At 38.3% G+C, this 233545-nt stretch overlaps 4 protein-coding genes and 1 pseudogene across 6 annotated transcripts; 2 read left to right on the forward strand and 3 right to left on the reverse strand.

Moving 5' to 3' along the window:
- Nucleotides 1-1993: 1993 nt before the first annotated feature.
- On the reverse strand, nucleotides 1994-65959 carry LOC122748749 (protein mono-ADP-ribosyltransferase PARP14-like). The gene is made up of 14 exons (XM_043994685.1): nucleotides 65770-65959; nucleotides 58151-58281; nucleotides 56771-56804; nucleotides 51827-52075; nucleotides 48631-48867; nucleotides 40447-42722; nucleotides 35560-35796; nucleotides 33877-34098; nucleotides 30542-30632; nucleotides 20875-21024; nucleotides 13502-13564; nucleotides 10482-10649; nucleotides 5877-6077; nucleotides 1994-5802 (listed from the first exon to the last, which is right to left on the reverse strand). The coding sequence occupies exons 1-14, from the start codon at nucleotides 65951-65953 to the stop codon at nucleotides 5474-5476; spliced, it is 4572 nt and encodes a 1523-aa protein (XP_043850620.1). The 5' UTR covers nucleotides 65954-65959; the 3' UTR covers nucleotides 1994-5473.
- An 8383-nt stretch (nucleotides 65960-74342) lies between these two features.
- DTX3L (deltex E3 ubiquitin ligase 3L) lies at nucleotides 74343-92593 on the reverse strand. The gene is made up of 5 exons (XM_043994686.1): nucleotides 92114-92593; nucleotides 85807-86021; nucleotides 81271-82836; nucleotides 76513-76730; nucleotides 74343-74547 (listed from the first exon to the last, which is right to left on the reverse strand). The coding sequence occupies exons 1-5, from the start codon at nucleotides 92301-92303 to the stop codon at nucleotides 74478-74480; spliced, it is 2259 nt and encodes a 752-aa protein (XP_043850621.1). The 5' UTR covers nucleotides 92304-92593; the 3' UTR covers nucleotides 74343-74477.
- Nucleotides 92594-115576: 22983 nt separating this feature from the next.
- PARP9 (poly(ADP-ribose) polymerase family member 9) lies at nucleotides 115577-161648 on the reverse strand. The gene is made up of 10 exons (XM_043990956.1): nucleotides 161581-161648; nucleotides 155989-156045; nucleotides 148555-149351; nucleotides 146064-146288; nucleotides 140584-140802; nucleotides 137805-137895; nucleotides 131096-131470; nucleotides 122760-122878; nucleotides 121835-122006; nucleotides 115577-117051 (listed from the first exon to the last, which is right to left on the reverse strand). Exons 2-10 carry the CDS (start codon nucleotides 156035-156037, stop codon nucleotides 116705-116707), a joined length of 2394 nt encoding a protein of 797 aa, XP_043846891.1. The 5' UTR covers nucleotides 156038-156045; nucleotides 161581-161648; the 3' UTR covers nucleotides 115577-116704.
- A 96-nt stretch (nucleotides 161649-161744) lies between these two features.
- PARP14 (poly(ADP-ribose) polymerase family member 14) lies at nucleotides 161745-231839 on the forward strand. 3 transcript variants are annotated; one of them, XM_043996424.1, is made up of 17 exons: nucleotides 161745-162046; nucleotides 175299-175438; nucleotides 180819-180852; nucleotides 181506-181739; nucleotides 184626-184862; nucleotides 192928-195206; nucleotides 200731-200964; nucleotides 203156-203377; nucleotides 205613-205691; nucleotides 206301-206450; nucleotides 212188-212250; nucleotides 214049-214216; nucleotides 219975-220184; nucleotides 220608-221204; nucleotides 227572-227705; nucleotides 230411-230585; nucleotides 231109-231839. In XM_043996424.1, the coding sequence occupies exons 1-17, from the start codon at nucleotides 161857-161859 to the stop codon at nucleotides 231393-231395; spliced, it is 5433 nt and encodes a 1810-aa protein (XP_043852359.1). In that variant the 5' UTR covers nucleotides 161745-161856; the 3' UTR covers nucleotides 231396-231839. The 3 variants fall into 3 exon arrangements, with proteins under 3 accessions (XP_043852359.1, XP_043852360.1, XP_043852361.1); XM_043996425.1 differs by lacking the exon at nucleotides 161745-162046 and adding an exon at nucleotides 168957-169146; XM_043996426.1 differs by lacking the exon at nucleotides 161745-162046 and adding an exon at nucleotides 171638-171679.
- Nucleotides 208142-209418, forward strand: LOC122749866 (annotated as a pseudogene).
- Nucleotides 231840-233545: the final 1706 nt, after the last annotated feature.

Consider the following 233545-nt stretch of genomic DNA (forward strand, 5'->3'; position numbering starts at 1 on the left):
GACCCTGGGCAAGTCACTTAACTCTCATTTCCCTGCCCCCCCCCAAAAGAACTACAGTAGGGGTTTGATGATTAGAAGGTAGTAGCAGAAGAGAGCATCTAAGAAACATTAATGCTTTGAATCTGTGCCAGTATGAGTAATATGAAATAGTTTACTTATAGGAGACCTCAACTATTTATTGCATGTACCTATGGCATTTCCTGTCACTGTAATTAACATTAATTGTGCACTTTGAACAGAGTGAGGGTGCTGTTATGTAGATGATATTGTGGGGGGAAGGCTAGTAAAAGAGAAGGCAGGGAAAGATTTTATCCCAGAGGTATGGTTTAAAAATTTTTTATTGAGATCTCCCAATACATCCCTTCCCTTTCCACACTGAGAGAGAAATAAAACAAAGACTAAATGAAACTGAATGAATTTGAAAAATAAAGCAGATGATTAAAATAAGGACATTCAACAAAACTAATCAATACATTGACCCAACCCAAGCTTCTGCAATATTTCACACCCAAAGCCCCAATTTTGACAAAGGGAAGGAACACATTCTTATGTCTTTTCTTGGGAGCCAAGCTAGGGGATCAAAATATTCATAATCCTGGGTTTTGATACTTTTTGTTCTTTCCATTTACATTGTTTTTCAAACAAATTTTTATTGATACCTTTTGTTTTTACATTGCTTAGATTTCCTAATATTTCCCTCCTCCTCCCTCCTACCCTCCAGGTCCATCTCTTATGACAAATACATCAGAAAGATGAAAAATATAATTTCAGAGAAGCTAATCCACATATCAGCTGAATCTGACAGTATATTCAGTATTCCACAACCATAACCCTTTATCTCTTCAAGAAGAGAGTAATGCACATTCTAATATCTCTTCTTTGGGGCCAAGTGAGGTCATTATAATGATACAACATTCAATTTTGATTTGTTTTCTATTTCCATAGTTGTAATCATTGTGTATGTTGATGGTGTGGAATAAAGTGTTAAATTAGAAAGATGTTGATAAACACAATCACCATTGGCATTGCAAGTTTTTATTTGGGTCTTCTGATGGTGACAGAAACACTGAAGTACTATTCCCAGGGAGGTCATCATGCTTTCATTAATTTCCAGTGTTATGGTACTTTTATTACCAAGACTCCTTCTGTCATGAAGGTATAAACTATGTGCTTCATCATTGTTTTGAAGATCTGAATCACCCTGGAAATCACTTCCAACGACAACACAACCAAGGAATGATTTCTTCAGGTCCCAAAGGGATCTTCCAGCTGTGGCAAAACACTTTGTGCCTTGTCTACCAATGTACCAAAAGTTAGAGTTTGGAATTAACAGTTAAAATGTTTGAATTCTGGGCCTGGGTTGTTGGGATCAATTCACTGTAATCAATTATCTTTCAATCACCCTTCATGTTGATTTTGACAACTTTGAGCTGCAGCTGTCAGGGCTCACTGGGGGGGACAATCAATTCCACATGATCCTACCAGAGAAAAATGTCCTTGTGGTGTTTGCCATATCAACCATATGGTACATCAACTTTTTGGGAGCTAGACTCAAGCCCTGCTGCCCTGTGATGACCAGTACAACAATACACAACCCTATATACCACTTGGCTGCCTCCTTCTAGTAGGGCAACATAGAGTGAAATGGGAAGTATATCACCAAGTCAAATGGTTCAGTTGAATGTAATACAATTTCCATTGCTTGGGGAAAGCAAAGGACCAATAGCCACCATGCTACGTATTTCACCACAGTACCTGATAATTCCCTGTTATTTTCTCTTCCCCATTCGGACACAGCTTCTAATCTTTAATGACCTTTACTACAAGATCCTCCTAGCAAACTTCCCAGTTCAGACTGAAGTCCTGATGAAGGGGAAGATAAGCAGAAGAAAACAAGGAGCTCCAGGAATAACCTGGAAAATCTGCTGCCCCAAAGATTCTTTAAGGCAAATCATTCTCACAAAACTTTCCATTTGTTCTTTTTTTTTTTTCGTTTTATTCAGCTTTATTATTGTTCCATGAACAGCCTCTTGGCTTTAGTTTTAACTTAGGAATCATCTCATTTCAAGTTTGTACATATCCTCTGAGTTCTTTGGAATAAAACTATCATAGAATTCTAATAAATATTCATACTACGTAAGCATTATTTTATTGTTTTTATGGCTCTCTCAATAGGCAACAGTATTTTTTATTAAAAAGCCACAAAATTAATAAGTTAAATTCTTACATGCTACTTTGTTGTTAATGAGTGAAGTCTTACAGATATATATGCTAGATTTGGAGTCAGGAAAACCTGAGTTCAAATCCACTCTGACATTGACTTGCTGTGTTAATCTTACTGAGGCTCAGAAAACTCTCTAAGATAAAGACTGTTGGGAGCCCAACCCAACAAAAGCACAAATACATGACATAAAGAAATATCACTATTTTCTAAAAATAAAATTGAACCCAATTTGTTCTTGCAATACATATTTTAGAAGTTTTATTAGTTTAGAGTTTACACACTGTTTTAAATGACCATGCTAAGTGTGTAGCCTCTATAATAAAATAGTAATGGACCATAGGGTAAAGTAGTTATTAAACTATTGCAAACAACAATGAAATTGACATTTGTTTTACTCTAACCTTCACTTTAATAATTATAGCTAATGTGCAATGACCATCAAAATTATATTTAAATCTATAAAACCTAAGCTTCTGAAATAATGTATGACACAATTTGAAATTAGCAAGACACATACTTAGTGTTATATCTGAGATTATTATACCTCAGGTAAGCTTTTTACTGCTAAACTTTATGGATCTCAATTTTGAAGTATTCTATTCAGTAAGGAAGTTATAATCCTTTGGTTATAAAGATCTACATCAGTAATTGTAAACAATTTACTAAAGACACAAGTACAGTTCCATTTCCTTATTACATTTCCTTCATTCATAGTTAAGGCAATCCTCTCCTATAAATAAACTAAAAACAAGCTCTATCCCTTGTCTCCAAAAAAGGCTATACATAAACTATCTCCAATAGTTACCATTTATGGCTTTTCTTAGGTCAAAGTGTGCTCACCACTGCATTTCTTCTATTCAAGAGAAATAGACTGTCTTGAGATGGCTCCCTCTCACAACTGAGCTTTAAAGAGCAAATTCTGAAGCTTTACAAAGTATTTTCTTCACAACCATGCTAGCACGGGTGGTCCCTTAGTATTCATCCTAGAAATGGGAGAGTCTAATGCACTAAAGAAGACTGCTCTTCTGACTGGTGAAAAAAAATCCAATTTCACCTCTAGATTCACTCACTGACTAATAAATATTAAATCTGTGATTCTGGGATCTGATGCCTTGTAGGAAATGGGCATGATAGGCCTTTTTCTTTTAAAGTCCACATAACTTCAATGACCCTAAAGCAATAATTTTATTTTTATTCCATGGTCCTCTTACCCCCAAAATGTTTGTAATCTATTTTGAAGAGTTCCTTTATCCTGTATCATCATCCAATTTTTAAAAGGCTTGGTAACAATTAGATGTAATCATGGCACAAAAGATAGTAAGTGGATCAATGGTTAGAATGGGTGAAGAAGAGGAAGGTAAAGGGATGGACCAAGGAAAGAGGAAGAAATTTGGGACTGAGCTGTGCCACCATGCCTCCCTGCAATGTTTCTGTGGCCTCTGAAAAGGCTACTAACTTCAGTCTGAGAAGCAAGGCTACAGAGGCATCTTTTATGGATGAGGAAATGGAATGATAAGCAGGAATAATTTAATTCTTCACTATTTTATAAGCTTTCAACTTTATAACTAAAGTATAAACTATTGAAGATCTCATTTCTGAAATAAAACATTTCATTATTATGATTTTAAAATTGTGATAGGATTCTATATACCTGTCATAACTGAAATTTTAACAAAGTACTACAAATATGCATGCAGAATAAATCTAGACTCAGGGATCAGATAACACACTGTTTCAAAAAATCATTCTCACTATGGTAACAAAAGCAAAGAAAGTTAAAAATAAATTTACAATTGTTAAATTAAAAACATGAGAAATACAATACTGTACATATGGAAACAAAATATCTTACCTGCATGCACATATTAGATGGTAGCAACATGATTGTAAGAAGCAGTGATTGTTTTTTCCTGCATTTTGTTTGCAACACTAGAGGAGTTATTATTTGTTCCTTTTTGGGAACTACTGAAATTGACTCATACAGTATATGATTGTGTACACTATGAGAAGGAATACATACTTGAAAAATAGACTCAACAAGAGCCTCAAAGAGCACGTTCATTTTATTTTTTTGTTTTGTTTTGTTTTGGGTGAGGCAATTGGGGTTAAATGACTTGCCCAGGGTCACACAGCTAATAAGTGTTAAGTGTCTGAGGCTGGATTTGAACTCAGGTACTCCTGAATCCAGGGCCAGTGCTTTATCCACTGTGCCACCTAGCTGCCCCGAGCACATTCATTTTAAAATAAATCTATGCCAGTGCTTAATGAGTCTATAATGTCCTGAGCCCAACATATGTCAAGAGGCAGTAGTTCAGGCCCATTTGTTCTTAGAGCCTTAATTGTTATATATGAGCCAAGGAACATTTTAGGGCATCGTCTGGGATGTCAGCAATTATGATCAGTAAGGAGTGGAGTTGGAAAAACAACTGGCTAAGGAAATTGAGCCTGAGTTGAATTCAGATATGCTTATGACTGCTTATGTTGTTTCCACCAATAGGCTAATCAGCTTTTTTTTAAAAAATAAAAGAAAATAAGGTCTTATCATTCCTCTTCATCTTCCTGCTCCTCCATTAGAGCCTGATTTCTGGAAAAATCTAATGAACTCATTCAGGCTTTCGTTTGTCACCTATTATAAAATAACTTTGGCAGATTCAGAAGATTGTTTCTATCTGTTTGTCCCTAAGTAATCAATCTCTACAGTTATTTGGAGCATTGATTTCAACTAAGGAGAACTGAGAAGAGACAAGTTTGCAAACCAGGAAGCTACTAATTTATGTTAATGGGTTAATATATGGATCAGTTTTCTGATGTATAAATGACTGATTAAACCTTTAATTTTATTCCTCTAGGGTTTTTGCATTTCAATAAAAGCCAAAGTTTTAAGCTAAAGGAGTGATGTGCCAATGGAAGATAGGCTATAAAAAAGGCTTGTTGGTAGTCATGGGTTAAATTATATTGTAGTAAATGAGCATTATCTTTGCACTAATACACAAAGTTATACAAGGACCATAACTTTACCAGGGAATTAATTGAGGCCAAGAAAGGGTTAAGGGGCAGGGCAAAGAAGGGCAAGGCAAGAAAGGAAAGGACAGGGAAGAAAGAAGGGAAGGGACAAAAGAAGTCAAAGTTTAACATCATTGTCATTATACTACCATTCAATGAACCCACTGAGAAGCTCAGCCTTAGACAATTCTTCTATACCTAAGTATACCTCCTATATCTATATATGCCTAATTATACATTCTATATCTATACTCTCCGGATCATATGACCAATTATCTGTGAAGCCTTCAATACATCTCTGGCAAGTCCTACAACCTGTAGACAAAAGTTATTTTGGGGGAAAATGGTGATATTCAAACTTCTCTGCAGCTTATTCAGTTCTTCGAACTCCTCTTCACCAAATTTTTGGATGGCTGCATCTGAGGAGATGTAACTCTTTTGTTCTTTTAAAATTAAATCTTTTATCCAAGAGACAGTGCTTTCAACATTCTCCTTACTTTCACCACATATTTGAAACACAGTTGATTCCATTTTCTTTCTAAAAACAAAATGATGTCTTGCAAGACCTATAAGTACTAAAAAAATGATACTGTGAGAATATACCTATGAACATTTACTAAATAATACCAATCACAAATATACAACTTACCTTTTAATTTAGAGAACATGGAAGTAGGCACCACAGAGCCTTCCCTTTTTTTCATAATGGTATAAAACACTTTCAGAAGCTGTGCCTGGAAGATGACCACTTTCACTTTTTTTAATGATTGGGCAGACCCTTTCCATGCAAAGTCTTCAACAGCATCAATTATTTTTTTAGCGACAATAACTGGGTCTTGTTTGGCATTTCCTATGAGAACATAACAATAAAAAATGATACCACATGAATGTAATAGGATACTATTGTGCTATAAGAAATTATGATCAGGCAGATTTCAGAAAAACCTGGGAAGACTTAAGTGGATTGATGCTGAGTGAAATGAGCAGAACCAGGAGAACACTGTACACAGTAACAGCAAAATTGTGTGATGATTGTGTGATAGATTTAGCTTTTCTCAGCAATACAATGATCCAAGACAATTCCAAAGGACACATGATGGAAAATGCTTTCCACATCCAGAAAAAAAAGAACTGTGGAATCTCAATGCAGATTGAACCATACTCTTTCTCCTTTTTCTTGTTTTTTTTTTCCTTTTTTTGAAGTTTTTTCCCCTTTCTGATTCTTCTTTCACAACATGACTAATGCAGATATACATTTAATGTGATTGTACATATATAACCTATATCAGATGGTTTTCTGCCTTGGGGAGGGGAGAGAGAAGGGGGAGGGAGAAAAATTTGGAACTCAAAATCTTATAAAACTGGGGCAGCTAGGTGGCACAGTGGATAGAGCACTGGCCCTGGAGTCAGGAGTACCTGAGTTCAAATCCGGCCTCAGACACTTAACACTTACTAGCTGTGTGACCCTGGGCAAGTCACTTAACCCCAACTGCCTCACAAAAAAAAAAAATCTTATAAAACCAAATGTTGAAAACTATCTTTATGTGTAACTGGAAAATGACAAAATACCTTTATGATTTTAAAAAATGATACCACCAAGCAATCAATTTGTAAGATGAAAGATTTATAGCTAGAAAGGACCTTGGAGGCCACCTAGTCCAAATCTTTCATTTTAGAGATGAGAAAATTAAAGCTTAGAGAAGTTAAGTGGATTTCCCCATGTCCACACAGCTAGTGAAGTATTTGAGGATGGGATATGAGCCCAAGTCTTCCTGATTTCAGCACTAGCAACTTGTCCACTACACTATGTGATGTGCCTAGGATTTGATATGGCCTGTCTTAATGTATAGATATTCATTCCTCCAAATCTATCTTGTTTTGTGCTCTCTCTCACCTTCTCTGTCTGTCTGTCTGTCTGTCTGTCTGTCTGTCTCTGTCTGTCTGTCTCTCTCTGTCCCTTTCTCAAATAACAGAGACTAAGATTTCTTTGATCTAGGTGCTATGGGAAACAGTAGTCACTCCCATCAGAAAACCTACTAACCAGAGCAATGGACCCACAAATTCGAATGATTAAGAGTTTGAACTCCCCTATCCAGGCAGTTCAGGTCCCTGTTTTTCTTTTGTCCTGGCCAGTTGTCTTTTATGGTAAATAATTGGTAGGTATGGTAGGTAATGTATCCTCTAAACTCAGAAGGACATTTACATGAAGAGCAAAAGATGTTCAATGTGTTTTCAAATTCTGCATTTTTTTTTTGGCAAAAATGAAAAAACACAACATCCCTTTGAGTTATCTCATTACCAAGGTCATTCATTCAACTATCTGTACTATTCTGTATATCCCTAGATACCAAGGAAGATTTAAACAAACAAAATATCCTTTCCAAAAGGAGCTTATAACATAAGGGATGTAATCCTTACCATTTGTTCTAGCCAGTGACTGGAGCCTGCACCCTTAATGTGGACTAGTAGTATCAAAATTTCCTACCACTGAACAAAAGGGTAATCAAGGAAAAAACTGAGGATGGAACAAGGTAAACCCATCACCACTCTCCAAACTCAGCACTTGTCAAAAGTGGGTAAGCAGGAGGCAGCTAGGTGGCACAGTGGATAAAGCACTGGCCCTGGATTCAGGAGGACCTGAGTTCAAATCTAGCCTTAGATACTTGACACATACTAGCTGTGTGACCCTGGGCAAGTCACTTAACCCTCATTGCCCTGCAAAAAAAAATTTTTAAGTGGGTAAGCAGCAGCATCTTTATATAGGATCATAGAATTCAAAGCTGAAAGAGACCATTAGAGATCATTTAGTTCAACCCCCTTGTTTTGAAGATGAAGAAACTAAGGCAAAGAGAAGGAAAGTGACTTGTCTAAAATAATCAAAAGTCAGAATTTTAATCCAAGTTCTCATATCCAAATCCATGATAAAGAATAACATTGTTACATGAAAATGAATAATAAATATCATCCTAAGACATATGAAGTGATGATGACCAAAGGAAACAAAGGCAAAAGAAGAAAATATATAATGACTACAATGAAGTAAAACAAGTCAAAATGGAAAGGCAACAAAACTCTGGTCAAGGATTATGGTCAAACTTTGTATAATAATGTTAAAATTAAAGATCACATCCCTCTTTTCTCTTAATAATTGATAAACTGTTTGGAGGAATATATATTGTTTTTGGTTTTTGGTTTTTGGTTTTTGGTTTTTGTTTTTTTTGAGGGACAATGGGGGTTAAGTGACTTGCCCAGGGTCACACAGCTAGTAAGTGTCAAGTGTCTGAGGCTGGACCTGAACTCAGGTCCTCCTGAATCCAGGGCCAATGCTTTATCCACTGCGCCACCTAGCTGCCCCCAGGAGGAATATATTTTAAAGGACTTGGGTGGTGTTTGTTGGACAATATCTGTTGGGTCAAAAAAGTAGAAAATTTTTCAAAGAATAAGTAGAAATTGATAGTACTAATTATATATACTATATATATGTACATATTTTTTTAAAGTTATCTCAGAAGCTATGCACATGGTGGAGCTAAGGCAAAGAAGCTAAACAGCCAGGAGACTACTGTAGTAATACAGGTATAAAGTGATAATAATATGGGCTAGGGTGCTTTTCATGATGGTAATGAAAAGGAAGAACTGAGTCTGAGAAATATCAGGGAAGAATAATCATGGTAAAAATAATCAACAAACTTCTTTCACAAGATGACTAAATGGAAACATGTTTTATATGATTATACATCTCTAACCTATATCAAATTGTTTGCCATCTTTGGGAGGGGGAGGGGAAATATTTGGAACTTGAAAATTTTTTAAATGACTGTTTAAAATTGTTTATACATGTAAGTGGAAAAATAAAACACTATTTAATATTTAATAAACAAAGAATAACAATCAAAAAACCATAGGATGTCTGGATAAGGGATTAGGGTGGCCTAAAGAAGAGATCAAAGCATGGGTTTGGAGGTTGTAAGTCTTGGGAGAAAGGAAGGTATTAATAGTCATAAAATGGAAATGGAAAATGGTCCCAATTTGTAAGGGAAGATAGTGGAAAGAGAACTGGAAAGGCAATGTGGGTTCTAATTGTGTCTTTCTTATTAGCATCTATGCTAATAGGAATGCTGCCATTCCTTTTTAAAATTTAAAATCCTTTAAAAACATTTTTTAAAAATATTAATAAGGGGCAGCTAGATGGCGCAGTGGATAGAGCACCGGCCCTGGAGTCAGGAGTACCTGAGTTCAAATCCGGCCTCAGACACTTAACACTTACTAGCTGTGTGACCCTGGGCAAATCACTTAACCCCAATTGCCTCACTAAAAAAAATAATAAAATAAAAAAATATTAATAGTATTTTATTTTTTCCAGTTATGTGTAAAGATTGTGTGTCTTTGTACTAAGTCACTGCATTGATCTTGCTGAGTCACTTAACTTTTCCAAATTTCAATTTCCTCATCTGAAAAAGGAGCAAACAGTCTAAAGAATATGTATATGATATCTAAGGTCCCTTTTGGTTCTAAAACTCTGATGATTTCATTTCTGTAATGATTTTGTTTTTTGATGTAGTAACTTTTAGGCAGCAGCTAGAATGTGAAATGGAGTTAGTAAGGCACATAAGTGGCATGGTGCATAGAGTGCTGGATTGGGAACTAGAAAGACCTTAGTTCAAACTCTGCCTCAGAAACTTACTAGTTGTATAACCCTGGGCAAGTCCCTTAATCTGGCTCCAACTCACTTTCTTCATCTAGCAAGTAGAGATGATGATAATAAATAACATTTATATAGCACTTTGAGGTTTGCAAAGTGCTTTATAAATATTATCTCACTTTGTCTCCACAACAACACTGTGAGGTAGATGCCATAATTCTGTGACGGAATAGAAAGATAAGGGAAGGATGAAGTCTTGGAGGAAAGAGAGGAAGGAAAAAGAGCCACTGAAAGAAATTGAACAATTAATTGATTTTTTTTCTTTCTATTTATTTCTGTCTCTATTCTTCTGTTCCCATTTCTTGCTCATCTGTATAATCTTTTGATTTTCTTTTTCATCTTGTTTATCCATTGCTTGAGTATTCAAGGAGACACATTAATTCTGACAAAGACAATGGTGCTCAGGGTCAAAAGGATTATCAATACTTAAACTAACCTCATAGTTATTTGCCTTATTGGGTGTTATTCTTAATTATTAAAATTATTAGTGAATACAGAGGCTAAGGGACACTGATAATTTAGAAACCAATTCTGCCAAGAATTGACACAGACCTGTTCCAATGAGTGGGAGGGAAACAGATTTGCTCTTCATCTGTTCACATTCTTGCAGGACACTGGAAACTGTTTCTTTAACATCCTTGTGACCAATTACATGAATTATTTTTTGGCACTTCAGATTTCCCCCTTGTGTAATTATAAAATTGCCATGAGGCTGTGCACCTGGAAAAAAGAAGAAAAGTGAAGGACATAAAACATGAGCTTTTAAACCCATAGGTTATTAAAAATACAAAATATTGTATTTCATCAAAGGAAAACATTACATAAAAAAAGGAGTCCTGAAGACACAACCCTTACTTATTTTTGTTTAGATTTTTATAGACTCTCATAGATGAAAAGGACTTTATGACTCACCTAAGTACAACTGTCTCCTAGGAATGAACTCCTTCTAAAACATCACTGACAAGTAATTATCCACTGTCTATGTAAACACCTCCAGTAGATAGCAAGTCCATTCCATTTGGGGACAACTATAATATTAAGGTCTTCTTTAAATCCAGCTTAAAATTGCCTCCTTTTAATTTAAGTTTTGCCCTCTAGAGCTCCATATACCAAGCCTTTAAGTATTTGAAAATAATGAACTTCACTTGCATACCCTTTGACCCAGCAATACAACTATTAGGGCTTTTTCCCAAAGAGATCATAAAAAAGGGAAAAGGACCCACATGTACAAAAATATTTATAGCTGCTCTTTTTGTGGTGGCAAAGAATTAGAAAGTGAGGGGATGCCCATCAATTGGGGAATGGCTGAACAAGTTGTGGTATATGAATGTAGTAGTAGGCTACCACCAGTCGAGGACAACCATGGATCAGCACCTCGAAGAGCCACAGGCCACAGTGTGGCTGTGCAGTCCGATATGGGAGCCGAAGCTCCTGCCGCAACGAGGACATCAGAAAACTGCACCCTGTTGCCTGTTGGTTCCCGTGTCTCATTCGTTTTTCAGTACTTCCAAGGTTATGTGATATAGAGAGAGTTGTGATCCCTGTTCTCCTGGTCTGCTTTTTAGTTTTTACCCAAGAAGGGCCCTTGCTCCCCTGCAGCTGCAAATGTTAGTGTTGCTCTTGGCCCTAGAACTGTGACTACATTCCGTTTTATCTTTTGTTTGTTTAGGGGTTTTTTTTTTTGAGGCAATTGGGGTTAAGCAACTTGCCCAGGGTCACACAGCTGGTAAGTGTCTGAGGCCAGATTTGAACTTAGGTCCTCCTGACTCCAGGGCCGGTGCTCTATCCACTGCACCACCTAGCTGCCCCCATTCCATTTTATCTTACAATCATTGGCACTAGTGCTTGTGATTTAAAAATGCTCCTCTTCACCCTGAAATTGCAACCCAGAAGTGCTTATGGGCAATAGAGTTGCCAATGAGGGCCAGGCCCTATTCTCAGTGCCAGCAAAGGGTCCCCTGTATCCTCTTTCTGACCAGTTATCCAACTTATCCTTACCATCTCTGTTCTGAGAGCTCCCCAAACTTCTGCTGTTATTGTTGTTGTTGCTGCCACTGTAGCAGTCACCTCCAAGGCCCACTACTGGTACTTCTGTTACACTCTGTGCCAGCTCCTATCCCAGTGTCACAGACTTCTTCTGCTGACCTCTTAAATAGTCTAAAGTTGAAAAATTTCTCACTCTGACCTCTTGTTGGTTCTCCTGCTCCGAAATTTGATTTGAAGTTTTATTTTAAAGTTGTTTGGGGGGCAGCTAGATGGCGCAGTGGATAGAGCACTGGCCTTGGAGTCAGGAGTACCTGAGTTCAAATCCAGCCTCAGACACTTAACACTTACTAGCTGTGTGACCCTGGGCAAGTCACTTAACCCCAATTGCCTCACCAAAAAAAAAAAAAAAAAAAAAAGTTGTTTGGAGGAGACTGTTGGGAAAGTTCAGCTAGGTTGCTGCCTTTACTCCATCATCTTGGCTCCATCCTTTCCTAATTATCTTTTTTACTTTTTAATCAAATTTTATCAATCATTTACATTTTTTACATTATAAAAATTATCCTTCCCTTTATTCTTCCCAGAAAGCCATTTGCTACTTTTAACAATAAAAAAAGAAAAAATAAGCAAAATTTATTTCATAAAAATATCTGAGAATATATGCAATGTACCACAGTTCTGTGCTTCCTACCTCTGCAAAAGACTGGAAGAGGAATGTCTCCTTACATACCTTCTTTGAGTCATACTTTTTCTTTGTAATTTTGCAACACTTGTTTCTGTGTGTGTGTGTGTGTGTGTGAGTGGTTTTTCTTTCCTTCAACATGCTCTATGTTCTGATAAGGATTACAAATCAGCACCTCCAAAAGACTATCTATTATTATATGTCAAATTCATGAAACCTATTTTAGTTAAATGCTTCTGAATCTTTTTGTTTGTAGCATTTCTTTTTTGCATGTATAAATAAATTACATGTTTGATACCTGATTCATATTTTATAGAGTACCTTTTTATGCCCTCCTTTTAAGGATCCCCTAAAATTGTGAGCTATAATCGAATTTACTATAATTAAAATCATCCCCTGTGGTAGCCAGGATGGAAGATTTAATGTGCCAATGAATGTGATAAAGAGGAGCCCCTTTGCACCAGAGGCAGGCTCTCCAGGATAAACATGGGCCAAATAAGCTTTCCAGACAACAAAGCTGAGAGAGAGTAGCCAAATAATTTTTCAAGGCTGGAGTGGTACTCATTCCATATATTATAGTTCCTGAACTCTCCTTGCTAACAGTCCTAGTGTCAACCCCAATAGGGTTCTTTTAATTGTAAACATTTTAGATAGTGTGACAATTTGGGAGCATAGGTACCATGAGGATGTCTCAAATCATATAATGTGTGGTCACTTTTTCCCATAGTCATACACATATTCAACCTTAGATTCAAAGTAAAATTATCACAATGAAATTTCCTATGGAACACTGACTCCTACAAAAAACTTCTTATTTGCTCTAATCATCACCCACAACTTCTTGTCACACACCCAACCCTTTTACTCTGACTAGACTAAGGCTAAAATATAAACATCGATGCCATACCTAATGCAATACATTCCAATTCCACAGCTGGTCCAGCAGCTTCTAAAATGGCTTTGGAAACCCCTAGAAAAGAAAATCATAATATGAATGAACGTGAATCACAGAATCATACAACATTGGAGATATAAGGAACCTTAAAGATCATTCATTCTTTAATTTTACAGACAATAAAATCGAGGCCCAGAGAGGACAAAAAACACATGCAAAGTCACACAGCTAGTAAATAGCAAATAAAATTTCTGGTCTTCTCATTCCATGTCTTTCTAACTCAAAATTTAGCCTAATTTACTTCTATCATAGCTAATATCTTAAGCCATTGATATAGCTTTTTAAAAAACAACATTCTACTCTAATGTCTCATTAACAGCAGGGTAGCTTCCCAGTGTAACCAGAAGAGACAAGTCAAGGACAGATGTAACCTGTAAAACTCAGTGTCCAGAGGGAGAAAGAACAGAGGAATTGCCTGAGAATTCAGAGGGTCAAGAAGCCCCAGAATAGGGATATTGGAAGCCCTTGGCAGCTATAACCTAGGCGTAGACATCCTAGATCCAGGGCTATGAGATCCCTAAAACTGTGTTCTGAGACTTCAGATGAGAACCTGAAGACTAGTATTGTAAACCTCAAAGATGTAAAGGATCCAAGCCCCAAGAAGTGTATGTCAGTACAGGAACCCAAATGGCTCAGGGAGATAACAAATAAAACAGATCACCCCACTTAAAAGCTTAACATGGGGTCAAGTCTGGCCATGGAACAAAGTCCCAATTTAGAAAGTTGAAGAGATTAATAAATCAAAGAAAAAATCTGATGTGTACTAAAAACATTGCAAATCTAGGTAATCCCCCAAAGCATAAAGAACACCATAATAATTACAAGTAGAGATTCAAAAGGAAAAAAATGAAATTTCTGAAAAGACTAAGTAAAAGAAAAAATGAAGTTCAGGATAAACAAATGTGAATCAAAAGGTTCAGAGGAAAAATTGGAAAGAGAATACTTCAATAATAGCTATTGTCTGTGGTAAAATAATGGAATTTGGCAGATGGGGTGGAGGGGTCTGACTTGATTGATCTAGTAGTGTTTGAATTGCCTATGAATGAGAAACTACTAAGTACCCACTTAAGGTGATTAGATCTTGAGCCACACCTGGCCTGCCCTGTTAAGCTTAGTCTAATTTGGCCAACCCTGAGAAGGAGTGTTCTCAGAGGCTGTAAACTGTGCCATCAACAGGAAACCAGTCTCAGCCACATAACTCGAAGGCCCTCCCCTTTGGGGGAGGGAGAAAAAGGCAGAAAAGGGGACCCCAGCAGGAAGAAGCACGCACTCTTGGTCTCTCTCTGGCCTTGGAGGAGCATTCGGAGCAGACTACAGGCTGAACAGCTGACTCCCATAGAAATTATGGACCCCTGGTGGTGAGGTAAATCCAGCCCTTTGAATTAGCTGAGATGAAAGCAAGTTTTGGTTTGAGACAGCCCTTGCTAGAAGAGCCAGGGAGATTATCCATTCTTCCTTTCCTCTATTCCCTTGTCCTTGACTTTATTAATTTCACCTTTGCTGTGTATTTTATTCCCATTAAATAAAACCTGATTTGTTTGTGGAAAAGAGGCTGTTAAGCTTCTTTCTTATTGACCTGGGAGAAATAACTAAAAAGGCAGTCCAGAGGGGAGGAAGCTTTGGACCTAGAGGTCCCTCATTATTTTCTGAACCCCAATATTTGGTGAGTCACCCAATTAACTCTCCCCATATTAAATTTGGCCCTGAAATGTCTTAAGACACTGTTATAACTTAGAAGAAAAATTGATCATCTTGTTCAAAATGAACTTCCCAAAAAATTAAAATAGACTGAACAGAAATCAGTTACTCCATGGAATAGCAAGAAATATTAGAAAAATAAAAATATTGAAAAATAGAAAAAAATGTAAGATACCTTGTATCAAAAGTAATTGACCAAAAATAGAGACCAAGGTCAAGGAGAGATAATTTAAGAACCAATAAAAATTCCTAAAAATCATGAAAACAAAAAATACTACATACTATATTTCAAAAAGTTATAAATGAAAACTTCTCAGTCTATTAGAACTAGAACATAAAGTGATGATAGAAATCATATACCCATTTTCTCCTATAAATTTTTTTTCAAACAAAAATCATCCTGTTCTCCCTCCCTCAACCCTCCTTATGTCCATTGAAAAAGCAAGAAAAACAAACCCCCCATTACAAACATACATAGTCAAGCAAAACAAAATTTCTCATTGGCTATGTCTAAAAAACAAAACAAAATAAAAAACTCAATCTGTACCTTGAATCTATCACCTGGACAGCATGGTTCTTCAGGAATTGTGATTGGTCATTGTGTTGACCAGAATTCTCAATTTTACCCACACATATACACACAAGAAAATGTTATTTTAATCAACCAAAATTTGCCTTTTCACCCTCTTACCTCAACCCCATTAAGAACACAAGAAGAATAAAACCCATTACATTTATCTATAATTTATCCAAACAAATTTTGACATTGGATCATGTCCTTTAAAATAGTGTCTCATTTTGCATTCTGAATTCTTTTTTTTTAATCTTTTTTTTTTTTTTAGTGAGGCAATTGGGGTTAAGTGACTTGCCCAGGATCACACAGCTAGTAAGTGTTAAGTGTCTGAGGCCAGATTTGAACTCAGGTACCCCTGACTCTGGGGCCACCTAGCTGCCCCTGCATTCTGAATTCTTCACCTCTCTATCAAGGGATGGGCAGCAGGTTTCATCATTAGCCCTCTGACATCTCAGTTGCCCATAATGCTGATAAGAGTTCAGCAAAATGGTATTCTGTCCCATTTATATACCATAACTTGTTCAGCCAAAATTCAAAGCTCCCATGTCAAAGAAAAAATATTGCAAGTATAATCAAGGATATGGAATTTACCACACAAAGAAGTAATTAAAGTACCAAGGAATTACAGTCAGGTTCACATAAATCCTAATAACTTCAACTAAAAACCAGAGGATGTCATGGAATATGATATTTTAAAAAGCTTACAACTAAGAATAGCTTACCCTGAAAAGCTGAATGAAATCCTACAGGGAAAAAAATGAATAAATGTGAGACTTGGCAAACTACATTCTATGGGCCAAATCTAGTTCACCACTTTAAAAAAAAAATAAAGTGTTATTATTGTTTAATGGAATAGAGGACTTTGGGGGATTTCTGATGAAAAGACTAAAGTTGAGTAGAGTAGGGACTTTGTGATATAAACATAAGAGCCCAGAGAAATCTATAAAGGTAAATTTAAGTGAGCAATTGAAAGGAACTATATGATGATATTGTATTAACATTCTGATAGGGGAAAAAGAAACAAATGTTCCTTCAGAGCCTTAATGTCTTCAAAGGACATTGAGAGAGATAAATAAGAAAAATGGAGCTCTGGTGGTGAATTCTATTCTGAGGATTTGAAGAGAAGAAAGATAAGGGAGGGTAAAAGGAATACAATAGTGTCAAATTGGGGAACAAATGGATGAGACTTGCTTTCCCCCCCTCATAAATAGGATATGTGAGAAGAAGAATACAAGCTATAGAAATTTATTTGCAGCAACACTGCAAATAAGAATGACTTTAAAAGACTTAAGAACTACTGGGCAGGAACTCACCTGAACTCTCCCAAATTCCCTTCCAAACAATGTTAAAATAATGCCTCAAATTGAATTCTGGAGCAGCAGAACCAAAAAAGAGGTCAGGGTGAAACAATTTTCTGACTTGAGATAACTTAGGAGATTAGCAAGAAAGATCTGTCTTAGTGGGGTGGTGGTCATGCCTAGAATGCACAGTGCAAACCATGTCCTAGCAAGCCAATAGCAGTCCTTAGAAGCAGCTGTAGCCACATCAGCAGAAGCACCTTTGGAAGCTCTTAGTTGGAAAACTGGTCAGAAGATTACAGGATACCCTTTACTGGCACTGGGCACAGGACCCTGTTGCGTTGTCCACACACAGTTCCAGATCACGGTCCCAGGACAAAGGGGAACACTAGCATGCTAGTGCCTGTAGTAGCAGGGGAACAAGAGCCATGGTCACAGTTCTAGAGTGGAGAGGAGTGCTTGCAGTCACTCACAAGGGAGCAAAGGGCATGGTTTCAAGTCCAGGTCTCAAAGGAGCACTAACACTTATAGCCACAGGAAAATAGGGACCTGAGTTACATTTCCAGGGCCATAAGAAGCAAGAGGACTTGTGGCCACAAGGAATTAAAGGTCTTTATCACAGTTTCATGGCAGGTAAGAGTCCTTATTGTCACTTACAGACCAGAGCACAGGCCAGGAGAACAGTGAATACACCACTCTTTAGATCATATCACCTTAGAAAAATTTTAAAAACCTTGTAAACCCCCAGAAAAACCTAAAGCCTGGGACAGTGCCCCCACCATTCCAAGGTGAGTAGAGCCCGACTTTAACATAAAATTTAAAGTAAAAAAAATAGGCTGGAAAAGTGAGTAAACAATAAAATAAAAACCTGACCATAGGAAATTATTATGGTGACAGGGAAGATCAAGACACAATCTTAGAAGAAGAGAAGAAAGTCAAAAGAGCTACATGCAAAGCCTCAAAGACAAAATGCGAATTGGACTCAAGCTCATAAAGAATTCCTGGAAGAGCTACGAAAGGATTTTAAAAATCAGAGAAGTAGAGGGACAACTGGAAAAAGAAATTAGAGTGAAGAGTCAAGAGCTTAGTAAAAGAGCCACAAAACAAATTTGAAGAAAATAAGAATCAGAAAATAAGAAAAATGAATTGGTCAAAAAGCTTTTTAAAAGGCACAAAAATCTGCAAAAGAGAAGAAATCCTTCAAAAGAAAAATTGGCCAAATGGAAAAAAGAGATACAAAAGTTCACTGAAGAAAATAATTCTTTATAAATTAGAATTGGACAAGTGGAAGTTAATGATTCCATGAGATATAAAGAAATAATAAAATCAAAAGAATGAAAAAATAGAAGAAAATGTGAAATATCTCACTGGAAAAAACAAGTGGCCTAGAAAATAGCTGGAGGAGAGATAATTTAAGAATTATTGAATTACCTGAAATCCATGATCAAAGATATTAAAAGAATCCACCTTCTGGAAGAGATCCCCAAATGAAAACTTCCAAGAATATTATAGCCAAATTCTAGAGCTCCCAAGTCAAGGGGAACATATTTCAAGCAATAAAAGAAAGAAACAATTCAAATATTTTGAGGCCACAGTTATGAGGTTTAGCCATTTCTAGACCAAAGGATCAAAGGGCTTGGGATATGATATTCAGGAAAGCAAAAGAGCTAGGAAAATGGCTTAACAGTACCAGATATCAAACTGTATTACAAAACATTAATTATCTATAAAATATACAATCTGATACTAGCTAAGAAATAGAGTGGTGAATCAGTGGAATAGGTTAAGTACACAATACACAGTAGTAAGAGACCATAGTAATCTAATGTTTGATAAGCCCAAAGATCCAAACTTTGGTATCAAGACTCATTATTTGACAAAAATTTCTGAGAAAACTAGAAAACAGTTTGGCAGAAACTAAGAGTACATAAACATTTCACACTTTATACCAAGATAAAGTCAAAATGGTTAGATAATTTAGACATAAAAGGCAATATCATAAGCAAATTAGGAGGCAAATGGAATGTTTCACTTGGCAGATCTATGGCTAAGGGAAGCATTTATGACCAAATAAGAGGTAGAGGGCATCATAGGATCTAGAATCGTTAAATTTGAGTACATGAAATTTAAAAGTTTTTGAACAAACAAAACTAATGCAGCCAAAATTGGAAGGAAAGCAGGGAATTGGAGGAAAAAATTTACAGAAAGTTTTTATAATAACCTCATTTCTCAAATACATAGGGAGCTGATTCAAATTCACAAAAATTAGAGTCATTCCCCAGTTGATAAATGGTTAAAGGACATGAATAGACAGGTTTTTTGGGGGGGGGGGAATCAAAGTTATCTGTAGTCATATAAAAATGCTCTAAATCACAACTAATTAGAGAAATACAAATCAAAACAGCTCTGAGATACTACCCCACACAAATCAGATTGACTAAAATAATAGAAAAGGGAAATGATAATTGTTGAAGGAGATGTGGAAAAACTTGGACACTAATACACTGTTAATAGAGCTGTGCACTGGCCCTACCATTCTGAAGAACAATTTAGAATAATCCCCAAAAGGTTATAAAACTGTGCATATACCCTTTGATCTAGTAATACCACTACTAGGTCTGTACCCAAAGAAATCAAAGCAAAAAGAAAGGAATTTATATGTACAAAGATATTTGTAGCAGGTCCTTTTGTGATGTCCTGGAACTGGTCCCATACCCCTCAGGGCTGGGCTGGGCTGGGCTGGCCTGGCCTGGCCTAGCCTTTATTTATTTATTTTTTGGTCCTCACTCTCTTACAACTACAAGTACTCCTTTCCACCCTGCACTTAAGATCCAGAACTGTATATGTGCAAGGAAGTGGTCAAATAGTGCTTGGTCCTGCAACTAGTACATTGTAATCTTTTATAAATCAGCTGTCCAATTCCCTTACCATCTCTAGGCAAATAGATTCAGAAGCTGCTAACTCTGTCACAGCCATTTCCAGGGCCCCCTATTGTTGTCACTGAGTGTGTTCTGGGCCAGACCCCAACACAGTGTTGCAGACCTCTACTTCCATACTCCTAATTTGTCTTGAGCTAGAAATATGTCTCACCATGACCTTTTGTTAGGTATGCTGCTCCAGAATTTGATTTGATGTGCTATTTTAAAGTTCTTTGAAAGAGAATGTGGGAAGACTTCAGCTGCAGGGCTTCCTCTACTCCTCCATCTTGGTCTAAACTTACATATCTTTATAATCATTTTCCCCTCATTACAACCTTGTGATTATGTTCTGGGCCTTTGGAGACTACATCAACTGTATTGTTGGGATGGGGAGAATAATTTCAGTTAAATTCTCCCTTTAGTTAAATATTTGCTGTCCCTATCAAATCAACCAGAATGTTCTTTTGGTAGTCTATATGGTGCAGTGTGAAAATAATTTAGAAATTAATCTTCAATCAGGGTAGAGGTCTACCATTGTAGGTAGGCCTGGGATTATACTGATTTCCAAATACATGGTGACAGAATTTACCAAACATCATTTTGGAAAATTTTCATCCATTACCACCTGGTTTTGTGTTTGCTAAGGCCTTACCTAAAGACGATGAAGGAAGGAAAAAAAATCAATCTCACATATCAGAGGAAAAGCTTAGTCCTTATACACCTCTCAAGACTGCATTAATCTCTCTTCCCAGGGAATAGGGACCTGGGAATCACCCTTATTCAAATTTTTTAAATTTCAATTTTTTGCTTATGCAACAATAACAATTCATATAATACCTCCATTGTAGATAAATGTTTCATTTGTAGAATTTACAATAACATCTTCTTCTTCCTTGGTGATATCTCCAGAGGCAACCATGAAGGAAATGGAACCAATTGTTGTTTCATAAACTCCTGGTGTAGTATTAGAAATAGTCCCAAAGAAATCTAAAGAGAAAAGTAAAATAATACAACAAGTTGGATCTTGTGATTAGTATTATAAAATTTTGCTGTATGTTTCTCTCTTACTCCTTCCTCTTTCCCTTCAGGAAATGTCTTGACTTTAAATTTCAAGGCCCAACAGATGATCTTTTGGTTGAAAAGATTTAGAAAATTTGATAGGTGTCCCCCCCCCCCATCTCTCTCCTCCCCCCAACCTATGATTATACATAAGTCAGAAACTATTAACATGGACATCCTATTTACTCATATAGACTGGCTACCCATATTAATTCTAGCATTGGAGAATTAATGGAGCATTGAAAGGTTAAATGATTGCTCATGGTCATAGAGTTAGTATGTGTTAGAATCTTCCTGATTCTAAAATTGGCCCTCCATTTCCTTTGCAATTCCATTTCTCATATGTATCAGCTAAATGAAATTTGATGAGATAGAAATATTTGGTTTGTTAAGTTTAAGTTCACGTATATAGAAATCATACATCACCAACAGAGAAAATACTAGTCTCAGATTTTATGGGGTTAATAAAAGAGCCTAGACAATGTAATAGACCAGACCAATTGACTTTGTATCTGATTGGCTCATGCCAAATAATGTGACTAGTGTTTAAAAATTTAGGAATATTGTAGTTGTATATATTTCAGAAAGATGGTAGTATGCTAGGGGGAAAAAAGAGCCCAAATCCCCTGAAAACAATCCAGTGGGGCTTAAAAATTCACCAATTTGGGACATAGCCAAGATAACAGAGAAAAGATAGGGGCTCCCCATAGCTCTCCCCCAAACCTCTCCAAAAATGTTAAATAATACCTCAAAATAGATTCTGGAGGCGCAGAACGCACAAAAGGATGAGGTGAAACAATTTTCTTTTTTCCCTTATTTAGAATTTTATTTGTCCAAATTACATGTAATAACTTTTTATGTCAATTTTTTAAAACTTTGTGTTCCTGGGCAGCTAGGTGGTGCAGTGGATAGAGCACCAGCCCTGGAATCAGGAGCATCTGAGTTCAAATCCGGACTCAGACACTTAACACTTACTAGCTGTGTGACCCTGGGCAAGTCACTTAACCCCAATTGCCTCACTAAAAAACAAAAACAAAAAATCCTTTGTGTTCCAAATTCTCTTCCTCCTACCCTCCCCAACCTCCCTCCAAGAAGCTCAAGCAGTTCAATATAAGTTATACATGAATAGTCATGCAAAACATCTCCACATTAGTCAGGTTGTGAAAGAAAAGAGACAAAAACAAAACTTCAGATTAAGGAACTATCAAAAAAATTATGCTTTAATCTGTTTTCAGATACAATCAGTTCTTTCTCTGTAGATGGATTGCAATTTTCATAAGTCTTTCAGAGTTATCTTGAATCATTGCATTGCTGAAAATAACCAAGTCATTCATAGCAGATCATCTTACACTATTACTGTTATTTTGCATACAGTACATTTCACTCTGCTTCAGTTCATGTAGGTCTTCCCAGGTTTTTCTGATAGCATCCTGCTCATCATTTTGTTTTTGTTTCTGATAAAGTAACTAACAAAAAAAATATGTTTCAATCTCTATTTAAATACCATCAATTATCTCTCTGTAGATGGATTGCATTTTTTCATAAGACCTTCAGAGTTGTCTTGGATCATTGCATTGCTGAAAATAACCAAGTCATTCATAGCAAATCATCTCACAATATTACTGTTATTTTATATACAGTAGATTTCACTTCGCATCAGCTCATGCAGGTCCTTCCAGGTCTTTCTGATAGCACCCTGCTCATCATTTTAAAATAGTAAACTACATTTATATAGTACTTTAAAGAGATATTTTCTTGCAATAAACCTATGAGGCTGATTATTGCAACAACAGTAATAGATAACTTTTATATAGTACCTTAAACTTGACAAAGAATTTTCTTCACAATAGCCAAGAAAAGTACTATACATTTTGCCATCATCATCATGTAATCATCAATCAATTATCATCCATCAATCCTCATCATCATCTCAGTCAATCAATCCTCATCTTCTCCATTAATCCTACTCCTCATCAATTAGTCCTAATCTTCAATCAATCCTCATCTTTCTCCAATCATCATCAATCAATCAATCCATTATCAACAATCACCATCATCTTACATTACTCTTGCCTCTGCTTCAAAATTTTTTTCATAGTTACTATTGTTTTGTTTTTTTTTTTGGTGAAGCAATTGGGGTTAAGTGACTTGCCCAGAGTCACACAGCTAGTAAGTGTCAAGTGTCTGAGGCCATATTTGAACTCAGGCCCTCCTGAATCCAGGGTTGGTGCTTTATCCACTGAGCCACCTAGCTGCCCCCACAGTTATTATTGTTAACTGTTCTCCTTCATCCTATTCCTTTCTCTTCCTTATTCTATTTACTCTATTTTCTATCTTCTTTTACCCTATCCCTCCTCAAAAGTGTTTTGCTTCTGACTGCCTCCTCCCCTGCTCTGCCTTCCCTTCTTTCACCCCTCCCTCCTTATCCCCTTCTCCTACTTTCCTGTAGGTTTAGATAGATTACTCTACCCAATTGAGGGTGTATATTATTCCCTCCTTGAGCCAGCTCTGGTGAGATTAAGGTTTTTGAGATAATTCTGATGACTGTAAGAGTCATTCACTTCCCCACTCCCCTCCCATCTCTCCTCCCACTCCATATGCCCTTTCCTCCTTCTTTCCTGTGAGATTTCACCCCATTCTACCTCTCCCCTTTCCCCCTCCCCCAGTTCATTCCTCTCCCCCCCCTCACTTTTACCCTAAAGAAGTTATCATGGTGCAGCTAGGTGACACAGTGGACAAAGGACCCACCCTGGACTCAGGAGGATGAGAATCCAAATCTGGCCTCAGACACAATACACTCACCAACTCTGACCACCTTCCATGTCCCCAAAAACAGATAAATAAAAAATAAATGCTTTACAGATAAAATCCCTTCATAATCAATTCCCACCTGTGCCCTCTGTCTAAATTTGTTCCTATCATCTGCCTTAATACTAAGAAAGTTCTTATGATTTAGACATATCATCTCCCCATGTAGGAATGTAAACAGTTTAATCTTAAAAGGGTTAGAACATCTCTCATGATTTCTTTTTCCTCTTTACCTTTTTATGCTTCTCTAGGGTCTTGCTTTTGAAAGTCAAATTTTCTATTCAATAAAAGTCTTTTCATCACAAATACCTGAAAGTCCTCTTTTTCATTGAAGTCCTATTTTTCCCCCTGAAAGATTATACTCAGTTTTGCTGGGTAAGTGATTTTTGGTTATAATCCCAATTCCTTTGTCCTCTGGAACATCATATTCCATGCCCTCCAGTCCTTTAATGTAGAAGCTGCTAGATCTTGTGCTATCCTTACCGTGGGTCCACAGTATTTGAATTGTTTCTTTCTGGCTGCTTGCAATATTTTCTCCTTGACCTGGGAGCTCTGGAATTTGGCTATAATATTCCTGGAAGTTTTCCTTTTGGGATATTTTTCAGGAGGTGATCAGTGGATTCTTTCAATTTCTATTTTACCTTCTGCTTCTAGAATATCAGGGCAATTTTCCTTGATAATCTCTTGGAAGATGATTTCTACGCTCTTTTTTTGATCATGCTTTTCAGGTATTCCAATAATTTTCATATTATCTCTCCTGGAACTATTTTCCAGGTCAGCAGTCTTTCCAAGGAGATATTTCACATTGCCCTATATTTTTTAATTCATTTGGATTTGCTTTTTTGTGTCTTGGTTTCTCATAAAGTCGCTAGCTTCCATTTGTTCATTCCTAATTCTTAGGCAATTATTTTCTTCAGAGAGCTTTTATATCACCCTTTTTAGGAGGGCCTGAGTTCAAATCTGGCCTCAGACACTTGATACTTACTAGCTATGTGACCCTGTGCAAGTCATTTAACCCTCATTGCCCTGCATCCAAAAAAAAAAAAAAACAGCTCACTGAAGAAAATTATTCCTTAAAAATTAGAATTGGGCAAGTGGAAGCTAATGACTTTAGGAGACATCAAGAAACAATAAACAAAATGAAAGAATGAAAAAGAAAAGAAAATGTGAAATATTTCATTGAAAAAAAAACTGATCTGGAAAACAGATTGAAGAGAGAAAATTTAAGAATTAATGGACTACCTGAAAGCCATAATAAAAAAAAGAGCCTTGACATCATCTTTCAAAAATGATCAGAGTATGAAAAGGCAGTTTTCTGATGAAGAAACCAAAGCTATCTATTCCCATATGAAAAAATGTTCTAAATCTCTAATGATTAGAGAGCTGCAAATTAAAACAACTCTGAGGTACCACCTGACACCTATCAGATTGGCTAAAATGACAAAAAAGGAAAATAATCAATGCTGGAGAAGCTATGGGAAAATTGGAACACTAATGCATTGTTGGTGGAGCTGTGAACTGATCCAACCATTCTGGAGAGCAATTTGGAATTATGCCCAAAGGGCGATAAAGCAATACCACTTTTGGGTCTTTTTCCCAAAGAAATCATGGAAAGGGGACAGGGACCCACATGTACAAAAATATTTATAGCTGCTCTTTACGTGGTGGCAAGGAATTGGAAGTTGAGGGGATGCCCATCGATTGGGGAATGGCTGGACAAGTTGTGGTATATGAATACAATGGAATACTATTGTGCTGTAAGAAACGACGAGCAGGAGGAGTTCAGAGAAACCTGGAGGGTCTTGTGTGGGCTGATGATGAGTGAGATGAGCAGAACCAGAAGAACATTGTACACAGTATCATCAACATTGAGTGTTGATCTACTGTGATGGACTATATTCTTCTCACCAATGCAATGGTACAGAAGAGTTCCAGGGAACTCATGATAGAAGAGGATCTCCAAATCCAAGAAAAAAAAAGAACTGTGGAGTATAGATGCTGAATGAACCATACTATTTCTTTTGTTTTTGGTGCTGTTGTTTTTTTCTATTTTGAGGTTTTTCATCATTGCTCTGATTTTTCTCTTATAACATGACTAATGCAGAAGTAGAATTAATGTTATGTGTGTGTGTATATATATATATATAAAACCTATATCAGATTACTTGCTGTCTAGGTGAGGGGGAGGGAGGGGAGGGAGGGAGAAAAATCTGAAATTGGAAAGCCTTATAAACAAAAGTTGAGAACTATCTTTACATGTAAGGGGAAAAAAATAAAATACTTTATTAATTAAAAAAAATTATCAGGTGAAGTTGCCCTGATGTTCTACAACCAGAGGGTAAAATAGAAATTGAAAGATTTCACCAATCACCTCCTGAAACAGATTCTAAAATGAAAACTCCCAGGAATATTATAGTCAATTTTCAGAGCTGCCAGGTCAAAGAGAAATATTGCAAGCAGTCAAAAAGAAACAATTCAAATATCATGGAGCCACAGTCAGGATAACACAAGATTCAGCAGTTTCTACATGAAAGGATTAGAGGGCATGAAATATGATATTCCTGAAGGCAAAAGAGCTAGGATTACAACCAAGAAGGTAGGTGATCCACCCAGGAAAATTGAGTATAATCTTTCAAGGGGAAAAAAGAGATATTTAATGAAATAGAGGACTTTCAGGCATTCCTGATGAAAAGACTCTAGTGTTTCTTTTTCTGAATTTCAAATTTAACTTTCAAATACAAGACTCAGGAGAAACATAAGGGGGCAGCTAGGTGGCACAGTGGATAAAGCACTGGGCCTGGATTCAAGAGGATCTGAGTTCAAATCTGGCCTCAGACACTTGACACTTACTAGCTGTGTCACCCTGGGCAAGTCACTTAACCCTCATTGCCCCCCGCCCCCAAAAGAGAAACATAAAAAAGTAAATAAGTAAGAGAGATTATAATGAATTCAACAAGGTAAATCTATTTACATTCCTAAATGGGAAAATGATACTTGTAAGTCCTAAAATCTTTCTTATTATTAGGGGAGTTAGAAGGAATATACATAGACAGAGGGAATGGGTGTAAGTTATATATGATGGGATGAATATATAACAAAAATAAAATTAATGGGTGAGAAAAGAAATGCACTAAGAAAATGGGAAAAGGAGAGGCAGAATGGGATAAGTTATCTGTCATAAAAGAGGCATTAAAAAGCTTTTACAGTGGAGAGGAAAAAGGCAGATATGGAGGGGAGAGCATTAACCTTTTTTTCAACATAATTGCCTTAAAGACAGAATAATATACACACTCAGTTGGTTATAGAAATCTATCTTATCCTACAAGAAAGTGGTAAGGAAAAGGCATAAGAGAAATGAGGTGCTGATAGAAGGGAGGGAAGATTGGGGAAGGTAAATGTCAGAAGCAAAACACTTTGAGGATGAACAGGGTGAAAGGAAATAGAGGAGGATGAATAATGAGAAAACAGGATTGAGGAAAATATGGAGTCAATAATAATAACATGAAAAAATACAAGTTCTCTGATAAAGACCTCATTTCTCAAATATATAAAAAACAGAGTCAAATAGAAACAAGAACCGTTTCTTAATTGATAAATGGTCAAAGGATACAAACAGGCAATTTTCAGATAAAGTAATCAAAACTATGTATAGTCATATGAAAAAAATGTTCTAAATTATTATTGTTTACAGAAATACACATTAAAACAACTCTGACACCTATCAAATTGACTAATATGACAAAAATGCCAAATGATTGAGGGGATGTGGGAAAATTGAAACACTTATGCACTGTCGAAATTATGTAGTGATTCAACCACTCTGTAGAGCAATTTGGCACTATGGCAAAAGGGCAGCTGTAAAACCATGCAACCCCTTGACCAAGCAATACCATTATTAGGTCTGCATCCCAAAGAGATTGTAAAAAAGGAAATGGACCTATATATAGAAAGACATTTATAGCGACTATGTAGTAGAAAAGAATTGGAGGGGCAGCTAGGTGGCACAGTGGATAGAGTACCGGCCCTGGATTTAGGAGGACCTGAGTTCAAATCCAGCCTCAGACACTTAACAATTACCAGCTGTGTGACCCTGGGCAAGTCACTTAACCCCGATTGCCTCACCAAAAAAAAAAAAATTAATAAATAAAAGAATTGGAAATTGAATGAATGGGCATCAACTGGGGAATGACTGAACATGTTGTTGTATATGATTGTGATGGAATACTATTATGCTATAAGAAATGACAAGCAGGATGCTCTCAGAAGAAACCTGGAAATATTTACATGAACTAATGCAAAGTGAAACAAGCAGAGCCAGGAGAACATTATATACAGTAACAGCAATATTATATGATGATCATCAACTCTGAATGACAGCTATTCTTGGCAATATAATGATCCAAGAGAATTCTGAAGGACTTATGATGAAAAATGCTCTCCATCTCCGGATAAAGAAATCATGGAGGGGCAGCTAGGTGGCGCAGTGGATAGAGCACCGGCCCTGGAATCAGGAGTACCTGAGTTCAAATCCAGCCTCAGACACTTAAACACTTACTAGCTGTGTGACCCTGGGCAAGTCACTTAACCCCAATTGCCTCACTAAAAAAAAAAAAAGAAAGAAATCATGGAGTCTGGATACAGATCAAAGCATACTTTTTCTTTACTTTCTCTGTGTGTTTTTATCTACATTTTCTTTCACAACATGACTAACATGGAAATATGTTTCTCATGACTGCACATATATAATCTGTAGAAAATTGCTTGCCTTCTCAATGAGGAGAGTAGGAGAGGGGATGGAGGGAATTTGGAGCTCAAAAATTTTTTAAATGAATGTTAAAAATTCTTCGTACATGTAATTGGGGAAAATAAAACATTAAACAAGAAAATATATCAATCTGGAAAGAAGTAAAAAAAATCACTTCTAGGCTACCCCATCCAACTGAGGGATCTATAGAAGTACCCCTATAGTCCTATGGAAACTCTGGGATAGACAAGTCAGGCTAGGTGGAAGATATTGTGCAGGCAGCCCTTTTAGATTCCCAGGGAGTCCATCATAACATTCATGGCCTGATATCAGAAATATTGGGGATGCTAGGCAGAGCCCAGCCCTGGAGTCCCTAGAAAGAGCACTTTGTCTGGGCCACTGTACTCAGAACTAAACAGCCTCTACTCATGAAATTAAATTATATAGCCTAACCACAGTACAGGACCCCAACCTAGATAGTGAGATAGATGACAGAAAAAAGCAAAACAAGGAAAACTGAATAACATGAGAAATACCAAAGTCCAGGGGCATGATTAAAGAAAAAAATGTCATGGCCACAGGAAATGTAGTTGTAGTTGGAAGTAATTAAATGAGAGATATAGAATGGAAACACTAAGGAGGAAAGAATCGCAAGGGAAAATGGCACCTTAGAACATAGAGTAGAAAATCTCATTGAAGAAAAGAATACCCTGAAAATTAGAATGGACCAGACAGTAAAATAGTGACCAATAAGATAACAATATATATTAAAAGAAAAGAAAATATTGAAAAGCAGAAGTAAATGTAAGAAATATAATATCAAAGATAAGAAAATGAAAACAGGTCAAAGAGAGATGATCTAAGAACTATCACATTTACTGAAAATCATGATAAAAAAATATCTGGGAGGGGGCAGCTAGGTGGCACAGTGGGTAGAGCACTGGCTCTGGAGTCAGGAGTACCTGAGTTCAAATCCAACCTCAGACACTTGGCACTTACTAGCTGTGTGACCCTAGGCAAGTCACTTAACCCCAATTGCCTCACACACACACACACACACACACACACCAAAAAATAAAATAAAATAAAATAAAAAATATCTGGGTGTGACATTTCAAGAAATTATAAATAAAAGTTGCAGGGCAGCTAGGTGACACAGTGGATAGAGCAACAGCCCTGGAGTCAGGAGGACCTGAGTTCAAATCCAGCCTCTGACACTTGACACTTACTAGCTGTGTGACCTGGGCAAGTCATTTAACCCCAATTGCCTCACCAAAAAAAATAAATAAATAAAAGCTGCCCACAACTCTTAGGAACAGAAAGAAAATTAATAATTCATTTGATCACCTTCAGCAAGAAATCCCCAAATGAAAACTTCCAGGAATGTCATCACCCAAATTCAGAGCTTTCAGATCAAAGAAAGAATATAGCAAAGAATATCGTATGTGGTTTGATATTTTCTCTGCTAGTTTTATTCTTCATTTGAATCATCATTACTTTGCTTAGAGGAGCAGCTAGGTGGTGCAGTGGATAGAGTACTGGCCCTGGAGTTAGGAGGATCTGAGTTCAAATCCAGGCTCAGACACTTGACATTTACTAGCTGTGTGACTATGTGCAAGTCACTTAACCCCAATTACTTCAAACATCTGGGGCCAACTCCAGTCATCCTGATGTATATCTTGCCACTGGACCCAGATGATTCTGGAGGAGAGAGTGAGCCTGGACATTTTGCATAGCCCTCCCTCACTTAAATCCAATTCACTGCAAGTCATGACATCACCTCCCAATATCATGGTCCTCTTCAAGAATGATGGACAAAAAACTTTGCTTAGAATTTTAACTAAATGGTTAATAAGCAACAATAAATTCTTCAACAAAATAATTTTACTAGACCTTGTCTTTCAACAGTCTTGCCAACTCTGTAATTGGTAGGATTTACATTTCTATATCCACTGTCCCATCTAGTGAATTCATCTGAAAATGCCTAGAAAAAGAAACAGTTATTTAGTACAACAATTCTTGGTAGAAATATATAAATCAGATTCTTTAACAAATATACTCAGTAAGTAAACAATGATTTATTTAGATAGTTATTGATTACAGAGTATGTTGTCAGTAGAAACTCTATTATTAAATTTTGGATAAAGAAAATAAAGTAAACTAATCCTTTAGGTAGTAGATCCAATACTAGAATTCGAAGGACACTGCATTTGGATTCAGAGTACCTGTGTTAATTCCTTAGAGCACATTTTACTACTACCTGTGTGACCTCTGGCAAGTTATTTAATCTCTCTGAGCCTTAGGTTTTTCATCTATAAAAATAAAGGGATAAGACTAGGTGACTTCCTAGGTCCCTTCCAGTTCTATATATGTTCTCCTCTGATTTTTTTCCCCCCGTGGGGCAGTGAAGGTTAAGTGACTTGCCCAGGGTCACACAGCTAGTAAGTGTCAAGTATCTGAGGCTAGATTTGAACTCAGGTCCTCCTAAATCCAAAGCCAGTGTTTTATCCACTGCACCACCTAGCTGCCCCTCCCTCCTCTGATTTTAAAGAAAATATTCTAGAATTCTAAAGGAAGACTTTTGGAGAGTCACTGTTTTCCAAGTAGTTCTACATGTAGATTCAGTATTGCTACTGCTAAATTGGTTCTGAAAATATATTTCTCTTTCAGAGAATTACTCACCCACATGATTCAATGAAAATTTAAGTAAAAGATTTTTTTTATTATTCAGCACATAGAGAAGTTCACATTCTGGCCAGGAGAAGAAGTCTAAACTTCAACTCCCAGAACAAAGGAGAAGGTGATAATTTTATAGAGGAGAGAAGGGGGTGGGGGGGCAGAGGCTTAAGACTGAAAAATTACAGCAGTTTGGAAAATGATGATGCTAACTATTTGGGGAGTGGGATACTTGAAGTAGCAAATATGTCACATTCTTAATTTGGGATTATTTTCACTACCTGGTCCTGATCACATAGCAAACACGACTGGCTCCCGAGTAAGCTCATGCTATAAATTCAAGGCACCCAGCTTTTCTGGGTGACTGCTTTGTTATCTGTTTGACTAACCACTATCTGATTAATTAACTACTTTGCCTTTCCAAGGAAAGAGTAATCTCTAACTAACCCCAGAAAGTTGATCAACCATATTTCTCGATGGTCAGAATGTTTTCCTCAGGGTCTGAGTATCCCTAACTGGACTCAGGCCTACTAGACTACCACTACAAGTATTCTTATTCAAGCAGTGGTCCTCAAACTGTTTTGCCATAGAAGAATTTCTTATGTTAAACAAGTTTTAATGGGAACTTTATGACAAAATTTATTTAAATAATTATTGAATGCCTAGCAGGAATAGTCCTCAATTTTAAAATGCAATGAGAGCTAAAAATAAAAATACAAAAGCTAGAGTTTTTGCTCTTAAGGAGTTTATAATCTAGTGGAGGAGACAACCCAAATTAGGGAGTGGTGGCTTCATAGAAAGTTTTGGTCTGGGGAATCATAAAGATGACGAGTAGAACAGAGCAGTCTATTAACATATGTTTTCTAGAGGGAATGATGGTGGTGATTCGGTTATAGTTCTCAGAGAAAGTGATGTAAAGGAGGGGAGAAGGTAAGTATACCCATAAACAGCACCATGGAAGAAAATAGGTGAAGCAAAGTTAAGGACAAAAAGTCCTAGGGAATGCATGGTTTAGATATTCCCAGGCATGGCCCCTGGATTGTGGAACAGCAACAGCAGGACTGCCAACCATACAAATCACACCGTATCCAGCCCTTCTCTTATTGTGTGATTCATGGTCTTAATCTCCCATCAATCTTTCATAGAAGATCTCCCCACCCATGATAGGCCTTCCTGAATGTTTATTAAGATTTCATGCTTAGGGGCAGCTAGGTGGCACAGTGGATAGAGCACTGGCCCTGGAGTCAGGAGGACCTAAGTTCAAATCCAGTCTCAGATACTTGACACTTATTAGCTGTGTGACCCTGGGCAAGTCACTTAACCCCAATTGTCTCGCCCAAAAAAAAGGGGCGGGGGGAGCTGTGAGGTCAAAACTCTTCACGACTTCATGCTTACAAATACTACATTCTGCTTGCTTTTTAAGAAGGTAGACTCCTGAGTGAGGAGAGTAGATCAGGAGGGTTTGGTCAGCCTGACAGGCTTAGGTTTCCTGGATGTGAATCTATATCCACATCAATTATACCCTCTGGTTAATGAGATGGCAAAGACACAATCCAATAAATGGCTTCTTATGTTATTAGCTTATTACTTAGTAACAGGGTTATTTTAAGTAGAATATAGAATGGCAAGTGACTGATAGTTTCTTTCTTCCTATTCCATACCTATTGTATTTGTACCCCTTTGAGTATGTTAAATAGTGGGAGGAGTCACTGTGTATAAATATCCCTGGATCTTGAGGTGCAGGGTCTTTGGGTCCTAGACCTGAGACCAGCTTTATTGTGAGACAGAATCCCTCTCTCAATAAACCTATTTTCTTTGGCTTGGAGACTTTGGTTTTTTCTTTGACTAATCCTTTGACTTGGAAATTTTTGCAACACTGTGCAGTTATTCTTTCCACATCACCACTTTTCTCATCGTGGTTTCAATATGCTGTTGTTTGCAATAAGAAATTAAATGAGAATTTTGGGGGAGTTTTGCAGAACCTAAAGATAATACACAAAGGTTAGGAGACAACACAGGAAAAGTTTAGAGACTCAGAAATGCATAAATTATATATGTAGTCATATATAATATCATCATATTATATATTTTTTGAGATGTTTTGTCTTTTAATACTGTAAACATCCCATAAAGGAAAAAGAAAAAATTCTGATTTCTCTGGTATGAAGGGAGGGCCAAAAGGTTTTATGTAGATCTTCCAGATCAAAGGGGCACTGTGCCCCTAACCCACACAACGTGGAAGAGATAACTGCATTTCCCCCATTATATGGCGAACTTCTCAAGTAAAACAAGGACTTTCTTTTACCTTTCTTTGTATCCCTAGTGTCTAGCAGAGTATCTGGCACATAGTAGGTGCTTAATAAATGCTTATTGACTGAAATGTCAGAAGAAGGATAAAAGGATTTCTGTTATCATCTAAAAAGCTATAGAAAAATTTGGTTAGAAAAATATTTATTAAGTTCCTATATGTAGAAAGAATTATATTAAATGAAATACACTTTGAATTAAAACTTACCCACAAAAATGCTCTAAATGTAGACAAAGGACCTTACCTTAATGTTTTCTGTGTCACTGGATCGCAACAGAATGTGAACTTCTTTTAGGGTTTTCAAAAGTCTTGTACAACTGAATTTAAACACTTGTGAAAGGATTAATTCAGCAAATATGGCTTTTGGAAACATTGCTATTCCTGTTCCAATTGCTGGAAATGTGACTGATGTTAGAGAGAGAATCTCAGGAGTGTCCAAACATTCTCTGACTATATCTTCCATGATCTGGGAGGGGGGAGAAAGAGAGAGAGAGTGAGAGAGAGAGAGCGAGAGCGAGAGAGAGAGAGAGAGAGAGAGAGAGAGAGAGAGAGAATGTGTATATAAATATACATTTTATATGTATGTATGTATGTATGTATGTATGTATGTATGTATGTATGTCCCATAAGACTCCTGTCAGATAGAGAGGATTTGGGGAAATATAAAACAGCTCCATAACCATGTAATTGACAATAACTCTTCAGGCATGTTTAAGGGGCATCAGCATTTTATCTTTAGTGCTAACAGTGGATGAAGAGTGGCTAGAAACAGGCCTAAATATATAAAGAAAACTAGCATTTGTGTGGAGTGCTGAGGAGTTGCTGGATGAAGAGATAAGACAATGGCATGGATGAGAGTCCTTCAATGTGAATGAATTCTGTATGCATCGAGATAGCAATGTATACAGAAGAGAGTGCTACTGCAAACATGTAGCTGACTTGACTATTTGTTCAATGAAAGCTCTTATCCAAAAGGTGCTGTCTAAAAGATTCTGAGTCCTAGTGCTCAACATTTCTCCTCCCCCAACCCCTCTCTCCACAAAATATGGACTATATAACAGCAAAAAAAGAGTGATAAGGAGATGTCATTTATCAGATTGTTCTCATTTTATCTGAAGTGGGTATGTTCTGCATTCTTTCTAGAGTGTTTTAGGAAGAAAGTACTTGAGGGGTAAAGAGAGAATGGCAACCTAAGGCATGGAGTGTGGGTGCTAGAAACAACTATGATAGGAGGGTATTTGCATTATAGGATAAGTGTCTGCTTTCTATGCCTTTGGGAGTTAATGATGGATTCAAAAGGGGAAAGGGGGAGGAAAGAAGAGAAAAGGATGAGTAGGAAAAAATAGGAGCCTATCACAGAGCTCCATATTCATTCAGAATGACAGGAAAGAGGAGAGCAAACTGAACTACCAAGAAAAAAAAAACATATCCAATGGATGGTTGACAGTGTAGGAGGTACTTCTAAAAACAGTTGTATAGTTGAAAACTAGTGAGAGTGAAGCTACAATGCTTGTAGGAAACCGATCCATGAAAAACTAGCACAGTGTTATTACTTTACAGCAGCCTGTGTGTTCCTTCTAGGTGCCTTCCTCCACACAGATGTGCTGATTGTAAATGCTCCCCACATGTGTAAGCTCCATGAATAATCCCTATATGTATGTTTCACTGACAATATGTGTATTGGTGAGAAAATGGGTTCGGAATTTAAGGGGAAGTATTCTCTGGTTTCTTGAATTACTATGGAATTTCAGTTAAAGCCTTTGTTTGGAATGAAATGTCTAGCTGGCTAATAAAGGAAACATTGTTAGGATCTCACAAGCTATGTTTTAGAGAGAATTCTCATCTATAAAGTCTCATGAACTAGCAGTAACTTCTGGAGAACCATACTTTAGGGGTCCCTGGGTGCTTCATGTAAATATATCTCTACCTTTTGTGAATGACCTTTTCCATTATCCCACACAGGAATTACTGCATGGAGAACAAAGGTGCAGTTCAGATTACAGCCACTGGTCAGGAGAACAGATCCAGTTTTCACTTCCATTCTTTTTCCCACTGCATTTAACTCTTCTTGGAGAGATGGACCAGCTTTCTTCAACATGGCCCGAGCAAGTGTTCCTCCATTAAGTGGAAGATCCGGGGAAATGGAGTTGACAATAACATCAGTCTTAAAGACAAAAATGAAGAATTTGTTAAAAATCAAATCATGTCAATAGGCATTCATTGACCATCTATGCTAAATGTAAGGCACCTTCAGAAGAAGTATAAGATATATTCCCTGCCCTCAAGGAGCTCATAATCTAAAGGGGGTGGGGAACAACATACAAACAAATTTATTTTGATTTTGCCGAGTCATTTCAGTCATGTCTGATTCTTTGTGACCCCATTTATATACAAAGAAGCTCTCTCTTGCTCTCTCTCTCTCTCTCTGTATATATATATGTGAACTGTGGCATTTAAAACTATATGTGGTTGCCTTATTTCTGTCCTAAGTTTAGGAAAAATGAGCTGGGGCTTCTAATATATTTGTTACTTATAAATTAGAAGATTTAGCACCAGTTTTAGGCATTAAGCATTTATTAAAGCATACCAAATATTAGTAAAGAGAGAACACTTGGCTCAGAAAGTAAAGAAAAGGCCTATCTAGCCTAGAGCTCAGCCTGGCCTGCTTCTTCCTCCATTGAGCGCGTCTGAGAGCCTAACTGAGAGTGAAAGCTTCCTCTGGGTCTTGAGGAGAGGTGGCCCTTCCACACTGTTCAAAGCTAATTGTCTAGCATCACAAATTTCTATTGGTTTACTGGACTTGAGGGTGGTCCATGAGCAGAAGTCAGAGTTCAGAAAACACACCCCCTGAGGGCCAGGCCTTCAGATAGGTGTGGTTCCAATCAAGTTAACTCTAAGTGAGTCAATCAGCAAAGTCAAATCCAATTAATCTTAGCATAATCCCCTTGAGTGGGGGCTTCTGGAGAGACCTACAGTTAGAGGGTACTTTCTGAATAAGGATCCAGCAAAGGAGACTGAAAAGAAGGAATTAGATACATTGGAGGAGAACCAGAAAAGAATTGTGTCCTGAGAAGTTAGATAGAAGAGAATGTGAAGGAAGAGCAGATGATGAAGAGTTTTGAAGGTTGCAGAGTTGTCAAAGGGAATGAGGACTGAGAAAAGGCCATTGGATTTGACAACTAAGAGATAATTGGTCATTTTGAAGAGAGCAGTTTTTGTGGAATGATAAGTTTAGAATGAAGATTGTAATGGGTTAAAAAGAGAGTAAGAGGAGGTATCTATTATAGATGACCTTTTCAAGGAGGTTGTCTACAAAGGACAAAAGAAATATAAAACAATAGAAGGCTCAATCAAGGGCTTTTTCAGAATAGAGAAGACATGGGCATGTTTGTAGGCAGTAGGGAATGAGCTAATAGACATGGAGAAATAGACAAGTGATAGAGTGGAGATGACCAAAAGGGCAATTGGTTGGAGGAGATGGGATGCAATGGGATTGATTGAGCAGTTAGAGGGGTTAGCTTTGGTAAAGAGTAAGGCTATTTTGTCATATGAGACACAGTGAAGGAGGAGATAGCAGCAGAAGGCATCTGAATCATAAGAGATGAAGACAAGGGCGGAAGGAGCTCAGCAAATGGCTTCAATATTTTCTATAAAGTATGAGGCAAGGTTCTCAGCTGAGAGAGTGGGGTGAGGGAAAGTTATAGAAGGATTGAGGAGGGGTTTAAAGGTTTAGAAGAGCTGCTATGGAGAATGGGACAGTGAGTTTATAAAGCAGGTATAGAAGGATTGTCTGTCTACTAGTAGTGAGGACCCAGTTGACATTGTGCAACATAAATTTGTAGTAGATCCAGTTCAAAATGGTTGCATGATTTTCTCCATCTTTGTTCAGCAGCATGTGTGTAGGAGCAAAGGAAGCAAATTGTGGAATGGATGCAAGGCACAATTAGTGAAATCACAAAGGGACTAGGAATTCAAGAGTTTCAACAAGGATTCAAGATGGAGAAAGGAGAAGAGAGTGGCTAGTTCAGGAGAGATGGCCTGGGAGAAGATTGAAAGGTTGAGGGATTGAGGGTCATGGTATGGATGAAGAATAGGGTTTTATAAGGGAAGGCAGAGGAAGAAGGGAATAGATTATGGTGGAATAAGGGGATTTTGGAATTATTTAATATGGAAGTGGTATATTTCTGGGTGATGTCAAGATCAAGGGTATAACCATCTTAGTGTGTGGCTAAGGTGTGGTAGAGGAGTAGCTCATGGGGAACTGGGTGGTTACAGTGAGAGAGAATCAATACGTATGTTGAAGACCCCTAACATGGAGACAGGAGTTGGGGAGGAGAGAAAAACTGTAACCCTTTATCAAACCCATCAAAGAAAGAAGAGGAGTAACTTGGAGGTTTGGAGGAAATAGTTATAAGAATTTTTATTAGATAATAGATATGAATAGCCTGAACATGAAAGGAGGAGAGCTTACTAAGTGATGAAGGTAGGCAGAGAACCTGGAAGTGGCATTGGAGAGCAAAAAGTATTTCAATTCCCCTGCCTCAACCAGTGAGCAGAGGAGAATGAATGAAAGTGCAGCCAGTACTAGAAAGAGTGGCCACTTCCAAAGGTCTCCACTTTCAAAGAAATTTGCACTCCTGGGAACACATAGGTTATTAAATAATGTTAACATTTGGTAACTTACAGTCACAGAGAACAGAAACCAGATAATCAAAAATCATTCACGTTTGGCTTTGGAACACATTTTGAAGATGTGTGTGTTATCTTCTATGATGTCACAATCAAATACAATCATGTATGTTCTTGATAATGCATAGACCTCTCAGGGGAAAGCTTTCTCCCCATGTTGCTCCCATCTCAACTCCTCTCTGCTCTCTTTACAGGACTGGAGGAGGAATCATTCTCTCAGATTGGGATAAAATTTGCCCCCTTTTAAAAAATCTTCACTAAAGAGGAGAGAGATTTCCATTGTTTAATTTCTTTTTTCTTTTTCCTTTATTTTTTGAGTCTGTGTCTCTCTATCTTGCCCAGATTGAAAAGTGCAGCAGTGGCCACTCACAAGCAGGATCCTATTCCTGATATGCATGTGAGATTTGTCCTGTTCATTTTTTTTTAATTTTAGTGAGGCAATTGGGGTTAAGTGACTTGCCCAGGGTCACACAGCTAGTAAGTGTTAAGTGTCTGAGGCTCGATTTGAACTCAGGTACTCCTGACTCCAGGGCCGGTGCTCTATCCACTGCACCACCTAGCTGCCCCTGTCCTGTTCATTTTTGATCTATGATGATTTCCCTAACACCCCCCACCCATTTCATATTGGTGCAGGACTTTCTGTGGAAACTTCATTGCTTTAGCTCACTGTAGCTCAGAACTCTAAAGCTCAATAGATAAATGAAAAGTCTCAACTTCTCCTCTGGCAGGCATTATAGGTGTGTGCCACTATGTGTCAGCCCATTATTTAGATTTCAAGTGTTTTTATATATAGGAAGTGAACAGAAGCAGTGGAGGGGTTAGGTGCCTTAAATGTGAATGGCAATAATTACCAAAGTAAATACTCAAAGTAAAAGGATGTTGGGATTAAAAGTGAAGGGGAAAGGAAAAGCAAAGAATTGGAAAGTAAGGAGGTGCTTATCAATTGGGAAATGGTGGAACAAATTGGGCTAGCTGGATTATTAAAATATTATTGCTAATTAAAAAAGAAGAGATTATTTCAGAGAATCCTAGAAAGCAGGAAATGATGAGTGCTGTGATTACCATTTTATACAATGACAACGTTGTAAAAAAAAACTTTGAAAGCCTTAAAGACTTTGATCAAAGGAACCAACTATGTCTCCAAATGATATATAATGAAACATGCTATGAAGAAGGAGGAGGAGGAAGAGTCCAGAAAGTCTAATTTACTTGAACTTCTTGCCTCCTTCCTGTCAGGACTGGTCCTGTTCTTGACCTGTGCCTTCAAGTACATCCCCTCCTTGGTTTTTCTTGTGGGACTGGTAGGGGTCTGTATTGCCTCTCATTCTAAAACCTTTCCTGCCTGGCAGCTAAAGAGAAATATTATTTATTATGAACCTAAGGGATAACCACTGTGGTCCCAGGAGAAAACTCAAAGGCCTCAGCGATTCCTATGTGACTTGATGAGAGCAGGGCATCTGCACAGGGTGCAGTTGCCATCTCTGTGTAGATGATTCCCACATTTGCGGAGCTGTAGTCACACATTTTTTCCAACTGCTTCTTTGACAGGCATTTCAAACTCAACAAATCATGCACTCTTTGATCTAGCTACACTGGTTGACTTGTACTTCTTCCAACATAACACTATCTCCTATCTCTGTGCCTTCACAAAGGCTGTCCCCATGCTTGTAATGCTCTGCTCCCTGGTTTCTTGCAAGACTGAGATCAAATCCTACCTTGTACCAGAGGCCTCTCTGTTTTCCCCTCCACTCTGTCTTTGCAATAACTTCTTATGCCTTACCCTTTCAAATAACCTGTATATATTCTGTATATATATTCCATGTACCTAATTGGCTCTCCTATTTACTTTATTCCCTCCTTGAGGCCAGAGACAAAAATCTTTCTTTGTGTCACCAGTACTTAGCAAAGTACAAGTTATATAGTTAGCATTTGATAAATGCTTACAGGTTGAAATATACTCAGCTTCCACCCACTCTGCGGAGAAGAATTTCACCCTCAGGCTAAATCTGCATTAGCCTCATTAGGATCACTTGATGGAGGTATATATGATCCTAGTTATATGTGAATGAGGCTACTTCAATTTCAAAATCACCTTGAGGCATGTTTAATAAATGGTGATACCCACCTCAGCATCCTGAATATCTCCCTTCACCAACAAGATGCTCAGACCTTCTCTAGTTTGGATGGAGGCCAGCACATTTCTACATTCAATTTTTTTCTTTCTGTTTTTGTCCTGGTTTCCTGATTGTGTACAAGGCGCTGAATTTTTATCAGAAAGATCTTTAAAGATGTTTTTAACAGCTTTGGAAAGAGCTCGAACTGTCTCCTCAGATGAATCTACAAGATGAATCTTTTTTAAGCTATGTTGATTTTGGGGGTCCTGGAAGTTTTCCTTGATGGACAAGACAATGTTCTCTGCACACTCTTTTAAGGGAAAACCAAAGATCCCAGAGCTAAGAGCTGGGATAACTATTGAACTATGCCCATAGTATCCAGCCAGAGTAAGACACTCTGTGATCGCATTTTTTAGTAGCTGCACACACCTGTGAGCATCTTCTTGCTTCCACCTGGGACCAATAGCATGAATCACTTGCTGATAAGGGAGCTGTCCAGCAGATGAGACAACAGCACAGCCAGGAGGGATCTTACCCTGTTGCTGGATTATCTGGTCACATTCCCTCTGTAGCTCTGGGCCTGCTGCTTTAGAGAGTTCAGCTGCCAGGCCTCCAAGGTGCTGTAGGTCCTCATTTGCTGCATTCACCACCACATCTGCTGAGAACTGGGTTAAGTCACCCTGCTGAACAGTTAATAAGATGCCAGATTCTAAGGTTATCTCACAGTGGACCTTTTGCCCATCTATACTGCTCCCACTCTTCTCATCTCCATCTTCTAGTAGACAAATTGAACAACTATACTTCTGTTTTGCTTCCATTTTATAAAATGCTTCCTTTTCTTTGAATAAGGATTTGGCCCCTGGTTTATCAATGCTAAAATTTCTAATACATATTGAATCTAGTGTTTCTTTAACCATGGCCATTGCTCTCATCACTTCTCCTTTGGGACCACTAAATGAAATGCCTCTCTGGTTGGCCAGAGTTTTGAAATAGACCTTCACATTTTTTTTCCTTAATTTTTTCCAGATTTGTTTATTTTCCTCCTGCATATACTGGAGAACTGCTAGAGATGTCACAGTGACCAACTCCTTTATTTTTGTGTTTTTTTCTATAAATTCATAAAGTTCCTGGTAGCTTTCACATACTGGACTAACACAACCAGCAATGATTATCTCAATCCCAGTATCTGAATTTTGCTTTTCTATTATTACAGTCTTTGAGGAGCAGTTGTATTTCTTATTTAAATCATCAGTGAGTGTTTTCCACTGACAATCATGAAGAATCCCACTGTCCACCACACTGATGCACTTAAAGTCCAAAGCTTTCTTCATATGTTCCTCAGCTTCTGAAAGAACTTGGGAAGAGGAGCCAAGCAGCAGAACTGCTTCATCCTTCAACTCATAAGCAGCAGAAAGTTTCTTAGCTGCAAAAAGAGATTCAGAGAATGTCTCACAGTTTACGTGCTGCAGGAACTGAATGATCTGAGGAGAAACATGGAGGAATTTCTGAGCCAAGCTCTGGAGTTTCTCTAGAATTTCACTCTTTGCTTTGTACACATCTGCAGCCAATCCACTCAGGGAAATCTTCTTTGTGAGGGCATCATATGTGACTTCCAGCTCTGGATATTCCTGGTGGAGAGTCTCTTCTAACCCATTATTGCATAAAATGGAAAACCTTCCAGGAAACACAGTCAAGTTCTCTCTTATACTTTGTTTTTCCCTTTCTAATTGTTTGGTGAAACTTTCTATCAGAGTCTTCATTTGCAGTTCAGTCCCTTGCACATCCTCCAGTCTCCCTGCTATCATCACTGTCTCCTGAAGCTTATCAAACTCAGTCAAAATGTTCTTATTTTCTATGCTGTCTCTAATGGCTTCCCAAACCACTGGGTCCACATTATACTTCCTGACCTGGTATTCAGACATGAGGCAAGAGAATCTCATGGAAACATCCTCACTCCACGTCTTGATTATGTTGCTCTTTGTTCTTCTTTGGCTGACTAAGGTGGCTGAAGGAGTGAGTATAATTTTTGGCTCTTTACAGTTGGGTCTTGGCCAGGTTAGTGCACAATGGTGGCTCTCCATGGTGCTAGTTATCTCTCCAATTACTTGATTATCTTTCTGTAAGAATTTCAGTAGATAAGGTTCCACTGGCACTTTTAAGGGCTTTGGCAGCTTCACTGGTGGCTTTGCCTCTCCATATAAAGCAGTACCCAAACTATGGTAGTATGGGAACACTGAAATGGGACTGTTGTTGAAGAGAAGTTTCTTTGTCAATATGGTGTCAATCACTAAAAAAGAAAAAATTAATAAAATGAGAAACAAAGAAAAATCTTTTTAAAGTTCATTCTCTTAAAAAAAGACTGGGTGTGTTAAGGTGTTTTAATCAAGATATTGTCTTCTTTATAGAAAGAAATCCTTATTTTCACTTTTACTTTAAATTTCAGTTAATTGCTAGTCACTTTACACTTTGTCACTTGAATTAACTATTTTCCTTCCAAATATGTTCACTCACCATGCTATAGCCAGTTTGTTACAATAGTATTGGAAACTAATTGATAATAACACTGAAATGCCTGTTTTAAGAAAAATTTGCTTCTTAAATATAAACTAAGTGCTTGGTAAGGGATACTTAGCCTAAAGTTTGCCAAAAAATATTGTTATACAGCATAAGGCATTTTGGAGAAAGAATACAGGTCCTGAAGTAAGGAGGCTTGGGTGTGAGGCCTAGCTTTAGCACTGCGTAGCTATGTGGCCCATGGCAAATCACTTAACCTCTCTGACCTGAGAAGTCTCTTCATCTGTAAGGTGGGGCTCCTAATACTTGATCACCTACTTTCCCAAATGTTTATGAGGGATACTCTTTGAAAATGTTAAAGTATTACACAAATGTGAGGTTTAATATTTTTTTTTGGTTGTTGAGGCCTTTTGTTTTTTACACCACCATAGTTTCTCATGGTTTCTCCCCCTTTTATAGAGCCATCCTCTAGAACAAATAGTATTTTTCAAAGAAAAAAAAAGATGAAAAGCTAGAAAAAATACACTGAAAAAAATCTAAATACATGTGCAATATGCAATACCTGTGGACCTCCCACCTCCACATAGGGGTAGGGTAAGAGTATCCTCTCATATTTCTTCATTTGAGTCATACTACATCTTTCTAATTTTCTTTCATTCACTTTTGATAATTTGAGTGTGCATTGCTGTAGTCATTGTGTTTGGGGGGCAGCAAGGTGGAGCCACAATTCACAGAGCATCTGGTCTAAAGTCAAAAAGACCTAAGTTCAAATTTGGCTCAGACACTTACTAGCAGGGTGACCCTGGACTTAACCTTGTTTGCCTCAGTTTCATCATCTATAAAATGACCTGGAGAAGGAAATGGCAAACCACCCCAGTATCATTGTCAAAAAACCCACAAATACAAATGGGGTCACAAAGAGTCAGAAACAACTGAACTATAACATTTGTGAATATTATTTTCTTGGTTCTACTTACTTCACTCTGCATTATTTCATGGGGATCTTCCCATGCTTCTCTATATTCATCACACTCATCGTTTCTTTTCTGGGTTTTTTTTTTTTAAGCAATCTGAGTTAAGTGACTTTCCCAGCATCATACAGCTAGTAGGTGTCTGAGGCCAGATTTGAACTGAGGTCCTCCTGACCCCAGGCCAGTCCTCTATCCACTATGCCATCTAGCTGCCCCACACTCATCCTTTCTTAAAGCACAGTTATATTACATTACATTGATATACCACAATTTGTTTAAACATTCTCCAATCTATGAGTTTGCATTTAGTTTCTAATTCTTTGTTATCACAAAAAGTACTACTATAAATATTTTGTTGTATATGAGGACTTTCTTCTTGTTGATGGCATCCTTGGGTTATAAGCCCAGTAATAGAGTCTCTGGTTCAAAGGGTATTGACATTTTAGTCACTTTACTTGTATAATTCCACCATTGCTTTACCATTTCAAACTCCACCAACAAGTTAGTATGCCTATCATCCCATAACTCTTCCAACATTAATTATTGCCATTTTTGTCCTCAGCCAATTTTTAGTGTGTGAAATGAAACCTCAAGGTTCTTTTCATTTCTCTCAATAATAGTAATTTGAAGTATATTTTCATGTGGTTATGAATACTTTACAATTCTTCATTTGAGACATTTTTAATCATATCCTTTTGCCCCTTATCTATTGTGTAATCACTATTAGTCTTTTTAAAATTCAATTTCTTCTTCAGTTCCAAATTCACTAACTTCCTCCTCTCCTGCCCACATCTATTGAGAATGCAAGACAAACAATACCCATTGCAAATCATCCAAAACAAATTCCCACATTGCCCATGTAAAAAAAAAAATGAAGAGAAGAAAATATGCTTTAATTTGCACACTGAGTTCAGCAGTTCTATAGCTCAAGGAGGGTAACAAATTTCATAATGAGCCCTTTGGAATTGTGATTGGTGATTGTATTGATCAGAGTTACTAATTCTTTCAAAGTTGATTATTTTCACAATATTGCTATTATTGTATAAATTGTTCTCCTGGCTCGGCATACTTCACTTTCTGTCAGTTTGCGTGTTTTTCCAGGCTTTTCTGAAATCCTCACCTTTATCATTTTTCTTTCTTTTTTTTTTGGGGGGGGGGGACAGGGCAATGAGGGTGAAGTGACTTGTCCAAGGTCACACAGCCAGTAAGTGTCAAGTGTCTGAGGCTGGATTTGAACTCAGGTCCTCCTGAATCCAGGACTGGTGCTCTATCCACTGCGCCACCTAACTGCCCTACCTTTATCATTTCTTATAGCATAATAGTATCCTATCACATTCAGATACCATAACTTATTCAACTATTCCCTAATTGATGGATATCTCATCAGTTTCCAGTTCTTTACCACCAAAAAAAAAGAGATGCTATAAATATTTTGTACATATGAACCCTTTTCCTCTTTCTTTGACTTCTTTGTGATATACAACTAGTAGTGATACTGTTGAATCAAAGAGTATGCATAGTTTACCAGCTTTGGGGGCCATAATTCAAACTTACTTTCCAGAAATGCTGGACTAGTTCAGAGCTCCATTAACAGCTCTTTAGTGTACCTGTTTTTTCACAGTCCCTCAAACATGCTATTTTCCTTTTTGGTCATCTTAGCCATCCTGCTGGATGTGAAATGGTGCCTTAAAGTTATTTAAAATTTATATTTCTCTAATTATTAGTGATTTAGGACATTTTTCATATGCCTATTGACAGATTGTATTACTCCTCTGAAAATTGCCTATTCATATCCATTTACCATTTATCAATTGGGGAATGGATTCTTTTTCTTGTAAATCTGACTCTGTTACTATATATCTTAGAAATGAGACTTTATTAGAGAAACTAGCTACAAAGACACCCCACCTCCGAGTTTGCTGATTTTCTTCTGATTTTAGCTACATCAGCTTTATTTGTGTAAAACCTTTTTAATTTTATGTAATCAAAATTGTCCATTTATCTCCTATGAACTTGCCTATGTTTTTGTTTGGTCATGAACTCTTCCCCTGTTCACAGATTTGACAGGTAATTTCTTCTATGCCCATTTATTTATAAATTTTAAAAATTTTTGTGGGGCAATGAGGGTTAAGTGATTTGCCCAAGGTCACACAGGTATTAAGTGTCAAGTGTCTTAATCCGGATTTGAACTCAGGTTCTCCTGAATCCAGGGCCAGTGCTTTATCCACTGCACCACCTAGCTGCCCCTCCTATGCCCATTTATTTGCTCATTATGTCATCCTTTATGTGTAAATCATGTACCCATTTGGAGTTTATCTCGATATACAGTGTGACATTTTAGTCTATATCTAGTTTCTGCCAGACTGTTTTCCAATTTTCCCAACAGTTTTTGTTGAATAGTGAGTTGTTGCCCAATAGCTGGATTCTTTGTGTTGACCAAACACAATGTTACCATACTGGTTAACTTCTGCATATTATTTGCATAATCTATTCTACTTTTCAACTTCTCTATTTCTTACCCAGTAGCAAGTCGTCTTGATGATTATCTTTGAAGTATAGTTTATAATCTGGTTCTGCTAGGCCCCCTTCCTTCCCATTATTTTCTTTCATTGCTTCATTTGATATTCTTGACCTTTTGTTCTTTCAGATGACTTTTGTTCTTTTTTTCTTTTGCTAGCTCTATAAAGTAATTCTTGTTAGCTTGAGTGGTATGGCAATGAATAAGTAAATTAGTTTAGATGGTATTGTCCTTTACCCACAAGCAATTACTATTTCTCCCATTATTTAGATCTGGCTTGATTTGTGTGAAGAGTGTTTCAAAATTTTGTTTATAAAATCTCTGTGTGTCTTGTCAAGTAGATTTCCAAGTATTTTATACTGTCCATAGATATTGTAAATGAAATTTCTTTCTAGCTTTTCTGGCTGGATTTTGTTGAGGATGTATAGAAATGTGACTGTGTAGGTTTATTTTATATGGTGTAGCTGAAGTTAATTATTTTGATTCTTTTTTTAGTTGACTACCCAAAATTCTGTAAGAAAAAGTAATAATTTTGTTTCTTCAATTCTTTTTCTTTAAATTTCTTTTTCTTAGGGGGCTGCTAGGTGGCGTAGTGGATAAAGCACCGGCCCTGGATTCAGGAAGTCCTGAGTTCAAATCTAGCTACAGACACTTGACACTTATTAGCTGTGTGACCCTGGGCAAGTCACTTAACCCTCATTGCCCCACCCCCCCAAAAAAATTCCTTTTCTTGTTTTATTGCTATAGCTGGTGTTTCTAGTACAATATTGCATAGTGATGGTAATAATGCATATCCTTATTCCCTGATTTTATTGGGAAAACTTCTAGCTTATCCCCATTACAGATAATGGTTGCTCTTGGTTTTAGATAGATCATCCAAAATCATATCCAGGCACTCTGTCTAATTAGACTCCTTCTATGACTCCTGGTGAGGGACTACATGTATTATCTCCCCATATAAGAATGTAAACAGTTTACTCATGTTTACATTTTGATTCTTCTCTTGAGTCCTGTGTTTATATGTCCTTTTCTGCTCTTTCTGATGTTTTTATCTAGAATGCTTGGAAAGTAATCTATTTCATTAAAAATACATTTTTTCCTCCTATAGGATTATACTCAGTTTTACTGGGTAGGTTATTCTTAGTTGTAAGACTAGAAACTCTGACTTCTGGAGTATCATATTCTAAACTCTCCACGCCATTATCATGGTATCTGTTAAATCTTATATGATTGTGACTTTGATTCTTCAGCATATGAATTCTTTCTGGTTGCCTACATTATTTTTTTCTTGACTTGGGAGCTCTGAATTTTATCTATTATATTACTAGGGGTTTTCATTTTGGAATTTGTTTCAATAAGTAACCAGTAGATTCTTTCCATTTCTACTTTGCCCCCTTATTCTAAGATATCTGGGCAATTTTCTTTTATGATTCTTTGCAATATAACATCTAAGTTCTTTTTTCTTCATGGTTTCAGATAGCCTACAGATTTTTAAATTACCTCCAAACTGTTTTCCAAGACAGTTGTTTTTCCTAAGAGATATTTCACATTATCTTCTTTTTAAAGACTTTTTTCTTGATATTATTATTTCTTAATACCTCATGGAGTCATTAGCTTCTATTTGGCCAATTATAATTTTCAGGCAATTTTTTTTCTTCAGCAAGATTTCTTACCTCTTTTTCCAAGATGTTAATTCTCTTTTTCTATCTTTCTTCACTAACTCTTACCTCTTTTCCCATTCTTTCTTTTACTGTTCTCATTTGATTTTAAAAATAATTTTTAGGGGGCAGCTAGATGGCTCAGTGGATAAAGCACTGGCCTTGGATTCAGGAGGACCTGACTCCAAATCCAGCCTCAGACACTTGACACTAGCTGTGTGACCCTGGGCAAGTCACTTAACCCTCACTGCCCTGCAAAAAAACAAAACAAACAAACAGAAACAAAACATGGGACAGCTAGGTGGTGCAGTGGATGGAGCACCGGCCCTGGAGTCAGGAGTACCTAAGTTCAATACTTATACTCTCCCTTGACCATTCCACCTTTCCTTATGCAAATGAAGGTGTTAAACTAGATGGTGGCCGATGACTGGAATCCACTTCTAGATCTAAATCCTATGAACTTCTAGAATTTATGACAGAGAAACAATCACTTAAAAAAAAAAACAAGATAAAGTGAGCAATAAACATAATTACCTTTGCATGCATCAAACTGAATCAGGGCTGAATTCTCCTTTGGAAAATATTGGACTTTGTTCACTGGTCCCCCTCCATGGTTTGGGTTTTCGAAGAAAAGAGTGATGCAAGATTCATTAACACCTGGGGGTAGGTCTTTCACCAGAATACTGTTTGTCACTTCTAGAGGTGATGCTGAAATCTTAAGTTTTTCTACTTTGTGATTCTTGGAACAAATAGTAGTAAATGTCTCTGTATCTGCAAAGAAAAATCAACTATGATTGCATCCTTAACTTTAAGTTGTGGAAGAAAAACACATCAGAAAGCTAAAGCTCAGTAGTAAAAGTTAGATTTCTAAGTGAAATTTAGACACCTAAAATAACTTTTAGGAAATAATTGTGATTTTGGATTCAATATGTTTCTCTGTGCCCATGCTCTACTTGGGTCTAAGTCAGACTGAGAAGTTTCTTCTTTTTAAGGAGTTGGGGGTGATTCCTGACTGCAGACACCATCCATTGACTTTTTGCCCAACATTTGATAGTTCAATTCAAAATTCAACAAACATTGATTAAAATGTGCACTATGTTCTAGGTCCTGTGATAGGAACTGAAAGGTTTCATTCATAGATCCTGCTCTCGAGAAAGTTGGGAAAAGCCCTACACAAAGAACTACCCTGCAGAGGCTGGAATAAATGCTATGAGAAATACAGAAATATAAGGAGGAAGAGAGCCCTTTCAGCTGGCTGAATCATACAACAACTAATGGAGGAAGTGACCCCAGAGGCACTTTTACTCAAAGCATTTTCTCAGGCTATTCTCTAATGCCTAGGATTCTTTCCCTCCTACTGGCTTCCCTATGTGAGAAAATCATTATTAATAAAGGGGCTTGGGGAAGGGAGACACCCCTTCCCCTTGAAGATTTAGCTCAGAAACCTTACCTAATCTCTCTTAGAGTCAACCCAAAGGTATAAAAGAGATCAGACTACTTCAGTAGAGATTAAAACCACACCTATCTGAAAGTGCCCTTGCCCTCAGGCGGTCTGTCTTTCACTAGACCCTGATCTCATCACTGTAGAGCTCATTTTAATCTGGACCACCCTCAGATGACGTCAACCAATGGAATCGAGTGATTCTAGCCAATTAACTTTGAGTAGTGTGTAAGAGCTGCCTCTATCGAAGGAGAAAGGGGACTGGATTTCTAGAGGCTTACTCTCCTGCTCTGGAGTTGCTCTTGAACTAGGCACATGCTCTCTCCTCTCCTTCCTGGGACTCTTACTCCACGCTGAGTTTGCAATTACTTAGGCCTGTAACTAACTAATGGGGAATTCAGTAAGACACGTGGTCAATAATTTAGTAATATGTGATCTAAATTAATGATAAATACTGCCAAAATTGGTGCAATAGCCATTCATTTCTAAGTAGCAATATTTTAGAAAAGCCCAGCCTACTTCTCCAGTAATTTAGACAGAAACAGGCTAGCCCCCCAATATTTTAAATGATACACCTAGCTTTTTTCAAGCCTAAGCAAAACTTAACTTCTCCAAGAAACCTTTCTCAATCCTCCTTAATCCTTAGTGCCTTCATGAGACTACCCCCAGTTTATCTTGTATATTTCTTGTTTCTACATAGTTGTTTGTGTCTTGTCTCCTTGTAGCTTAATTACTTGAAAAGATAGTCTATGATAGGTTCCTCTACTTTCTCTCCTTTTACTCTATTCTTAACCTCTTACAATCTCACTACTAACTTCATTATTCCACTGAAATTGCACTCTACAAAATTACCAGTGATCTCTTAGTTACAATATCCAAAGACCTTTCCTCTCTCCTCATTCTCCTTGACTTCTCTGCCATATTTGACAGTTGATCACCATCTTGTCCTAAAAAGTCTCTTTTACCTAGGGTTTTGGGACACCACTTCTCCTAGTTACCCTCCTACCTATCAGACTTCTCCTAAGCGTCCTTTGTTGGATCCTCATCCAGGTCATGCTCTCTAATTAAAGGTGTCCCACAAGGTCCTTCCATACTGCTTCACTTGCTGATCTCATCTGCTCCCATGGTTTTAATTACCATCTCCATGTTGATGATTCTCATATCTACCTATCCAACCCTAACTTCTCTACTGACCTCCAATCTTGCATCTCCTCCTGCCTTTCAGACATCCCAAACTGGATGTGTAGTAGATAACTCAAATTTAATATGTCCAAAACTCATTTTCTTTCCCATTAACCCTCCCCCCACACACTTCCTTATTACAGAGGGCAACACTGTTCTCCAAGTCCTTCAGGCCTGTAACCTAGGAGTAATTCTCAGCTCCTCACCATCTCTCAGGCCCATATCCAATTAATTGCCAAGGCCTATTAATTTCACTTCTGCGACATCTCTCAAATAGGCCCTTTTCTCTCCTCTGACACTGCCAGGCCCATATGTCCAAGGTCCAGGCACATATCCCCTCATGCCTGGACTATTGCAATAGTCTGCTGGTGAGTCTGCCTGTTACAATAGCCTGATGATAGTCTCTTCAGTCCATCCTTTAGTCAGCCAACAAAGTGATTTTCTTATAGTGCAAGTTCAATTATGTCACTTTCCCAGTCAATAAACTGCTGGCTCCCTCTCACCCCCAAGATCAAAAACAAAATCCTTTCCTTGGCATTCAAAGCCCTTCAAAACCTAGCTCTCTCCCACCATTCCAGCCTTCTTACACCTTGCCCAGTGTCACATATTCTTTGACCCAGTGACACTGGCATTCTGGTTTTTCTACAAACAAGACACTCCATCTATTGCCTTTGGATATTTTCTCTGATTGTCCCCTACGCCTAGAATGCTATGCCTCCCCATTTTTACTTATTGCCTCCTCTGGCTTCCTTTCAGTCCAAAGTAAAACCCCATCTGCTATAGGAAGCCTTTCCTAACTCCTCTTAATTTTAGTGCCTCTATCTTTTCATTATTTCCTATTAACCTGCATATAGTTTATTTGTACATATTTTCTTGCTTTTTGTCTCCCTCCTTAGATCATGAATTTCTTGAGAGTGGGGACTGTCTTTTAACTTTCTTTGTATTTCCAGCACTTAACACAGTGCTTGGAGCACAGTAGGCACTTTATTAATATTTATTGAGTTAATGAAATTCCTAAAAAGCAAATTTCAGGGATGGATCTTTTCTTTGCTAATCAGAATTTCAAGTTAGCAAATTAAGACTTTAAGATTTTCAATCCAGTCTTACCAATGGTTTTCAGAAAGGTAACCACAGCAACATCAGTTTCTGGTATAATTTCTATTGTAAAGTCTCCACTCCTTTCTGAGAAGCCACTCACATTCTCCACCAACAAAGGCAAAAGATCCTGTGTCCCTCTGTCTTGGATATTTTTAAATACAACCATTGAGGAAATAGTTCCAGGGCCTTTGGAGATACCCTCATTCTGGACAGATCTTCTTTCCAGTGTGAGCTTTGTGTCCTGGTCTTCTGATGACTCTAGTTGGAAGGACAAGGAGGAGAAAGAAAATGGGAAGAAGGTGGAGAAGAAGATGTAGTCTATGCTGAAGGGCAAGGCCTAAATCACACTGCTGGGAATACAAAATCTTTGACCTTCACTGGGCAGTGTCTGTTGACCTTTCTTTATAGCTGAGGAGAAGTATTTAGTTTTATCATCAGCTTGGACCAGCCAGTCTGTGACTCCTACTCTCTCCACATCAACTACACTACAATTGAAGCAGTGAGCTAGAGATGCTAGAGAACACCATGTAGAATGTGAAGAACATCTTTCTTTGTCTAACAGTTAATGTATTTCTCATGATACACCAATTTTCTTCTCTATCATGCTAGACTATCTGAAGACCTTGGCTGCAAACTTCATCCTGAGCTATCTGAGTTTTTTTTTCTTACTTTTTCTTAGGAAAGAAACATGAAATACCCTCCTTCACCCTTTCATACTTAACACTGGTTTCTATTGGCATTTGTATTGTGAAAAATAAAGTGGATTTTCTTTATCTTAGAGTAACAATTCAACCACTGAATTGTTATTCAGTGCTTAGGGTGAAGAAGTTGATAGTTGCCCTTTCGTTCTGGCTTATGGACTTAAGTGTATTAGTAAACAAATCTTTAATGAATATCAGATTAATTAGCTCCTTGCCTATTTTGATTTTGGGGATTATGACCTAGGACAGACTGAATTAATTCCTCCTGGATGTTTTTCTTTATTTAATGTTAAAGACCTTCCTTTTGGCCTGCCATTCACTTATCAGAGAACATCTTGAAAAACAGTCTATATGATGATCCTTCTCACAAAGACAATTATGAGAGTACATTAGGATGGTGAAGTAAAATTGGCATGCCTACCAGAGAGAAGTACCTTTTATCATTAATATGATGACTGAGTGAAAGAAAGGAGGAGTGGGGAGGAGGAAGCAGATGGTACTTAAACCTCACTCTCATCTAAATTGGTTAAAGGAAAGAAGAATATACATATATACTTAAATGAGTACAGAAATACATCTTATCCAACAGGGAAGTAGGAGGAAAAGGGATAAGAGAAAAGTAGGGGGAAGGGATAAGAGGGAGGGTAGACTAAGGGACACAGAGGTCAAAGCAAAAGACTCTTGAGAAGGCCAGGGTTTTAAAAAAAAAGGATAAATATTAAGAGAATAGGATGGAGGGAAATGCACAGTTAGTTATTATAACCATGAATGTGAAGGAGATGAACTAATCCATAAAATGATAGAAGATATGAAAATTGATTAGAAACCAGAATCAAAAAACCATACAGGGGGAAGCTAGGTGGCCCAGTGAATAAAGCACTGGCCTTGGATTCAGGAGGACCTGAGTTCAAATCCAGATTCAGACACTTGACACTTACTAGCTGTGTGACCCTGAGCAAGTCACTTAACCCTCATTACCCAGCCCCAAAACAAAACAAAACAAAATGTACAGTATTTGTTGTTTAGAAGAAACTAACTTGAAACAGAAAGACACAAACTAAGTTAAGATAAGGTAAAAAGATAAAAATCTATTATGCCTCAGCTTAAATAAAAAAGGCAGGAGTAGTTATCATAATATCAGACAGAACAAAAGCAAAAATAGTCCTCATTTTAAAAGATAAATAGGGAAAACACATTTTTCTAAAAGACACCACAGAAAATTAATTACTATATTGAACATATATGCACCACATGGCATATCATCTAAATTCTTTTTAAAAAAAGGTAAATGAGTTACAGAAGGAAATAATAAAACTATAATAATGGAGGTCCTCAATTTTCCCTCTCTCTGACATAGATAAATCAAATTATAAAACAATTAAGAAAAAAATTAAGAACTGAATAGAATTTTGGAAAAGTTAGATTTGCCAGATCTCTGGAAAATATTGAATAGAAATAGAAACGTTGATGCCCATTTCTCGGCTAGGCATGGCACCATCATAAAATTTGACCATGTATTAGGGCATAAAAATCTCACCACCAAGTCTAGAAAGGCAGAAAAATTAAATATATCTTTCTGAACATAGCAATAAAATTACATTCAGTAAAAAAAAGTTTTTGAAACAAAGATTAGAAATTAATTGGAGGGGCAGCTAGGTGGCGCAGTGGATAGAGCACCGGCCCTGGAGTCAGGAGTACCTGAGTTCAAATCCGGCCTCAGACACTTAACACTTACTAGCTGTGTGACCCTGGGCAAGTCACTTAACCCCAATTGCCTCACTAAAAAAAAAAAAAATTAATTGGAAACTAAATAACAATCCTAAAAAATGAGTGGGCCAAGAATAAATCATAGACACAACAAATTAGAGGAAAGGCATTTTATGGAAGGTATTAATCCTAAGCAAAACAAACACTAATTAAGAATAGCTCTTTTTGAGATGGCAAAGAATGGGAATTTGAGTGAATGCACATAAATTGGGGAGTAGATAAATTATGGCATATAAATTAAACACAGGGTGGACCAAAAGTCATAAAGGTTTTGATTTGCAATACCATACCATCATATACAGATTATGTAGGAAATGAATTGATGTGTAAAATATCAAATCTTATAAATGGCAAAAAATAAAGAAAAAATAGTTTTCAAAAAGTTATTAAAACATTATGACTTTTGGTCCACCCTTATTTGTTGTAACAAATGATGAAGGAAATGGTTTCAGAGAAATCTTAGGAAACTTATATGAACTAATGTAGAGTGAAGTTAACAGAACCAGGAGAACAATTCATACAATGACAATAGGTCTTTAGGATTGAATCTTTTTGTTGTTTACTCATTCTTTTATATATGTACATGTTGTTTTCCTGTTGTAATGTAAGTTGTGCTTTTATCTTTATCCCCAAAATTTATCATAGCACCTGGCACACCATAGTATGGCATACCTACCAAAGTTGGCAATAAAAAATTGTTGTTTAATTGGTTTATTGATTGATTACAAGGTACTGTTCAGGGTACTGTGGGACTAGAATGTCTATCATTCCTGTCTTCAAAGAATGTGTAGTCTGAGTGGGAAGACAAGAAAGACCAATGTATTTATCATTATTTTGTTAGTAATGGGGAGCCACTGAAGGCATGTGGGAAAGGAAACAGCATGATGCAAGCAATACTTTAAAGGTTTTATTGACATTGATGTGTAAAATGGATTGAAAAAGGAAAAGAATGGAGGCAGACACATAGGAGACCACTGTAGCAAGCCAAGTGTGAAGTTAATAATGTCCTCACCTATAGTCAGCAGTGGGCATGGAAAAGATGGAAAGTATGCAATAGCCAACAAGACTTAGGGACTGATAGGATATGGGACAATGAGGAAAAGGAGGAATAAAACAATGGCATTGAGATGTTAAGCTTGAATAACTGGAAGAATGGTAACTAACAGAAAAATAAGAAGTCAGGAATAAGAGTTATTTTGAGGATGGGGATAGAGGGAGGGGGAAAATGCGAAAAGAAACAACACCAAAATCTTAGATCTGTGCTGGAATGTAGATCTAGGCCAATATGGCAGCCAATTATAGGAATTCTTATGGTAAAAATTATTTGTGGTATAGGCAGCTTTTGAAGGACCTCTCCTTTTGGGGGAAAAAAGGTTGAACACTCCCTGAAGGGAGGTTAAAGGGCATTTCTGGAATGCTAAGCTCTAGAATCACTTCCAGAATGCTAGTTTGCTCTCTTGGTCTGGCAACAGCAGTCCTGGTATCGTGCTGGTTCCCAGTCTGGCAGGCTGTTCAGGCTTGGGTGAGTTAATGACGGAAAATCCTAAATTCCTTTGAACTAGCTCAATTGGATATCAGTCTGGGGTTGCATAGGTTAAGTTTAGAGTTAATAATAGTCAACTGTATCTCTATTTTCCTATTTCCTTATCTTTGATTTTTTTATTAGTTTCACCTTTGTTGTTTAATTAATTCCCAAGTAATAAAATCTGATCCTTTTGTGAACTAAAGCTGAGAGGCTCCTTTCTTATTGGCCTGAGAGAGATACCTAAAAAAGGGCAGTTCAGAGGGGAGGGTAAACCTTAAAGGTCCCTCATATTTCTGGGACCACAATATTAAGGCGAGTCCCCCAAATAACACTCAGTATATCAAATTTTGGCCCTCACATTATCATTACAGCAACCACGGCAAGGAAGGGAATATGTTAGAAGGGCCACATTATCCAAAGGTACTCTATTTCAGGTATTAAGACCATGGTTAAAGTTGATATTAAGAAGCCAATTCATATAGGTAGCATGTCTATGCAAATGACTGCCAGATCTATATGTCCAGCCCTAGTCTCTCCCTTGACTTCCAGGTTTATGCCACTAATTATCTATTGGATATTTTGAATTGGATGTCATGAAAATATCTCAAAATCAACATGTCCAAAACAGAACTGATTATCTTTTCCCCAAAATCAACCCATCTTCTGAACTTCCATATTTTTGTCAAGAGGACTATCACTATTCTAATCCCTCCATGTTCACCAGCTTCAAATCATCCTTAACCCTTCAGTTTCCTGCAACATGCCGAAACAAGTTGCCTAGCCTTGGTCATTCTACCTCTTTCCACCATGCTCCATCATATATCATGGATTTTAACCATGGCCAATCTGAGCAAGCCCTTCTGACTATAGAAAACCAGGTATCATGATGCTGACCTCCCTTAATGAGGAAAGAAAGTGAATACCTGCTATTTATAATAATCATCCAGAATTAAATGTTACCTTGTTCTTGGACTCCATCTTTGATCTTGGATTCCTGAAAACCAAACAAAAATGAAATATTATGAAGGAATTCTTTTCCTCCAAGAATATATATCTAGGACCAGCCTGGTCACATACATTTGGGAAAAATAAACTAAATCTTGTAGCTTCCCTAAGCCTTACAAATTCATAACCTAAAGGAGATAATAATACTGCTGAATCTATGCACTACTTGCACCACACCTGGGATATTTTGTTCAGTCCTGGGTACCCAATTTAACAGTTTGATTAACTGAGGAGTAGAAGGTGGAGAATGATTAGAATGGTGAATCATCTGTACCATACAAGGAAGGGTTGAGGGAGAGTTTTGGTTTTTGCTTTATTTTTAGCTCAGGGAAGAAAAGAGTAAAAGGAAGCAAGATGCATTTCCATCCCACTCTGTTTGCATGTGTGAATTTAGTTTTAAATGTGTTATTCAGTATTGAGGAATTTATTCTCAAGTAATCTCAGCTTTTGATGAGAGTTTGTCTTGGCAGTAGACTCCCAAATATTTCATGTTGTCTCTTCTCCCCTCTGAATGGACAGCTGGAGGGTGGAGCACTAAACTCCTGAACTTGCCTTTATCTGTAATAAAGGTTGGAATCTGGACTTTCCAACTAACTCCCCACTTTCCATCCACAGCTGTGCTTGGTTTGAACTCCACAAAACCCAATGCCCTCACACTGGGTTACCCCTGGTATCTTTCCCTACCCCCACCACTTTCCAGCTTCCTTTTATGTGTCCTCTTCCCACATTGAATTATAAACTCCTTGAATTCAGGAATTGTCTTTTTCTTATTTGTAGCCACCATGTTTAGTATAGTGCCTGGCATATAGTGGGCACTTAATAAATGTTTATTGAATTGAATAATAATAAGCTGAGGGACCCTGAGCAAGTCACTTAACCCCTCTATGCCTCAATTTCCTTATCTGAGTTGGACTAGATGGCCTATAAGTGTCCTCCCAGTTCTAAATCTATGATTATATTGTTCCAGATAAAGAGTACTAAAAATTCAAGGGGTCCTGAAAGGCCCTGTGTAGAAGGCAGCACTTGAGTTATGTTTCGAAGGAAGCTACAGATTGTAAAATGCTGAAGTGGGGAGGGAGAGACAAATGTAAAGGCTAAATGTAAAACTTAGCTCTCAATGTTCTCCACCACGTGACTCCAGAGTCTATTGTTTTCGTTATTCCTTTTAAAGTCAACACTTGTTCTTTTCAATACATTCAAGAACTCACATTTCTTGCCACATTTATACCTTCATATTGCTTTCAAACATTTTTTTCATAGCTCTATTACATTCCATAGCTGTGTGGAGTATATCCTGCTGCCTTTCTACCACTTCTCAGTCCATGACATACTTACTTCTGTTGTGACTGGTTTCTCACTGATTTTATTCCCATCCTTTGCTGTAGGCAGTCTGACAGTGAGATTCAATTTTTCCTGTCCTGGCCATTCTAACTCATGGTTCTCTCTCTTCAGAACCCGTTGCCTTACTGAAAAATAAAGGGCAAAAAAGATTATAGCATTGGAATCTTTGAAACAGGTGAATACAGCCCCACAGCTCCATGATTCACACACTTTTATGTAATTAATATATTTAGTCAAGTATCCAAGAGAATGGACACGAAATAATTCATTTACTCAATAATTATTCCCCAAATTCTGAGTATATGCATAGCGCAGGGCAAGATGCTAAGGATGATACAAGCAATATGGTACATAATATCATGTTCTTAAAAAGCTTACAGACTTTGGGGGTTGGGGAAACAAGATATACATATGTACATGACAATGCAAATAATAATTTGATCATTCCTGCTTTTATTCAACATTTATTAAGAAACTCCTGCTATATTCAAGGCATTGTAATAGGAGCTGGGGCTATGAAATACAAGATGAATATAGTCCCTTGCCCTCAAAGAATTTAGATTTTCTTTAGTGAATACAACACTTCCACAGAAATGGAAATACAAAATCAACCAATGTGGGAGACAGCCCTAAGGATAGCAAGATCAGGTATTTGGGTTACAAAATACATGTGTGACCCACACATGGTCATTAACACTCAAATGGGCAGTGTAGCCTTTGGAATTGTGTCCAACATGGTATCTACATCCTTTCTCTCTGGGGTGGCTTATTCACCTCAACATGCCTTCACATTGGGTGTTTTCCTGGATTAAGGACCAATGAGAGGTGGCTATGGTGCCAAAACTTATTTACCATCCTAGAGGTAAATCTGGGATGGTAGGGAGTGGGAAGGAAATAAACTCAGCCTACTTACCATTGTAGTTCCTAAACTTCCACTAGTATACTTTCCAGATACACATAATCACAATGAAACTATGAACTCCTTAAAAAATTATGAATACCTTTTGGGGTTTTTTTTGTTTGTTTGTTTTTGGGTTTTTTTTTGGTGAGGCAATTGGGGTTAAGTGACTTGCCCAGGGTCACACAGCCAGTAAGTGTTAAGTGTCTGAGGCCGGATTTGAACTCAGGTACTCCTGACTCCAGGGCCGGTGCTCTATCCACTGTGCCATCTAGCTGCCCCTAATACCTTTTGTTTTTATGTCGCCCAAATTTCCCTTGTATCTTTTCCCCCAACTTCTGAAGAAATGGAGTGAAGACCAGTTACAAAATGGAGTTGGTTTGGTATTGGAACCAAGAGAACCAATTAGATTCTATCTCATGAATACTAACTACATCTTGGGCTGCCATATGTATTATCTTCCAGCTTGTTGTTTTTCTGCAAATTATCCATGGGAAACTAGATGGGTATAAGTCATCTATTGTTTCATAAATTCAAGTAAATGCAATTAATCAGCATCTCCCAATTCTGGGAAAAGAAAGACCCTAAAACCCATTCACTCCATTTCCCAACTTGACAGAAACTCATTCTTCTCCCCTCCCAACTTGTAAAGCTCCTATTCTTTTTTCCAATTAGAAATCAGATTTTGTTTTGCTAATAAATCATATAGCTTGGACCACTGCTAGGGCTATATCCCAAAGAGATGATAAAAAACGGAAAAGGACCCACATGTACAAAAATATTCATAGCTGCTCTTTTTGTGGTAGCAAAGAATTGGAAATTGAGGGGATGCCCATCAATTGGGGAATGGCTAAATAAGTTGTGGTATATGAATGTAATGGAATACTATTGTGCTTTAAGAAATGATTAGCAGAGGCAGCTAGGTGGCGCAGTGGATAAAGCACTTGCCTCATAAAAAAAATAAAAATAAAAGTCTTAGTAAAAAGGGAATTGTTTATTCATATCCTTTGGCAATTTCTCTTTGGAGTAATGCATTTAGTCTTACATATTTGTTCGTTATCTAAATATATTAGATACAAAACCATTATTCTAGATCTTTGACACAAAGATCTTTTTCCCATTTGAATATTTACCTTCTTACAGTGGGTGCATTCATTTTGTCTATGTAGAAACTTTTCAATTTCACATACTTTAAATGATCTGTTGTATCTTTTGAAATTGCCTGTATCACCTGTTTGGCTAAGAATACATCTCCATATCTGTGAAACATATACAATTTGCCTCTCATATATTTTTTTTACAATATGATCTTTAATATACAGGATGAATATCCATTTTGAATTTATTATATAATCTGGATACCATGGACTCTTATAAATGAAATGTTTACTAAAAAAAAAGTCAAATCAAGAATAATTATAATGGTTACTCAATAGAAAATAAACACAGAAATAATCAAAACATAAAATATCCACAAACCAGGGAAGGCAGTGGACTCATACTTACAGAAACCTAGTAGTGAGTGAAACCAATGTGTTAGGGTCAGCTTAAGACTGGATATCCACCTGGAAGAATCCCATTCTTTGCTACTTTCAGGATTCAAAAAGTAATATTAAACCCTTTGTAGCAGCATTACTCTCTTTCAGTGAAACAGCAGCCCTCAGCCATAAGATGTTCTGTTTCCTTGCCTAGCCACTGAAGGTAAAGAACTCAAAGGCGTAATCAGGCGTGAGGTGGAACCAAGATGGCAGAGAAAAGGCAGGAAACTCTTGGAGCTCCTGACACAATCACTCCAAAAAACTCCAAATAATGCCATAAGAGAACTTAAAGGCATTAGTTCACTTAAGTCTGCAAAGTACAAAGCCCTTTAGACTAGATACTATCGGGGTCCCTAAGGGCTTTTCCCTCTCTAAAGCTATAGATGGCAGCAAAGAACTATGGAAACAATCCCAGCCACCTCTGCGCAAGAATTCTATTCCCTCCAGTGAGTTCTCAGTTACTATAGAGCTCTTCTCCAGGGAAAATATCTCTTCTATCACCCGTAGGGTAAGGCTGGCCTCAGTTAGCTATCAAATTCTAGATGGCAGTAAAGAGCAACACAAAGAACCCAAGTCAGCTCTTCATACAGCAGGATTCTGCTCTTTCCCTGTGAGTTACCAATGCTAATAGAGCTTGTCAGGATTCAGTTACCTCTCACCAATAAGTCACAAGGCCTAATCTTCTGAAAATGGTCATTTGTAAAATAATTGGCAAGCAATAATGCAATGTAGTCATTCCCACATTGTCATTGTTTTTGCCTTGGAGCTGCTATCGAAAAGATCCTCTCAGGACATATATCCAAGAGGCTCTTTCCTCTCTGGTCCTTAGAATTGTCTCAAGTTGCTTTTCTCAGTGTCTTTTTCTGCCCTTCATTAACCAAAATATCCACATGAAAAAGCTGTGCACGTTCAAAATAAATATTAAGTAGTTTTATGGCTGCAAGTGGCTAACAACTGGGGAGGGAGAATGATGAAGAGAAACTTTATAGGAGGTAGTCCTTGACCTGGACCTTCAAGGGGAGCAGGAAATCCAAGAAGTAGAGGTGAGTAGGAAATGTTTTCCCGGTATGGGGACAGCCTGTACAACAGCATACAGATTAGAGACAGCACGATATGTCCCAGGAACTACAAGGCAGGAACTACTTTGGCTGGAAGATATAGCAAAAGCGGGGTTAAAGCAGTCTTCAAGACGGGTTATAAAAGGCTTTCAATTCCAAACAAAAGAACTATATTCTGTCCTACAACTCCTGAAGCTTCAGGAACAGTGGAGTGATATGGCCCGACTTGTCTTTAATCAAATGGACAGCTGCGTGAAGACTGGACTAGAGAGGGAAGAGGCTAGAGGCAAGTGGACTAGTTAGGACTAAGAAGAGTAACACATGATTAACCCTTTCCTGTCAATCATATGTAGTTACTCCATAAATAAAGCTATTCAAGAGATCACCTGTGAGAAAGAGTCTCTCTTAAACCTGGGAAGATTGGTATGAATTGATAACAGTGGGTGATTGGGGGAACAATTTATACAACATTGCAATTTTCAAACAACTTTGAAAGACTTAAGAACTTTGATCAACACAGTGACCAGAGGACCTACAAGGAATGAAACATGCTACCCAGCTCCTGTCAGAGCATTGAGAGACTCGGGGCATAGATTAAAACACAACATTTTTGGACATAGTAAGGAAATGGCTATGTTTGACTATACAGATTTGTTACAAGGATTTTGCTTTCCTTTTTTAATGTGGGAGGGAAAGAAAACAGATTTTTGTTAAATGATAATAAGTCAAATTAAATTTAAAAATAAAACAAAAGATATCAATGTTTATTTTTTTAAAGAAAAAATAATCTTTCAGAAAACTGATGGTGAACCATGCTTCCCAACACATCCATGATTTCTACTCCCCTTTGATCTCTGGATGATTAATAATAATAATAATTATTATTATTATTATTATATAGCCCTTGCTATGTGCCAGGTACTGTGTTATAGCTTTACGATTATCTTATTCGATCCTCAAAACAACTCTGGGATGTAGGTGCTATTATTATTCCCATTTTATAAATAAGGAAGATGAACTTAAATGACTTGTCCAGGGTCACACTGCTGCTAAGTGCCTGAGGCTGGAATGGGTGGGCAGGGCAACTGGGTTTAAATGATTTACCCAGGGTCACAGAGCTAGTGTCAAGTGTCTGAGGCCAGAGTTGTACTCAGATCCTCCTTACTCCAGGGCTGGTGCTCTATCCACTGTGCCACCTAAGCTGCCCCCTGAGGCTGGATTTAACCTCAGATTTGCTAGACCCCAGGCCAGACTCTCAATCTACTAAACTACCTAGTTGCCCTTTCTCATCTATGACCTGTGGTAACCCCAACTACAGTCCACTGGTCCTATCATAATTCTGTATTCCTGTTTCTGTTCCTGGAACCATACACCACATGTATGAAACTGATGACTATGGCCATAAAGAATGCATGCTGGGGCAGCCAGGTGGCACAGTGGATAGAGTACTGCCCCTGGAGTCAGGTGGACCTGGGTTCAACTCTGGCCTCAGATACTTGACACTTACTAGCTGTGTGACCCTGGGCAAGTCACTTAACCCTCATTGCTCCACCACAACAAAAACAAAACAAACAAAAGAAAAGAAAAGAAAAAAGAGAAGAAAGAGAGGGGCAGAGCAAAATGAGATGACAGCTTTGTCTAGAGCATATAGTGAAGGGGAGTACCATGAAATAGGGCTGGCAAGGCAGTTGAAGCCAGATCACTATAGGATTTGAATGCCAGGCTAAGGAGTTTGCATTTCATTTCTTAGGCCAGTGCTCTTCAAAGTGGGGAGTGAGGTTTCCTGGGGGCCCATGGTTTTAAGGAAACCAAACCCAATGGGGGAGGAAAGTGTGGTCAACTATTTAGAGGATGAGATGATGGGTCACATTCCACTCTCTCCATGATAGACAATTATGGGATTTGTCTCCAACACAACTATACCCACCCCCATCTCCCCAATGATGCCCAACTTCAACATTCCTTATAGGTGTACAAGTTCCCAAGCTATCTCCTTCTTATCTAGCTCTTGGCTCATCAATCCAATTATAACTTTACCATTCATGGAGTACCCAACTAGCAAGTGTGCAATTCCAACTGGAAAATTACCTCTCTAGCAAAAGAAAGAAAAAGACAGAATAAACCCTGAAGATTCACCTACTGTGCTATAAAAATAATAATAATTACTAATATCACTATAGGACTTATTATGTGCCCAGCACTGTGCTAAGTGCTCTACAATTATTATGTCACTCATCCTTACAACAACCTTGGGAAGCAGGTGCTATTATTATCCCCATTTTACAGATGAGGAAACTGAGACAGGGGTTGTGACACACAAGACCATACAGCTAGTAAATATCTGAAACTAAATTTGAATTCTACTCTTCCTGATTACAGGCCCACCCCCTCACCAAATCAAAGTTAATGGCTATGGCAAACACCCTTTGGAAGGCAGGGTCTGGGTTCTGTGGCTGTGATTGGTAGACAAAAGACCCAAGTTCAGTGGGACAGAACAAGTCTCACAGAATGAGTAGGCATGAATGGGTTGTGATATACATGTCAAATTTCTTTATGTCATCTTTCTCCTCAAACCCATTTTTCTTGTGGATTTCCTTTTTTTTTTCCATCAAAGGCACTACCATCCTTTCAAGTCCCAATCTCAGTGTCATCTTTGACTTCTTGTTCTCCTTCACCCCACAGATTCAATTGGTTAACTGGTCTTGCATTTAGACTTTTACAACATCTCTTGCATGAGACCCTTTTCTCTACTCACAAAGTTACTGCCTTAATTCATGCCCTCATCCATGTATTCCTGAATTAAGACAACAGTTTACCCTTAATAGTCTCTCTGCCTTAAGTCTCTCCTTACTCCAGTCCTTTTTCCACACAGCTGACAAAATGATTTTCTAAAAGCATATAGGTGCTCATGTCATTCCCCTGCTCAACAGACTCAAAGGGCCACCTATTGACATTAGGATCAAATGTATTTCATCTTCATAACATCATTTAAAGTTTTTCTTTCCAGTGTAAGCTATATAAGGTACCTATTATCAGCACCATAGTACATATATGTAATTTGTTACTTTTTGTGGGGGGACAATGAGGGTTAAGTGACTTGCCCAGGGTCACACAGCTAGTAAGTGTCAAGTGTCTGAAGACAGATTTGAGCTCAGGTCCTCCTGAATCCAGAGCCAGTGCTTTATCCACTGCACCACCTAGCTGCCCCCATGTATGTAATTTGTAAGAAAATATACATATTCTGGAGGCATGTGCTCAACTGTTTTTCAAGCAGATAAGGATACACTATCCAAAAGTTTGAAAATCAGTACCAGACAATGGGAGCCACAGCAGACTTCCAAGCAACTGAGTGGGTTCTAGATAAATGGGAGTGAAGCTCAAGCGGACATCTCTTCACTAGCCCTCCAGTCAGTCCTTCCAGGAAAACTTCTGGCCTGATCCCTGCCAGCCAGGGACCCCACTGTGAGCAGTGGTTCTTGTACTTCTGCAGGTGCCTCTTAATTTTGCTGCTACATCTCTGCAAGAAAAGGTGCTATTCCTGTTGCCCAGTGAGATGTGGCTACCCATCTGCCTATCCCTTAGTATGCCCAGTCTGCAAAGCTCCCTAAACTGACAGCTACAGCTGCAGCTGCAGCTGCTGCTACCACCCACTCTTTCCCCCTCCCACAACCCTCCCTATCTCCATTTCCCTTTGTGCCTATAAACAGAGGAATCAGCACAGACCTGACATATATTCTGGATATATTTTCTACTTTCTTTCCCCTCAGAAATCTACAGATTTCATCCATAAACTCATTGAATGGTGGGAGAAAGAAAGACAGACAGAGAGATAGAGACAAAGACAGGCAGAAACAGACGGACAGAGACATAGACAAAGAGACAGAAAAGAAAGGAAGAAACACACCTAATGAACACACCCTTTGCAGTCAGATACCCAAAGTATTATTCCTGACTTGCCTGTTTACTACTCTTGCCTTTTTTGGGTCTTAGTTTCATTTCTGTAAAATCAAAGTTCATCTACATGATCTCTCAGGTTCCTTTTCAACTCTCATCACCCTCCCTAATTTATAATTCCCCCCCCCTCCACTTCCTTCCTACATAGCCTAATTCACCACCTACCTTCTTCATGTTCAAAGAGGAGAAGGATCTCAGCTCGGTCTCTCTGCGGTGTGAGCACACACTCCCCCCCTCCTGATCTCCGGTGGCTCTGGAAGTAGCACTGCAATTTGTTACACAACTTCTTGGAGGGATTGGGATCCCAGGGACCCTCCAGCACCAGAGGGAAAGAGCCTGGTATCTCCATTGTCCCCTTCAGCCCTGGCTCTGGACTTCTTCCCACTAGTTTAGAGAACTTTTGGTTTCCTTTTCTTGGAAAACCACTCTCCACTGCTTACATCAGCCAACCCCCAGAGGGCAGCCACCCTGCAAATGCTAAGGACGCTAACTACCAGTTCCACCAAAGGTGCTTCCTCTTGCATTCTTTTACTGGGTTTTCACAGACTCCTTCCTTCACTTGAGAAACTTTTGAGTTAGCTTGTTAACCATTTTTTGAGGGTGTCATGGACCCCTTGTGCACACAGTCTGGAGAAGCCTAGGGACCCCTTTTCAGAATAATGTTGCACATTAAGTAAAATACATATGCCGCTATCAAAATATTAGGGGGAAAACCCCGGGTTAAGCATCCCTAAATTAAATTTGTATCAATCTTCCTACTCTCACCCTGAGGCAGGGCAAAGGAATCTCAGTGTAAGATAGTTTGTTTCCTTTCCACCTTCAGTCTTTTGTTAGATTGACATTTAAAAAACAACAGAGAGTAAAGAAATGAATAAAACCGAAAGCAAAAATATTGAATTAATAAACAAAACTTTTATTGTTGTTCAGTCTTATCTGACATTTTGTGACCCCATCTGGGGTTTTCTTGGCAAAGGTACTGGAATGGTTCGCCATTTCGTTCTGCAGTGAATCCATTTTGTCAGGTAATCAGAGGTTGTGACTTGCCCAGGGTTACACAACTAGGAAGTGTCTGAGACTAGATTTCATCTCAGGTCTTCCTGACCTCAGGCACAGTACTCTATCCTCTAAGCTACCAGTAGCCTCCAAAAAATATAGAACTAGGAGTTGTGATCAAATTAGTTAACTGTTTATCCATCATTTTAAAAAGAAAAAAAAACAATGGTAGTCAATCTGAATTCATGAGAAAACAGCCAATATAGCAAAATTAAGGTCATTAATCAGGGCAAGAGAGCTGCAGTTTGGGATGCTACTCAGCAAGTGGTAGGGTACCTGAGGAGGGGGCTGAGAACAGGGTTTATAGAGGGAATGGCCAAGCTGCGGGTGGGAGGAGTTGGGGGTATCTTATAGTTTCACTAGGTAGGTTGTTTTGCATAACTACTGAAAATCCATAGAGAAATCATGGGAATCCCAGAAGTTAGTAGCAGAGAGAAATGCCCATTAGAGACTATTTGCTAAGCAGCTACTAGAACATCACTCAGTTAAAACTCAAAGATGACTGAAGCAATGGGACCATCAGGGATGAAATGGAATCACCATAGGAACCATAAGATGAGTAGAGTACTACATCAACAAAAGTGACCTAGGCAGTAGTTACCCCAGGAACAGATTCAGGTAGACTATAGAACCAGCCAATAACACAAACTTAGTATGGACTGGTATGGTCCAGTAGACCACACAGCAGGCAGCAGACTTAGGAAGAGCAGCCTGATGATAAGTCTTCAGCCATTTTGCAATGTAGAAGATGTGAATCACTTTCTACATGAGAAAGCAAATTTAAAAATCACATTTTTTTTGGTACTCTGGAAAAATTAAATGCTATTTCTCTGGCCCCAATTTTTTTCCCCATACTAATCCCTTTAGGAAAAGAGGAAGAACAAATGCAAAGGCTTTTCTTTGAAATGGAGTAAGGGTATAGTTGATGAGTTGCCAAAGAAGGGATAAATTTAGGGAAGATATTATGGATAATTTTGACTAAATTTGATTTAAAAGCTTTAGCCCAAACAAAACCAATGTGGCTAAAATTAGGTGGAAAGCAGGAAACTAGGAAAAAATCTTTGCAGCAAGTTTCTCTAATAAAGCTCCTATTTCTAACATATAAAAGAAACTGGGTCAAATTTACAATAAGAGGCATTCTCCGATTGATAAATGGTCAAAGAATATGAATAGGTAATTTTTAGAGGGAAAAAAACTAAAATATCAATAGCCAGGTGAAAAATGCTCTAAATCACTAATAATTAGAGAAATGCAAACTAAAACAATTCCTAGATACCACCTCATACCTATCAGATTGGTAAGTTGGTAAGAAAAAGAAAAGGAAAATGACAGATATAAGAGAGAATATGAGAAAAGAGGCACATTAATTCAATGCTGATGGGACTTTGAATTGCTATGGCTATTCTGGAAAACAATAGCCATATGCTCCCAAAGCTATTAAACTATACAAACCCTTTTATCCAGTAATACTACTATGAGGTCTACATCCTAAAGAGATCAAAGAAAGAAAAAAACAACCCATCTGTACAAAAATATTTACAGCAGCTCTTTTTGTGGTGGCAAAGAATTAGAAACTGAGGGGATGCCTATCAATTGGGAAATGACTAAACAAACTATGATATACAAATGTGAGGGAATACTATGGTGCTCTAAGAAATGATGAAGGGAATGGTTTCAGAAAAACCTGGAAAGTCTTGTGTGATACTGGGGTGGAGCCAAGATGGTGGAGGAAAGACATTAAATGCACAGAACTCCTGACACAATTACCCCTAAAACAGTCATAAAACAACCCCATGGAGCAGCAAAACCCAGGACAGGCTGAGATTAGTTTCCAGCCAAAGACAGCTTAAAGGGGGCCATGCTGGGCTGCAAGAAGAGTCCAACCCCACAATCAGGCTGACACATTCTTTAGGCAGGCTGCACCAGAGAAACTTACCCCTGAGCCTCCGAATCAGATGCAGCCCTGGTGTCTTCTGGAACTAAGCTTACAGTCAAGTGAGAGAGCAGAATGGCTTGCCAGAGGGGGAAGCAGAATACAGGGGTATCTGCGGGGCCTAAGGAGGAATTCAGCTATCCCACATCAGCAGGGAATCAGGAAAAAATCTTGAGTGGTGGGAGGTCCAAGTGGGGGAGGGGCACAGGCTCATGGGAGCTAAGAACCACAGCACAAAAAGTTTTCCTGGCTGGTTAATTAGCAAGTTGGCTTGAGGTTAACTTTGAACCAGAGAACAGTACAAACGAGAGAAAAACTTGCCCTCCCTCAAACCAAAACACCTGGGACCCTCTGAAGCTTGGAACAGTGTAGCTTGGAAGTAGGGTCCCACTGTAAGAGGGAGTTAAAAGCCAAGTAAAAGATGGCAAGATGAGCAAGCAAAGAAAGTTGAGAACTATAGAAAATTTCTTTAGCAACAAGGAAGATCAAAGTACACCCTCAGAAGAGGATAGCAAATCCAAATTAATGAAAAAAAAATAGAAGGTAATATGAAATATCTCCTTGGAAAAGCAGCTGACCTGGAAAATAGATCCAAGAGAGATAATTTGAAAATCATTGGACTACCTGAAAACCATGACCAAAATAAGAGTTTAGACATCAGCTTTCAAGAAATTGTCAGGGAAAATTGCCCTGATATTCTAGAATCAGATGGTAAAATAGACATTGAAAGAATCCACCAATCACCTCCTGAAAGAGATCCCAAAAAGAAAACCTCCAGGAATATTATAGCCAAATTCCAGAGCTCCCAGATCAAGGAAAAAATATTGAAAGCAGATAGAAAAAAGGAATTCAAATACTGTGGAGCTACAATAAGGATAAAACAAGGTCTAGCAGCATCTACATTAAAGGACCAGAGGGCATGGAACAGGATATTCCAGAGGGCAAAGGAACTGGAACTACACACAAGAATCACCTACCCAGCAAAACTTTTATAATATTTCAGAGGAAAAAATGGGACTTCAATGAAAAAGAGGACTTTCAGGCATTTGTGATGAAAAAACCTGAATTGAATAGAAAATTTGACTTTCAGATACAAGACCCTAGAGAAGCATAAAAAGAGAAGAAGGAAAAAGAAATCATGAGGAATATTAAAAGATTAAACTGTTTATATTCCTACTTGGGAATATAATACCTCTAACTCATAAGAACTTTCTCAGTATTAGGGCAGCTGAAAGGAATACACTTAGAGGACACAGGTCTGAACTGAATATAAAAGGAGGATATCTGTAAAACATTTATTTTTTGTTTATCCTTATTTTTTGTGGGACAGACAGGGTGGGGTGGCTAATGTCTGGAGCCAGATTCGGGGTCGGGGCTTCCAGTGTCCAGGACTGGTGCTTTTGCCACCTAGATAAGCCAAGATGACATCTTTAAAATAAAGTTAAGGAGTAATGGGAATGCACTGGAAGAAAAGGAAAGGGAGAGGTTGACTGGGGAAAAGTAGCTCACATAAAAGAAATAAGAAAACGTTTATGGAGTAGAGGGGAAGATGGGTAAGGAGCAGAGGAGTGAGCGAGCCATATTCTCATCAGAATTGGCTCAAAGAGGGAATAACATACACACTCAAGGGATACAGTAATATATCTTGCCCTGTGGGAAAGTGGAAGGGGAAGGGGATAAGGTGGGGGGAGGGAAAGAGGGGAAGGAAAGAAGGGCAGATTGGGGGAGGGAGCAGTAAAAAGCAAAACACTTTCGAGGAAGGTAAAGATGTTCTGCATAACTGCACATGACATATTTAATTGTTGATTTCATAGGGAGGGTTGAGTAGGGAGGGAGGAAGAAAATTTAGAACACAAAATTAGCTCAAAGACCTTAATCTCATCAGAGTTGGCTCAAGAAGGGAATAACACATACACCCAATTGGGAGGAGTGATCTATCTACCCCTGCAGGAAAGTAGGAGGGGAAAAGGATAAGGAGGGAAGGATGAAAGAAGGGAGGGCAGAGAGGGGGAGGGGGAAGTCAGAAGCAATACACTTTTGAGGAGTTATAGGGTAAAAGAAGATAGAAAATAGAGTAAATATCATGGGAAGGGAATAGGATGGAGAGAAATAGTTATGATAATTGACTATAATGGCAAAGCATATGGTACCTACTTTGCTGGGATATTGTGAAGAAAATTCTTTGTCAAGTTTAAGGTACAATATAAAGGTTATGATGAACAGGATGCTATCAGGAAAACCTGGAAAGACCTACATGAACTGAAGCAAAGTGAAATGTATTGTATACAAAATAACAGCAATAGTGTAAGATGATCTGCTGGGAAGCATGTGGTTATTTTCAGCAATGCAATGATCCAATATAACTTCTGAAGGACTTACGAAAACTTCAATCCATCTACAGAGAAAGAACTGATGGTATCTGAAAACAGATTGAAGCATGATTTTTTTTTGATAGTTCCTTAATCTGAAGTTTTGTTTTTGTCTGTTTTCTCTCACAACCTAGCTAATGTGGAGATGTTTTCCATGACTACTCATGTATAACTATATTGAATTGATTGAGTTCTTGTGGGTGGGGAGTGGGAAGGGAGGGAGGAAGAGAAGTTGGAACACAAAGTTTTAAAAAATTGATGTCAAAATTTGGTTTTACATGTAATTTGGAAAATAAAATTCTAAATAGGAAAAAAAGAAAAAAGAAAGTCTGGTATGAACTAATACAAAGTGAAGTGAGCAGAATCAAGTGAACAATTTAATCAGTAATAGCAATATTGTCAGGGTAATTAACTTTGTTTTTGTTTTTGTTTTTTTTTAGTGAGGCAATTGGGGTTAAGTGACTTGCCCAGGGTCACACAGCTAGTAAGTGTTAAGTGTCTGAGGCCGGATTTGAACTCAGGTACTCCTGACTCCAAGGCCAGTGCTCTATCCACTGCGCCATCTAGCTGCCCCGGTAATTAACTTTGAAAGACATAGGAATTCTGATCAATACAATGACCTGACACAATTCCAAAGGACTCATTATGAAACATGCTATTTATTTCCAGATAGAGAACCAATAGATGTAGAGTGCAGATTGAAATATCTCTGTCTCTGTTTGTCTCTTTCCTAATGTGGAAACTTGTTTTGCATGATTATACATATTTGTAATGGATTTTGTTACTTAACTCTTGTCTAGATAAGGTCAGTGCTTTCCCATTCACCTGACGTGATAGAGACAGTATTTTCTCTTTCAAATTCAAGGTTAAGAAAATACTTTATTTGGCCTCATGGTTATTGTTCAGTCAAAGACCTGGACTTGGGGATTTACAGGAAATTGGTACCCTGGAAACTGGTAGAAACAAGGACTTTATTATTAAACAGCACAGCAAGCAGGCACCCCCCCCCCCAAAAAAAAAACCCAACCTACACAGACATTATATAGCAATGCTGACTGAGAGGAGCAGAACCAGGAGAACAATGTACACAGTAACAGCAACATTGTGTGATGATCAACTGTGATAGACTTGGCTCTTCTCAGCAGTGCAATGATCCAAAACAATTTCAAAGAACTCGTGATAGAAAATGTTCTCCACATCCAGAAAAAACAACTGTGGATTCTGAATGCAGATTGAACCATACTGTTTTTACTTTTTGACTGTTTTTTTTCTTTTTTGAGGTTTTTCCTTGTGTTCTTATTCTTCTTTCACAATATGATTAATTCAGAAATATGTTTAATGTGATCATACATATATAACCTATATCAGATTGCTTTCCATCTTGGGGAGGGTGGGGTGAAAGAAGAGTGGGAGAAAAATTTGAAATTAAAAATCCTATGAAAAAAATGTTGAAAACTATCTTTATATGTAACTGAAAATAATTAAATACTTTTATGATTTAAAAAAAAAGTGACTGGGGATAGAAATACAATAAATGAAACCAATCTCTATTTGAAAAACAAGATACCAGTCTGATCATTACACAGTTTTTACTTTATTAGAAGCATCTGAAACATCCACTAAATCATGTCTCCCCTAAATATAAGCGTTGAACTAGATATAAATGATTTAATTATTTAGAGAAGAAAACCAACTAAAGGTAATTAACCTTATGCCCTGGAACAATAGAGCATGACATTATTACCAATAACCTGTTTGTTACTGTGAAAGGAATCTCTCTGTATCGTAACTTCTCTTTCATTCTCTAAGCGAGGCCACAGAATCTAGTGTTTAAGCTCTTAATGATTACTTCTGATTAGTTTTTGTAATAAATACAAAAGGTGGACTCATTCAGAGATGAATTGGCATTTTATCTGTTGCTCTACAACCACATTTTTGAGGGGGCACCTATGATAATGGCAAATTGAGCAGGAAATTTTGTAGAGGTTAAAAGTCAGAAAATATTTGTATATGAATGTGGTCTTACTAAGGCTAGCAAAGAGAATTGCTACAAGGTGCACCCAAAACAGTGAGCTAAGAATACAGAGAACCAGGATAGTACACAAGACAATGCCAGTTGCCCATTAATTTGGAATCCCAGGTCAGTGAACCTGCCCATAGTCAGTCAGCCAGCAAGTATATATTAAGTGCCTTCTATGTGCTAGGCACATAGTGTTGGGGATACAAAAGAAGGCAAAAGTCTCTGCTCTCAAGTAGCTCATAGTCCAATGAAGAAGAAAATATGCAAACAACTATGTACAAACAAGCTACATACAGGATAAATCAGAGATACTCCACAGATGAAAGGCTCTGGTATTAAAGGGGTTTGGGAAAGGCTTCACATAGAAAGTGGGATCTTAGGAAGGATTTGAAAGAAATCAGGGAAGCTGGTAGGTAGAAATGAGTAAGAAAAAAAATTCCAGGTATGGGGGGGATTTCCAGTGAAAATGCACAATCAAAAGAGATGGAGTTTTTAAAAAATTAAAAATTTTAATTAAAATTTAAAAAAAATTTTTTAAAGGGGCAGCTAGGTGGTGCAGTGGATAGAGCACTGGCCCTGGAGTCAGGAGGACCTGAGTTCAAATCTGACCTCAGACACTTAACTTACTAGCTGTGTAACCCTAGGCAAGTCACTTAACCCCAATTGCCTCGCAAATAATAATAACAATAATAATAATAATAATAACTAAATCAAAAAATAATAAAAGAGATGGAGCTTTTTGGACAAGGAACATCAAGGAAGACAGTATCACTGAATCCCAGAGGACATAGATGGGGAGTAAAGTGAAGGCCAAGATTATGAAGGGCTTTGAATGCCAATCATAGGCCTTCATCATTGTTCCTGAAAGTGACCAGAAGTAGCTGAATTTTTTTGAAGAAATCTCTTTCCCCACTCCTCAATATACTTTAAATTTGCTAGAGCCCCAAGAATGGGTAGTTTCTTTCTGAAGTGAAGGATTCATATAAGTATTTGGAGAATAGAATTTTCTTCAAGATGTCTTCCAATATTTTTAATGTTCCTGGCTACTATTCCAGTTGGAAGGGAGCTAGTTCTGGTGAGTTTTGAGACCACCAAAAATTTATCACAAATAATGTGAGTGGACCTGAAGGAAAGTCATCACTTTGTGCAAGTGGTACAATGCAAGAGCCCTTAACTCCAACATTCCTGGTGACAGCAAGATGGAAACATGCAGGAAAACACTGAGATATACACTGTGTGTTCTCACTAGAGCAACTTTTTACATTCCTACCAGGCTCCCAGTTTGTCTAATAAAAAGTAAAAAACTCCAAGACATTAGACAGGTTAGGAGATAGCAGTTCATCCCACTCACTGCTAAACAAACTAATATCTTCTCAAATTCTTTTATTTTTCTCTAAATGGTGCCTATATAAACATATATTCATGATTGTTTTGGTTCCTTTCCACAGCTACAGCTTTTGCAAGCCCAGCTCTCAAGGCATCCTTGAAGTCAGCGCTCTTACTCAATTCCTTTTGCCTTCAGTTCCAGTTTAACTCGTTTCAGATAGTTGGGATCCGGGTAGCCAAAGCTGCAAAGACATAAAGATTTTTAGCATCAGAAATTCCCTCTTTCAAATGATAGCTCTTCAGATATTTAAAAGCAGCTATCCTGTCCTTCCCCCCGAAGCCCTCTTTACTTCAGGTCAAGAATCCCTTTTTCTTTCAAATGATCCACATATGGAAACAACCTGAAGGTTTTTTGTTTTTTTTTTTTTTAGTGAGGCAATTGGGGTTAAGTGACTTGCCCATGGTCACACAGCTAGTAAGAGTTAAGTGTCTGAGGCCGGATTTGAACTCAGGTACTCCTGACTTCAGGGCCGGTGCTCTATCCACTGTGCCACCTAGCTGCCCCAACCTGAAGGTTTTTAATCAACTGCATCTCACCCCTTGGATGCTCTATAGCTTATCCATGCCTTTCCTAAAATGGGGTACAAAATATACCAGAAGCAGGCTGACAAGGTAACCATATAGCCACACTCTTATCTCTTGGACACTGTGGCTCTCTTACTATAGTCTAAGATTGTATTAGATTTCTTGGCTACATCACACTACTGATTGATATTGTGCTTACATATCTTTTTCTTTTCTTTTTTAAAGTTCAATATTTTATTTTTCCCCAGTTACATGTAAAAAAATTTAACTTTTTTTTTTACATTTTGAGTTCCAAATTCTCTCCCTCCCTTTCCTTCTCCCCTCATTGAGAAGGCAAGCAAGTTGGCATAGGTTATACATGTGTAAGTCATACAAAACACATTTCCATGTTAAGTCATTGAATATCTTTTTCTAGCCACACATCTCAACTCATACTTCTGAAGTTAATTTTTTGGAACCCAAATTAAGACTGCATTTATCCTTACTAAATTTCACCTAATATTTGTAATATTTGGCCCAGTCTTATAGGCCATTCATAAGATTTGGGATCATACTAAAAGGATTAAAAGCTGAAAGAGACTTTAGAAGTCATCTAGTCTATTCCTTTCCATTTACAAGAGAGGAAACTAAGGCCTTGGGAGCTAAAGCAACTTGCCCAAGAAAACCCAGGAAGGAACTGATAGAGGCAATATTTGAAACCAGATCTCCTGACTCAAAAGTTAGTGCCACTGTTCCATGATGCCATTGTCATCCCACATTAATTTTTTCTCTCTCAGCTTTGTAACCATGTCTTCTATTGGTTTATCCCATTCATTGGTAAAAATTTTAAAGAGTACAGAACCAAGGACACATGCCCATGACATGCCTCTAGTATACCTCCTTCCAAAGTAACACAGACCCATTTAATACTACTCTTTGGGTCTGGTCACAGTAGTCTTTCAGACTTTTCTCTGTATAAGATATGAAATCATTGTTTTATCATACTTATATCTGAAAGATCTCTCTGAGATTGTACTTTTGTCTCTGAAAGACATTACTGTTCCCAATCCTATTGTGAAAAATAAAGGTTTCTATTGCAGACCATCATCCTGACAAATTTCATGATTCTACCTTTGCTTTAGAAACCAGTGGAATTCAGAAGGAAATGTAATGGAATATTATTGCCCTGTAAGAAAACAGTAAATGTGAGGAATTCAGAGAAATATGGGAAAACTTGTATGAAGTGTTGTAGATTGAAATAAGCAAAATATAAAAGGAATATACACAATGACTACAACAATGGAAACAGAAAAAACCCAATAAAATAAAAGTGAACTTTCGGTGAAAATTTCTGTATAATTTGCTATGTAATTAATTACATTAACCAAGCAAAGGACAAAGAAGAGATGAGAAAATGTACCTGTTTCCATTTTGCTGGAGAGATTGGTGAGGAGGAGGATGGTGGGTGATTTGAGTATGAAATGTTTTGTATGCTGTCAGATCTGATCAATATTTAGGTTGGACTTGCTAAATTTTAATATTTTTTGAAATTTTTGTTTGCTTGGTAAGAGAGTAGATAGGGTAAATAAAAACAAAGAGAATCAATAAATCTTAAATCTTTTAAAAAAGGAAATATTCCTTACTTTTCTGGCCCACCGTGTATTTGAGTTTTATGATGTATATCATTCCAAGTGATCACATCATTGGTTCCTAATGTCCGAGACTGTCCTACTGTGAAAATCAGCTTTTGTTCAAAAGCTCTTTTGAGGAGATTCAAAATGTGCTGTCCTTCTTCATTATTTGGCAAGTATGCCAGTCGGCTTGTTCCTCCATAGTATTTTCCTGGGTTGGGATGATCTTCCTATATGGAGAAGTCAAGTAAACATCAAGAAGAAAAAAATGTGCAAATCTATAAACTACTGTACAAAGGTATAGGATTTGGGGGAGGGGGGAGATAGGAACCTGATGTTTTGTTTTGTTTTGTTTTAGTAATAAGTTTGTGGCTTCATTGATATATTAGCCAGATGGTGGTGGTGTGGGGTAGGGGTGGGAACTAATTCTACAAGAGAAGATCTGCATGGTACCTGCTTTGATTATATTCTTTAAAAGTTGTCCTGGCACTAAGAGGTAGTGACTTGCCCAAGGTCACACAGTTTGTGTCAGAACCAGGACTTGAACCAGGTCTTCCTTACTTGGAGATTGACTCTCCACCACTCATTTTTATTTAGGGTAGTATTTCATTGTGAAAGTCCTTTTGCTATGGCACAAATACCTATAAAATTCAATTCAGTTTGACATTTACCAAATGCCTACTATGTATAAAGCATAGTACAAGACAATGTATAAATAAGGATATATAAATATAAATAATCATATAAATAAGGAAACATTTTTTTTGTTCAAAGGAACCTAACTAATCAAATATTTTCTTCATGTATGCTCCATAGGTCATAGGTTACAAATGAAAGATTTTATTATGACTCATCAAGTTTAAAGGCTAATTTCCCGATAAATGAACAAATGAAACTGAAACTTCCTGGAGCCAACTCCGGTTTTCATCCCGAATTAATATTGCCCAGTCTCCCTCTGGGTAACCATAGTGGTTAGGGCCTTAGGATAAATAGCACTGCCCTTCTGGGCTTCATTATCCTTGTCAGTAAAATGGGAGAGAATCATATTTCCTCAGTCCAAAGTGATTTGTGAAGTGGGAAGAGAGAAAAGGTAAGAGACATCATGGTGTAATGGAACAGACATTTTAGTTGTGCAGTGATCTACCCCAAACTGAGAGTCTGGTTAATATTTCCTGCAAATCAGACCTCTTTCTCCAGGATGGAGACCCCCTCCATCTTCTCCCATCCCTATTTTCACAAACTCATTCTCTCCATTTCATTTAGCTCCAGTTAAATCTCACTCACTTAACCAAAGGGGTCATTTCAGTTCATAAGCAGGTTCTGGGGCAGAGTTTGGTAGTCAGGATATAGTGTTGGTTAGGAAGGAATTGTCTCCATCACCTGCTTTCAAAGTGAGAGGCCTTAAGTGAAATGGGAAAGAAATGTAAGCCATTCCAAAGACATTTATCCATTGGGCTATTGATTATTGCTTATCTTTCTTTTCAGAAGCTTCTCTTAAAGTGCCAGGAGGTGACCTTAACTAGTCAAGTAGACAGGATTCTTTTAAGAATCTACTATGGGGGCAGCAAGGTGGTGTGGTGGATAGAGCACCGACCCTGGAGTCAGGAGGACCTGAGTTCAAATCCGGCCTCAGACACTTGACACTTACTAGCTGTGTGACCCTGGGCAAGTCACTTAACCCTCATTGCCATGCAAAAAACAAAAACAAAAACGGAATAGCAAGGAGGTGAGTGTCATTGAATTGAAGAGTTTGTGGAGGAGAGTACTGAAAGATGATTCAAGGAGCAGCTAGGTGGCACAGTGGATAAAGTATTGGCCCTGGATTCAGGAAGACCTGAGTTCAAATTCAGCCTCAAACACTTGACACTTACTAGCTGTGTGACCCTGGGCAAGTCACTTAGCCCTCATTGCCCTACAGGGGAAAAAAAAGGAAAAAAAAAAGAAAGATGACTGAAAAGGTAGAAAAGGGACAGGCTGTAAATACAGAGGATTTTATATTTTATCTGAGAGGACATTGAGAACTACTGGCATTTATTGGGTAGGGAGATAACATGATCAGATCATCTTTTCAAGATCAATTTGGTAGCTGATAGAGGATTGACCAGAGTAAAGAGAGTTCAGGCAGGAGAATCAAACATTGGGCTATTGGAAAGGGAATTAACAACTTTTTTCCTTCATTGCCCATATTATACTTTGTATCTGTAAGGAGGGTACCTTGTATTATGTCTTTGTCTTGTTCTATTATTATACAAGGAAAGTACTAAATAAATGAATTTAGCACAACTCTTGACAAACAGTAAGTGCTTAATAAATACTTTTTCATTCATTCATTTGTGTTTGTTGAAATGAAATCTTATATATCTATTCTTCCCTTTTCAACATATCCTTATCTCCACACCTCCACCTCAAAGCCCACCTTCACTTCAACTTATAATAACCTAGAGAACATTAGAGTTGGACTTTTTCATATCATTCCTTTCCTTACAATCTTTTTTTTTGGGTAATTTAATCATTTATTAATAATGCCAGCATTTTAATAAAAGGATGGTCATTTGTTTGGCCATCTCTCTCTTAGACCAAAGACAACCATGGCAGTGGGCTCAAGGTTTATATGCCCATTGTTTTCCTTACAACATTAACCACTCACATAGAGACCTGAGCAACCTTCAAGAATGTGAGAAGAAGGGAGATGAGAACTAGAGAGAAGCAACTTCTATTCTTTTTTTTTTTTAATTTTTTTTTTTTTTAGTGAGGCAATTGGGGTTAAGTGACTTGCTCAGGGTCACACAGCTAGTAAGTGTTAAGTGTCTGAGGCCGGATTTGAACTCAGGTACTCCTGACTCCAGGGTCGGTTTTCTATCCACTTCGCCACCTAGCTGCCCCAGCAACTTCTATTCTTGATGCCATCAGCAGGGCCTGTCCCATAAACATTTTGTGCAAAGTTGTCTATTAATTTATAGCACAATGTGAAAGATAGATAAAAAGATACAAAAATCCCCAGGCAATTAACATACTGAAATCCAATGCAAAGCTTCAAAAAACATGAGGGGAAAATGGGCTGAAGAACTGTTCAAGACTTATGATATAAAGTTTCAAGGTGAAGGCTTCTGTATCTAAATACTGATTTCTGCTTGCCGTATCTTGCTTCTGTCCTTGTCCAAGGCTTCTTAACCTTTTTCCACTCACTACTCCTTTTCATTGGAGAAATTTTTATGTGACCCTGGGTATACAAGTATATAAAACAGGTATACATGACTTTTTTTTTTTTGGTGGGGCAATGAGGGTTAAATGACTTGCGCAGGGTCACAAAGCTAGTAAGTGTCAAGTGTCTTGAGGCCAGATTTGAACTCAGGTCTTCCTGAATCAATGGCAGGTGCTTTATCTACTGTGCCACCTAGCTGCCCCCATGACTTTTTTTTAATTTTTGTGGGGCAATGAGGGTTAAGTGACTTGCCCAAGGTCACACAACTACTGTAAAGTGTCTGGGGTTGGATTTGAACTCAGGTCCTCCTGAATCCAAGTCCAGTGCTTTATCCACTGCACCACCTAGCTGCTCCCCCCGCCCATGACTTTTTACTGTTGCCAAATTTTCCACAGTCATGGGGTCATGACCCTTAGTTTAAGACGCTTTCCCCTAGAATACAAAAATGACTGGTCAAATTTATCTATATTTATCTAGGGGTAGGAACTGGTTTCTGATTTCAATAGTACAAAGAACTACCAGGTGAGGAAATGCCCTCTCCTAATGCAGGCTGGCATACTCTCTGCAAATTATAATCTTAAAGAATTTCCTAGAAAATATCTGAATTATGTGCATTTCTGTATAATTTATCTGAAATCCAGAAGAACATCAGTACTTCTGTGATCAAACTACTCATTTTTGAGCTTACCTACAAAAATATTGTCAGCTTCTAATATCATATGTATCATTTTGCCTTATTCCTATAAAAATTAAAGGGCATTTGGAATAGTAAAAAAAAAAGTTGGGGCAGCTAGGTGGTGCAGTGGATAGAGTACTGGCCTTGAAGTCAGGAGGACCTAAGTTCAAATCCAGCCTCAGACACTTGACATTTACTAGCTGTGTGACCCTGGGCAAGTCACTTAACTCCAATTGCCTCACAAAAAAAAAAAAAAAGTTGCCTAGAGCACTAAGAAGTGATGTGACTTGCCTGCCTAGGGTCATAGAGTCAGCATGTATCAGAGTGAGGCTTGAACCTAGGTCCCCTTGGCTCTAAGGCTGGCTCTCTGTCCACATTGTCATAATGTTCCTCTTTATCTACAGCTAATTCATGTTTTAGATACTCAAAATTATGTGTGTCTCTGTGTATGTGTATACATGAATACATTTGTGAACCTCCTGACCATCTGGCTTGGCAGCTAGGTAGTACAATGGATAGAATGCTGAACCTAGAGTTAGGAGGATTTGGGCTCAAATCATGCCTCAGACACTCACTAGCTGGGCAATCCTGGGCAAATCATTTAACCTTTATTTATCTCATTTTCTTTGTCTGTAAATCGGGGATAAAAGTTGTACCTACTTCCCATGATTATTATGAGAATCAAATGAGATATTATTTGTAAAGTGCCTTGCAAACCTTAAAGTGCAATAGCAATGCTATCTATTATTTTTCAACTGGATAGATGAAATAACTCAAAAATTGATAATGGAGAGATCATGCCAAATTCATGCTTTATAAACATAGCAGGGTATTCTTTTGCCATGATAAATCTGCACAAAGTTTCTAACAATCAGCACAAACCCTTCCTTACCGTTTGTATGCCTCCAATCATGTCATAACGAATCTCAATAGTGTCACATAAACTATAACCTGGAAGTGAATAAAAGCGACGAATGACTGACATTGTTCCATCTGGCTGATTCCCTTTCACAATACCATAGGAAGTCTGGCATAAAGGGCACAGTGGCTTATGTTTCATGGCCTCTTTGATACAAGGGCCACAGAACTCATGCTTGCACTTTGGGAGGATTTCTTTGTGTTGAATGATTTCCATACAAATGGCACACTTCTCCTTCTCTTCCTCCTTCTCTTTTTCTAAGTCCCCATAAGTAGGCAATCCCTTGGAAGGAGGTAAAGCCATCTTGAAATCATCATAATTTTTGTCCAAAGGGGATTTGAGGCCTTCATTCAAATTCCCTTCAAGGGAGAGAGCTGGTCTTTGCTGAACAGGACTTTCAATATAAAAATATCTCTTAAAATATTTCAATGCTTCTGAAAGGTACTTGGGCAAACCAGTCAATATCGGTTTTTGTTCATTCCACTCCAAGTTTACATGGGGGTGTTTTGTTTCAAAGTCTTCAAAGATTGTCTTTTCAGACCAACCCTTTCTCTCTTCATTTAATGGCTTTAGGATAACAACCTCTTTGACAATCTGAGGTGAGATCATCTGAAAGACATCAATGAAATATTCATAAGCATGTGCAGAGAGATCTAGACCTTTGTCTTTTGGTTTAAATACAATGAGGGTTTTCCCAGTTAGGGGTTTGTTCACCAACTCCATTGTAGTGTCATATTTTTTCTCTATTTCTGTGATTTCTTGGAGTAGAAGACGCAGGTGAGTAGTATCTACTTCAATTCCATTTCTCATCATGTTTTCAGAAACCATTATTTTCACAGGTTGTTTGTGGGAGAAGTTTGTTTCAATTAACTGTTTAGCTTCTAAAATGTCCTTTGTGTTTCCCCGGAGAGTTAAGACCTTTCCTTCTGCTTTAATATAGAGGTTTTTAAACATGTTGGTCAGTGTTGTTTGGATTTCAAGTGCCAGCTTATCATCTGTGAAATGAACATCATTAGAAGTCACATTCTGTATTTCCCTCTGAAACACAGTGGTAAAAGCTTCTTTAGCTGCTTTTCTGTCTGCAGGCTTATTTGTCCTGAAATCTAAACAAACATTGCCCGTAGGATATGTAAAAGTCTTTTTGATGTCTACTTTGTGTTCTTTTTCTATTCTTTCCAGAGTTTCAGCAAAGAAATATTTAAAATAGTCATACAAATGTGAAGGAACTGAGATAAGATCTGACTCTTCTGTTCTGTCTTTTGAGTTTGAGTGAAGAAAAGGACTGTCCAAGTCATTAGGCATCGTTTCCTTGATTTCTCTTGCTGAGGCTGAGTGGGGGATATCTTCTTTCTGGTCATTTCCCAGGATCCATTCACTTAAGAATTGATAAATTTTTTCAATATCTTGGTAGTCACCAATCACTTTATCAGCTCCATCATGGCCTTCCTCTATATTGAGGTTTGGACAGAGGTTGATAATTTTCTCCCTTTGCTCTTTAGCCAGGCTGAAGTTCAGGTGGGCTTCCACACGAAGAAATACCTGAAATTTACAAAGACCAAATAAAATCACAAGGCTAATAAGTGGTTCTGCTCTTTTTAAGATGTCTAGACATAATAGAATTAGAGCCCTAACAACTCCTATGATTTATTCCTCCCACCATCAGGACTGACAAGAAACTGACTTGACTTTGTGCTTCATTTTTCATTCTGTTTACATTTCTTAATAATGCTCAGTAGATAAGGCATGGGCATGGTGGGGAAGAAGGAGGGAATGAGGCTGAGAGAACATTGGTCCAAGAATCAAGAGACTAAGCCCTAGGCTAGGTTCTGCTACCAACCAGCTATGAACCTTAGACCAATCACTTCAACTCTCTAAACCTTGGTTCCTTCTCCCCCAAAAAATGATGATAATGATCTTGATGATAATCTTATTTATCTAGTCTGAGAAATAGAACTCCAATAACTTCTGGAACTCATCGTTGATGATGTGTCAAAGGCTCATTTATTGTTATTCTCAAGAGAACAGGCCACTCCCTAGTGGAGTGGACAACAAAATGGAGGCTCACAGGCTTTTTTATCTTTTAACGCGACTGGCCCCTCCCCCTTCTTCCCCAATTACTCAAGGATTACAATCCATGCACCAAAAACTAGTGCCCCAAACTAGCCAATAGGAATGTAGTATTCCTTAGCCAATGGGGGAGGCGATACAGGGACAACTCTTCAACTACACCCCCACATAGACACAGCTTGGGAGCAGATCCAATTGTGGCCAGCCTAGGGTTTCCCTGAATCATGTGATTTTGTTTGCTGGGGGTGGGGTGGGGGTGAGGGGTGTGGGGAAGGAGGAGAGGCAGACCTTTTAAACAGATTGAGAGGAGCCTAACCCCCATTTCCTCACATCTAGCATTTTAATGTTTGCAAAACACTTCACATTTTATCTCATTTGATACAGAAACCCCATGAAGTAGATGCTATTTTTATCCCCATTTTATATTTGCAGAAACTGAGGCACAGTGAATAAAATACTGGAATTGGAAAAATCACTCAACCTCCCTCAGGCTCAGTTTTCTCACTTGTCAAAAAAGGGAGTAATAATAACACCTACCTCCCCATTTTGTTATGAAAATGAAATGAGGTAAGAAGTAAAGTGTTTTGCAAACCTCAAACTGCTATATAAATGCTGTCAGTAAGTATCTGAGTCAAGCTTTGATTCTTGAAGTTAACTATTAACTATTGAACTGACACCAAGTTCAAAATTCTAAGGTTTGGAATACAGTGCACCTTGTATGCCAGATTTCCTATGGTACCATGAAAAGGAATCAGCCAGATGGAACAATGACAGTCTCTTACTGGACTTCTTCACTTCCAGGTTAGAGGTCATGTGGCGCTATTGAGATTCATTATGACACCAGTGCCCAAATAAAAGACTATTTTATTCTAATTGAATTTTGTGCTAGAAGGTGTAATTCTTTAAAGAGGAATACCTAAGAACCCTCCACCACCACCACCACCACCACCTATTTTTCCCATGACAATAAGATAATAAGATCATAAATTTAGATGTGAAAAGAATCTTGAAGGTTATCTAGTCTAACTCCATCATTTTGTAGATAAGAAACTGAGGACCAGATAAGTTATGTTGGGGAAGGGGTCTTGCAATCTGGGTGGGGGTGGGGGCTAGCTCACCCAAAGAATTGGAGGCTCATCACGAATCTTGTAAAATAGAAAAGAGATTGATTAGGAGAGAGGAAGATACAGCCTATGGTGGGGGGATGAGGGAAGAACAGATTACCATGGTGACTGTCCCATTGGAGGAAGAGAAGACCTGGGCTTTTGTATCTTTCCAAAACAAAGGGGAGGGGAGGGCATTACAAAACACTGGGAGGGAAATGAAAACCAAAGGGAGGGGACTTTGAACTAATGGGGCATCAGTAAGATGTGCAGCACCTTTCCATAGCTTGCATTATCATCTTACAGACTTTGGTATTGTTTATCAGAGTACCAGGGTAGTGCTCAGCAATACCCATTCCTGAGGTGGGAAATTGAGCTGCTTTTCCCTTGGGAAAGTTTTAAGTGTTCCTTGGGGGTTGGGATCTTTAAGTTTCTTGGGATCCCACTGCATTCCCACAACAGTTACAGTCCCAGAGGTAGTAAATGCTAGGGGTAGGATTTGAACACAGGCCCTTTGACCATGTCCTTTCAGTAACTACAACTTTTTTTTTAATTAAAAATAAACTTATTGATAATTTTTAAAATTTTAATAATTTTTCTTTTTTTTGCAGGGCAGTGGGGGTTAAGTGACTTGCCCAAGGTCACACAGCTAGTAAGTGTCAAGTGTCTGAGGCCGGATTTGAACTCAGGAACTCCTGAATCCAGGGCCGGTGCTTTATCCACTGCGCCACCTAGCCGCCCCCAAAATTTTAATAATTTTGATAATTTTAAATTAAAAATAAACTTATTGATCATTTTTTTACATAACCTTTACTTCCCAAAATCTCCCTTCTTCCTTCTGCCCTTTTTAGACAGTAATCCCTTATAACAAAGAAGGGAGAAAGATAGTTCAGCAAAACTGACAAATGCATCCAAAAACTGACATTGTTATTATTTCACTCTTGTTATCTCCCACTTCAGAGAACCTACAACCTAAAGTTTGTATGCTTAAGAAGTTGAGGAAGTGTGAATAAAGCACCGGCCCTGGAGTCAGGAGGACCTGAGTTCAAATCCAGCCTCGGACACTTGACACTTACTAGCTGTGTGACCCTGGGCAAGTCACTTAACCCCCACTGCCCTGCAAAAAAAAAAAAAAAGAAAGAAAGAAAAGAAAAGGAAGTTGAGGAAGAGGGGAGAGGACAAAAGACAGGAGAAAGGAAAAAGGAGAGAAATTTGTGCAAATTATGTAAGTTAATACAAACTTCTTAAAATACGAATGTCATTGCAAAGGAGGGAGGTCATTTCGAGGTGCAGTGAATGGGAAAGGACTCTCTGATCCCCCACCTCCCTTCCCCCTCACCTTTTGTATAGAGGAATTAGAGGCCCCTCTTTCTTCTGGATGCTCCTTCTCATCTAGAAATTCTTTTGGGAGTGACTGAGTCTGGGAGGAAAGCTGGTTTATCCCCAAAGTGTTCTTCTCTTCTGAATTTTCATTTGTTTCTAGGAAGACGTTCACACTTGATGTATCACTGATCTCCACAGTGTGATCTCTCTTTGCTATCACTCTTTCCTTGGCTTAGAGAAACATAAAAAAGAAAGACAAATGATTAAGCTTCAGAATAAGTTTCCTGAGGGGCAGCTAGGTGGCACAGTGGATAAAGCACCAGCCCTGGATTCAGGAGGACCTGAGTTCAAATTCAGCCTCAGACACTTGACACTTACTAGCTGTGTGACCTTGGGCAAGTCACTTAACCCTCATTGCCCCACCCCCCAAAAGAATAAGTTTCCTTCAAAATTTAATGAGAATTTACTAGAAAACTACAAACTCCCTCAAACAGGGAATTGGGACTTTTAGAGCTGGTAGGAACCTGTGCTCTGCTCCACCTTTCCCAAACCCATCTTGGTCTTACAGCCTGTCTGAATCTTGAAATGAAGTTAGGCAGTGACAAGGGAGATGTAGGATTCTACAGACAAGCTCTAGAAGTAATCGATTATTTAATTTGTCCTGTAAAAGGAAATAATTAAAAGAGCAACGCAGATTATGGAATATTTCCTTGGAAGAGATAAGGAAATAGAATTCAAGACTGCAGATATGAAAAAGAAATAGAGGGTTTTATTTTCAGGACTGGTCAAAAGAGGCCCTGCAGAGGGCATATTTGGGGTTAATACTCCTTGATTATATCTGGATCTTCCATGGAAGAGGTATGAGAAACTAGAGGAGGAACAGAGGTGAAACCTTGTGTGCCCTCCATAATATTATAGATTTAAAACTGCAAGAGACATTAGAGATCATCTCATCTAAGCCACTCCTTTTACAAAGGAGGAAACTGAGGTCTAGAGAAGTGACTTTCCCAAGGGGTGCAGGAAGTGGCAGAGCCAGTAGATACTAAAGCCAACGCTATTTCAATGTATCATGTTGCTTCTCACTGAAAACTTTTCTGAATTCTTTTTGGTACAAATGAAAACTAGGATGTGATTTGAATAACACAGCCAACATAGGTTTAGTTGATTAAATTAATTCTGATTGGGGGGGGGGGACAGGGTTTAGTAAAAAATATCTTACTTTGTTTACCATCAGGTCAGTATTTCATAATATTTAACAAAATTGTTTGACTGCTAATAATACACAGTTTTGCTGAAAGTAGAAATCCATCATCCATTTCTTTTCTTTCTTTCTTTCTTTCTTTCTTTCTTTCTTTCTTTCTTTCTTTCTTTCTTTTTTGGTGAGGCATTGGGGTTAAGTGACTTGCCTAGAGTCACACAGCTAGTAAGTGTTAAGTGTCTGAGGCCAGATTTGAACTCAGGTCCTCTTGAATCCAGGGCCGGTGCTCTTATCAACTACACCACCTAGCTGCTCCTATCATCCATTTCTTTCTTTTCTTTCTTTCTTTCTTTCTTTCTTTTTTTTTGGTGAGGCAATTGGGGTTAAGTGACTTGCCCAGGGTGACAAAGCTAGTAAGTGTTAAGTGTCTGAGGCCGGATTTGAACTCAGGTCCTCCTGAATCCAGAGCCAGTGCTCTATCCACTGCACCACCTAGCTCCCCTCCCCCCCCCCCCTCATCCATTTCTAAGGACTACCAATACCTCCCTGGAGCAGCTTTTAGTTTGGGATTTTTGTTTGTTTATTATCAATAGGCAAGATTGTTTCAGACGTACACAAATATTTGATGTAAACTCTGAGGATACTTATCCAAACTCCCTCCATCACAAATGAGTCTCAGGTCCCAGAGGAAGGCTGCATCTTTCCCTTTCACATTCTAGGGGTACCGCTGAGCAGGATTTGGGAGTAAATCTCTAATACCACCAGTCCATGAACTCCACAGTGTGTTTTCCCATAAGATGATCAGTTGAGAATCATTATAGTCAGTCAGACTGAAGAGGTATTTACTACATTGGCACAGTAAGAATATGTGGTACAAAGTTTCCTTCCCGTAGTCCCAGAAGGATGTGACACACTCTCTCACAATTACATACTGAGTCTAAGGGAAATGGGTACAAGCTTAGAGAATACCATGGGAGGTAAGGTGATAAGACATAGCCCTTGGCTGCTGGATGTCCTTGAGCACCATGAGATACTCCAGCAGCAGTCCGCCCTGCCCCGCTCAGGTACAATGTGGTCTCCTTACTGGGGTTCCTTGTAAAGCCAGGAATCTACATCCAATTTGTCTTTAGTTCCCAATGCAGACTAATTCAGCGATAGATGCCTCTAAGACACCAGTGGGAAGAGGGAAAGATCAAGATTCTTCTATCTCTTCAAAGGTCTTCCACTAGCCAAGGGGAAGAGAGGATGAATGGAAGATGACCTAGGCCAAGGCCAAAGCCAAGGCTTCTCTTTTCCCCCAGGTATTTCTTCCTCTGGATTATCTTTCTCCTGGTTCAACAGTCACTGTTGTTCAGTCCTATCTGAATCTCAGTAACCCCATTTGAGAAGTTTGTGGCAAAGATACCATTAAAGATTGCCATTTCCTTCAGTTCATTTTACAGATGAGGAAACTGAGGCAAACAGGGTTAAAGGACTTGCCCAGAGTCATACAGCTACTAAGTGTTTGAGCCCATCTTTGAATTCCTTAAGATGTCTTCCTGATTCTAAGCCTAGTGCTCTGTCCACTGTGCCAATGAACAGTCCCTTCAAGACTAACTAGCACCTCTTAATTCCAGTCAACTCTTTTTTATGTGCTTTTATAGAGGACCCAGAGGACATAGGTCCAGCATTATTTCACTTCATCCAATGGATTTCAAAGACTTTTTCTAAAAAAAAGTATTTATTTTGTAATTAAACACCAAACCCAGCTCATTTCCCTATACACAGAACAAAAAAGAAAAAGAGGATTGTATGTGAAACTGTGAGCCTACATTTCATATTATTTATTTGTAAGTATTTATTGAATCTCACTCATTACTTTCAAAATTTTCCTATTTATCTTTTATAATAAACATTTTTATTTAAAGTTTTAAATTCCAAATTCTATCCCTCCTCCTTTCCTTCTACTCTGGATCCCTGAGGCAGTAAGCAATCAGATATGTTACACCTGTGCAATTATGTAAAACATTACCATATTTAGTCATTTTATACAAGAAAAAACAAAAGAAAATGAAAGTGAAAATAGCATGTTTGTTTGTGTTCAATCAATATTAGTTCTTTTTTTTGGAATTGGATAGTATGCTTCTTCATTAGTTCTTTGGGATTATCTTGGATCATTGTATTGCTGAGAATAGTTAAGTCATTCAGAAAAATGCAAATTAAAACAACTCTGAGCTACCACCTCACACCTATCAGAGTGGCAAATATAACAAAAAGGAAAATATTGGATATTGGAGGGGATGTGAGAAAACTGGGATGTTAATTCACTGTTGGTGGAATTGTGAACTGATCCAACCATTCTGGAGAGCAATTTGAACTATGCCCACAGGGCTTTAAAACTGTGCATACCCTTTGATCCAGCAATATCACTCCTAGGTTTATATTCCAAAGACATCCCCCAAAAGGAAGAAAGACCTATTTGTACAAAAATATTTCTAGCAGCTCTTTTTGTGGTGGCTAAGAATTGGAAATCAAAGGAATGAAAGCTCATCAATTGGGGAATGGCTAAACAAGCTGTGGCATATGATTGTAATGGAATATTATTGCTACCTTCTAAACTTCTATTCATTTCTGTGCATTTAAAAATTGTTACAATGCAGGTTTTCTTTTTAAATTGATTGTTAACCCCACACCCACAAAAAAAAAGGAGAAAAAATTCTTGAAATAAGCCTTTTCAAGCAAAATTAATCCACTGAGTGGCCATATTAAAAAATGTATATCTCTGCACTTTGAGAATATCTCCTCTCTGTCAGAAGGTAAATAACATTTTCACCATATGTCCTTTGGGGACATATAACTCATATAAATGAGTTCTTTAGTCTTTTGAAGTTGTTTTTCTTTATAATGTAGCTAAGCAGGGGAGGGGGAGCAGCAAGATTGGGAAGTGGATAAAGCACTGGCCTTGGATTCAGGAGGACCAGAGTTCAAATCCAGCCTCAGACACTTGACACTTACTAGCTGTGTGACCCTGGGCAAGTCACTTAACCCTAATTTCCCCGCCCCCCAAAAAATATATATATAGTAGCTATCCTTGTATAATGTGTTCTGATTCTACTTAGTTCCTTCACTAGTTCATTATAAAATTCTCTGAAATCATCTTTCATAATTTTTCATCATATAATTAATATTCCATTTTATTTATAAAGCACAATTTGATTAGTCATTCTTCAATTGATGGGAATTCCCTTAGATTCTAGTACTTTTTTTTTTTACCTTTTAGTTCCCTCACATTCATAATCAGAAAGTTTGTTGAGTTTGATGTATATCAACATCAAATTCTTTGTATATGTATGTGTGTATGTATGTGCATGTGTTCAACCCTTTTATTTGTTTCAGATAAAAGTGAAATTGATCTGATGCCCATGCTACCTACCCCTTCCTCTATATTCCTATATTCTTGTCACCCCAATTTTAGGGAAAAATAAGTTCCATTCCCTTCTTCTTCCTATCTACATTAGTCTATTCTTTTTACTTTTCCTTCTTTCCTCTATTAGAATATTCAAAACAGAACCAATATACCTTTGGATCCTCTATTTTTCTTATTTATCTCCCTCGGTGTTCTTGGAAGGCATTAAGGTTCTGAAAGGACATTTATTTTTCCCCATGTAAGAATGGTAGCACTACATCATCATATAGTTCCTTCCACTTGTTCAAATAAATTTACCTAAGTTTCTCTGAACTCTTGTGCTTGTATTTATTTCAAAATTCCTACCCAGCTCTGGTCTTTTCATCAGAAATACTTGAAAGAGGGGCAGCTAGGTGGTGCAGTGGATAAGGCACCAGCCTTGGATTCAGGAGGACCTGAGTTCAAACCCAGCCTCAGACACTTACTAGCTGTGTGACCCTGGGCAAGTCACTTAACCCCCATTGCCCTGAAAAAAGAAAAGAAAAAAAAAAGAAATACTTGAAAGACCTCTTTTCAATTAAAGATCCATTTTTATCCTGTGTAGAATTATGTTTGGTTTTGGGCAGTGAATTATTTTTTATTTCAAGCCTATCTCTTTTGTCTTTTGAAATATTTCAGTTCAGGAGTTCTCATTTATGTTAGAATCTTCCAGATCTTTTGTGATCCTGACTGTGGCCCCCTGGTACTTGATCTGCTGCTTTATGGATACTTACAGTAATGGGGAGTTCTGGATCTGGGCTCTAACATTCCTCTTTTTGTTTTGGGGTTCTTTTCAGGAACTTAGAGATGGGTTCTTTCTATCTTTACTTTCCCCTCTTATTCTAATAGATCTGGGTAGTTCTCATTTATGATACCTTGAAATTAGTGTCCAGGGTTTTCTTTTCCACTCTACCACCTAGTTAACTACTTCTCTGAACATCAGTTTCCTCATCTTTAAAATAAAGAGGATGGGCTAAATGTCCCTTTCCAGTCTCTAAAGCCTTTGATGCCCTTCTAATAACTAACAGTTGCCAAACACTGCTCCAGCGGCACAGTGTGGACTCTGGCAAGAAGGGAGGAAATGGGGCAGCTAGGTGGTGCAGTGGATAGAGCACCGGCCTGGAGTCAGGAGGACCTGAGTTCAAATCTGACCTCAGACACTTAACACTTACTATCTGTGTGACCCTGGGCAAGTCACTTAACCCCAATTGCCTCACCCCCCCCCAAAAAAGGGGGGGGGGAATGAGATGGGAAAGACTTAAAAGTGGGAGGAGACGAATCAGGCAGTTCCTGCCTTCCTTAGGTGACACAATGGATAGAGATTTAGGCCTGGGGTCAGGAAGACCTGAGTTCAAATTTGCCCTCAGACAATTACTAGCTGTGTGATTCTGAGCAAGTCACTTAATCACTGCCTCAATTTCCTTTTTAACTACAAAATGGGGATAATAATAGCACCTACCTCATAGGGTTGTTGTGAGGACTAAAAGAACTAATAAGTTTAGCACGGTGCCTGGCACATAGTAGGCTTTATAGAAATGTAAGCTATTATTATTATTAATCCAAGCCGTGTTTCCCAGTGCCCCTTCTCCCGGCTCAGGTTGGGTGCACTTTGGTGCCCTCTCCCAGTTCACCCCGCTTCCCGCCGCCTTTCCTCCCAGGCCGGTCTCTGTCCAGCGCCTCCCGCAGCCTCTCCCTTCTCACCTTCTTTTTCCAAAAACTCTACCCAGAAAGTGCCTTCGGTGGGGCCGGCTTTGACCATGCACTCGCCTCCCCCGGACTTCCGCGGGCTCTGGAAGTACTTTTGCAGCTTCTTCTCCAGTCCAGCACAGAGCTTGGACACCCGGACCAGGACCGGATAGGTCGGGCCTTGGGCAGCACGGTCAGTGGCCATCGGGGCAGGGTCGGGACTCTTGAGCTGAAGAGCCGGGGCTGCGACGTATGTTCAGGGCTCTGGAAGGGATAACTGGCAAGCAGAGAGAAGTGAGGGGAAATGGCGCTGTCAGTTCCCAGCCCCCACCTCTCTGCCGAGGTTGCCTTCGAACTTTCAGTTTCGCTTCCTCGAAATGCCCTCCCTATTCCTAGTTTCAGGGAGTGGGGCCGGATTGGGGTGAAGGGAGAAAAGAAGATTTCGGCTTGGACCATCTGCAGTCCCTAGCTCTGCTTGAGAATTTATATCAATTCCCGTTATGTCTGGAGGGCAGAGGGGGCCGGGGGGGGGGGGGGGAGGAAGGGCGAGTCAGATGTAGGGCTGTAACTTTTCCAGAAAACTTGAAGGGAGTTAAAGCACCAATTTGTTTTTTTCTCCCTTCTAAAAAGACATCCGGGTGTCTTCTGTGCACGCTTAAATATTCTGAATTCCTTATCAACTAGAAAATAGCCTTCGAATGAATTTTATAGGATCTTGCTTACATTTAAAAATTGGAAGCGAACTTGGAGGTCATCTACCCTAAGAGTTCTTAACCTGGTGTCCAGAGACTGCGGGTCCATGGCTCAAATTCCCAGGAGCCCAAGAATTTGGGTTTTGAGGGGGGGGGGTGAATTTTTTTTGGTAACTATTTAAACACAATTGGCTTCCTTTGTATTCCTTGGTATTCTATTTAATGTATGTAAATCTGAGAAGAGGTCCATAGGTTTTAATAGTCTGCCAAAGAGTTCCATGAAAGAAAAAAATGTTAAGAAACCCCGATCTAATCCAACACCCTAATTTACAAAGGAAGAAACTGAGTCGTATACAGGCTATTCTCGTTCTGTGTAGGAAAGGGATTAAGGAGCACAGTTAGAATTCAAACCCAGAATGTCTGATTTTAGCTTATAACCAGGGCTGTGGTGGGGACAGCCTACACTGTCCATAGAACAGACTTGTTAAATTTCCAGAGTATCAAAATCAGAAAACACTACAAAAGAGAACTTTATTTATTTATTGTTTAGTTGGTTATTAAGAATTAAGAAAGTGATGAAGGAAATGTTAATAATACAGTTGAAACTTTAAAGTTTGGCATGGTTCTCTGGCAACACACCCCAAGATTTCGCCCTCTTTTCACCACACTACGTGGCAGCTAGGTGGCGGCGTGGATAGTATGCCGGGTGGAAATTAAAATTTGGTCTCAGATCTTTGCTCTAGGCAAGTCACTTAACCCTGTTTGCCTCAGTATCTTCATCTGTAAAATGAGCTGGAGAAGAATATGACAAACCACTCCAATATGTTTGCCAAAAAAACCCCAAATGGGGTCACAAAGAGTAGTCATTGTTGTTGTTTGTCCTTTGTTCTCAAAGAGGACTATGACATCAGGAAGAAGACGTCATGACTTGCAAGTGGATTAGATTTAGGTGAGGCAGGACTGTGCAAAGTCACCAACCTCACTCTCTCCTCCAGAACCATCTGGGTCCAGTGACGAGATATAGATCATAATGACTAGAGATGCCCCCCCCCCATGAAGAGTGGGACACAACTAAACAACTACTATACACTTGCTCTGTATCCAGGACCTGAGTACTTTTTTGGAGGGAGGGTGCATATCTGTAAGAATAAATAGAAACTAATGCTGCTTTTTTACTCTCTGGTCAAGAGGAAAAGAATATATCCACCAACCCTTAGAAAAGGCTGTTAACAATAATATCTAGTGCTTTATATAGTGCTTTAAAGTTTGCAAAGCACCTTACAAGTATTATCTCAATGTATTCTCACAAGAACTCTGGTAGGTAAGTGCTTTTATTATTCCCATTTCATGGAAGAGGAAATTGAGGAAGACAGAGGTTAAGGGACTGGCCTAGATGGAGTAAGTATTTGAGGTAATTTTTTTTTTTGGTGAGGCAGTTGGGGTTAAGTGACTTGCCCAGGGTCACACAGCTAGTAAGTGTCAAGTGTCTGAAGCCAAATTTGAACTCAGGTCCTCCTGACTTCAGGGCTGGTACTCTATCCACTGCACCACCTAGATGCCCCTGAGGTAATATTTTAACTCAGATCTTCCTGACTTTAGATCCAGTGCTTTAACCACTATACCACCTAGCTGTATAGATTTCATGTAGTCCAATAATTCTTAAATTTTCTCTACTTGATATGTTTTCCAGGTTGGTTCATATGTACACATAAATATGTATGTGTGTATACACAGACACAGACACGCGTGCATAATATATTATGCATGCATTTTAGATGTGCAATGTATATGTATACTTATCTATGTATGTGTATGTATGTATGTATAGATGCATATTGTATTTGTGTGTATATATATGTACATATATGTATATATGAGGATACTTACAATTTCATTTTTTTCTATCTTTGGACTTTGTTTTAGTATTTCTTATCTCAGGAGCCATTAACTTTTGTTTGTTCCATTCTAATTTTCAGGGAATCTGTTACTTAGTTAAGTTTTTATATCTGTTGTGATAAGCTATTATTATTTATTCTAGACTTTCCTCCATAGCTCTCATTCATTTTCCAGTTCTTTCTTCAATTATTCTCATTTCATTTGTAATGTCATTTAGAATCTTGGTATTATTTCTCCCAGACTTCTAATTCATCTCATGGCAAAGTTGTATTTTTCTTTGAGGGTTTGTTTATAGGAGTTTTGGAATTATTCTCTTCTTCTAGGTTTATGATGGAGGAGGCTAAAAAAGGTTAACAGATGACCTAAGACCTGTGCTCTAATCAACAGTAGCTAAAAGGGATTAACAGATAACCTAAGACTTGACCAATAGTACATTTAAATTTCAAAAACACACCCCTAGGGAAAAAGGTACCCACCTAAGACCCCAAGAATTCCAAATTAGGATGTGAATCTCCCACAAAGAGGAGATTGAGATAATGAAGAGCTAACCTACTTTTCTCACTTTAAATATAACCATTTTCCCTCTCCCTATTTGAAACACCTTCTGGTGTTCTCCCTGTGGTCATGAGAGTATTTTAATAAAGCTTGGGAAACTGAGTCACTGAGTCTTGTAATTCTTTGGGATGCCTCACAATAAATTTGATCAATTAAATCCATTCCCACTTCATTGGAGGTACCTAGAATTATAATGGCTTTTTATCTTTTGTGTTCTTCAGGATCAGATCTCTTTGAGCCCTCCCCTCACACTTAAGGGACATGCCATATTCCCCATAATCCAGAGATTGGGATCAGAATTCCTGCATCTAATCCCTGTTCTTCACCAGGATGTCAAGTCCCAGATCTCTTCCCCTACAAGGATCATTCTGAGACTCCACTCCTCACCTGGGAGTTCCAGATCTTCTTTCCTCTGGAGATATGATGAGAGTGCTGCCAAGCCTCTGCTCCTTCCTTGTAGATAAGTCAAAGATGGGGAGCTGGGGCAGCTAGGTGGCACAGTGGATAGAGCACCGGCCCTGGAGTCAGGAGTACCTGAGTTCAAATCCGGCCTCAGACGCTTAACACACTTACTAGCTGTGTGACCCTGGGCAAGTCACTTAACCCCAATTGCCTCACTAAAAACAAAACAAAAAAAAAAAACACACAAAGATGGGGAGCTGGATGAGATTTATGCTACCTTGATGCCCTCCTGTAATGGGGTCTGAGCCACAGAGCTGGGAAGGTCTTCTTTCTGAGACTGGCTCCTTGCATGGAAGTTGTGGTCCAGAGTTCTCCTCCTTAGGGAACCAGGGTGAGAGCAACCTCACTGAAATCTTTTTCTTCTTCCCAGGGGTTCAATGCATACGTACTTGTCTGTGTGTATAAGTATATTGAATGACCATGGTATAAAAAGTAAAAAGCATTCATAAACCTTTTTACATTGAAGGAAACCACACAGAGGGGAAAAAATAGAAAGTCAATCTAAGGAGTTTAGACTATTCCATAAAGTAGGAAGACACTAAACATGTTAAGCATGAAAGTGACATAATCAGTGTTTGGAGAAGGTTAGTCTGGTGGTAAACTACCCCTACCACATAAGCAGGTAGGATATAAAGGTTTCTTTGTTTTAGAAACAAATGAAGACTTCATGGTGGTAACAGAGCCACAGATATCCCCATAACAAAGTACCCAGTGAAGTAGCTTTGTGTTTTTAAAATTAATTTGCCCCAAACTGTGTTTTTTGTAATTAATTGCTATTGCTATAACAGTTTGGGGTAAGCACAATTCAATTTATTAATATATCAGTAAAGGATTGACCATGAGTCTCACTAACTTCTCATGGTCTCAGGCTGCATGAAAGCAGGAAGAGATCTTCGCCATAGCAGTTAACTCAAGCAGGATAAAAGCCACCAAAGATCCATTCTGTCTCCAAGACAGGCAGCACATGGTCTCAAGGAGACCCAAGAGAGTTCAGAAGACCTACAGTGTCCTAAGAGGGAGAGCCCAGAGCCAAGAGTGCTCACTAAGAAAGAGCTGGTGGCCTTTTCCAAGGGTTTTTATCCTCTTTTGATACAGGCAGTTCATTATACACTGATCAAAGCTAATTGGTTAGCATCATTCAATTCCATTGGTTGATATGACTTGAGAAGATCTAAATTAAATGAACCCGGCAGATGACATCCTGAAGAATGCAAAAGACCCACACTGAAGTTACTCAAGGCAAAGTCCATTGTCTAGGTGTGGTTTGATCCCATCAGTCCTTCACTGAGCTAGACAAGAGTCTGTCTCCATTTCTTTTGGTCCCAAATAAGGTCAAGGAGAACAGGACTTGGGGGGAGGGGGTGGCTGAGAAACTAATCTTTGGTTCCCCTCAAGAAATCCATTATTAATCATTTTTTAGTCCACTAAGCAAGGCTTGGGTGAGAAACAGCTTTTTTTGTTGACTACTGAATCCCACCCAGGGAAATCCTCCCATTTTTCTGCTTGATTTAACTGCAGTGAGAAGACTACTGTGGGAAGACCAGCAGTAGCAGTAGAAGCAGTATCTTCCTGCTGCTGCTAGATACCTGTGTTGCACAGTGGACAGAGCACTGGGTTTGGGGTGAGGATTGACCTGAGTTAAAATCTGATCTCAGACCCTTCCTAGCTTTGTGACCCTGGGTAAGTCACTTAACCTCTGTCTGCCTCAATTTCTTTCACTAAAAATGGGGTTCATAATAGCACCTATCTCCCAGGGTTTTTGTGAGGATAAACTTGAGATAATATCTGTAAAGCACTTAGCACAGTATGTGGCACATATTAAGTATTTAATAAATGCTTGCTCCCTCCTTCTTCCTTTCCTGCTGTGCTTCCCAACATGTGAACTTGGTGCCCCTTTCCTGCTTTCTTTCCTGCTTTTAAGAGAAGGAACTTTAGACTAGGCTGTGACCATGTGATCTTGGAAAGGTTGGGTGCCTCCCAGAGGCCCAGGAAGTAGAATCAATGAAGAGCAAAGTTCCTAATGACACGTTTGACCCAACATAGCACTGGATGGCAACCAGCTTAGAGGGAACTACAGTGATTCATCCATCAACCATATTAAACTTGATGGGGCATATAGAGAGGTTCTGGACTTCTCCCAGATCACATGCATATTAGCAAGTTGAGTTCCAAGAGCATAAGACTGGCTTTGTGGTTCTAGGAGTACCCCTGAGGGCTTGGGGGGTATCTTTCTATTCTATTCATTTAAGTGTCCTTTCCAATATGTTCTCCCTGGCACACACACACTCTCTCTAAATACACACATGTGCATGCACACAAACCCATGTATGTATGTATGTATATACATAGTTTATATATTTCTGGACATTCAGAGGTCTTTAAAAAAACAAACAGAACTCTTGAATATGATAGAAAACTAGATTTGGACTTTAAGAATTCAAATCATTTATGACAAAAGGCTATATGGATTTTATAAATTTATGTGTTTGAAAATTAGCTTGTCTATACAAAATATCTAAAAGGTATCTGAGTCCTATTCTTCCCTTCATACAAGATAGGATTGATTTAATTTTTAATTTTCTTTTTATTTTTGTGGGGCAATGAGGGTTGTGACTTGCCCAGGGTCACACAGCTAGTAAGTGTCAAGTGTCTGAGGTCAGATTTGAACTCAGGTCCTCCTGAATCCAGGGCTGCTTGGATTGATTTAAATATAGTATTTGTGGAGGCAGCTAGGTGATGTAGTGGATAAAGCACGGGACCTGGATTCAGGAGGACCTGAGTTCAAATCTGGCCTCAGACACTTGACACAGACTAGCTGTGTGACTCTGGGCAAGTCACTTAACCCCCATTACCCACCCAAAAAATAATAAAATAAATAAATAAATATAGCATTTGTTTGATATATAATTCATTAAGATCTTCTAACTACCTTTTTTGAATGGGCAATATCACTTTAAGAACACAAAATATACCTTGAAAATAATTTAGTTCATAAAAACTGGAAATATATAGACTGTTTGTTGACTTGTTATCAAAACATGACAGACACTATCTTTATTGTACTGTATTTATAAATGAGTTGGGAGATGTGTTCTCTGAAAACCTGGATGTGTGTTTTGCTACAGACATAAAAACATCCCAATATGTATTAGTATTGATGGTAACCATACAGATAGTTGCCCTCTGGTTATTGTAACCATTGGGACTTGATGTGTCAGGTTCAATCTCTTGGACTGTAAATTTGACTTGATTATTATTTCTTTGATCCTGGTAAAAATGATGAAGTTGAAAGATCAGCAATTCACCTTATCAGAAAAAAATCCAATGACTGCCACTGGCAAATGCTATAGGGTCCCCAATGTAAACCAATCCCTGGGGGTATGGTTGACAATTCTGCAAAGGCATGGATAAAATTCCCTTAACCCAATTCCCCAACTATTCTGCTTCTAACCCTTTGGATAGATGTTTACCACTTCTTTTCGTTGTTGTTGAAATCATAAAAGTATTTTATTATTTTGCAGTTATGTGTAAAGATAGTTTTCAACATTTGTTTTCATAAGATTTTTAGTTCCAAATTTTTCTTCCTCCCTCCCTTCCCTCATACCTCCCCAAGACAGGAAGCAATGTGATACAGGTTGTATATATACAATCACATTAAACATATTTCTGCATTGGTCTTGTCGTGAAAGAAGAATCAAAACAAAAGAGAAAAAACCTCAAAAAAGAAAAAAAACAAAAGTAAAAACAGTATGGTTCAAATACAAGATGGCGGAGGAAAGGCTCTGACTCTCTGGAGTTCCTGACAGATTTATCCACATACCTCCAAAAAATGCCATAAGACAACTCCTGGAGCAGCAGAACTCACAAAAGAACAGAGTGAGATCATTTTCCAGCCAAAGACTTCTTAAAAGGGCAGCAGGGAAGGTCTACTGAACCAGAGTGAGAGAGGAGTACAGCATGCAGCATAGATCCAGCCCCAGGCAGGCCACACATGCAGAGCCTTGGAAGCATCAGTGTCAGCAGCTTCTTCTGAAACTTGAATCATAGACCAGTGAGGGGGTCCAGTGGTTGGCCAGGGGAAAATAGTAGGGGTCTCTGTGGGAGCACAGGCAGAGCACATTGCTCAAGAATTGGACTTGAGTGGCTGTGGCCCAGTTGGGGAGGGGCACAGACATGCCAAGCTTACAGACTACAGTGAATCAGATTTCAATCAGATTTTTGCTTCTAGGTTAAAGAGCAAGCAGACCTGTGGTTACTTTTAGGCCAGGCAGGCTGAGAATGAGCCTCTCCTTAAATATTACCACCTGGGACCCCCTGAACCTTGGGACAGTGCATCCTGGAAGCAGTGCTCCTCTTTAAAAAAAGTTAAAATCCAAGGAATAGGCAGAAAAAACATCAGGCCATGAAAAGTTTCTTTGGTGACAAGGTAGATCAAAATACACCCTCAGAAGAAGATAACAAAGTCAAAGCTCCTACATCCAAAGCTTCTAAGAATAATATGAATTTGTCTCAGGTCAAGGAAGAGCTCAAAAAGGACTTTGAAGATAAATTAAGAAAAGTGGAGGGGAAAGTAAGAGAGGTAGAGGAATAAATGGAAAGAGAAATGAGAGTGATGCAGGAGAGTCATAAAAAAAAAAGTCAACAGCTTGAAAAGCTAAATTGGCCAAATGGAAAAGGAGGTACAAAAACTCCCTGAAGAAAAGCATTGCTTAAGAATTAGGATAGAGCAAATAGAAGCTAATGACTTTATGAGGAATCAAGACACAATAAAGCAAATTCCAATAAATTAAAAAAATAGAGGGCAATGTGAAATATCTCCTTGGAAAAACAGCTGACCTGGAAAATAAATTCAGGAGAGATAATTTGAAAATCACTGGACTACCTGAAAACCATGACCAAAAAAAGAGCATAGAAATCATCTTCCAAGAAATTGTCAGGGAAAATTGCCCTCATATTCTAGAAGCAGAAGGTAAAATAGAAATTGAAAGAATCCACTGATCACCTACTGAAAGAGATCCCAAAAGGAAAACTTCCAGTAATATTATAGCCAAATTCCATAGATGCCAGGTCAAGGAGAAAATATTGCAAGCAGCTAAAAGAAACAATTCAAGTACTGTGGAGCTACAGTTAGGATAACACAAGATCTAGAAGCTTCTACATTAAAGGATTGGAGGGGATGGAATATGATATTCCAGAGGGCAAAGGAACTGGGATTACAACCAAGAATTATCTACCCAGCAAAACTGAGTATAATCTTTCAGGGGAAAAATGGGGCTTCAATGAAAAAGAGGACTTTCAGGTATTCGTGATGAAAAGACCTGAACTGGATAGAAAATTTGACTTTCAAATACAAGACCCTAGAGAAGCAAAAAAAAAGTAAACAGGAAAAAGAAATCATGAGGCATGTTAAAATGTTAAACTGTTTACATTACTACATCAGAAGATGATACCTCTAAGCCATAAGAACCTTTTCAGTATTAGGGCAGCTGAAAGGAATATACTCAGACAGAGGGCACAGGTGTGAATAGGATATGAAGGGATGATATCTGTAAAGCATTTATTTTTTGTTTATCCTTTTTTTGTGTGTGGGGCAGGCAGGGTGGGGTAGTTTATGTCTGGGGCTAGATTTGGGCTCAAGGCCACCTGGGTCCAGGGCTGGTGCTTTGTCCACTGTGTCACCTAGCTGCCCCATGATGACATCTTTAAAATAAAGTTAAGGGGTAAGAGGAATTCACTGGAATAAAGGTAATGGGAGAGGTAGAATGGGCTAAAGTTTCTCACATAAAAGAAACAAGAAAAAAAATTATGGAGTGGAGGGGGAAATGGAGGCGGGGATTGGGGAGTGAATGAGCCTTACTCTCATCATAATTGGCTCAAAGAGGGAATAACATACACACTTAAGGGGGTATAGTAATATATCTTGCCCTTGTGGGAAAGTAGGAGGGGAAGGGGATAAGGGGTGAGAGGTAAAGGAAGGGAGGGCAGATTGGGGGAGGGGGCAGTAAAAAGCAAAACACTTTTAAGAAGGGATAGGGTGAAAGAAGATAGAAACTAGAGTAAATATCAAGGGGGAGGGAATAGGGTGAAGGGCAATACAGTTGGCAATAGTAACTATGAAAGAAATGATGAGCAGGATGCTATCAGAAGGATGTATGAAAAATGTAATCCATCTACAGAGAAACAACTGATGGTATCTGAATACAGATTGAAGTATAATTTTTTTTTGTTGGTTCCTCCTTCTTTTTTTTTGAGGGGCAATGAGGGTTAAGTGACTTGCCTAGGGTCACACAGCTAGCACATGTCAAGTGTCTGAGGCCAGATTTGAACTCAGGTCCTCCTGAATCCAGGGCCAGTGCTTCATCCACTGTGCCACCTAACTGCCCCAGTTAGCACCTCTTTCTAAAGTTATTTTCTGTTTTCTTTCACAATCTGACTAATGTGGAGATGTTTTGCACCTGTACAACTTATATTGAATTGCTCAATTTCTTAGGGTGGGGTGGGGAGGGAGGAAGAAAATTTGGAACACAGTGTTTTAAAAAATCAATGTGAAAAAATTTGTTTTTTACAAGTAACTTGGGGGAAAAATCTAAATAAATTTATTAATTAAAAATTTTTTTAAAAACAGTATGGTTCAGTCTGCATTCAGAATCCACAGTTCTTTTTGTTTGTTTGTTTTGTTTTTTAGTGAGGCAATTGGGGTTAAGTGACTTGCCCAGGGTCACACAGCTAGTAAATGTTAAGTGTCTGAGGCCAGATTTGAACTCAGGTACTCCTGACTCCAGGGCCAGTGCTCTATCCACTGCGCCACCTAGCTGCCCCCCACAGTTCTTTTTTCTGGATGTGGAGAACATTTTTAATCATGAATTCTTTGGAATTGTCTTAGAGAATTGCATTGCTGAAAAGAGTTGTCTATCACAGTTGATCATCACACAATATTGCTGTTACTATGTACAATATTCTCCTGGTTCTGCTTACTTCACTCAGCATCAGCCCACTAAAGTCTTTCTAGATTTTTTTGAAATCTGCCTGCTCTGGGGCAGCTAGGTGGCGCAGTGGATAGAGCACTGGCCCTGGAGTCAGGAGTACCTGAGTTCAAATCCAGCCTCAGACACTTAACACTTACTAGCTGTGTGACCCTGGGCAAGTCACTTAACCCCAATTGCCTCACTTAAAAAAAAAAAAAAAGAAAAAAAAAAAGAAATCTGCCTGCTCATCATTTCTTACGGCACAATAGTATTCCACTACATTCACATACCACAACTTGTTCAGTCATTCCCCAATTGATGGGCATTTCCTCGATTTCCAATTCTTTGCCACCACAAAGAGAGCTGCTATGAATATCCTTGTACATGTGGGTCCTTTTCCCTTTTTTATGATCTCTTTGGGATACAGACATAGTAGTGGTATTTACTGGGTCAAAGGGTATGCATAGTCCCATAGTCCTTTGGGTGTCTACCACTTCTTAGACCACAGGTCTGGCTATCATATCTCTTGAAAAATTTAAAGTTATGATGCATAAATCATCAATTTGTAAATATTTCTCACCTACTCTAGGGTATTGTCCATATATACCTATGAAAAGTCAGTCTATGATCTTCAGAATGAACAGTTTAATGCTTTAATAACAGTGCCTCTCTTCCCCCCCCCCCTTATAGTAATACCCTCTGACCAATGAAGAATCATGAGTTCAATGTGACTCTGTAGACGTTAATCTACAGTGAGGCAGATAAAGGAATTAAGTAAGTTTCTTATAAACTTCCTGAGGGTGATTCTGGCCAACCCCATAGTAATTTCTCTCATGAGATGAGTGCATCAGTAAGGGTAAGGAATAAGTCCTTTCAACACCTGAAATCATATCTCTGCTTCCTTCCCTCCTCTAAGAGTAAATTTCCTCTAAGGCTAAGCACCTCTTGAAGATATAGCTAATTCCCAAGGTCAAGTCCCCAGAAACTGAAAAATATACTTAGAGAACAGCAAGGGTATTTTTAGCTATGGTATGTGGTTTCAACCAGTCTTACTCTAGTACCTTGCACCAATGCATGGCATATACAAAGGGGAGACAATTGAACAGTTAAAAAGTGACTTCAGAATTTTCCCTTTTAGCCCCACATCTATAATGTGGGAAAGCCTAAAAAAAGAGGATGACTCGACTCCAACCATGAGGATCAAATTGATTTTACTGAAATAAATACTAGGTGGTGCAGAGGATGAAGCATGGGCCCTGGATTCAGGAAGATCTGAATTCAAATTTGACCTCAGACACTTGACACTTACTAGCTGTGTGACCCTGGGCAAGTCACTTAACCCTCATTGCCCCACAAGAAAAAAAATTAAATAAATGCTGTTCTGATGGAGGCATGAGTGTACATACACAATCTGTGTATGTATGTGTATATATGTGTATGTGTGTATATACATACATATATATGTATATATGCGTATATTTTCCCCCTACAATCTGAGTATGAGAAGGCTGACATTTCGAGCTGTGTGTGTGTGTGTGTGTGTGTGTGTGTGTGTGTGTGTGTGTGTGTGTGTATACCTTCGGGCTATGTAGAATACACATCTGAGAAAAATTCTAATATAGTCAGTAAAAGAATATTTAGAAATCCTTGCCCATTAGTAACAAAGACGTTCTCTTTTCAGGACCTCATTGTTGGAGTTGACAGACTTTACAGGACAGACTGTAAAAGAAACCTGTAAGGTACTACAGAACCAATTTCATCTTCTCTGCTCAAATGATAGCCCTAAGCCTATAGCAGCTGGAGAAATACAGTCAAAATTTGTGCCAAACCTAAACTTAAATGTTAGATGTTTTATCCATAGACCTTATGAGTACTAGGTCTACCACCAACAGGAAACCTGGACTTATCCAACATAAAATTTCAATATATAGCCAATTCTCTGCAACTGACTGATATTACCTTGAATTATCATGTCACTAATGAAATGTGTCAGAATCTTCCATACACAGGGATGACCTGCCCTGTCCAATGAACCAGAGGGACTCTGGCAATATCTGGGACTATATAAATGTCCATTAGCTAGGCAGGTATGTGGCACAGTGGGTAGAACTCAATCTGAGTTAGGAAGACCTGAATTCAAATCTACTCTCACATTCATTTGCTCCGTGACCCTGGACAAGTCACTTACCCTCTGTCTGCTTCAGTTCTCTCATTTGTAAAATGGGGATGATAATAGCACCTGCCTCCCAGAGTTATGTGGATAAAATGAGATAATGTTTGTAAAGCATTTTGCAAACCTTTAAGCAGTATAGAAACACAAGCTATTGCTAGTAAGATACTAGTGGAACTCTGCTATAAGAGTCTGTAACAGATTATCCTCATAATCAATCCTAAAGTGCCAGGCCTTCCTTGCAACATGGATCCTCAACTCACAATGCATCCCTGTTCCCATTCTTGAGGAGCCATCTAGTAAATCATCATTCCAGGAGCATGCCACTAAAGACTTTGGGGTCCTTGGACTGATAACACCTTTATCTCTTTCATTCACCAACTGTTAAAGACCTACTCTTGACCAACATCTATGGCTGTAAGGCATGAGCCCTTGCTTAAGGATTGGAGAATCCTGTTTTACTCCATACACCTGAACATTAAATACATTCAACAGACTAGATGTCCTGATTAGTGATTGGGAGTCTGTGACCTAATAGGGTAGTAATGCTCTACCAATGTCCTGAATCTCCTGACATCTTTTGAGCTGGTCATGATGACTCCAAACCAAGGGAACATCTATTCAAGCTAGCTCTCAGGAAGCTTGGAGTGTGGGGGGTATCTTCACAGTCTTGTCTCTGTCATTAGTTTAGTTCTTGGGAATTTATTGATTTATTTTTGTGTTCTAGAAACACACACACACAAGAACACACATACACACACAACTAGGGAATGTGGAATCAAGGTCCTAGGGATGTCTTACTCTGTTCAGTTTCTAGAGAACTTACCATTATTGCAAAGGCCCATGGTTATACTAAGTATTAACCTGAAGATGGCGGAGAGGAATCAGCAAGCTGCCTGAGCTCTCCTTCTGTTCCCTCAAAAAGAACATTAAATCAAGCCTCTGGACGTATTCTGAAACTACAGAACCTGCAAAGAGACAGCAAGACACAGTCTTCCAACCAGAGATAATTTAGAAGACTTCAAGAAAAGGTCGGTCTGACTCGGGCAAAAGGGAGGCACAGCGCAGGGCAGCAGTCCAGCGCTGAGGGGGTCGGGGCAAGTCAGCAGGAAGCTGCGGGCCACAGCCAAACAACTGAGGCCCCTGGAACCTGGCTCAAAAATTTGGTGGCCTAGTAGGACAGTGGAAAAACCTACCTGCACCAGCCAAGAGAGCAAGTTGCCAGCTGTAGGGCCATGAACAGGACAAGCACGACTAGGATAACTGATCTACCGCTCAGACAGGAAGTGCAGGGGGGCGAACTGCACACACTATAAAGGCCTCAGAGTAAAAAGCCGGTGACACAGCACCTATACCCCTGCACAAGAATCCCAAAACAGGAACCCTGGTGCCCCCAGAGCAGACCTCAATTTAAAAAATAAATAAATAAGCTGAAATAATGAGTAAGAAGCAAAAAAGAGCCCTCTCCATTGAGAGCTTCTGTATCAATAGGGAAGAAACAAACACAAACTCAGATGAGGACAATACCCTCAAATTGTCTACATGTGAAGCCTCACGAGGGAAGGTGAATTGGTCTCAAGAACAAAAAGCCTTCCTGGAAGAGCTCAAAAAGGATTTCAAAAATCAATTGAGAGAGGTAGAAGAAAAAATGGGGGGAGAAATGAAAGCAAAACAAGAAAACTATGAAAAAAGAATCAGCAGCTTGGAAAAGGAAGCACAAAGATTGACTGCAGAAAACAATTCCTTAAAAAATTCATCTGGCCAAATGGAAAAAAAAAAAGTGCATAATTTCACTGAAGAAAACAATGCCTTTAAAAATTTATCTGGCGAAATGGAAAAAAAAAGTGCATAATTTCACTGAAGAAAACAATGCCTTAAAAAATTCATCTGGCCAAATGGAAAAAAAGGTGCATAATCTCACTGAAGAAAACAATGCCTTAAAAAATTCATTTGGCCAAATGGAAAAAATGGTGCATAATCTCATTGAAGAAAACAATGCCTTAAAAATTAAAATTGGACAGTTGGAAGATAAGGAATCCATGAGACACCAGGAATCAGTCAAGCAGAATCAAAAGAATGAAAAAATAGAAGAAAATGTGAAATACCTCATTGGAAAGACAACTGAACTGGAAAACAGATCAAGGAGAGACAATTTGAAAATCATTGGACTGCCTGAAAGGCATGACTAGAAAAAGAATCTAGACACCATATTCCAGGAAATTATTAAGGAGAACTGCCCTGATATCATACAATCAGAGGATAAAATCATCATTGAAAGAATCCACTGATCACCTCCTGAAAGAGACCCCAAAAGGAAAACTCCAAGAAATATTGTAGCCAAATTCCAGAATTATCAGGTGAAGGAAAAAATACTCCTTCCAGAAAGAAGCAATTTAAATATCATGGAGCCACAGTCAGGATTGCTCAGGACCTGGCAGCTTCAACATTAAAGGACCGCAAGGCTTAGAATATGATATTCCAGAAGGCAAAGGAGCTTGAATTGCAGCCAAGAATCTATTACCCAGCAAAAATGTTCATTCTCTTTCAGGGGAAAAGATGGACATTCAATGACATTGGGGACTTGCAATGTTTCCTGAGGAAAAGACCAGAATTGAATAGAAAATTCGATCTTAACATATAAGACTCAAGAGAAGTTTAAAACGGTAAACAGAAGGAAAAAAAAAGTTACTCAATTAGGTTAAACTGTTTACATTCCTACATGGGAAGATAATACTCATAACTCTTAAGAACTGTAAATGTATTTGGGCAGAGAGAAGGACTTTACACAGAGGGTATAAATATAAATTGTCTTTGATGTGATGATACAAAGAAAATTAAGGGGTTAAAAAGGGAATCTATGGGGAGAAGAGGAAAGGGGAGGTGGAATGGGCTGAATTATATCATATGAAGAGGTAAAAAAAACCTATTACAATAGAGGGAAAGAAAGGAGGGGTGAACATTGTTTCAACCCTACTCTCATTAGATTTGATTCAAAGAGGGAATAACATATACGTTCATTGGGATAAAGAAACTTAGCTCATTCTTTAGGGAAGCAAAAGGGGAAGGGAAAGGGGGGGGCTGATAGAAGGGAAGACAAAAGCAAGGGAGAAAAGGGTAAAGAAAAGGGAGGGGGGTGATAAAAAGGGAGGGCAGATTGGGGGAGGCAGGGGTAAGAAGTAAAACGTCGGTGAGGAGGAATAGGGTGAAAGAAGGGGGGAAAAGTACAAAGAAGATAAATAGAATGGAGGGGAATAGACAGTTAGTAATAATAACTGTGAATGTGAATGGGATGAACTCTGCTATAAAATGGAAGTGAATTGCAGAGTGGATTAAAAACCAGAATCCTACAATATGCTGTTTACAAGAAACACATTTGAAGCAGAAAGATGCACACAGAGTAAAGGTAAAAGGCTGGAGCAGAATATATTATGCTTCAGCTAAAGTAAAAAAAAGCAGGAGTAGCAATCCTTATCTCAAACAAAGCACAGGCAAAAATAGATCTCATTAAAAGAGATAAGGAAGGAAACTACATCTTGCTAAAAGGTACTATAGATAATGAAGTAATATCAATATTAAATATGTATGCGCCAAGTGGTATAGCATCCAGATTCTTAGAGGAGAAGTTAAATGAGTTACAAGAGGAATTAGACAGTAATACTATACTAGTGGGGGATCTAAATCTCCCCCTCTCAGAATTAGATAAATCTAGCCAAAAAATAAATAAGGAAGAAGTGAAAGAGGTGAATAGATTACTAGAAAAGTTAGACATGATAGATGTCTGGAGAAAATTGAATGGGGATAGAAAGGAATATACCTCTTTCTCAGCAGTACATGGCACATTTTCAAAAATTGACCATGTATTAGGGCACAAAAACATCATAGTCAAATGTAGAAAGGCAGAAATAGTAAATGCATCCTTCTCAGATCATGATGCAATAAAAATTACATGTAAAAAAGAGCCAGGGAAAAGTAGAATGAAAACAATTGGAAACGAAATAATTTCTTTCTAAAGAATGAATGGGCCAAACAACAAATCATAGAAATAATCAATAACTATATCCAAGAGAATGACAATAATGAGACAACATACCAAAATCTATGGGATGCAGCCAAAGCAGTGCTTAGGGGAAATTTTATAGCTCTAAATGCTTACATGAATAAAAAAGAGAAAGAGGAGATTAATGAATTGGGCATGCAACTTAAAAAGCTAGAAAAAGAACAAATTAGAAATCTCCAATTAGATACTAAACTAAAGATCCTGAAAATTAAAGGAGAAATTAATAAGATTGAAAGCAAAAAACTATAGAATTAATCAATAAAACTAAGAGCTGGTTTTATGAAAAAACCAATAAAATAGATAAAATATTGGTTAATTTGATTTAAAAAAAAGAAAGAAGGGGGTGTAGTGGATAGAGCACCGGCCCTGGATTCAGGAGTACCTGAGTTCAAATCCGGCCTCAGACACTTGACACTTACTAGCTGTGTGACCCTGGGCAAGTCACTTAACCCCAATTGCCTCACTAAAAAAAAAAAAAAGAAAGAAAGAAAGAAGAAAACCAAATTACCAGTATCAAAAATGAAAAGGGTGATGTTACCACCAGTGAAGTGGAAATTAAATCAATAATTAGGAATTATTTTGCCCAACTGTATGCCAATAAATTTGACAATCTAAATGAAATGGATGAATATTTACAAAAATACAAACTGCCCAGGTTAACTGAAGATGAAATAAAATCCTTAAATAAACCCATATTAGAAAAAGAAATTGAACAAGCCATTAATGAACTCCCTAGGAAAAAATCCCCAGGTCCAGATGGGTTTACAGGTGAATTTTACCAAACATTTAAAGAACAATTAATTCCAATATTATACAAATTATTTGGAAAAATAGGTGGAAAAGGAGTTCTACCAAATTCGTTTTATGATACAAATATGATGGTGATACCAAAACCAGGCAAAGCAAAAACAGAGAAAGAAAATTATAGACCAATTTCCCTAATGAATATTGATGCTAAAATCTTAAATAAGATATTAGCAAGGAGATTACAGCAAGTGATCACCAGGATAATACACTATGACCAGGTGGGATTTATACCAGGAATGCAGGGCTGGTTCAACATTAGGAAAACTATTAACATAATCAACCACATCAATAAGAAAACTAACCAAAATCATATGATTATCTCAATAGATACAGAGAAAGCTTTTGACAAAATACAGCACCCATTCCTTTTTTTTTTGTGAGGCAATTGGGGTTAAGTGACTTGCCCAGGGTCACACAGCTAGTAAGTGTTAAGTGTCTGAGGCTGGATTTGAACTCAGGTCCTCCTGAATCCAGGGCTGGTGCTCTATCCACTGCACCACTTAGCTGCCCCAAGCACACATTCCTAATAAAAACACTAGAGAGTTTAGGAATAGGTGGAGCTTTCCTTAAAATAATAAACAGTATCTACCTAAAACCATCAGCAAGCATTATATGCAATGGAGATAAATTAGAGGCCTTCCCAATAAGATTAGGGGTGAAACAGGGATATCCATTATCACCCCTATTATTTAATATTGTAGTAGAAATGTTAGCTTTAGCAATCAGAGAAGAAAAAGGAATTAAAGGAATTAGAATAGGCAAGGAGGAAACAAAACTATCACTTTTTGCAGATGATATGATGGTATACTTAAAGAATCCTAGAGAATCAACTCAAAAATTACTTGAAACAATTAACAACTTTAGCCAAGTAGCAGGATATAAAATAAATCCACATAAATCATCAGTGTTTCTATACATGATCAACAAAGTCCAGCAGCAAGAGATAGAAAGAGAAATTCCATTTAAAGTAACAGTAGATAATATAAAACACTTGGGAGTCTACTTGCCAAGACAAACCCAGGAACTCTATGAACGCAACTACCAAACACTCTTCACACAAATAAAATCAGATCTAAATAATTGGAAAGCTATCAATTGCTCATGGATAGGCAGAGTTAATATAGTAAAAATGACAATACTACCTAAATTAATTTACTTATTCAGTGCCATACCAATCAGACTACCTAAATATTATTTTATAGAGATAGAAAAAAATAACAAAATTCATCTGGAAAAACAAAAAATCAAGAATATCCAGGGAAATAATGAAAAAAAATTGACACGAAGGTGGGTTAGCAGTACCAAACCTGGAGCTTTACTATAAAGCGGCAGTCATCAAAACTATCTGGTACTGGCTAAGAAATATAGTGGAGGATCAATGGAATAAGCTAGGCACAGGAAACACAGTAGTAAATTACACTAGTAATATAGTGTTTGATAAACCCAAAGACTCCAGCTTCTGAGATAGGAACTCAGTATTTGACAAAAACTGCTGGGAAAACTAGAAGATAGTATGGCAGAAATTAGGCATAGACCAACATCTAACACCTTATACTAAAATAAGGTCAAAATGGATACATGGAGACAAATGGAGACATAAGAAGTGATACCATAGGTAAATCAGGAGAGAAAGGAATAGTGTACCTTTCAGATCTTTGGAAAGGAAAACAGTTTATGACAAAACAAGAGATAGAGAATATTATAAAATGCAAAATGGATGATTTTGATTACATTAAATTAAAAAATTTTTGTACAAACAGGAGCAATGCATTCAAAATTAGAAGGGAGGCAGAAAGCTGGGAAATAATTTTTATGGCCAGTACTTCTGATAAAGGCCTCATTTCTAAAATATATAGGGAACTAAATCAAATTTATAAGACTCCAAGTCATTCCCCAATTGAGAAATGGTCAAAGGATATGAACAGGCAGTTTTCTGATGAAGAAACCAAAGCTATCTATTCCCATATGAAAAAATGCTCTAAATCTCTAATGATTAGAGAGATGCAAATTAAAACAACTCTGAGGCACCACCTGACACCTATCAGATTGGCTAAAATGACAAAAAAGGAAAACAATCAATGTTGGAGAAGCTGTGGAAAAATTGGAACACTAATGCATTGTTGGTGGAGCTGTGAACTGATCCAGCCATTCTGGAGAGCAATTTGGAATTATGCCCAAAGGGCGATAAAGCTGCACATACCCTTTGACCCAGCAATACCACTTTTAGGTCTTTTTCCCAAAGAGATCATGGAAAGGGGAGAGGGACCCACATGCACAAAAATATTTATAGCTGCTCTTTATGTGGTGGCAAGGAATTGGAAGTTGAGGGGATGCCCATCAATTGGGGAATGTCTGGACAAGTTGTGGTATATGAATACAATGGAATACTATTGTGCCATAAGATACGATGAGCAGGAGGAGTTCAGAAAAACCTGGAGGGTCTTGTGTTGGCTGATGATGAGTGAGATGAGCAGAACCAGAAGAACATTGTACACAGTATCATCAACATTGTGTGTTGATCTACTGTGATGGACTATATTCTTCTCACCAGTGCAGTGATACAGAAGAGTTCCAGGGAACTCATGATAGAAGAGGATCTACAAATCCAGGGGAAAAAAAAAGAACTGTGGAGTATAGATGCTGAATGAACCATACTATTCCTTTTGGTTTTGGTGCTGTTGTTTTTCTATTTTGAGGTTTTTCATCATTGCTCTGATTTTTCTCTTATAACATGACTAATGCAGAAATATGTTTAATATTATTATGTATATATATGTGTGTGTATATATATATACATATACATACACACACACACACACACACATATATATATATATATATATATATATATATATATATATAACCTCTATCAGATTACCTGCTGTCTAGGGGAGAGGGGAGAGAGGGGAGGGAGGGAGAAAAATCTGAAATTGGAAAGCTTGTATAAACAAAAGTTGAGAACTATCTTTACATGTAACAGGAAAAAAATAAAATACTTTATTTTTTTTTAAATTTTTTTTGCAGGGCAATGAGGGTTAAGTGACTTGCCCAGGGTCACACAGCTAGTTAAGTTTCAAGTGTCTGAGGCTGGATTTAAACTCAGGTCCTCCTGAATCCAAGGCCAGTGCTTTATCCACTGCGCCACCTAGCTGCCCCTAAAATACTTTATTAAAAAAAATTATTAACCTGAAGAAACTGATGGAAATCTTGCTTCCTCTAGGTAGAGCAATGAAAAACTCATTCTACTTGCTTGTGTTGTTAATTATAATCAATTATCCATTAATATTTTCTCTGAATACTCTGGAAGAATATTGCTAAGCCTTAGTGGTATGCCTTTTATCATCAGTCCAGTGATTTCACAAACAGCTCTTTTGACTCATTAATTTCCAAAAGTTGTATGTTCCATATGCCCCTTCCATAATTTGATTCTATTCCTCCCACGATTTTATTGTTTTTACAAGATTATAAAAAGTTTTACTTTGCTCCACCTTTTAAGAGATTTTAATGTCTAGACCAGACTGTAATTTGTGGTGGATTTCTCCCATCAAATATTTTATTTTTAATTTATGGAATAAAACAAGCCTTTCTATAACATGGCATGATAAAAAGATGGTTGCACATGAAAGTGCAAAATTATTATGTACAACCTGCTATTCCTTTTAAATATATAATAAAGTTATCATGTAAATTTCTTTTTTTTTTTCTTTCCTCCCCGCCCCAGATGGCTACAATTAGACACAAATAGGTGTATAAAATTATTCTATTTATCAGTTCCTTCTCTGTATGCAGATAGCATTTTTCTTCATATGGCCTTTACCCATACCTCCCTCCACCTGAAAGAGAAGCATTTTTCTACAGTGTGCATTCTGGAAGAGAAAGAGTACTGCCCTGTAGCTGGAAGACTAAAGCCATGTCATGAAGGACATATTTGCATTTTCTAGCCCTTCCTGAAATTTCTATAATTGCTCACACAGTGCAGGAGGAAGGTGAAGAAAGATTGTTAAGAAGCTTTCTTGTTGTCTTTTCCTTTAGTTGGTATCAGTGGTGGTGATTGGGGGAAGGGGAAGTTGAAAGAGTCTAATGGGCTTTTGAGTAATTTGTGTTTATGTTCATGTGCTCCATGGAATCCTTTGAGTCTCAGACATTTTCTGTGGGGGGACAGAGTGCCCCATGCTCAATACCAATATTGTAGACTGAGTACCTATGTGGAATTGAAGATTCTATTATATATCTTTGAAGAAACCTAGACAAAGTCATACTTAAGTTTTAATTAGGAGATTTTCCTGCATTAACTATGAATAGTGTTAAGGGATAAAATTCTAGCTAGTCTGTCTAAAATATCTAATGAGTGGTCGCCAATAAATTATAAGCTTTAGCAAGAGTTAGACTTTTAAGCATTTATTAAGGAGAATAAGAATTTGGTAAAGAGAGAGAAGGAAAGGCCTAGATTCCTATCTATTAAAGGGAGAGCACATTTCTAGCTCCGCTCTCCACCAGAGTCCAAAGGAAAGAGTGTGAGAGCGAGCGCCAGTCTCTTCCTTCCTCCTCCCACTAGCCCGCGTCACTTCCTGACGCCAAAGAAAAGACTCCTGGTCTTGCCCTCAAAGACCTTCGCTTCATGGGCGAAACTCTTCTACAGTAAGTCTCCAGCAGGTGGCATCATTCCAATCGTTACAATAGGATGAAAAAGTCAAAAAAGAGAAGCTCACCCTTTAAAGGACAAAACTCCCAGGCCATATAAGTCCAGAATCCTTGGAGCAATGATCTGTAATGAAGAAACATCAAAGTCTTTTCCACTAAGAATAGCAAAAAAGCTGTGCTGGCCACTCTTGCCATTATTATTGTACGTAATTTTAGGAATGCTAGTTATAGTAATAAGGCACAAAAAGGGAAATAAAATATGCATAAGCAAAAGAGAGATTAAAATATTTTATATTTGAAGGTGACATGATTGTTTAAAAGACCTGGAGGATTCAACAAAAACATTAATCAAGATAATACTCCAGTAAGACAAAATGATACAAGATAATATCAAAAAAATCAACTAGATATCATTTAGAAAAAAAAAATAGGTAAAATACTGTGGATTTCACCTACCATGAAACCTACAAAACTTAGTTAGAAAAACAACTATAGGGGCAGCTAGGTGGCACAGTGGATAAAGCACCGACCCTGGATTCAGGAGGACTTGAGTTCAAATCTGACCTCAGACACTTGACACTTACTAGCTGTGTGACCCTGGGCAAGTCACTTAACCCTCATAGCCCCACCAAAAAAAAGGAAAGAAAGAAAGAAAGAAAGAAAGAAAGAAAGAAAGAAAGAAAGAAAGAAAGAAAGAAAGAAAGAAAGAAAGAAAGAAAGAAAGAAAGAGAAAAGAAAAAACAATTATAAACTATAAAACAATCAAAGGATAAAGGGAAGAATTACATAACTGGAGAGACAGCCAGTACACATTGGTGTGCTTGAATCAATAAGGTAAAGGTAACAATATTACTAAAAAAAATTTTGTTAGCCTCTTGCAATTTACTTTTTAAAATAATAAACATTTTTATTTATAGTTTTGAGTTCCAATTTTTATCTCTCTTTCCCTCCCTCTCCTATCCCCTCCCTGAAGCAGCAAACAATCAGATATGGCTTATAATGTATGATTATGTAAAACATTACCATAGTTGTAATTTTGTATAAGAAAACTTGATTAAAAGAAAAATAGTGAAAAATAACATGCTTCAGTCTGTTTCATCAATATCAGTTCTTTCTTTGGAGGTGGATAGTATGTTTCATCAATAGTCCTTTGAGGTTGTCTTGGATCATTGTTGTGCATAGTCAAGTCATTCACAGTTCTTCATCAAACAATATTGCTATCTCTGTGTACAATGTTCTCTTGGTTCTGCTCATTTCACAATACATCATTTCATACATATCTTTCCAAAGTCATCCTGCTTGTCATTTCTTATAGCACAAAAATATTACTCAAAATTAATTTTATTACATTTTATCATAGCAATATTCAAAGCCATTGAGCTGCTTCATAGTGAAAAAAAATTATATGGAAGGGCCAGGCATGCACAATATGGGGGAATTGTGATAGAGGGAAAAAGTCAAATCAGTACTTGCACTGTCAATTCTCAAATTACACATTAGAAAACTCAGAATTAGAACAAAATGAATATAATAGCATTTGAGAAATATGAGATATCAAAACATTAGAGAAGAAAGGCACTATCTGATTAAAAGTGTTCCGATTATAGCAGTATGGTGAAAATGGAATTAGAGAAATCTCACCATATAGTATAATATATTTTAAATGAATCAATGAGCTAAAAATAAACAGTAAAACCACCAGCTGGCATTTATATAGTGCTAATAGGTTTGCAAAGCACTTTCTGTACATATCTCATTTGAGCCTCACAACAAAGTATGAAGTAGGATGTACTGAGTGCTATCCGCATTTTATATATCAAGAAACTGATAATAATAGCACCTACCTCCCAGGGTTGTTGTGAGGATCAAATGAGATAATATTTGTAAAGCACTTTGCAAACTTTAAAGCACAATATAAATGCTAGTTTTTAGAAAGAAAAGGGAAGTAGAAAAATTAGATATTTTCTCTCAAAAGTTTGTTTCTCTTTCAGAGAGCTTTTCCATTTCTCCCATGAAGGTTGTAGGGTATTTACCCCTACTACTCTTTTATTTTTTAAAAAGAGGTTGAGGGGCAACTAGGTGGTGCAGTGGATAGAGCACCAGCCCTGGAGTCAGGAGAACCTGAGTTCAAATCTGGCCTCAGACACATGACACTTACTAGCTGTGTGACCCTGGGCAAGTCACTTAACCCCAATTGCCTCACAAAGAAAAAAGAAGAGGTTGAAGCAGAATTGAGGGTACTGGGGTACTAGTACATGGTGGTCTGTTTCCATAAGCTGTCTCATCTACTTTTTAGGGGAATTGCTAGGGAGACTTTTTTTTTAAGTAATAGCCATTATTTAGAGAAACATGACATGCCCATTAGACAGAGGTGCTTTTTGAGCCCTTATCCTTGGCTTCCATTTGGGAGAAAGCACGCTTTCTCAACACACAGGTCCACAAATACCGTGGGAGAGCCTGTGTGCTGTCGAAAATGACAAACGTCTCTGGGTTCTTGACCTTGTCAACAACACTGTCATAGGTATCCATGGTTCTTGAATCTAATGGAGGAGGAGAAATGTAGGATGGACTTCCCTCACAGTAGGAACCTATGGCCACTTCAGCCTCAAATACATAGATCTTGCAGTCAGGGTCAGAGGTCGTCCTGAGATTGTTTACCAAGTTTTTGAGGTTCTTGTTGAAGTAAATGCCATAACCATATTGGTGGTCTAATGGAAGAAAACAAACAAAAAACAGTGAGAGATGGGAAAGTGAGTTTCATCTGAAAAATCACATCTTATTTGGATGCCAAATATATGCCACTACCAGTAATCCAAAGATCCACCTCGTCCCACTCTCCACTCTGTTTCTATCTTCAGTCAAAGACACTCCCTCAAAGTGAAACAGAGTATCATGAAGCCCAACACAGAAATAATCAAAAGAAGAACAATTTATCTTAAGTTAATGCTTGATATGAATCCCTCGGTAGATGGGCCAGTTTTTACTTTCCTGGTAATACTACTATAAATTCATTCATTCATTTCCATCAAGGGGACTTAAAGGTCACCTATTCCATCACTGCAGCTGTGAGGAAACTGAGGTCCAGAGAAGCAAATCACTTGCCTAAGGTTATATAGCTAGTGTGAGAATTGGAATGACACCCCCTGCTGGGAGGGACATTGTGAACTCTGGCCATGAAAAGAAAGCATGTGACTGTAGCATCTGTAAGTGACCTTTTCTGGGGTTTCTCATAGTCAAGAAGTGATGTTTGCTGTCCTGTGGGTCCTGTCAATCAGAGCTACCAACCAATTAGCTTGGAGCTGTGTGTGTGTGTGTGTGTGTGTGTGTGTGTGTGTGTGTGAGTGTGTACGGCTCTGTTTCCTGTTTCACAGGAGGCTTCTGGGAGGAGAGAGGCCTTTTCCGTGGCTGGACAGGGCTTGGCGGCACAGACAAGCAGGATAGGAAGAGCAGGCAAATCTCATACTTTATCCATGTGTTTCTCTTTACTAACCCTTCATATACTTTAATAAATACTTAATGCCCAAATATTGGTGCTATACATTTTCTAATTTAAGGCGACCACTCATTAGATTTTAGACATCATAGCTAGAATTTTAGGCCCTTACACTAGGAAATAGGTAGAGTCAAGCTTGTGAATCTAGATTAGGTTCAAAACCTACTAGACAGTCAGGTGGCACAATGGATAGAGCATTGGTCCTGGAATCAGGAAGACCTAAATTCAAATTGAGCTCCAGACATTTACTAGCTGTGTGACTTTGGACAAGTCATTTAACCTCAGTCTACCTCAGTTTTCTCAACTGTAAAATGTGGATAATAATAGCACCCCTCTCTCAGAATTGTTGTGAGAATCAAAGGAACTATTATTTGTCAACCACATAACACAATGCCTAGCACATTATTAGTATGTTATTATTAGATTACCTGACTCCAATCTGGTGTTCTTTCAACTATGCTACATTGCTTCCTCTCCAGGTTCTTGGTTTCCAATATGCCTGGCTCTTTAAGCAAATCTTCTCCAAGGAAACATCCCATCTTTAAAGGGACTTAAAGTTTTGAGGAGATTCTCTTTCCCCTTTCCCTCTACACACACACACACATACACACACACACCCCTCTGGGACCCATAGCATGGCAGAGTGGGGAAAGTTCTGGATTTAGAGTCAGACAGACCTGGGTTAGGATTCTGGCTGGGCAACTTACTAGTCTTGTGACCTTGAGCAAATCATTCCACATCTCTCATTTTCACAGGAGACAGGGAATAAGCATGTGTGTGTGTGTGTGTGTGTGTGTGTGTGTGTGTGTGTGTGTGTATCCTATTATGTGGCAAGCATTTTGCTAAGTGGTTTTTTGGTTTGTTTTGGGGGGGGGGTTGTGAAGCAGTGGGGGTTAAGTGACTTGCCCAGGGTTACACAGCTAGTAAGTGTCAAGTGTCTGAGGTTGGATTTGAACTCAGGTCCTCCTGAATCTGGGGCTGGTGCTTTATCCACTGTGCTACCTAGCTGCCCCCAATTGCCATTTATTTTTAATGAATTTATTGATTGTTACCATGATTTGCCCAGAGTCACATAACTACTAAGCTTCAGAGGTAGGATTTTAACTCAGGTCTTCCTCATCCAAGTTCACTGTTATCACTTAACCTTTCTGAGCCTTAATTTCCTCCTTTGTCAAATGGGCAAAATAATAATATCTGCCTTCTACCACTTTAATAATAGCCTACATCTCAGCTAATGGAGCAAGAACTCCCTAATCTACAAAAACTCCTGGGAAAATTGGAAGGTAGTCTAACAGAAAGTAGGTATGGACCAAAATCGAACACCACATACCAAGAAAAGTGGAAAATGGGTACATGATTTAAATATGAAGGGTGATATCATAAACAAATTAGAAGGGAAGAAATTATTTGTCAGATTTATGAATTGAAGAAGAGTTTATGATCAAACAAAAGATAGAAAAGATCATAGGAGATTAAATGGACAATTTTGATTACATAAAATTAAAAAGGTTTTGCATAAACAAAACCAGTACAAGCTAAAATTAGAAGAGAAGCAGAAAACTAGTTCTCTTTTTTAAGATATATCAGGAACTGATACAAATTTACAGGAATAAGAGCTATTCTCTGATAAATGGTCAGACGATATGAAAAGGCAATTTTCAGAAGAAGAAATATCAATAGCCATATAAAAAATATGCTTCAAATCACTGATAATTAGAGAAATGCAAATTAAAATAACCCTGAGGGACTACCTCACACTCATCAGACTAGAAACGTTGACAAAAAAGAAAGGAAGGAAGGAAGGAGGGAAACTTAATGGTGGAGGAGTGGGGGGAATGTTCTGGGGAAACATACATTAATGCACTGTTGCTGGAACTGTGAACTGGTCCAGCCATTCTGAAAAGCAATTTGGAACTAAGCCCCAAAGACTTAAACTGTGTATACCTTTTGATTCAGTGATATTGCTATTAAAGCTATATCTCAAAGAGATCAAAGAAAGAGGAAAAAGACTAATGTATACAAAAGTATTTATAGCCATTTTTTTCATATGTGGCAAAGAATTGGAAACTGAGGGATGCCTATTGACTGGGAAATGGTTGAATGAGTTATGGCATATAAATGTGATGCAATGCTATTGAGCTGTAAGAAATGTTGAAAGGAAATTTTTAGAGAAACCTGGAAAGACTTGAATGGAAAGATGCGGGGTGAAGTAAGTAGAACCTTGGAGAACAATTTATACAAGGACCATGTTGTAATGACAATGTCAGGGGAAATTGGTGGTAGGGACCCTTAGGTATTCCTCTTTAAAGAACTACAACTCTTGAACACAATCCAATTAGAATAAAATGGTCTTTTATTTGGGTGCTTAAAGAAAGTGACCAAGAAGGAAGACTTCCCTCTTGGGAGAAGATGGCTTGGAGACATCTTTCTTCTTGACCAGAAGGGATGTGGACAGGGTGGCCACCTGACAATGGAAAGTTCCCTTTGGTGGTGGGTAAAGATTTGTGAGAGTCAGAGAGATTTTTCTTTTGGAATGATAGTGCCAACCCCTGGAGTTATCTCTGTCTCCTAGCTCAGGTAGTAGCCATGCCCAACTGACTTTCCTGCTATAGAATTCGATCTCCCCCTACTTCACAATCAGTTTCAAAAGGCTTAGGAAGTCTTATCAACAACATGTTCTCCACTTTGAGATAGAGCAGTGATGAACTCAGAAGAATATTAAAGCAAATTGCAGGGAGGGGTAGAATGACTAATGCAAGAATTTGTTTTCCTTGACTACATATTTTAATAGGTTTTGTTTTTCTTGCTTTTTTAATAGGTGGAAGGAACTAAAAATAAAACAAAATTCTATTTTAAAATGCAATATAAAATATTATATTGTTTTTATATTATATATTATTATATAATAATATATTATAATATTATTAAAACATTATATTATATAATATAAATTATATTTTTAAAAAGTTAACTATTATTGTTGCTATTGCTATTATTATTATTATGAACTCAAAAACTCTCCCTTTGGACAATGGAAACTGTCCTTGGGAGCTTAATTTTATTCTTCTCTAGTTGTTGTGAAAAGTATGCATCCTACTTGGGGATGAGAGAGGGGAAAGATAATCAACTGACTGAAGATCTTCTCACTTAAATTCTTTTAAAAAAATGTTTTATGTATTTTATTTTTCCCTCAATTACTTGTTTTTTAGAGGGTTTTTTTTGGTGGGGCAATGAGGTTTAAGTGACTTGCCCAAGGTCACACAGCTAGTAAGTGTCAAATGTCTGAGGCCACATCTGAATGCAGGTCCTCCTGAATCCAGGCCGGTGTCTTATCTACTGCGCCACCTAGTTGCCCCTCAATTACTTGTTTTTTGTTTTTGTTCTTTTTGTTTTTTGTTTTTTGTTTTTTGTTTTTTGTTTTTTTCGGGGCAATGGGGGTTAAGTGACTTGCCCAGGGTCACACAGCCAGTAAGTGTCAAGTGTCTGAGGCCGGATTTGAACTCAGGTACTCCTGAATCCAGGGCCAGTGCTTATTCCACTTTGCCACCTAGCTGCCCCCCCTCAATTACTTGTTAAAACAATATTTTATATTTGGTTTTTGTTGGGTTTTGTTTATTTTTTTAAGTTTTGAGTTCCAAATTCTATCCCTCTCTCCCTCCCTGAGACGGTAAGCAATCAGATATAGGTTATATGTGTTTCTTGTTTATATTCTTAGCGCACAGGCAAACACACGCACACACACACACACACACGAAGAAAGCAAATGAAATTAACATTTAAAAAACTATCAGGAAAAAAAAACTACTAAAGGAAAATGTTAATACAACAATTTGTTAAGTTACTTTGCATCCAATCGTCCAAAGTCTCTTAGCCACAACTGGATCAAAGGGACCCTGAACAAAGTGGTCAATCTCTATGTAGTTGCCGAGATCCCTCTAGGTGTTGGCTGCTTGCCAGTGGGCAGGAGCAGTATCACAAAAAAGGGAGCTGAGACTTACCGAGAGGCATGGAGTATATCCTTTGGAAGCCAGTTTTTCTTACAAAGTTGCAGAATTGATGTGGGACTTCCTGGTACAGCATGAAACTACAGTTCCCATTTGCTTTCTTACTCTGAATCATCTTCCTCCCTTTAAAGGCAGCCTCAAGTAAGGGATCGGAGATTGAATCGACCTGTCAAATAAATGAAACACACTGACATAAAGGGGTGGGTGGAGAACAGGGTTGCAGGTTTTGCCCTGACTCCCTCAAAAAGCAAAGGTTAACAGGCATGCTATTTTTCACCCCAGTTGCATCTAATGTCACATTAATGTCAGATTGGTCCCTTGGTCACTAGTTAATCCCTAGCTCTGCTTCCAATAAGATTCAAGTAACCTGAGGACAGCAATTGTCATTTTGTCTCTGTTTCCTAAGTACTTAGCACAGTGCCTGGAACACAGCAGGTATTAAATAAATGCTTGTTCAATATTTTCTTTTCTTTTGGGGGGGGGGGCAGGGCAATGAGGGTTAAGTAACTTACCCAGGCTCACATAGCTAGTAAGTGTCAAGTGTCTGAGGCTGGATGTGAACTCAGGTCCTCCTGAATCTAGGACCAGTGCTTTATCTACTGCGCCACCTAGCTGCCCCACTTGTTCACTATCAACCCCTAGCTCATTTCCATTGATTGGAATGACCAAAGAGAATGGCTCAGATCACTTGTGTTTGGTTGCCATCTTTGTCCTCTGAGTCTCCCACTTACATTCTCCCCTCCTTACCCCATTGTCTATGCCAGCACACACACACAGGCATACATGCACACAGCTTAACTATCCAGTGCTACTAAATGGATAACTATACTATGGGCAAAAAAGTAAGTGAATTAAATTAAATGAATATGATTGGTGAGACCTGTCTCTATATCATCTTCACTCAAATTATGGCTGTTACCTTCAGCACTTCCAAACCCGCTTTTTCAAACTCTTTTTTCTTTTCCTGGAGTTTCTTTTCCAACGAAATGTCCAAACTATTCACATTTCCTTCTTGTGGCTGGATAGAGAATGAGCATCCTAGACAGAAGAAAAACAATATCTAAAATATTGACCATTCTATGAAAAGATTAACAACTCAAAATCCAGATCTTGCCTAGTAACATTAACCATGGCCCAAATTGCATCCCTCCCCCTTTGGGGGGTGGGTAGCGAGTGCTATGATATTTTGAAAGGCTGTGTGGGATAATGGGAAGAGCAATGCTGTCAAAGAGAGAAGGAAAAGAACCAAAATATTCAAAGCAGCTTTTTTTTTGTTTGTTATTGGGAACAAAAAAACTGGACACAGCAGGTGCTCATCAATAGAGAAACAGCTAAGCAAATTGTATATGAATGTAATACAGCCTTCTGGGCTGCAGAGAGTAATTGAAATGGATGCCTGGGGGAAAAGAGTGCAATTATGAAAAGGCTGTGCTAGTCAAGATGTTGCTCATAAGAAATTACTCTTCCAGTGTGATTTCTTGAAGCCCACCAGTGCTATCAGCAACAACAGACAGAGCTACTAATTACATGACCTATTTAACATCTGAATGGTAGTGTAGCATAATGAATAGGGAGCTGGCCTCAAAGCCAGGAAGACCGGGGTTCAAGTCTTGCTTCTGACACATAATGGCTCTGTGACCTTAGACAAGTCCTTAACTTCTCAGTTGCCCCAGGCTACTCTCCATGACTCTTAGTTGCATAGAATGTGCCAATCTGCATGGGTAGAGGGGGTGTATACACCTGGGATTTTCCTCTACCAAAAAAATCACATGACAAATTCTTCCCCCTTTCCCAATTTAGCAGCTGAGGTATATTACTAATCAATTGAATATTGATTAATTAGGAAAATCAGGGGGCAGCTAGGTGGCACAGTGGATAAAGCATCAGCCTTGGATTCAGAAGGACCTGAGTTCAAATATGACCTCAAACACTTGACACTTACTAGCTGTGGGACCCTGGGCAAGTCACTTAACCCTCACTGCCCTGCAAAAAATAAAATAAAATAATAAAATAAAATAAAATTAGGAAAAGCAGGGGGGTAATCACCAAATGAAACTGGGTTCTAGGTCTTTCTAACTGTCTGCTCCTGAAACACTTAGCTAGAATAAAACCTGTGAAATATGATTGCCACATCCTGGTAGCAGAGATGTCCATTAGCATCAAGCAAACCTGGAAATTTCAATGGTAACTAGAAGTTTAAGTCAAAGAACACTAGTTTGTATTTAGAGACTATGAAGGATAGGGACTGGACCTGTTCATGGGGATAGTGAACTCCCCGGTGAGAATATTCCCTCTACCCCTGCAGGTCAGCACCTTCTCTGAAATTCAGAATCTTGTCTAGAGAACTGATAGGTTAAACAACTTACTCAGGGTCACATGTTCAACCAATATGGGTCATAGGCAGGAACTGCTGTCTGGTTGGTTCTGAGGCAAGCTCTCTATCCAATATGCTGCATGGCCTTTATAAAGGCTATACATTAGAAGAAAACAAATCAGAGAAAGTCAGTGTGATATATTAGATGGAGGGCTGGCCGTGGAGTCAGGAACAGTGGGGTTCAGGACCTGGATTGATATATATTGTGTGACCAGTGACATGTCAGTCAACCTTTCGATGCTCCTCAACAACTCTCTAAGACCCTAAGTTGTACAGTTTTTGCCAATCTTATTCTGATGAAATCTCAGACCAAAAGAAAAAAAAATTAAACAAAAATCCAAAAATTGATGGAATAGTACTAAAGAGAATCATTTCTGATCCCCTTCTCAATCCCCTTAGAAGCTATTTGAAGGCAAGGAATTTGACAGGATTTTTTTTGTTCTTTCCTATAATTAATAATAGTAACAATAGCAACAAAAACAGTATTAGGTTTTCTCATTTTATCCTCACAACATTCTTGTGAAGTAAGTATTAATATTATCCCCTTTTTACAGATGAGGAAACTAAGTCTGAGAAGTAAGTGACTTGCCCAGGATCACACAGTTAGAAAGTATCTGAGGCAGGGTTTGAACTCGGGCCTGTCCAACATGCTATTCACTGTATGACTTAACTGCCACTGAGATTTAAAAAAACTGTTTTTTTAAATTTCCACTAGCTAGCAGTTTCCTCCTGCACATCTTAATGAATTTATTGAATAAATGAATGAATAAACCAATTGAATGATTGTACTGAGATTTACTCTTTCTTTTATGACTGCTCTTTGATTTCACAATCCTTTATCAAACATTTCCTACGTGTACATGGAATACAAAGGGACAACTATAGTGTAGGGTAAGGTAAAGCCTTACATCTGGGTGTGAAGCAAGCTCTACTATTTACTAGCTCTATGGCCTAAACTTCATTTTCCACATTTCTAAAATGAGGATTTCAATATTTAGGCTTGACCACTCCACAGGGCTGTTGTAAGTCAAGTGCTTTCAAAACTGCAAAGCATTATACAAATCTAGGCCCCATAAATGTTAACCGTTTTCTATAGTGTCAGCAGTTTGAACAGAATTTAGTTTGTCATAGGATCTCTCTTGACATATATGGCTCCACCTCAAATCTATAATAAGCATATACCCTTTAAGCACATGAGTATAGCCAGGTCCCAAACAGTGCAAATGATGAATTTGCTAAAATGGTCACATTATTTGAATTTGTACTCCATATTTCCATTAGAATGGAACCAATTACAATCTTTTACATAACTATACCTTCAAATAGTGTGGCTTCAGTACATAGGACCACTTTGTTTTTGTGTTTTTGTTTTTGTTTTGTTTTTGCAGGTCAATGAGGGTTAAGTGATTTGCCCAGGGTCACACCACTAGTAAGTGTCAAGTGTCTGAGGCTGGATTTGAACTCAGGTCCTCCTGAATCCAGGGCTGGTGCTTTATCCACTGTGCCACCCAGCTGCCCTGGACCACTTTGGAAGACGCAAATGACCACTTTGGGGGATGCGTTATTTACATTAATCAGAACCTAGCTATTTTTTTTTATTTTTAGGCAGGGCAACGAGGGTTAAGTGACTTGCCCAAGGTCACACAGCTAGTAAGTGTCAAGTGTCTGAGGCTGGATTTGAACTCAGATACTCCTGAATCCAGGGCCAGTGCTTTATCCACTGCACCACCCATCTGCCCTAAGGACCTAGCTATTTATAAAGAACTCAAGTGTGCATGTTTGGTGAACAGATGCTCATAACAAGAATGCCTAGTTATTCTTGACCAAATGATCATGTTTGTCAAGATGTCCTGATCTGTTTATCATGAATCACGTGGAAGTGATATGGTAATATGTTCCCATATTGGAACAAATGTCGGTGAAGAGCTAGATGGTCAGGTTATCCTTAAAAGGGGGTCATCTAAGCCCAAGTTGCCATTCTTAATCATGACAGAATGGCCCAATTCTACAGTGGAGACAGAATTTAAGCATAAAGCCTTGTTGTTTGTTCTCAAAAAGGACCAATGACATAACAGGGTGATGTCTTGACTTGCACATGAATTGTATTAAAGTGAGGCAATGCTGCATAAAGTCATCAGCCTTATTCTCTCTTCAAGAATCATGAAGTTCAGCGGCAAGACAAAAGTCAAGATGACTGGTAATGGCTTGAGTTCAAGAGGGAGGGAGTTAGCAACTGACACCCACAGGAGTGGGAAAGCATGAACAAAGGGAAGAGATTTTGACAGAAAAGTTTAACTAGAGGAAGGCATAGATCAGTGGTGGGCTGCACAATCAGGGACTTGGTGGGAAAGGGAAACCACCAAGAGGCAGTGTCTGGTCTGGCACCTGCAATAATTGACATTATTCTGGAAATGAGGAACAATGAAAAAGAGGAATCCGTGAGACAAACCCTTCAAGGCAGAAGCTACATAGAAGGGAAAGCTTGGAATGAAGACATTAGAAGCCTTGGTTGAATGAGGAATAAAGAGAAAAGAGGGAGACTAGATATAGGGGTCATGAATCAGAGAATGAGGATCTAGAGTAGATAGGAAGATAATGAAGAGAGTGAGAGAAGTCCTTTTTGGAAAGGGGTACAAATGACAATTTAAAAACTAATAAATACAAATAGTTGAAGGGGAGGAAAGGAAGAGAGAATGCATTTGACTAAGAAGGGAAAAAGAAGGGGGGAGAATTATAAAATCAGATAAAAGCAAGAGAGAAAAAAGATAATAAGCAAACCCTAAGGCAAAGGGGTAAGAGAAGGGGATCACAGAGGGGAAAAGAATTGGTGAGAATAGAGTGAACAAGAAAAAAAGACTACACTAAAGTAGCTGAGGAAACATAGTACTGTGTTTACAGAAGAAGAAAACAAATAACTCAGAAAAAATGCTAGAGAGAGATAGAGGAAAATATAAACCTAGCTCTTATAACTTGGAATGTGAAGGGGTAGAACAATCCAAGCCTATTGTTATAATCACTCAAGGTTTAAGAAGAAACCAGAAAGGTCTGACTGCAGGCTCCCCAGAGACAAGAGCGGGTGGAGACTGATTCCCAACAATTGTTTTCCAAGATTCTGGGTCGCTCTCAAGTCCCCTCAATATTTATTCTTGTAGAGTTGACACACTATCTTTTTTTCTGACATCCTAGATGTGGAAAGATTATTTGAGCAGTTTGGACAGTATGTTGAGTATTTGCTATTGTACATTGGAGAGAATTGTGGTGATTTTCAGCATATAGCCTGGAAATCAGAGTAGAGACACTCCCCTTCCATTAGGTAATTGGGTAATTAAATAAACTGAGTAAAATAACTAAAAATCTATATGCTGATTGAAGTAAATATAAGCAATTGGACTGACTAAACCACTAAATATCTTGTCTTTCCTTGGAGAGCATAGTGTTAGTTTTGGCCAAGATTTTTCACATAATGCTGTGAGAACTCCTACTCAGCAAATCAAAAGAACTTTAGGTAATTTCGACCAATATAAGCTTGTACTATGTGTCTCCTGTGTCTTGTTCTTAATAAGACATGAACTCTTCACCAAAAAAAGTTTGCTTTTAAATATTAAACTGTTATAAAAAATACATGCTATCAATTAAAGTCCAATCTGGGTGAGAATATGGTTATAAATCTTGAACCTTTTAACGATCCATCACTTCCATTCCTTTAAAGACATTAATAATGTTTTCCCCACATGCCTATTTCATCTACTTTATGCAGTCCCAATGTTGCATTACAATCACATTTTGTAATCTAGTAGACCTAGATTAAACAGTACACATATTAGCACTCTTTCTGTTATTACCACTGACTTTTAAAAAAGAAATAGGAGGGGCAGCTAGGTGGTGCAGTGGATAAAGCACCGGCCCTGGATTCAGGAGTACTTGAGTTCAAATCCAACCTCAGACACTTGACACTTACTAGCTGTGCGACCCTGGGCAAGTCACTTAACCCCCATTGCCCCACAAAAACAAAAAACAAAAAGAAATAGAAATAGGGAATTTATTAATCAGATAGAATGTTTTCATATATATCTACATTCTTATAAGACTTTAGGTGCTACTCAGTCTACAAAACCCATAATTAAATCCATCACCTTCATTGACTAACAAACATCAAGGTCAGTCATTCTTTATATCCATCAAGAAGAGGTGACCAAGATTCTAAATAAAGTCTAAAGGGGGATTTCCATACTTTACAGAGCAGGCACTCTTACCCTGGGATCTAGGCACTTAAAAATATAACTATTTCAATATAACTGGTTTCTTTTATAATCCTAGATATTTGGTTTTAATGTGTTTAATAAATACTATTCTAAGAAAAGGTTCATAGGCTTCACCAGGTCTGCCAAAAGGCCCATGGCACAAAAAGGGTCAGGAACCCATGTTATATTTCTAAGGGGATATCTTCAAGAGAGAGGTAGGCTGGTCATGCCTAGTGACCAAAGCCAAGTTGTAAGATGATAACCAACAAGATGAACAATCAATGGATAGCCAAAGTGCTTGCTCAATGAGATATTAACGGAATGGGAGGAAAACCCTCAGCATACTGAGTTTCCTCCTATCCCTGACCCCAACCCATTCTATAGTGAACTTATGGAAAGCTATGGTCAAAAGTTGTACAGTGGGTAGTAGGCATGAATACGCTGCTATCTGCTTAGAAGAAATATATGCCTCTGGAGTATCTTTAAGACCAGAACAAAGGCCTTATCCTTTAATCCTATTGAGTTAATGAGACTACTCTTAGTCATAAGCTTTATACATTTATCAACCTATTGGGGTTGTTCAATCCTTTTCAATCATGTCTGACTCTTCATGACCCCATTTGGGTTTTTGTTTTGTTTTTTAGTGAGGCAATTGGGGTTAAGTGACTTTCCCAGGGTCACACAGCTAGTAAGTGTTAAGTGTCTGAGGCCAGATTTGAACTCAGGTACTCCTGACTCCAGGGCCAGTGCCCTATCCACTGTGCCATCTAGCTGCCCTGGGGTTTTCTTGATAAAGATATTGGAGTGGTTTTCCATTTCCTTCTCCAGTTCATTATACACATGAGGAAACTGAAGCAAACAGGGTTAAGTGACTTGCTCAGGATCATACAGATAAGAAGTGTTTGAGGCTGGATTTGAACTCAGGAACATGAGTCTCTTCCTGACTCCAGGCCTGGCACTTATCCATTGTGCCACCAAGCACAGAGGTGACTAAATTAAACTGCTCTGTTCCTTAGCCCCAAGACTTAGTTAACTTTTGGACAATTCCATATTATCATAAACAAATCCAGTTCTGTGGCATTACTTTAATTTATGAATGAGCATTTTATATACTGTCTTAGGAATTGGAATAGAAAGAAGAATGACTACCTATATTAGGCAGGGATTTGGTGTTGCTAGCGTTCAGATCCTGGATGAAACAAGCAGCTTCCTTCAAGCATTGACCTAATAGCCCATCTACAAGCCATTGATGGGAGGTAGTAGGGGGCAATGAAAGGGGCACTGAACTTTCAGTGCTTAAATTAGAGTCATGAGTCACTTTACTACTTGTATGACCTTAGGAAAGTCACTTGCCTCTCTGGACTTCAGTTCCTTATCTGTAAATTGAGGGTATTGGACTAGATGACCTCTCATGACCTTTGAAGACCTAGCATTAGGATCCTATGCATGCTACAAGCCTCAAATGGGGAATTAGAAAGCACAAAGCCTAGAGTGTGGGAAATAATAAATGAGAGGCCTTCTTCCATTTCCAGGATCTAGGTGATCTAGGATCCTAGAGAGGTGATCTAGGACAGAGAAGTCAAGCTTGTGGCTATACACTCACAAAACTCCCAAGTGTGACTTGAACCAGATTAAACTGTGATTGGGAAATGTTTAATAAAATAAATAAAAATATAATAAAATGCAGGAAATGATCATTTGTGGTTTTCTAAGTTAATATTCAGCCCAGAGAGATCCATTTCTATTTGAGTTTGATACCACTAGTCTCGAGGATAGTATATTAGATTTGAAAGTAGGAAGACCTGGTTTGGGTCCAAGACAAATAACAACAACAACAACAATGAAAATAGCTACTATGGGGCAGCTAGGTGGCACAGTGGATAAAGCACCAGCCCTGGATTCAGGAGTACCTGAGTTCAAATCCGGCCTCAGACACTTGACACTTACTAGCTGTGTGACCCTGGGCAAGTCATTTAACTCCCATTGCCTTGCCAAAAAAAAAAGGAGAAAATAGCTACTATTTACATAAGACTCTGTGGTTGGCACATTACTTTTAAAATTTCATTCATTCCTTACCACAGCCCTACAAGGTAAGTGCTGTTTTACAGATGAAGAAACTGATGCTGAGAAAGATTAAATGACTTGCTGAGAATCGCATAGCAAAACAACTTATTTGTCTGAGGCAGGATTCTAAGTCAGGACTTCCTGATTCTAAATCCAGAATTCTATCCACCGTATTATCTAGCTGCCTATGACCTATGTGTGACCTGATTGCCTCAGGTTCTTCATCTGTAAAACAGGAGCAATAGCTCACAGGATTGTTGTGTGGATCAAATGAGATAATGTATGTATGTAAACCTTAAAGCTCTATATAGATTTCTAATATTATCATAAGTGAAAAGGTAGAGAGCATCACTGAACTTCTTAGAGATAATTCAATAGCACAGAACATAAAATTGAAATTAACATTCTAATTTTAAATTTAAGCATTTTTAAGGCCATGGGAAAATGGATCTTTTTCAAGAAAAAAAAAATGAAAAGAGTCAAAAAAATGTTAGTAGTTCTCTGCTCAACACATGAATGCCAAAAGAAGTATTGTGGCTTCTCTCGCTGGCTTTGAATTACAAGGCACTTACTTACCCTTTAGCCTTCTTAAGTTTTTCTCTGCACAGTCCATCTGCACATCACACAGCAGGTTTTCAATACGTAGCACCACAGGAATGATAGTGTTCCGCCTTCCTTTAATCTCTAGTGTCACCTTCCCAGAGCTGATATCCTCTGAGATGGAAACCTCATACTTGTTTTTTAGATGAGACAACTGGTCATGCTCCTCTTTGCCAAGGTAGAAGATAAGATTGTTTTCAATAGAATAGCACGCCCGGGGCCACAATAATGTCATGATCCACTTTTTAGCAGCAGCCAGTTGTTCCTCATTATTCCCTTTGAGGTGGATTGAAGGTGTTCTTGTTTCTTCAAGCTCAGCTTCTTTTTTCTCTTCTTCAGGCCTCCTTGGAGCTGAAAAAACCACCATGAACAGAGACATCAAGGCCAAATGGGCTTTTTAAAAAAATGTAGTCACATCCTGCATACCCCACCAAAGAAATCCTCCTCCCTCTTCTCCTTTTCCCTTGTCTCATAGGAAAAGATGATGTTTCTTTTCTCAAGCCGCCCACCTCCCTACATGCCCATGATCTCATTCTATCTAGTCTCTTCCATAACCTTTGTCTCCCTCTCCTGTATCCTCAGTCTTTTTCCTGGGTCCTTCACTTTAGCCTATAAATATGATAAGGTTTCTCCACCCCAAGAGAAACCTTGACCCCACTGAGCCCTCAAATAATCCTCTCTTTCTTCCCCCTTCATCATCTAACTTACTAGAAAGAATTGTTTCTACTTTCTGCTCCAGCTTTCTCACCATCCACTTAACTCCCTGATCTGGCTTCTGCTGCCACCATTTTACTGAAATAGCTGTCTTGTGCTTTGTCCACTGTGTCACCTACATGCCCCGTGATGACATCTTTAAAATAAAGTTAAGGGGTAAAAGGAATGCACTGGAAGAAAGGGAAGGGGAGAGGTAGAATGGGGTAAAGTAGCTCACATAAAAGAAACAAGAAAACGTTTATGGAGTAGAGGGGAAGATGGGTAAGGAGCAGAAGAGTGAGTGAGCCATATTCTCATCAGAATTGGCTCAAAGAGGGAATAACATACACACTCAAGGGATACAGTAATATATCTTGCCCTGTGGGAAAGTGGCAGGGGAAGGGGATAAGGGGTGAGAGGTAAAGGAAGGGAGGGCAGATTGGTGGAGGGGGCAGTAAAAAGCAAAACACTTTTGAGAGGGATAGGGTGAAAGAAGATAGAAAATAGAGTAAATATCAAGGGGAGGGATTGGATGAAAGGCAATACAGTTAGCAATAGTAACTGTGAAAGAAATGATAAGCAGGATGCCATCAGGACTTATGAAAAGTACAATTCATCTACAGAGAAAGAACTGATGGTATCTGAATACAGATTGAAGTATAATTTTTTTGTTAGTCCCTCTTTCTAAAGTTATTTTGTCTGTTTTCTTTCACAACCTGACTAACGTGGAGATGTTTTGCATGACTGCACATGTTATATTGAATTGCAGGGAGGGAGGGAGGAAGAAAATTAGCAACACAAAGTTTTAAAAAATCAATGTGAAAAAAAATTTTTTTACATGTAACTGGAGGAAAATGATAAATAAATAAATAAATGACCAAAAAAGTGAAATAGAAAAGGAAAAAAAACAAAACAAAGTCCCCACAAACCTCTGCCTGACAAAATCCAGTATCTTCTGTCTGTCCTCATCTCTTAACTCCCATGACCCTGCAATTTCTTTGTTTTCCTACCTGCCTGCTTACTCTGACTATATTGAGTCTTCCTCCTGCTCTTTAAATCTGTGTGTGTGTGTGTGTGTGTGTGTATTCCAAAGTTCTGTCCCAGATGCACTCTATATGTATGCCTCTCTCTCCCCATTCCTCCCTCCCTCCTTCTCTCTATCCCTGCCTCTGTCTCTCTCCTCCTTTCCCTCTCCCTCTTTCTATTTCTATCTCTTTCTGCCCCCCTCTCTCTCTTCATCCCTCTCTCTCTCTATCTCTGCCTGTCTCTCTTCCCTTCCTCCCTCCCTCCCCCTCTTTCTTTCTCTCTCTCCCTCATCCCTCTTCCCCATGTCTCTCTCTGTCTCTGTCTCTCTCTCATATTTTACTTTGGTGATCTCCACTATTTCCATAGCTTTTCAGGAGTGCCAAATAGCCTTATGCAAGTTAATCTAGTGTTTTGTTTTATTTTTCCTGAAAAGGGAATTTTTAAAAATCCTAAGGACTTGGTTGATTCAGGAGACCAAGGTTAAAATTTTTGACACTGCCTCCTGGTACAATGAGTATGGCACTCCAAAGACTTTACACATGACACTGACTGGTCTCTACCATGGCAAATACAGAGGCAGGGAAGCTGTGGCTACATGTTCTTGCTAATGTCCTTTCCATGTTACATGTAAATTGACTTCCTTCTGTTCAATGTTAGACACCTTGAACCACTAGAGCAGCCAGAGTCAGGACCTGGCTCAGAACAATCTCTTACTACTCCATGTCCCTAAGGGTTCCAGTCATATCTCCAATGGCCCCAATATCCCTATTTGACAGGAAGCAAGCTGAGGGAGAGACTGGAGGCATGATGATCATTAGAAAGTTATGAGGTGATAAAGTCTGGAACTAGTTCATCTGAAGTCCTGGTGGCACCTCAGATTTAACATCTAAAGCTGTACTTATCTTCTCCTTTGAAACCAGGCAGCTAGATGTCACAACGAATAGAGGGCTGGGCCTGAAGTCACAAAGACTTCAGTTCAAATCTGACCTCAGACACAATTGTATAACCTAGGCAAGTCACTTAACTTCTCTCTACCTGTTTCCTCAAATATAAAATGGGGATAATAATAGCATTGAGCTCCCTGAGTTGTTGTAAAAATCATAATAGATATTTATCAAGCATTTAGCACAGTGCCTGACACATGGTAGGTCCTGAATAAATGCACATTCTTTTCCTCTCCCTTAAAACTAGACCTCCCTAACTTCTCTATTTTTACTGATGTGCCACCATCATCCTAGTATCCCAGGCTCCCAGTCTAGGAGTCATCTTTGACTATTCCCTCTTCCTCACCCTATTCAATTACCAAATATTATCAATTCTATTTCTATTAAATCTCTCACATCTATCCCCTTCTCTGATGTCAACAACAACCACCCTAATTTAGAGCTATATTTCTCTTGTCTTGATTATCTTTGGTCTGCCACTATGTTACTAGAACTAGACAAGTTTTTAAATGTCCCCAAGCCTCATTTTTCTCATCTATAAAATGGAAATATTAATTGCACTCTCTGAGAAACATTAGAAATTTACTTTAAAAACACTATCTGGGGGGCAGCTAGGTGGCGCAGTGGATAGAGCACTGGCCCTGGATTCAGGAGTACCTGAGTTCAAATCCGTCCTCAAACACTTGACATTTACTAGTTATGTGACCCTGGGCAAGTCACTTAACCCCCATTGCCCCGCAAAAAAACCAAACCAAAACCAAACAAAAGACACTATCTGCATGTTATTATTGTTGTTTTTGTAACTTCCTAATTGGTCTTTCTGCCTCAAAACTATGTCTTCCCCAATCCATCTTCTACTCCCCTTCCCAAGTATTCTTCTTAATGTACTGCTGTGGTCTTGTCAGCCCTCTCCTCAAAAATCTTCAGTGAGACCTAAAAGCAAAATGGGTTCCTACCAACTAACTTGTGGTATGTGAAGGTAACAGAATGTAAGGAATGTAAGGAACAATGAATAGAAAAATTTGGAAAACTTGTATGAACAGTGAAGTAAGGAGAACCGGGAAAACAATAGTCTTAATAATTCCAATGAGATAAAGGAAAACAATTGTAAAATATTTCAGAACTCATACCGATGTAATGGCCAGTCCTACCTTGGGAAATCTGATGATGTAACAAACCTCTCTTTAGCCACCTAGAATAAGAAGCCTTAGAGCTCAGTGAGCAGGAATGACATTCAACAGTTTTCTGTTGCTTGCTAAATCAAGTCTAAGCTTCTCAACCTAGACTTCAGTAATCAAATCAACACTACCAGTGTTGATACATCAAAGATATATCAATCAATTGGCCTATGACTCCACTCACCATTCCTGTGATTTCCCAGACCAAAAAATCCCTCCCTGGCCACCACTTCTAGATATGAATTATCACATTTATGCATGTACGCATATGTATGATATATATATATATACACATATATGTGTCATATACGTAATGTGTATTAAACACATGTATAAAAGGCAGCTAGGTAGAATGGTGGATAGACTGCTGGGCTTGGTGTCAGAACGTTGTTCAGTTGTTTCGCTTATGTCTGACTCTTCATGATCCCATCTGGAGTTTTCTTGGCAAAGGTTCTGGAGTACTCTGCCATTTCTTTCTCTCTACAGAACTGAGGCAAAGAGGGTTAAGCAACTTACTCAGGGTCACACAGCTAGGAAGTGTCTAAGACTGGATTTGAACTCAGGAAAATGAGTCTTCTTGACTCTGGGCCCAGGACTCTATCCACTGTGCCATCTAGCTGCCCTGGAATCAGGAAGACCCATGTTCAAATCCAGTCTTAGACACCTATGAGCTGTGACACTGGACAAGTCACTTAATCTCTTCTCAGTTTCCTCAACTGTAAAATGGTAATAATAACAACACCTCCCTTAGAGATTTGTTGTGAGGATCAAATGAGATAGTATTTGTAAAACACTTAGCACAGTGCCTGGTACACAGCAGACAATATATAAATGCATGTCTCTTTTCACTTCCCCTCATCTTCTCCTATTAGAATGTAAACCACTTGAGGGCAAGACTATCTTGCATTCTCAGCATTTCACAGAGCTTGGCACATGGAAAGCATTTACCTAGATACTTAGTTCATTAATTCATCCAAGGCCTTCTGGTCTCTGGTATCATACCTACCTCGTACTATTCCCCTCTATATACTAGGCCCCAGCCATACTAGACTAGTACTCTAGATTCTCAGGATATGTTCCAGGCTTTTTTGACTCTCTGCTTTTGTTCATTCCCTTCTCTACACTTAGAATTATTATTTCCCCTTCCCCATCTCTGTCACTTGAAATCCTCCCAATAGTATTACCTTAATTGCTTGTACAGAAGCTAGAGAAACTCTCTAATTCGCACTTCTGGAAACCTTGACATAAACCATAAACTATATTTGTGGATTTCCCGGAATCAGTTGAGAACAAAACCCCAAGGAAGACAACAACCTTCTTGAGTTAACATCTAGTATTTCATATGGTCAGTATGAACCCAGAGCCTTGGGAACTCTGAGGCAAGAGTTAGAAACAAAGTAAAGAGCTCTGTTATTTAATAGGTAAATGTTTCTTTTAGTTTTGTCTTTGTCCTAGTTGATCATTCTTACTGATTCAAAGGGATTGGAAGTAGATCTGTCATTTTATTGGCTTCCTCATGAATGGGGAAACATTCTCTACCACTGTAAGGCAGTGTCTTCTCTGTAATTAACTGAACTCTGGTCTTCCTGATTTCTGATCAAAATAATCTCAAACAACTCTCTGAGACTAAAAGGTAGAGATAGGTTGTCATCTATAGTGAGTCCGTCAACAAGCATTTATAAAGCTCCTTCAATATGCTAGGGTTACCAAGAAAGTAAAAGACAAAAACAAAAAACCTAAAACACAGTTCCTGCCCTCAAATAGCTCACATTCTAATAGAGGAAACAACAAGCAAACATGTATTTACACACAAGATACAAAATGTATAAATGGAAGGTGTTAGGAGTTGCCACACTAAGTATCAAGAAATAAATAATTCAGCTTTGTTCATAAGTTATCAGAGTCCTGTTTTAGGGCATTTTAATATTGTTTATCCATGTCTGGATGTCATGAAATCATAAAGCAGAGAGAGAGAAAAACATCTCACACCTGTTAGAAAACCTATGGGGTAAAGGAAAATGCTTTCCTAGAACTTATAAGATTTCATTAGGGACCAGTTCAACTTCACAAAACTTCAGTGAGAAGGTCACAGATGTCCTTTTTTTTTTTATGTCACAGACTTCTAAACTCACCTCACCCTCAATAATTTGTATTCATTTTATCTGCCAGGTGTTTTTCACAATTGATATTGATGAATAAGCTCCAATAAGTTTGGTAATGCAATCAAAATAGAGTAATAATTAAAATTTACATAAACTTTAAAGTTTGGAAAATGCTTTACATATGTATCTCATTTCATCCTAAAAACAACCCCTTGGGGGAAGTGCTATTATTATCCTTATTTAACTGATGAGAAAACCGAGGCTGAGAGGTTAGGGGACTTGACCATGGTCACACAGTTTGTAAGTATCTGAGGTAGGATTCAAATTCAAATCTTCCTCATTCCAAGTCCAACCAACACGCTATCCATTCTGTCCAACTGATATTAAGGACAGAAAAGGCAGTGATTTACTTAGTAATGGTAGTTAAAGCCTTTTCTTAGAAAGAATTACAGTCTTCCCTTGATTATTTGTGAGTTGAACATCAGACACCTTCCTATATATTCAAGAACCCAGTGCCTCCCACCACCTCCATAACAGCCATTTGAGCTTATGTTTGTTGAACTGAATTAAATGGATGTAAGAACTGAGCTAAGTCTGGAAGGGTTCATGGCAGAATGGTTGGATACTTGAGTGGGATGATCAATGTCCTTCTCCATTAAATTTTCTTAGGAGATTGTTCCCTTAGTAACATTTTGTACTCATATTTTAAAAGATGTGGCCCAAATCAACCCTCTGCTGTTACCTTTGTACTTTTTACCACTTTCTTTATTCATTTTTTGTGTCATCTTTCCCATCTGGTTGGTCTTCATCTTGGCCAACTCACTTTTGAAAACCTATTAAGTAGCAATAAGTAAGAAAGATTGTCAATCAATGCAATGGCTATTGTTAAATGAACCTATAAGGTACTTACAAACATAAGATTGGATGCACCTTAGAGTCCATCCATTCATTTTATAAATGAGGAACTGGAGCCCAGATATGATTAAGTGATTTCTGGTAAAAAGCTTTAAAACACATAGCAATAAATGGACCTTTCCTTAGTATGATAATATCTATCTAAAACCAAGAGCTAGATCTACATATAATGGGGATAATAAGGTCTGAGATATCCATTCTCACCACTGCTATTTGATAACATGCTAGAAATTATAGCTATTATAATTATAATAAGATCAGAAATTGAAGGAATGAGCAAGGTCAAAAAGGGAACTACATTATCACTTTTTGGAGACTATATGATGATTTACTTGGAGAACCCTAAAGAGTCAGCTAAAATTAATTGAAACAATAACTCTGGCAAAGTTGCAGGATATAAGATCGATCCATATAAATTTTCTGTATATTAACAACAAAACAGCAGGTCTTCCCAGCAGGAAGACTTAAGAGAAATTCCATTTAAGAAGGGGTTTTAAATGTACAAAATACTTGGGAATACAAATAGCAACACACAAAAGAGCTATACAAATGCAAATACAAAACACTCTTTGTGGTAATGAAAATAGACCTAAATAATGGAGTAATGTTAATTGTTTGTAGGGTGGGCCAAACTAATAAAATAAAAAATGACAGAGGCCTTTGGAAATAACTAACATGAGATTCTGATTTGGAAAGGGACAAAATTTATTTTCATTATACTTTTAAAATTATTTATTGTATTTTTAATTTATGGAATAAAACAAGTATTTCTATAACATAAGATGATAAAAAAGATGATTGCACATGATGCTACAAATCTATTGTGTACAACTTGCTATTCCTTTTAAATATATAATAAAGTTATCATGTAAAAAATTGTCAGATCAGTAGGAATGAACAGGGCAATGATGGTATTATGCTAAATTTGTTTAAAAAACAAATTGTAATAAATGCATGGTTATATATATACATATCTATTCCCCATTTTCTAGCCTTTGTATATGGAAATGTTTAAGTTGGTAATGACCTTCAAGTTCATAATAAACATTTTTTAAACTAAAAAAAATGACAAAGTACCTAAATAAATTTACTCATTTAATGTCATGCCAATAAAGGTACCAAATGATAACTTTATAGAACTAGAAAAAAAGAACATATTTCCTCTAGATGAAGAAATTCTAAAATCTCCAGGGAAATCATGGCGGGGAAAGAGGGATACAGGGGACATATAATCAGAACATAAATGTATTAAAATAATTGTAGAAGTTCTTTTATAGTAGCAAAAAAGTGGAAATTACCAGAGTGTCCATAAATTGAGGAATGGCTAACTAAATTATTGTATATGAATGTAATGTAAAACTATTGTGCCATAAGAAATGATAAAAGTGATGGGTTCAGAGAGCCTTGGAAAACTTGATGCAGAAATGAGTGAGCAGAACCAGAAGAAATATTTATAAAATAAATACAATATTGTTTGGGGGTTTTTTGTGGGGTGATGAGGGTCAAGTGACTTGCCCAGGGTCACACAGCTAGTAAGTGTCAAGTGTCTGAGGCCAGATTTGAACTCAGGTCCTCCTGAATCCAGGGCCAGTGCTCTATCCACTGTGCCACCTAGCTGCCCCATAAACACAATATTGTAAAGACAAGCAAGTTTTGAAAATCCGAAAATCTTTGACCAATGCAATGACCATCATGATTCCTGATCTATGTATCTCCTGACAGAGAGGCAATGGATTCATGATGCAGAATGAGAGGTGTATTTTTGGATACAACAAATGTGTTTTGCTTGACTACACATATTTGTTGCAAGGCTTTTGTCTTTCTGTTTTTCCTTCAAATTGGGGAGTAAGGTATATATGAATGAAATATAAAATTAATGCATACAAAATGAAAAGTAAAATAGAATTTTTAGAAAGGAAATTGAAAAAATATAGGACTGGAGTTCAGTTCAGCAAGAAGGACAGGAGATACAAATTTAGTAATTATTGATACAAAAGCCAGGGTTGAAACCTGGAAAGTGGATGGGTTCTCTGATGGAATCAGTGTAGAGAGAGAAGAGCAAAAGGACAAAAAAAAAATCAACTTGAAAATATATACAGTTAAGGAGTGGGAAGGAGAGGAAGAGCTAGCAATGGAAACAAAGAGGAGCAGTTATGCTACCAAAGCCTACAGGAATTGTAACAGACGTTAAAGATTGTATTCTCCAATACCATCATTTTTCAGAGAAGAAAAGTTGAAGCTCAGAGAGGTGAACTTGGCCAAGATCTCATAGCTAGTTAGTAATCAACATGGGACTAGAATGAATTTCTTCTGATTCTAAATCTGGTGGGTTTTGCATTGAAGCATAATGCCTACCTGTGATACATACTAACCATGAGATCCTGGGCAAGTCACTTTACTTCACAGTGCTCTAAGCAATGCTCCAAGACAATAAATTGTAGAGAAGCAACCCACCTATATTAGTAGAGGGAATTTCTTAAACAAGAAGTTCTTTATAATCAAGAAAATTGATCCAGTTAGATCGACAGATCCTCCTAGAGGAGGGCAACACAAGTAAATGGCAAATTGTACAATATTGCCCAAGTGGAATCAATTACATATCTTGCCTCAGATAGTTTGCTGTCAGCTGGAAAGATCACAAAATTCACAAGGAGTTTTTTTCTTGGGTGGTCCTTGGAAAACTGTAAAACTTCCTCCAACATAATTCGAACTGCTTCTTCTTTTGCGATGCCAATGCTCCCAGTTCCAAGAACAGGGAAGGAAATTGATTTTATACTTTGCTGACAGGAGTTTTCCAAGCATTTCATCACTGCATCTTTCAATATCTGTAAGGAAGTAGAAATTTGTTTCTTTTTATTATAATCTTAATAACACTTCAAAAAAATTATTTTTCTTCTTATCAACTTGACAAATAAAAACATTTTCTTATACAAAGAAGAAGAGGAAAAGAAGATTGCGTATGTGACAGTGAATTGTTAATTCTTTACCTCTTGGATATATATTAAGTAAATATAAAGTATCTATTAGAAGTAACTTGGTAGTTCTAACACAGGCCTGCTCATTTGTATCCCCCTTTGAATTTCCTTTTGTTATTTTCAGTGAATTTTTAAAAAGTGTTTCATTGACATTTTCCTAATCATAAGTTCATTTACCTTTACAACATGTCATTAATATACCCCCTTCTCTTTTCTAACAATAGTCTGCTGGTGGGTCTGCCTTCCTCAAGTCTCTCCCCACTACAATCCATCCTCCATTCAGCCACAAAAATAATTTTCCTAAAGTGCAGGTCGGATCGTGTCATCCCCTACTCAATAAACTCCAATGGCTCCCAGTCACTTCCAGAATCAAAAACAAAATCCTCTGTTTGAATTCAAGATCCTTCATAACCTACCCCCCCCCCTGACATTTCCAGTCTTCTTACACCTTACTCCCCCCCCCCCCCATGTGCTCTTTGATCCTCTGACACTGGTTTCCTCACTGTTCCATGAACAAGATACTCCATCTCTCAACTCTGGGCATTTTCTCTGGCTGTCCCCCATGCCTACAATGCTCTCCCTCCACATTTCCACCTATTAGGTTCAAGTCCCACTGAAAATTCCACTTTATACTGGAAGCCTTCTCCAAACCCTCTTAATTCTAGAGCTGTCCCTCTCCTATTTATTTACTATTTATCCTGTTTATAGCTTGTTTGTACATATGTTGTCATCCCCATTATATTTTGAGCTCCATGAAAATAAGGATTGTCTTTTTTTTGTTTTGTTTTGGTTTTTGGGTTTTTTTGGTGAGGCAATTGGGGTTAAGTGACTTGCCCAGGGTCACACAGCTAGTAAGTGTCAAATGTCCGAGGCTGAATTTGAACTCAGGTCCTCCTGAATCCAGGGCCAGTGCATTATGCACTGCCCAATCTAGCTGCCCCCTAAGTATATTATTCTTGGTTGTAATCCTACCTCATATTCTAAACCCTTCATACTTAAAAAAAAATTGTTAAATTTTAAAGTATTGTATATTTTCCTAATTGCATGTAAAGACATATTTAACATTCATTTTCCCTCTACTCCTTTAACATGGTAGCTGCTAAATCTTGTATGATCTTGTTTTTTGGGTTTTTTTTTGGGGGGGGGGAGCAATGAGGGTTAAATGACTTGCCCAGGATCACACAGATAGTAAGTGTCAAGTGTCTGAGGCTGGATTTGAACTAAGGTCCTCCTGAATCCAGGGCCAGTGCATTATGCACTGCCCAACCTAGCTGCCCCCTAAGTATATTATTCTTGGTTGTAATCCTAGCTCATATTCTAAACCCTTCATACTTTTTTAAAAAAATTGTTAAATTTTAAAGTATTGTATATTTTCCTAATTGCATGTAAAGACATATTTAACATTCATTTTCCCTCCACTCCTTTAACATGGTAGCTGCTAAATCTTGTATGATCTTGTTTTTTGTTTTTGTTTTTTTGGGGGGGGAGCAATGAGGGTTAAGTGACCTGCCCAGGATCACACAGATAGTAAGTGTCAAGTGTCTGAGGCTGGATTTGAACTCAGGTCCTCCTGAATCCAGGGCCAGTGCTTTATGCACTGTGCCACCTAGCTGCCCCCAATCTTGTGTGATCTTACCCAATGGGGAAGAGGAAGAGAGAAGAATAGGGTCATAAAAGGGAAAGTAGATTAAGGGAGGCAGTGCTCAAAAATAAAACAAACATTTGAGTAGAAGCAGGGTAAAGAGTGATATCATAAGCAAATTCCAGGAGCATGGAAAATTTTACCTGTCAGACCTAAGGATAATGGAAGAGTTTATGACCAAACAAGAGATAGAAAGGGTTATGAGAAGTATAATGAATTATTTTAATCACATTAAATTAAAAAGGTTTTGCACAGACAAAACTAATGCAGCCAAGATTAGAAGGAAAGTAGGAAACATAGGAAAATGATTATATCAAGTTTCTCTGATAAAAGCCTAATTTCTCAAAATACATAAGGAGCTCAGTAAAATTTATAAAAATAAGAACCATTCCTCAATTAGTAAATGGTCAAAGTATATGAAGAGGCAGTTTTCAGAAGAAGAAATCAAAGTTTTTGATAGTCACATAAAAAAATGCTCTAGGGGAAGCTAGGTGGCACAGTGGATAAAGCACCGGCCCCGGATTCAGGAGGACCTGAGTTCAAATCCGGCCTCAGACACTTGACACTTACTAGCTGTGTGACCCTGGACAAGTCACTTAACCCCCATTGCCCGGCAAAAACCAAAAAAACAAAAAAAATGCTCTAAATCAATATTTCTTAGAGAAATGCAAATTAAAACAACACTGACATACTACCTCACACCTATTAGATTGGCTAACATTACAAAAAAGGAAAATGATAAATGCAGGAGGAATTATGGAAAAATTGAGACATTAATGCATTGTTGATGGAGTTATGTGATGATTAAAATATGAGAGACATAATTTCTGGATAATTCAATTGTTTTATTAATAAGGCCATCAGGTTATCAATAAAATGATAGAAATTGGCTGTCTCTAATTAAAAGACAAAAAATGGTGGTGGACTCACAGTTTATATACCCTTTTAACTATAGGTGGTCCATAAAATAACAATCAAATCTAATTAACAGCAATCAAATCTAATTTATTAACTTAATTTGGAGATAGGCTATATTAAAATGAAGGACTATACCAGACCACCCCTAGCCTTGGGCTATCAATTCAAAGAACATACATCCTTTTAAATGAGTATGCTGAGTGACCCCCTCCCTGGAGAGAGATGCCTTCCTAACTAGACAAAAAGATCTGTCTCCACCCAAGCCTGAGTAGAGCACAATGAGCTTCTCCACACTAGATTAAATTCCTTGCAAGGTTGGATGGGCTTGACCAAGTTTGAAGAGATTCAATGTAATCTTATTTTCAAGGAGAATTGGATCTTGGAGTTGGAGGTTGGGGATGAGTGTGGTGAAAGGACTTTGAAAGAAGCTGAGAGCACTGAATCCCCCCCCCCACCCATATCATTTATTTTTTCCTAATAATAAACCTTTTTACTTATACTTTTGAGTTCCAAATTTTGTCCCTCCTTCCCTCCCTAAGGTGGTGAGCAGTCAGATATGGGTCAAGATATCAGTCATTAATAATTATTTTTCACACTTATGAACTGGCCCAACCATTCTGGAGAACATTTTGGAACTATGCCCAAAGGGCTATAAAACTGTGACCAAGAACATATATGCATGTGTGTGTATACCCAACAATACCACTACTGTGAAGTCTGTATCCCAAAGAGACTTTTTTTAAAAAGTGAAAAGAGCCCTTATGAACAAAGATATTTATAGTAGCTAGCTCTTTCTGTGGTGGCAAAGAATTCAAAGTTGAGGGGATGCCTTAGCATTAGGGAATGGCTAAACAAGTTATAGTATGTGATTGTGATCTAATGCTATTGTGCAGATAGATGACAGAGATGGTTTCAGAAAGACCTGGGAACTAATGCAAAGTGAAGTGAACAGAACCAGGAGAACATCATACACTTAACAGCAACAGGGTAATGATGATCAACTGTAAAGGATTTGGATACTTGGTTCAAGACAATTCCAAAGGATCCATGATGAAAAATGCTATCCACATTCAGAGAAATCTGATAAACTCTCAGTGCAGATTGAAACATACCTTTTGTATGTTTGTTTCTTGCTTTTTATTATTTTATTTTTGCACCATGGATAATATGGAAATATGTTTGCCTGATTTCACATGTATAATTGATATCATATTATTTGTCTTCCCAATGGGTGGAGGAGGGAGTTGGAGGGCCAGAGAGAATTTTTGGAACTCAAAGCTTTTTTAAAAAAATTAATGTTATTGGGCAGTTAGGTGGCACAGTGGATAAAGCACTGGCTCTGGATTCGGGAAGACCTGAGCTCAAATTCGGCCTCACATACTTGACACTTACTAGCTGTATGACCCTGGGCAAGTCACTTAACCCTCATTGCCCTGACCCAAAAAATTGAATGTTATTGTTTACTGATTTTTAGAGGAAAGAGAGAGAAAATAGCATATATCACATCCACAGCAATGTAAATGGAAAAAATCACTAAAAGGAAGATGAATACTGAATAACAAAAAAACAGAACCTTCCCCTCCCTCACAGAAGATAAATGAGGACAACTAGGGTAATATATATTTATATATATTTTATATTTATATAAATATATATTTATAATACATCTTTCTGTGTGTATATATACATATATGTATATATATACATATACATATGTGTGTATATATATGTAATTATCTGATTACAATATAACAACATAACAGTAGCATCTACTACCTGGGGTTGCTGGGAGAATCAAGTGAGATTATATAGATATAGATATATACACACATATTTATATATGTGCATATATACATACATATATATATACATACACATATAAAGCATGCTGAAAACCTTAAAATGTTCATAATACCAGATGTTATTTGTCAAAATTGAATTTGGGAAAATTAGAATTGGAAATTACTGTAATGTAAAAGCAAAAATTATTAATAAATTGTATTTTATAAATATTGAAATCAACATTTAAATACAGGAAAAATTAATAAATAAATAAGCTTCTCTGGTTCCCCATTGCCTGTAAGACAAAATACATTCCTTTGGTGGGGGGGCATTTAAATAACCTCTATCAACAATCTCTCTTTAACCCGTATTTCTAAACTGACTTTATATGACTTCCCATGCATACACTCTCCATTCTAGTCCAAATAAGCCTCTCGGCTTTTGAACAGGCTGTTCCTCATGCCTGGAATAATGTCTCTCTTCATACCTGCCTGTTGGAATCCCTATTCCTATGTCTCAGCCCAGGTGACACCTTCTATACTAGGCCTTTTACGCTCCCTTCCAGTTGTTAGTGCTTGTACCCATGCCCCACAAATGACTTTGTTTATTTTCTTTGTACTTATTTACATATGTTGTACCCATTCCCTCCCACCTGATTCATCCCCACATGTAAGTTCCTTGAGAACAGGGACTGTTTGCATGTGTTTTCAAGACAAAACTCTTTGTATCCAAACTCCTAATAATAATAATAAGTACTTGATACATTTACCTTCTTTTTATTATCGTAGTCAGGCCACACTACATGGTACACATATTGACAGGATAACTTGAATCCTCTTGTGACTACTACCAACTCTTGACTTTTAGATGTTTTATACAATGCTTTTAAAAAGTCTTCCTCAAGTTCAGTGCCTGCTTGCTTAAGAATTGCATTTGATACATATCCATTTTCAAAAGAATTTTTAGCTGATACAGTATTCACAATTACATCCACCTGAAAAGGAAAAAAAAATAACCAGAGACCAGATTTGACATTATACCATAGAGACTCACATTACCACCCCCAAGGGTTACTGCCATTACCTCCTACACAGTCTCCCAGATTCCTGCCATTCCAACCCATATTCTATAGTTCTAAAATATTCATCTTCCTGACAGATCTGAGAATGTCATTTCTCTTCCCAAAACACTTATCCTACCTGATTCTATATCACAGTTTCTGATGTTTCACATCCCCCACAGATTCACAAGTTCTAATAGGGCAGTTCTCATATTCTGCACATGGCTGATACTTAAACTTTGATGAATTTAATTCCTTAAAAAAAATTGTTTTTTTGGTCTAGCCTAGGGAACTCCCAGTGTGAAAACTCTCTAAAAATGTAGATTAGCAGTTTCTTTGCAACGTATAATTGAGCTCTCTGGGATTTTGAGAAGCTAAATGGCCTGGCCAAGGGCACATGGTAAACAGATCTTCCCAACCTGGATCCCAGCTCTCTCCATTACACCACATTACCTATGGAATTGCACATGAAACATAATCATCTCTTTCACAAAAGAAAATAAGAACCTATATTTTATTGATGAGCTACCAAGAACACTATATATGTAGGAACCGCAGGATATTTGGACAGTCATTTCTCAACTCAACTTTCATAAAATGGCAATTAAATTCATTTGGTTTAGAAATTACCCAAATGCAAATATCTGGCCTAATAAGAAATGATGAAGAGAAATATCAGGATAACACTTGCTCTCAAATACATCTGCCAGATCCAGTTGTAATGGAAAATATACTAGTTCTGGAGTTAAAAACTCAAGGCTTGAGGGGGGGGTGGGTAGGTGGCACAGTGGATAAAGCACTGGCCCTGGATTCAGGAGTATCTGAGTTCAAATCCGGCCTCAGACACTTGACACTTACTAGCTGTGTGACCCTGGGCAAGTCACTTAACCCCCATTGCCCCTCAAAACAAAATGAAACAAAAAAAAAACTCAAGGCTTGCAACCCTGGGCTATCTGGGCTTTTTCTGGGTGGCCTTGGGCAAGGCAATTTCTTTATCTGTAAAATGAAAAGGTTGGATGCAGTGATCTCTAACATCTCATCCAGAATCATTATCCTTGGACTATATTTCCTTTGAGCATTTCAAAAGTCCTGGGATGCATGAGAAACATTTTGTCACTTCTTTCCCAGTGCCCACCTCTCCAAATGGTCCACCTTGATAGTCATACTGCAGTTACGCAGCAAGAGGAACCAGAAGGTCCCATACAAACATATTTTGTGTGCACAGGGAAATTTATCTTGTGCACATCTTAATTGTTCATAGCTATTTGCAGGTTGTCTCCCCCATTAGATAGCAAGGACTGTCTTTGATCTTTCTTTGTATTCCCCTGTACTTCACATGATGCCTGGTGCATAAGAGGAGCTTAATAAAATTTTAGTGACTATTAGCTGACTAGTGAATAAGGACATCAAATACAATGTCCAAGAGAATCAGCCTTCATTTGTCATAACAGTTACATTTAAGTCATCCCCTCTATTTTGTGCAGCACCTCGTTTAGGGTCATATGATGATCAGACTTTTTTTTGTTTGTTTGTTTTGTGGGGGGCAAAGAAAGTTAAGTGACTTGCCCAGGGTCACGCAGCTAGTTAAGTGTCAAGTGTGTGAGGTCAGATTTTAACTCAGGTCCTCCTGAATCCCAGGGCTGGTGCTTTATCCACTGTGCCACCCAGCTTTCCCCTGATCAGACATTTTTTGCATACATGAAATACTATTTGAAAGTGATAATCCCCAATTTGGCTCCTCCACATGAGCTGAGCTGACACCTCTCACACTATATGTTTCTTCCTCCCTGCCCTCTATGAAAGTATTCTACCCATCTAGGATGGCCTTCCTCTTGCCAATCCACATCCATCTCTTTCTTCAAGATTTAATTCTAAGGTCACTTCTCTGAGATTTTCTTGATTAACTATCCTCAACTTGATCCTTTCTTTACATGCCTTGAATATGTATATATTAGGTTGGCACTCTTTCATTGTCTATTTCTTGTGCACTCTCCTCTTGCACTTCCATATAAATGTGCTTTGTTTCCCCTATTGTACCCATATTTTATACTATAAGCATCTCTATGGAGGAACTGATTGTTCTATTTCCTTTGTATTTGCTCTCGTTGAGTAGAGGCTTTGTAGATAGGTGTTCAGAAATTCTTCCTAGCTAACAGTCCACAAAGGAGGAGGGTGTTAGCTTACAGATCCCCAGATTTACCTGCTGCTTCTCAATGAACCCCTCTATAATCTGGAGGTTCACATTGTTGAGGGTAATGGAAGCTAAAGGTGGGGTTGCTGGTATGTTCCCACTCAGAATCTTTTCACAGCTTCTTTTAAATGCAGCCACAGTGGGTTCCTCATTGCTCACCAGGTGGATTTCTTTTAAGGTACTGTTGCTTTGAAAATTAGGAAATAGCAAAATCGTATTTACAATAATGTCTGCACACATATCCAGAGGGAAGCCAAAAATCCCAGAGCTTAATGCAGGGATTGCCACTGTCTTTATGCCAGGTTCATTGACTACATGATTCAGAATATTTAAAATGGCTTCTCTAAGTTCGAAGCAACATCTTTGTGCATTTGTCATACTCCACTGTGGTCCAACAGCATGGATGATCTGGGAACAGGGAAGCTGGCCTCCTCCTGTTACAGCTATTTGACCAGTTGGTACTTTTCCTACACGCCTGATCATTTCTTCACTCTCCTGTGCAACAACAGGCCCTCCTGCCCTCAACAGGGCCAAGGCCAGACCTCCTGCATGGGAAAGGTATTCATTGGCAGCATTAACCACAGCATCCACAGGATGTCTGGTGAGATCATCTTTCCAGACAGACAACTCTATTTGGGATAGCAACATTGTTCTGTAGATTTTGGCAGAATTCATGGCACTTTCCAGGTTACTGATACATTGAAACTTCTTGTCGATGACGTTATTGAACAAAGATTCACAACTTTTCAAGATTCTTAAGTTATCGTTGTCAATGGTAATTTGTAGACTCTTCTGCTCCATGAGGCCTATGGAATGTAAAACAGGAAATGATTGATAAGCCAGTCTTTCAATGGAAATTAGGAAAAGTGAAGCATAAATCTTCTTTCAACCAAGAAACTGTGTTCCTTACTTGTAAGAAGGAAGATAAGGGGCAGCTAGGTGTCACAGTGGATAGAGCACCAGCCCTGGATTCAGGAGATACCTGAGTTCAAATCTGGCTCCAGACACTTAACACTTACTAGCTGTGTGACCCTGGGCAAGTCACTTAACCCCAACTGCCTCACCAAAAACAAACAAGAAGTCAGATAACCCTCCTGTAACTACAACAAGATCCTTCTATTTATCACTACAAATGAAATGATCAACTGACCCACCTTGGTAGCCACACTCCAGAGGTATAGTATGGGGGCATAATTTGTACACACAGAGAAAGTTTTACATGCTGTCTTAGGCAAGAGGAAAATATATAAGATCCTTTGTCCAGTCATTCTCATTCCTAGGTGCTGCTTAATAAGAATTTTTCAAGTCCACAGCCTTTAAGAATTTGTGGAAAAGATTCCACCTTCCCATTTCTCCTCTGTGGAGACATCTGAACAAAGAATTTTTAAAAGAAAGGTCATCCTATCTATTTTGAATGGTAAACAACTGCTTTGGAACACTGTATGATTCAAACAAATTTGGAGAAAAAAGAAAAGCTAGAAAGGATGACCATAAATGACTAAATAAACAATAAAAGTCTAACTAAATGAAAAATTTACCAAGCATCTTATGTATAAGGTACTGTGCTCAAGGCAAGGCCAAGATGGTGGAGTAGAGGAAGCACTACAGGCAAGGTCTCCTGATATTTCCCCTCCAAACAACTTTGAATTGAATTCCAGAGTGGCATAAATTTTTTTGTTTGTTTTTGTTTTGTTTTGTTGTGGGGCAATGAGGGTTAAGTGACTTGCCCAGGGTCACACAGCTAGTAAGTGTCAAGTGTCTGAGGCTGAATTTGAACTCAGGTCCTCCTAAATCCAGGACTTGTGCTTTATCCACTGCGCTACCCAGCTGCCCCAGAGTGGCATAGTTCTAAAACAGGTCATGGTGAGACATTTTTGGTACCCAAAATAACTTAGGGGGTCAGAAGGATAGGTGACACTGAGGTGGGGGTGACCTAGAATGCACCCTGCAGCAATACTAGCCATGAGATTTGGAGGTAAGAGCAGCAGCAGCAACTTCAGGAACTCTTAGCCCAGAGATGGTAAGGGTATCAGACAAATGGTCAGAAAGAGATTATAGGGAACTCCTATGCTAGCACTAGGCACAGGACTAGGCATGGTTTAGCAGCTCTATAGTATTTAATAGAATTTTATTTTCCAAAATATATGTAAAAACAAAATTTTAACATCAATTTTTTTAAAACTTTGTGTTCCAACTTCTCTTCCCCCCTCCATTCCCACCCCCCACCCACAAGAACTCAAGCAATTCAAAGTAAGTTATACATGAGTTGTCATGGAAAAATTCCCGTATTAGCTAGTTGTGAGAGAAAACAGTCAAAAAAACCCAAAACTTCAGATTAAGGAATTGTCAAAGAGGAAAAGAAAAAAAAATTTTAAATGTGTTTCTATCTGTTTTCAGATACTATCAGTTCTTTCTCTGCAGATCAGCTGCAATCTTCATAAGTCTTTCAGGGTTATATTGGATCATTGCCTTGCAGAAAATAATCACATGCTTCCCAGCAGATCATCCCCCACTATTGCTGTTATTTTGTATACAGTACATTTCGCTCTTAGCAACTCTATTGTACATACCCAGTTCCCCATTTCAATTCCAGGGCAGAGAGGAGAGCTTGTGTTTGAAAAGGGGCCCTGGTCACAGTCCCAGAGCAGAGATGAGCACTAGCATTTCTGACTTCAGGGGAGGAGGGGCCTTTCCTAGGTCAGGATCAGAGCACAGACCAGGAGAGCAATGATTACATCTCTCCTTGAATCACACCACCTTGGAAGCACTGAATGCTTATAAACCCCCAGAATTAGTTGTAAAAACAGCAGCCTGAAAAAGCCTAAAGCTTGGGATAGTGCTCCACACCAGGGGAGCCTAGCCCAACTGTAACTTGAAGTTCAAAGTCGGAAACAGGCTGAAAAAAAGTGAGCAAACAAACAAAAAAGAACCTGACCATAAAAACCTACTGTGTTAAGAGGAAAGATCAAGACACAAATTTAGATGAAGACAAAAATGTGGAAACGCCTACAAGAAAAGCCTCAAAGAAAAAAATGCAGATTGGACACAAGCCTAAAAACCATTCCTAGAAGAGCTAAAGAAAGGGGGGGTGGGGGGAGATTTTTTAAAATCAAATAGGAAAGGTGGTGCAGTGGATAGAACACTGGCCCTGAAGTCAGGAGGACCTGAGTTCAAATCTAGCCTCAGACACTTAACACTTACTAGCTGTGTGACCCTGGGCAAGTCACTTAACCCCTATTGCCTCACCCCCAAAAAAATCAAATAGGAAAAAAAAAATCACATAGGAGTAATAGAGAAAAACTGGGAAAAGAATTGAGAGAGATAAAGAAAATTATGAAAAGACAACAGGGGCAGCTAGGTGGCACAGTGGATAAAGCACCAGCCCTGGATTCAGGGGGACTTGAGTTCAAATCCGGCTTAGACACTTGACACTTACTAGCTGTGTGACCTTGGGCAAGTCACTTAACCTCAATTGCCCCACAAAAAAAGAAAAGAAAAGACAATTAACAATTTGGTAAAAACAACAACAGTAATAATAAAGAGGCATAAAAAATACCAAAGAAAATAATAACTTTTAAAACACAGTTGGATAAATGGAAAACGATGTATTTTCTTCACTGAAGAAAATATTTCCTTAAAAATCAGAATTGGGCAAGTTGAAGTTAACTCCATGAAACATCAAGAAACAACAAAAAAAAGTCAAAAGAATGAAAAAAATAGAAGAAAATGTGAACTATCTCATTGGAGAAACAACTGACATGGAAAATATATTGAGGAAAAATAATTTTAATATTATTGAACTATCTAAAAGCCATGATCAAAGAAAGAGCCTAGACATCATATTTCAAGACATTACAAAGGAAAATTGCCCTGATATCTTAGAACCAAAGGGTAAACCAGAAACTGAAAGAATCCACCAATCACTTCCTGAAAAAGATTCCAAAATAAAACTCTCAGGAATATTCTAGTCAAATTCTAGGGCTCCCGGGTCAAAGAGAAAATATTGCAAGCAGTCAGAAAGAAACCATTCAAATACCGTGGAGCCACACAATTTTGTTAGCACCTACCACATTAAGGAGTGGAGGGCCTAAAATGATATTCCAGAAGGCAAAGGAGCTAGGTTACAACCAAGAAGAATCTACCCAGCAAAACTGAGTGTGATCCTTCAGGGAAGAAAAATTAATATTTAATGAAATAAAAGACAATGTTAAAATGTTTGCATTTATTAGGATAATAAAGTCCTAAAAACTTTATCATCACAAGGAGTCTACAAAGACCAGGGATGGAAGGATATAGTGGACAAAGACCACTCAGAAGATAGTATTTTAAATTATGACAAAAGTAAGAGATAGGCTCATAGAATCGGAAGGAGCCTTGGCAGTCATCCAATCCAAATGCCTAATTTTACAGATGATGAAACTGAGGCCCAGAAAGGGGAAATGATTTCCTTCAAGTTACACATCTAGTTAGTAGCAGAACAACCAAGAACCAAACTCAAGTATCTTGATTCTGACTTCAGTGTTAATTCCACTACACCAAACTGCCTTGCCCAGAGAGGCCAAGTCATTTGCTAATAGGTAAATTAAGTTGTGTTGATTAAATTATAAGTGCTCTGCACTGGGCTATTTAGTGTGTAGACAATCCAGCTTTGTGACTGCTTATTACAGACATTCTCCTATTCAGATATTTCATTTGGTAAATGAGGGAATTCTGCTGAGGAATTTTGTCTCCTGATTAGTTGGAACCAAAACAGAAATTCCCTCAGCTGGTAGCAGTATTGTCTCAAAAGGCCTTTTTCAAGCATGGCATGAAGTGTGTCAACCAGAGGGTAAAGCATAACCTAACTTAAAAGGATCTATTAGGTGTGGCTTGTTGGGGCAGCTAGGTGGCATAGTGAATAGAGTGCCAGGCATGGAGTCAGGAAGACTCCTTTTTCTGAGTTCAAATCTGGTCTCAGACTCTTCCTAGCTGTGTGACAGAGCAAGTCACTTCACCGTGTTTGCCTCAATTTCCTCATCTGTAAAATGAGTTGGAGAAAGAAATGGCAAATCACTGTGGTGTCTTTGCCAAGAAAAGCCCAAACAGGATCAACAGAGTCAGACAGGACTGAAATGGCTGAACAACAAGAAGTTAATGGTTGCCATGGTCTCCGAGACAAACATAGGACATTAGTTGTCTTAAAGTTCATTGGAGCCATCTAGCCTATGCACATCCACCCTAGCTTTGAGACCCTGCCTATCCAAAACTGATTGCCCTTTCAGAAACAGGCAGTCTGTAGTCTGGGCTTGCTGCCAAGGAATTCCAACTGAGGACACTCCATGATATCACCAGCTTTAAAGTGAAGGGGTTCACCTTAGAACACCAGTTGTACAGTATCCTTGTTGCACTGCTAGAACTCTCCAGTGCCACAGAAGGGATCAAGAGCATTTAATTTACTCCAGAGGTAACATTTTTGCACTGGAATCACTTTGAAGGTCCTGATCAACATTTCTGGGATTTTAAAACTAGTCCTTTTGTTACTCATAATATAAGAAACTTAAATAAGAGTTAATGATTTGAGTAACCTGGTGGCTTGGGAGAGTGGGAATGAGAAAATGTAGGTTCTAGTCTCCACTGATGGAACAGAATTTTAGACTCTCCTCTTGTTGAGCATAGAAAATTAAAAAGAGAATGTTTTCATTACCTATAAACCATTCAACCTTGTATAAAATTTGCTGATTTGATCAGTATCTTTGTTATTAATCCTTTTGCATATGCTACAAATTCTAATCTTCAAAATGGGGCCATTGCAAGTCAACTTGACTCTTGTCTTGACACTAGACCCCAGTGATCCTGTAGGAGAAAGTGAGGTCAACTTTGCAGAGACCTGCCTCACTTCAATCCAATTCACTTGCAAGTCAAGACATCACCCTAAAAATGTCATTGGTCCTCTCTAAGAATGAAGGATGAACAACATCAACAATCATCAAAATAATAAAAATGGAAACTTTCCTAAGCTATCTGACAACTTGGATGCCAGATATGACAGACAGGTATCTTAGCACAAAGCAACTTTCACATGTAGATCCAAGGTCATACTTTATATAAATTTAGACATGCTACCATGGAAAAGGGGCCATCTTCTAAATCTCCTAACATTAAGAAGACTTGTATGGACTGAAGAAGAATGTAGTGAGCACAATAAGGTGCACAGTTTGCACAGTAACAACATGGTAAAGACAAACAACTTTGAAGACTTAGAAACTCTGACAAAAACTTAAAAATACTTAAGAATCTCTGGACAGAATAGTGGTGGATTCAGAATGGAGAATAAGATATGGTCAGTACAAGATTTTTTTCTTATTATGCATATTTGTTGTAAAGGGTCTCTGCCCCACACACCATTGGTTTGAGAGGAATAAGTGTGAGGGGAAAAATATTAATTTTTGTTAACTGGAAAACAATTAATTTAATTTGAAAAAAGTTCACTATAATGTTTAAGTGTAGGTATTTTTATTCATGGCCAAGATCAAAGGCTGCCATTTCCATATGGTTATTCAGTTCTAGAAATGAATAGAAAGGAAGCAATCGTCACTGATCAACATCCTTTATATGGATGAATTACAGTATGCTTTTTTCTTAATTTTTAAATTCATCACCATGAAGATAATGTTATTCATACTCCATATGTAGATGTTTGCTTTGTTCTTTTATTTGATTGTTTTGATTTCTGAACTCTTGGTAGTGTGACAGGCTTGAAGCAACTTGGTAGTAGAGTAGATAAAGTACTAGACTTGCAGTCAGAAGATCCAAGTTCAAATTCAGCCTCAGGCTGTGTGACCTTGCATAAGTAACTGAACCCTAACTGCTTCTCAATTTCCATTATTTTTAAATTGGTGATAATAGCATCTACATCACCAAGTTGAGAGGATTAACTGAGAAAATACATGCAAAGCATTTTCAAAACCTTAATATACTAGCATTTATATAGGTATCTCACCCTCATGGTAGAAGTCAATGCCTGCCAAAAAAAAAAAAATTAAATGGGGGCAGCTAGGTGGCACAGTGGATAAAGCACCGGCCCTGGAGTCAGGAGGACCTGAGTTCAAATTTGGCCTCAGACACTTGACACTAGCTGTGTGACCCTGGGCAAATCACTTAACCCCAATTGCCTTGCCCCCCCCCCAAAAAAAGTCAACGACTGATAGTGTCTTTTTTTTCTTTTTTAAGTGAGGCAATTGGGGTTAAGTGACTTGCCCAGGGTCACACAGCTAGTAAGTGTGTGTTAAGTGTCTGAGCCCGGATTTGAACTCAGGTCCTCCTGACTCCAAGGCCGGTGCTCTATCCACTGCACCACCTAGCTGCCCCGACTGATAGTGTCTTGATAATGATTGTCACTAACCACACAAAAGTCTTTACAGCACCAGTGTCACAGAAGGAAGAAGCAGCAAATATTTCTCTCACCTTTGGCAGAGCCCATGGATTCCAGATGTCCTAAGGAAATCAAGTCCATAATGTTGCCTTAATTTAAAAAAAACACAAAAGAAATCAATAAAATACTTTTTGAAATCTTGAACAAGTACAGACTCAATGTGGCATTTAAAAAAAAAATAACTTTGACAAGGTTTTTCGATCTTTCACTTTGTAGAGGTGACCACCTGGGGCCTGGAGGAGAAGTGGACAAAGAGACAATGAAGCACTGATATAATGAAATCTGCATTGCAGAAGTAGGTTCAGCTGGATTTTCAAATACATTCATACTAATTCCAGATTTTTATCTGGTTAACAACTAAAAAACACAAATACTCTGGGGGAAAAGGACAGAGAGGATATAAAAATAAATATAAAATATTTTTAAAATTTGTACATAAAAATTGGGGGGAGGGTGAGAAAAGTGAGAAATGCTTGGTATTAGGTATCACACAATGCACACAGGGAAAAGCAGATTAGAGTTGGAGCCAGAGGATCTGACTTCAAATCCTGACCTGGCCACTGGATAACCTTCCTCTGACTTATCTGGGGTATGTTTCTTCATTTGTAAAATGGAGACTTTGACTAGGCCTCTGGGATCCCTTCCAGCTCTGAATCTCTGATTCTATTAACATCAGTTCAGTAGTTTTGCTTTTTGTCATTGTTTGTTTGCTTTTTCCCAGTCATGTCTCTGTCCATTTGGAGTTTTCTTGGCAAAGATACTGGAATGGTTTGCCATTTCCTTCTCCAGCTCATTTTACAGACAAGGAAAACTGAGGCAAACATGGTTGTGACTTGCCCAGGGTCACAAAGCTAGTGCGTCTGAGGGTAGTGCTCAATCCACTAAAGCACCTCACTTCCCCTTTATCATCTGTGTCAAATCAAATCACTTTGTCTTTCATTGAATGGCCAATAGCCTCCAGCCCAAGCCTACATGGCTCATTGCTTAGATTTTAATGACATGGAATAAGTGTAAATAGCCATTGTCTTCTGTTCTAGTCAGAAACTCTGTCTTCTCCTCTCAGATGGATTTTTTTAAAGAGTAAATTAGGTCATCTTTTGTCTCAATTCTTACCTAGCTCTGAGTCATTGAATGGACATTGCCTCAGAAAACTGAGGCCTAAGAAAGACTTTAATTTAGAAAGACCAAGGTGACCCAATGCATCCTATTCCACCTCACTTAGATGACTGGAGGAGAGAGTGAGGCTAACTTTTCCCAGCCCTGTCTCACTTAAATCCAATTCATCCACAAGTTAAGACATCACCCTCATGATAAGATTGGTTCTCTTGGAGGACAACAACAAAGGGCAGTGGGCAGATTAATGTTTCATCGTTTTCCTCACTGCCAAAGTGTCTGAAAACTGGAAAATTTCAGAACTGTGACCCTATCCAACTGTACTAACTCATATACACATGCATAGGTATATATTATATAAATACATCTCCAACATATTGAAATTTGTACTGAGTCAGTCCAAATGACTACATCCATTATTTTCAGTCTCACATATCTTTGGATATGTGTGAACCAGTCTGTTGAGAGGGGCAGCAAGTACTTTGATCCTATCTCCTCATCCTAGGTATCTATCACCTGTCGCCTGTATTTTCATGCTATCCCCCTTATCTCTCTCATCTCCTTTCCCTAAGATGCACTAATGGGGGAAGAGCTGAAATGCAATGACCCATCCCCTTTAGGAAACATTTACCCATCAGGATTGTCTTGTTCTTATTATGAAATATTGTCTATAAAAGGAGCAGGTAGTTTGAAATTGTCACCCATTGGCTCTCAATGCCTTGTTGCCTTTGGATGCTTAATGAACTCCTTTCAATTTTCTCTACCTTAGTTTGTTTCATTTGGTTTTTTTAGTGAGACAATTGGGGTTAAGTGACTTGCCCAGGGTCACACAGCTAGTAAGTGTTAAGTGTCTGAGGCCGGATTTGAATTCAGGTACTCCTGACTCCAGGGCCGGTGCTCTATCCACTGTGTCATCTAGCTGCCCCAGTTTGTTTCAGTATTAAGGACAAAGCCTGATGGAAGATTTTTCTTTTAATAAACTATTCCATTAAGTGTCCAATAATGGATAAAGCACTGTGCCCTGTGCTTAAAGATACAAAGAAGAAAAAGAACTGGCTCTCTTTACCCCACTTTTTTCTCCTCTGTTTTCTTCTCTAGTTCTTTGAATTTGTAATTGACCTTTGAAAAAAGTCATTCTATCTACTGCCAATAGTCTCCAGATGAGAAGAAAAGGCCTAGAGAACCCGTTCAGAAGACATTTGGAGGTTATACATTCAAGGAACTAACCAAGTATGTTAGGCTTGCTACTTTAAAATGCTGGACACTCAAAAATCCTCAGAATAATCCAGTTAAACCAACATGTATTAGTAGCTACTATGCACTACTATCAAGCACTGTGTCAGCTACCAGGGATACAAGAGCAAAAAGGAGACAATCTTTACTTTCGAGAAGGGTACAGTGGGCATCAGAGAGGAAAGGGGAAGGTTTGTTGGGGGAGGAAGAAATAGAATGTTCCAAACCTTTCTTGTTTCCCTCAACCTTTCCATAACACCACTCTCCTATTCTCTCAGCTGAAGACTTTTCCCTTTTTCCACATCTGATACCACTCTGAAATTATTCTTCCTTACTATCTTCTCCTTCACTTCAATCTCTGATGAGATAGCTCTTCTCTTGGTCAAGACCAAACCATCTACATGCACCCTTAACCCCATTCATTCCCATCTTCTCCAGGTGGTGACCCCACCATGATCTCTATTCTCTCTAATCTTCAGTTTCTATCTATTAATTCTTTCCTTTCTGCCTACATATTCATATTCCCTCCACTCCACCCTCAAAAAATCCTCATTAGGTTATACCATCTCGTTGTCTCTCCCTCCCTTCTCTGCTAAATTCCTTGAGAAGGCTTTACATACTAGATAGATCCCCCTTCTCTTGCGGCTCTCTTGTAATGAAAATAAGGCTTCTTGCTTCAGTGTTTAACTGAAATTGCTTTCCCCAAGGTTACCAATGAGCTCTTTTTTTTTTTTGGTGGAGCAGTGAGGGTTAAGTGACTTGCCCAGGGTCACACAGCTAGTAAGTGTCAAGTGTCTGAGGCTGGATTTGAACTCAGGTCCTCCTGAATCTAGGGTGGGTGCTTTATCCACTGTGACACCTAGCTGCCCGCTCCAATGAGCTCTTTAACAAATCTAATGACATTTTAAAAGTCCTCAAATTTCTTGACTTCTACAATATACTTGACACTGTTGATCACCTTTTTCTACTAGATATTTTCTCTCTCTGGAATTTTTAATCATATTGCCATCTCATAATTCTTCTCTTAACTGCCCTATCCCTCCTCAGTCTCCCTGATTGGATCTCATTCTTGTCATACTTAGTAGATATCTGTTCCTCAGAGATCTATTTTGTATTCTCTACTCTTTTCTCTATATTATTTCACTGGGTAGTATCCTTAGCTACCTTGAATCCAATTATCATCCATATGCAGATGATTCCCAAATGTATACATACAGCTTTAGTCTCTTTCTGGGACTACAATTCTACATAAAAATGTCCCAAAGACATCTCAAATTCAATATGTCCAAAACAGAATTCATTTTCTGTTGGATGGATTTACATTTGCATATGCAGAGGTTACTTAAAACAGGACACAACACCTTATAAAGACATGCATGGGTGTATTCTACAGGACATAGCACCTAATAAAGATATGTATCCTACTGCCTGTTAATATACAGTTGATTTTTCTTTTTTGTTAGGGGATATATATATATATATGTGTGTGTGTTTGGAGGAGTATGTATTGGTGAATGAGCAATACCTTTGATATAACTACATAGTGTGAAGGTTCATATTTAAAACTGGGAAATTTCAGAAAACTTTTCCCCAAGACCTTTTTTATTTAAGATGCCCTTCTATTTCACCTACTGAATTTGAGAAAATATATTAGAAATATGGAATCATGATTTAAAAAAAATTGTGAATAAAATGTTTAAAATAAAATTTTCAATCCATATGTGCCATTACTTGGGTCACCCTGAACAAATTACTTCATCATTGATTTGCTCTGAGGTTTTTTCCCTTATTCATACAATCAGAATGATAATACTTATACTCCAACTATGAAAGTGCCTGAAGAATCAAACAATACATTTTAAAATTATCCTTTGTAGGGGCCGCTAGGTGGCAGTGGATAAAGCACCCGCCCTGGATTCAGGAGGACCTGAGTTTAAATCCGGCCTCAGATACTTGACACTTACTAGCTATGTGACCCTGGACAAGTCACTTAACTCTAATTGCCCCGCAAAAAAAAAAAAGAAAGAAAGAAAGAAAGAAAATTACCCTTTCTAAGCATAATATTGAGAGGTAGCCTGGCATAGGGGATCAAGGGCCAGCCTTGGAGTCAAGAAGACTTGGATAAAAGTCTTCCCTCAATCACTTATTAGGTGAATGCCAAGGCCAAGGAATCTCAGTGCTCCAGGCACCTACCCAGGTGCCTCCACTTATTTACATAAGGAGAATAGAGTTTTCCCATGTAATGAAATCATAGGACCAGACAGAGGGAAAATACAAACCTCTAAAGCACTGAGTTATTCCCATATATTGACTGGTGTATGGCTGTTATTCTTCTCTTTCCCCCTCCCCCAAAGGTTTCTATACAATCAAATATGTAGAGATTTATATGAAAGTCCTTATAGTAATGCAAAGTTCATTCCTGTACACAGGAAATAAGTGGTACAACACAGTTTAATTCAAGAGCAAGTTTGTTGTTAAATATCCAGCTCCTCGAGGGAATGACAAGAACAAGTGGGAACGAGGGGAACTGTGCTGACCTGGGTTTGAAAATCTCTGCTCAGCACCTTAGTCCAGAGGCAGTTAAGTGGGTAGAGCGCTGTGTCTGGTGTCAGGAAGAAACGAATTATAATCCAGCTATAGACACTAGCTGTTTGACCCTAAGTAAGACACTTAACCTCTGTTTTCCTTCAGTTTCAATTGCAAAATGGGGATAACAGCACCTACCTCAAAAGGGTTTTGAGGATCAAACTAGATATTTGTTGAGCACAGCACAGTGCCCGGCACACGATAAGCTCTATAGAAATGCTTATTCCCTTCCTAGTGGGACCTTCGGTGAATCATAACATTTTTGAGTCACATTTCTCTCCTTTCTAATATTAGGTCGTCGAACTAGCTAATCTCTAAGGTTTGGAAAAGAAAGGTGCTCCTGGTTGGCCTTTTAAAGCTCTATCTGAATTCAGAACGATGGTCTACCAATAAATACACGCCGTCTTTTTAAAAAAGAAACACTAGATGGTGTTTTTCATGGCTTCAAGTTTTCTGGAAATTAGATAATATTATATGTGAATCCCCTTCCCCCAAACATGACCCTGAAAGCAGAGCTGACCCCATTTCCCAAGCGCCGTCCCATCAGCCCAAAGAAAGTGAGCAGGGGTCCAGGTTCCGGAGGTGTGTTGATCGCAGAGGGGTAGGAGGAAGAGACAGGAGAAAGTACTTATGAGGTCCAGGATGGTCTTTCTTCCCTCCCTCCAGAGGACCCCAGGATAGCCTTTGCTTACCTGAAGTAGCGTCGACTGCAACTACCAGAGAAAATAATTGTGAAGCTGGGAATAAGATAGGAACTTCGGGGAAACGAAACTGAAAGTTTTTGCAAACCACGGGGCGGGGGGAAGGGGAGGTGTAGAGGAGGGGCGTGGGGAGTTGGGTTAAGGAGCAAGGAAGGAGTGCCGACTGGGCCCTCGCCTCTGCCCTCTCTGCTTGCCAGTTACTCCCTCCAGAGCCCAACAAACATCGTAGCCCCGGCTCCTCGGATCACAAGTCCCGACCCTGCCCCGATGGCCACCGACCGCGCCGCCCAAGGCCCGAACTATCGGGTCCTGGTCGGGGTCCCCGAGCTCTGTTCTGGACTGGTGAGGAAACTGCAAAAGTATTTCCAGAGCCCGCGGAAGTCCGGGGGAGGCGAGTGCATGGTCAAAGCCGGCCCCACCGAAGGCACTTTCTGGGTAGAGTTTTTGGAAAAAGAAGGTGAGAAGGGAGGGGCTGCGAAAGCCGCTGGACAGAGACCGGCCTGGGAGGAAAGGCGGCGGGAAGCGGGGTGAACTGGGAGAGGGCACCAAAGTGCACCCAACCTGAGCCGGGAGAAGGGGCACTGGGAAACACGGCTTGGATTAATAATAATAATAATAGCTTACATTTCTATAAAGCCTACTATGTGCCAGGCACCATGCTACGTACGCTCTTTACAAACATTGTCATTTAATTCTCGCAACAACTCGGGGAGGTAAGAGGTATCCCCACTTTACAGTTGAAGAAACTGAGGCAGAGGCTAAGTAGCTTACCCGTGGTCAATCGACCAGTAAATGTCTGAGGACACATTGGAACTCAGTTCTTCCTGATTCTGGCCCCAGCACTACCTAGTGGCCTCTATTGGAGAGAAAAATTTCTGTCCCTTTAGAGGCCTCTTCTGAGGGTCTGCCTCTTTATTTCACTAGGTTGGATAAGGCCCCCCTCTTAAGTCCATTCAGGAGCTCAGGATTCCCGCCAAGTAAAACAAGGGAGCCATTCTCTTTGTAGCAGGTATACATTCATCATAGTTGTGTGGTTTCACCTCCTCAATGTTTCTAGAAAGACAGAAATCCCCCAACAATACCACCCTTCAACCCACAAACTCTGGGAAGAAGTTGTCCGAGTAGTGGAAAAGAGCTGCCAATTGAGGGAGTCCTGAGCTGTTTCTTCAAGGGGTGGTTGGGGAACGCAGGGAAAGAGGGGCCAGGATTATATCTGGATCATCCCAGTTCTCACTATCCACTGTATTCCCCAAACCTTTGACCCTGCATTTTCTCAGGGTTGATTTACAAGCTCTTGTCCTTCACATGGGTCAGTGCTTGGTTCAGGAAAGCTCCAGAGAAGAATATTAATGAAGAAGAAGAAAACAGATAAACCTTTAATCACCTCTACATTAAAATTCTGAGCAACGGTGTCAGTGAGGAAAAGCAGTAAAAAGAGACAATGAAGTCAAATCTAAAGCTAAGAGATATTCTAGAACATTATCAGCCAACAGAAGTGTGAATGGCAAACTTTCTTTTAAAGAAGGTGAAATCATCCGTTTGATAAGTCAGGATACTGAAATAGCAGGACACTGGAAGGGTAAAGTTAATGGTAAAAAGGAGTATTTTCAGATAACTTTGCTATTCAGATGTAAAACAAAGTTAAGATTTCCTTTCCACTCAGATGGTTCAGCCCACTCATTTCCTGAAAGGGTTTGGGGGAGGAAGGGCGAGTGTTGAGGGTTTTTTTGTTTTCTAACAGCATTGAGGGAGGCCTCAGCCATCACTGACTCATTCCTCTCTAGAATTCACTCTACTTCCCCTACCATGCCCTAGACTCTTCATTCTGAAGTTCTTTCCAGCCCTCACATTCATTTATTGTAATAACTTTTGGTGGACTCACTCTCTGATTTGATGGCTCTTTTAAGAACCTCCATTTGAGGGAGATACCAGGTCAACCACATCTCATTCCTCTATAGCCTTCACCCTGGACTTTCTCTAGCTCTGGACTAGGCTATAGGACTAATATCCATCTCTACCCCCTTTCCTCCATTAGAATGTAAGCTCCTTGGGACTTGAGTTCAAATCCAGCCTCAGACACTTGCTGCTTACTAGCTGTGTGACCCTGGGCAAGTCACTTAACCCTCATTGCCCCTGCAAAAAAAAAAAAAAAGAATGTAAGCTCCTTGAAGGCAGGGACTGTCTATTTATATTTGTGTTCCCAGGACCTAGCATAATACTTGGTATGTAGTAGGTGCTTAATGAATGCTTGTTGACAGACTGACTCATTTGTCTGGGTTAACTTTTTGTTTGTTTTTTTGCAAGCCAATGAGGGTTAAGTGACTTGCCCAGGGTTGTGAGGTCAAATTTGAACTCAGGTCCTCTTGAATCCAGGTCTGGTGCTTTATCCATTGTGTCATCTAGCTGCCCCCTGAACCTGGTCTATTTAAATGGGGCATGGGCTTTAAGAGATGCTTTAGGCTTGGGTGGGACAAAAGGACCCCTACTGCCCAGCTCTCATGATATAACTTTATTAGTGCCTCATCCCCATAGGCTGATGTTTCAAGAGCCACATACAAAGCTCTGTCTGGGAGAAGATGGTATCACATTCTCTGCCTACCTAACAGGGTAGTGGGCACTGCATGCCTCCTTTAGCCATCCTCAGAAGACAATAATATTTGCCCCAGCTACCACTACCCTGATCTCCTACTCAGATTTTATCAGTACATCCCTCTACATCTACCCTGCCTGACAGGGGTAACCCATAGCTAAAAGCTTATGCCATTCAACCTTGTGCAGGTTGATCATAGGCTGTGGGCAGTTATGGTAAGGGAAGGCGTGTGCTTATAGTCTCTTTCCTTTAGGTATTTTCCTCCTTTCCTTGCAGATCCCCATGTGGGATTTCAGTATGAACTGATCTTTATGACTGCAAGTACACCTACCCTGGTCACTTAAAACAGGATAAAGCGTCATCTCCATCTGGAGCATCTATTTAGTTGGCTCCACAAGTCAGTCTTCTAAGAGCTTGCAAGGCCGATAAAACTACTTCAGAGAGGGTCTCTGTGTAGGCTCATTGCTTGATGCCCTTAGCAGCCATTGCCCTAGTGAATCTTCAGGCTACTGCTTGCATTTCTCTTGAAACCTTCCTAGTTCCTTCCTTGCTGGTGAAAGTTCCCCAATCCTCTGTTCTTTGGGGGCAATAATAGGATTACCTTTCTTACAGCCAGTTCCCAAATCTCATTCTCACTTCTGTCCTCAATCTCACATGATCTAACCCTAATCTTAGTAAAAAGCGGCACACTTTTCAGTAACTGTGGGGGCAGCTAGGTGGCGCAGTGGATAAAGCACCAGCCCTGGAATTGGGAAGACCTGAGTTCAAATATGATCTCAGACACTTGACACTTACTAGCTGTGTGACCCTGGGCAAGTCACTTAACCCCAATTGCCTCACCAAAAAAAACAAAAACAAAAAAGCCTCTGCAGGAGAGAATGTACTTGTCACCCCACTGTCAATGGGTCTGAAGACTTTTGATCCCTGCCTCCACAAGGATTTCACCTTTATAACTTGTGCTTTTAGTTGCCAACCCTGTATTCATGGCACTGTTCTTGCATAACAAGAATTCTCTCTCTAGCCACTGAGTGTTCCAGGCCAGCTGACCTGAATCTTTCATAGGCTGACAATTTAGACGTTCCGTGATGCTTAACAACACCCCTGGAATAATGGTCCTGGTTCTTCCTTTCTCTGTCAACCTTCTTTCAGGCTACCCACTAAGCTGATTACTCTTCCACAACGGAGGCCTTCTCTCTGTTCCTCTGAGAACACTGCCCAAGCACTGCCAGAAGGGCCCTTGCCGGAGTGTGCCTGATTGCAGAATCTGGCCATCAGATCACCCCATCTGTATTTGCATTGTCCTTTGACTTCAACCATGATGTCAGGCTCAATGGTGTTGAGTTCTATTTGTGAGCTGGGCTTGATTCAGAGCTGATCCTCTGGTGGTTTGATACTGGAATGAAATAAGATACATATATATAATTCAATGATTATATATATAGCCATGGAATAATAAGGATCTTCAACAGGGATACAACACTTAGCTCCCTCATTTCCATATGAAATGCCTTAAACATTCCAGGAAGGGGCAGTGGTGACATTTGGTCTTGGAACACCAGTCTGGTCTGAAGGGCCCTGATCTTGGTGGCCAAGCCTTTCAATGCCCTGAGGTAACCAGGACCTGAGACATCACCAATATGGCCTGAGGCCACCAGGAAGTTGCCACCATACCTAGGTGTTTTGAGTCTTAGCCCCTTTGAGCCAATGAAATCTTGGGTATGATTTCCTTTTCTTTGTGGAAAAGAAGTAGCCTAGCCTTGGACCAATCAAATCTTTGGTTTAGTTTCCTTTTCTTTGTGGAAAAGAACTATCCTAATCTACGTGGTAGGGGGAGGGAGAACCTTATAGATACTGGTACTATTACAAATATTAGTGAAAAGAACACTACTAGAAATTTGCACTCTGAATAATTGTCAACACCTATCTTGGTGAAGAAGAATTCATATAAAAATCACTCCTCCCTGTTGGTAGAGGGTGGGGGAGAATAAAGGAGAGAGAGTGGTTACATGTTCGTTCTCAGATAGATGATTTGCCTAATGGTTTATGTTTGTTATATGGGGTTGTTTTTTTTTTGTTTTTTTTTTTGTGGTGTGTGTGTGTATGTGGTGGGGTGTAACATCCGGAAATAACTGTAATGTACAATCAAAAGGAATCAAAGCAACTTCCTTTAAGAGAGAGAGACAGAGACAGAGGCAGAGAGAAGAGAGCATCTTGTTTTTTCTTCTTAGGTTGTATTCCTTGATGCTGTGTAAGCTATACTACAGCACCCTCTAGCAGTCCAAAGTAATCATAATGGCTAAATCTCTAACCTTCATAAAGTAGCCCTTTAAGTTTTCCAAAGAACCGTCCTGTACCTTTTGAGTCTCACAACAAAAATCAGAAGAAATAAAAACAATAACCAGTACCTATTATCCATGGCAATATGCTAGCAAAACTGAGAACAAAAAGAAAATAGAATATCTCCAAAAATATAAAATATTCAAATGAACACAAGATCAAATAGAAATCTGACACTAAAAGTGAATTGGGAGCTATTATTATTCCCATTTTACAAATGAGAAAACTGAGAGTAAAAGGTTAAATCTTTTACTGAAGATTACACAGTAAATATCTGAGGAAGGTTTTAAACACAGGTCTTTTTTACTCCCAAGTCTGGTGACATAACCACCTTACCATCTCTGATTCTAGTAGTATTCAACAAATATTTAAGTATCAGGGAACCAACAATTAGCAGTGATAAGCAGTGACAAGTCACTTTCACATTACTCCATCTGACATAGGTTTAAGCATTTCAAAAATATTGCCCAGGTGCTCTGTGCTATAATATATTTTTCTTTATGTCAATAGTCCTCTCTTGTAGCTTCCATCAATCCTTGGGTTCCAGAGCCTTTCTCCCTGGTTCACTAGAATTTCATCCCCATGACTAGGCCTCTTAAGAACGGACCTTTTATCAGTAGGGCACCTTCATCCTCTTTGCTAATATGTGTGTGTGTGGGTGTGGGTGTTGTGTGACAAAAAGCCCATTTTATATATCAGAAAGATCTATAATCACAGTAGAACTCCAACTCACCCTAACCAGAATTTTTGCCTTTAACAATTCCAAGGCATAGCTTCCCACTAGTCCAACTTAGCTTTCAGAAGCACTTAGATTCCTGCTCCTCTCCCCGCCCCCATATCCACCTCCTTTTGGTTTAGGTGAGAGCAAATACCTCTTTACCTTGTAATTTAGAGAAAGGGTAGAATTTTTTCAGAAAGAACAACATAAGATAAAAAGGAATAGAAAAGTTCATTTTACAGATTTCTTTTCCTAAGGTAGCAAAAAAAATTAGCAACAAATTGCCTGGCTATAAACCTATCTGAGGAACTACATTTGAGGAAGGTCAAGGGATCACAGATTTGCTGCTATTGTAGGAGCCTTGGCAGTCCCTTAAGTCTAAACATCTCATTTTATTTAAAAAAAAAAAAAGGAAATAGAAACACAGGAGGATTAAGTGACTTGCTTAGGTTCATATGACTAGAAAATGTTGCTCTGCTTATTCTGAGTTCTATCCACTTTGTGAACCTGTAGTGTTGAAAGAAGGAAGGGAGGGATGGAGGAAGGGAGGAAGAAGAAGAACCAATCAATCTGAATATCACATTCATAGACATGATAATTAAGTCTATGGGACCTTATGAGATCTCCAAGTGAAATAGTACAGAAGGAAAAGAAAAGAGAACCCAGGACAGAATCTTGGGGGACAACCAGGTATAACCTAGAGAAAGATCCACAGGAGGAAACCTAAGAAAACCTAGAGAGAAGAAAGTGATCAACAATGTCAAAGGTTGTAGTTCAGGAAGGATGAGGATTTAGAAAAGGCCATTAGATTTAGCAATGGGGGGGGGGCAGCTAGGTGGCATGGTCCAGCCCTGGATTCAGGAGGACCTGAGTTCAAATCCAGCCTCAGACACTTGACACTTACTAGCTGTGTGACCCTGGGCAAGTCACTTAACCCTCATGGGGGGGGGGGGGGGGGGGGGGCGGGCGGGCGGGGTGGTGGGGGAGAGAGAGAGGGAAATCACTGGTAACCGTAGAGTACAGTTTTGATTGAATAATGAGGCAGATGCCAGATCTCACCACTTCCTTTCCTTTCCCAAAAAGGCACCATCTTCTCTAGAATAGAGTGAGAGGAAAGGAAGTGGTGTCACCAACTGTTAGCTTTCGGTCAAAAAGCACCTCCTATGTGGCAGGCACTGTGCTCAAGGCTTTCAGAAGTTGGATCAAGTGAGGAGGGTTTTTAAGGGATGGAAGAGACATGGTCCTGTTGGGAGACATGAGGGGGACTATGACTTAATTCGATGTGTTGGTTGATTTTGCTGAATTGTCTTTTTTTCTCCCTCATGCCTTTTTAAATTCTTTGTTATATGGGTTGGCTTTCTGGGTTAGGGAGAGGAAATCTATTTTTTAAAAGCTGGCCTGAGAGAGATCTTTAGGGGAAAAGGAAACTGAATTCAGCACGATCACTATCTGAAATCTAGGGGTAATTCCAGGTTTCTGTTTTGCACTGGAGAGGGGTATTATAAAATCGAAATATACTTTCTGAAAGTTGGAAGCCAAGAGGGTCAGCTAGGGCTGCTGACCAAGGGGAAATGGGGTATTTCCTGTTGATGACTGGCCAGTGCAATCACGGGAAACTTATTTACAGCCACAGGGTGAAAACTTAATAGCTAAGGGAGGGACTTTTCAGGAAACCGAAAGAGAAAGTTTTCAAAGCCCCAGCCTTTAGGTTCAGGGCTAGAGAAGAGGATGGAGGCGTTGGGCTCTTTCCCTCTGGTGCTGGATGGGTCCTGGGGTCCCAACCCCTCTAAGAAGTTGCTTAAGAAGTTGCAGTGCTACTTCCAGAGCCCCCGGAGATCAGGAGGGGGCGAGTGTGTTCTCAAGCCACAGATGGGCTGCTCTGAGATCCATCTCCTCTTTTACCATGAGGAAGGTAGGTGGGAAACTCCAGTATTGGGAAGGGGGTGGAATCTATGCTGAAATGAGTTCAAGTTGGTGAGGGGTGAATAAAGAGATGAATAAGCTTAGCAGGTGGCAAAATTGAAGAGGACCCCTTAGAGATCATCTAGTCTAACTTCTCCCATTTTAAAGATAGAGAGACTGAGTCCAGAAGAGAGAGCCAGGCAGTCATCAAGATTTGTTTAGTACCTGTTATGTTCTAGGCCCTGTGTTAAGTTCAAGGTACACAAAGAAGAGCAAAAATATCATTCCTGCCCTCCGGAACTCATCTTCTTGTAGGAGAGAAAACATACAAACAGCTGTGTTCTTACAAGATATACTTAGAGCAGATAGGAGGTACTCTCAGCTAAAAAGGATAAAAGAAAGGGAAGAGCAGGCTGGAGAAGGGGCAGGAAAGGCCACTGGCAGAAGGTGGTGTCTGAGCTGAGTCCAGAAGGGAGCCAGGAGGGGATGGGGAGGAAGAAGAACATTCTATTCGTGGGCAACAGCCAATACAAAGTCTATTTACTAATACGCCTTTAGGTTCTATTCAAGAATCTCCTCTTCTCAGAAGCCTCAAACCTCAACATCTCTGAACTCCCCAGCTTCCAGCTGAGGCATCTGGTAGCACAAAGGGTAGAGTGCAGGTCTTCCTCTGTTTAGAAGATCTTAGTTCAAATCTGGCCTCTGACATTCACTACTTATTTGACCCTGGGAAATCCACTTGACTTCTATCTGCCTCATCTTCCTCAACTGTAAAATGGGAGTTATAATAGTACCCATCTAGCAGGGATATTGTGAGGATCAAGTGAGATGATGTTTGTAAACAACAACAACAACACTTACTTAGCATAGTACCTGGTACATAGTAGGTGCTATATAAATGCTTTCTTTCTCCTTCCCTTGCTAGAAGTAATCTTTCGCTCCTTATCTGTCAGTTTCCTATTTTATCACTTAATTATCTTCTACCTTGTATCTATTTGAGTATACACTTCACTCCCTTAGAGTGTAATTTTCTTGAGGTCAGGGGATCTCTCTTATTTACCTTTCTACCTAGAGCATCTAGCTTAGTATTTTGTCCTTGTTTTCTGTTTCTGTGTGGTCTTCACCTAGTTTTATTCCATATCCTCTTCTCCATTTTTGCAGATTGTCCACATGCTTAGAATGCACTCCCTATTAACCACTTCAATTCCTTAGCATTATTATCTTCATTTTATAAATGGGGGAAAAGGTACTTACTTTCTTTTTTTTTTCTTTTATTGCTGTTTTGTATTTTTCCATACAAAAAAAGGGGAGAACTGCAGGGTTTTGAGCAGAGGAATAATAAGATTAAGATTTTGTATTAGGAATTTTTTGGGAATGATGAGAAAGATGGATTTCAGAAGAAGCTATAATTCAGATAATTCAACAATTCATAAGAAGTAATGAGGAGGGGGCGGCTAGGTGGCGCAGTGGATAAAGCACCGGCCCTGGATTCAGGAGTACCTGAGTTCAAATCCGGCCTCAGACACTTGACACTTACTAGCTGTGTGACCCTGGGCAAGTCACTTAACCCCCATTGCCCTGCAAAAAAAAAAAGAAGAAGAAGAAGAAGAAGAAGTAATGAGGACCTGAATTAGGATTGTGAATGTGGAATGGAGAAGAGAGGACATATAGAAAAGATTTAACAAGTGATTGAATATAGGAGGGAAGGGAGAGGGAAGATGACAGATGCATTTGATCTTTTGATCCTGGAAGCCTAGGTGCCATCAAGAGAAATAAGGAAATGTAAAAGGAGGATAGGTTTCTGAGAAAATTCTACCTCAGATACTTACTGGCAGTGCAACTTTGGGCAAGTCTCTTAGCTTCTATCTGTTTCAGTTTCCCAGAGTGATAGGAGTGGACAAGATCACCAAAGGAGAGGATGTGGGGAAAAGTAAGAGGTCTGAACAGAGCCTTGAAGGCTATCCAAACTTAAGTTCTGGGATAAGGAAAAGAAACCCCTGGGAGAGACAGAGCAGGAACCAACAAAGAGACAGGAGGAGAATTGGGGGAAAGAGTGTAATAGAAGCAAAGGGAGAAAAGAGTATTAAGAAGGAAGTCAGCTGTTAATTAGTCAATAAACAAGCACTAATCAAATGTGCTTATGATGTGCCAGAATCTGCTCTAGGTGCTAGAAATAATAGACAAAATGGTCTAGGGAGAAGAATTTACCAAAAAAGGCTTGGCAATTAAGAAGTCATAGACAAAAAAAGAAAATGATAAATGTTGTAGAAGATGTGGGAAAATTGGAATACTAATGCATTATTGGTGGAGTTGTGAACTGATCTGACCATTCTAGAGAGCAATCTGGAACTGTGCCAAAGGGCAACCAAACTGTGCATACCCTTTGACTCAGTAGTACCACTACTAGATGTGTATCACAAAGAAATCATAAAAAAGGGGAAAGGACCCACATGTACAAAAATATTAATAGCAGCTCTTTTTTTTTAATGGCAAAGAACTGGAAATTGAGGGAATGCCTATCAATTGGGGAATGGCTGAACAAGGTATGGTATGTGAATGTAATAGAATACTATTGTGCTATAAGAAATAATAAGCAGGCAGATTTCAGAAAAAAAACTGGAAAGATTTACATGAACTGATGCTAAGTGAAGTGAGCAGAACCAGGAGGACATTATACACAGTAAAAGCAACATTGTGTGATGATCAACTGTGATAGATTTGGCTCTTCTCAGCAATACAATGATCCTATAAAGTTCCAAAAGACTCGTTATGGAAAATGCCATTAACATCCAGAGAAAGAACTATGGAGTCTGAATGCAGATTGAAGCATACTATTTTCAATTTTTTTTGTTTTTTTTTTTGTTTTTGTTGTTTTTCCCCTTTGTTCTATTTCTTCTTTCAGAACATGACCAATGTGGGAATATGTTTAACATGATTACATATGTATAACCTATATCAGATTCCTTTCCATTTTGGGGAGGGAGGAGGGAAGGAAAAAATTTGGAATTCAAAATCTTATTTTAAAAAGTGAACGTTGAAAACTATCTTTCCATTTAATTGCAAAAAAAAAAAATGCTATTTAAAAAAAAAAGAAGAAGAAGAAGTCATTCATGGCAACCCCAGAGAGAGCTAGTTCAGTATAATGGAGGGTATGAAGCCATGTTGAAAAGTAAGTGGGTAAAGAAATAAAAGCAAGAGATATAGCCTACTCATGCTAAAATTTTAACAGTTAAAAGGAGAGAGATAGGATAATCAATTGAATGGATAACAGAATCAAAACAAAAGTTTTTTGTTTGTTTCAGGATAGGGCAAACAGAGCATATTTATTGGCAGAGGAAAACAAGCCAACATATAGGGAGAGATTGAAGATGAAGGAGAAGGTGAAAGTATTAAATGGAACAAGGTTGAAAGAAGATTTGAGGGATCAGGAGTCCAGTTTACAGTGTGAGATAAAAGGTGAAAGGAGGAGGAAGTGGGAGAACTAATAGAAGTTTTGAGGTGGAGCTAAAGAATGATGATTATGGAGAGAGTGGGAGTCAAGATAGAGCTGAGAGTTGGTTCCAGAAGGGAAAAGGTTGGACATAGCCTTTGTGAGAAACATGTTGGGAAGCTAATAAGAGAGGGAAGAAAATATTTGGCCTGTAGCCATGAGGACCTAATTGCTGTTAAGTAGCATACATTTATAGCACATTCATTCAGCAACTCTTTTTTTTGTTTGTTTTGTTTTTGTTTTTTATTTTTGCGGGGCAATGAGGATTAAGTGACTTGCCCAGCGTCAAGTGTCTGAAGCTAGATTTGAACTCAGGTCCTCCTGAATCCAAGACTGGTGCTTTATCCACTGTACCACCTAGCTGCCCTATGTAAGGAATTAATTGTGATTTGGGGTTTCTAAGACCCCACCTTTGGCTAAAATTAGAAACCTGGCACGCACCCGTGTGCACTGACCTCATGCCAGACACCCACACGCCCACATGGGCCCTGCCAAATTACAATGGGGACAGACCAGGGGGTATGTTGAACTAATTGGAGAATCAGCATAGCTAAGGACCACCTTCCAGTGGGGGAGACAGGAAGGAACCTGGCCAACTTGCAGCTGTAGAGCCCCCTGTTAGTTCTGTCAATCAAAGTTGCCAGCCAATTAGCTTGGAGCTGGGTGTGTGAGGAAGGCCCTGTTTTCTGGTTTCAGGGTGGGGGGGGGGAGGAGAAAGCCAGGGCCCCTATCATGTCCCCATTTTGACCTTATTTAAGTATATGGTGTGTGAACGAAGAACTTTTTAAAGGGAAGAAATAACAAGAGGAATAAAGAAAAAGTTAGCAAAACTGATCAGCACAACAAAAATATTGACAATATATGTGTAAGGGCCAAATTTAATATGGAGAGTGTTAAGTGAGCAGCTCACCATAATATTGGGGTAAGAAAGGAGATTAACAGCCTCTTTAAAAAGCAAAACAGGGGCAGCTAGGTGGCACAGTGGATAAAGCACTGGCCCTGGATTCAGAAGTACTTGAGTTCAAATCCAGCCTCAGACACTTGACACTTACTAACTGTGTGACCCTGGGCAAGTCACTTCACCCCCATTGCCCCGCAAAAACCAAAACAAAACAAAACAAAAAAGCAGGGTTTATTAATGGGAACACATTTAAAACACAAGTAAGGTTAATAGAACTAGGGACAAAGAAAAAAGGACTAGGGGAAGGAAAAAATACAATCCACAACTCACCACCACCTGGAAATCAGCAGTTTCAAAGAGAACCCACTGCATAACATTCCAGCATCTCCAATCCCAGGCAAAGATGGGGTCACAGAAACCCCAAATCACAATCAATTCCTTACATATGTCATGGTCCACATTCATGGAACCTGTGTACCTTCTTCCCCACCGAATACTTACCTAAAGGAACAGATAAGGGTTGTCTTCTTGTATCTCTTCTTTGGGGTCAAGCTTGTTCTCTGTAACTTGAAACTTCAAAACTCTATTATGTAGAGCTACTCTTTTTTTTTTTTTTTTTTTTAGTGAGGCAATTGGGATTAAGTGACTTGCCCAAGGTCACACAGCTAGTAAGTGTTAAGTGTCTGAGGCCAGATTTGAACTCAGGTACTCCAGACTCCAGGGCCGGTGCTCTATCCACTGCGCCACCTAGCTGCCCCTTTTTCTAATAATATAATAAATTTGACATGCAATTTTGAAATCTGTTCTGCTTGTCTGTTGCTTCCTTCTGTTTGCTACATTCCTTTTTAGTTTTTTGGTGGTGGTTCTTTCCACTTTACATTGTTGTCATTGTGTATATATATATATTTTTTTCTTGGCTCTTCTCTTTGCCTCACTTTTCCATGTTTCTCTGTATTCTTCACATTTGTCATTTCTTGTAGCACAATAATATTCCATTAATTGATATACTGCCATTTGTTTAGTCATTCTCCAGTGGGCATCTACTTTATTTTCAGTTCTTCACTGTCACATAAAGTATCATTCTAAATTTTTTGGTATATATGAAGACTCTTTTTTATCAGTGACATGTTCAGAGTGCTGTGCCTGGAGTCAGGAAGACCTGAGTCTAAAATCAGACTGTGATGCTTATTTAGCTGTGTGACCTTGGCCAGTCACTTAATCTCTGTTTATCTCTTGTTTCCTCATTTGTAAAATGGGGATGATAATAGCACCTAACTCTTAGGGTTGTTATGAGGATCAAATGAGATAATAATTGTAAAATACTTAGCATAGTGTCTGGCATATAGAAAATGATACTTATGTCAGCTATGATCATTATAACTATTGGAACTTATGCCTAGCTGTTGAATCTCTGAGTTTAAAAGTATGGACATTTTAGTATGTTATTGGCTTTGTAATAATGACCAAGTTCAGTGTTGAGAAGAGTTAAGAAAATGCGCCACTTTCCTTGCTTTACATAGAACAATGGGTATAGAATATTGCATATATCATGAGACAGTTTGTTTATTTTGTCAAACTTATTTCCCTCTCTTTTTTTTAACTCATTGTTACAAGGCGTGTTTCACTGGACACAGGAGGGGGGATGATATTTGGAAATATAGCTGATGAAAAGGCAAAAGATGTCAATAAAAATAGGGTTTAAAAACAGTACAACCTTTTTCCATTTTAAAGATTACCACATCATAATCTTGGCTTCACCCATATTTTTCAGCAAGGCAACGAGTTCTGGAGAGAGAGAATCATGTGTTAGAACTGCCAGGAGAAGAAAAGTTGAAGCTCACTGTCAGATTGCCTACAGCAAAGGATGTGGATGAAGGCAATGAAGGGAATGAAGAGAAAATCCCAGCAGAAGTAAATATATTTTACATATTATCAACAAGGAAATGGGTATTTTTTCCAGGCATTTGGGACAGAGTTCAGGACCAAAATACTACCTGAAAGCAGTAGAAAGGCATGAAAGAGAGAAATAGAAATTCTTGGCCATGTTAAAAAACAAAAACAAACAAAAAAACAAAACAAGTGCCTATAGGGGTTAAGAAATTAGAACAATGTTTTAAAGGGAATTGAAAACTAAGACCAGCACATTCCTTGGTCCTTCACAGCCTCTCAAAATCCCTATCTTCCTTCAAGGCATAGCTAAGATGTTACTTCACAGACAAGACTTTTCCTGATTCCCACCCTTCTCCCCCTAGGTGTTAGTTGTTCTTATCTCTTAAAATTACTTTGTATTATTTATTATACCTTTTGTATTTCCTTATTCCTCTTTTGTCCTCCCAGTAGAATATAAGTTTGAGGGTAGGAATGTTTTCTTTGTGTTCCAAGGACCTAGAGCACTGTCTTACACAAAATAGAAAAGAATTATATATAATAATATCATTTATATAATGATATATAATAATTATATAAAATAAATGTTTGTTGAACTGAAGGAACTGTGTAATTTAAGATTCTAAATGTGGATTCTAATCTGTTCCCCCAGTTTTGGGGGAAACTGACTAAAATCACTGATAAAACGAGTTTAGGTTTTTAAGGGTTTATTGAAAAATAGAAAGAAAAAGATTGAGAACAGAATTCCAACAGCCTGGCATTCCTATCTTTCCTCAAATTTCCTGTGAAGTCCTCTGCCGCCACCACCACCATCAAGTCAGGAACCCAAAAGAGAGGGAGCTCTCTGCACAGGCTCTCTTTCCTCCTTCCTGTCTCCTCCCAGAAAATAGGAGGCTCCTCAAGTTGATTGGCTGGTAGCCTTGATAGACAGCACCCATGAGCAAAACGTCATTTCCTGACGCCAAGGAAAAGCCACATGGCCTTGCCCTCTAAGGCATTTTCCTCATGGCGGAGCTTTCCCACAGCAAGTCTCCAGTAGATGGCATCATTCCAATCATTACAGAACCTTAAGGTGGGACAAATATAGTAAGAGGAAGGAAAAAAGCAATGAGTATTATACTGCTCAAACCTAGAACATGTAGGGAACCACTACCAATGGAGAATTCAGTTCAATTAAATTTTTTAAATTATATATCCGTTTTTCAATTAGCAAGCATTTATTTTCCCTCCCTTCTCTTCCCCATTAAAAAAAGAAAAACAAGACCCTTGTAAAAATATTCATAAAAAAACAAAAAAAAAATTCCCATAATAGTTAAGATGGCTGAGTAAAGAAAGAAGTTATAAAGTATAGTTCCCCCACCATACCTCTTCTACAAAGATGTAGAAAACAGCTCAGATGGAAATCTAACATAAGTGGTATTTGCAAATAGGAGTCTAAGGGCAGGTGGCACAGCGAATTTAACACTGGGTTTGGAGTCAGGAAGCTGATCTTCCTGAGTTCAACTCCAGCCTCAGACACTTACTAGCTGTGTGACCCTGTTTGCCTCAGTTCTTCATTTGTAAAATAACCTTGAGAACAAAATAGCAAACCCCTCCAGTATCTTTTCTAAGAAAACCTCAAATAGGTTCATAGAGAGTTGGATGGGACTGAAATGATGGAACCAAGAGTAGGAGTCTGTATAATAAGCAGGGTGGAGTGGGGGAAAGCAGACTACATTTGAACTTCATTCTGATAAGAACTGATCAAAGGAGGGAAGAATACACATATATACAAACAGTTGAATATAGAAATATATTTCACCCAACAGGGAAACAGGATGGAAAGCAGTTATGAGAAGGGAATGGAAAGGAATAAGAATGAGGATAGGTTAAGGAAATGATTAGTCAGAATGAAAACAAACTCTTTTAGAATAGACAGAAAACAGAGAAGAAATATAAGATATTAAGACAGAAACACACAATTAGCAAGAATAATTGTGAATGTGAGTGGGATAAACTCACCTGTCAAATAGAAGAAGATAGAAGAATTGATTAGAAACCAGAACCCAACAATATGTTGTTTATAAGAAGCACACTTGAAACAGAAAGATACATACAGATTTAAAATAAGGGGCTAGAATAGGATCCATCATAGTTCAGCTGAAGTAAAAAAAAAAAAATCAAGAAGTAGCAATCATGATCTTATGCAAAGAAATAGCAAAAATAAACCTAATTAAAAGAGATTATGATCTTTTTAATAATAATATTATTTTCTAGTTACATGTAGAGAAAGTTTTCAACGTTTGTTTTTATAAGATTTCTAGTTCCAAATTTTTCTCCCTTCCTCCCCCCTTTGCTGAAAGGTGCTATAGAAAGTTAATACCACTACTAAACATATTTTAACCATAGAATCTAAACTCTAAAAGGGAAGTTAAATGAATTATAAGAAAAAATGGAAAGTAAAGTTATAATGGTAGAGAACCTCAACTTAGTCCCCTCAGATAAAGATAAATATAGCCAAAAAATAAAGGACCTAAACAGAATTTTAGAAAAGTTAGAGAATATTGAATGAAAACTGAAAGGAATATATTGTCATCTATGAGTGGCACCTTAACAAAAATTGACCATGTAGTAAGCCATAAAGACCTCACAAATGCTGAAAAGAAGAATTATTTTGGTAGACTATAAAATTATATTCAATAAAGAACATTAGAAACAAAGATTAAAAATTAATTTGAAGCTAACTTAATCCTAAAAGGGAGTGGTTCAAATAACAAATCATAGAAACTTATTAATTGTTTCATTAATGATAATAACAATAATGAGATAATATATCAAAATTTGGGGGAAGAAACCAAAGCAGCACTTAGGGAAATTTTTATATCTCTAAATAACTTCATCAAAAAGAGAAAAAGAGGGGCAGCTAGGTGGCACAGTGGCTAGAGCACTGGCCCTGGATTCAGGAGGATCTGAGTTCAAATCCAGTCTCAGACACTTAACACTCACTAGCTGTGTGACCCTGGGCAAGTCACTTAACCCCAATTGCCGCACCAAAAGAGAGAGAGAGAGAGAGAGAGAATCAACAAATTGGATATGTAATTTAAAATTTTTAATTAAAATTTGAATTTGAATAAAGTAAAATGTGCGAATAAACACTCAAATATAAATTCAGAAAATAAAAGAGATTAACAAATAGAAAAGAAACCCATTGAATTAATAAAATGAGGAGCTGGGTTGTTTAAAAATTAATAAAAATAGAAACCATTAGCAAACTTGATTTTCAAAAGAAAGAAGAAAACTAACTTACCATTATAAAAATGAAATATGTGAATTTGCAATCAATAAAGAAATAAATTATGAGGAAAGATTTTGTCCAGACATATGCTAATAAAACTGGCAATCTAAACAAAGTAGATGAATATTTACAAAAGCATAAATTGCACAGATTAAGAAAACAGAAATTAGGGGCAGCTAGGTGGCGCAGTAGATAGAGCACCGGCCCTGGAGTCAGGAGGACCTGAGTTCAAATTCGGCCTCAGACACTTAACACTTACTAGCTGTGTGACCCTGGGGAAGTCACTTAACCCCAATTACTTCACTAAAAAAAAACAAACCAAAATCACCCCCCCCCCAGAAATTAGAAGTCATCAATAACTCTATCTTACAAAAAGAAATTTTTAAAAGCCATTAATGGTTTCCCCCAAAGAAACAAACAAGAAACAACAATTACAACAACAGGGCCAGTTGCATTTGTAAGTGAATTTTGTTAAACATTTAAAGAAATATAAAGGGGCCTTAAGAGTGGAGTGTACTTCCCAGATGAGGAGGCTACTGTATCATGGTAAAGAAAGTCCAAAGAGTCAGAAGTTGAGAGGAGATCTTTTCTCAGAATAGAAAGAACTAGATGGTACAATGGATAGAGTACAAACCTTAGAGTCAGTAAGATCTGAATTCAAACCCGGCCTGATACTTGCTAGCTAGACAAGTCTCTTAACCTTGAATTTTTGGCTTTAATGTTCCTGAGACTTTTCTTTTGGGGTTTTCTTATGGGTGTTTTTTTTCTATGTTTATTTAGACTTCTGGTTCTATACATTTGGGCAGTTTTCATATAAATGAATTTTCTTGAAAAATCATGTTTAGGGCAGCCAGGTGGAGCAGTGGATAAAGCACCAGCCCTGGATTGAGGAGGACCTGAGTTCAAATCCTGCCTCAGACACTTGACACTTACTAACTGTGTGACCCTGGGCAAGTCACTTAACCCTCATTGCCCCACCCCCCCAAAAAAAGGAAGAAAAAAAAGAAAAAGAAAAATGGTGTTTAGACATTTTACTTTTATTATCATTTGGGGAGTCCAAAGATTGTTAAATTATTTCTCCTTAAAAAATTTTCTCCTTGACCATTTTCTAGTTCCATTTATTTTTTTATATAGGTCATTGAAAATTTTCTATTTTTTCCATATTTTGATTTTGTTCTTACCTAGCCATTTCATGTCATTCTTGCCTTCTCTTTCATCTATTCCAAGTTTCCTAATAAAAAATAGCTAAGATTTATTTAGCACCTACTATATGCCAGGCACTGTGCTAAACATTTTATAATAATTATTTCATTTGATTCTCACAACAACCCTGGGTGGTAGGGGCTATTATTATCTCCATTTTACACATGAGGAAACTGAGGCAAACAGTGGTAAAATGGCTCACCTAGCTAGAAAGTCTGAGGTGAGATCTGAACTCAGTTTTCCTGATTCCAAGTTCAGCCCCTTTATCCACTATGCCATCAACTGTTATTTAGAGAAGACTTACTACTTTCTCTTCTATTCTTTCTTTCAGAGCTTTAATTTTTTTAAAATCATCTCTTACTTCATTTCTATTAGGTAGTTAGTACTTATGGAAAATTGATTTTTTTCATTTCAGTCTCTGCTGATGGTTGTTTTAAGTATTTGATTATTCAGTCTCTTAAGAACTTCAGGATTTTGTTGAAGTACAGTAATGTGGGAACTGGGTAGTCTAACTCTAGTTCAATGAGTCATCTTGGCAGCAAACCTCACCTAAAGTATGAGAGACCATGTCTTGTTCACACCTCTCCTGTACTTCCTCAGCTAGTCCCTATTCCTATTTCCTTCACTCAGGCTAGGAGACTCTGTTTCTCTCCCTTCCCTTCTGATAACTTTCCAATAAATATTCATCAATTTGTCAAACACTCTCTTCAAATATGGCCCCAGAAGTGAACACAGTACTCCAAGTGTAAGCTGACCAATGAATAGGTATAGTAGGATGTATGTCTTACTTGCATTATAAACTTGTCAATCTTAGGTAACTGCAGAATTGAGTATATTTATTTCATGCAGGTACTCTATGATGAGCCAGACATGTTTTCACAATGTAAAGGAATTCTCCTTAATGCTTGTTTTTTGTTTGATCTTTAGGAATCCAAGATCAAAGATAGAACCCAAGAACAAGGTAACATTTCATCCTGAATGAGTCAGATGTACATACAGCAAGTACATTTTTTCCTCATTAAATGTCAACATTCCTTTACCTGATTTTCAAAAGTTTTGAATGTATATGAATGACTTAGGATTGCAAGGCAAGAATGGGTAAGAACCAGAAAAAGAATCTAAATGTGTTCATTTCAATCCAATTTGCTAGTTCATTATTCCACACTAAACCATCCTTCTAATTATGTTTCTCTTTCTTTCCCTGAGAAGATCTGGGGTTTTGTTTTTTTCTTTTGAGCAAGTAGCTATGACCCATTGATGAGGTCTAGCTGTTATTGTTTTGTTTTGTGTGGTTTTTTACCTCATTTTTCTCCTAGTGGCCACAAGACAAAACTCCATTCATGGGGAATTGAAAATTAAAGTAAACATTTGTCTAAGAAATTGTTGGGTTTTCTGGACAAGCTCATTGCTCTTTTTAGTTACAGAAAGCATCTGTTTTCAGCTGATTTACTCAAATCAGTTCAAATATTAGAAAGTGATATGGGGCAAGTCACTTAATCCTCATTGCCCTGCAAAAAAAAAAGTGTTATGAAGAAAAGCATGTATTATAACCTCTTACTCTCATAAGACTGTTTATGATCCCCATTATGGATGTTTCTGTGTCCTTAAAACTAGATGTATCAGAAGATCAGGATACAAAGTTCCCACTGGACAGAAGATTGGATGAGACAGAGGAAATGTCCAAAGGCAACTTGGTAGCACTTAAAAACCTCCAAGATCTGGAGGACGAGTATCTCCTAGTTTTACTGGTGGAGAACATTAGTGGTCTATCAAAAATTGAAGGAGATTTTGAAATGGAACTCATACCAGAAGCGGAAACTGCTGTGTTTACCTTTCTGAAACACATCGGTAAGACTGAGTAAAACTTAGAATATATTCATCTGCAAATAGTCTTTTTGTCAAGCCTTGAAATTCTGCTTAGCAAACAAATGGGCCTTCTTTGAAATGCCCTTTCTGGCCATTTCCAATAGTCTTTCTGTCTCTATAAGAGAAAACTTTCAAAACTTAGATAGCTAGTGGTAATAGTGGATAGAATGATGATTTGAACTCGGGATGACCTGAGTTTGGATTGGATTTTATGGCCTCTAAGGTCTGTTTCAACTCTAAATCTACTTTCCTAAGAAATGTTATTGCATTTCTCAGTGTGGTAGAAAAGTACATTTGTTTTAACTCCAAAATTCTGGTGTGTTGTTTTTTTTTTTTGTTTGTTTGTTTTTGCGGGGCAGTGGGGGTTAAGTGACTTGCCCAAGGTCACACAGCTAGTAAGTGTCAAGTGTCTGAGGCCGGATTTGAACTCAGGAACTCCTGAATCCAGGGCCGGTGCTTTATCCACTGCGCCACCTAGCCGCCCCATCTGGTGTGTTTTAATAGGAAATGGGACTTAATCATTATGAGTCCTATGTGTATGTATGGAATGATAGTAGCTGACATTTATATAACATCTGAAGAATTGTAAAGCATTTTATTTACATTAACTCATTTGAACCTCACACTATGAGGGAAGTTCTGTAGTTATTTTTATTCCCATTTTATGGATGAGGAAAGTGAGGTTTTCAAAGTGACTTAAGTAAGTTGCTTGGGGTCAAACAGCTAGTAGAGGAAGTATTTGAACTTAGGTCTTGAATCCAGGTCTAACAGTCTATTTACTTCACCACAATATAGGTATAAAGGAGAAGTTCATGCAAAGTGAAATAAAAATGAAATAAACCACTTTTAGAAACAGAAAAGGCTTTTTAGAGGAAGTGGCCCGAGTCCAGAATCTGAGGGTCTCTGGCATTTTGAAACTTGTTGAAGGCAAAAAAATCAGAGATAAATTAGTGATCTCTCTAAATTGGAGGGCTCTAATAGAGATAGCTAGTGGCTGTTAGGTGGTGCAGTGGATAGTGTCAGGCCTGAAATCAGGAAGACTCACCTTCCTGAGTTCAAATTTGGCCTCAAACACTTACTAGCTGGGTGACCCTGAGCAAGTCACTTAACCCTGTTTGCAGCAGTTTCCTCATCTGCAAGATGAGCTGGAGAAGGAAATAGCAAACCACTCCAGTATCTCTGCCAAGAAAACCCCAAATGGGGTCATGAAGAGTTGAACATGACTAATCCACAAAACAACAAATATAGATAGCCATCTACCTTTGGTAGGTAGAGGGAAGGACTAGTAAATAAGCAGAAGCTATGGTTCCCAAAGCTACACTTTCCATTCACTACACTGGACAATGGCCACTATTACCACTCTCTACCTATTTGATTACTAGAACAACAGCTGTGCCTTCTCTCTTGCTGGTTGTTGGTTGGGGGACAGAGAGTTGGTTGGAAAGGAAGATGAGGTAGAGGGGAGGGTCTGTCTCTTTGAAACTATTTTCTGATGACCTACTCCTGGTTCTGTTGCCAACACAAAGGGGAAAGTGATAAAGGTAGAATCCTGTGGGCAAGTGACATGGCTGCTGGAATAGGAGGTTGTGGCTAGAACTGTTCATCAGCAACTTTCAAATACCATACAAAGTAGTCTGAGTATAACTACAGAAAGTTTATTAATGTCAGAAAAAAGACTGAATCTACTGGGATATCAGAAACTACATCAGTGTAGCTTTCTTTTTTTGAAATAAAAAAAAAAATACTTTCTTAGGGGCAGCCAGGTGGTGCAGTGGATAGAGAACTGGCCCTAAGTCAGAAGGACCTGAGTTCAAATCTAGCCTCAGACACTTAATAGCTTTGTGACCCTGGGCAAGAGACTTAACCCTGTTTGCCTCAGTTTTCTCATCTGATAAAAAATGAGATGGAGAAGAAAATGTCAAACCACTCCAGTATCTTCCCCACACCATACTTTCCCCTGCCAACAAAACCAAACCAAACCAAACCAATGGGGTTATGAAGAGGTAGACATAACTGGCATAACTTAACAACAACAACAAAACACAATCATCCTGTTTGTGTCCCCCTTTGGACTCTATTTTTTTCAATTTATCTTTCCAGTTTTATCTAATCAATTTATTTTGCATATAACATTCTCTAGCCAAAGCAGGCAGTTCTGTATCCCTGTCCCCATCCCACCCACTTCTAACTCAGTATCTCTGCTCAGGTCACCCTCATCTTGGCACGGATGCTTTCTTTCCAGCTCTGTTTTTTTAAGTCCCTCCCTTTCCTTAAGACCAAGCTTGGATGCCATTTTCTTCAGGAAGCTTTGCCTGACTCACTAAGTTGAAAAGGTTCTCTTCCTCTTTCTACTTCTCATAGCACTTACCCCACTTTTCCATTGTGATTTATGCAATATAGAATTCTATGTTTATATTTATATGGTAGTATTTTCCCCTCCTCTTACACCGTAAGTGCACTGAAATCAGGATTTATGTCCTATCATCATATGCCTCCAGCACCCAGCACAGTACTAGAACATAATGAGTACTTTTTAAAATACATGCATTGAATTGCATAGTAATTGTTAGTTAGCTTCAATAAATAGTAATGGTTGAACTGGATAGTAACTGGCAGAGGGGCAAGAGATGATCTCTGTTAAAAGAAATCCACTCTGTTTAACCAGAATGAGCTTCCAAGTACAACACAAGCATACAGGTGTGTACCTTCCAAATCTGTGACTCTACCCTATGGGTTATTTTAGAGTGTGAATCCTCACCTGGGGACCTACACTTTGACCAATCTACATAAAGAATATTTTAAATTTGTTTTCTTCCTTAGTGAAAGGTTCAATGATACATTAATGATCACTTTGTTTTTCTTGACTAGATACAAAGAAATTTGTCCATCTTTGTTCTCAAAACCGAATAGTCCAAGAGAAGAAGATTTCTGTAGCACCTCTGGAAGAGACAAGAACCATCCTGGTGGAAAACCTGCCCCCCGATGTTAATGAAAGCTATGTCATGCTTTTCTTTGAAAACCCCAATAATGGAGGGGGACCAATAACCAAGGTCCAGTGTTTCCCAAAGGACAATTCAGCCCTGATTCAGTTTTCTCAATGCAAAGGTAATAGTATCTACTGCTAACGCAATCCTGCTTTCCCCTTCCCCAATCGATCAGCATTCACTTGATTGGAACAACACCAAAATTGATACAATACTTTAAAGTTTGCAAAGCACTTTGTGTACATTATCTGAGCCTCGCAGCAGCCTTTTAAGGTAGGTACTACAAGTATTTTACAAATGAGGAGACACATTCATACAGTTTAATTTGCCCATAGTCACATAGTTAGGATGTGCTCAAAGGCAGAATTTGAATCCCGCTCTGCCTCTAAGGCTAGCCCTCTATCCACTAAGATGGGTTTAGAGGTATTATTATGCTCATTTTACAAATAAGACAACTGAGGCCAAGAGAGACTGAATGACTTGCCCATGGTCACACTAGTAGCAAGTATGAGAGGATTAAGTCTTGCCTTTGACATTCTACACTATGGAGTCAGCTCAGGGTCTGTGGTTAGAGTTAATCTATCTGAACTGAGGAGGAGGTGGCTTTATGAAAGGAGATTTTATAGGGAGCCAGCAGGAAAGCTAAGCTTTCCACGTGGAGTATGACAAGACTTCTCTAGTTTTTATGTGATCCCAGGGAATATAGGTTTACAAAATAGGTATACATAACTTTTTACCATTGCCAAATTTTTTACAACTCCCACATTCAGTTATAATGAATATGGGGTCGCAACCCACAGTTTAAGAAGCTTTGCCCTACTCCATATGTAATCTCTTTGCTAAAATAGGGAGTGAATAAAGCACTTGTTATGGTGAGCTTCCATCTGCCTAGTGTCAGACAACAGGAGAAAGACTTCCTTATGTTTTTTCTCCTTTTTCTTTTCTTTTTTTGTTTTGTTTGTTTTTTGCAGGGCAATAAGGGTTAAGTGACTTGCTCAGGGTCACACAGCTAGTAAGTGTCAAGTGTCTGAGGCCACATTTGAACTCAGGTCCTCCTGAATCCAGGGCTGGTGCTTTATCCACTGCCACCTAGCTGCCCCCTGCCTTATGTTTTGAGAGAAGGATGTTGGGTGTGGGCTCTAGAGAAGGTGGGGTAATGTGCATTTCAATTCTTCCCTAATCATTCTTTTTATATTCCTTATTTTGAGATGTGTCCACATGAGCTAAGTGTCCCCTTAATAGGAAGTCAGATTAGGGAAGCACATCAAAGTACTCAAAGTGTTTTTCTCATAATAACCCTGTAGATAGTTCACAGTATTATCTTCATTTTTACATATAAAGAAACTGAGGCTCTACTATGTAAAGTGACTTGCCCATAGTTATAGAACTAGTTAAAACCCATAGTAGAATTTGAACCCAAGTCTCCTGACTGCAAGGCCAGTGTTATCCACTCAACCTCCCTATGTCAAAGATCTTCACTCATATAGGGCAAGAACTTACAAGACATGGACAAAAAACTCTATACTCTGTGTTTTAAGATTTTTTAAAAAATCTTTCAGGTTATTTTTAATATTCAGTCATTTCTATTTGCAAAGAGGTATAGATGGGCAGAGTTCCCCCTTGAACTGAAATTCTCTTAGACCCAAAACAATCTATACTTAACATTTTATAGAAATCATAAAACAAAAGGCAAAATTTCATGGCAGTGTGAAAAAATAGGCATGTTGTTAAAATTTGGAATTTTTTGTTTACTTAAAACAATAACAGTAATATTTATACAAAAAGAGATATCATAAAATCAATGACTCCCTCTTTATTCCACTTTCAATCAGGTCAAAGGTGAACAAACTGACACCTCTCTTAATTACCTTAATCAAAAGAGTAACCCAAAGTGTTCCTGTGAAATGAAGTTAGTTGAGCATTCATTCTTTACTTTCCTCTCCCAACAGGAAAGAGGGGGTGGTTTCTTTTTCCCCAAGCTGGGCCCAATTAGGTGAATAATTTTCCCTTGGGCATTGAGCACCTACTCCCAAGCTCTAGCAATTGAGCTCATTTTAACCTAAGGGCAAGATGGTGCTGAGTTTCATGTAGAATAAAGCTTCTTAAACTGTGTGTGGGTCATGATCCCATATGGAGTTGCATCACTGAATGTAGGGATCCCAAAAAATTTGGCAACCATAAAAGGCTATGTATGCCTATTTTATATACCTATATACCTGGGGTCATGTAAAAAATTCTTGGGTAAAAATGAGTTGCCAGTGGAAAAAGTTGAAGAAGCCATTGTGTAGAATACTTTCTCTGTTAGGTTAGTGAGTTAGAAGAGAAAATGTATTCATGAAATCATAACAGCTCAGAGCACTGGGAAAGGAAAAGTCTTAACATTTGGAAAGTGGTTCAGATAATAACAACAACAACAATAATAATAATAGCATTTCTATAACATTTACTATGTGCCAGGCACTAAGCTACAAATATCATCTCATTAACCATGCTGATAGGTTGGCACAATTATTATTATCCCTATTTTACATTGGAGGAAACTAAAACAAAGGGAGTTTAAGTGATTTGCCCAGGGTTCCACAGTTAAGGTCAGAGGCTGGATTTGAACTCAATCTTTCCTGACTCCTGGCCTAGAATCCCATCCATTGTGCCACCTACCTGCCTCCTCTCATCCATTTAAATCCTGCATATTTCCAGATAATCCTTGACTTCCTTTCAATTTAGTCAAAGATTGGATTAATTGGATTAATCAAATGACATTCCTCCTCTTAGTTAACATAAAAAAGACAAACTCTATCCCTAATAAGCTTAGTTTAAAGGAATCAAAATTTCTTCCAGAACTAAGATTAAAAAAAAAAATGTAAGGACAATTGATTAAATCTTTGATACAAGTGAAATGGAGGACTTCAGGATAATATAAGGTTTTTGATTCAAGTTAGACAGAGTACTTCAGACCAGGACACAGATAGTATTATTTTTCAGTATTTTATGATACTGATTTTAGTGTACTATGTTTCCACAAGGGGAGGGGACTTGGATCCTCTTTACATAAACTCATGGTGGTTATACTGCTGAGGTGTACACATCAGCTTTTTATTTCCATACATCTCACCTGACCAATTCTGGACAGGGAGGAAATGTTTGAGAAAATTAGGTTCACTTCAGAATGGGGAGCCCAGAAGGTCAGGCAATTTGGCTTCCATTTTTCCCTGGGAGTGAGAAGCATATATATATATATATATATATACATATAGTATGCCCTGACATGATCAGGAGGAGGAAAAACTGCAAAGGCCTTAGTACCTCATTTGAATGGCCCTGGGTACCACAGAAGTTTTCTGCAGTAAATCAAAAGAACCTTCTCCTTGAGAAACTAAACCAAAGGACAGACACACCTCACCAGTGGGTGTGGTTGCTGCCTTTGTGGCTTGAAGAGCAGAGAGATGGCTTGAGAGATTCAAAGCTGCCCCTTACCCAACTTCCCCCAGCCACCACCAGTGGGGAATGGTCCTCCTCCAATAGGGGAACTTTCCACAGTCAGAAGATCACCTCATCAGACCACCACTGGTCCTCTATAAAAGTATCTGCCTATCTCTCCTGCTCTAGGAGATAGGTATTTCAGAGCCAGGCTCTGTGCCATGCCTTCTCCCCATGAGAAGAAGTCCAAGGGTTTCTCTCTTGGTTTCCTTTCCCTCACCCCTAAATAATATTATTTTATTCTAAAAAAAAAAGAGAGAGAGGAAGAGAGAAAATCAGGTTTGGTGATAACTTGGATTGCCTTATTTCCTTATTTTTAAGTACTTCCAACTACTTTAAGTCTAGTTTTCAATACATACTGGCTATTTGACCCTGGGTAAGTCACTTAACCTCTCAATGCTCAAGATGACCTTCTAAATTTATGAAGTCAGATTCATCAGGATAGAGGTGGCAATTAAACCCACAGGAGCTTATGAGATCACCAAATAAAGTAGTATGGGAGGAAAAAAGAAGAGAGTTGAGGACAGAACCCTGTTAAAGGGTGTGATCTGAAAAAAGATCCAGCAAAGGAGACAGAGGAGTGGTGGGACAGAGAGGATGAAAACTAAGGGGAAATGATGTCTCAAAAACCTAGAGAGAAGAAAGTATCAAGGAGTAGAAAGTGGTCAACAGTGTCAAAGGCTGCAGAGAGGTCAAGAATAATGAAGATAGAGAAAAGGTCAATGGATTTGGCAACTAAGAGATCATCAGTAACTTTGGAGAGAGCAGTGTTGGAATGATAAAGTCAGAAATTGAATTGTAAGAGGTTAAGAAGAGAGTGGGAGGAGAGAAAGTGGAGGCATCTATTAGTCTTTTGGGGGAGTTTAGCTACAAAGGGCAGAAGAGATAAGGGACAAGAGGGAAGGAAGGATAAAGTAAGGGAGGACGTTTTCAGGATGGAGGAGGAAAAGCCATTTGTGTAGGGAGTAGAGAATAAGTCAGCAGACAGGGTAAGAATAAGTAAAAGAGTGGGGATGAAAGTGTAAGGGGCTAAAATTCTAGCTAGTCTGTCTAAAATATCTAATGAGTAGTCGCCAATAAATTATAAGCTTTAGCAAGAGTTAGACTTCTAAGCATTTATCAAGGAGAATAAGAATTTGGTGGAGAGAAAAAGGCCTAGATTCAACTATCTATCAAAGGAAGAGCGCATTTTAGCTCGACTCTCCATGAGAGTCCTCACGGAAGAGCGTGAGCCACACCTCCTTCATCCCACAAGCTTCCTGTGAAACTGGCCACATCCCATCCACATGCACACACATCTCCAAGCTAATTGGTTGGTAGCCTTGATTGACAGTACCCACGAGCAAACATCACTTCCTGAAGCCAAGGACCTAAATGCATGGCTTGCCCTAAGAAGCCTTCTCCTCATGGCAGAGCTTTCCTACAGTAGTTCTCCAGTAGGTGGCATCATTCCAATCGTTACAAAAGAGAAGACAGTGTGTCAGAGGAAATGGAATGAAATGAGATCACTTGAATAAGTAGAGGGGTTAGCCTTGGAAAGGAATAAGTCTATTTTATCATGTGAGACAGGGATGAAGGAGGAGAGAGTAGCAGACAGTATCTGAATGATAGAAAATGAAGAAGAGGGGAGAAGAGGCCTAAATGATCACCAATGGTGGGGGGTGGGGGGAGGGGTGCTTCTTTTTGTGCTTCTAAGGATATCCACTGATTAACCAGAAAGTATAGTGTGGCAGGAGAAGAGCATCAACATTTTCCATTAAGAAAAGGTTTTCTGCTCCTATGTCAATATTCAGTCAGTCCATCAATATTTATTAAGGACCTACTATGTGCCAGAAACTGTGCTAAATACTGAGGATACACAGCAAAAGATAGTCCTTGCTCTTAAGGAACTCATAGTCTAACAGAGAATACAACAAGCACACAAAAATGTGCAAACAAGCTATGTACAGGATAAATAAGAAGTCACCACTGGCGGGAAACCACTAGAATTAAGGGGATTGGGAAAAGCTTCCTGTGAAAAATGGGATTTTAATTAGGACTTGAAGAAAGCTATGGATGCCAGTAAGCAGAGAAGAGAAAGGAGAACATTCTAAGCTTGGCAGATTGCCAAAGAAAATGCCCAGAGCTGAGAAATGGAATGTCTTGTTGATGGAACAGCAAGGAGACCAGTATTGTAGCTATATATTGCTTCCAGTTCCCTCTACAAAAAATCAGTAAAATCAACCAAAAACTATACTAATCCCTTGTACTACTGTGCCAAGCATATACCATATACAGCTACACAAAGATCTGCCACACTTATTGTAATTGTTGGCGCTAGTGCTTAATGCAGTAGTATCTTAGCAAGTTCAGAATCACATTAATAATTATGAGATTCAGCTGAAGATACACTTGTAGCACAACTGTATCTCAACAGAATTCTTAATTTTTTAAGACTTTTGTGAAATTACAAATTCACCTTTGGTAATCTCACCACCTTCCAAAACTCATAGAGAGATCTATGCCTCTGTTTTGTCTATACAACTCAAGTGCTTATAATTCCCTTCTAATTAACTAAATTCCTTTGCTGGCTAATGTGCAACAGTGAAAACTTCTGGACTCAACTCAAGAAGTTCTAAGAGCTCCAAATGTTGGTTCAACAAATGTTTTTTTAAATAACTGGCATTTATTGATGTTTTATTATTGTTGGCATTGATATTATTGACATTTATTATTGAAATGAGTCATTACATTGGGAGCAGTCTGAATGCCTTCTATTAAAGCCACTAATTTGTTTTTTATTATTATCATCACATACAATACCAACTCACATTTACAGAGCACTTTCAAATTTACAAAGTACTCTTTTCATTGTTCTTACCTGTGAAGTTGGTACACAAGTATTGAGACCCACCAGTTTACCCAACAAGGAAAAACATGTAGTTGGAGTCAGGGCTGGAGCTCAACCTCAGGTCTCCTGAGGGCAAGTCCCTGAAAAATGTCAGAGCACACATTAGGATCTCTGGCCATTGATAAGAGCTTGGAGCAGTTTCTTGTGTCTCTAGACAATGAAGGTTTGGTGAATGGGCCACTTCCACCTTTCAGTACTATTATCTCCTAGGGTCTAAAGATACATTAACAAAATGTAGGTTATTCTGTAAATATGTCTGGAAAAGGCAAACATATTCAGATGAGAAAGGCATCATGGGAGGCAGAAAGGGGAACATTTGAAACTAGAGAACCTGGTTTTAAATTGCACCTCTGTTACTGATTATCTGTATGACCTTGGGGAAGTACAGAATACACAAAACAATTAACTTATTTGTAAAATTAAAAGTGTCAAGGTGGGGGAAATTCAACCAAGGTTTACCTTGACAGCAAAGCACTCCATTAGGTAGTATAGCATAGATAGTTATAGAGCCACAATTTCTGATATTCCACCAGATACTGTGGCATTTTTAATTTATAGCTTATTTGAAATACAAACATACTATTTCTGTTTTTAATCTCCCTGATGTTGTCTTTTTGGATCATGATTGATTTCCCTTTAAACAAGATTTCTAGTGTTTATTGCATTCTTAAGAATGATTTTTTTAAATTGGTAATTGAGGGGATGCCCATTAGTTGGGGAATGGAATTAGCTGTGGTATATGAATGGAGTGGAATACTATTGTGCTTTAAGAAATGATGAGCGGGGGTGGCTAGATAGCACAGTGGATAAAGTACTGGCCCTGGATTCAGGAGTACCTGAGTTCAAATCCGGCCTCAGACACTTGACACTTACTGGCTGTGTGACCCTGGGCAAGTCACTTAACCCCCATTGCCCTGCAAAAAAAAAAAAGAAATGATGAGCAGGCAGATTTCAGAAAAACCTGGAAAGACTTACATGAACTGATGCTAAGTGAAGTGAGCAGAACACTCACAATAACAGCAATATGGTATGATGATCGGGGCAGCTAGGTGACCCAGTGGATAGAGCACCGGCCCTGGAGTCAGGAGTACCTGAGTTCAAATCCGGCCTCAGACACTTAATACTTACTAGCTGTGTGACCCTGGGCAAGTCACTTAACACCAATTGCCTCACTAAAAAAAAAATATGGTATGATGATCAAGTATGATTGACTTAGCTCTTCTCAGCAATACAGTGATCCAAGACAATTCCAACATCATAGAACTGAATGCAGATTGAAGCATACTGTTTTCACTTTATTTTTTATGGTTTTTCTTTTTGCAAACTGTTTCTTCTTTTACAACATGACTAATGTGGAAATATGTTTTACATAATTGCACATATATAAACTATATCAAATTGCATACTATCTTAGAGGGGGAAAGGAAAGGAGAGAGGAAAAAATTTTGGAACTCAAAATTCTATTAAAAAAAGAATGCTTTTTTTCTTTCAAAGGAGCCATTATTTTTACTGAGTAAAACTTAACTCTCTAGTGTTTTAATGGGATTTAGCTGGGAAATAATCCCTTGACAGAATTCCATTTTACAATAAATGTTGAGAGAGTATAGCTCATTCTTTAAGTGTGATACCTGTGTTGCATTAGCATGTCACTTTAATGAGAGCACTATTTCAGAATAATGGCAGTTATTTTATTATTTTAATGAATGTTACTTTTCCTTCTATAAAGACAAATCCTGCCTGAATTAAGAAGTAATATAGTTTAATTAAGTTTTTTATGAACTGTAAAAAAATTACATTTATTTGGGTTTTTTTTTTCTAGTGGTCAAATCCATATTGACAAAGAAGCTTCTCTTCAACAGCAATCCTATTTTGATGTTCCCATACTACCATAGTTTGGGTACTGCTTTATATGGAAAGGCAAAGCCGCCAGTAAAGCTGCCAGAGCCCTTAAAATTGCCAGTGGAGCCTTATCTATTGAATTTTTTACAGAAAGATGATCAAGTAATGGGAGAGATAACTAGCACCATGGAGAGCTGTCATTGTGCACTAACATGGCCAAGACCCAATTGTAAAGAGTCAGAAATTATACTCAGTCCTTCAGCCACCTTAGTCAGCCAAAGAAGAACAAAGAGCAACATAATCAAGACGTGGAGTGAGGATGTTTCCACAAAATTCTCTTGCCTCATGTCTGAATACCAGGTCAGGAAGTATAATGTGGACCCAGTGGTGTGGGAAGCCATTAGAGACAGCATAGAAAATAAGAACATTTTGACTGAGTTTGATAAGCTTCAGGAGACAATGATCATAGCAGGGAAACTGGAAGATGTGCAAAGAACTGGATTACAAGTGGGAACTCTGATAGAAAGGTTCACTGAACAAGTAGAAAGGGAAAAACAAAGTATAAGAGAGAACTTGACTGTGTTTCCTGGAAGGTTTTCCATTTTATGTAATAATGGGTTAGAAGAGACTCTCCACCAGGAATACCCAGAGCTGGAAGTCACATATGATGCCCTCACAAAGAAGATTTCCCTGAGTGGATTGGCTGCAGATGTGTACAAAGCAAAGAGTGAAATTCTGGAGAAGCTACAGAGTTTAACTCAGAAATCCCTCCCTGTTCCTCCTCAGATCATTCAATTTCTGCGGCAAGTAGATTGTGAGACATTCTCTGAATCTCTTTTTGCAGCTAAGAAACTTTCTGCTGCTTATGAGTTGGAGGGTGAAGCAGTTGTGCTGGTTGGCTCCTCTCCCCAAGTTCTTTCAGAAGCTGAGGAACATATGAAGAAAGCCTTGAACTTTAAGTGCATCAGTGTGGTGGACAGTGGGATTCTTCATGATTGTCAGTGGAAAACACTCACTGATGATTTAAATAAGAAATACAACTGCTCCTCAAAGACTGTAATAATAGAACAGCAAAATTCAGACACTGGGATTGAGATAACCATTGCTGGTTGTGTTAGTCCAGTATGTGAAAGCTACCAGGAACTTTATGAATTTGTAGAAAAAAATACAAAAATAGAGGAGCTGGTCACTGTGACATCTCTAGCAGTTCTCCAGTATATGCAGGAGGAAAATAAGCAAATCTGGAAAAAAATAAAGAAAAAAAATGTGCAGGTCTATTTCAAAACTCTAGCCAACCAGAGAGGCATTTCACTTAGTGGTCCCAAAGGAGAAGTGATGAGAGCAGTGGCCATGGTTAAAGAAACACTAGATTCAATATGTATTAGAAATTTTAGCATTGATAAACCAGGGGCCAAATCCTTATTCAAAGAAAAGGAAGCATTTTATAAAATGGAAGCAAAACAGAAGTATCGTTGTTCAATTTGTCTACTAGAAGATGGAGATGAGAGCAGTGGGAGCAGTATAGGTGGGCAAAAGGTCCACTGTGAGATAACCTTAGAATCTGGCATCTTGTTAACTGTTCAGGAGGGTGACTTAATCCAGTTCTCAGCAGATGTGGTGGTGAATGCAGCAAATGAGGACCTACAGCACTTTGGAGGCCTGGCAGCTGCACTCTCTAAAGCAGCAGGCCCAGAGCTACAGAGGGAATGTGACCAGATAATCCAGAAACAGGGTAAGATCCTTCCTGGCTGCGCTGTTGTCTCATCTGCTGGACAACTCCCCTATAAGCAAGTGATTCATGCTGTTGGTCCCAAGTGGAAGCAAGAACATGCTCACAGGTGTGTGCAGCTACTAAAAAATGTCATCACAGAGTGTCTTTATCTAGCTGGATTCCATGGGCATAGTTCAATAGCCATCCCAGCTCTTAGCTCTGGGAATTATAACTTCCCCTTAAAAATGTGTGCAGAAACCATCATCCAGGCCATCAAGGAAAACTTCCAGCATCCCCCAAATAAAAATAGCTTGAAAAAAATTCATCTGATTGATTCATCTGAGGAGACAGCTCAGGCTTTTTCCAAAGCTGTGAGGACCATCTTTAAAGACAGATTACCTAGTAATGATTCACTATCCCGTGAGCCATTAAAAAAGCAGAAAATCACCTTGACAAAAAGTACTGAACATGGAGATGTATTGGACTCCATCCAAACTAAGGAACATCTGAGCATCATCTTGATGAGAGGAGATGTTCAGGATGCTGAGGTGGGTATTACCATTTCCCAAACACCACCAAAGGTTATTTTGACATTAAAGTAGCCTGATTCCCATGTAACTTGGATCATATATACTTTCAGCACATCATCTTTGTACAGTTAATTCAGATTTGGTTTAAGATTAAAATTCTATTTCTCAAGTGTATGGAAGTTGAATGTAAGTCAAATGACTTGCCCAGGGTCATACAGCTCATAAGTCTCTAAGGCAGCTTTGAACCTATCTCTTTATCTACAAATTCAGTGTGCTGCCTTCATAAAGAAATGTTAGGTGATTCTTTCCATTGTTGCAACTAGCCAAGAGCTGACTTTATCCAGTTCTGTCATTTTTCAGTCATGTTCAACTGTTCGTAACCCTATGTGAGGTTTTCCTTGCAAAGATAGTAGAGTGGTATGCCATTTCCTTCTCTAAGTTGTTTTACAGATGAGGAAATTGAGGCAAATAGGTTAAGTGACCTGCCCAAGGTCATACACCTAGGCAATATCTGAGGCTAGATTTGAACTTAGGAAGATGTCTTCCTGACTCTAGGTCGAGCACTCTATCCACTTCACCACCTAGGTGCCTGACTTTCTCTAGAAAGCTATCTATTCTAGAAAAGGAAACACTTTTTAAAAAACCCTGGTCATATTTGTTGTTATTGTTGTTCCATCGTTTTAGTCATCCAACTTTTCATGACTTCACTTGGGATTTTCTTGGCAAAAATACTAGAGTGGTTTAACATTTCCCTCTCCAGCCCATTCTACAGATGAGGAAACTTGAGGCAAACAGGGTTAAGTGACACAGCTAATGTCTGAGACTGTATTTGAACTCTGGACCTCCTGACTCCAGGGGCAGTGCTCTATCCACTGAGCCATCTAGCTGCCCTAGTCATATTTTTAGTTGAGCTTAATTTTTTTCCTTCTTTATTAAGAACTTCACAAATAGCAATCAAGATGAACATATTGATGTATAAAAAGGCATAAAATGCTATATATGAAACTGTGAACTTCTATTATGTACAGTTTGCATGATTTCTTTAAGTGCATATTACATTCAACACTTTTGTAATAGAACTTCCCTATTTATGTCTCTCCCTATCTGAACTTACTTCTGTGTGTTTTTAAATGTTTCATTGATATTTTCTTCTTTTCTTTCTCCATTTTTGCATTTTTGCATTACTCTCCCTACTCACTACCTTTCTCCAGCAACTCTGGCTTCTGCTTTCTTCATTCTACATTAGATGATAAAAGTCTTCCCATGTTTTTCTTGAGGCACCTTGGTGCACAATGAATAGAGCACTGGATTTGGAGTGAAAATGACCTGAGTTCAAAATTAGCCTCAAGCTTTAATCAGCTTTGTGATCCTAAGCAAGCCACCTAACTGCTATTTGCCTCAGTTTCTTCATCCATAAAGAGGAGATAATCATAGCACCTGCTTCAGAGGGTTGTTGGGAGGATCAAATGAGATAATATTTGTAAAATACTTACATAAATGCTAAGTATGTTTTTAAAATAATACTTCATTTTTATAGCTTTTTATAGGGCACTAATATCCTATTTTATTCATAAGCTCCAAATTATTCAAATTTATTTCTAGGTTTTGTTTTTGGTTTTTTGCTATCATGAAGAGTGTTGCTATGATTATTTCGTTTTATTTGGGATTTATTTCTATCATTGACCTTCTTATTAATAGAATGGTGCTTTTCTCACATGGTTGTTCTGACATTTGAAGTTTTCTTTGGAACACCTCTCTATTGAGGACTAGCTTTTGTTCTTATATATTTTTGTCAGTTCCCAAATATTTTCTTCCTCAATGACCATGATTTAATTAGAGGTCTAGACTATACTTCCCATGGATATATATTGTTTTCTTTTAGATGCATATACATCTTACTACAGCTGAAAATAGTTTTCTCATTTGATATATTCTTTCTAATTTGAAGACTGGAGGAAAAGAATCCCAATAAGGATTTGGAATATATTCCAAGGAAGATAGTACTTGGGAAGATTACTTTGCCCTATCCTCATATTTGCAGTATCTCACTAAATCACAAACTTATTTGCAGAAAGAGATCAATAAGTATTTATTAGATATATGGATTAATGACACATCTTTTTAAAAAAAAATAGAAACAGGGGATACTAACAATCAGCAGAATGGACAATTTGCTCTTGAGCAATTCACAGTTGGTCATATAATAAAAATGTGTAGTATAAGGTTCTCCCTGTCCCCTGACCCAGCTTTCCTTACCTACTCTTTGCTTAAATTGACTCCTCTCCAATTTATCCAATTTTGGAAGTTTGGGAATTATCTTTGACATTTCCTTCTCTCTTGTTCCTGAAATCCAGTTAATCAACAGGTCTAATTGGTTTTTCTTTCAAAATGTTTCTCACATTCCTCTCTTCCTTTCCATTTCCACTGCTACCATATGAAATCAAAATACTAATGCTCCATGTCTGGATTTTTGCATGTCTGGTTTCTTAGCACCACTATTTTACAGAGAAGGAAATTGGGATATAGAAAAATTAAGTGATTTGTCCAAGTTTTTTAAATAGGAAAGACAGAGGGGGCAGCTAGGTAGCACAGTGGATAAAGCACCAGCCTTGAATTCAGGAGTGCCTGAGTTCAAATCCAGCCTCAGACACTTGACACTTACTAGCTGTGTGACCCTGGCAAGTCACTTAACCCTCATTGCCCAGCAAAAAACAAACAAACAAACAAATAAATAAGTAGGAAAGACAGAATTAAAACCCAAGTCCTTCACCTATAAATATATTGCCCTTGCCCTTTGTCTTAGTCTCTTTAAAAATTGCTTATTATTTCAAGACCCAGCTCAAATCCCACATCCTTTATAAAGTTGCCCCTGATTCTCCAGGCTGAAATGATGGAATGGAATGTGAAAGCACTTTTATTTATTTATTTTACATTTATTCCTTCCTTCATTTATTCATTTATTTGTTCATTCATTCATTTATTCAACCAACTATTTATTTATTTATTCATTGTTTGCTCATTTAGTTATTTATCTGTTCATTCACTTATTTATTTGCTTACTTACTAATTTATTTACTTTTTTTATTCATTCATTCATTCATTCATTCGTTTGTTTTGTGGGACAGTGAGGGAGGGTTAAGTGACTTGCCCAGGGTCACACAGCTAGTAAGTGTTTAGTGTCTAGTGTCACTTCCTGAATCCAGAGCTGGTGCTTTATCCACTGTGTCACCTAGCTGCCCCCCAGGAAAGTATTTGTTAAAGCACTATGTGCAAAGCACTGTGTTAAGTTTTAGAATACAAATAGAAAATCAAAACAGTCTCTACTTTCAGAAGATATTTCACATTGCCCTCTATTTTTTTTCTTTTTTTTTCTTTTTTTTTTCTTTTTTTTTTGCAGGGCAATGGGGGTTAAGTGACTTGCCCAGGGTCACACAGCTAGTAAGTGTCAAGTGTCTGAGGCTGGATTTGAACTCAGGTACTCCTGAATCCAAGGCCGATGCTTTATCCACTGCGCCACCTAGCTGCCCCTGCCCTCTATTTTTTCATTCATTTAGATTTGCTTTATTATGTCTTGATTTCTCATAAAGTCACTGGCTTCCATTTGTTCAATCCTCATTCTTAGGCAATTATTTTCATCAGAGAGCTTTTGTACCTCCTTTTCCATTTGGCCAATTTGACTTTTCAAGCTGTTGACTTTTTTCTCATGTCTTTCTGAATCACCCTCATTTCTTTATTTCTCTTTCCATCTTTTCCTCTACCTCTCTAACTTTATCTTCAAAGTCTTTTTTGAGCACCTCTATGGCCTGAGACCAATTCATATTTTTCTTGGAAGCTTTAGATATAGGGGCCCTGATGTTGACATCTTCCTCTGAGGGTGTACCTCGGTCTTCCTTGTTACTGAAGAAACTTTATATGGTCTTCACTCACCTTTCTCTTTCTGCTCATCTTTCCTTTCTTTTACTTGACTTTTAGCTCCTTAAAATAGGGCACTGTTTCCAGGCTGCACTATCCCAAGCTTCAGAAGTCCCAGGTGGTATGATTTAAGGAGGATCAGGTTCTTCACCTGCCTGCCTGTTCCCTGGTTCTAGATGACCCTGACCAACTTGCTAATCAACCAGCTTTGTGTGTTGTGGTTGTTAGCTCCAATGAGCCTGTTCCCTTCCCCCGCCTGGGCCACTACTACTCAGGCCTACTTCCTGGTTCTTGGAAGGGGTGCCCTGCCCAGGGCTCAGCCCACTCACCAGACTGTGAGCTTAGTTCCAGACAACACTGGCGATTCAACTGATTCAGAGACTCTGGGGGTCTCCTCTGGTGAGGCCTTCCTGGGACTGGATCTGTGTCAGGGTGACTGTGGGGTTGGACTTGACTCCTGTATCAGCACAGCAGCTCCCTCCTTCTGACCTTCCAAGCCATTCTTGGTTAGAAGATGATTTCAGCACATTCTTCTGTGAGTTTTGCTGCCCTGGGCATTTTCCTATGGCGTTATTTTCCAGTCTCTACTCTCAATGAGTTAACATTCTAACTGGGGAAACAACAAATAAAATATGGTTCACGTTAAGTTACTATTGTGCTATTTGGTTCATAGCAGATTAAAAGAACAGGTAGTCTGTAGGCAAGGAAAGTAGTGGGTTGGGTGGCAGGACCCAAAGGACCTTAGGGAGTAGTGGTAGGATAGATGGTCCCCTGCCCAGAAGACCATGGATCCAAGGATTAGAGTGGAATTAGGCTCTGGATTACATTCAGCAGAGATAAGGACGTGAGAATCAGTATCCAAATGACAGTGAGCATCTTGAGCCCAATTGACACTGGACAATGGTCCAATGAGAGTTAGTTGGGGAAGGGAAATATTCATGGTTTCCCTCGGTTGTAGGAGGTGATGCTACTCTGTCTTTCAGTAGTCTATCAGGTTGCAGGGCAGGGGAGGGGAAGCTAGGTGACTCAGTAGTTCATGGGCTGGACCTGAAGTTGGGAAGAACTGAATTCAAATTTGGCTTCAGACAGTTACTATTTGTGTGACCCTGGACAGCTTACTTAACCCTTACCTCCCTCAATCAGTTCATAAACACTCATTAAGTCCCTACCCTGTGCCAGGTTTCCTATAGAACATGAGATGCTACAGTTTCCCTAACTGTAAAATGGTAATAATAGTATCATCTACCTCCCAGGGTTCTTGTGAAGATCAAAAGAGATAATATTTGTAAATCATTTGACTCAGTGCCTGTCACATAACAGGTGCCACTGTGGTGTCTCATAGAAGCAGCTATTGGTTAACTTTATACTATAGCAATTCCTACTTGAATAATTATTAAGCAATAGCTTTTATACTGTCCTATCTCTTTACTTTTGTGTTGTCTTCAACTTTTATGCCAATATTTTATTGTTATTTAACTTTTTACATGTATGGCCTAACTCCCCACCCAGATTGTAAGCTTTATGAAGGTAGGAAGTATGTCTTACACCTCTTTGCATCTTTCACATTGCTTTGCACATGAAGATTTATTGATGTGATTTTGTCTTTAACAAGGTTTTTTTTTAATTATAGACTGATGTTATTGTAAATTCCATCCCTGTGGATCTTCATCTTGACAACGGACCACTTTCTCAGGCCTTATTGAGGAAAGCTGGCCCAGAACTCCAGGAAGAATTAAATACATTTGAAAAAATCTCAGTGAAAAAGGGCCATGTTCTCCTGACTAAAGGCTATAACCTGGGCTGCAGATATGTGCTCCATGTGGTGGCTCCTTCTTGGGATTGTGGAAAAGGAGATTCACGAGAGGTAGAGAAATGTTAAAGTTCTCAATCAACAAGCATTTATTAAGAACCTACTGTATGCCAGTCACTGTGCTAGATGCTGGAGATACAAAGACAAAAATTAGACAGTCCTTGCCCTCACGAGGTTACGTTCTATCAGGGGGAAAAACATGTACATGTGTAAATAAACACAAAATATACAGAAGGTAAATGAAAGGGAGGGAGGAAGAAAAGTTTGGAACTCAAAGTCTTACAAAAGTCAATGTTGAAAATTATTTTTACATGTAATGGGGGGAGGAATGAGATACTATTAAGTGGGGGGGGGGGAATGTGGAAGAGAGTAAATACAAAGTAATTTGAAGAGGAAGGGGCACCAGCAGCTAAGGCTCAAGAATATGTAAAAATTGTATTAATAACTGGTGCTAATCTGTGAACTTCTGACTGGCTAGTTATCTGACTGCTTTTAATTTAGTATGGGCCATTTATAAATTCCCACAACTGCTTCTCCCAAATTAATAAGAAATGGATTAGGAAGCCTCTAAGTAAATACCAGGGTTTATTTATATGGACCAATTTAGGAATAAGAGTACAGAAAAGTAAGATATACAACCTGAAACCTCAACCAACAAACTCTGCTGCTGCCTATCCCCCTGCCTGTCTCTCGCCTGAGGGTATGCTGGCCACTCTTTCCTCCTCACTGTCAGCCGCCCCTTTTACTGTCAGCCATGCCTGCAACTTTCTTAGTGTCTCCTTTCTCTGTAGCATCTCCCTCTTCTAAATTCTTTCTCTGTAGTGATGCCAGCTTCACCATAGTGACCCCTTCTCTCAGTCTCCTTTCTCTCCATCATTGCTTCATTTATGTCAATGGAATTGACCCTTTCTGAAGCTTGGTCAATAACAGCAAAGAGCATAAAGAGATAAGCCATTAGTAGTAATAGTAGTATCAAGTATTAGTGATGCTGATGGCTGTATTTTATTAGGGCAAGGAGGACATATGAGCTATAAGGAGAATGGCAGAGTCAATGGCACTCTGGTCATACATCTTTGGGGAGTTTTAACTTGTTCCCACCTTTATACCATTCTCCCCTTAAAAATTTTGGAGGGGCAGCTAGGTGGCACAGTGGATAAAGCACCAGCCCTGGATTCAGGAGGACCTGAGTTCAAATCTGGGGTCAGACACTTGACACTTACTAGCTGTGTGACCCTGGGCAAGTCACTTAACCTTCATTGCCTTGAAAAAAAGATGGAGTTCTCTGGAGGGTACTTTGTACTTTTCTTAATTACTCTGTTTCTTTTCTTTCTTTTTTCAGCTCTTTAACACTTGTTTATTTGCATATATTTAAAACTCTGCATTTCAATTTTTAAAAATCTTTTGAACACACACACAACACTCTTGTTCTCTCAGACATAGACAAGGTAACTCTGATTAACTGCATTTTGTAGTTTGCCAGGACCTTAGTACAGATTCAGACTTAATTCTGATAACTAGTTACTTTGGTCCCACTCAGTTTCTTCTTTCACCAACACGGAATTTCTTTTCATGTCTTCTGGACCAAAATTAATGAGATAGGTAGATGGAAAGGTAGCACATTGTGACCTCCATTCAGGGTCAGCAGTTTTGTTTCTTTCTTTTTTTTCCTGGTGATGTGAGACAGGCAACATCATCACTACCTCTAAGTTACCTAAGTTTAAGTATCGATTCCAGAAGGTAGTGTGTGAAGGATGTATCCTGCATCGAGCTCAGATAAAACTCTCTTGTTCAAGAGTTTCATTTTGAAGGTTGTAGGATTTTCTCTTGTATTTTTGGCTTCAGTTTAGACTTACTGAATTTATGAGTCTCAATCACATATGGTTTGTCAGACATTTTTGCCAATTAAGCAGTAATGAGTGGGGCTCACCAGTAAGTCAATCCTCTGAGGTGGCTGTTCTGAACCATTTTTTCTTCTTCCTTCCTTTTTCCTTCTAACTTCCTCAGTTCTTCACAAAACCAGTTACCAACCAGTTAGTCAGAATTATCAATAGTTTTGCATTTCTCTCTTCTTCCTCTTACCACCAGCTATTATATGTGTTATTCTCCATCACATACACATCCTTAGAGATCAACTGACAGCTACATGCCCCTGCAACCTTGGGAACACAGCAATTCCTCTTTTTGTAGCATGCGCCATTTCTGATGCTAGCCTCTGATTAACATGAAAATATTTGCTATTTTTCAGATCATGGAAAACATTATCAAAGAGTGCCTGGAAACTGCTGACTCCCTGTCTTTAAAATCAATCACTTTTCCAGCAATTGGAACAGGAAATTTGAGATTTCCAAAAACCCTTTTTGCAAAATTAATCCTATCTGAGGTGTTCAAATTCAGTAGTTCAGAACCTTTGAAGACTCTAAAAGAAGTGTGCTTTCTGTTGCATCCCAGTGATGTTGACAACATTAAGGTAATAGTGGAATTTTCTTGGAATTAAGTTGCCAAAATGGTTTTAAATCTATGCTTCTAGCAAAATTTAAAATGTATTTTCAACCTATTGATTTATATGCTTTTTTATCCTGAAGTAAGGTTATATTTGAGAGATGGCATTTATAAGGTATATAGATAAAAATATATTTAATAAATGTGTGTGAATATGTATATATAAATGTGTAAAGAGAGAAAGAGAAATTTTTGAAAACACTACCTCATAACTGCTTCAGGATAGAAAGGTACTTTCAAAGTGTGTGTTTACACATGTGTATATATGTATGTGTGTGTGTACGCTTTGCTATATATTGTATATACACATATGGGTATAAATATATGTATACACACATATATATTTGCATATATTCATACATATATACACACATTTCCAGTTTGAAAATATCACCTATCAAATAACCTTCAGAATGGAAAGAGAAATTTCATTCAAAATAACTATACAATATGTAAAATATTTGGTAGTCTACCTACCAAGACAGAGGAACTATATTAATATAATACAAAACACTCTTTTTCTTTTCTTTTCTTTTCTTTTTTTTTTGTGGGGCAATGAAGGTTAAGTGACTTGCCCAGGGTCACACAGCTAGTAAGTGTTAAGTGTCTGAGGCCAAATTTGAACTCAGGTCCTCCTGAATTCAGGACCAGTGCTTTAGCCACTGCGCCACCTAGCTGCCCCAAAACACTCTTTAATTGGAGGAATATTAATTATCCATGAGTAGGTTGTGCCAATAAAATGAAAATTATATTACCTCTTAAATTCATTTATGTGTTCAGTGCTACACCAAGCAGACTATAAAATGATTAGTTCGTAGAGCTTGAAAAAATAGTAATAAAATTCATTTCAAAGGACACAATGGAAAAAAAAAAGGAAGGATAGATGCCTAGCAGCACCAGAATTTAAACTAGGCTACAAATCAGTAATCAACAAAAGTATGTGGTACTAGTAAAAAAAATCAGAGCAGCTAAGTGGTGTGATGGATAGAGCACTGGGCTTGGAATCAGGGAGACTCATCTTCATGAGTTCAAATCTGGCCTCAGACACTTACCAGCTGTGTGACCCTGGGTAAGTCACTTAACCCTGTTTACCTCAGTTCCTCATCTATAAAATGAGCAGGAGAAGGAAATGGCCAAGCAAATTCCAAATGGAGTCACAAAGAATTGGACACACCTGAAACAAAACAACCAAAAAAAAAATAGAGAGGTTGACCAGTAGAACAGATGCAATAAACGTAATTATGCAATAAACAGAAACAGGCAAATAGAATAGCCATCTGGTCAACAAACCAAAAGACCCTAACTATTACGTTAAGATTTTGCTACTTGACAAAAACTTCTGAGACTACTAGAAAACAGTAGTCTAGAGATTTCTACTGGTAGAAATCAGGTTAAGACCTACACCTTATACCATACACCAAGAAAAGGTCTAAATTGATAGATGAAAGATATAAAAGGCACAATGTAAATAAATTAGAGAAATAAGGAATAAAATACTTTTCACAACTGTAGTTAGAGGAAGAGCTAAAGACCAAAGAAGAAAGAATGAACATATTGGATTACATAAAATTAAAAGGTGTTTGTGCAATCAAAGCCAATACTAGTTAAAATTTTAAAATGAAACAGGTAAGTGGGGGTGGGGAATCTTTGTAGCAAATTTCTCTGATGAAGGTCTTATATCCAAACAATATAAGTAAAGTATCCAAATACATAAGAACATAATGGTCAAAGGATTTGAATGGGCAATTCTGAAAGAATTTTCTGAAAGAAATCCAAACTACCAACAACCATATGAAAAAAAAATGTTCCAAGTCTTCCTTAAAGATTTTATTTAGGATCTTTAAATTATATGATCATAATATGTATATGTGTGTATGTATAGTTGTCTATAATTATATGATTATAAGTTAGGAATTTGAGGACCAGAGATGTTAAATTGTTTGTCAAAGGTCACACAGGAAGTAAGCCAAAAAAGTCACAAATCTAGCTCAGGTCTTCTGGCTTCAAATGCAGCACACTTTGGAATCAGATCCTGGTTCGGTTCCTTAACCACTAGCATCCTTTAGGATTTTTTATATGATCTATATCTTTTAGGAATTGAATTTCTATTGGTAATGTATAATTTTCATCACCAGCCATAGAAATATTTCCTTATCTTTATATTTAGAATTGTTACACTCAATAACTACCTTTCTTTTTCCAGGCATTTGAAAGAGAATTCACTAAATATATTGTTGGAGATACTACCAGTGACAGAGTTTCCAATACCAGTGATACCCAAGGTCTAGTAAAGCCATTTTCTTAAAAATTATTTACCATTGCTTAGTAATAATTTAGTGGTAGTCAGAATCCAGACAAATTCAATGGTTTATATGAAAAATAGAGAATACAGAGGATATAAAGTCATATATATTATTTCTAATCATATAAACTACTAGCTATGTAGAAAATGGATAGATAGATAAAGCATTTCTAAATCAAGTGTTTATTGTGTACCAGGCTCTACACTAAGTACTAGTCATTTTTATAGGTCATGTCAAATCAAGTTATCTGGACTGAGACAATTTTTTGAATGATATGGGATGAAAACAATATTTTTCTCAAACTGGTCCAAATCACTTCCATATAGATTAACTTAGACTCAACCAGTTAGATATTTCTGATTCATCTAATTTGATTATGCAGTTAATGATGGCCCAGATACTAGTTTAAAATATCTTTCAGCCAATAGAGCAGCTTTTATACCTAGATAATTAGAGGATTTGGAAAAGTAAAGCAGAGAGACTACCTAAAAGAGAAGAGGGAAGAGTAAGAGAGAGGCATACAACAAAACCTGATAATAATAGTCACAAAATCATATTTGGTACTTAATTTCTTTTTTTCCCCCTCAGATCTCGTTGACACTATTTCTAGCCCTGAATTGGGAGTATATGATTGCAAAATTGGACACATTACCTTCCAAGTTGCTTCTGGGGACATCACCAAGGAAGAGTCTGACGTTATTGTAAACTCAACAAATGAGACATTTGTCCTCAAAAATGGTATTTCATTTGAATAATTTACACTAATATACAATTATAATGCTGCATTGTATCATGAATCTATCATAGGGATGTAGTGTAATGGGGAACTGGCAAAACTAGTAGTATATATGACATAATCCTGGACATAATCCCTCTCAGATCAGGGCAAAGTACATAACTGGGTTTCTGCAGTGTTGCATTTGCCACAGCACTCACTGTCTTGCTCATATTGCTCCTCTCTAGTGGAATATAAGCTCCTTAGGGCAGGAACTGTTTATTTCTTCTTTTTGAAAAATAATTTTTATTATATCTTTTGTTTTTACATCACCTACATGTCCTCCTATAGCTTTCCCTTCACCTTCTGTGAGAGAAACCTCTCTATAATTAAAAAAAAATTTAAAGTAGAAAAAAAGTTTAGCAAAACTTGCTAATAATATTGAAAAAGTCTAACATTATACTGCGGTGTTCTAAACCGATGGTCCCCCACCTCTGCAAAGACATGGGAAGAGATGTTGGCTCATATCTCTTCCTTCAGGACAAGATTGGACATCATAATTTTGCAATTTTGATTATTTTGTTGTTATTGTTGTCTTTTCCATTTACACTGTAGTGGTCATTAGGTATATTGTTTCCCTGGTTCTGCTTACTTCACTTTGTATCAGTTTATGTCTTTCTATGCTTCTCTGTATTTTTCATATTAATAGTTTCTTATAGCACAGAAGCATTCTGTTACATTCATGTGCCACATTTAGCAATCCCCCAATAAATGGGCATCTATTGTGTTTCTGGCTCTCTGCTACCACAAAAAGTGCTGCAAGAAATATTTTCACATATATGCAACCTTGCTTTTTGCCCTGATTCCCTTGGAATATGTGTCTAACAGTGAAATCTTTGGGTCAAAGGATATAGAAATTTGAGTCAGTCAGGTTTTTTTAAAAAAATATATCATTCCAAACTACTTTCCAGAACGATTACACCAAATGATAACTCTACCAACAGTGCATCAGTGTGCCTATCTTTTTCTAGCCCTTCTAACATTGATTATTCACATCTTTCAACATTGATTATCCCTATCTTCTGTCATCCTTCCCAATTTTGAAGCATTGACTGCCATTTTGATTATTGTAAGTGTATTCTTTCGTATTTGAGTATTCTTTACTCTGATTGTTGACAACTATCATTTCCTCTTGAAAACTGCCTGTTCCTATCCTTTGACTTTTTAGCTCTTGAGGAAATTATCTCTTCAAGTGCAATAAAAGACTATGTTGATAATAATAGTAACTAGCATTTATATAACTCTTTAAGGTTTGCAAAACACTTTAGCTAAGTTAATTCATTTGTTCTTCACAACAATCCTGTGAGGTTGGTACCATTATTAACCCATTTTACATACAAGAAAACAGGCCCAGAGAAGTTAAGTGATTTGTTCAGGATTATACAGCTGGAGTGTGTCTGATGCAGGATTCAAATTCAGTTCTTCCTGCCTCCCAGTCCTCCATCTTATCCACTGTGCCACCTAGCAGCCTAAAATGTTTCCTGGCAATTTCAATCAGTGTTTAAAGCCATTCCCATGTTTGTGCTTTTTCTTCTATAGTAAGTCTGTTTCAGAAGCCAGGTGGTCCTCCTGCAGAACATCTGAAGCAGCTTCAGAGAGCTCCACCTATTTCACAGGATAAAAGCCCCACCCCCACCCCACCCAAATATCAGCAATGGCTAAATGCCAAGTGGTTGTAGCACCTGGACTAATGTCAAGTTTGTCTGCAAGTACCCCAGAATTTTATCCATCAGATTATACTTCTAATTATGTGTATTATATGTATATCCCACAAAGATGGATGTGATGGTTATACTACTCTTAGAGAATATGTACAGGAGTTTTTGTATGACCTTACAGAATAGCCAGGAAACTGAAACATCAATTTGCAGAGATTCTTGTTTTTGTTTTGTTTTTTGGTGGGGCAATGAGGGTCAAGTGACTTGCCCAGGGTCACACAGCTAGTAAGTTTCAAGTGTCTGAGGCCAGATTTGAGCTCAGGTCCTCCTGAATCTAGGGCCAGTGCTTTATCCACTGCACCACCTAGCTGCCCCACTGCAGGGACTTTTAATGGCTGGGTCACAACTGATGATGCTTTATAAGACTTGTGGAACTCATCTACCAACAAGCCACAACTGTACCAAACTTCGCTTACATAGAAGCACAGCTGTGTAATTATTTGTCTCATCATTTACCCATTAGTCCACAAAATAGAAATTTCTGGCAGTTAGTACTTATAAGATGTTGAACTGATATGAAAACAAAAATCAGGCTGCTAAAGGGCATGAAGCTACCAGAAAACAAATTCATTCCTTCGTACTCTTCTTGGGTGAATTTTACCTTAACCTAGAGATTAAGGGAACAAAGGGACAGGTTGCAAGAGCAGATATTCTTCAGGTTGCTCTTCGGGAATTACTGAATGCTCTTTTTTTCTAATCCTGTAGACAACAATTTAATCTGTGCAGTAAAACTACTGAAGTTGACAGGGTCAGTTTTTGAACATGAATGGAAGGAAAAAGAAAAGACATCTCTCTTTGGAAGAAATGATTCAGAGAATTGAAAATATTGTCCTAGATGCAAATTGCAGCAGAAATGTAAAACAGATGCTTTTGAAGCTAATAGAACTCTGATCAAGTAACTGGGGTAGAGTTCATGCCACCTCAACATAAAGATAAGCAACACCTGAAAATGATCCTAATTATTTTATGTATGAACCAACATTTTATAGATCTGATGTCATTCCTTTTACTGCTGCTGATTCAGATTATGAAGAAAAGCATTAGCAGTTACTTGACAGAGATAATTTCTTCCCAGATAATGAGGAAAATGGAACAGATTTATCAGGGGCTAGAGATCCATACTTGGGTGACATTGATGATGAGATGGACCCAGAACTAAGAAGAAGCCTATGAAAAATTTTACTTAGAATCAGAGTGTAAGAGAAAACAGTGAAGTTAGATGAAAAGATATTAGCTTTATAAAACAATTTAGGTATGGTGATTAGCAAAACAGAAGGAAGCAAGGAAACATGTCATATTTATACCAAATTAAGGATGTTGAGTTTGTTACTAAAATATGCAACTTTAATTTTGTTTAACAATATCTGCCACCCCAAAAAGTAAGCTTATTTCCTATCACTTAAATTGTATGTCATATATGCAAACTAAATACTACTTAGGATTATAGTAGTTGTTTACTTATGTCTGGCTCTTTGTGACTCCATTTGGGGTTTTCTAGGTAAAGACACTGTGGTGGTTTGCCATTTCCTTTTCCGGCTCATTTTACAGATGAGGAAACTGAGGCAAACAGGGTGAAGTGGCTTGCCCAGGGTCACACAGCTAATAAGTTTCTGAAGCTGGATTTGGACTCACTAAAATGAGTCTTCTTAATCTTTTTAATCCCAAGCATGATACTCTATCCACTGTACCACCTAGCTACTTACTACTTAGGTATTTTTTAAAAGTATTCATTTGTGGAAGAAAAAATTACAGCTAAAGCATGTTATAGGAGAAAGCTCAAACAACCAGAGTGCTTCTCTGATAAAAATTATTTCAAGAATAAAGCTGCTTTGGCAGATTTTTTTCCCCTTTCCTTTTTGGATCTGCAAGCTTAATTTTTTCACATAACCAACTTGATTATTCTCCAGAAAAGAACTGGAGCATTGTCTTTTGATTTAATTTATATGACTTCATTGGTTTTATTTTGTAGTATTGAAAATTTTGCACTTGGGAATTTTTTTTAAATTAATAAAGTATTTTATTTTTTTCCGTTACATGTAAAGATAGTTCTCAACTTTTGTTTATACAAGCTTTACAATTTCAGATTTTTCTCCCTCCCTCCCCTCCCTTCCCCCTCCCCTAGACAGCAGGTAATCTGATATAGGTTATATATATATATATATATATATATATATATATATATATATATACATATAATAACATTAATCCTATTTCTGCATTAGTCATGTTATAAGAGAAAAAATCAAAGCAATGATTAAAAACCTCAAAATAGAAAAAAACAACAGCAACAAAAACAAAAGAAATAGTATGGTTCATTCAGCATCTATACTCCGCAGTTCTTTTTTTTTTTTCCCCTTGGATTTGGAGATCCTCTTCCATCACGAGTTCCCTGGAACTCTTCTGTGCCATTGCATTGGTGAGAAGAATATAGTCCATCACAGTAGATCAACACTCAATGTTGATGATACTGTGTACAATATTCTTCTGGTTCTGCTCATCTCACTCATCATCAGCTCACGCAAGACCCTCCAGGTTTCTCTGAACTCCTCCTGCTCATCGTTTCTTACAGCACAATAGTATTCCATTGTATTCATATACCACAACTTGTCCAGCCATTCCCCAATTGATGGGCACCCCCTCAACTTCCAATTCCTTGCCACCACATAAAGAGCAGCTATAAATATTTTTGTACATGTGGGTCCCTTTCCCCTTTCCATGATTTCTTTGGGAAAAAGACCCAAAAGTGGTATTGCTGGGTCAAAGGGTATGTGCAGCTTTATCGCCCTTTGGGCATAATTCCAAATTGCTCTCCAGAATGGTTGGATCAGTTCACAGCTCCACCAACAATGGATTAGTGTTCCAATTTTCCCACACCTTCTCCAACGTTGATTATTTTCCTTTTTTGTCATTTTAGCCAATCTGATAGGTGTCAGGTGGTATCTCAGAGTTGTTTTTATTTGCATCTCTCTAATCATTAGAGATTTAGAGCATTTTTTCATATGGGAATAGATAGCTATGGTTTCTTCATCAGAAAACTGCCTGTTCATATCCTTTGACCATTTCTCAATTGGGGAATGACTTGGGTTCTTATAAATTTGATTTAGTTCCCTATATATTTTAGAGATGAGGCCTTTATCAGAAGTACTGGCCTCAAAAATTGTTTCTGCACTTGGGAATTTTAAAAGGTTTATTCACCTACTACTTATAGTTCCAATTTTCTTTTTCTTTATCATTTCTATAGTTTTTTCCCTAATAATCAGTCCTTTAATTTTAGTATGGTTCTATACTGTTCAATGACTTAAGTAAAATGCCTACCAAACTTGAACTTGTACTTACTTCCAACTTCCTAAAAGTAGTTTAAAAATTCCCCAAAACTTAAGTATAAAAATAGATTGTAAATATGCATGTAAACAGTTGCAGCTAAACAGAGGTAGCTTACAGGATCCACTTGGGAGACATGAACAAGAGTTGGTTTTGTCATTCAGCCAAAAGCAAGGAGAAAAACGATTTCCTGAAACTCTTGGTCATTTCATATTGCAGTGTGCATAGTAACCCTTTTCAAAGAGAATCACTATTGAAATAATTGAAGTTTATGCTCCAACATCTATTGCAGAAAATGAGAAGGTAAATAAGTTAGGACAAACCATGATTTCAGGGAACTGATAATGAAGCATGCTACTCACCTACTGACAGAGGTCTCAAGTTGCAAGATGAGACAGAAATTTTTAGGCATGTCCAGTGCGTAAATTTATTTTGTTTTCCTTTTCATGTTTGTTATAAGTGTTTTGTTTTTCTTTTCTTTTGGATGAGACTAGTGGTAGGGGGGAGAAAATAAGTACTTGTTAAATGAAAAAAAATTAAGGCAAAAATAAATCAATAAAGTTAAGACAGTGCAATGGATGATCTCTACAATACTTTCCATCTCTGGCATTATATGATTCTTTAATTTATGTTCATCCCTATTGTGTATTCTCTTATCTAGGAGTTTCTAAAGCCATTCTAGAAGCTGCTGGCCCAGCTGTGGAATCAGAGTGTGCTACATTAGGTATGGTATTAATGGTAATGTTATAGCCATAATCCAGTGCAAATGAAATAACTGGTAATGAGAGGAAGGGGATGTGAGAGAGGAGGGAAACAAGTCAGAAACCCTTTAAGAGACCATGTTCCATGGGAGAGGGGACCTGAAGGTGAGATCATAATAATTTTCCTTCAAAACATGAGTTAATCATATGCAAGTAGGCAATAACGACATGTAGTATGATTTGAAGCACTCACAAGGTTCCTTCTGTCTCCCATTTTCCCTACCAACCTATCAAAGTATCTAAAACTTTCACCATTAGAGGTTTTTCTTGAAGGTTAAGACATTATCTCTATAAATTGTCATCTTAAAAGGCATCAGACATTATTATATTTTCAGAGACTACAACAATATAAATATGTAAAGTCAATATGAAGAGGCAAGAAAAATCTAGCTAATTCCAATTGTCCCTGTAGGTACTATAATGTCAAAATTAAATGACACAGCTTTCTTTTCTGTTGACAAATCAACAAACTTAACTGGTTTGGGAGTAGTGTATTTTTGTGTGTGTGAGGCAATTGGGGTTAAGTGACTTGCCCAGGGTCACACAGCTAGTAAGTGTTAAGTGTCTGAGGCTGGATTTGAACTCAGGTACTCCTGACTCCAGGGCCGGTGCTCTATCCACTGCGCCATCTAGCTGCCCCCAGGAGTAGTGTATTTTTAAGGAGATGTGTTTGGGTGTTTGTTGGGAATATAACACAAAAAGTACAAATTAATATTTTTATGGCAAGTATGAAATCTTCCAATAAAAGATCCTTGGAGATATGTATAGTAACCAGATTACTTAGAGCTCTGCCACAGCCCTCCCTAGGTAGCCTCCCATGCTTTAGACTTTGTCTTTTCAAATGTGGCATGGTCATTGTTTTCAGATAATTGAAGTCTTCTTATTTGAAAGAGGAATGAGACATTCCATATACTTCCAGGGGGAAAAACTTGGACCAATGGGAAGAAGTTCATGCCATTAGATTGTGAGCTCCTTGAAGGCAAGGGCTGTCTTGTATTTCATTGTATCTAACTTATTGACTATGATTAAGACTATAAGATCATAGATTTAGTGATAGAGGAAGTTTTAGTAGTCATCTAGTCCAACTCCTTCATTTTAACAGATAAAAAAACCGAGAACCAGAAAGGTTAAATGATGCCCAAGGTTGCACAGGTAATGGCATAACCAGTAATTAAGCCCAAGTCCTCTGACTCCAAAGTCATTGTTCTTTCCACCATGCCAAGTTGCTAGAGGTTTGAGGGAGGAAAATGGATCATAAAATTATGGACATAAAGCTGGAAGGGACCTCAGACTCAATTTAGTCCCTCCCCTCTCATTTCCAGATGACTATGAGACCCAGAGAGGTTAAGTGATTTGTCCGAAGTCCCACAGTTAAGAAGTACCAGAAGTGGGATTTGAACCTAGATTCATTGAGTTCAGAGTCAGCACTGTTTCCAGTGTATCATATTGCAGGTGGTCCAAAAGAAACAAGAAAGAAATGAGTTACTTTATAAGTTAATTGGCTTTCAATAACTAGAGATGTTTAAGTAGAACATGGATAATGATGTCAATGATGTGTGGGACAGGATTGTACTATATGACACCTAAGGTGCCTTTAATCTTTGAGAGTCAGAATTTTAGGCAACCATATGAGTTATGCAGTTTGGGAATTGTTGTTTTCATGTCCTGTTTTACCTGAATAAAGTATTCTATATTCTCAATTATCCAAAAGTGTCAGCTTAGCTAATGTTTCGTGCCTTTGTGTCTTCTTCTGCTCTCCAGCTGCGAATCATCATAAAGATTTTATAGTAACACAGGGTGGAAATCTAAGGTGTAAGAAGATAATTCATGTTGTTGGGGGAAATGATGTTAAACAAACCATCTCTGAAGTCCTCCAGGAATGTGAAAAGATGAAATATACATCTATTTCCCTCCCAGCCATTGGAACAGGTTTGTAACCTCCTGTCAGAATTAGTTTTTTAAATACTTAATATCTCCTAGACTACATATTCACTAGTAAATATAATAATTAAGAATCAATCTATATGAGAGTGATGGAAGTGGTAGTAATCTCTTTTAGGTCTTGTCAATGGTTTTTAGCCCTGAGTACCATGGTGCTTGTGGGCAATGTTGGGTTTCATCTCTAGTCTTAAGCTATGGACAAGCAAAAAGAAAAAGAGAAAAAAAAGATAAACTGGTAAAGATGAAAGGACAGAAGATGAAGGTGGGGAAGAGAGACAGAAAAAATGGGGGAAAAATCGATCCATTTCTCAGTCTCTTTCACTGTCTCTTCTTTTGCCTCCTTTCATTTTCTGTCCTTTCTCCAAGGTTTAACTTCTTGGCCTTCTTCTCTTCCTTCTTTCTTCCTCGAATATTTGCCCTTCAGGAGAATTTACTTCTTCATTCTCATGTTTTCAACTTCTGCCTCCATGCAGATAAAGTCTCAGTCAGCAGCTCCAGCCCTGTGAACACCTTCACTTCCTGGTCTAATCTCTCCTTTATCTATCAGACAATTCAATTTGGTATCACCTAAAATTTCTGAGGTCAAATACTGAACTAATCATCAAATCATAGAATTTTTATAGCTAAAAGAAGCTATGTGATTCTAGGCTAATCTCCTGGTTTTTAGGTGAGACCTAAAGATAAGCAACTTGCCTGAGATCAATTGATAATAATAATAACTATCCAAATATTATCTCATTTTGACCTCACAACAGCCCTGGGAGGCAGGTGCTATTATTGTCCTCATTTTACAGTTGAGGTAATTGAGACAAAAAAACAAAGTGATTTGCTCAGGATCACACATCTAGTAAATTAGTCAGTATCTGAGGTAGAATTTGAACTCAAGTCTTCCTGAGGTCACACTTCAGATCCATTGCTCAGTGCACTGCCCCACACAGCTAGTTAGTTTCATTCTGAGCCACAAGTAGTACCAATTGGACTGAGTCATTTTCTAGAGATCTTTCCATTGTCCCTCCCTGCAAAAAGGCAGCATTTTACTTTCTCCTGTCAATATCATTTTCCTTCTTTTCTTCATGGATTACAACCATAAGTGCCGGACTTTAAGCCATCTTCTTTCTCTTTGTTCTATCCCCCAGGCATTGGGTTCTGTTGATTATTCCTTCACAATTTTCCTCGGATTCAACTCTTCTTTGCAGTTACCACCATGGCCATTCCCCCAGTCCCTCATCACCTCATATATAGATTACTACAGTAGTCTTTCAGCTGGTCTTCCTTCCTTCACTTTTTCCTGTGTATAGTCCTAGGATAATCTTTATTCTTTGGGGGGAAAAAAGTTGATAACAAAAATAGTAATGATTTTGTAATAATTTAATTTTTCAATTTAATTTAATCTTTTAAAGTAATAATTATTAATTATAAATTAATTAAAGGAATACTTTAATCTCTTTTTTAAATTGAAACTTTTTTACACAATAAGCCCTTTCCAACATACCCACAAACAATCCCCCTAAAGGAGTACATTCCTAGAAAAGGAGTTTATCAATTAGTACCTGAAAGTAAGAGGATAATAGGAAGGTACTAACATTGATTTTATAATTGAGCAGAGTTTTGTGGGTTCCCCTTGTTGACTTTATTTACTTTTTACTTGGCATGGTGTATATGGCTCTTTAGGCTCAGCTAGCTTTACTCAGGCTCATTTCATACAAATCTTCCTCTCTGATAATAATACATAAACTGCTCATGGTGAGGCCAAGCATTTTGGAGTTGACTTGTTTGGGAAATTGTTCTTTTTCCTCTACTTTCTTCACCTTTGCATGATTTTTATTCAAGTCTTATAGAATGAACTTGGTGAAACAGTTAAACTTTACACCATCCTCTACTTTCAAATCCCTTCCTTGTCTTGGTAACACTCATGCCTTGCCTTGCATCACTCCACCCTGAATCACTCCCATCATCAGCCTCCTCCTTTCCTCCTTACCTCCTTTTGAATGGAGAAGGAAGCCATTGCTCAATTGTTCTGACCAGGTCTGCTACAAATTCATGGTATCCAGTCACAATGGGGATTCCTCTGTAAGAAGGTAGTCTTTTATTATTCCTCCTTAAAAGATTCTCTTTCCCACTCATCACACCAGCTATTCCAGAATGTCTCTCTGCTCCTGACCTCTCATTGTACCCTTTCCCTCTGCCTCTGAGCTGAGGCTCTCCCCATTATACTTTTTTTTTGGTGGGGCAATGAGGGTTAAGTGATTTGCCCAGGGTCACACAATTAGTAAGTGTCAAATGTCTGAGGCTGGATTTGAACTCAGGTCCTCCTGAATCCAGGGCTGGTGCTTTATCCACTGCGCTACCTAGCTGCCCCTCCCCATCATACTTTACAGAGAGAATCTAGGCCAATTGCAAAGAGCTCCTTCTTTTACTCTGCTCTTCACCTGACAGTCTCTTGACTTCATCTCCCACTGTTGCCTCCAATAAAGAAGTGACCTCCATTCCCCAAATAATAAATGATAAAAGGAAATGAGACATCCCACAAGTCTCTTCCCACTCCACTCCATCCTCCACTCATTTGTCACAGCAATATTTCTAAAACACAGGTCTGACCATGTTACCTTCTCAGTGGCTCCTTAACACCCTCAAGATCAAGTATAAAATTTTCTGTTTGGCATTTAAAGTCCTTCATAACCTGCCCCCCCCATCTTTCCAGTCTCCTTACACCTCACACCCCACCATGAACTCTGTGATCCAGTGACAATGGTCTCCTAGCTCTGTTCACTGAACAAGACATTCCATCTCCAGACTCCAGTCACTTTCAGACTCCCATGCTTGGAATTCTGTCCCTCCTAATCTCTACTGCCTGATTTCCCTCACTTCCTTCAAGTCCCAGCTAAAATCCAATATTTTTTTAAAGCTTTTCCTAATCCCTCTTAATTCTTAGTTCCTTACCCCTGTTATTATTTCCAGTTTGTTCTGTATATTGTTTATTTGTATATGGTTGTTTTCATGTCTCCCCCATTAGATTGTGCACTCTTTGAGAGCAGGGACTGTCTTTGCTACTTTTCATTTCTTCCTTCCTTCCTTCCCTCCCTCCTTCCTTCCTTTGTTCCTTCCTTCCTTCCATCCTTCTTTCCTTCCTTCCTTCCGTCCTTCTTTCCTTCCCTCCTTCCTTCCTCCCTCCCTCCTTCCCTCTCTTCTTTCTTTCTTTCTTTCAGAGGCAATTGGAGTTAAGTGTCTTGCCCAGGGTCACACTTACTGTACCACCTAGCTACCCCTTTGCTTCTTTTCACCCAGTGCTTAGCACAATGCCTGGTACATAGTAGGTGCTTAACAACTGCTTATTGACTGACTGACTGATTGACTGACTATGATAACAATGATACAACCATTTGGCTTCCCTATTAACTATAGGATAAAAATACAAATCTTGTGGGCAGCTAGGTGGTTCAGTGGATAAAGCACCAGCCTCACACGCTTGACACTTACTAGCTGTGTGACCCTGGGCAAGTCACTTAACCCTCATTGCCCCACCAAAAAAAAATTACAAATCCTTATGTTTGGCATTTAAAGCCTTTTACATTCCAGCTTCAGTCTAGCTTTCTAGAACAATTTACTCTTCAAACATTCTATATCAACGTAACCTACTTGCTGGTTCCCACACATAACAATCTTTCCTTCATGCTCTTTTACAGGCTGTTGTCATATCTGGAATTATTTCTCTCCCACTTCTATATTTTAGTATCCCTAGCTTCCATTAAGTCTCAGTTCCAGTGATATAGCCTACCCAAGACCTTGCCTAGTCTTTCATAGCATTAGTGCTTCCCCTCCAGATAAATTACAGCTAGGTGGTACAAGGGTTAAAACTGTGGGCTTCAAGTCATGAAGACTTGAATTGAATAGAATTTTATTTTCCAAAATCTATGTTAAAAAAACAAATTTTGGCATCAATTTTTTTCACAAATAAATTGATTTTATTACTACTTTGCATGTGTATGTACATGTGTGCACTCATAGTTCTTTAAGAATTGTACATGACAAGAGTTGAGTGACATCAATTTTTTTTTACAGGGCAATGAGGGTTAAGTGACTTACCCAGGGTCACACAGCTAGTGTCAAGTGTCTGAGGCCAGATTTGAACTCAGGTACTCCTGAATCCAAGGCCAGTGCTTTATTCAGTGAACCACCTAGCTGCCCCCGACATCAATTTTTTAAAACTTTGTGTTCCAACTTCTCTTCCTCCCTCCCTTCCCACCCCCCGCCCACAAGAACTCAAGCAATTCAAAATAAGTTATACATGAGTAGTCATGGAAAACATTCCCACATTAGCAAGGTTGTGAGAGACAACAGTCAAAAAACAAAACTTCAGATTAAGGAGTCATGAAGACAAGTTCAAATCTCATTTCAGTCCTTGTCGGTCTCAGTTTCCTCATGTTTAAATGAAGATAATAATAGCACCTACTTCCCAAAGGTGTTGAGAGGCTAAAATTAGATAATATTTGTAAAGCACATTGTAAATTTCAAAGTGCTTATAAAAATGTTTCCTGGGGCAGCTAGGTGGTGCAGTGGATAAAGCACTGGCCCTGGATTCAGGAGGACCTAAGTTCAAATCCAGCCTCAGACACTTGACACTTAATAGCTGTGTGACCCTGGGCAAGTCACTTAACCCCAATTGCCTAACCAAAAAAAAAGTGTTTCCTACTCTTATTTGCTTTGTATACATTTTCTATTTATTTATCTATGTACTTGGCATTTTCCTAAGTAGCACAGAAATTCCTTCAAGGCAAATACTGTTTCATTTTGAAATCTGTGCCCTCAGTTCCTGGCCCATAATAAATGCTTATCAAATTGTTGGATATGTAGCTCCTAAAGAACCTTGCACAGCTGAATGGCCAAAGTGCCAATTATTAGCTTTATAATAAAGTAATTCAAAGAAATTTTCTGTTCCTTCATTAAAAAAAAAAAACAATGCAGAGTTTCAACACATCAGGCCTCTTCTCTTCTTTGTAAACTTTCTAAATGGCTTTCAGAGTTCACAGGTAAGACAGTTTACCTACTACCAAAATACTACTTGCCTAAAAAGGGGTGGGCCATGAAATGAGCATCTGAATCCAGTGAACAGTCAAGTTCAGACTTTGGATCATTCAGATTCCCATAGCCATTGCTAATTGAGCTGCAGGTTTCCTAAGGACAGGAATTATAGTTTCCTGTAAGATCTAGAAGAGAAAGCAGCACAGTACACAATGTTTGAGATACTGACAGTGAAACCAATAGTGATGATCGATTAGGAGGAAGGAACATTTATCCATTAAAAATCAAGCCTAGGGGGCGGCTAGGTGGCACAGTGGATAAAGCACCGGCCCTGGATTCAGGAGTAGCTGAGTTCAAATCCGGCCTCAGAAACTTGACACTTACTAGCTGTGTGACCCTGGGCAAGTCACTTAACCCCCATTGCCCTGCAAAAAAAAAAAAAATCAAGCCTAAAAGGCAGCTAGGTGGCGGAAGTGGATAAAGCACCTGCCCTGGATTCAGGAGGACCTGAATTCAAATCCGACCTCAGACACTTGACACTAGCTGTGTGACCATGGGCAAGTCACATCACACAAATCCTCATTGCCCTACAAAAAAGAAAGAAAGAAAGCGAACCAAGCCTACCAACTTTTAAATACTTCTGGGGCAAGGGAAAAGTGAGAGAAAAGGGGGCATATTATTTTTATTGCTTTTGTTTTTATCATTTTTTGTTATTTTGTTCTTTCAGGACAGGCTCAACAAAACCCTACTAAAGTTGCTGAATCTATAATTGATGCCATTGAAAATTTTGTACAGAAAGGGTTTGGCCAATCAGTGAAAAAAGTGAAAGTGGTCATCTTCCTGCCACAGCTACTGGAAGTGTTTCATGATGCTATGAAACAAAGAGTAAGATCTAAGCCACCACCAACCTCAAACACCCTCTTTTCTAAGATAATATGTAAGTGGTTAATTTTCTTTCTTTTTCTTTTCTTTTTTTTGGGGGGGAGGGGGCAAGCTGTTCACACCATTTTTTTTTTCATCTCTGAAGGGGGGGAGGTTTTGGTGGGGTAGTTTTGTCGTTACAAATAATGAGTGTAACTCCTAAGGGCCTTTTTAACGAAAGAGAGTAGAGAGACGGAAGGAAACCTCTGGGAGGCACAAAGGGCAGAAAGTTGGGGCACACCTTGGGTAGGGAGACAGCTGGCTGGAAAGACAGAATAATTGAGGCAAAGGAAGGAGGTATCCTCTCCTTCTGGTCTCTGGGGCAAGAGGGGGGTAATGGCAAGGCATGGTTAATTTCTTCAAAATACATGTGCCTATGATTTATCTTGAAATTATTTATGGGTAACTTCTAATGATATTATAATTTATTTTTTTAAAGCATTTTTCAATTTTCCAAACCAACCTCCGAAAAAAAAAGTTAATTTGGTTTTGGAAAAAATAGAAAGGTCAACAACCTTCCAGGTATGTGGTGAAAGCAAAGAGAATGTTGAAAGCACTATCTCTTGGATGCAAGATGTGATTTTAAAGGAACACGAAAGTTTTACTTTCAATGATAACAGCATCCAAAAATTTGGTGAAAAAGAATACAGTAAACTGAACGAGCTTCAAAAAAGGCTAGATATCACCATTGATGTGAAACATGGAGGGTCTCTCAAGATCACAGGAACTGCCCGAGATTTGGTCAAAGCTAACCCTCTCATTGAAGAATTGCTCAAGAAAACGCGCTTACGGATAGATGAGGAGACCAGGGCTGAGGAGCTCAGTAAAACCACCACATGGCAGTATGACGACAACGGTGTTTGCAAGCCTTTTGACAAAATAACGAATCTGCATTTAGACAATGCGAGGAAAGCAAAGAAAAATAACATTGTTGTTAAAATTGAGAAGGAAAACTACACAGTAGACTTTAACACTAATCTTGCTACAAATGGAAAGGGACGTAGCTTTCTGGTTCATTGCCTCAAAAAATCTGAAGGTAGGTTCAACTTATTCTCATTCTCTCTCTCTCTCTCTCTCTCTCTCTCTCTCTCTCTCTCTCTCTCTCTGTATGTGTGTCTCTGTCTGTCTGTCTCTGTGTCTCGCCTACATTCCTCTCTTCCTCTTTCTTTCTCTCTCCCTTTCTGTCTGTCCCTCAATCTGTCTGTCTTTCTACCACCTCTCTTTCTCTACCTCTTAGTCATTCAGTCAATAAAAATTTATCAAGCACCTACTACATGTCCAGGCACTATGCTAAGCCTCCGGGGGGGTACACAAAAGGGCAAAAGACAGTCCCTATTTTTAAAGAGCTCAAAAGCTCATGGAGCTGACAACATGAAAATAACTGTAGAAACCAACTGGATTGTTAAAATGGATAAATTGGCAACACTCAGGAGAGGGAAGGCACTAGAATTGAGGAGAATCAATAAAGACTTTCTAAGGAAGGTGGGATTTTAGCTGAGACCTGAAGGAAGCCCAGAAAGTTGTTAGGCAGCAATAAGAAGGAAGAGAAGTCCAACAAAAATGCCCTGCATCTATAGTTTCTGTCTCTCTGTATCTTTCTGTCTTTCTTTCCCAAACATCCCTCTCTCTCAGAACTGATTGAGCATTTATTCTGGGTATACTGCTATTTAGAGCACTTGAGCAGAGGTGTCTAACAGGTGATATCCCACAACATTACCAAGTGCCTAATACCAGATTAAAATACAATTGGAAAATACTTAACAAAATAAATAAAAATACGCAAAACATAGATCATTTCAATATGTCATTTTCAAAATCAATACATAGCCTGCAGGAATCCTCATATATAGTTTAGTGGCCCTAATTTCTATTGGACTTTGACAGCACTAATCTAGACTAAAAAAAACAACCCAGAAACCCCTTCCCCCTCTAATTTTTTGTTTTTGTTTTTGTTTTGTTTTGTTTTGTTTTGTTTTTTGTGAGGCAATGAGGGTTAAGTGACTTGCCCAGGGTCACACAGCTAGTAAGTGTCAAGTGTCTGAGGCCGGATTTGAACTCAGATCCTCCTGAATCCAGGGCCGGTGCTTTATCCACTATGCTACCTAGCTACCCCCTCCCCTCTGATTTTCAATTCATTCCTTGGACTTAAAACTTTGCATTTTAATAAAATACAGATACCTCCAAGAAGAATAAAACTGTAATCTTTTTCAGATATTCACACCTTAACAAACCACTGAATGTATAACCTCCCCCTGCAAAAAAAAAAGAAAATGTATAAATCAGATTTCTGGTTTGTAAATCAGTCTCTTCTCAGTTCTCCTTAACATGAATCAGTTTTGTTGATAACTACAGATTGGTTTCTTCTGGAGAAACCTATAAAGATCAAGTTTATATACCTGGTGACCAAAATACAGAGCAGAGCACAGGTAGAAGCATGGCTGAGTTTATCAGATTTTTTTCCCCCAGAAGTCCAGTTTTGATAGAGAGGCAGGAGAGTTTTGATGAGAGTTCTGCAGGCTGGGCAGATAAAGAGATGAAGGCTGGGGAAGGGAAGAGAATGAGGCTCTACAAGAGAAGTGTGACTCAGTGGGAGGCAGTACCCTAGATCAAGCTGGGTTCAAATCCTCTACTGCTTATTCCCTTTGTGAACATGGGCCAGTCACTTACCTTTCCTCAGCTTCAATATTCTCAAGTGTAAAATGAGGCTTTTGGACTAAATGACTTCTGAGGTCCCTTGCTAAATCTTTGGTCCTGGCTTTGAGATATTTCACAATTTTGCCTAAGGTTGGCCCTTTAATAGGCTAATTTTTGTTTTAGTCAGTGAAAAGTGAAACACGGTTGCAAAAGTAACCTGAGTGCCAGAATCTAGGAAAAGAGGTGATTGAGAAAAAGATCAGAAAGAAAAGTAAACAAACAGATCAGGAAAGGGAAATCCTCCAAGAGTGAGAATAACAAGAATCCTCCCCCAGAGTGCCCCATCCATGAATTAAGAACAGATTCAGAATTCCAGAGCATGTCCTAGAGCAGGGGACTTTATCTTGGGATCTGTGAATTTAGGTGTTTTTTTTTTTCTGGGGCAATGAGGGTTAAGTGACTTGCCCAAGATCACACAGCTAGTAAGTGTTAAGTGTCTGAGGCCAGATTTGAACTCAGGTCCTCCAGAATCCAGGGCTGGTGCTTTATTCACTGTGCCACTTTAATTTAGTTTTACAACATTTTGACCCCTATGTTTCAGTATAATTATTTTCCCTTGTAATTCTATATATTTTTGTTTGTTTGTTTTTGTGGGGCAATGGAGGTTAAATGACTTGCCCAGGGTCATACAGCTAGTAAGTGTCAAGTGTCTGAGTCCGGATTTGAACTTAGGTACTCCTGAATCCAGGGCCGGTGCTTTATGCACTGCACCACCTAGCCGCCCCTAATTCTATATATTTTATTGTAGGTGTTTAGAAAAATTATTCTGAGAAGGGCTCTATAGCTTCTATCAGACTGCCCAAGGAGTCTATTATCAATCGATAAACTTTTATTAAGTTCTTACTACATGTCAGGCACTGAACTAAGCTCTGGGGAAACAAAAAAAAAGAGAAAGACAGTAGTCCTGGCTTCAAAAAGCTTACAATTTAGTTATCTGCAACAGAAAGGTTACAGATAGGTGAAAGAGGTATTTTGACCATCAAGGACCAAGCCACCCAGGAAGAGCCATCTAAGATAATTTGCTCCAAGGAACCATCCAAAACAAAGAGTTATGGACAACATAAAGAAAGAGACGACAGCTTCCAGGGGCCAGTGGATAGTACCTCTAGGTGAAGGAGGCAGCCAGGCCTATAATCTGGGGAAAGGTAGCTTTGGAGTCCCGATAGAAAAAGTGTTTTCTTGCTGAAAGCTTAGAAAACAGGAAGCACTATGGCCTGTGGGTCTGGTCACTTCACTTCTCACTGTTCTAGGCAACTCTTGAAGACTGTGAGCTACAGAAAAGGTGCATTGGTGGAGACAGTGTTCTCACCTGGTAGTTCCCTGTGCCAATGAAATCACAAGTCCAATCCCTAACTCTATAGGGAGTTTATAATGTTCTACATTTTACCAACCAACAGGGGTCAGGGACAAAGCTAGGAATAGAAGCAATTTCTTCTACTCCTTTGATTCCTCTCTCCAGTGCCCCAAACAACACTAGACCCATTGTAAGTGCTTCTCAGCCAGTGCTTGTTGAAAGAAAAAGATGAGGTAGTCCATAAGATGATGGAGGTAGGATGGTTATAGGTGTAAAAAATACACTTATCCTCTGGCTTCTGCACCCTATATTGAGAACAGAAGAGTTAGATACTATTGAGTTGAGAGAACAAGCAACTGAGCCAGTATCAGGCTCAAGCCTGAGAACTAGGAATTTAGATGTTAGGGAGCAGGAGTGAGTATTTTCTCATTGGTACTTAAAAAATGGGAATAAAGTCTAAAAATTTGGACAAATTGTATCCTCTGTTACTGTAAATGCACCCACACCTCTACTGTCCCCCATTCAGTACCCTGGACAGAGTGCTTCTTTTTGACCTCCATTTAAAATAACTGAATATTGTGGACTGTTGGGTATTATCTAGTCAGTCAACAAGCATTTATTAAGCATCTCTATGCACTAGGCCCTATGCTAAGGGCTAGCTAGAGATAGAAAGAAAAACAAGAAGACTTCCTGCCCCCATTCTCTTAGGAGAGACAGCATGTAAAATAACTAGGAACATACAAGATATATACAGAGTAGTTGTAAGGTCATTTCAGAAGGATCAGAAAATGCTAGCTGCTGAGGTGACTGGGAAACACCTTGGAGGTCTTTGAGCTGAATCTGGAAAGAATCCAGAGAAACTCGGCAGTAAATCTAAGGAGGAAAACATCCCAGGTGTGAGAGACAATCAGTACAAAGGTTCAAAAATGAAATGCAGTGTACAAGAAGTGATAGATAGGCCAATATCACTGGAGATTGAAGAGTGAATGGAGGGGAGTCAAGTGTAAGAAGAGTCAAAAAGTAGGAGTTACCAGTTATAAAAGCCTCTAAATGCCAAATGGGATGATACCAAATTAGATGATACCCAAGAACTGGTAAAGGAAATAGTAGGGCAAGGTGTCTGGAGGTAAGGAGGAGGAGGCTGGGAGAAGAGGAAGCTATCATCAAATGGCTTCAGTTCTTTATTAAATTTGAGGCAAAGTCATTAGCTAAGAGGATGGGGAAGGGAGTACTATGAGAAGTTTAGAAGAGAAGATTTGAAATAATTACTGGGGTGAGCAGGAGAGCTCATCAATTATGGAGGACAAAGATCGCTTGCTGTAGTGAGGGTCTAGTTGAGATTAGATAGGAGATTTTTAGTCAACCCAATATCATCTTGGTTTTGTGATTTCCTCTATCTCCATGGATAAACAGCATCTAGATAGACATGATGGATATATATGGTAAAAAAAAAAAATCAGGCATTAGAAGGAGTGGTGAAGGCATCCTTTGTGATCATTCCTCTATGGGGCAGGGATGGGGAAGGGGGAGAAGAAACAAAAAGGCTGACCCTGGTGTGGCCAAGGGTTTCATCCTCCTTAGATAGAGGTGGGTCACTCCACATTGAGCTAAGCCAATTGGTTATAGCATCATTCAGTTCCATTGATTAATGTGACTTGAGGGTGGTCTTGAGAGTATGCGAAAGGGCAAATTCCAGTGTCTAGGTGTGGTTCTTTACTTAGCTAAACAAAAGAATCCATCTCCATTTCCCATGCTCCCTTGGGCTCATCCCAGGCAAGAGCTAGACTATCTGGAGTGTGAGAGAGCAATAAAACTTATCTCTGGGTCTCCCCTAGAAATCCATTATTAATAATTATTTTCTTACATCTCACTAGCTCATCTCAACAAGTAAGGTTAGTATGATTATGAGGCAGAGCAGCAAGGCTGAGGTACCACAAGAAGCTGATTGATAATAGCCTGACCCCCAACTTCCTCAGTGACTAGCATCCTGGATTTTACTTTTCAGATCCTAGCATTGAGTTTGGAGAAGCCTGTTTTATTTTGTTTATTTTGGTTTCAGACTAGATCTGTGATTTCATTGGTAGAAAGAACTCCAAGTGAGAAAACTCTCTCTATTCCTCCAAGGGAGGAAAATCCCTCAAAAGATGAACACCTGAACAACAACTTACAGTCTAGGAGAGTCTCTGGGACAGCAAGAGCTGAATTGATTTATCCATGGTCAGCCATACACTATGTTATCAGAAGAAGAACTTAGTGACTTAAAGGAAAGTTCTCTCTACCCACTATGCAATGCTGCTTCTTCATCCCCCCCTTCCATTAAAAATTTGCTTTCTAGTTTGTAATTCTATGTCTTCTGAGTTATCTCTGCCTCAAAACATTTCTGCTTGAACTAATAAGATAGAGTATCTGAACCTGCCATGACAAGTACAGGAATATGGGAGAGAGGTGGAAGGCGGTTCCTACTAGCCTTACCCATGATATTACTGCACCTACTTTTCTATTTAACTCTCATGAATCCAAGAATAGATGTGAAAAAGGGAAAGAAACAAGTATTTGGTAAGCACCTACTATGTGTCAGGCACTGGGTAAGCTCTACAAATATCTCACTTGATCTTCACAACAACGCTGCAAGGTAAGCATTGTTATTATCCTCATTTTACAGGTGAGAAAATTGAGGCAGACAGACATTAAGTGACTTGCCCAGAGACTCTCAGCTCATAAATGTCTGAGGCTGGATTTGAACTCAGATCTTCCTAATTCCAAGGCCAGTGCTCTGGCCACCATACCATCTAGCTGCCTGCGAAGTGTTTTGGGAAGGAGAGCTCTAGATGAATTTTGTATGCTGGTGTTTTAAAAATAAAACAGCAATTCACTCAATTTGATTTAAAATATTTGAAGGAAACAATTGAATGATAAGAGGCAGCATGGTGTGGTAGATAGAGCTTGGAGATAGGAAGACATAAGTATATATCCTGCTTCTGATACTAGCTGTATAACTCTGGGCTAGCCAGTTAAATGCCCCAAGACAACTCTCTTAGACTAAGTTATAGATGGTATACAATCTGTATCGATGCTACAGGTAAAATAGTAGATTTATGGTATATATGATGTATTAATTTGTTCATCAATTGCATGTTATATTGAGGCAGGGTAAGCAGAATAAGTCAATACATATTCAAAAGGGCCCCATAGGTATGTAGGGGTTTTTTTTCCTTAATAGTACAATATCTGTCTTGTAATGGGTGCCTAATTAATGTTTATGAAATTGAATTGAATTTTCAAAACCCAGCATTAAGTAAATGCAAAAGAATTCAGATGCTATTCTGTTTTTTAGAGAGCCCTAGGAATTTAGACTGCATTATCCTATCCTTCCATATGGGAGTAAATTATTAATCACCAAGTGTTTGTCTTTCAGTTGAGATCCCTATTCACTGGGATGACATGAAAAACCAGAACCTTCTTTTGGTGGATTTACCTCCAGGACATATAGAATACCAGCAAGTAAAAGACAAGTTTTGTCAGACCTGTGCTAACTACACAATAGAGAAGGTAAACCTATTCTTTATCCTTGCCATGACATCTAATCCTCTATCTAGCCCTCACCCCTGCTCTTCTCTCATGTGTGTGTGTGTGTGTGTGTATCCATATCCATATCCATACTGTAGGTAGTGTTGAGGCCACCTACCATACATATAGGGGACAATCTTGGACTGTATATCTATATCTATACATACATACATAGATAGTATGTATATACGTGTGTATATGTATATACACACATATAGATACACACACACACATATATATAAACCTAGATGAAAATTGACCTTTTTTCCTAACTTAAAGTTCCTGAATCTCTTTAGAGTGTACAGGATCGTTTCTTTTTATCAGTTGATTGGGCAAAAAAAAAAAATGACACTGTGTTCCAAACTGTGAAGATCTTGGGATGGGGGAAGGAGGAGTGGGAAAAGAGGACAATTGAGACAACTTGGATCTGGAGCAAGCTGTTCTGGAAAGGCCAAAAAGAAAACCCAGTGGGGTTCCTGTTGGTTTCTCCCTGTTTGTTTTCATTGGCCCAATGCTTATGGAACCCATATCTGCGATTTCTGATAAAAATCACTTCCCCACTCTAAGAGCCTAAATTTCTTCATCTGTAAAGTGAGGGGACTAGACTAGGTGATTTCTGAGACCCACATTCTGTGATTCAGCAGTGAAAAAAGAATAGCCAGTCTTCAGGGTTTTCTAACTCAGAATAGATAAAAAAGCACCCACCTAATTATGATTTGCTTTGGAGGTTTTTTTTTTCCTATTTATCCCCCCTGTTATTTCCATTTTATGTTGTTTTGTACTCTTCTTGTAGCTATGGAATGATTAGGGGAAGAGTTGGGATTAGGAAAAGAGGCAAAAGAAATTACCAAAGGCCAAGTCATTGAAATGGCCTAACTTGTAAATGAGACAGAATATTAGCAAGATTGCTAATTCTTGAAAATTATTTTCAAGCTTGTATATCTATGATATTTAAGGCTCTGTACAAGTGTTGTAGCCCATTTACAAATAGATATAAGCCCTGCTCCCCCTTCTCAATGCCTTAAAGATAAAGACAATAATAAACATACAAGTAATAAACTTTTGTTAGAAATTGGTATTTTTCTTTTTTACTTACAAAAAGCCAGCAAATTTCCTTTGAAAATGTTAGTGAAGTGCTGAATCATAATAGAACTAAGGAGAAACATAATTAAAACAACTTGCTCTTATAAAATTTGCACCACCTAGTTAAATATTCTTTGTTAAAACATACTCATTATGGCTTATTTTCCATTTATCAAAGACAAATGAAACCTTGTTTTTCTTCCAGCTCATCTAGTTTATCCTATAGCAATATCTAGCTCGTTATCAGATGCAAACTGGTGACCCCTCAATTATTTTTTAACTTAGGAGAAAAGAAAAAACATAGCATGCTATTAGAACTGGTAACAATAATGGGTGAGCCATTATAACAAACCCTAGCTCTCTTGAGATCTATCAACAAATTTAAGAGCAATGAGTCATGATCATGGTCCTATATCAAACTGGGTTTTTGTGTGTGTGTGTGTTTTTTTTAGTGAGGTAATTGGGGTTAAGTGACTTGCCCAGGGTCACACAGCTAGTAAGTATTAAGTGTCTGAGGCCGGATTTGAACTCAGGTACTCCTGACTCCAAGGCCGGTGCTCTATCCACTGCGCCACCTAGCTGCCCCCCAAACTGGGTTTTAAAAAGGCATTTGTAGTGGGAATTTGTTTGACATGATTGCACATGTATAACCTATATAGGATTTCTTGCCATCTTTTCAAGGTTGTAGGGGAGAGAAGAGGGAGGGAGAAAAATTTGGAACTCAAAAATCTGATAAAAATGAATGTTGAAAATTATCTTTACATGTAATTAGAAAAAAATACTATTTATATTAAAAATCAAATCAAATCAAAGGGCATTTCCAGATTAGGACAGTGTTCAACATTTGTCCCTGAGCTTTTGGAGTACGATGATTATATGTCATTGTGTGTGTGTGTGTGTGTGTGTGTGTACATGTGTGCATGTTTTAAGTGTGTGGGGGGGAGTGGATAACTTTTCCCAGCCTTTAGCAAATGTCAGCTATCAGAAATGAACTAAAAAACTGTTCAACTTTATCATTTGACAATTTGTGTAGTAGACACATCCTCTTACCTAGTATATTTAAAATGACAACAAGAAAGAGACAGTGTGGTGTAATGAATAGATAGTTTGTTTGCTTTGGAGTTGAGAAGACTTTGTTTCAAACTGAGCCTCTCACAACTATTATCTGTATAAACCTCAGGTAAGTCACTCAACCTTTCAGCACTCCAAGCAACTCCCTATGGCTTTGTGTTTCTGAGCAGGTGCCCATCTGTGTTGGTTAGGATCCTCACCAGGAGTGCCCTATACTACAGAAATCAGAGGTGATTTTGAATTATCAAAACAAAACAAAACTTCCAGAAAATGGCTAAATTGGAGACTATCTCTTTTTAAAGCATAATTTTACAAAACTCTAGGTTTAGAAAGTTGTCTGGATATAAGAATATATCTGAAAAATAAAATAGCCCGGAACTTAATGTTTATTATTTTATGCTCAAAGGAAAACTGCCCTGCACAAAAACTAAAATGGTTTTCCATGGATTGATCTTTTTAAATTCACTTCCACAAATATGCCGTGCCTAACACAATGCTCATTTCCAAAGTGATTTTCCTTTTGTAATTTGTAGATTCAGAGGATACAGAACAGAAGCCTTTGGAATTTGTATAATACAAAGAAAACATTAATGGATGACCAGAACAAACACACAAATAATGAAAAATACCTCTTCCATGGGACAGATGTTGACTCACTGTCCCATGTCAACAGCCAAGGCTTTAATCGCAGTTATGCTGGGAAAAATGGTAAGTAAAGCAGCAGGTATCTTGTTTGCTTCAAAAAATTTGAAGGTGATGTAGGGCTTTAACATCACACCATCCATACCTGAATGATTTAAAGAGTGTAAAGAGGAGTAATCAAAGAATTAGAGATTGAGAGCTAGAAGGGACCTTCCAGTGGATCCAACCCTCTCATTTTACATATGAGAAAAATAAAGTACAGAGAAGTTCAGTACCTTTCTGAGAATCATAGCTGGCAAATTTCTGAGTCAGAATTATGAACCTAGGTCTTCCTGACTCTACAACCTCTCTTCTTATCCACTACACTATCCTGCAAAGATCCCAGCCTTTAAGGAGTTTAGTAAGGGGGTAAGTTACAATATGAATAATTTAAAATGAAAGATTCAGATGTGATAAATGAAAGAGAAAATTCCAACAAAATGAAATGAGATTTTATTACTGTGATCATATGTCCAGGCATCATCATAGTTGGCATGATAATACCTACTTCATAGTCTTCATTTTGTAAAACTTTCATCTTTTTTCACAGCTGTAGTATGGGGGAAAGGAACTTATTTTGCTGTTGATGCCCAATATTCGGCAGAAGATACATACGCCAAACCAGACAGCAATGGGAAGAAGCATGTGTATTATGTGCGAGTACTTACTGGTGATTACACCCTTGGAAATTCATCATTCCTTGTCCCACCAAAGAAAACTCAAGATGGGAGTGTTCTATATGACAGTGTCACTGATAACGTGAATAATCCAAGCTTATTTGTCATATTTTATGATAATCAGTCTTATCCTGATTACCTAATTACTTTCAGGAAATAATATTTTGCTTTCATATCCAAGCGATATTATGTAGACACTTACTTGTAGCATGTTTTAGCATTCGATGAATTTTTCTTAGGTCACAACATTCATTCTCATTGCTGAAATTAGTACTTTTTGCATTATCAATAGTGTTATTTCTTTTTTTTTTTTTAGTGAGGCAATTGGGGTTAAGTGACTTGCCCAGGGTCACACAGCTAGTAAGTGTTATGTGTCTGAGGCTGGATTTGAACTCAGGTACTCCTGAATCCAGGGCCGGTGCTTTATCCACTGCACCACCTAGCTGCCCCCGTGTTATTTCTAATATATGCTTTGTGTGGTCATTCCCCAACTGATAAATGGTCAAAGGATATGAACTGACTGTATTCAGATGAAGATCAAAGCTATCTATAGTTTTATGGAAAAAAGCTCAAAATCACTATTGATTAAAGAAATACAAATTAAAACAACTCTAAGGTACTGCCTTACACCTATAAGGTTGACTAATATGACAGAAAAGGAAAATGATAAGTGTTCAATGGGATGCAGGAAAATTGGGACACTAATACACTCTTGGTGGAATTGTTAATTGACCCAACCATTCTGGAGAGCAATTTGGAACTGGCCAAAGGGCAATCAAATTGTGCATACCCTTTAATACAACAGTACCACTATTAGGTTTGTATCCCAAAGAGAATTTTTTAAAAGGGGGAAAGTGATTATTTGTGCAAAAATATTTATAGCAGCTCCTTATGTTGTGGCAAAGAATTAGAAATTGAGGGGATATCTAACAATTGGGGAATGGTTAAACAAGTTGTGGTATATGATATTGATGGAATACTATTGTATATAAGAAATGATGAGCAGACTGATTTCAGAAAAATCTGGAAAGACTTACATGAACTGATGCAAAGTGAAGTGAGCAGAACCATGAAAACATGGTACACAGTAACAGCAATTTTGTATGATGAACAACTGTGTATGACTTAGCTGGTCTCAGCAATACAATGCTCCAAGAAGACAATCCCAAAAGACTCATAATGAAAAATTCTCTCCACATCCAGAGAAAGAACTGATGGAATCTGAATGCAGATTAAAGCATACTATTTTCACTTTTTGTGTTTGTGAATTTTTTTCCTTTTTGTCCTTTTCTTCTTTCACCACACAACTAATATGGAAATATGTTTTACATGATTGCACATATATAAGCTATAGTTATATCAAATTGCTTACCATCTTGGTGGGGAGGTAAGGAAAGGAAAAAAAATAAAATTTTATATGTGTTTGTGTGTCTGTGAGTTAACCAAAGGCAAGAGACACTAGGTATTACTTTCAGCATACTTTCCTAAGTCATCCTTGCTGTTGAAATAAGTCCTTTCTCACTACATTGTTGTGGGTTTTAAGATATGCTTCTTGTGAGGCAATCAGTGACTGAAGTCATGGGGGGCTAAACTAGAAAAAGTGAATGTTGGACCTGGAGAAGAACAAAGAGTAGATTTCTTTGTACCCAAAGAGGAGATAAAAAATAAAATTGTTCCTATGAATGGCAGAAGATGTAGTGCTGGGAGTCTCAGCTTGTCCTCTTTCCCTATAAAATCATTCTATAGGTAGAATGATGGGTGAAGAAAGAAAAGAGGGTAGATGGTGATGATACAGTAATGTAAGGATTGCCCTTCCTGGAACACATTGAGACCACAATGGAATGTGAAGAATAGTTCTTTTTTTTTTTTTTTTTTTAGTGAGGCAATTGGGGTTAAGTGACTTGCCCAGGGTCACACAGCTAGTAAGTGTTAAATGTCTGAGGCTGAATTTGAACTCAGGTACTCCTGACTCCAGGGCCGGTGCTCTATCCACTGCACCACCTAGCTGCCCCAAGAATAGTTCTTTTTAAGGGGGTGGGATTGCTCCTCTTGCACACCTGCAACAATTAGAAATTTGACTGTTCTGAGAAACAAAACTCAACACCCTGGGCAAAATGAATGAATTACAGACTCTTAGGTCTGGAAGGAGCCACAGAAATCATCTACATCTGATAATGGAATCCCCACTGTAGTATCACAAATTCACGGACATCCAAACTGGTGGGAAATCTCACTAAAAATATAAGGTAGTATTTAAAAAGAGCTTTAAGGTTTGCAAAACACTTTCAAGTTTTTATCTTGTTTCATAAT

Source organism: Dromiciops gliroides, chromosome 3, assembly GCF_019393635.1.
Source record: "Dromiciops gliroides isolate mDroGli1 chromosome 3, mDroGli1.pri, whole genome shotgun sequence".
In the NCBI taxonomy this organism is placed as follows: Eukaryota; Metazoa; Chordata; class Mammalia; order Microbiotheria; family Microbiotheriidae; genus Dromiciops; species Dromiciops gliroides.

Coding starts and splice junctions, on each gene's coding strand:
- PARP9 (XM_043990956.1), bottom strand. CDS start 156,037: ATGGACTTGATTTCCTTAGGACATCTGGAATCCATGGGCTCTGCCAAA. Junction 149,352..155,988: donor ATCCATGGGCTCTGCCAAAG/GTGAGAGAAATA, acceptor TACATTCCATAG/GCCTCATGGAGCAGAAGAGT. Junction 146,289..148,554: donor GGTTCATTGAGAAGCAGCAG/GTAAATCTGGGG, acceptor TTTCCTTTTCAG/GTGGATGTAATTGTGAATAC.
- DTX3L (XM_043994686.1), bottom strand. CDS start 92,303: ATGGCCACTGACCGTGCTGCCCAAGGCCCGACCTATCCGGTCCTGGTC. Junction 76,731..81,270: donor TGATTGGAGGCATACAAACG/GTAAGGAAGGGT, acceptor TTCTCCATATAG/GAAGATCATCCCAACCCAGG. Junction 74,548..76,512: donor ATACACGGTGGGCCAGAAAA/GTAAGGAATATT, acceptor ATGTCTTTGCAG/CTTTGGCTACCCGGATCCCA.
- PARP14 (XM_043996424.1), top strand. CDS start 161,857: ATGGCCACCGACCGCGCCGCCCAAGGCCCGAACTATCGGGTCCTGGTC. Junction 203,378..205,612: donor GTGATGTTGACAACATTAAG/GTAATAGTGGAA, acceptor TTCTTTTTCCAG/GCATTTGAAAGAGAATTCAC. Junction 220,185..220,607: donor CCTCTTTTCTAAGATAATAT/GTAAGTGGTTAA, acceptor ATTTTTTTAAAG/CATTTTTCAATTTTCCAAAC.
- LOC122748749 (XM_043994685.1), bottom strand. CDS start 65,953: ATGGAGATACCAGGCTCTTTCCCTCTGGTGCTGGAGGGTCCCTGGGAT. Junction 30,633..33,876: donor GTGACACAGAAAACATTAAG/GTAAGGTCCTTT, acceptor TTCTTTTTCTAG/GCATTTTCAGATGAATTCAC. Junction 13,565..20,874: donor AACATTTATCTACAATGGAG/GTATTATATGAA, acceptor TTTCTTTTCTAG/GGGTTTCCAAAGCCATTTTA.